Genomic DNA, 288,358 nt, shown 5'->3' on the forward strand with positions numbered 1-288,358 from the left:
CTCCCTATTTAAAATGAGAGTTTCAAACTTCCCATTTTCATTTACCCATTTCAGTTTTTTGTAAATCACCTGCAACTTTAAAATAGATGACGAATGGAACGTTGAAGTTCATATTCCAGAAGAACTGGTCGGAATGCATAGCAGATACTGAAGGCAAATCGTACATTATATATTCATTATATTATTTTTTAAAAACTTCTTACAATAATTTGCACTCAGGAATTCATATTTTTCACCAATAATCATGCATTATCAAATATATTCATTCTTAAAAAAAAGTAACCTCTAAGAATTAAAATGTTCTAAAATTAGATTCTTTATTTTTGGTTTGGAGAAAAATATGTTGCAATATACCATGTCAAATGAATCAAGCAATATTTTATTAAAAAAATTATAAATATTTGTATAAACATTTTATACATTTTGTATCAAAAAAAGTAAGCAAAGGTTATTTCTTTACAGGTCCGAATGGATGTCAGTATTCAAAAAAATGGAATAAAAAAATGATGACATACTTTGGAGAAAATACACGTCTGAATACTGCCATTTTCTAAAAAATAAAACCATTCAACATTAAAAAGCATAATTTGAGTTTAAGAGCAACTCTATCAGTAACGACAAAAATAAATTAATAGAATGTACTAGACATTTTTACGATATTTTCATCACTACAAAAATATTATTCCCATTCTTCAAGGATCATCTTCAGGTACTTCCCAATAATCTGTGTCATCAAAGATTTGATGTTTCTTTGGAGGATCGAAAATTGGACTGCGGATTATATAACCTAAAAGAAAAATTGCAATATTAAAGAATTTTTTTCAAATCATAAATGTTTTTATTATTTTGATAAGCTGTAATCATTGCTGTTGTCATAAGAAAGCGCTCTTTTAACAATTTATAAGTTTTAAAACTTTGTACTGTTTCTGTTTTCAAAATAGCAGAGTGTACAATATGAGACTCATGTAACATTCCCCGTTTCCTAGTACTGATAAGACATTTACAGCCAGTGGTGTCGTCGCTGTTACTAAACTCCTCGAGATAGCCAGATGGTGGATCTTTTCACCTGAGTGGTCTCGCATTTGTTCATTAGCGACTACAGTGAAAGACCACATGTGGAATTCCTCGTTCAGGAGGTATTGATAGTACCTTCAAAGAGAAAGGGATGTCCAAACATCTGGATGCTAGATGTTTCTCATTGTGAAAGGATCTTCCCACGACCCACTGACGCCGCTGAGAGAGCATATTGCTGACCCCCGATTGGCCGAAAGAGAGCTCAAATGACCAATGTAAATTAAGAGGCGGAGATTGTCTCCAAAATAAAGTGCGGGGATTTTTTTTTTTTTTTTTTTTTTTTTTAAGGAGGAGGGAAGAAACGAATTGCAGGCAGACTGTTGGACTACGCCCACGAGTTCGGAGTCCGTGAACCAACTGAGTTTCAAGAAACCCTTCGACTTCGACTGTTGTGTCTCCTGCTACAGGTGTAAATAACTGTTTTTTTTTTTAACCAAGATTAGAAAAAGTTGTTCTTTTGTATATATAGGGCTGTAAAATAAGGAATTGTCTGGAAATTCTGCTTCGTAATATGATCAGTCTAGATCAAGACATTACACTCAGTATTAATAACTGATCAACTTAATTACTCATCGCACTGTATTTTTAAGTCATAATATGCTAATGATTCACTTTAATTCTTTTTTTATAACATCGTAAAAGTATATATTTTTATTATTTTTTTAAAGTATATATAATAGTAAAATAATACAAGCAATAAGTATTCTTACATGAACCATAATTAGTAATTTTCCTTGCCTTCAAATAAAAGTATTTAATGATTATGTAGAAATAAAAGAAAGTAATCAACTTCAAACAAATATGATGTTAAAACTATCATTTCAAACGGCATGCCAAGAAGAATATAATAAAATAAATAGATAATTAGTATTCCAATATATTGCAAATAAGTAATAATTATGTTTTAATTTATTTAATAAGGTTTTAATGATTTACTTTAAAGATGCATAGTAGTTCTAATATCTCATAATTCACAGAAGTTGCATGTTCGTTCGTCATCCAACCACAGATCAAAATTATGATGTTCATCAAAAAGTAGCCCTCACATCATTTTAAATGGAACGTTAATATAACAGAAACAAAGACAAGTGATAATTGATGTCATGTATAGTGATAATGATCTTGCATATAAAGTAAAATTGATTACGGAATTGGTTTTTATAGTTTTGGCAATTATTTGAAAAAAATAGATTATTTTACAGCGATAATGTGCACACAAGAAACATATTTATGCAAAAAAAAAAAAAAAAAACATTTACTAAAACAGTGGAAAATATAGTTGTAAAATATATACATGCTAAAAACTACTCTTTAAAATTAATTAAAATTTAAAGAAAAACATTGTACAAAAGAAAAATTGATATCAATGAAATTTTATAATTCGAATTTTAAAACGCTCTAAAAATTATTTTTGTGCAATGATATGTTCAATTTGTTTTGATGAAAACTATTAAAATTTTATTTATCTTGAAATAAAAATCTAATTAAACATTAAAAATCTAATTAAAAAAACTTTTCTAACGAAAACATACACATGAAACAATTAATTTCTGATCTCATTTTGTAGCTTTAGTTCAATGATAAAGGTTTTTAATTTTGCACGCAACACCATGCAATTTGCAGGTAATATACCATTCAATAAATATTTTCCCCTTAAAATTATTAAATATAGAATATACGTCGAAAAACTAACTGAAATTTTTAGTGATTTGTGTAGAAACAGAAAGAATAAATTTTTGAACATATAAATGGTTAAGGTTTTTAATTTTGCACGCAACACCATGCAATTTGCAGATAATATACCATTCAATAAATATTTCCAGCTTAAAATTATTAAACATAGAATATTCGTGGAAAAACGAACTGAAATTGTTAGCGATAAAACTATTTGTGTAGAAACAGAAAGAATAAATTTTGGATCATATAAAATAGCAGTATCCGCAGAAGCAGATGTTATATGACACGAGGCAATAATTTGGAGAAAAGCCAAATGATAATCGAACAATGTAGAATTCCAGACGCGAATCAATAAACTTCCATTACCTAACATAATAAAAGCCTGTCTAACTATAAGTCTGGCTTGGATCTTGGAACAAATTTTATACTGCCACATAACTTCGAACAAAATATTCAGGAAAAGTTCCTGCAAAATATCATATATTTTTAATGAAAAATACAGTATAAACTAGCTTATGGCAACTATATGGTAGAAGTCTCAAAAATGATCTTCATTCTTAACACTGTGAATATAACACGTGTATTTATAAAGTAGGAATACTGTATTCTTTTTTTCCCCAGACGAGTTTTTCAGGATATGGTTACGCAAGATTTAAAAATCGTCTGCTTCTTTGCTTTGAAAATTCTAAAATCTATTATAAAACTCAGTGCAACATGATATGATGTAAAATCTGTTTGTAATCAAAGTCTCGCTAGCTATATTAATTCCAAAAGGATAGTTTAAGGATTTATCAAAAAAACATCATAAATGGAGAATTTAATGTCTACATTTAGTCTCGTATATACAAATTAAATATCAAATAACTTTAAAATTTACACAGAACTTTTATAGCGATGTCTGAATAAGTTGTGTATAAAAATTTAGCTCATACCTCATATTTATCTTTTTAAATGGCAATTTTAAAGAAATCCAGATATATATTTTGAAAGAAATTAACATTCAGGTTAAATCCACTTGAGAAATTGAAGGAATCTTTTAAAATTCTCAAAATCACACGTTGCTTTTACAAAGATGTGAAATAAGTATTTTTTATTTCGAAATTAATATAAAATTCCATTTGTACAGAAACAGAACAACGAATAATGCCACAGACCTGTGAAACATATTCAAGAGTGTAATAATCTCTACTGTATTATCTCAAATGATATGGGAGATTACTGAATCTTGGATTACTTATTAACGTATAATTTTCAGTTACACGATTAAAAAAATCTAACAAATTATGTTTTATTTTACTTATAGCTATTCTATTTCATATCACATCTATTCAATTAAAATTTTTATTATCTACAAACAGTGAGGTTTAATTTTTAAAATGAAAGAAAATTTAGCATTGTACGCAAGCTTATCTATGGCATAAGATTATTTTGTAGTATGGATCATATCGTCTTGGTTTTTATATAATGTTACGAAACATATCCTACATCCGTTTGTGTGTAGTACAGCGAAAAGAGCACAACAAGCTTAATGACAGCTGAAGATATTTTTTTCTACGCGGAAACATGAGCACAGAGGCAACAAAGCAAAACCAAGTGCACACATCAGCACTTGTAGTAAACAACATCACACAAGCAATACAATCGGTAATAAACAATCGTAAGAGCGCAAAGTGCTCAAGAAGAATTTACAGAAGAGAGACTTCGTTCAATTACTCACGACTTTCTACACTTATGCTACTACTCTCAACTGAGTCAATGCTGACTGACTCTCTGCTTTGTCATTCTGCTTCTGCTGGTTTAAGTGGCAGCACAAAAAAGCTTCTAGAAGGATATCATAGCTTGCTGTTAATCGATATATCATCAAAATTCCAGCAGTTTTAGGAACTTTCATTTTTGCTCCCTCATTCACTAAATTCATCTCTTTATCGTATTATCCAAGCATCATTGACCTAATATTAATTAAACATCTATTATAATTATGCTTAAAAATATCCTTTAAACGTGGTCGATGATGGCCCTTAGGACTCAACCATAGTTCCCGCCAGAGTTGGTGCCATGACCGTCCGGTCAATCAGATTTAATCCGAATGTCTTTATTGTAGTCTGTGTATTTTCTGTAGGCGGTTCAAAGTCACATTTTCTACCTCGTTATTGGTTGTCTGGTACCAGTAACGCGGTATAAAATGTGACCTTGAACCGCCTACAGAAAATACACAGACTATAGGCGGAGCGGAAATTTGTTACGTAAATCAGTACAGAGCTCTATTTCAGAATATTGATACAATTTCAGTTCCATTTCCAATTCCTTCCACTCCAGAATTTCAATTCAAAATGTAACGATAATGTTATGTTACATTTGGATTAATTACTCAACTTGGAGAAACTGCACTAGAAGATTGGGTAAAAAAAACGGACATAGCCATTACAGAATTTACTATTTTCTCAAATTACAAATTATACTTTTTTCAGATCGAGTGTTTTTCATATATTTCTATAATGGCTATAATACAGCTCACAATGCAAGATTTCTTAGATTCTTAGAGAAGGCAAATTCGATAATTTCACAGCTGATGGGAAAAAGGCCAATCTCTTCTACAGCAAATCAAATTGGTGAGGGAGTCTATAATGGAAGAACAATCAGAAGAAGGGCCAAAGCAGCAGAATTGTACAATTTATTTACATGGCACATTTGACGAACATGAAATGTTGAGTATCAACTTGACCCAAGAGATTGATTGAACTAAGGATTGGAATGTAATTGTATTAAAATTCTTGAAAGGAAAGAGTTAAAGTATTTATCAATAAACTCATTTGATTTATGGGGGTGGGGAGATAAAGATATTGTACGAATGACAAAAGAAAAACCTTTTACTTGTCAAACATTCATAATGGAAATATACTGAATGTACAAGATATTGTATAGATGATTGAACCTCCTTGCAGCGAATACAGTGGGAAATGTATCGTTTCTGACGAGTTTGTAAAACTTTTGTTGACTATAAGTTTTGTGAATTTTAAGCATTCCGATTCTAATGGCTAACATACTTTTTGCATATGATTCTTTACAATAAAGAATTAATTCTAATGTGTAACGAGTCTTTATAGTTAAAAAAAAATTCTTTTTCTCTTATATTTTTGCCAGGTTTTGATTGATTTAACGCAGTTAACAAAGTTGCAGCCTTTCCCAGAGTAACTTAGCCGATGCTGTTTTTTTTAATCGCAATAAATTGCTTAAATTTTCATATTTCCATAGAATCTAAAACCATTGATTTATGATGGTTTTGAAATATTGTTACTTTACAAGTCTACAAAGATATTTTATGGAAAGAAAAATGTGGCAAAGTTATCCCTGTTTACTGTAGTTTATGAAGTCATTATAATATGCTCAGCACATAAAGAAAATTATTTGAGAACACTGAAAATAAAAATCTGAGTTTTCGTGACATTCATGTTCTTGTCCACGGTCCATTATTTTTATGCTGGATAGAAGTACGACATTAAGGAATATGTGAAAAAGTTCTGAGAAGATAACATTCACTGGTTCTTTAAGACTTGTTTCATTAAAGTAGTTTTCAACAGAAATTGTGAATTTATGTGTGGCATGATGAGAGCCAATTTCAGTTTATAAATTTTAGGATTTAATTTTTTTTGCAAAACTTTACAGAAAGAAGTTTAATTTTTTATTTACTCAAAAGTAGCTATTGCTTTATGAGAAAAAAAATTTTCAATTTGGTTCAATTTTTATTAAAAAAACCCCAATTAAGAGCAGTTTATACAATTGGTAATTAATTATTGGCTATATAATGATTTCTAATTTTTACTCGTTTCATTTAACCTTAAAAAAAACTGAAAGCATTAAAGAAATTTTTAGATTGCTTAGTTATATTGATTTTTTTAAAGTATTTTCTTTATAAAGTGAAAGTTTTTATGAATTAAATCAATAAAGAAACTTTTGCACACTAAAAGAAAGTAAATTCACTTTATTTTTATAAGAAATTATTGAGAAACGATAATTATGGACGGTTCTTTATTTTAAGATGCGAAGGATCATCATTAAAAGAACAATTATTACGCATGCTTTACTAATAAAAGTCTTAATTTTTTATTGGTTAAAAAGAAGTTTATAGAACCTAGAAATAAATAATTCAATAAAGAGAATAAAATTTCTTTTATTGGATTGCTGCTGAATATTATCAAAGGTATGCTATATGGATACCTGTTTTAATTAGTTCAAAGAAATGAGAATATATAAAAAATAAAAAAAATGGTCTGGAACTAATGTGCTTAATATTAAACTGTATTGATATTTTTATTTTTGTGGTTCATGTCACTGGAGTCATTTAAAAAATTCTACCTTTTCCTTTTATAGAACGTCTAAATATCTTTTCGAAAAAGAAAAAAAAATGATATGAAAAGTAAAATCCAGATCAATAGTTTTCTAACTTTTGTTTTCCGAACGTAATTACTTTTGTTTCAAATTCACCTCTTGTTAACCCTTATTTTTGCTTAAGAAAAGAAATTGTAATACAATAGAAGTAAACAAAGTCATAATTTTGTCAGTTTTCCACTTTAACTAGCAATATCTGGAAAATTGACTTTCAATCGGTAGTTGTTGTTTTTTAATTTCCCTTTTTTGTAAAATCGTGTTTTTGCGGAGAAAATCACATACTGATTACATATAAATATTTTTCAATCTTAATTACATAAGAGCTGGTCATTTAAATAAAAAATAAATCATGAATACACATAGTTTAACAAGTTATTCGAAACATTCTATTATAGTACTGTGGTGGTATGTAGATTATTATGATCTGTGCAGGAAGCAACAGGACGAATGTTGTTGGAAACATTTCTTTTAATAATCACATTCACACACTTAAACAAGCACAAACACAAAACATTCACGCGCTCGGCTTCACAGTTCAGCGTCACATCTCATTCTAATTACAATCGCAATGCTTTATGGGATGACAAATGGGACGGCCTAATCAGGCATCGCCATCTAGTATCCAAAAGAGAAGATAAGAGTAATGCAACTGCTACAGTACATTATTCATTCTACAGTTTAGCTATCATTGCTAATATTTTTGAGCTTACGCTCAGTTTTACCGTGGTGAAATCGCGTTCAAAAATGGCGCTACATGACATTGTCAGCATGAAAGCAGATAGAAAAAGGCTCTAATATTTAAAGATAAAAAAAAATGCTATTCTTTGTGTAGAATCGCGGTTTTTTCCCCGGATATAGATAAATTTAATAGCTTATATAGACAATATAGATAAACTTATAAAGCAAAAATATGAATTATAAATGCATAAGTAAAAAAATAAAGCTAAAAGCGCAACTCGAAACGAGGACCCGCAACACACGTGTCATTCAGGTTGTTCTGACCACTATACTGCAATGCTACACTTCGAAGCAGAAGTTAAATATACTTATTCTAAAAGTTAGTTATAAAAAAAAAATTGCGTGTGTAAAATCTCGTTTTTTTTTTTTTTCAGGAAAGACACCTATATAGATCAGCTTAAAAAACAAAAGCTTATCTGAATATAAAATTTGATCCAATTCATTGTAGCTGTTTCCGAGATACACGAAATAAATTTATTTATATGCAAGAATTACTCGTTTTAAGTTATAAGATATGTTCTGAATAAAAAAATTAATTCCGTAGTTTCACTACAAAATAACTGATAAAATGGGCCTTTGTTTCTAAGTTTGTAACGCTTCGAGTTCAGGAAAATATGTTCCATCAAGCTGCATAATTTTAGTATTTTTGTTTCGGAATAATTTTTAGCCATTTTTTTTTTCACAAGATATTATTTATGTTATTTTAAGCGATTTTAAGTAAAAGTTTCCCACACTTTGCTTTTCCCATTTTTGAGAGCAAGCTATCTGGGCATAGGCTAGGGGGATTTTAAATCTCGGAAAAACTATGACTAATGTTTTATTGATTTGATCACTTCAATATGGGTTCTGTATAGGCCGCGGAGGCTTGGTGGTAAGGTCTCGGCTTGTGAGCCGTAGAGTTTCAGGTTCGAGACCCGATTCCACCGAAGAACCGTCGTGTAAGGGGGTCTGTTGCACGTTAAATCCGTCATGCCAAACGTCCTCCCGCTGGTGTGGTGTGGTGTGTGGGGACATCTGAGCTAGCACACGGGGTGTGCTAGCTCAGATGTTGTTCAAAATTACAAGGTCTGTCCCAAAATAACCCTAGTGTTGCTTTACAACGGGACGTTAATATATCTAAACAAACAAACAAAAAGGGTTCTGTCTTACTGTTTTAAATTTTCCCTCTGCTGACAGACGAACTTTGCCTTATAAGTGAAAAACGTGAAGTGAAATTTTTTCACTTTTCTCTATGTTTTGTTATAGAAATATGCGTACGAGCTCTAAAGAAAATATTGATTCCTTATGATTTTTCAATTTTTGGTTTTAGTTTAGTTATATTGACGTCCTGTTTTTAAAGCAACACTAGTGGTATTTTGGGACGGACCTCGTAATTTTGAACAATGGTTCAGATGACGAGGCGACACCTGCGTTGACATCCCCCTCTCCAAACTTCCATACGAACAGGAGGACGTTGGGTCCCGACGGATTTAACGTGCACCAGACCCACGTACCAGAAGGTTCTTTGATGGAATCAAGTCTCAAACTTCCAATTTTTAGAAAAAAATATTTTTTTCTTCTGAAAGACAAAGCATAAAGGTAAATTGTTTAAACAAAGATTCCACCTTAAAATATGCTTTTATATACATACAAAAACATATGTTGGTATACCAGAGCGCTGGTGTGGTGTGGTAGTTTGAGAAGGGAGTTCCAGCTCGTTCACATCATATTCAATGACCACTGTTTAAAATTATGTGACTCATACCAAAATACTTTCTATGCAGCTTCTAAACAGGGCATCAATCTAACTATCTTAAACCATTACCAAAGAAAAACAAAGGAAAGGTCAATATATGAAATAATATTAAAGTGATTCATAACGATGAGTCATATGATAAGAAATAACCTTGAAATGCAGTTGAAAACTTTAAGTGATGCTTTTGAAAAGATGGCATCATTATTCTATTAGAAAACATAGTTTACAGAAATGCAAATAATTACAAGATTTTTTTAAAGCTATTTATTTTTATAGATTCATTTTACTGTTATTAAATTTTTGAGAGATAGGCTCAAATGACTAATTTGTAGGATATGTAACTTCTCTTTTTGTACTGAAATTACTCTATGCTGTTATTGATATTAATACACGATAGATATTGCTTCAATTAAAAAGTTTTCATCCCTCCCTCCCCATATATTGTTTGACATTTTCAATTTTAATGACTACAATTCTTCTTTATGTGGGATAGTTAAATCTATAGTATAAATGAATTTTTTTATGATTCGTTTGTATTAACATATGCAAACAAAATCTAAAAATAATCCGAAATAGAATAATTAAATTCAAGGAAATTTTATGGAGAGAGAGAGATCTAGTAATCAAATCTGCTAAATAAATATCATAGCGTATGTTTTAATAAATATTCTTTACATTCAAAATTAGAAAAGGTGCAAAAAGGCAAAATAAGAAAATTCAAGGTACTATAACAAAAGCGCCATCTGGTGATCGAATTTTTGGAATTTTCAGGATGAGAGACTTGGCAGGGTTCGCCGAGGGAAAGAAACGCCGCATGTAACAGACGTTGGATAAAAGGAGAGTTTTATGTACAATGCAGAACGATGATAGTGTACAAATTTGTATCTGGCGACCTGACGTGATGAGTTTGAAGTGTTAGGACCTCCATTATTTTGTAATGCATTTTTCACATTTATGTCCATTTGTCTATGTATGTCTTCTTGTATCATTCGTCCAGAAATAAAAAAAAAAAAAGAAAGAAAGAAATGAAAGAAAAGGAAGGAAAAAAAAATCACCGATGACTTTTGCTTTCTAATGTCTTTTTTTGGTGGTAAATATAGAATAAAAAATAATAAATTATATAATAATAATGAATAAAATAAATAATATAAGAATAAATAATAAAACAAAAATAACATAATAAATAAATAAAAAAATATTTGGTTAATGAAATTCAAATCGCTTGTTTAGTAAACAATATACTTTGTTTTAGCTCTTTAGAAGAATAATTTCTTATTTATAATGGGAAAAAAACCCCATGAAGGATGAAAAGATAATTTGTAGTTTGAACTTTAATGACATTTTGAAATATTCAGATGCATTGAATTGAAATTTCATTTCAATATTATAAAATGATAGAATAATATTAATTTTAGAAAGTTTCATTTTTCATATCTTATGAAAGAAAGGATATATCATTATATATTACAAATATAAAACTCATTAAGCTGCGAGGAAACGAGTTTAAAATTAGTGCTAGAAGGGACAAAACAGCAAATTACTTCAAACCCATAAAATAACCTGAACAAACATTGAATCATCTAGATATTTCAAAATGAGTCGTTAAGATCATTTTATCTTTTATGTGATACAGATAAGCAACAGTACAAAATACAGATAAGCAACAATAAAACAGAAAAAAAAGAAAAAAAAACCAACACATTATCAAAAATGGACCATTTTGTATTATAGTACAGGTTTCAATAATTTATGGTAATTCAAATCTGTATCAAATCTATGAAGAAATTATTATGGCACATTAATGGACAACTAACAATGCAAACATAATAAGTAAAAGGGTTCATTTAAAATCAGAAATTTCAAAGCAATTAAACAGCTTTAAATTTTTTGATAATATTGGTTTCGGACGTTGACGTATCACGGGATGCAATTTTTATCACCATATTTTTCATCCATTCGTGAATTATCACTATTCAAGATAATTAATGCCACTGACTGATTATTAATGTTATTAGTGTAACGGACTTTAAATAGAGCTATTTCTAAAAGAAAGCTCTGTGCTTTGATTTGCTAAAATGGGAATTCGTCACTGATTTTTCACATATTAATTGGTATATAGCGATTCATAAGACCAATTATACGCATTAATTATCATGAAGATTTTGACACACAAGTTAAGCTAAAAAAACACAAGACATTTTAATAAAACGCACTAATGATAAAATGTAGTGAGGTAATATATTATTAATATATTAATTAATATATTAATAAATATCAACGAACAATGTTGTCATTTTTATGAACACATTTGCATTAAAAAATGAGTTACTCGTTATACGTTTTACTCTTTAAGTAAGCTGAGTTGTCGTTCAAAATAAAAACCAGCGGCAATATAATCACCCCTAAACTTCTTGCACGCTCTCTAATAAAAATTTCATCAAGCACTCAAAAAAATTTTGGATCTCATCTCGGGAGAGCTCGTGAATGTCATGAGTACTCAGATATTCATTTTCAAATTCTCACACATGAGAGTTCATAAGAGTAGTAAGTCATATCACTGACTCTCCTACCCGCCAGAAGGCACACAGACAACGAAAACTGAATGACCGGGCCGCCGCAACAGCAACACTGGCGGGAACTGTGGCTGAGTCCAAAGGACGATCACCGGCCACGGTACAACCTTTCCCGAAGGAAGTACGTCCCTTCATCGATGGCAGGAGCCAGATCCCCCACCTTTTTGTGTACCCTCCAGGATGGCGAGATCCAACCACCATACCGGAAGCATCTCATTCTCATTTCGAGGTGCCTCCCCGGGGGTTCATAAGAGTAGTAAAGAATATCGGCGAAAGAATGAGTATTGTCTAGTAATATAACAAAGAAAGTCGGTAATCGTATATTAATTGCATGGCATTGGCGAACAATAATTATCTAATAATTTACCTAGAATGCAATAGGTGGCGGACATGCTAAAATAAAATACTTATTTTATAAAGATATGATAATAAAGTCAGAAAAGTTTTTTTTTAACTTGAATTATCTGGAACTGAAGCACTTAATACTGGACGATGTTTGAAAGGAAGGAAGATAAATTAGGTAATAAAATATCAAGTAAATAAATTAAAAAAATGAGAATAGTTAAATAATTCATCATAAATTAAAACAACAACAACACACACACACAAACAGTTTATTTCGGTGTTACTTTTATTGTTATTCCGCAGTCACTTTTATCATTATTCCAGCTGTTCCATTCACATTGATAAACATAAAGAGCGTAAGCTAAGTATAATAAAGTTTGAAAAGAAGAATTATTAAGGGTCTAATTTAAAAAAAAAAATTAGTTATTCTTCTTACTATGAATTATTGATTACAATAAAAAAAAAAGTTATCCCAGACCTATCATTGAAACCAGGTAATATTTTTTTCGATTTAGCACAAACAATTAAAATTCGGATTTCTCCAAGAAAATCCATAACATCTGGTCACATTCAGTGAACATATTTTACTTTTTTTTCATTTATTAAATTAATTTACTAGTTATATAAAATAGTTAAAAAGAAAAATTAACTTTTACCTTAATAAATATTAACCTTTAAACTAATTTTTAAAATCAATTAAAGTAATCTTTTTTAATTATAAACTCTCTGAAACTATTGGCTACTTAAGTTATATTCAGTCTTTATTAGTAATTACAGATAAAGTCATCACTAGATTGTATGTATCATTGACAACATACAAATTCAACCGTGAATAATATCATCGTTAACTAACTCATTATTAAACAGTATGCATCATTAATCAGAAGACAATTCGTCATTGAAGTGTATGCATCATTAACTAGCAGACAAATCATTATTGAAGTTTATGTATCATTAACTAGGAACAAATTCATTACCGAACTGTATGTTTCATTAATAAAGAAGCAAGCTCATTAATGAGAAATATGCACCATTGACTAACAGCTAGCTCATTATTGAGCAATATGCATCGTTAACTAACCCATCATTGAATCTTATGCATCATTAACTGATAAATGAACTTATCACTAGATTGTGCGAATCATTGACTAATAAATAAAGTCTTCATTGGACTGTATGTATCATTAAATATTTCATTAATGAGTACTATGTATCACTAACTAATTTATCATTAATCTTTTTTGAATATAAGCTATTTAAAACTTCTGGTCACTTAAAAAATATTCATCACAAAAAATTTATAATAAGAACTTTTCTGCCGTGCGTTTTATCTTTTTAATATTTTGTATTCTAAATATTCTTTTTGCAGTTTATCTGATGTAATCAACCGCAACTGTCAAACTCAATTACATAATATTTTATTTCATTTGTCTGATTGAAAATACGAAAGGTTATATCTTATTATCTTTTATGTTTATATATATAAACCATTTTGGTCTCCATAACAGAACAGTTCCGGTTTGCGCAGGGCACCGAAAGATAAGGAAGACAATAACTTTTAAATACAATACGAGCAATAATTAGAACAATCAAAGTTCGTCCGTTTCATTTCAGTTTTCGAATTAAAGACTTCCAGTTACTTCTGAAAGAGGTATCACATCATAAGGATATGAATGTTTCTGTAAAGGACAAGTTGCCAACTATTGCGTTGAAAGGATTTGGAATTAATCCAGGACGTAAGATTCGGAATCGTCAGATTTTCTTGGTTTCAAACCATCCATTTTGGTGAAAGGAATAAAAGTTGACCTTGTGTGTGATAGTAATGGAGCACTTTAAATACCAGGTAAGTCACTTTTTAGTTAAATAATGCAGCGAAAGACAAAAGATGTTTACATTTCCATGGAACAAAGACTGAAAAGAATAAAGTCACAATACTTTTTAAAACGCATCAGTACTTTTGAGGGGGATTTTTTTCTCTATATATATGTCCACATTAATGTTTTCAAACTATCCATTTTGTTGAAAGGTCTATATTTTGTCTTTGCGTGATAATAAATACGAGATTAATAATTTTTTTTACTTAAATAATGCAGTAAAAGGAAAAAAATTACGTTTCCGTTTATTAAATCATGCAATCAATAAAAACCACGAAATTTTTCAAATACTTTAATTTTATACATATATATTTGCCAATTGTAAGTATTTTTTTTCTCTACTATCAGCATGGTAGTTGGAAAATGGATTTGTATTTTTCCATTTAAAATTTGTCTAAATTAAAACTATTCTTCTTTAGTTGAGGTAACTCATTAATTGCGAAGATGTCGTAATATCTAAAATTTTAATAATATAAATCAATATAAACTTATTTAATTTTGTAAATACAAATACGTATCATATTGCTGAAATTTTTAATGATATGAAAATATTATTATTATAATTATCATAATATGAATATTTATTACAATATTTAAATTCGAATATTTAAATTCTCATCGCATTGTAGCAATATAAATATGTATTGTTAAAGTTGCTTAAATAGAAACGTATTTCCCAATAAATTTTACACTTTTTGAATTTTAGTAAAAAAAAAAAAACACTACAGTAAATTAGATGATTTTTCTGAAGATTACAAAGAGAAAATATGAAAGAATGCAATGCAGAATGACGAAACTTTAGTAAAGCTTTAATGCCATATTAAATTACATAAGAATAATTTTCTCATATTGAATGTTCCTTTTTAGGCATAATAAATATTGGGCAGAACGAATGGTTGATAAAATAGGAGAAAATTGTTTATTATTTTCATTTGGTCAACGATAAAGCCACGAAAGAATTTGTCATGTTTAATGATGCTACATTTTTTTTATTTATTTATAAATAAGGGCAAAAAGAAAAAAAAATGAAATTCAGATGTAGAGTTTCCATTACGCAGAATTATTACAGTTCAAAAATTATATATATTACAATACTATATATCACATTTTTAAGGAGCTAAACATCGAGCAGGAAAAAATTATTTTCTACTAAAAATGCAATAATTTTTTTAATGTTTTTATATTTTAATCATTTTTTTGTACAGAACGAAAGTTGGAAACAAAAATAGAGCCACATAGTTTTTTACCTTATTCTGAAATTATTTTTATTCTGAATTCGTTATTAGATGGTTTAAATAGCTTTTCCAAAGAATTTATCTTTATTAGAATTTAATTATAAAAGCAAACGATTTTATTAGAAAATGTTAAACTGCGCATGTAAATTTTACTAACGCAAATGATGTTGTCTATTTTCGCCATATCTTTTGACAGTAAAATTCGTATTATTCTTTTGTTAAAAAGATTCTTTGTTCTTCGTTGTTATGTTGCATTATTTTATTTCTCTTATTTTTACAACAAATTTCTTATTCATTAAAATCATTTCTGTTTTTGGCTAAAAGTAACTTTGATGAAATCATAATATTTTCTCAGTTATGGTAAGAGGGAGAAAAGTTGTGTGAAAAGAACGAATTTTGATTCTTAGTTTCAGAAAATGTGGTTTATTTTCCAGATAAATTGCGAAACGATTAAGACGCTCAAAAAGTGTTGTAAATAACTTCTTGAAACATCTCAACAACTATATTATATATATAAAAAAACCCGCATCTATCTAATCCATCCAAAAAGCCATGAATAATCGAGCTTTTTCTCAACACCAATCTTCTATTCAAATTATAAAGGAATTGCAACTGTCTTGTTAGTAGAACTGTGCGTAATGTAAAATATATCAAATGTGTAAATAAATTCGTAATGTAAAATGTGTAAATAAATGCGTAATGTAAAATGTGTAAATAAATGCGTAATGTAAAATATATCATCACATGTAAAATATATCAAAATGAGAAAGCTGCCTCCACTAACAAAACTACAAATAATTATTTAAGTAGAATGGGCAAAACAGCATATTGAACTTGGAAATGGATGAATTGACATTATTTTCTCAGATGAAAAGAAATTTAAATTGGACGGACCTGAAGGCTTAAGATATTATTGGCATGATTTAGAAGTGAACGAACAATGTTTTCTAAACGCCAGTTTGGAGGCAGCAGTGCTGTGGTTTGGGGAGCATTCGCTCGGAATGGAACAATTCCGATTGTTCCGAATAATAAAAAGTTTAAGCATTCAGATCTCTTTTATAAAAATGCATTTTCTTTTTTATAAAATTAATCAGTGGCGCAGGGCTTTGTCCCTACACTTTTCGTAACTACCTTGTACTGGCCCTGTAAATAGAGTAAAATGCCTCACCTGTAACAATGCCTCCAGCAATAGCGACTGCTAGTGTAGTGAACAATGCTTCAAGCTGGGCGTAAGCTTGACTTGCTTCTGACCAGTCTTCTCCAGAATTAATATCCTTCAAGACAGAGCGAATTCTCTGGAATTCTGTGGTATTCACCAAGGGAGAACGAGCTGGATAGAGTTGATACAAACTGTAATTAAACAACACTTATTAATAAAAGCAGATTATTATTCTATTCAGGAAATTAAAATAAGCTTTCAGAAGGAATCATTTAAAACCCAAGCATCGTGGCTTATCAGATGAGTTTATTGTAATAAACTGAAAGATGTTAAAGCAGTTGTATTTATTATAACTTTGTTCTTTCTTCATGACTTGCTCACCGTTTCGTATTTCCCCTCTTCAGAAAATGGACTAATCCGTTTAAAGATTACCGCCTTCCCCTACAAACAAGGGTTCTCAGGAGAACTTTAACAATACATTATTTTTAGAATTTCAGTTTATTTGTAAATTTTGTATGTATGTAGAACGTGTTGTATTCGTGTGGTATGTTATATATCTCATTATGTTTTAAATGCGCGAAATAGATTTTGATATTAAAAGATGTTAGAAAATTTTAATATTAAAATTCCTTTTGGATAACTTTTTAATTTGGATAATTTTTTACTACTGTTTTCATTATTTTCAAAGAAACTGTCGAATTAACTGTCGAAAGAAAATTTTCATATTAAAAAAGCACAAAAATAAAAACCTTTTTCTTATGGAATTTTTTCAATTTTTTTATTATACATTAATTTTAGAATTTCAGTTTATTTTGAAGTTTTGTGTGTATACAGAGTGTGTTTATTTTTTATATATTTATCTTATTATGTTTTTAATGTGCGAAATATAATTGGATATTAAAAATACTAGAAAATTATAATATTAAATTTACTTTTGGATAATTTTTCAGTACTGATTTCATCATTTTCAATGAAATTAAAGAAGAAATATATTAAAAGGAAAATATTCATAAAAATGCAGAAAATATAAGCTTTTTTGAGGAATTCTTTTCAAATCAAGTATTGTTTTAAAACTTGTATAGCATCTCTTAAAAGAAAATTTAAAAAAAATTTGACAATTTTCAACCAGCACTTTTTTTATAATTTATTCAAAGTGGCTGTACCAATATATTTTAAACAAATAGTCGATAATCAGCTCAGAAATTTGCAGTGCTGTAAAAAATATCTGTCTAGAGAATGAATGCATTTTTTTAAAGCTACTTTATTCATAAATAATCTGAAATTTTTAACTGATGCCAATTCCTTGTGATTTTGTCAATGGAAAATTAATAGCTCCGCTAAAAATGAATATAAAAAAATATGTAGCACATATCCATCAACGTTCATTGCTTCTTACACGTAATTTTTAACAATAATTTATTCCTCCTATCAAAAATATTCAACTGAGTAGCGTTTTACAAAATATTTAAGTAATACTCATTGAGGAAATTATTGATTTTTCTTTGAAGAGCGATCTTTAACAAAAGAAAATGAATAATCAGCAAACCAAATTTGATTCTGTTCAGGTAGTAAGAATTGAAATCAAAATTCATAAACGGTAAGTAAAAAATAAAAAAAATAAAAATAAAATAAAACTTGTGAGAATAAAAGCAAACTTTCAAAGGTCGTTGAAAAGAAAATAGAATCAGTTTGCCGCGCTTCGAATTCGATCTTCTGATTAGAACTCCAGCGAATCTGAATTGAAAGGGTTTCTTTAATCTCCAATCAATCAGTTATATGAGGAATTGAGGGGTTTCTTGACTCACAGACTTGTGTTTCTTTTGCTTATTGATTCATTTCACGATTTATTTTTAAATTTTTATTCCTTGTTTCTTCTTTTTTTTTTATCATCGTATTCCAAGAGTGAAAAAATAAGCAAAGGGCATCAAACTCTTAGTGAAAAAGAAAGCAAATTAGATTTAAAAAAAAAAAAACTAAAATACAGCTTTAAAAATAATTTCAGGGAGAGTGTTGCAATTATTATAGTCAAGCTACCACTGCTTAAAGACCTCACTTTTTTTGACTGATTCAGTCTTTTCTTCTTTTTTGTAAAATGTTGCATATAATATGTAATTCAAAGTACCTGTACATGCCTCTTTGCTATATATTTTATTTTATTGATATACATATTTCTAGGAGTGAAGTGATTTTAAAGCAGTTAGAAAATCCTCTCTAACGTTACGAAATATAACATTTCACCAGTAAGCACCTAAGAATTTACTTTTTTTTCTATTTCTAGTAATAAATACCTCGCATTTAATTTTATGGCATCGTCTGTTTTATTATTTTAAAGTACTCAAAATTATTTTAAAAAACTTTGCAGATATATGAATCTCTGGAATAACACTGTTTAAGGAGGGGAATGGAATCTCGAATGTAGGTATTTTAAGCAATGCACAAGAGTATTGTGGTACACAACTGTTCAACTCTCACATGTATGGTTATAGAAGCCAAATTTATAAAATTTCAGATGGCAACACTTTATAATTGGGATGTGATCTTTCTTATAAAAAACTATAAATGCCAATAGAAAGGCACCCACAGCATGGAAAGCGCCGGCAGATAAAAATAAATAAAACCAACCAAAATGATCAACTTAGAAAAGTGATAAAAAAGCAAAATATTTTCTTATGTTTCATAAATTTGTCACATGTATGCAAAGTGTCATGATGTATGCAAGTGGTAACATGAAAAATTCATGATAGTAAAATGCAGACTGTAATTATGAAAGCTGAACGATTATTTTGAATGATGGTAATTCTTGTGTACATGATGTACCTGCATCAAACATTTCATTCCGTTTCTTGGAATGGTATGATCGCTAGGGACTCGTGTAAAGGAGAGTCCTTACTTATTTTAATAATAACCTTTCATGTTTATTTATAAGAACATGGGACATTTTCATTGTTTCATGTTTTACTAAGAAAGTTCTTATGTTAACCATGCAATGATTATTACAACATGGACATCTTAGATTATGCTAGAAAAACTTGCTAGTTAGAGAAGCTCTTGCTATATATAATTTTTGAAAAAAAAAGAAAAGAAAAGAAAATGATGATGACATTTCGTGATAAAAGAAGGAAATGCTCGTGTAGATATTTTTATTAATATATTTGATGAATCATTTGAAAACAGAAGTGTTGTTTGTGTATTTCATTTGCAAAGAAAAATATATGGAAATTTTCCAAATGGTTTTTGGAAAATGATTCAGTTTGACTTTTTACTTTAATTTAATTTTAAACTTGACAAAACAACAACAAAGCCTTTTCTTTGTATGTAACCCAGTTCATAAAATTTATAATCTAGGTAATGAAAAAAACAGTTACTTAACTTCTCATAAAGTTGTCACCTAACCTCAGTCATTGGCTAGACTAAAGCATTCGGTTCCATCACCAGACTAGAATTTTGCTTTGATGATAATTTGGAAAATATTATAAGCAAATTCATTTTGTTGCAACTCTAAATTTCACATTTTGAATGGAAAATCCTAGCTCCAAGATTGAGGACGTTTGGCGAATTTTTAATGTCTGGCATGATCTGTCTGACGTTGGCGAAAAATCGATTCCGTATATTTTAGTTTTGTTACTAAAATTTAACTCTTCTTTAGTAATAACGAAAGATTCTATCATCTTGATATTCAAAGATGATTTAAGTTATAAATTTTATTATGTAACATAATTTTTTTAAAAAATAAACCCCTGCGTCATTTTAAACTTAATAAAATAATAGATATAAAATGAGGAAACCTGTTTTCGGATTCACCATCTTATAACTTGCTATTCAAATATTTCTCAAGAGTCATTATAAATATTTTATTTATCTTTAATAATAATAACACATTACGTTAAGTAAATACACAATGACGATGGAGCACTGTTCCACTTTAAGCTATGCCATTGCATAAAAATTGTTCCTGTAAAGTTTATCCGAACTCAGAACATTCGATTTTCTGTTTCGAAATTCTGATAAAGGATTCGAAATATGAATCACCAGTTAAATGAAAGCCTCAGATGATCCATTGGCTTTTAAGTGACGTCAGAACTAGAGAAACCAATAGGAATACTTTACGAAATAATGCATCATTACTTAGTAGTAAGTACCATTTTCAAGATGCAATGTCACGGAATTAGATTAAAGATAAGCAAATATGTTTAATTAGGGTGATACTCAAATCGATTCATTCCATTTTGCCGTAGTTAAAAGTAATATTTTGTCATTCAATTAGCATGAAAGTAATTCTGAAATTTCAGAGTGTATCAAACTACCAAATAAAACCAAAGATTCATTAAAAATGAATAATTTTAATATTAACAATGAAAGATTATTAGGAAGTTCATCTAAATTTCAAACAATTTAATTAAATAACTAAATAGATGCATTAAATCCTTTTTTTTCGTATTTTCAACTTTTAAATAGTTTAATTTTTTACGAACATGTTTACACTTTACAATTTTTTTTTTTTTTTTTTTTTTTTAGAAAATGGCGTTGTTGAAAAAAGTGTTTGCTACAAGAAGTCGTCATAAATGGTAAAAGTTTGAAGGGACTTGGGACTAACAATAAATTAATGAAAAGAAACATAGCTATTTGATTAAAACGAAAAAAATTCAGTCGACAGTTTCATTTTTTTGCTTTTAAATAAAATCCAGGAGGGTGAGGAATGAGATGGAAAAGTAAGATGTATGCGTTTAGTCTTCTAATTGTGCTTTAATAAGCATTATTAAAAATTCAATACACACATTAACAGTGAGATGCTAGAGGCTGGATGTTTTACCTTAAAAGAAATTTTTTTTTTTATTTATTCTTAACGAAGTACAGATGTGGCGTATTTCCTCTGAAAATGCTCTAGGAAGACAACTTACTCCCGTATGTAGGATTTAAAGACAGAATTTTACTAGCACTATCTATAAAACCAGGGTCGTTTTGATCAGCAGAAGATGATATGTTATTAGTTTAGTTATATTAACGTTCCGTTTTAAAGCAACACTAGGGCTATTTTGGGGCGGACCTCGCGATTTTGAACCGCGGTCAGATGACGAGGACGACACCTGAGCTGGCATCCCCTTCTCCATACCACGCCGCACCAGCGGAAGGACATTTGGCCAGGACGTTTAACGTACACTAGACCCTTTTACAAGATGGTTCTTCGGTGGAATCGGGTCTCGAACCTGAAGCCCTCCGGTTCCGAAGCCGAGTCCTTATCACCAAGCCACCGCGGCCCAATAAAGATGATATAATTCCTTTTAATTGTGAACTCTTGACTATTAAACATAAGTAGATACAAGTTAAACAAAGAGATATTAGAACCACGACCATAAAATATTGGATTTCAGCAATTGGGATTTAGATTCTTGAAGGTTTTAAAATTTTAAGCTTATAGAAACTTTTTATCAAAAGAGTGGCTTAAATACACATAATTTTTTTTTGTTTCATAATACATAATCGCATTAGTTATATTTTATAAGTCTCCGATAAAAACTATCTTCTCTTATAAAATTTCTTCTATCAAACCTAAGTGTTCTTCAAATATGTGGATTTAAGTCACCGGATTTTCGTCTTTTTGAAGATTGCAAAAGAAAGTAGCTTAGTTGTGTTGGCGACGATGATGAAACTTACTTTCTTTGGGAGAGATTTGTACATTTGGGAGAGACATGGGGGGGGGATGATGGTTATTTTGTAACCAATCACAATGTCTATGGTATTATTCACGGCGATTCAATCCTGTAGTTTTTCATTTACCTATGATATTCACAATTTTTTTTTCCTTATCTTAATATTATTGCTTTATATCTATATCATTTTCGTCAATTTAAGCTTTCGAGTTTCCACAGTTATTTTAATACCACAAGGAAGAAATCTGTGAAAAATAACAATATATGAATTTATTTCTTTAAGAATAGGTAAAAAGGAATAATTCACCTGTATCCATAATTCTTTTCGTTTGCTGCAGCTGCTACAACAGCACTCACCAAACCCGCAAGAATTCCAGGCATACCATGAAGATTATTAACTCCGCATGTGTCGTGAATTTTCATGTGCTTGGCGAGATAAGGCTAAAAAAGTTAACTAAAGTTTAGAAATGATATCCAAATTTTTAGGAAAGAAACTTGTTTACAAAGGATTTACTACTATGAAATTGATTTTTCACACAAATAAAAAAGATTTGTTCATTTTTGGATTCAGAAACCCTTCACGCTTTTGCGCATGAGTCAGGAGACTTATTTTGTCATAAAAGGGCTGAGAGCAAAGATTAAAGGAAGAAAAAACTGAACTGCAATAGGATTAATTCAGATTAATCGCTTAATTAAACAGTCTAATCCCGCTCATTTTCGAACGCATCAGCCCTTAGCGAAGTACAATCGTCAAAAAAGTGCTAGTATTGGGATCCTGAAACAAACAATAAAGTTACAACTAATTTTTAAATCAGAATAATTTTTTTCCGAAAATGAGGCCGTATCATATAAGTTCACATGAAAGTCAGATAATAAGATGCAAATTAAAATAAGGCAATGACTCCACGCTTTTGTGTGTATCTACTTTAGGAGAATAGTAATAAAAGTAAGGTAGGAGGGCTACGATCATATAAAAATCAGATTAAAGGATGAAGAAAATATTGAAATTAAAATAAGAAAATATAACTGTAACAATATAACAATAATAAAATATCGTTTCTAAAAATAAAGGAAGAACATCAACAACATAAAATCTTTTTAACATTAGCTGGCATTAGTTGAGGACAATATGACAACTATAGTCAAAAATAGATCTGAACAAAGATTTGACCTCTAGTCATTCAAATGACCTTATGGTATGTAAATACAGTTATGTATTGGACTGATAATTTAAGAGCCCAGTGACATTAATTCGTCCAGTTAGATGTCAATTACCTATATGAAAATAAACTTAAAGAGACTTTAAGATAAAAGTCATAATACTTTTAGGAATTATAGTCCATTAGTGCAATCCAAAATGATAAGAGGATGTTTATTTCGTTGGAATAAAACTTTGTTTTAATCCAGTGCAATCAACGTGACAGATGACATCCTGCAAAAAGTGAAGTTCCGAAAAGTACTTTTTAGCTATTTATCGCACTTTAATAGACATCTGACTGTGCACTCTTTGCATACAAATAAGTATGATCGTTTTGAAAAAAGTGATGTCCCCTTTTTGGCAATATATTCTGCTCGTTTAAGAAATTATTCTGAAGATATATTTCGAAATTTCGCTTTGGCCTGATGAAAATGTTTCATTTAATTTCCTTCCTATTTATGCCACGCATTTTTTTGAGAGAAATGTCTTTCAAAAATTGGAAAATAGTGACTCATAATAATAATTTGCAGTTTCATTATTTTGAAAACTAAATTGAAATAGCTGATGTCAGACTATGCCGAATAATTACCATTTAAAACGGCTTTTACTGGCTCGAACCAACTTATTTAAATCAGAAGGCTCTATCGATTCTTCTCATTTAGAAAACTGACAAGGGAAATGTAATGATTTTATGCCTTTAAAGCATTACATTTGCTTATGCTTTTGATGCTTTATGCTTTTGATTTGAGTCATAAGTAATGATAATCTAAGCTAACAATACATATGAAAGAAGAGCCGTACCAACTTTGTTTTACGTAAAACGGGTTACTATCCATAACTTATCGAAAAAGTTCCATGTTGTTAAATAACTTTCGTTTTAAGTTTAGTGTCTTATGATATAAAATATCTATTAATAATGTTTAGAGTTTTATTCAAGGCGTAGTCTGGTCAACATCATGGCTCTTGTGCCAAAAAATCTCAAACAAATCTTGTTCACATATATCAATATTGTTATTTGTATTAAGATCTCATTCAGGATTATTTAACAAGGTGTAAGTATATGCCACGAAGTCAACTTGTTTCATTTGAGTTGAATATGGTTGCAAAATTGTATTTCCCCCTCTAATTCTAAAGGTATAAAGACCAATATGAAGATCATTAAAACTAAAAATTTATCTAGTTATTTATAGCGTCATAATTCTTTTCCATTTTATGTCGTCTATTTCTTGATTATACAAGGTAGAATCGGAAGCCTTTTAATTCCAATTGCTTCCATTCTAAATTTATCTACTTATTTGTAGCATAGTAATTATTTTTCGTTTTATGTCGTCTATTTCTTGATTATACAAGGTAGAATCGGAAGCCTTTTAATTACAACTGCTCCCATTCTAAATTTATCTACTTATTTGTAGAGTAGTAATTTTTTTCCAATTTATGTCGTTTATTTCTTGATTATACAACGTAGAACCAGAAGCCTTTTAATCCGATTGCCTCCATTCTAAATTTATCTAGTTATTTGTAGCGTAGTGATTCTTTTCCAATTTATGTCGTCTATTTCTTGATTATACAACGTAGATTCGGAAGCCTTTTAATTCCGATTGCTTCCATTCTTTGAGTTTCTTAAGGTATTTAATTATTTTAATTAGGAATTGGGTTTCTGTAGGATATTTACAGTTCACAAACTCGCCACAAAGGTCAAAATGATAAATAATATAATTCGCTGATCTACCATTCAGTATGAGTAGTAAAGAAGTATGCATTTTTCTTCAGTGTGAATTTTTGAAGTGTTAGTGATCAGGATACTTCTTTGCAGATTGATTAGCGGCCATACAAAATCTTTTAATATGTGGCAACAAAGCAGTAGACAAGGTATAATGGTATCATATCTCTCTTGTTTGGCACTGGACAGATCTAACCACTGACAAATGATTAAATAACAAATCTAACATATCCTGATTTCTGTATGTAGCATATGAATCTTGATGCCTTGTTAAATATTGTGACTTTCATCAAAATTAAATGTTTTTATTATTTACAGAATCCTTGTAAATGGGAATTTCATATAATTCATAAACAATGACAACTCAAGTTGCCGTTTCAGATAAAATACTCGCTTTATTATTGTACATTGGAAAATAATTCTGAAAGTTATCCGCTTGAGTTTAGAATAATTGAAATATTTGAATATAATTTATATTCAAATAACAATAATTGATATTTGAGACATAAAGCTATGCATTTAAAATTAGAGTTCTTTGATATTGTGAAATTCTTTTTCCTACCGAAGAAAATATAGACACACGATCGTACCACTAACGAGTGATAGTCTTTCATAATTTTTTAAATACTATAAACTTGAGTTATCATTGATTATAGCCTAAACATAATCTATTTATTTCTTACTGTTGCAACTCTGTAGCCTATGGTAGAAATTATTGCAGCTAAAGCTCCTATAATCATAGCCCCAAAGGGATGGACAATCATATTGGATGTTGAACCTATCGCCACACCACCTGCTAAAGTAGCATTCTGGATGTGAACCTATAACAAAAGCTAAATATTCATGAAATCAATATAAATCAATATATATAATTATTTAAACACCAATATTATAAAATCAATATTATATCAATTATCACTCAATATTATGATTTCGATCGTTCTGTGAAACAGACGGAAATTAGTTTTCGATTACCTGTAATATCAAGAAATTACTACTCCACTACATACTTTCCACTACTCCACTTTTACACTTTCAAGGGAACAGAAGAGCAATGGTGTAAATGGAGAAAAATCATTTATTTAAATAAAATTATAAAGGAAAAAAGATATAAGAATTTCGAAAATGTAGGTTTATTTTGGAAAGGAGTTCTCAAACGTTTGAACAATGAAATTCCCTTTTTTTTATAAAGGAAATCTGTAGCTACCTATTTAATTCTCGGCGCACTGAATGTATTCAGATAGAACAATACATTTTTTTTCTAAGACAAAAGGGTTTATGGGACAAATAGAAATTCGTGTGAAGGGGAAAAATATTTTTAATTAATAAATATTTACACAAATAATAACTGAACAAATATACAGATGATAACAAAACATTTTGAAACTACTTAAACTGATTTAAAAATTCACACTGAAAAGATTTTCCTGATAAGAGAAGTGGGATTTAAGGTAATAAGGTGAGGTCTGATGAGATTTAATTTTAAGCGAGGAGAATGTTGTTATGTCGAGATGTTGGAGAAATAAGTGTTGTGACAGATGTATCGTATAAAAAATGCCGGATTTTTAAATATGTCATCCACACGTTGAAAAGATTTTATTTTGTTTTTTTTATTTCTTATTAATCGACATGAGTCGTTTGTTAGTGTATTGCGCTATTTTTTGAATGTTCCATCCATATGAACACGGATTTAAGTCTATCATTTTATAAAAATATACATATACGTTTAACTTATCACGAGTTGTTGCTTAAGCGGTTCAGGATTGTAAATGTCAATTCGCTTTTTCAATTATTCATTCTTAAAAGTTACATTAGTTGAAATTATATACATTATATACAGTAATTTTGCTTTGGGAATAAATTATTAGACTATTCCGGTGCCTTCCATCCGTATATTTACATTCAGTGTAAATCACGTAATCACTTTTCTCGAATGAAAAAAAAAAAAATTCTTTTTTGGTTACAAATGCAAGCTTAATTTTTTTTCTTCTTTTCAACAAGGAATTAAACTCAAATGAAAAATGTAAGAAGCTTAATTCTAATAAATTGAATCAAAATCTGCTAGCGGAGAACAGACAAAAGAAATTTTTTACATGACGTTAAATCTGAAAAAGAAGTGTTTTATCTTTTTCATACTCCGTTGTATTTTTAATTTTTAAAAAATTCAAATTTCTGTATTTTCTTCAATTTAATCCTAAATTAATATTTTATTAATTAAATAAAAATGAAGTTTAGAAAATTCATTTAATATTACAAACAACCAAAACTATTTTAAAGAGAGAATTTCATAAGTAAGATCTTTTTGTAAGCCATTGAAGCTCCAGCATAAATAAATTGACTGACCAAGAATGTAGTTTACCATATTTAAGAGTCCTTTACTATCCACAAGCGAAGAGATGGCAAACGTTATGGTATAACATGCCAGCAGGGAAATTTCTGTATTTTCTTCAATTTTATTCTAAATTAATGTTTTAATAACTAAACAAACTTAATAAAGTTAATAGAATTCATTTAATATCGTTAACCACAGAAAATATTTTAAAGACAAGAATTTTTTAAAGTAAAATTTTTTTCGCCGTTGAAGTACCAGCAAAAAGAAATTAACTGACCCAGAATATTTCCTACCATATTTAAGCGCCCTTCACCATCCACAAGCGATGAGATGGCAAACGTTATGGTACAGCACACCAGCAGGGCAACAAAAGTGTTGATGACACTTCGATGCTGTTCTTCTCCTGTGGCTAGTGCAGAGTTGAAACTGGGCCAAAACATCCATAGGAATATGGTACCTAGATTAAAATTATGCTCACATAATAAGAGTCTATAAAAACATCTGTAAGAAACTAACCTGATATCACTGAAAATGGTACGAATGGTTGCATTATCTTATGTGACATAATACATTTTATTCCTACGCATTTTAAAACTACAGAAATAGTTAAAAGAAATTAAGCACTTTTTCCATCTTAAATTAAGCTTCTTTAGGCAAAATATTCATAAATAGTGTATAAAATGAAATTCTGTTAAAATACAGCGGGATTTTGAAATAGAGAAATTTGTAAAATGATTAAAACCAATTGAAATTAGAAAAATGCTGTTTGTGCAGAAAGAAGGAAATGAAACCGATTTTTTTATCGATAGATTAGAATCTATTAATAGTGTAGCATACAATCTTTTTCCACCAAATAAGACTATCATTTTTGGTATCAAGTTGGAGATACAAATGGCCATACGAAATACTAGATTTTTCTTAAATATTGAAAATTTTCACTTTGATTGTTAAGACAATTGTTAATGCTTATGGTAATTCAATTTATATGAAAATAGTTATTTAAATATATACTATTTTTGAAATTATCATTTAAAGAATAATTAATTGGTCAAATCTCTCTACGGTTAGGCAGAATTAATCCTAAATAATTTCATAAAAATATTTAATTGATGCTAAATTGGGATATCAATTTAGCATGAATACATTTCTCGTTCTCAAAAATCAAATTCTTTAATGTAGTTAAATTTAGAATTAGAACAAAATCTCATTTTTACTACTCTATTAGTGGGAAGTGCCAACTTGCCGAATCTTACTGATGAAGGTTGGTGTTAACGGAATAAAATCAACATTAATGCTTACTACTAACGAAGTAATACCTATGTTTTAAAATAATCATAACACATTTCATACATAATGGATCTAATTTCATTAATATATATTTTTTAATTTGTCCTTATATTTCCATATTCTATCTTTTAGTAATAAAATAAAATGTGGATCAAATATATTATCAAGTATAATATAAATAATATAAATGTCCTAAATTATATAAATGTTTTAATATAAATTATATAATAATTTATAATAATTATATAATAATTTATATAAAATATATAAATGTCCTAAAAATAATATAAATGTCCTAAAAATAATATAAATGTCCTAAAGAAATATAAATGTCCTTATATTTCTTACCAATCATTGCGAAAATATCAGAGTGATAATTGGAACCATCTTTAGTGTGTCCTAATGCTTCCTTCCTGTATAGCATATATGCAACACTGAGTCCAAAATAAGCCCCAAAGGTATGGAGAAAAATTGATCCTCCAATGTCTGCTGCCTGTAAAATTATCAAATGAACCATTTGAAATAAAGTAAAAAGAAATGAATTGTGCAATTTTTATTGCTATTAATAGAATTTTAGATGAGCGACTTTAAATTATGGTTGTTATGCTATTGAGATGAAACAGGTTCTGGTGTACTAAACTGACTACACAACTAAAAGTCATCGTTTTTATTAAACATTCATTTGTTTTAACAGTTTTAAACAATCACTGTGGAACAGTAGAAACATTCAACTGTTGAAACATAGCCTTATAAATATTGGTAAACTCAGAAACAAGCAGTGTTGCAAAAAAAAAAAAAAAAAAAGGGTAAATAGAATACAATAACTTTAGTGTACCAAAGTACTTTGTGTAGTACCAAAATTTTAGTTGTGATTTTCTAAAAGAAAAGAAAAGAAAGTTTTAAGAAAATTATTTTTTGATGAGTAGGTTCTAACAAAGGAAAACATAGATGTATTAAACCAGATTTGATTCTACCAGAGAAATATAAAAGAAGAACCGAAACCATTAACTAGTAAACAAGTAAGAAAAAGGTGGAAAAAAAAAAGAACGAATTTAGTTTCAGATATGATTGAACAGTTGGTTGAGCTACAATTTTGTGATGAAGAGGTCTTTCCCGAATCAAAGCTAAAGTCAAGCAAAGAAAATTGTTTTTTGATTTACAATCTGTCGCTCAGCAACGTGTAATGAGCGAATTTTGATGCTTTTTGTGGTCAAATTGTGACATCAAAAATCCGAAACGAAAAGTAAAGATTTTAAAATAATATCAGGAGGGGGGTGGGGAACAGCCTAATTGTTTAGTCCATTTATAGAATTTAACGGCCTGTTCTAAATCATAATTTTTCATTAAAATAAATTTTATGGCTTTATTATATGGACCGTCTTTACTTTTATTATATGCCGTTTTTACTTTTATTATATTATTTATTTATGGACTATTATTATATTATTTATTTATGGACTATTATTATATTATATTATTATATTATAATTACTATTATTATATTATATTATTATATTATATTATATATTATATTACTATTATTATTATTATATTATTATATTATATTATTATTATATTATATATGCCTTCTTTATTTTTCTTGATAAATGGCAATCCTATATTGCTCATTTAAAATCGATTTCTAAAAATATAATAGTGTTCACACACTTCTCTTTATTTATAGTGCTTCTTCATTATTATTAATAATAATAACAGCTGTGCCAATTCTCAAAGCTGGTGAAAAAATAAGAAAAGGAAACATTGGTCAATTATAATTATATGGCAATTCAATTATATAGTTAATAACAAGGAATATTTTGACCTTAGATGATTTTCACAGTTATTTTTTATTTATGTACTCTAATGACTAAGTTATAGTCAAGGAACATGAATCGAATAATGAAAATTATGAATCCAATGCTATAACTGTATTTTTAACCAGCATTATTAAAAACTGCTAAATCAATGTGCACTTTTGTAAAAAGTTGATAGCTGCATTGAAATTGTTTTTTCCTATTGAAGTCAAAATGGAAATTAGTTTCTTTCCAAAGCTCTTTAGAACGCCGAATATATTATCCCATATATCAGGGCTAATTGAGACTTCTACCTTAGGTGCTTCAAGATTACGTTAATAAACAAATGATTCACATTTTGTCTTTGTATGAGTCCTCAATTCATGGATTAAACTAGATAAACCAGCTAACTTGGGAATAAAACTAGCATATAATAACTAAGACTTTAAAAGAAAATTCTTTCATTAAGAGTGAGCAGTGAACTAACTATCAGATTGTTTTGCTGTGAAATTTCTTTTTGAAAAAGAGGACATGAGAAACTGAGAATTAATATCTGTTAATTCTAATCTGATACAGTGAGCAATCATGTTTATTAGTATCAATTACATTTTTGACATTAAAATTAATACAAATTAAGTATTAAAAAAATATTTTATACATTTTTATTTTTGTTTGTGAGAGTTTCATCATTAAGTTAATTTAACTGGAACAATTTAAATAAAAAAAGAAATAAAAGAAAATTTTGAAGAACTTATTAAAATTTTTACAGAGAAATAAATTTAATTTGCCTGAAAAGCTTATTTTCTGAATTTTAAAGTGAAATAAATATATTTATTGAACAGAAACCCGTGCTGGAACTATTGAGGAAAACTTTAAATCTTGAGAAATTTTTAATTAAAAATTTAATTAAAACTTCTAAATCCTTTTTATTGAACTCCTGCTTTCCAAGGAGTAATTACGGGATAGCTCTAAGTGTGACTTTTAAAGAGTTAAGAAATATTATTTTTATCATTATCATACATCAAATTTACAAAGAGTATGCCAACCTATAAATATTACCATGTTAAAAAATATGCTAATTCGAAAAGATAAAAATAATTAGCATTTTTTATGAGAAACAATTTTTCACCCCATTTCCACGCCGATATCCGAGAATTTATTTATTCCTATCGATACTCGACGATTTAAATTATCTCAAACTAAACCATTAAAGAAACTTTAGAAAAGAAGCTAAAATCTTTTTAAAACAATAGCATAATACAGTTACTTTCCAATCATTATCTAGAGAAGAGAGATTCTTTAGTCCCCTTTCATCGATTTTTCAAAGTAACGAGATCTGAGATGAAAGTAGTGAAAATCACAAGAGCTACGAAACGTGTTCCAGACTATTATTCAAGGATTTCAGGCTGTTTCATGTTGCCATGGCAACGCGTAGGCGAGGGCTTTAGTATGTGTATCTAGCTTTTAAAAGATGCTTGTTCCAGATGTCGTGATACAAAGTTTAAGTGATCCGAGTTATCATTTCAAGGCTATTTTTAGGTAAAATGTTTCATTGTTTTATTCTTTCTTTTTAGAATAAGAAAATTCTTCTTTTATTTTTTTATTTTTTATTTTCTGTTGTTAAAGTAGTTTAATAAATAATAAAATTAATGAATAAGAAAGAGTAAGGAATTATAGTAGCAGAATTTTTTTTTTATAATTACTGAGGGACTTATCCTTTAGAAGAGTGATTTCCGAGATTTTTTAGAATAAATAGCTACATAAGCAAAATTGGTTAAACACCACTTGTAAACTCACCATTGTCTTAGTTAAAGTTAATTTGATGGAATTTTCTGGTGCAAAAAATTATTTATGTTTATGTTGCTCCAAACATATAAGGTGTGTGTAAATGGTTTCCACATGAAACATACAGCCGTGTCTTAAAAGTTTATTTAAAAATCTTACGTTATATCCAGATTTTAAAAAAAACTTGCATAATTTGTAAAAACAGTTTTATAGATTTAGAAATATGAAATGAAAAACATTCATTTAAAAAAACAATCATTTTTAAAAAGTAAAAAAAAATAAAAATTCAGGAAACTTTAGGAAGAATATCTTATAGAATAATGTAGAAAGAATAAAAACAATGGATGCCTTGAGAATTAAAATGTAGATATTCTATTAGAATGTGGAAAACCGTCTTTAAGAGTTAGTGCCTTGCACATAGAGGAACGAATTCGCTCAACAACAAATTCTTACTTGTGAGTTCAGTATGACGACTTTTTTTTATCTGATAATAACTATTTCTGTGAGATAAACAGTGTCAAAAGTCAATAAAATATTTAATAGAATGGAGCTTGTTTATGTCTATAAAGACCCTTTGAATTTCCCATTCAGAATTAAGGATGACTTTAATATGTCTTTTGATTCCGTAAAAAAGATGTGCTTCTGTCCTAATGTGATATCGAGCGAACATTGGCTTCATCATTAAAAACTTGGAAGTTTCATATTACATATTCCTAAGCCATCTTTTTTGCGCAATCATCTGTACGGTATCCTAGCCCTTTCAAAATTTATCTTAGTTCAGTGAATGTTGCGAAATCACAAATGGAAGATTTGGATTTTAGGGGATGGTTTGAAGACGCACGATTTAAAAGGTATATGGGCCGAGCATTTTAATGGGGTCCCTCAAGATCAGTGGAAAACGATACATCGTCTTTGCCAATTAAGTCTAAGTTTTTATTTCCATAATTTCATAATCTGAACCAAACTGTTCCAAGCTTGGTAAAAATATAAAGGAGAATTTTGATGGCATTTCTGATTCACTGTTTTTTTTTTTTTTTTTTTTTTTTGAAATTTAAGTTATATGACTGACGCTTATTCCAGGTATCTTTTGCTTCCTCTTGATGTTGATAATTCTTCTTTTTATATTTTACTACCATTATTCTGTCAATGTCTCATAGCAGCATTTGGCCTGTTATCTATTAAAGCATTCTAATTTATATCAGAAATAAAAGATAATTATGACAATCGTTATCTTCGTTTCTTTACTATTGAACCATCATATCATACCAGTTTAAATGAGTATTTTTATATTTCAATAACAAATTGAAATGACGGAATTTTCTTCTACGTGGATCAAACTTTTGTAGAATCTCAAATTAAATTATATAGATTCTAATTTGTCTTAAAGAGCAACCCTTTTGAAACTGCAATCAAATGATCTAATTTAAGTTAAAGTTACCTTTGAAGTGAACGCAAATTAGTTTCAGAATATTTAGTTTTGATAAGTCCTGGTAATCGCACATTCAAATGAAGTTTGCTTAAAAGAATGGGCGATGAAGGTGATTTATTCAGAATGCAGTATGTCGAGATAATTTTTCTTTGAAATTTTGTATTCGTCTTCTTATTGCTATATTAACAAATTATTTAACAAAACTATTCCTTTCTTTTGTAAATTAATGATTATTATGGAGAATTTCTGATAGGTTTTCAGTATGAAACCTAATTAAGTAATGCACTGTTAATATTAGACTCATATGTCGCTTTTGAAAATTTCAAAGAAATAAGTGTTTTTGCTCATATTTATCAGTCATAAATATTTTAATAAAATTTAAGTGGATAGAAAATTTTTTGTCGTATTTTATAATTTAATTTATAGAGGAATTAATGAATTTTATCTAAATCTTTTAAGAAAAGGACAAAAATAGGCCAAAAAATATTATGGTAATAAGAAATTTTGATTAGAATGTAAAATTCCTTCATGTATCTAATTTTTTTACAAATAATATTGTTTCAAAAAGACGCCTAAATCTTTGTGGAAATTTGAGATTCAGTTTAAAAAAAAATCTAAAATTCTGCGAGCAGAAATTTTACAGAAGTAGCTGGAGTATTATTTTTTCTTTAAAACCATTTGAAGATAAAATCTACTTCCTATTATATACCTATGGCGTCAAAAATTTTTGACCTCACGTATTTGAAATCTACCCATAAACAACGTATGTCTTACTACGATAGCACAAAGTTGTAAAATTAGAAAGTCTTAAAGGCTTATTTGTACAATATATGTACTATTAATAGGAAACGCATGTTTTTTTTATTAATCAGCATGAATATATATTTCGTCTATAACTTACCTTGTAGATATGCAATCCAAGATGTTCATTGCAAGCAAATATTGTAATCTCTAGAATGGACATAATGACCAACTGTAGCGGGCTTGTTTTACCCAGGAGGGCACCGAAAGAAATGAGAACTGTAGCTGAGGCAAAATTCCCGCTGATTAAACTGGAATGGATCAATTTTCAATTTAAATTATTAAGAACAAATATTCTTGAATGACTTTGCTTATAAGGATAGTCAAATACTTTTCATGAACTTTGAAATGTATGAATACAAACATTTAAAAAATATATATTTAAGAAACAAATCGGGAATATTTTTTCAGTAATATATAAATCTTTTGCAAAATATTAATTAAAATTTAGCTGGAACAAAATTGAGAAAGACATTGACACATATTCTACAAACGTTCTATAGATTTAGTTATTATTTCTTCTTAAGGATTTTCGAAAATACCTTTACATTTTCATGTTTCTTTGATTATCACAGCTGTTTCAAGCATGTGATATCTATTAGCACTAGATGTTCTTTATTCTCACTTCAAGCTTGAGATGTCTTTTAGCGCTACTGATCATTCTTCTGATCGATCCAGAAGCGATGTTCGTTATTCTCGCTTCAAGCTTGTATGTATTTCAAGCTTGAGATGCCTCTTAGCTCTACTAGTAATTTCTTTGGTCGATCCCAAAGTGGTTTAGTTCTCGCTTAAATTAGACTTTTATTCCCCAATAGCTCATATATATAGATATTATATAGTATTAAAGAATCTTCACAACATGGTACAACGCATACACAACATATGGGTTATCACAATATTGTTGAATATTGAATAATATATAATATCGCGCAATATTGTGGAATGTTGTGCTATATGTTGTACTGGGGGCTATTCACTAAGATTATCTTTGTTAGATTGGTGGCAGTGGTAGAGAATGGCATCACTAGTTGATATTATTACATTAACAGCACACCCATGCTTAGAATCATAAAGAGAAGTGATAGCCCCAAATTGAAGTTTATATCAGACTACCAACAAATGTAGTAAATGTTTTCGGTTTTTTTATTGTCCGTCATAATGGAATTGGCGGAATCCCAAGATAAAGAGACGAAAAAAAATCAGTATTTTATTGTACTCAATCAAGAAGCCATGAACTAACTTGTTTAAAAATTAGTTAAGTCGAATCAAAGAGCAAAAGAAAATGTAAGACATTCTTCATAAGTTTTAAAAAGATTCTATTTTTTTGCCTTCCGCGGACAAATTTTGACAAAAATTATTCCACCATTCCATTTATGAAAGCAAAGCTTTTTGGAATTTTAGATAGGGGCGTTTATAAGAAAGTAAAGCAAGAAAATGAAACTATACTTTAAAATAAATAAAATGATATACATTAAAAAATTAATAAAATATTTTATATCAAGTTAACTTAAAATTATTTTATACTATGAATTTTGTCAATAGTTTATTTCAGTTACATTAACGTCCCGTTTTGAAGCAATAGGAGGGTTATTTTAGACGATACTTCATGATTTTGAATTATGATTACATGAGAAGTGTAATACCTGAATTGGCACTTCCATTCAAAACTTTCAAACCACATCAAAGGATAGAGATCCAAATCTTGGCAGTGCAACTTTAATCAGGCCTTCACATAGCAGATGCTTTCTAGAGTTTATTCTTAAAATTACGCCTTGAAGAGTCTACCATTAGGTAATGGCATTTAAAAAAACTGATGAACTGTGGAATTAAAAGATGAAATTACTTTATGATTCGTCTGATTTTTTTCAGTTTTGTCTATTCCGTCATCAATGACGAAATTGTTTAGACCTTTTAACTTGTAAGATTTTGAATTTTCAAATGAATTAAAATTTTAACTTACAGGGAATAATAGATGAATAAACAAGTTGGAATGTGGACCAATAGGTCAATGAAGAATTTTTTGTAAGATAGTCTATTTTATGTTTGAACAATGCACACCTCACAGAACAAACATAAAAAGATGCGATGTTCGATGTAAGAGTTTTTAAATTGCGTCTTACATCATCTGTTTACGCCGCCACAAAGCAGACGACCAAACAAAAATTGATTTCAAAAAACTGCCGTCAGCAGTAACAAAGTCGATAGATGAATAGATATACAAACAAATTTCGTAAAGATATGATACATACTTCTAAAAGCTTCATACACGAAAAAAGATATTACAAGTAAGAAATATGAAGTTTTATAAGTCTATAAAAACTAATTGCTGGAAAAAAATTGTGAAAATTGTGCACAAACATTTTGTGTTCTATTCAGTCGATTCTTCGAAAACTCAGAACGATATAAGTAAAATAAATGATCCATCATGAACTACATCTTTTCATCTTAATAAATTTCAAAGTAAAATGAGATTTCAGATTGTAATTTTCTAAATAGTAGATAAGGCAGATTTATTATTATTATTATGTTTATTATTTTTATTATTATTATTGTGTATTTTTTATGCATTTTATTATATTACATTTATTTCACTATTATTATTATTTATTTTGTATTTTTTACATTATATACAATAATTATATGTTCATAGACTGGATTTTTGTGCTTTGAGCCCTATTTTTATAACCCGTTTGAATGAAATAAAGTTGAAAAGGTACAAATCTATTTTAATGCCAGTTATTTTTTATAACATGTCAGTCAAAATAGAACTTATCGTTAGTCGAAGAGATATGTATTCGAGTATCTAATATATTCTGTAACGGATTATACTTTTCAATCTATCATCCTTTTCACTTCGTTTTAGTTTAGTTTTTAATCATTCCATTTAGTGACATCTGGAACTTTAAGTTTTTAAAAAGTCGGATTGGGTTATCCATTTTGGGGCTTCATTTACTCCATCCCAAGAGTAAATGAAAGGATATCGAAATATTAGAGACAGAAAAAAAGTAATTAAAAACCTTCTTCCCACGGCATGTGACTGGAAGTTTATCATATCTTGCGTATAGGGAACGTAAAAACTCGTGATAGCTCAACTTTTCTCGTAAAATGACAGTAATGCTCGGACATAAAAGACTTAGAGAGTGACGGATGGCTCAAACGGTTGTCGAGATATTCACCAAGTCACACACCATGGGAACAACGCGACTGGGCGGAATTCGAGCGACTGTAGCTCAGAGTCTCGAGATTTGCTATGTAACATACTATTGAAACTATACTTAAGTCAAGTTATACTCATAGATGGCACCACAATATATTCCTGGCCTTTTTTTCCTCCTGTTTTTGTAAGCTAAAACGGGAGCAATAAATTGTTATCTCTTACTTCGTTTTTTTAGTGAAAAGATAAGCTTCGATTTTCATTAACACAGATCGTATCTTTGTTGTTGTATTATGTCTTATTCTTTCGTGAATGATAAAATATTGGATCTAAAAAAGAATATAAATTACATTTCCGATTTTTTTTTTTCTTAATTCAATGGTACATTTCTGATTAGACAAACCAAACAGCAGCCTAGGGTGCTGGGATGACGAGGGCCGCAAGCGGGTCGATTGTAAAGTGTCAAAATAATCGTCAGATTAATAAATTGGTAAAATATGCATTAATTATAAATTACTAGGATTACAATATGTGTTTACAGTGAATTATTAAAAGAATTATGGTATAAATTAAAATAAGATTAATTATTCATTCGTAATAAGTTGAATATTAGTTATTTAATCAGCTGGCTATAATCAATTTAAACAGATCATACAAAAATAAGTTTTGATTTTTTTATGTCTGAAATTTTTTAATTTCGTTAAATATCATTACAATTAAATGCTTTTATTATAAGTAAAAAATCATTAAATAATGGAGTATAACATATGGAGTATAACATATACTTTAAATGGAGTATAACATATTGCAAAGCTGCAATGAAGCAAACTAATGAAAAATTGACTTCAATATTGTCGTGCTAGTAGTGTGACATACAGCATTAAATAATATTTTCTTAAAACATACAAGCTAAAATCAAATAATTAAGACATTATAATTCCTTGCAAAAGTCACACATAATACACATATACACCTTGAATATTTTTATTTAAAGCAGCATGAGAGCACATTCCTTAAATAGGGCTATCTAATTAGATTATGAAAAATAAAAAAAGTTAAGAGGTTAAAGAAAAATCAGTATAATTTTTTAATATTACGATTTTTAATATTCAGAGAGTTATTTAAATAAATTCCACTAATAGATTCATAAAATAAGCTGAATAATTTTAAGCCGAAGAATTTTTATGTGATAATATTTCTGGATATTATAAATGAAAAAAAGCTAACATTTCTTTTAATATTTAATTAATTAAATATTTGATTAAAATTTTTTAAAAATCGCTGTGAGATGGATATTCAAATTCTCCAAAACGCATTGACATTAAATCTGATAGATCTTGATCCATTGGTCTGTTCTGTGGAGGGGATGTTCGACTTATCTACATACTTAAAAAATTAGGGAAACCAAAAACACAGTACACCAGCCTTATTGCTCCGATTTCATCGATTTATATTTCAAATGAAAGCACATCACCTCAAAATAAGTCATTAATAGCCTCCTATCTCCCATTTTCAGGAGAAATCTAAAAATATCTATTGCAATGGGCATTCTCTATGGAAGAAATCCTCAACAAAATTGCTCATAACCAATCACTGTACAGATTTCGCCAATTTTTAATTCATGTGAAAGCTCATGACAATTAGTTACATCGTGAATAGTTCGCCTATTCTCTTCCGTTCTTTATTTTCTTGAATTATTTCAAAATAAAATTTTGAAAAACTCTCAGTCTCAACAACTGGATCGATTTCGTTATTAATTTTTTTGATTTTGTATGCATGCATAGCCAAATCAGAATAATTTATGTTTATTGTGCAAATATAATTTAAAATAATATTTTCATTTGGTACGATGACATGTACGTCAACAAAACCTATATTGCATTAATATCATTGATGATCAGCTGGTCGCCAAGGGCAGTTAGGTATTAATAAAAATAAATTATTATAGCTTCAAATGAGAGATAAATAAATAAATAAATCGGAGCAATAATTCATTTACATTTTGATTTAAATTATACCATTTAGACATAGAGCTACGAATAAAGAAAGTTAGATTTGATTTAAATAAAATAGCGAAACTTAATGAAACGATATCAACCTAACATGAAATTCCGGAATATTTATTAGAAAAGTTTCATTTCCTTTTTTAAGATCAATCTCGGAAATTTGGTAAGTTTAAAAGTAATAACCATTTTACTTAATACGTGTTAAATAAGAAAAACATATTTCGAAAAGCATTAAGGGTATGGGTGGGAAAGAATGCAATAAAAGTTTTGTCCATAATTAACGATCAATAATTACAGCTTGGAGAGATATCCAAAGTCTTAATTATTCACACGAGAAGCAATATATTCGCATGTTTGCTTTTAAAATGGAAATTTGCGGAAAAGGTTTCAAGATAATGTCGAAATTATAACTTGAAATATGCAACATTTGCTTAAAGTTCGAGTTTGTTGAGTGTTTAACTTGAACAAACATTTCTTTCTTTTCATGAATATTCGATCTGTTAAGAACTAACTGCGTAGCAAATCACTTCTAAAGTGTTTAGTTCTGACTGCAAGGATTAAACGAAACAAATGAGAAAGAAATATATGTATTCTTTCAAGTGGCGAAGTAAGATTGAAAAGCGCGTGGAATAAATTATTATTTCCAAATCCACATCATTGTCATTTGGTTTATTTTTCATAATCCGCCTTTGGAGACCAGTTGGTTAATCCAGATAAATGGTAACTAAAAATTTAAAATAATTTTTTTTGTGTGTAATTATGCGTTCAATAGTTTCTTCTCAATCCTTCCAACAACGAGTTTTTAAACTTTAAATTTTGATAGACGTTTAACCCTTTTTATTTTCGAAGTCTTACACTTATCTGTTCATCTGTTCGTCTACTAAATATCTATCTATATCTTCATACATTCAGTTATATCATAGCAAAGACAGCAGCACTAAAAATGGGTCCACTTTGACAGTTTTTCATTATTAATTGACACTATAGTGAAATCTTAAATTGCAAATAAAAACAACTTTAAATTATTTTATTAAAAATAAATTTTCTGCAGAAAGGACTCAATATGGAAGAATAAATCGAACCTTCAAATCTTGATCATCAATAATGGTGGGAAAAAAATACCAGAATGAAATATTAGCAGTAACAATGAAAATGATGCGAATTCTACTTAACAACAAAATATACTGTTTTAGAAACGCACACAATATATATATATATATTTAAATTTATTAAAAAAAACAGGAAAAATATATATAAAGCAAATTGGTAACCCAGAAAAGATATTTTTTAAAGATAATTTAAAATTAACTTTGTGCAATGAAATAATTTTTTCGGAAATTATCGAGGAAGACGACTAAATTTAGCTTACTTTTTAATTAGCTAAATTTGTATTGAACATTTAAAAAAAATCATCTAGGTGTACATCATTCAAGTCCTCTGAAGTATATATGGGCCCAATTAGGTAACACACACACACACACACACACACACACACACACACACACACACACACACACACACGCACACACACACACACACACACACACACACACACACACACACACACACACACACACACCACTTATTATTTGTAGGGATTTAATTTTAAGAGGTACAACAAGCGAGTTAATTTTTTTTACCATTATCCAGCTGTTTATATCCCCACTTCGAAACTCCTGGTTACAACATGTTTGAAATAAAGTCGGTTTGATGTATTTGACCTTTCCACCGATCGTTTATGACCTAACACCTTTATAGATAGATCGATCGACGAGAGTTGTTTGAATTGATTCGCTGTGAAAGTCTTAAAAGTTTTTCAAATTTTTTTTTTACAAAAGCTGGCAGGTGTTTACATAGATTATTCCATCAAACTGAAAGAAATTTTTAGGATTTCCAGCTGCAGTTGCAGTGAACTTTCTTTGTCGAAATGATTTGTCGGGAAAATATAGTTTTATTTCTTTTGGCGAGCGTTTCTGGGAATATTGATTTCTTTTAAAAATTCTAAATTCTAACATCATAATTGGAATAGTCAGATACGATAAACGTGTTTTATAATATCATAACGTCCTTTATATTTTAAATTTGATTTTTATTAATATCTTTATTTTAATTTGATATTTTTGAAAGACTTGATGAATTTAGAAATAAGCCTGAATTCAGGTATTATATTTTTAATGCTGTATTTTTTTATTTTCTAACAAATGTATACAAATAAAAAATATTATAATGGTCGGAAAATTCGACATCAAGTTTTAATGAATTTCCACGTTTGAAATATCACTTAATCGTCTCTTTTTTTAAAAAATTATATCTGCTTGTCTGTGAATATAATAATTCAAACACATTTTGAACAAGATAAATAAAATTTGGTATGAGGCCTTAATAAATAATATGTAAATTTCTATCGATTTCAGAAAAAAATATTCATTCTCAGGAAGTTTGTTTGTCCTAATGCAAATGAGTACTTTACCTAAAAAAAAAATAAAGTAGATGAATAAAATTTGGTTCACAATTTTAGTACTTTATGTGTAAATGTATCTCAAATTTTGAACCAAATCTGTTTGTGGGTTAACCGTCTGTCGATTCATACGCTTGCATATATATATTGTTACGAATCTGTGATGCTGCTTCCCAGCATAGTTGGTTCCATCATCAGAAAGACTTTTTACAGTCATCTGTATTGGACGGAGTCCGGGTGTCGCGTCGGAGGTCCCAGAGCTTGGCGACAAACTTGGCGACGAATTTGGCGACTTTGGCGCCAAACTAGATTATACCCGAAACATCTAGAATTTTCCCGTTCCGTCCATTGGGAACCGAGATATGCCTCGAAAGTTCCTGATTGGTTGAGAGGCTTCTTGCCCCGCCTCCTGAGACCTATAAAAGGAGGCAGTCTGCAGCTGCCGAGTAGTAGTCGGAATCGACGGTGAAGAACGAGTCTTCCAGAGATTAGCAGAGCAGCGACGGAGTCAAGCTAGTGCTGAACTAAGCTGTGCTCTACTGTCTGCAGTAGAATCTTGTTGTGTGCACGTCTCGGCTGAAGATAAGTGTCTTCTCGGTGCTGTATATAGTTGTCGTCTTTGTGCTGTCCTGTTCTGTCTTCGTGTAAATAAACGTCGTTGTTTTTTTTCTACTGCCGCCTGCTGATTGAGCGTTCTCCACACCATATAACTTCCACTATCCAAACGAACTCGGAAATTTCGTAACAATATATAAGTGACAGAACTAAAAAGCGCAATGCCTCAGATAAATCAAATTTGATATTCGGTCCAATTACTAAATGAAATGTTCTGTCCCAAATGTTCCGTGTTTTGGTGTCAATTGGTTGAAAAAGAATGGAATCTCAAATACATATTCGGCATACTTTACATACGTACGCCGAATAAATCACAAAATGCTCATGGGCTGAGCTTCGAAAATAAAACTTTGAGGTCTGTTAACGTTGACAGTCTGGACCAAAATCCAAAATTTTTATTCAGGATTGAATATAATATTTTTAATCTGATGTACACAAGGAAATTCCAGTCAGATCACTCCTGCTGATTTACGTTTTGTGTCATTCAATACTGTTGTAACGTCTTGTTTGTATTCGTTTTGTAATTTTGTTTTAATATTTAAATTATACATTATATGATTATATTACTTACACTCTCTTGGTTGATTATGGCATAAAGCAGAAAAAATAAGTTATCCAGAAAGTTATACTTTAACAAATTACACCACAACTGTTCCATTGTTGGAGATATACAGGGTGTCCCAAAAAAATGTATACACACTTTAAATAATTGTAAATTTGGGGTTTATTATAATTCGAATAATTTTCAACATGTAAAAGATTCTACAAATATCATTCTATTGTCTTGTTATCGCATGTTCTCAAACTGATGTCCGTTCTGCTCCAGACACTGCTGACAACGCGAAGCGATGGAATAGCACACATGATGGAACAATTCCCTTAGGATATTCGTACATTCATGTTCAATGTTTTCCCTCAATTGAGCAACTGTTGCAGGTTTATGGACGTCCTGAGCAGTTCCATCAGCTTCAAACTTATCTCTAATTCGAGTGATGGTAACTCGTGTAGGTGGTTCTTTGTTAAACTCCCTCTTAATTTGTCTTTGCACTTCTACTGCATTTTCATACTTCCAGTAGCATTTTAGAATAAATTTTCTTTCTTCAAATTTAAGTCGGTCTGCCATCACTCGGTTCAATGTGTTCAGTATGTAAAGAAAGAAGAAATAACTTAGTTATCAGCTGCTAAAATGTGTATACATTTTTTTGGGACACCCTTTATATATTTAAAAATTAGTTCGAATCATATGCAAGATAAAAGCATCATTATGAGGGAAGAAAGCAAAGTACATGTTTCAAAATGAGTGAAGTACATTCAATCATATAATGTTTGAATGCATAGATGTGCACAACTTGTCAGGAGTGCATCAATGATTGGAAGTTGGATACGGCAACTGGGCGAAGAACATAACTTTGTTTATGATAAGGAACACTATGGAAAACTGTTTGTTTTTACAGAAAATTAGGTTCAAATTGTGGAAGAAAATGTGAAGGAGACTCATTACAGAATTTGGGTGAGAAATATTTCTTCAAGGCATATTTTGGCCCAGAACTTTCTTTTTCTGATTTCCATCTCTTTTTACAGATTTAAGTTCCTGCAAGAAGTCCCAGGATGACAGTACTGTCAAACAAAAGCTACAATGTGTTTGCCATGACAAATGTAATTATTTTTCGATACTGGGATAATTATATATATATATATATATATATATATATATATATATATATGTATGTATGTAATGGTATTTTAAACTCTTAATTTAATCAAATTAATTTCCAAAGCCTTATCTTAATTGAGCCCATAGTAAAATATTCTCTTATTTCCTGATATCATTCCACGTATGAAGTTGTGTAAAAATTACTGCGCAATCAATTCTACGTATGAAGTGAACGCGATACTTCCGTTGCCCTTCTCAAGGTCAACACATGTTTTCAATTGGCGCGTGGCTGGAAATATTATTTTCTATAAGACTAGTGATCATTTGTTTCCCCTCCTTCCCTTTTCTTACTTCTGCTTTTGTGGCGCACTGTGGCGGATGTGCCTTGTCCGTGTCTCTTCTTGTAAATAATTATGCTTTCACGAAATGGATATTAAAATTAATTTAAAAATATAACATGTCTATTCAACGTCTTCGAACCTGCCTTCTGTTGCAACCAAAACAATGTTATATAATTCATCGCTATAAAAAGTGTCTCAACTCGGATGATAGTTCACTATACTCAAAAGGATGTGCTTCAGTTTAGAAGCGTTTTGTTCTACCACATTTGTGTTCTTTCATAATTTGCCAATGGCCACACACTAATCCAGATCGCATCCAGAAATAATTATTTAGAAATTTTTCAATCATATTAAAAGACATCCTAATTCCATTATTAGCTATTAAACTATCAGCATTGAAGGAAAACATGCATATCTATGTGTTACAATGACATAACTATATCTTCCTTAAACTACTAGAATTTGAAGTCTGAATAAAATCTTTTGATTATAGTTTTTCATTCCAATTTGAAAATAAGTTAAACCCTAACATTTAACAAACCTAAACATCCTAAGCTACTTTTTAACATAATTTAAATTAACAGGAATTATAACATTAAAAACCTCTAAAGTTCATCGCATCCTCTCCAATAGAGTCTTATCTCACTACCCTAGAAAAAATTATGATTCTTGCGTAAACGCCTTGCATAGAATTAGGGAATAAGAGTTTAAAATTATAGATCTTTGACATAGATTTAACAATTTTACGGAATTTATCATGCGAATATGTATTTTGCAAGCCTTTCTTATAAACTAAAGAAACCAGTTGTAGTCACAAAATAACATACCGAATTTCATAGATTTAAGTCATTCCGCGTATGAGTTATTGAATTTACATCAATGCGAAAACACAGACCGACAGATGGTCAACCTGTGGATAGACTTGGTTCAAAACTTTGATAAGAACCTATATTTTAAATGCTAAACTTGTGTATCAAATTTTACTAACCTAATCTTTGCATTTTGGAGTTATGAGTTCAAGTTTAATGTATTTGACAGCCAGGCAGACTTCCGGTGAATGAACTTTTCATTCAAAATTTGAAAATTAAATCATTTTGTAATCCCATATACCAAATTTCAGCCGTTTAGCTCAAAACAGATATGGGTTATCTTGTTCACAAACAGTTAGACTGACAAACATAGTGCCAAACATGTGTTTCTCGATCTCAGGAAGGTCTGAAGCATGAAGATTTGACAAAATCTCGAATTCGAATTTTTTTACGATATAATATTTTCTCTTCACTTTGCATAGGAGAATGTAAAAATGCTCTTTAGTTAAATTTCCTAGCTTTTTACAAGGCCCCTCTTGAAAAAGTGATTTGAATTAGGTGCTCAAATAAATATCTATGTCAAAGATATATTTGTCCTAACAATGTGACACCTATAGTCGTAGTAATATATACATTGTCCTGGAGTATGTCAAAGGAATTAGACAGAGAATAATGTCAAGTTTTCCCGTGAGAATTTATGAAAGACAAGGGTTTCGTCCTTCTCTTTGTCATCAATTTAAGGGAAGTGACTCAACATATCATGGCCAAAATCATTGTCATTCATCATATGATGTATTAAATCAGGGATGAATTACTGAATATCTTAATCTGTTTTCCTGCTTAAACGTTTCTATATTTGGTTTTTTTTACATAATCTTATTCTTCAGATGTTTCTTCAATGTAAAAGTCTCTTTTTTCTGACAGTAACAAATTAAAACGAAAATTTAACTTAATATATTACTGTAAACCTAAACCGGAAGCAGCGGGAGCAATGAACACACTTTTTAAGTATGCTGTAATGATGAAATTGTACCCTAACTTCAAACCATGCTAGAGTAATTTATGTGGTATGCATCCTTAAAAGGTTGTTAATTATGGTTAAAAATTAAATAATTTATGTATTGTGGAGACAAATGTTCGATTGGAATAATAATATATATATATATATTGGCATAATGAGATAAAAAAATTGTATTCCACTTCGTCGTATAAAATTGTGAACCTTGGGTAAGGTTGCGAATACTCTACAGAGTATTGGTGAATGATAGTTACGAAATATTGATCATTGGATGAATATAGCATTTTTACCGAATCTATCGTAAGAATATTATTTTGAACGCTTTTTTTGCCAACCGGCTGATAACCTAAATTTGACATGGAATTACAGCTGTAGTCTCAAATTTACATGCCGAATTTTATTGATTTAAGGTGTATGTACACACTTGAAACTACGAAAATCGTTAAAAATATAGACTATTATTTTATTGCTTCAAAATGTTCTCTGATCTTTTAGCTTTCAAACGATACCAAGACGTTGTCAATATTCGGAATATTTCTCGAGTTATAATTATTTTTCTTGAGGTACTTTCACTAAAAACTCTAGTTTCGTTTTTTTTTAAAACTCATTTTATGAAGAATGATATTTTTCCACTATGTTGCTTCATTCAAACAATCGTAACTCAACAAGAAATGAACCAAATACAATTATTTATATATCAAAATAATCTGTATGAAACAATGGATGTTTTGTGCCTCAATCAAAGTTATATTTATAGAAATAAATTTTTAATAGCTATTTAAAAGTTAAAATTACAGAAAAAATCTCGCTTTTTCTATTCATCGTTGATGAAAAAATTGTTAAAAAAACTATATATTTTTATAACTTGATTGACAACATGAAGACTAATATTAGGTATAATTTCTAACTAGAATTATGTATCTGTACAAATTAGAATTTAAGATATTATGTTTCAAAAAATAGGCTAATTAGCTGATTAAATATTAACTAATTAATTAATAATTAGTTTAATATGGTTTTTTTCTCACTGAAATGCGTTTAAACATATTTTAATGATTTATTGTGAAAAAACTGGATTTTTAAAAAAAATTTAAAAAATCTTCTAGTGTGTACGTACATCTTAAGTAACTTCATTTAAATGCATGCGAAAATACAATATAAAATATATATTGACATAAGGAGATAAAAACAATTGTATTCCACGTATTCCACCGCATAAAATTGTGGACCTTGGGTAAGGTTGCGAATACTCTACACAGCATTGATGAATGATAGTTACGAAATATTGATCATTGGTGAATATAGCATTTTTACCTAATCTATCGGACCCCCAGGGGGCACCTCGAAATGAGGATGAGATGCTTCAGGCATGGTGGTTGGATCTCGCCACCCTGGAGGGTACACTAATAGGTGGGGGATCTGACTCCTCCCATCGATGATGGGGCGCACTTCCTTCGGGGAGGGTTGTACCGTGGCCGGTGGCGGCCCTTAGGACTCAACCACAGTTCCCGCCAATGTTGCTGTTCCGGCGGTCTGGTCATTCAGTTTTATGGTTTAAATCCGTGTGCCTTCGTGGCGGGTCGGAGAGTTAGATGGTTGACTTACCTAATCTATGGCCGGCGTCCTGGCATAGGGGTAGGGCGTCTTCCCCGTGATCTGGGCGTCCCGGGTTCGAGTCCCGGTTTGGGCTTGGTTGTTCTTCTGTTGTTCTATCTGTGAGATGTGTGAATGTGCCCTCCTGTAAAAAGGGGTTGTGCAAGCGAATGAGTGATGCGTGAGTAGCAAAGTCGTACTCTTGGCCCTAGTTGGCGCTGCTATAAAAAATAAGAGACGTCCCCCTCAGGCTTAAATCGCTGTCTTCGTAACAGCGGGCTTGTCAGTGGCAAGTGCCATAAGAAACAAACAAACAAACAACCTAATCTATCGTGAGAATATGTATTTAATACGCTTTTTTCGATGACCGATTGATACCAAAATTTGATACGGAATTATAGCTGTAGACCCAAATTTACATACCGAATTTAATTGATTTAAGTCATTGTATTTGCTTGCATGCCAAAATACAGATCAACAGTCAGTTGTTTGACATATTTAGCTCAAAATTCGATAAGAATCTACATTTTAGAAATTAAACATGTTTACTTAATGTCATATACCTAGATCTTTGCGTTTTGTAGTTATCGAATTCTTTTGTTCTGAAACAGCAAGACAGACTCCCTGTAAATGAATTTCATGCAAACTTGGCCTTAAGTCTATATGCCACATTTTAACAGTTTATTTCAAAGCGTTTTAGAGTTATTGGGTTCACACACAGACCAAAATACCAAAAATGTGTTTTTCGGACTTAGGGGGAGATTAGTCAAAATCTGGAGTTCGAATTTTTTGACAATTACAATATTATTTGTATACTTAATATACAAGAAAGTTATAAAAAGTGGAAAAATTGAGTTAATGATTGGAGCTGGGGAATTCTATCGTGATTGTTTTAAAAGAGAACATGCGGTGAGGTAGAGATTTTTCACGGAAATGGGTTGAAACGACATATTTATGGAACATGCATTTTCATATAAAATAAAAATTGGTATAATTAAACAAATGATTGGATTTGGAGATTGTTTTTTTTTTTTACTATTTATTTTATTTATATAAATAAGTAATTTTTTTGACAACTATCCAATTACCCGAAAATTCAATTACGCTGTCTCAATTAACGCAGGTAATTGAAACTTTACTGAAGAGTTTTAAAAGGTGTTTTAAGAACAGTTTTAATTAATTCTTTAATATCTATAAATATAACAATGCATAACTTTGTGAAGCTGTTATTAAAGTACGGACTTTCGTCTCTCAACAAACAGACTTGTAAGGCATTGCGTAAGCAATCACACTTATTCGCTAAGTTGTATCCTCTACTGGAAACTCATTAGTCGAATAGACTTCATTAGCGTAATGTGTGAATAGCAACGGATAAGGAGGGTGTAGTTTCCTGAATTCTGTATCACTTCATGATGGTGATTTGAACCCAGACATGTCAATGCAATTCAAAGGTTCTTATCACAGTAAATTACTCTCAAATTCCGAATTTCAGGAATCCTTATAGAGCTGCATTACGAGACATAGATATTAGCATAGATGCATCTATACCGCCTGGTAGATATGTCATGTGTATGAATATACAGCTGAATTCGTATTCGTATAAATATACAGTTGATTTCTCAAATATATGAATCAAGAATATCTGGATTTAAAATAATTAAAGGAAGAAAATAGATATCTTTTAAGTTAAAAATAGCTATAAATATTTATTTTTAATACTTAGAAGCTTTGATAAATAATACATTATATCCAAATATCTGTGAGTATATACATCTTAGTAAACAATTAAATAATAAAATAAGTAAAAGTAAAATATTTTAATAGTTAATTTCAATAAATAAATAAATAATTTTTAAAAAAAATATATAGAATTTTGAATACAGCAATTGTGAAATAAAAATAATTACATATACAATTCACATACAGAGTTATTAAAGTTTATTTTTAAAGAATAAGAATGTTCCTTTCATTGATTTTTGAATACAACTAATAAAAATCATTATAAAGGAATAATTTTGTTTGTTTGAAAACTATAAACATCACTGAAGTTTAAAATAGAAAAAGGAATATTGATCTAATTATTTTTATAGTTATAATAATAATTGACAGACTCACTAATGATCGTTAAAGACAGCAGCAAGAGTGGTTTTCCAAAACATTTTTCCATATATCCTACCAAAAGTATTATCGTTTTTCCTCCATATAAAAATTTTGGTCTTTTCAATTTTTATTTTCCGATCCCCCCCCCCCCATGAGCATTCTTCGCTTTATTGTATAGTAAAGAAAACCGACTTTTCATTAATCGAGTAAAATCAAAATTTGTCAAAGAATTACAATTTAATAACATATATTCCATTTGTTCAAAATAATTCACAAGTTTTAAAAGTGTGTTTTTCGTATTATTGGAAGTTTAGTGCAGATTCATTAAAATGTCAAGTTCAATTTCTTTTCTTTTTTTTTGTTTTTTTGTAGATTATAATAATTTATGTACTTTGCAAACAAGAAATTAACAAAAATTGTACTATGACTGAACTGTTTCCATTAGAAAACAATTCAATAATAAAAACGATTTTTAAGGACTTTTTGTACTGATTTGAGATTGACCAAAATAAATTTGAATTATAAACGATATTTTAACATTATTTTAATAGCAGAGTTAAGGGAACTAGAGAAAATATTTAAATTACAGAAGAATTGATATTAAAAATTTTTAAATTGTTTCACTATGTAACATACTTAAATATTGCATAATATTGATCTGAATTAGTTTTAAATATTACTCTTTTCATATTGTGTACTTATATGCTTCAGGCAACAATAAGAATTTTATATTTTTGTAAATTATCATTTAATCGATTAATTTAATTCAATCTTGATTATAATAAATATAGTAAAGAGTTCTGGCAGTGAATTGGAAGACAAATTCAAAATTCCATAATTTATATAACATTGACTTAAAAATTAAAGGCTAAAAATTAGGGGAAAAAAGATATATTAACCTTTGAATAAATAAATAGAAAAATACTCTTATAAAAGATCAACTGCAAACTGTTTAGATAGGTGTTAATATAGGCCAATAGTCATGATTTATTCAGGATTTATTTAACAACAATCACTTTAAATATGTTTTTATTTATGCGTTTCTACTTCATGATTTATTAATAAAAGTGTATTTTCAAAAAAAATCTTAACCGTAAGTTATTGAGATATGTTTTTCTCTTATCAACAGCCATCATTTATTCATGGCTTGTTTACCTCTGATAAAAAAAGAACCATACTCATAACGATTTTTCTCTATGCATCATATTTCAAATAAGAAAAATATTTACTTGTTTCTTTAAAAAAAAATGGCTTGTTTCATATTTTGGAAGGAAGAATCGTTTGCTTATTGTTTAACAAAGGATAATAATTATTAATCGATTCTATTCAATAATTTGTACATTTTTCATCATTTTTATTCACAATTTCTTTGCTAGTGACCAAAATAAAATTAAACATAAATTTGAAAAGAAGATTAACTTTCATATGAAGTACTACACATAACTAGGAAAAAAAAAACCCGAACCCAAATGAATATGAGTGTTTTTGACTTCACTTTCAATCTATGTCCACACTGAACCACGTTTTGTGTAGAATTTCTTTGAATAATAAAGTATGTTGATCTAATTTAAGTTTCATTGTCCAATATGAGCATTAGTTTTTGAAAATAGGATTTTAAATAAATTTTTTAGAATATTTTTTTTATTTTTGAATTCTAGGGTAAGTATTATTCTACTCACACGTGATAATTATATTTATTTCATACAGAACAAGGTCATTAATACAAGTCAATAAAGTCAAGGTTAAATCATCTTGGATAGATTTACCGTATAAATATAACGCTTGCTAATGAATGACCTTAACGATGAAAAATATGAAGAATATGATTTAGCTCAATAGCTTTCACCCTTTCTTGATTGTTATACTAGAATATATAAACAACATTTGCTTGTATGATAATAAATCATATGATGTGTTGTCATACGACTGAGATATCGGTGCTGATTATTTTAGTCATGCATATGCGCGAATGAAAATTTATTGAAATAATGAATATTGAAAGAAATGTGATATGGCTGTTTTAACAAATAAACGAAAGAATGATATGTTATATAATTATCACTGTTATATAATTGCTATTATATACGATGTCGAATTTTCAGCTTCAACAATTGTTTTTATGTTTATGCAAGGAATAAATATGATATTATGAAGATTAACTTGGTTTATTCAAACTGATATCAAATCTTTTCTTTTGGTCACATGCGCAACATCTCTGAAGTAATTCATTTTATGTTAGATATCATGATAGCCTCACTCATGTTTGGCAAATGGTTATTTTACCATGGTTTTGCATGAGATGACATATATCTACTTCTACCAAAGGGGGTCAAAATGCCCCTTTCGGTATTTAATTAGAAAAAATATAAATTGACCTATCTATTATGAAATTCAAATAGAAAAAACATTTATATTTTCAATATATTTGTTGAGGTCTGATGTAATGAAAATGCAACTAGTCTGCGTTTATTTACAAAAAAAAAAACGTTTTTTTTCTAACCTAGGTCTTCAAGACCATGTAGTCCTCTACCATCATATTCTACCAAAACATTGACTCACACGTCTTCTTACAAACAACCTATAATAGCTTTCAGCTTCAGTTTCTTATTTCTTCTTATATACACACATTTTACTAACACATACTTATTTCTTTAGTTATGCTTATATCTATGTGCGTCCTTATCAAGCTGTTACATATTTAAATATGAATTGTGCATTTCAATAATATTTATTCGAACGATCAAAATGACCCCTTTGGTAAAAGTGGGCATACTATATTCATTCCTTCAAAACTGAAAAAAGAAGATAATATTTGCGATTATATATCTTATAAATGTAAGTAAAAATTGATTAAAATATTGTCATAAAATATGGCAATAATTTTCTTGAAGAAAATTAATGAGAAATTTTCTCAGAGGGGTCAAAAGTGTTAAGGCATTCTAGTAACACTAGTCTCTTGGAAACTGGTGTTAAGGCATTCAAAATTATTTCTTAGGAATTCATTTCACAGCTTCGTAGACTCTGTCTTAACGCTTTCTTTGTGTGAATAGTGAATAAATTGGAGTTACTGAAAGAGAATGAATTGTAGTGAATTGGATTATTTTATGAATATTATCTGTTTTGCATAGGATATTGAGATAGGAGTACATAAGCAAACAAAAATTAAAGATCTATTTTGTATTTTTTTACACTATTTGTTTTTCCAATCGTTATTTTTAGAAAGTCATAGCCATTTCAAATCGTTGCGACTTTCTGAGTAACTATGAATTAATCTTTAACAACGTATTTTTACATTAAAACTCAGTTGGGCATGGTTATACGATTGGTAATCATTCTCATTTGGATTTCTGATTCTTTATAGCAAAATGCGCTTCAAAGTGGGTATTTAATTTTCAAATATCAATCTATTCTTAACTAAATTTTTTATAATGCAATAATAATTTTTGAAAGGATACAGCATACTAATTTTATATCAAAAATTTAGCAAGCATTTTGGGCATTAATGGAAACATAAATAATTTTGTGATCAAATAGCTATTTTTTTGTATTGAGTAGTAACAATTAAACCGCACATAATAGTAAACAAGCGTTTAATTTTGATTCCAGATGAAGTCTGAATTTCTGAATTTTTTGAAAAATCCTTTTTATTTCGTACCTTTTTCTTCGCTTTTGTCAACCAGTTGGTTTGACAGAAAATTCGGTTTGAATTTTATTTCTACAAAATCTTTCATCTATAGCTAAACAAAGAATTTTCAAAATCAAATTGTAACTGACAATAAAATCGCAATTAATAATAGACTATAATAGCCCTTTGTTTATTTTATTCATCGTGTGTATGAAACATCAAATAACGTCAAACCCTGTGACATTTTAGCTTTATTAAAAATTTAACTGCCAGTTAAAAATTTCTATTTTCTGAATTTTGTCTTTACAAATTACACAGATATTAAACGGATTCTTTTTATCTTAATTTTCAGCAAGGAAAGAAAATCAATTGATTTTTTTGTGCGAACATTTGAAGAAACAAGGAAGGTGGTACGAATTTCATCGCAACAAGGAATTCTGCTGAAAATAAACGTAGAAATATTTTTTAAAGTCTGTCAAAGTTCAAGAAATATTTGCACGACTTTCAATTGGTATCAATAAAAATGCATAAAACTTTAAATTTTAAAACTGTGTAAAAATTAGTTCCGCGCAGTAATATTTTAGGGCGGATAATCGAAAAAAAAGAGTCAAAATCTTTTAATTTTTAATCTTTAAAAAATCGAAGGATTTCTGTAAGGTAAAATTCTATAAGGTTCCTCAAATCAATGAGTCAAATCTTCATCATAAAAGACATGATCAAATTTAGTATTCTCCAAAGAAGGCAGAGACAAGATCAAATCCTGTTTCAAAGAAATTTTTTTATACTTCAAATTATGTTTTTGTTATATCTTAAAACAAACCTCTTTTACTTAAATATTAATATAAATACTTTTAAATGCATTTGTTGTTAAATTCGAATGAAAATTATTTATATTTTTTTACAAAGGGGATGTTAAGTTTTGTGAAACAAGCGCTTTCTCAAAACAAGTACTTTTGAAGATTCCCATTTGCATAGCTGTGTCTAATTTATCTTTTATAATGAGTATAAAATATTGATTTTCGTACAAGTTGCAAATAGTTAGTGATAGTTAAGCGATTTGGTTGAAAAATTTATTGCTGACGCTACAACGGAAATAAACATACAGATCAGGGGGAAATTCCTTAGTTGTTTATTATAAAATATCATTAAATACTGCCATAAATGACAGAGTCTTCATCTTTTTGAATTTATAAGGTACTAATGAACATATTAATTTGTATTAGAATATAAAATGATAGTAGTGGTTATAAAATGATATAATTTTATTACAGATGATATTTAATTGCTATGTCCTTCATCTTTTTGTGCATAGAGTGAAAATGAAAAAAAAAAAACTTATTAATCAGAAGATTATTTTAAATTATTCTGATTCATAAGTTTCTGATTTAAATTATTTAGAAGAATATTCTAAATTATTTATTATGAAATGATTATTTTTAGAAACATTCAGCATAGTAATTTTGTATGCTTCATCTTCCCAAAAATTTAGCAAGCATTTTGAGAAACATAATATCTTAAAGAAAAAAAAATAATTTTAATTGTAAGATATATTTTTTTTGAATAAATATTGGAATCTTTATCATTCGAAACAGATCTTAAAAATCCGTATTCATTTATTACTAATTAAAATTTTGTCGGCGAAAATTTGTAAATAAATTTTTAAATTTTTTTGTACTAGCAAACGAAATTTCATTAGAGAAAATTAGTGTTTGGAACTAAAGTTAAATTTCCTAAATGGAAAAAAAATGTTCCACTTTTTTTCAATTCAAAGGATGATTTTCATTAAAACGCCTCAGTTTTTGTAGCTTTTTCATTCCATTTATTCAATTGGTACACTAATTTTCCCTCTAGTTTTAAAACTGTATTAAAGAAATGAAAGATACATTGTTATTTACGACAATACGTTGGTTTCTTTAAATAAAATGCTGATTCTGAATTTTTTTCATTTTACGTGAAGCGCTCACATATTTTTTTAATCAAACAATTCCTTTTAATTACAGCTTAGTGCTTATTTTGTTGAACACTTTTTTTTTCTTAGAAAAAGCATTTATCAACGTAATTGATTGCTTTTGTAATGTAAAAAAGCTGGAATGTGCTTTTACATCAAATTTTTTTTCTTTTTTTCATTTTGAAACTCTTTATAGTTATTTCATTTGTCTATAAATACAGTAAAAACACAAAAAACATAATAGTTCTCGAATAATGTAAGAAATGTTTTATTTTCCTTCAATGAGCGTACTTCAAAAATGGGATTCAATTGAAAACTTAATTGAAATATTTTTCTGTGATTAAATTGTTAAAAATATTATTTTTTAAACTTTAATTAGTGCCTATTCTCAAGGATATTTTCAATTTTATTTTCGCTTGCAACAATTGAACATTGTTCGTCATTAGATAGACCAAAATCTTTATTTACATCTGAAAATAAGCTGAAATTTCGAAATAATTTATGCCCGAATTTATAGTATATATTTGCATGTAATAATGGATTAATTAAGTATATTTTATTAATGGTGTATTGATGTTACTGATGATGTTAAGCAATTCCATCTGAAATGAGAGTTGGATTTGTTTAGGTTTACTTAAAAATAGCTAAATTTTGCTTAGTTGATATTGTCGCGTAGATAAACCGTGTTAACTAAAGCCAAAGATAACACTCGCTAATCTCAACTCGAGACTTTTTTTCAAGGAAATAAATCTTACATCCACAAAACAAAATGACTCGAATCTTCCGGATTTAGAAAGATACAGAGTTTATAAGAACATTTCAGAACAAACGAGAAATAACAGAAAGTAAATCAGTAACAAAACAATTTTTAGGCAACTTCTAGAAGACAATAGTTGTCCAAATATGTCATTTAGCAAATCATCACGGTAATAAAGTTTTTATGATAGTAATCACCAAAAACGTTTTAGTTCAAATGTTGTTCGTTATACAAATGCCCACTAATTTTCTTTGCAAATTTAGATTTCAATATCTTTAACACTGCATTAAATAACAACCAACTATTTTCAACATGTGACAGAACAACTCAAAAATGTTTTTGTTACCTCACTCATATATGACAATGTGTAAATCCTTAATGGCACAACAATGCTTAGCCGATATTTAATTTCTCTCCATGTACGCTCCATCAAATTCACGGTTTCGAATCTATTGAGAATGCATATTTTCAAGTCCTATAAGTATGTACCCTCTGGTTCAAATACCGAGCCCGAATAATTGGTTGGAATAATGGTTCCCATTCATATTGTATTCGAAAGTTACCTTGTAGTTGGGAATCGGAGTTTGTCTCTATAAGCCAGATTACCGTGGAAGATTGTTAGCGTGTGTGGGTGAGTGGTTGCTGTTGCTGCGTCAAGTGAGTCTGACGATTTTGGTAGCGACTTGGGTAGATGGCGCCACAACAGATGTACGAAGGTTGAAGGATCCTCATCCGAGGTCACCAATGTGGCAAGTTGGTATGAACGAGGATAGAACCTGGGATCTTGTGGTTTGCAGCCGAGACATGACCACAATACAAAAGCAATTGCTCGTGTAGCATAGCTGTTAACTGCTTATAAGCTTTCACTACACTACACAGTGATTTTTTTCCTTTTGTCATTCACATTTTTCTTCAAATTTTGATCATTTAGAAAACAAAAAACCCTTCTTGAGGGATCCTGTCACATGCTGAATTCTTATTTTCTCCCTCTATATATAAAATACGCTAACAAGCTTTGTGCGTGACACAAAAATAATTCTTATTACTTACTGCCGAATGACAACAGTCAAAGGTAGACAAATCAGAGTACGATCATTTCCACCTTCCTCGTTGAATAATTTATGGTTGCCGTATATTTAGGTAATTATTTGGTAACCTTAAAGTTAAGAGTAATCAAGGAAAATTAAACCATGTTTCTGTTTTCATTGAAAGAGGATAAAGGGAAATACCCCCCCCCCCTTCTTCATAGTCTCTAAAACTCATGAGTCTGGTGCCTCATCTAGATTTTCGATCCAGATTTTTCCAAGGATCATGATCGCTGAAATTATGCATACATTTTCCGGAAATCTTATCATAAAACAATTGCAATAAGTATTCTCCCTATAAGAAATCTACCTGAAAGATTAAATGAAATTGTTTTATGAGAGATAATGAAAGAAATATATTGTGATGATTTCTAAAGAAGAGCAGACGAATTCCTGGAACTAGAACGTTGCTTTCACCTTAAATCCTTAGTAAATATATGCTAAATAGAACTCTAAAGAGGAGATATTCAAACTAAATAAAACGTTTTGTTTCTCAAAGAATACTTTCTGCTCCAAACAGGCGAAACTTCCGCGCTTATAGAAGCTCTGTTATTAGGTTGGCTTCTTTTATAATTTAAGTTTTTCGTTGCAACTGATAAATTGGCGATGTTCCAACTCTCACTTAATTTTAAAGCTGGATTTCTTACGTCGACGAAAGTCAAAGTAGAGTAAATTGTTGTTATGAAGCGATAGAAAAATCTCTTGAAAAATAAAGTGAATGTTTTTTTTTATAAAACTAAACACAGATGTTTTTTGCTGCTAAATTTCATTGGCATTTATAACTGTTTATAATATTTACGCTTTGATAAATATCAATTTCATATTACACAATGATTTCGAGTTCTTATTTTGTTAAAAATTAAAAAACAGCGGGGGTGGTTTCGCCAAAACTTTCACTCATATTATCTAATAAAGGAGTCATCCTATTAGCAGTTTTCTTGGCGATTAATCCTTGACATGCTATTAACAGTATCTGAAAACCGAATTCTTGTTTTAGATGTGTTTTTACCAATCGATTGAAACGAAAATTTAACACAAAACTACATTTGTAGGCATAAATTCCCAAACTAAATTTGATATATTTAAGTCATTGCGTTTACATGCATCTGAAAGTTCAGACCTACAAAAGGGCAACCTTTAGTTGAATTTAACTCAAAATTTGGCAAGTATCTACATTATAGCACCAAATTTTATCAATCTAGCTCGCTTTGTTTTTTTAGTAAACGTGTTTACTTATATTCGAACAGCTGGACAGACGGACTTCCTCTGATCGGAATTTGCTCAAAATTTGATGGAAATCTACAAAATTGGTGTAAAAATCACCTGCCAAACTTCATCCGTCAAGAACAAAGCGTTTTTGAATTATCTTTGTCACAGACAGACGGACAAGCATTTTCCTAAAATGTGTTTTTCGAGCTCAGAGAGGTCTAAAACGTTCGAATGTTTTTGTTCGATCGAATGTTTTTTGACGATCACAATACTTTCCATATACTACGTATACAAGAAAGTAAAAACAAACAAACAAACAAAAAAAAAAACAGAGTTTTGATATTTAAACCACAAACCGCTTGACCGAAAATTCTATCTTTGATCATAAAATGTTATTTCGAAAAACTTTTGAAAATAGTATTTAAAATTTTTAAAAATTATTAGTAGTATTTAAAATTTTTTAAATTATGGTAAAATTGCATTGCTTTTGTAGTCACATAAAGCAAAATCTATCATTTCTATTCAAAGGGAGTTCAACATTATTTCTAAGAAATATGCTCCAAATTTCAAGAATATAAAACTATAGTATGTAATAGTTCTGTGACGACAATGTGAAGAAACTGGTAGGGTTGGAGAATTGTAAAAAGAGTTGTTTCTAGACTGAATGTTACAAATGAATACCTTATTTGTAGCTTAACCATTTCAGAAGAAATATTGTTTCAGATTTGTTATATATGCAGTTCATATTTTGGATATAATTAATGATAACAAGAATTGCTTGAATTGTGTTTTCATCTAAAAATGCATCATAATTTCATGCTACATTTTTGTATCATAATTTCATGTTACATACCTGTAATGTATGTAATTCTGTAAATGTATCATAATTTCATGTTACATACCTGTAATGTATGTAATTCTGTAAATGTATCATAATTTCATGTTACATACCTGTAATGTATGTAATTCTGTAAATGTATCATAATTTCATGTTACATACCTGTAATGTATGTAATTCTGTAAATGTATCATAATTTCATGTTACAAATCTGTAATGTTGCTTCTCAGGACAATTAATTCCATTTTAGGAAAGATAGTTTTATGGACAGCTCTATTGGATGCTGATCGGATGCCAGATCAGTGATCCCGGGATTTGCGACAAAATGAATATATTAGAATCTTCAAGAATTTTGGTGATAGGACCAATAGGAGGCGAATTATGCTGATCATTCGAGAACCTTCTGTGACCTGCTCCGGAAGCTATAAATGCCTGGTATACCAAGCCAGAATCAGTCTTATAATGAGAGTGAATGTGTATTGAGTCATATAGTTAGTCAAAGTTGAGTAATCGACGAATTAATTGGATTAGTCTAGCGAAGAGCACATGTTGAATGGAGCTTAAGGGATTAGTGGATTGAGAATTAATTTTGGAGACAAATATTGAAGAAGCATTGAGTCGTGTGTTGAGTAGAATAGTGAATCAGTTGAGTACAGCTAAAGTGAAGAAACAGTGGAGGAAAGCAGGCGTTTGGAGAAAATATGTACAGCTACGTATTTCTCTTTTGGAACTGAGCTCTGTCTGGCCGTCTTGTGTGCTGTTGTAGTTGTTTACTACCGATTACTGCTAGTGGGGCGCTCTTTGTTGTAAGTACGCTGTGGATTGCTTGTATATGTCTCGGCTGTGCATTCAGCGGCTGTGTATTCGTGTCTTTGTGTAAATAAACGATATTATTTGTTATTGAGGTCTGCTGACTGTATCACCATACATTAACTACAGTGAAGCCATCGATTTTAGAGGAATTTTCGTAACAACATGAATGACTAAAAGTCTAGCTCGTCTGCTGGGTAACTAGAAGGGCATTTTTCTTTTTTGTTAGCAGTATTTCAAATACGATTGTCACAGATTAATTACTGAAAACCGTAGCAGAAAATCTCGCGCACATAGGCAGAGTGTTTAAGAAATAAAAAGTATTATTTGCAGTAAACGTTTAGATATAAATATGATAACTTCAGAAGATTTGTTTCTTTGCATTGAGATCTTCTCTTTTATAATGTTTACGAACTCCCAAATCAAAACTAGTCACTAAAATTGGACTGGAACAGTGACTCATTTAAGAAATAATGTAACGTCAAATACAGAATTTAAAAAAAATGCCGAAAGAAAATATTATCATTGATATTCAATTTCGTTGCCGAAGGGACACTATGATAATAAAAATTGCAGACAACAACTCTTGGACCTATTTATTCATGCCTAAGGTTATTTGCACACCGATAAATAATCAATTTAAATTTAAAAAACGAAAGGAATTTGCTCATCCCTTCCATAATAATGAATAATATACCCCATAATAATGCATAATAATGCCCCATGTAATGTCAACGCATACTAGCATTACAGTCAGCGAGGGACAATTATATATATTGATACTTTTATCTAGGTTTTGGAGAATGCATTCATTCTTCAGTAAGCAGAGGCAGCTTTAATATTCTCCGAATTACACAAGAGCGTCATATTGAAGTTTAATAAATTAACAGACATTGTTACAAATTTATTTGTTGTTTTTGATTTTGAATAACAAAAATAAGCATGTTTGAGATATTGATGCCTTTATTATAATTAAAAAACGAAAAAGCCGATTTCTCAGTCGCAGCCTCTGATTCCTTTTCGATGATTCCCGATTTATATTAAAGCTCTTGACTTCCAGATATATCATCAAAAGTCAGTTGCTCCACACCACATTTTTTCACATTTGGGGGGAATTTCAAAAGCATTATTTAACTGTACATTCTTTTGGAGAAAATTTCTTGACGGAGTTCTTTAACCACAACTTCTAAAAAGATTTCCTTTATTTTCATTTCATATGAAAACTCACGACTCATAAAAAAGACATCAAAGGTCACCTGTCCTCCAACATTCACCGGTTTCAAGACATACAGCAAGATAAAATTCTGACAGATCCCCTCCCCCCCTCCGTTTAGCCTCAACAACTACTCTAGTAGAACATATATATTTGAAAAATTTTATGATATTTGATAATAATTGAATAATATTGAATTATTGATATTGAAAAAAATAACATCATACAATATTATCCAGGTAGAAGAATTTCGCCAATACTGCCTTTTTGACAACATAGTTAACTAATCAGAATATTTTATATATAATGTACAGTTATAATTTAAAATAAAAACCTTATCTTGCTGTGATAAAATGCATTACATGACCGATCGGTGGATGTGACTAATTTATTATATTTAATATTGTGGGCGACAACTGGTCGCCATAGGTGGTTGGTAAAAAATTTATAATAGAAAAATTTTTGACTTTGTGTTTGCCTTGTATTTATGCCTTAATATTAGAAAATATTTTCGACATATATGAGTCTCCTGTTACCTTTATTTTTGAATTGGCTCCGCCTACAAGTTTAACTAGTTGCATTGTTATGTTAGAAAAATTTTGTACATAAATAACTTAATATTAGTTATTAAAAATGTGATCATAATAAAAAAAATTCTTGTGAAATTCGATTTTATGATAATTTTATATCATGAAATTAAAATATTTATAATAATAATATAAATATTTATTAATCGATATTTAAATAACTTAATGAATGAGTTATTACTTTCAGCAAATATGATATTTCTACATGCAAAAGCTTTGCTCAAAAAAAATATATTGCATAGCGAAGAGTTTTCCATTTCTTTTTTTATGACAGCTTCTGTTTATAAATAGCAAAGCAGCGGAAATTTCATTTAAAATTAAAATTTTCTTTCTGTTCTTTATTATTTTTCCTTTTGAGACATTCCTTTGTTTGCTTATATTGTTTCAAAATGTTTTATGACTAAAGATAAAGAAAATTCCAATCATTTTGAAATTCAATCTTTTTTCTTCAACATTTCCCACATTACTATTCGCGTGGGAATGAAATACAGCTCATTAAAACACCGCTTTCGGAGAATAATAATTCACCTTCTAAAATAGAAACGATAATAAATTCTTTCATAAAGATGCAATTTAACTCCTTCCGGGATTATTTCATAAGAATTCATTTATTGTACCAGCGAGAAAAATACATTCAGCCCTCCCATTTTTTTTTAATGTCAATAGTATATGAAAACCTATTAGAAGATTTACAGTAACAAAGCAATCTAAATGCTAATTTATGCATTGTGTTATGAACTGTTTAACGTTTTTGTAGGTAAAGTCATGAAATCTCGTAATTGTTTTTCTTTTCTTCTTCATTTTAAGAAAAAGTTTTACAAAGAGAGTATCTTTTTTTCTTCTTTAGAATGTACGTGCGTGCTAATTAACATTTTGTGGAATAAGAGAAATGTCGTAGAAAAAGTTGTAAAATCATGATCTATTCACCAGAAGTTAAATCGTTTTCCCCAATTTTTTTTTTTGTTAACATCTTTTTTTTGTTAAAGAAAATTTGATGTTAATGAAATTAAAGTGTTAGGTGCTTACACAGAGAAAATATCTTGGGTTGCCAACAGATGGCAAGCCGTGCATTTCGAAAGGCTGTATTGTTCAAGTCTGGAAGACTACGAACATGATTATCACTTACGACTGTCGGCATATCTAGATTCCTTGCAGTTTCAAAAAACCATCGTAATTTGTTTCTTTCACTTTCGATCGCAGGTTTTTCTCTTCGATCAAATTTTTGATTGGACAGAAAGTAGTGCTGGCGAAACAAATTTCAGCGAAACGCTTAGAGCAAGGATTTCCAAACTTTTAAAATTTTGTACTATTTAAATATGAATAAAAATATCTGCCCTATCTTAAAAGCATTTGCTTAAATTAAAGCAATTTAAATGGAGTATTTATAGGGCTTTATATTATTAATTAGTGTTTATTTTTTTAACACGAATTTTGTTTATTCGTCCCGAAGCATTGCCGTGTAACAAAGATATAATAGAAATTTAGCTGCCGCATTAGAATCAAAAGTAACCATCATAATATTTTTAGCTACAGGTAATATCAAAGATGTTTTTATTGAAAGTTTGGAGTTTAAGAATTTTTTGAACTAAACAGTTGAAACTAATTTAATTAAATCAATTTTGGACTAATTCATCTTTGATTTCTTTTTAAAAAAAATCAAAACATTATGTTTCCTCTGCTCATTTGTATGGCTAATAATCAGAATTGTATATATTAGTTCCGGAAATAAAATATTTGAATATAGTATAAAGTAATGATAAGAATTAGTTAAACATCTTCCTTCTACAAATTTTAGTAAATTTTCGTACTAATATCAAAAATTTAGTAAACTAATTTATTTACTTATTTAAATTTCATACTAATATCAAAAAAATATTTAAACACCTTTCTTTTACACATTTAATGAGCCATTCCCTTTTAGATTGACTTGCTCATTGTTGTTTTCATACTAATATCAAAAACTTTGACAAAATTATGGACGAAAAAGTTTACCCACTTCAGAATGTATATGAACTGTTTCTTGAAGTATGTGAATTGTTCTCCATCAAATTTCATCGACAATTTCAGATGATACTTTTGCATTTTAATTAAAACTTTTATTATTATTCAAAAACAACTGAAGAGAGATTCTCAATAGGAATTTATAAAAAAATTTCAAAATTATTTTTTTATATAAATTATAATTTTTTCATTTATTTTTATCGACAATGTGTAAATATATCTTGAAATTACGCGTTTCTGTAATATTTATATACAGAACTGTGCAAAAACAGTATAAAAGTATCTTAATATAAAATTTTGCATTGTAAAAGTCCCAAACAAATACCTGAAATTAATTTTCTTTTTATAAATCTGAAAAAGAATAGGAAATTAATCCAGTAATTTCTTCTTCATAATAAATTTGTGGTCTAAGATAAAACATTTTTGGTGAAAATTGAATCGTGAAAACTACTTTTAATTGAAAATGGATCGCAAGTTACTAAATAAATGACTTTGAACTATTCGAAAATTATGCACTAGCCGGTATGCTGGTAAAAGAAATGCTGCAAAATAACATTCAATATTACATGGAAAGGGCATTACTTATATCCTCCTCTTATGTCAAAACGCTTGTTCAAAGTAAATATTCATTGAGAGCTCACATAATAAATTTAAAAATCTGTAAAATGCACAAATAAATCCCTAGGAGAAAATAAATGTTTATTTTGCTAAAACTAAATAAACATTAAATAAAAATGAAGTAACATTTTCACATTATTTTAAACTGGTGAAGTTTATTCAATAGCTTCAAGAAACTTTTTAATAACCTGATAGCTTTTAGTAACGGATTATGAAAATCCACACTGAAGCCGGTAATAAAACATTTAAATATATCGAACTTGAAACCATTTGTAAATATTGAATATCGTTCATACTGAATTCTCATCAACTTAAGTAAATAAAACACGATTCTGTGTTATCGTAAGCTGGAATTATTATTTTTTCATGTTTACACAAATTATAATCGTTTGCTTATTGAGATCGTCTTTGAAACTAATTTTAAAGATTGTTTCGTCTGTCTGTAAAACCGTTTACAGTTTGAGAATCTCGAATATTCGAAAATAAATCTTCTAATAAAAAAAAACGATAACAGATTCGATAATTCTTATGTTGAAAACAGAATACATTGTGATGAAAAATATTTAATTGCGTTGATAACTTCAATTCATAAACACATCGTACTATTTTATATTTAAAATGATGAAACATCCATTATTATATTTGGGAAGCTTCGCAGCTGTATTTAGTTCTTAAATTGTCATTTTACTACTATTTTCAACAAGTACAAGAGAAAATTTCACAAACCATTTTGATTATTATAAACTTAACAATATTACATTTACCTCTTAATTATACTATTCTTATTCTGTTGGAATATTTATGGTGTAAATAGGCAATCAATTAAAACATTTTATTCGTATTGTGCTGATTGTCTGTACTTATAAATACATATCCATAAATGGAATTAATTAAATTAAAAGTTTATTGAAGATTTTTTTTCTATAGTGTTTCAAAGAATAAAATAAGTTAAAATAAATTTTCAATTCAACTATTCAAATCCTTTGCTCTTTTAAATAAAAACAAATCATTTTCTTCATATTCTTTTTTTAAACAAGTACCGAATAAATTTTTAGATTGTTAATAATTAATAAGTCATGATATTAATATTAAAATTCATATATTTTTCAAAGTGATTTTTGCTTTCGGTAGATTCTAAACTCTTTAACAGCCAGTTTGATATATAATCGAAATTTTGCATCATATAAGCAACATAAAGGGTATTAATAAATAAGCATTCTGGGTTTTCAGGGCTATTGAAAGAAAATGAAACAAAGCGTAACTTTGTTGTCCATCGGGAATCAAACATAATGCTGTTCATTCTGGGATTTGGAACCCTTCGCGCTTTCGAGCAGGAGGCGATTATTTTGTTAAAAAAGGGGTAAGAGGAACGAACTACAAACTGGTTATTCCGACCGGTGGAAGGCACACGGAAAAGCCTAAATGACCGGACCGCTGCAACAGCAACAGTGGCGGAGATTGTGGTTGAGTCCTAAGGGCCATCACTGATTACGGTGCAATCCTTACGTAAGGAAGTACGTTCCGTCATTGATGGGAGGAGAAAGACTCCCACCTTTTCATGTGCCCACAAGGGTGGCGAGAACCAACCACCAAGCCGAAAGTTTCTCATCCACGATTACGGTGTGTCGTGTCCCCCTGGGACAAGGGTAAGAGGAAACTATTCGATGCTTTCGTTAACAATAAGATAAATTCAGATTATTGCTAACTGCTTTTTTTTTTTTTTGCGTACCACCTTTTAACAGTAGTTGGAAGTTTGAATTCAACGCAGTTATAACTTCATATAGTCACCAGAGCCGGAGAATCTTGAACTGGCATCGATTCAACAGCTATTAAAGATGTGTAAAATTCTGTTTTCTATTGAAATTAAAGGACCTGGGAAGCAACATTATAAATTCGTAGTAGCGAGAAATGTGTGAACTCACATTGTTCGGTTTAACGATCATTCATGGCACCGATGATCGCCATATTTGCACATCTATAATCTTTCAAAGCTTCACGTGAGAATACTCAGAAGAAAGTGTGGGATGAATTATCGTAACGCCTCGATATCTTTCCGAGAAGGCTAATACTGAATGCTTATATCTAAATTGAATTTAAACTTTCAACTGTTATTTTTGAAATTTATATCTTTATCTTTTGAATTTTATCTTTGAACAACAAGGTTATACCTTGTTCTGCTTTCTCACAATAACCCTGCAAAGTTGAGATGTTCATTTATGATTACCGTGTACTTTTTTATAGTTACAATGATTACAAATGAATCGGGTCCATGATTGAACGACGTATAAATGAGAAACGTATAAACGGGTTGCATGTTAGTTAGTAGAAACCTTACTGTATATTAGTTATTTTTTCATTATATCTGGAGATATTTAGTTCAGCCTAATGGTTGTATCTTGTAGCCTTCGCAATTTGATCAATTCATGCTGTAACTGACTATATTAAAATTATATTTGTAATTATAACTATAATTATAATCTGCTGTAACTGACTATAATAAAATTATAGTTGTAATTATAACTATAATTATAATCTGCTGTAACTGACTATAATAAAATTATAGTTGTAATTATAATTATAATATAATTGAACGTTATAAACAAGAGACTTAAATTTTTATGAAAAAAAAAAGAATACTTTTTAATCTGCAACAATGGAAATCAAATTACTGGTGGGATATCGAATGATGGAGGTAAATTAAAATTTTAGTTCTTTCAAGTTGGAAAACAAGATTGAAATTCTCAATAAATTAAATTAACTAGGCAAAAATTCAAAAGAATTGTAATCCTTTTCTTCAATTGAATTTATATTTTGTGGAACATCTATTTCACATGCAACTAGAAGAAAATGAAAAGAATGGCATTTAGTTATACTTCCCCTCTTATTTCTCAAGTTTTAATTGAAGACCTTGTTATCCAATAACTTTTTAAGAATATATTGTTTTTTAATACATATTTTTGGTTTTAGAAAAATTGTAAGAATGAAACTTAAAAATAATCGTGCCTTTGACTAAAAATAATTATTTTATCCACTTCCTTTATGAGAATAAAATTCAATTTTCTATTCAATTAGTTACCAAAATAAGTTAGAAATGCAAGTTGATAGTGATAGTTAGAAAACAATTTTTGCGATTTTTTTTATGCTCTTCCTTTTTGACGGAAAGCAGAATTGGGTTAATGTAACGAAGGGGAAACTAAAAATGGATATTTATAAAAAAATTTAACCTTCGGAAAAGCACTTTTTTTTTAAGGTTTGTCTCGTAAGAAATGAAACACGTAATTTTATTTCATGCAATAAAAGGCTACATAAATGATTTTGAAGTTGCAATTTGGCGTGTCCTTTGCATAAAATGTGATTTCATAAATCTTCAGTCATAAAATAAGGAAGATAGGGAGGAAGGAATCAGAGAAATTCTTTAACTTTTACAACGCTCCATTTATTTTCCTTCGACGAAAATAATTCACTAATATTTTGTTCCGTTTATTTCTAAAAGTAAATTGGCAAAGAATTGTCTATACCGAAAAAGCTATTATCTTTTTCATAAATTTTTTTTCTGTGTTATCAGGATTCTTGATAAATTTTATGTCCGTCAATTCCTACAGATCGTTTTCTGTCGAGAATTCTTTTCTTATTCAGTTTTTAGTTTCGGATCAAAATGAACGAGTTTCATTGACATTCTTTCCGGAAGTGATATCGAAACCGAGGGGGGGGGGACAAAATAATTTTTCTGACCTTTGCATTATATAAACGAAATACATTATCACTGCTACGGCTACGATTGAAGTAAGATTGTGATGAGACGACGTGTGTACGTGTGCGTGCGTGTGCGTGCGCGCGCATAAGTATTGCATAAATGACAAACATATAAATGGCTCTTGAATGCATTGTCACTTACCACATTTAAGATATAAATAGCAAACTTGTATTAAATGTGACTACGTTTGAGAAGATTTTTAAAAAAATGTTCAAAAATAATTATATTTTTGAATATTTGCATAAAAAAGATTGAAAAAACATTTATATAGCCGAAATATATTAGTTAAGTGACAATTTTTTTTTATTTGAAAAAAAGGGCTTTTTTTTGGTAGAAAGAGATATAAAGCAAAAAGCTTCTATTTAGAGGTTTATCAAATGATTTGCTTAACATTCTGCAGGTAGCTTAAAACCTATATTATCTAGTTTCTGAATTTAAAAAAATAAACTGTATTTCTATCCATTCTTTAAATATTGGGGCTCGACTGATAAATAACACAACATTTCCATATTTTTTTCAAACTTTCTGAGGCATTAAAAGAACTATAAAATATTTCCAAATGAATCGATTACTTATTCTCTATTTCAGAAACTGCAGAACATATTGAGAAATTATTATATTAAATTTGAACGAAAAATATGCATTAGATTCTAATTTATGAGGGTTTTGTAAGAAATTCTATCAAATATTAAAATTTGAGAAAATAGCATTTAAAGATATAAAATAGCATTAAAACGTATATATGCAATTATAAAAATCGATGTAACTTCCCAAAAAATAGACACAGAAACAAAATTTTAATGGCTTTTTAAAGAAACTGTTCAAACATTAAAAATATTAAATAAAAAAATCAAATTCGCAAAAAAGTCACTTTTTAATGTAGTCTCTACCTTAAGAAAGAAGTCAAATAATTCAGATTTAACATTTCACGCTTTTATTGTTCATCTGTCAGCCCGAAGGAGTGTTCACATTAGCTACATCTTTACTAACTCTTTTGAATTATTTAGAGAACTATGACGTTCTTTTCATATTTATTACCTTATAAGGTATAACTCATTTGATACATGAACATGAAAAACGCTGTTTAAATTCTTTATGACACTTATATCATTTACCACTTTTAGTCTTCTATTTATTATTATTTTTCTTTTCGGATTGTTGGAGGTTCAAAATATCGCAATTCACCAAAAATCTAAAGTAATTTTCGTTAGCTTTCAGATTCCCACAACAATCGTTGCCAAACTAAAATATTGACGTCGGTTGTCGCCAATCTCTACGCTTTTCTGAACTTTGACGATAATGTAGTAACCGTATATAAATAATACCAAACGCATTAGAAGTTTCAAGACTTAACTCGTAAATTCTTGCCCTTAATTTCCAGAGACCCCAAAATGAGTAGACAAAATAAAATACTTATATACACCGCTTATTTGTGGCCAGTACTTACGTATGGTTACCCGGTGTGGGGATATGCTGCCAATGCCAACTTAAGAATCTGAGAACTAAAACAAAATTATTTAGAAATACATGCAAAATGCACTGGTACATGCCTAACACCAATATTTATAAAGCTCTTGGTTACCCTAACCCCTTAAAAAATTTATTAAAAAAACTTGCTAGGAACTTCTTAAAAACTTTGATGAAAATGAAACAATAACTAATATTACGAAATACAGACCTGATCCAAATATAAAAAGACACCGTAATATTCTTCTTAAAAATTTATTTCTCCGTCTATTAAATTAATTCACTTTTCTCTTTGTTTGGCTTGTGTTTTTTATCAATCTAAGTAATTTGACAACATTAATTCATCTTAATTTCCTAATAAAATCTCTTTCCATATTGTCTTAGCTGTATAGTTTCTCCCATTGTAGCATATCCCCGCACCTTACAACCGCTGACTAATTTCTGCTCATCACTTCACCCCGTTTCAGCACAACGGACAAGATCATTGAAAGATACCAGCAAGGACAAGCTTCATTCCCTCGCAAAACTTCGGATGAGATGATGATGTAAAAACAAAGAAAGCAAGGCTCTCTTACCGTTTTATCATTAAAATGAATAAGCCCCAAAGGGATAGTGCACCCGTGAACTATATCCACTAGCCAAATATTGGCACCAAACACTGGTGTGTTTATTTCAATTGCAGGAAAAAATGATTATGTTTATGCTACAATACTGACACTGTTATCACCATGCACTGTATTATTTCCAAATATTGTCTACAATGTAGAAACGCAGTATAAATAGTAACCAAGCACAATAACCAAATATTGGCATTAGACCTTAGATCACCTTGGATCATTAATGTTGGTGCTATGCTAATGGAAAAGTACTTTACCTCGTGGTCAGACCTTTTGAAGATTACATTTCATAGAATATTCGCGTAACAAAGAGTAAAAGCATTATGTATAAACACGTGTCATTAAAACAAAATACATGTGCTCATATAAAAATATAATGCGCCAGATCGCAACGAAACTGCGTATACGTTCCTTTGCTTTTCAGGGTTTTTTTTATTCCATACAGAATTTTTAGTAATAGCTATGTAATTGCAGACTTGTAGAATAAAAGTAATTTTATTTTAAACGAATGCCTCACCCGTCAATTTCAATCAGAATTCAAGGTCGTCTATTATGTCCATATATTTTCGGGTATTTCGGGGTACTCTTAGAAATACAGAAATACAACCGGAAGATTTAACTTACTTAGTGATATTAATTGGTATTTTTCCATCTTGCATGTTCCACACACCCTGCATTATGATAGCCCATTGAATGGAAATGGCGGCCAGTAAAAAATTCAATCCAACTGCGCTGAAACCGTACTTTTTCAAGAAAGTCATCAGGAACCCGAATCCGACGAATATCATCACATTGACGTCTTGAAACACTGAAATAAAAATAGATTTATTATTCGTAATTCATTATCACTTACTGGTTTCTGACTGAGAATTCAGCCCTTCTTGCTCAAATACATATCTACATTTCTAATAAGAACGGCTTCACGGCTCACAGTATCGTATATATGTGTCCGCTGAAGACGGAAAGGCTCGTCTCATATATGATACCGTGGGAAGGAGAATAGTGTACTTAAACTTGATATTCCAAGTCACAGTCTTCATCAAGACAGTTGCATTCTTCAAAGTTCTTATTGAGAAGATCACTTAAAAAATCATCTGTTACATTCTAGAACCATATTAAGATCGACCCATTTTTCGAGGAAATGGGATGTAGACAAATATATTCCCACCTTCGATTTTTACTTTGGTTATTCAATACCTCTGGAAAATCTAGAGAGAGATACTATAAGATCGCTTTCACGTTTTTTAAAAACTATACTCCTAATTTTAAGAAGAGGAGCATATGAGTTAGTACTGATCTATCTTTTTTCTCACCGGTACCTCTTTATAAAATTTTTCGCATTCGAATGTATAACGGATATTTACTGAGCACATTGGAAAGCTTTTTTAAATCTACATATGTCAATCATTTCCTAGTAGAAGTATAGTTTTAAAGTCAGCATAAACTCAGTTGCAAGTTATAGTTGTTGCTGATATCCTAACGTTCCATCCATCAACAATCTTGTTTGATACTCTCATAGCAAACGACAAAAAATTCTTGCAAACTTGAATCATTTTTGACATCACTTTTATGAAATACCTTCAAGGAAATCGATTTTTGTGAATTTATCAAAGGTCAGGCCTTTTCAACTTGTTCCTCAAAGTATGTTTCATAGGTGCAAAATCTTCATTTATTTTCCTTTCAGCTGAATAAAAAGTTCTATGATTTAATTTTATATCATTATCAGTGATGACGAGACAGCATAAATTTTTGTAATTATGAACTGAAGTTTATCTTTTGAAAACTACAAAGATGGATTTGATTAATCATATTTCATATAATTTTCATTTGTTCTTGAGCTTTGGTTTAAATCTTTTTACGTCATTTTGAAAAGAATGCAAATAAAATGATCGACTTTTAAAATCGATGAAATGATTCAGTGATGATGATGAAACATAATAATGACGAGGAAAATATTATAATCAATAAATGAGTATTGCATGCATGATTGAGATTTAGGTTAACAGACATTTCAGCTGTCATACATGCAATAACAATGGATTTCATTTAACATATATATATATAAAAAATGTGAAGTTTCGTAGAAAATTATAAAGGTTTTAATTATTTTTTGAAATATTATATAAAAAAATAATTTTTTTCCAAGTTTGTTGTACAAGAGAGTAGTTTGTAGCAAAAGTAAATCCAACCTAACTGTAATTTGAAAATGTAATTAAAAAAACCGAAACAAAATTTTAAATTCGGAAGGTGGATTAGAACGAAACGTTTAGCCTTTTTAGATCTATTGAAAATTGCATGAATATGCTAAGTTTTGAAGGGAAAAGGGAAAAGTTAATGGGATGATACATATGCTCATTTGTTCTAAAAATTTAGTTTAAAATGATGAATTCTTTTAAGCATTTGAAGTATTTAATTTTGTAAAAAATTGTGAACTTTAGGAAGCTTTATAAATGGGAAAAAATTCTGACAAAATAACACTGTACTCTTACACAGTCTTGCACTTACACTCTATGTACTCTTGCCTAGTCGTGTATTAAGATTACAAATTTAATAAAAAAAAAATCATTCCAGAAAAAAGTGGATATGTTAACTTTTTTTAAACAACGTGGCAATAAAAAAAATGAAGGCCGTTCTTAATAAATGTTAAAAGGAAGAATGATATCTCTGTGTTTAGAAGCATTCAAGAAAATAATGATAGCAAATATCTGTTGTAAAATAAATATATATTATAAAATTACATACTCTTTACATTTATATAAAACTACCTCCTTAAAGCACATAATCGTTAGCTCATACGTTGCTTACGTGTCTGTAGAGTCATCGACTAATAGAATTACTCAGAATTGTCAGAACTACCAACGATTGTTTTAAAACCGACGTTGTATTATTATTGAAGTACATTTTGGTTTAACCAGCACCGTATTACAAAAGAAGGCCATTCTTAATAAATGGGGAAATGAAAAATGATATCCTTTTTGTTCCATCGAAAAATTACAGACCGATACTTAGAAGTATTCTAAAAAGTAATGATAATGATAGCAAGTATCAGTTGTAAATTCAGTATGTATTATTATGTTGTAAAATTACATACTCTTTACATTTATCTTTATTATATCTCAATTACCTCAGTAAACACATAATCATTAGCTTATATGTTAACTTATGTGTCTGTAGAGTCATCGACAAATAGAATTCCTCGGAATTATCAACACAATTAATGATTATTTTAAAATGGATGTACAACGTATCTATATATGTTATATTTTTAGTAAAAATTACTTAAATAAAAAAATTTTCTAAAATATAACAATATTATTAAATATTATTATCTTATATTATTACCCTTTAAACGTAAATTATCTTCTTTTAAGACCAGTATTCTAACTCTCTTTCTTTAAATTCGCGTAAAATAGTTTGCATAAGAATTATCATTTTGAGAAAAGCATGATACATAGACCGCCTTCAATATTTTTTATAAACTATGTAAACGCGGGCCACATTTATCAAGAACCTATAAAACTATCCACATTTCACCATGAAAACAACGAAGAATATTAGAGCATCAAGAAGAAGCGAATATTTTCGGAATTCGAGTGCTTATTAATCTCAGAGGAACTGGAATACGTAGACTTATTATAAATCTCTCGTTACATTTAGAGTCTAGGCGACCACCGCATATTCTGATATTAATGAGGAGGTCATCTAGCAGCGTCGCAGCCATATTCTTTACAGAAACTATGCATCTCCAGAGCGACATTCAGAAATGCAATTTGGAATGAGAATTCTAGATGATTATTCGACTGCACATTGCTTGGAAGAATCGATGAATTTTCCGAGAATGCTTATTTCTCTGAATCTATGAAGGCTAAGAATGCTTCAGGGAACGCTAAATCATTACGTTATTTTTTTTATTATTATTTGGCCATTTTTTTTATAACCAAGAGAGTTTCAATATCAGTAGGAAGGATTTTTTTTTTTTATGTTTTCTGCAAGCAAATAAAGACTGCTTTTTTAAGAATATTTCAAAGAATATTAAGGTTATAAAAATTGCCTATGGTAAAACTTGTTCACTTGAAATATTGGCTTTCAAGAAATCATGAAGGAAAGAGTTATGAATAACTTATTACAGTAGTAGTTTACTCATTAATGGAACAATGAGTTATAGCTATTTATGAGTAGTAGTTTACTCATTAATGGAAAATGATTTATGGCTATTTATGAGTAGTAGTTTACTCATTAATGGAGCAGTGATTTATGGCTATTTATGAGAAGCAGTTTACTCATTAATAGAGCAATGATTTATGGCTATTTATGAGTAGCAGTTTACTCATTAATAGAGCAATGATTTATGGCTATTCATAAGTAGTAGTTTACTCGTTAACGGAGCAATGATTTATGGCTATTTATGATTAGTAGTTTACTCATTAATGGAGCAATGATTTATGGCTATTTATGAGTTGTAGTTTACACATTAATAGAGCAATAAATAAAAAATAAAATAATTCCCATTTTTTTTTTTTTTTGACAGCACGTATTTAAAGCTAGCAATGGATGGTTTTCCCTCTTTTCGTCTCCATTTTTTGAATTCACTCATTGCGAGCAAAAATTATGTGAAATATTCACATTAAAGTTCTTTAAAAGTTAAAAAATTTAAATATTATAATTTTTTATGAAATTTAAAACAATTTTAATATTATAATTTTTTATGAAATTTGAAATCATTTAAGTATTATAATTTTACATATAAATATTATAATTTTTTTATTATGCATTATTAGTTGTGGTAGAAAAGTTGAAATGATTTAAATATTATAATTTTATATTTAAATATTATAATTCTTTTATTATGCATTATTAGTTGCAGTAGAAAAGTTGAAATAATTTAAATATTTCAATTTTAAATATTATAATTTTATATTCAAGTGTTATAATTTTGTTACTATGAATTATTTATTATTGTTAGTAAATATTTAATAGATAAATCAATAAACGCACTGAAATTATTTAGTATATTAGATAGGAGCATTTATTTAAATATAGGATGTCGAAATGCAGAAACTATTTATAGTGATAACATATGGATAACAATTTTTCGATCCCTACAATATCATTATAAACAAGTTTTATTGCAACTGTTTATTTAAGATGTTTCGTCGGCTTTTCTTTCTGTGTATTTTCAATTTGCGTTAATGCCAAATAGTAATCTTAAAACAATTATGTTGCCATTTTATTGAATAAATTAAGCCTTACATGATAATTCTAATAATGCAGATTATGTGAAATAATTATGGGCATGTGAAGATGATAATTGTTTTTAATAAACGTAGAAATGATATTAATCACTATATTTAATGAATGCAAGCCGAGTTAAGCATTGCGATGATCTGTCTATAGAATTAAGAAGGTCATTAAATATCCATGAGTGTGAGAGTTCAAAACAAATTGTTTTAAATATAGAAATCATTAATGAATATTCAAGTGATTGATGAATATTCAATATCATTTTTATAATTTCTATAATTTATTTTTTGTATTCTTTCTTCGGAATAGAAAAATGTGTATTCGAGACCCAATTATATCAAATTTTGTTCCTATTTGCAAGCCTAACATTCAACAAAATTCAAAGAGATTAAACGGACATGAAACTGTGGAATGGAAATTATGTAAAGATTGTTTCTCATGCGATACCCTCAATATCTAGCATTTTGCAAAATTACAGGTCCCGTCCCCAAATTGCCAAAAGTTTTAAGAATAAGAACCCAGATATATATCCAAGAATTCAGGAAGAATGAAGACAGTCTGTTTTAAACTGCATCTCTTAAATTACACGAGCGAGTGGGTTTTATTTTTAGTTTTACATCTTTGCATCTATATAAAAATTTAAAACAATCAACGGTTGGAACGCCATGTTAATAAAAATAAACTAGAAAATTTTTATCCGAAAATTTTCAATGGGATTAACTAATTAAAAAACAAAACTTACAACTGAAATTCAACCCAAGATACTCTACTGTATTCAAATATATCCTAAAAAGGTTTTCCTTTTTACTATCTGAAATATGAAGTGTACAAAGAGAAAATATTATTTTCACCAAAAAATTCGGCCCTGACATTTTGACGATTCTCTAGTTTCAGAGATGTCACTGAATGAACAAGATAACGCAAAAATGCTTTTAGCTAGACACATAAAATTCCATATGTGGAATTTACGCCAAATTGTTAATTTCTATCAATTTTACAATAAAAGGACGTTACATTCAGAGGACGTCTGTTTTTTTCACGGTCCGAATACAAGTGAAGACGACAACTATGGAACGAAAACACTCAGAATGATAGAGAATGGTAGATAGATTTATCATCTAAAATGCAAATCCGTAAGAAATTGAAAACCAAATCTGTCATGGAATTAACAGTCTGCCTGTTTGTCTGTGCTTCAGAATGTAAGTAAATGCAATAATTCAGTAATGCAATGACTTATACAACTGAAATTTGATCTATGATCTCGTGGCTACAATTATATTTCATGCCAAATCTTGGTTTCAATTGTCCAAAATGCGTATTCATTTTTCTGGTACTTGTATAATAGCCACATGCCGGAGATTAATCACCAAAAATCGCAAGGTAAATTCCGTGAAAACACCAGATTTACACCATAATCGCACATTAAATTAGATAAATAGGCTAGATTTACGCCAAAATTGCACAATAAATACAGTAAAAGCGCTAGATTTATGCCAAAGGTTTATCTTTCTTAACTATTGTTCTCTAGTGGCATGCATTTAATAATACAAGAGCCAATTTTCTTTACTATACTACGAAGTATATAACTCTGATATGAAAAATTAAAAATCTGTGCACTTTTGGCGATATTGCAAAATTTATGCGAGGATGATAAAATTTTTATTAGGGTATGCGAGAAAGTGTACAGGAGGGGGGGGGTCTACTCCTACAGGTTCTTTTTTAGCAACTGCAAAGCATTCGAGAAACTCCTTCAATTAATATTCACTTGCTTCATTTGCTTCGAGCAAATTTGCAGGTAAAAGAATCTTCCCATTTTCACAAAGAAACTTCCACCTTATTAACGCGATTTTTATAAATTAGAAAGTTCCAGGCTGTTTACGAAAGTTTAATGTACTTTGAAAAGAATTTTTGTTTGTGAAATTTTCATTGAAGTCGATAGTTTATTTTTCAACTACTGCTGAAGAATATCCGATGTTCTTGAATGCAAACTTTTTTTTATTGAAATCGAAAATATATTCCAATTCTGAAATGAGGTATTATGCATTTTAAAATTTGTTGTCACGAATTAATGAAAATTTCTGAGCTATTTGAGTCTTGGGAAGCAGGCTTATTGTTGAGTGCATAATTTCTTTTTATTCTAGGAGCAAAAAAGAAAACTTTTGCTGCAGTTACGAAGTGTTTTTTTTTTCCAGATCGATGAAAGATCATAACAATAGATTTAAAAATATATCTTACTTCGTTCTATCCACAGACCTTTTTGGAAAAATATTCGCGAATCAGAGATCACCAAAGGATATTAAATCGTTGAAAGAGCATATAAAATAAGAGCTAAAGTTTTTAGAATTTCGAATTGTTCAAACTGAACCTGTTTTGTTGTGTGAGGCAAATTTTACCTATCAAATTTATTGCGTTTATTAGTAATTTGATTGGGCATAAAAGGTAGTTTATCCGTTGAGGGATTTGGTCCAAAGTTGGATGAAGATTTACTGTTTTTATGCAAAGATAGCTAAATTTCATTTATTTTTTTATATTTTTGAAATTACTGTATTCATTTCTACGTAGATATACAGCTAAACAGACGGGGAAATAGCAATGAATGAATTTTATTTTATTATGAGTATATCGTAATGAGTAAAAGAATTCGCGTTCGGTCAATAAGATAAAATGCTATGCTGATTATTTATTTATTTTTTAATATGTATATCATAGAAAAACAATACAAATAACAAAATTCTTGAAAATTAATCCAAATTATTAGTTAATGTTTTGGTCGTGTGGAAATTCGTGTTCAGGCAATAAGATAAAAGACTTATTTATTTATTTTTTACTATGCATATCATAGAAAAATAATAAAGGTAACAAATTTCTTGAAAATTAATCATAATTATTAACTAATGTTATGGTCAGGTGGAAATTCGTGTTCGAGCAATAAGGTAAAATTCTTATTTATTTATTTTTTAGTATGCATATCATAGAAAAACAATACAAATAACAAAATTAATTATTGAAAATTAATCAAAATTGTTAGTTAATTCTTTGACAGAATGGGAATTCATGGTCCTGAAATAATATTAAATGCTATGCTAATTACTTATTTATTTTTTAATATGCATATTAAAATAATAAAAGAACAAAATCCTTGAAAATTAATCACAATTATTTATTAATGTTTTGGTTACTTACAAATAAAAACATTTAATTATTGTGATTTTGAAAGTCCAAATCATTAATGTTACTGAACGATATTATTTCTGAAAGCGGAATATATTATTTCGAGGTTGGAAGGCAACGGATGCTGTTGATTTTCAAAATTTTAGAAAAATAAATATCTTCGAAAAATGACGACTTTTATTATATTAAAGATGAAAAACATTTGTAAAATTAATGTTATAAAAATATTTTAGTATAAATATGTGAATTTTATCCGAAAGAATTATTCTTATTTTAACATAGCAAAATATAAGGAAATAATAACCTTGAAACGTATACATTATTAAAAATCTGAAATATAACAAAATTATTTAGATACAAACTGTCATTATTTGCAAAATTATGTTATTACTAACAAAACTTTTAACATTCAAACAAGTTAAAAACTAGCAATTAATTTATTTAATCAAGATTTTATTAATTCAATGTAAAAATTACTGTAGCCCTGAAACTTTATAATCGTAGAAATTTATTTTGTACAAATTTATTTAATTGTCGACTAAAGTAATAACATTTTCAATCGTCTTTCTTGTTATCTCCATCAGCCTGTGGCTTTAGTCTGTTCCCTAGTCCATAATTCGCTTTAAGCCAAACTTCAAAAACATGGAACCTATAGCGGATGTGTATTTCAACTAAGAGATAAAAGTTTATTGATTTGGCTTACAAGATATCTAAACATCTCACTGTACATTTTTTTTATGCAATTTGTCCTTTTTGTTAATAGATACATGCGATACGTGCATGTCTCCATGTTCAGAAACTATAATTGGAAAGCTCTTATCACAGCAGAAATTATTTTTACAAGCAATTTATAACACCATAAAACTTAAATAAAGAAAACTTAAATGACAAACTTAGATATGATTCATGTTACCTTTTGTTCGTTTCTGCGCATAATTAACAGAAAAGTGGCAATAGGAATCTGAATACCACTGGCAATTGACTTCAAGCTTCCATCCATTTCATCAAACAGATTTCACCACAAAAGTTTATACAATTTGACTTGTTCCCATCATGTAAAGAAAATTTCTGGTCGATTTCTACTCATTTGTTATAACTTGAAAATTCACATCAATACACTATTTGATTAATTTCAGAGTTTAATAAACAGATAAGTGATCAATTTAATTTAATTTTGATTTGAGGAATGTAATTCCATCTGCTTGTAAACTGAAGAAAGATATAGTATCAAAGTTGTAAAATATTTATAATAATGAATTTTGAATTTAAGACTAAAAAATAAAACTAATGAATTATTTCTATTTTTTTATATTCAAATAAAACTTTTTTTTTTAAATAATGCTTAATTTATTCCATATCTCTATTTATCTTCGTTTTATCCTTATTAGTAAAAATGTTTTAACATTTATCGTTAATGACTAGTAAATAAATACATGGAAATAAAACATAAAATCATTCGAAACAGCATTTATCTGATTAGACACAAATTAAATCGAGTTTATATAAGGAATCAAGAATTAAAATGTATTGTTATTAAAGGCTTCCTATATGCAAATCTTAATTTGACTTCGTTCTTCTGTTTTAATATTTAATTCAAATAGTTGATTGGTTATTAATTCTTATTGATTGTATTCCAAAATTGATTTAAATGGCGTCTTTTAATTGTTGTTTCAATTTAATATTCAGTTATAGAAATATACCATACAAGTCTCAGGGTGTTATTCAGTAGTAGAAGGAACAGAAACTTCTTTATTGTCTTTTATTGGAATTGAAGATTAAAAAAAAATAGTTTACGTAATGTTCAGAGTCTGTTTATTTTGTTCTAGACATAACGATAGATAACATTTTAAAACTGCGTGATTCTTTTCGAAGTGGAAAAAAGTTATGAAGGAATGTTTATTTAAAATGAAATACTGTTACCTTTAATTCTCTTTTTCTTTTAGCAAACTATCCGTGAAGTAACAAAATAACAAAACGCGTAAAAACTATTTATTTTGTTAAGTAATAAAATATAAGTATCTATGATATCAAAACATAAGTTCATTTATATTTACAGAGGGTTTTCTGGTAAAAAATTTTTTCTTTAAATAAAAATTTGATTAAAGAACAGAGAATAGGTTTTTTAGAACGATAATTTGATTTGGTTTTCATTCCTGATTAAAGTATGTATTCTCTATAAATTTTAACAGATTGTTTGTAAGATAACAAAATGTGGAATATCTCATCTCTCTTGGATTTGAATAGGAAATAAAGTACAACTTACCATGATATCAATATAAAAGCTGGTTTATATAGAGTGCGTCATAAATTCATTCAAACTTCAAAAATTCATAATAAAATATATAATGCAGGGAAAAAATTTGGATTTGCGCAAATATGATCAGAGGAACATTGGAATTTTTTCCATGCATGAAAAAGGATTATAAAAGTAACCGAAAGGAGGCGTTCACACGTCATACTGATACGTTTTATGCAAATCAGACAAACACAAATAGAAAAAGAAACAAATCACAAATAACATGATACTGTGTAATTATTTTAAAATAAAAGTTGTTCACCCTGACCTACGCTACAAGATATCAGATAAGTGAGGTTTATCAATACACCAATTACCACTGAGTTTAGGATGTCATCACCAATGCAACCGATAATCCATTAAAATATATCTTTCAAATCCAACAAAGTGGCTGGCAATCCCCGATACACACGAGACTAAGTATCCTCACAACTAAAAACCTCTCAGGATCAAATCTAATCATGGTGAGGGCCAGGCCCGACTTATTACTCGGTCTTTAATGAAAGTTTACAACAGGAAAGTTTTGATTTTACAAACAAAGTAAGGCGGGGCACCTTTCTGCATAAAAGTGACACTCAGGTAACACACGTCTTTCTCTTTCCTTCAATTTAGGTACGGCTTGGTCATTCAAAAGCATAACATACAATTTTGTAATTATTTTACTGGTTTTTCCAACCAGATGCAGGACAACCCTTTTCAAAAAATAAAAGAATGAAAGACAATATGAAATCACAGGAAACATTTACATGGGGAGAATGCAATGGCTCGGTCAAGTGCTCGTTAGGGTTTGACGTCAGTCAGATATGAATTTCTTGCATATTGACGTCATTATGTAATGAAAAGTAGACTTCATGCAACCGTATAATGTTCATCAAGCATTGTAAGTCATGTTCAATTTGTATCAGTATCCATATAACAAAATTTGGTCTTGCAATTGTATCTGCTGGTAATAACTAGTGAAGTGCCAGCATCTCCTACGTATATAAATCTAAGATTCCATGCGGCAATATATGGCAATTCAACGATTCATGAATCCCCGTTATTCACCCAGCTTCATGAGCACTCTGCTCACCATTGATTTTTGGCTGTCAAATCTACCATGACACTTGGTTACAACATGGGTGATAAAAGCGCTCAAAGACAGCCTGTCACCTCGTGAACGATTTTTCAAAATTCCATTTTCTCAAAATGTCGTATTAAATTCCATATTTTATTTAATGAAATGGGGCTTAGTTCTTTCAGTATCGTTTCTGTGCGAGACTTTTGTTGGCAATGCAATAGTTGTGGATTTCCCATTCTTGTAGAAACTATAAATACAAACACTCAATCTAGTAAGATAGCATAATACTGAAATCAAATGGCGAATTCATTTCCAACCAGGCGTTTTATTGCTGGTCTCAGTAAGACATGCGATCGCCCCCTTCGGTTACTTTTGGAATTATTCTTTTATATATATAAGGAAAAAATTATCTAATGCTCTTCTGATCATAATCGCATAAACCGAATTTCTTTTTTCAGGACTTTACTTATTTATAATAAGTTACTTTATAGAATCACAGCATATATAGGTTTGGCCTATAATTTTATGAGGTACCCCATAACTGCAAAGAACGTTTCTTAGTAAATTTGATAATTTGGCCAGAATCACAGGATATATAGGTTTGGCCTATAATTTTATGACGTACCCCATAACTGCAAAAAACGTTTCTTAGTAACTTTGATAATTTGGCCAGAATCACAGCATATATAGGTTTGGCCTATAATTTTATGACGTACCCCATAACTGCAAAGAACGTTTGTTAGTAACTTTGATAATTTGGCCAGAATCACAGCATATATAGGTTTGGCCTATAATTTTATGACGTACCCCATAACTGCAAAGAACGTTTCTTAGTAACTTTGATAATTTGGCCAGAATCACAGCATATATAGGTTTGGCCTATAATTTTATGACGTACCCCATAACTGCAAAGAACGTTTGTTAGTAACTTTGATAATTTGGCCAGAATCACAGCATATATAGGTTTGACCTATAATTTTATGACGTACCCCATAACTGCAAAGAACGTTTCTTAGTAACTTTGATAATTTGGCCAGAATCACAGCATATATAGGTTTGGCCTATAATTTTATGACGTACCCCATAACTGCAAAGAACGTTTCTTAGTAACTTTGATAATTTGGCCAGAATCACAGCATATATAGGTTTGGCCTATAATTTTATGACGTACCCCATAACTGCAAAGAACGTTTCTTAGTAACTTTGATAATTTGGCCAGAATCACAGCATATATAGGTTTGGCCTATAATTTTATGACGTACCCCATAACTGCAAAGAACGTTTGTTAGTAACTTTAATAATTTGGCCAGAATCACAGCATATATAAGTTTGGCCTATAATCAAATTTTATAACTCGTTTTTGTTCACCTTTGAGTATTAAAAAAAAAGGTTGCGCGGCAAATTGATTTTATACGTCTATTGCTTAAATTTCTGACATTGGTTTATTTTATGACTATCATCGTATATTCATTAAATATCAGCTACATACTTGTTAGGCTTTCATAGAAATTTACAGATAGTTTCCGAATAACATGGTTCCGTTTTAACATATCTCAGAATCTATATCTTAAACAATAATGGAGCATAACTGATTTCAATTCCATCATCAAAAATTGAATCCTATGAACAGAAACCATTGCTAATAGAATTTAATTTGATATTCAATTCTATTATTTAAAATTTTCTTAGATAACTCGCCTAGTAGATTAAACGGTGGTATAAAATTGTTAAGGGAATATAAATAGGAGGCAGAATGGTATGGATTAATTCTCCGCCTTTAAAAGAGCATTACTCAAAAATTTATCAAAAGAATGAACTTTTTCCAAATATTCAGCTTCCATTCAAAATCACACAGAAAGACAGTTTACTTTTTATATACGCAACTCATCTTCTTTAATTGTGGCTCATCATTAATATATAAACTGTTAGTGATAGTTAGATGCTTCAAGTTAGAAAAATGCCTTAAATTACATAAACAATTATATATATTATGATATTTATATCATTAAATTAAATTACCTGCAGTCCTAATACCAATTATTAATAAAATATATTCAAAGCATTAACATTTTATTCAAAAATAGCTCCACATTTCTGTTAATATTAACTGCATCATGAGGTTTTGAATATTATTGATAATTTCGATGGCCACTTAGAGGAAAAATTGTCAATCAACGGACATCTGGAGGAAATGGTGAACGTTAATTGATCCTAAATGACAATTCTCTCAGTCGGTTTTGGTTTCAGAAGAGCGAAATAGTTTCTTTTTAAAATGTCGATGTACCAATGTGAACGATGGGCTGAAAAAATTATGGATTTTATAAAGCTTTCAGTAGTGCACTTCTTAACTTTTCATGAAGCATGAACATTTAAGAAGGGGAGGGCACGGGGTTGAAATCTGAGATCGGGATGAGATTTAGTATAATGATAGTATACATTTAGGATGTTCATTCATGAAAATATTAAAACGCAATGACCATTCAATTTCGAGAAAATGGTCCTCAAACTTTTGGTAAAGCTTATATACTGAAAACTTGATTCCCGCCCCAATGATCCCGATTTCATGGTTGTCTAGGTAACCGTCTCGTATGCGGAAGGTCAGGGTTCGAACCTGGATAGGATTTTTTTTCTTTTTTAATAACTTTTATTCAATTAAAGATTTAAAAATACTCTTAATTAATATGTTTTTAATTTTTTCATCCAAAATAAATATTTATTATCAAAATACATAATAATAAAATTGAAATTTTAAAAGAAATTTTTTCCGTTGGATCTATTTTTTACAATTTAGAAAGCAGCTGATTGGCCACCATTAAAGTGGACACCCTGCTTATTAAAGTTTAGCGTATGAAACCCTATTTAATTGTTTTAATGATGTTTGCAGCTTCGCAAACATCACAATCCGTCTTTATCATGAGTCCTTGATTCATGAATTTAAGTACTTGTGCTTCATCAAATGGAATTAGTGCCAGAAGTACAGGAGATTTTATAGAAAATATAGAATAACAGATAATGCTCACAAATTATTTTGACAGGGAAAGTCCTACCGAACGTAAAACTGAATGGAAACATCGAACTCTGTTGTACGTTTTCAAAATCTTTGAGTATCATAGTTATATGAAAAGTAATCCTCAAGAAATTTCAAGCAGTGTATGTGCAGCTGTTGAAAATTTGCCATTCCTCTCAAAAGTGGATATATAAAAGTGAAGCGAAAATCATACTCATAAAAATCATATTTACTCTATTCACCTACGGTACTACATCTTTCGCGGATTGTCATCTGCGCGAAGCGGGATTTGCGGAAGGATATCAGAGAGGATAAGTAACTTTTATAAAGAAATCATGCATTATAGGTGAGATTTCGTTTTATTTTCTTTCAGTTGTTTTTTAAATGTTTAAATGAAAGATGTATTTTTCTTATTCACATTTTATGTAAAATGTTATTTTTTTCTATTATTTTTTCGATTCGTAGCATTGATTCTTGGAAAAACAGATTTAAAAAATTAATTTTAGTTTTTTTTTAATGTTTTAATAAAATAAAGGAGAGCTAAATTTTTATGTTCGACATAAATAAAGTATAAAAATTATTCAAATACTTTTTGCTAAAAATAATTTTCCATTTCTAAAAGATGAATATAAACGAAAAAAATGATTTGTTTATGTCGTTGCCTCAAGTTTAGACAATATTCCATTTATAGGAACATAAAAACTAAATAGTTTAGCCTACTTATGTTATTTACGTTCTATAAAATATGAAGTAACTGTCTCATTCTTTCGATTATTGCGTTTTAATTCTCAAGAGTTTTATAACAATACTTAGAAACTCATTTATCACATGTTATTTTTCATTAAAACGCTCCATTATAAATAGCTATTAATCAAGATTCTTAACTCTTTTTTGTGCCTTTATTCACATAAAATACTTTGTATAATAAGGTAATTGATATTTTTCAGAATATGAAAAATATTCTATATGAAAACTGTCTCTAGCATTCTTTATAAATTACACGAGATTTAACGAATATATATATTACACTGAATACTAATATTATATACTTCATTATGGAAATCACGGAAAATAAAAAATTAGAACAGGACTAAGAAGTTAATAAAGTTAATAGAAGTTTTCAGAATTTGAAATTGTATTAAATTGAGTAGAAATGGAATCCATACGCTTATTATAAATTTGTTATTTATAAGTTTTAGAAAACCACCTTAAGTTCTATTATTAATGAGAAAAAATAAAAATCAAGTAGAATTTAGCTTTAATAAAAACTACGTATCTCGCACAGTATTTCAGATGAGAATTTTATATGAATATTTGGCTAGACATTTCTTGGAAAAATTGATGAATCATCTAAAAACGTGTATTTCTACGAACCTTCGAAGATTAAAAAAGTTTATACAACGTTAAATTTTTATTTTTGATACTTTCGGATTATTTAATTCTTTTTATAAATAAGACAGTTTTAATATCTTTCTTTCATCAGTAAGTATTTCTATATGTTCTAAAAAAAATGGAAAGAAGCTATTATTTAGGACATTTCAGAAAATATTAAATTTGTAACTATTTTTATTATTTTAGATATTTAATCATTTTAATGAGTATAAAATATCTCAATTTTATTCAAAGGGATTTTTCGCCCAAATTTCATGGAATTAAATAAGTTTTGTAAAGACTTCATAAAGAATAACGGCAAATTTTGTTTCATATGCGGTTTCAGATTTTCATCCAGATTTTTTTTAGATGTACAGAGTTTTCTTAAATATATAATAAAAAGAGAGAAATTCACTTTGAAAAATTAAAATTAAACATTTGGTGAAAAATTCAATAGGGAATCAAAATTATTTTCAATTACAGTATTGTATGTTATTAATCAAATGTGAATAGCATTTAGCACTTCATTTATGTAGATTATCATTTATACTTTTGTTGGTGAGTATTGCGTGAATCAAATTTTGTTTGGAAAAATACCAAAGCAAAGCGATAAGTTTCTCTTATATACTCTAAGTGATAAAATATAATGAATGTTTCACCTACTCTGCTGCTTTTAATCAGTATATTTTCGTTTTGTACTTATATAAAATGGTAACAATAAGCCGACTATATTGATAATTTTATTGAGTGAATTGGATATCAGATTTAATTTCTTTATTTGATATTACAATAACAGAAACTATAACTAATAATCGCAGGCATATGCGAGTGGTTGTTATTATACCAAATTGACAATCGTAATCATAAATGAATATAAGCTTAGTTAATACTAATTACAGCCTTTTAACTGATTTGTAATGAATGTCACTAGAAAGCTATGAACCTTGAAAATCACAACGACTAATTTTGAATATAAAAGTGAATTTTGCAGTTTCAGAAGACTGTTGTCTAAATTTTTGCTTTCAGACTGAAGAATCATACATTCGAAACCGGTTTCAAAGAAATTTAGGCCCCTTATGTCAGCATAAAAGATAAAAGTCTGATGATGGTTTGGTTCTCATGTAATGTCCTCAATATAAAATTATTATACAAAGTAATGAATTCTACCTCAAAATAGCAGTGTATCTTCAAACTAGAAACCCAATTGCGTTTCCTGAAATTTATGAAGGTAGAAGTGAATTTGTTTTGCACTGAATCTCTGTAATTCCGCAAATTATTGAATTTATCTTTACTTTTTCGTATACGTAGTACAGATTAAGTATAGTAATCAACAAAAAATTGAAATATCTCCACTTTTAGACCTCCATGGGTTCGAAAACCACATTTTTGGAAAATATCCGTCTATCTGTCTATGACAAATATATTCAAAACCGTTTTGAGCTACATGGTTGAAATTTGGTATACAGTCTTTGCATCACATTTATAGATTTCTATAAAATTTTGAGTAAAATTTGTTCATAGGAAATTCGTCTGTCTTACGATTCAAATATAATTTAACAATATAATTACAGAATGAGGAGAGCTAGGCAAATAAGATTAGGTTCACAGATTTAACATCTTTATTGAAGACACTTGTCAAATTTTGAATCAAATCCAGCAAGGGATTGACCGTCCGTCGGTCTGTACTTTTAGAAACATGCAAACGGGAAGCCAAAGTCTTAATGACTTAAATATATCAAATTTGGTATGTGATTTTTTGAGTACAAGTGTAGTTTGTGTCAAATTTTTATTTCAATCGGTCGGGAAAAACGCGTCTAAAATATAAATTCGATTTTTGAATACTATTAATCATATGCCAGAGATTAGTCGCCAAATAATTCGCGAAGGATGACACGATAGACTCAGGAAAAATACTAAATTCGCGTCAAAAGTTAATATTTCGTAACTGTTGTACACCAATGCTATGCAAGGTGTTCTCTGGAATAAAATCTTTATTAGAGGGTATACGAGAAAGTTTTTGGAAGACCACTTCAGGTGGTTTAGTAATATAGTTGTGTATAAATATCGATTAAAATGTACAGTCGGAAGTTTAATTAAAGTTACATTTTTATTCAGAAGTTTTCAATGAAACTAATTAAGGGAAAAATAACTCTGCAAATTCTGTTTGTGTCATGTTACTACATTCAACAATGTTCAAAAAGAATTCCTATTTTCTTTGTGGTACTCTCAAAGCGTTTCGAGGATCTTCCTCAATTAATTTCTGCTTGCTTCATTTCTTCCGAGCAAATTTTGCCGATTAAAGAATCCGTCCACTCTTAAGAATATTTCGCGTTACTAGTGGTGTCTTTACAAACAGAAAAGTTCCAGGCTGTTTGCTAAGGTTTAATGTACCTTGAAATGAGTATTTAAGTGTGAAATTATTATCGAAGCGTATCTACAGTTATTACAGAAGCATTTCCAATCGCTTTCTTCAAATATTGGTTTTCTCGAAAGCAGAGTTTTTTTTTAAAATTCATTTTAAAGATATCGTCGGTTTTTAATTGAAAAACGACACAGTTGTCATTGTTTCCGAACAATTTGAAATTCTGTGCAGCGAACTTTCATTTGGAAGTATAATAGTTTGATTTTATTTCAAGTTTTTTTATATAATCTTAAAATGGATTATTAAAAATCGACGAAAAGTGAAGAGCAATTATATTAATATTTAAAAAGATATTTTACATAATTTTATCTCATTAACATTTAGGGAATTTTCGGTGTTTTTATGAAGTGACGTCACTTTTAGATGACGTTATTATTTTATCGTTTGGTTACTTGTTTGTAATTAATTAATCTCGAGCTATACAGAATTGCGAGAATATCGTTTAATGTTTTTGATTTTTTAAAAATTTAATTATCGCACTTTGGCAATATGTAACTTATGTGTATTTTTTACGACTTTTTGTATACTTTATAACTGCTCTTTTAAGAATTATAAGTGTTTTTCAAATTATCTGTAAATGTGTTAGAATATAATTGTAAAATCAAGCCACATTGTATTATCTAAATTTTACCACACATACAATAGTTTTCAGAATATTCCAATAATAAAGAAATTTTGAGTGAATTACTTTCTACTATTTAATTGTTACTTTCAACTACAGCAACCCAACACATACAGCGTCATGGGATTTGAGTGTTAAGCAGCGATAACCTTTAATTAATGCACATCAAATCATTAGTGGCTAAATAGTGGTCTAATTAGTGGCTAAACTTTTTATAATTTCGAAAATATTTAAATGCATGAGGCGAATTGAGGCCATCTAACTTATTGCGGTTCGGTATTATTGAATTTGGCATAGAAAGAAAGTCTTTTTTATGGGAGTTCTATTGTTTTTGTGTTTAAAAAAAGCAATCTTTTATTTATCTAATTAGTTATACTTCTGCGTTTTCTAGTTCATATATACATGGACTTATTAACATAGAGCTTTCATTACCGGATTTTGTTTAAAATCTCATACATATTAAAATTTGTTTGAGATAAGACCATACATTGGCTATGTCTGATGTCTTTCAATGAGCTACTGTCCTGTTCATTGTCCATCCACAATGTCCATTCTATGTCCAGTGTCTTTCAATGAGTAATCTTGATCGTATATACATGGGCAAGCAAACAGATAGTCAGACTGATCAATATATTTCTAAAAATAATTTTTCTTTTGAAGCCGGGAAATTTGTAATCTTAAAGAACATCGAAATCATGAAATCACATAATATTTGAGTTAGAAAAAAATGTTAAATGTCTGTTTCATGTTGGAAACTTAAAGTCTTCATTTGCTATTAAAAGTTTCTACAGCTCTTTCCCTTAATTCTTACTTTCAAAGGGCGTAGCGCTTATGATAACCCAATTTATGCATTTATGTCCAGCCTTTAATAGTTTTATGTGTTTTTCCCTCAAACTTCTTTTTTAAGGGAAAATATTTTTTTTTTCCGTTGATAAAATATATTAAAAACTTTCTACTGAGAGTTAAAATAAAAGAGTAGTCTAGAAATTATCTTCTTCAGATAATTTTTCTTCATATTTTCTTTATACTGTTCATTTTGCGCATGCGTCAAGAAACATTTTATTAAAAAAGTGTGAGGAAAGATGAAAAGAGGAGGTGTTTACATTTAGCAATAGGATAAAAGCAGATTATTCGATAACAGATTCGGAATAACTGATAGTCTTTGTGCGTACCAACCTTTAGTGAAATAGAATCGTCGAAAAGTGCTAGTTTCGGAATTCGGAAACGAATAGTATACATATTTACAGCAGATGTCGCTTAATGTGTTCAGTTCGTGACTCGCAATGAAATTTTTACTTGTCACAGCTTTCAGTGGACTCATTTTAAAGTAAATTTTCATGCCTCATAAAAATTTCAATTTTGTCTTCTCAGCTCAAAGGTTTATTTAAAATTCATTTCTTATCGTAATTCAGTCGCAGGTGACAGTAGGTTTTGCTGTTCGAGAAATCTCTAGGCAGATCTGTTTACACGCTCTTTAGATAAAAGAATTTGAACCGCATCGCATGGAAAATACCTCTCAAATGTTTCCTTACAGAGATTCGAATATCAATTCATTATCTCTGTTTGAAAATGAAAGTTCAGTTAATTATCTACAAAACTGACAATGTTAAAAGATTTTTAATTACGATCACATTCAATGGGTATAAAGCAATTCAAAAATCTAGAGCAACATCAAGAATCAATTATTCGCAAATGAATGATGAAATAATAGATGTGATTTGTACAAGAAGCATGAAAATGGAACTATAGATCCTAAACCTGAAACTCAAATTAATTTATAGCACAGTTTACAGCATTAACCTCCAGATGGATTTGAATTTATTGAAGCAATTTATATAGTTACGTAGGAAAAACTAGAATTGTTTTTATTATAAGCTTATGTTGGTATAATAAAAAATATTCTGTAGTTGGTATTTCAACTGGGGGCAGAAATAATGCTTGCACACAGCAGTAAGAATTTTTTTCTGCTGCTCGTATTGTCATACCATCATTGAAGTGTCTCCAACCCTTTATTTGGTATATTTTCCTTGAAGCAACGTGTTTTCATTGGCTCTCAAGAGGGATCTACAATTTCACATGTTTTACATGGATATTATATGCCTGCCTTCGTACACAGACAACAGAGTAATAATTAAAAAGAACAAATGCACTTAGATTTCTAAAAATTAAATAATTGATTAAAAAATTGAAGAATATGTGAACATATTATATCTTACTTACTTAGTATTTGTACCCAATACATTTTTATTACCTTCTTTCATCATTTTCAAATTAAAGGATTAAAACTGTGAATGATGTGATTCATAAGTGGAGAGGACAGTAAATATTTTCAAGAATTTATTTTAGTTGTTACGAAACGCACGATTTTACCAACTGCAGAATTATGGTGCGAATAAAATTGCATATTATTTCGTAATCATAAGAAAAATCTACTTTCTTTTCAGTCTCTACAGTGCAAATAGTATTTTTTTTTATCTGCATTTAATTTCGATTTATGGATTTTCAAAATTGTATCGAACTTCTGAAACATTCTTTACTAGACAATATTATCTAAAACTAAAGAATGACTCATTTTTCTGGCAAAGTTGCAATAGGTACAAATTGCTGAACTGCAATTCCCATGTGTCTTTACAACGATATTGCAAAATACTGATGTGGTATTCAGACTCTATGAAACCTAACGTTTTAAATGTAGTGTATTGCACGGGATTCTTTATTTCTGGTCATTGTACTTGAAACAGGAAATGATTCAATATAATAGATTATGATGTCCTTGTTTTACGATATGTTTTAGAATATGATGAAATCGAATCAAATTTTATGTAGTTTCGATGTCAATAAACTTTAAGAGAGAAATAATGAAATATTTTTTCGGTTTGAAGAGAGTTTCATGATATTTGCGATAAAAAAAGTAATCCTGATGTGGCGATTTGTAATCAGAAATGCAATAGGTTTCAAATTTCAAACTTTGTAAAAGATCGAAACATAAGTTCAATATCAATTTTGAAGACAGTATTTGGAATTATAAGAACTGTCTATAAAGTTAAGAAATATAGAATTAAGGGCCTTTCTCAAAAGCTATATAGCCGATATCAAATAACTGAAGAATTTCTACAGATTTACAGATATAGGGCGAGATTAATGGACTTAGAAGCTTTGGAACAGAAAATAAGAAACTGAAGAAATTCTATATAGCTACATGAATTTGAAAGATTTAAGGACTTAATAAGTATGCACCCTAAAGTAAAAAAAAAGATTAAAGAAGATTTAGATGTTTAGATGAACGAATGATAAGTGATTTTTAAATATTTGAATTCTCTAAAACTAGATTACTGAAAGCAACGAACTAAAGAAGCTCTCTCTATATAAAGGAATAGGTGAGATTTAAGGAAGCAACTTTACAGCAACATAAAGGAATTCTACATAATTAGACAAACTGGCGAGTTTTAAGAACTGCCGAAGAAACTTCTTGAAAGATATGTAAACATTTACAAAAAAAAATATTGGTAAGTTTCTCCTTGAAAAATTGTCTTTGTAATACTTTTACCAGTAGATAGAACTTAACAGTTACAATATAAATATTAGATTTTTGTTGATGGAAAAGAGCCAATAGATGCAGTGATGTAAACGAATATTTAAAAGAACTGAATAAAACAGCAATAGATAATGTTTTAAGAGAATACTTCAAATTTGCAGAGCATGGACTTCTTAAAAACAACATTTTGGCATCTGAAGCACGTATATTAACATGTCAAAATAATACTCATAGTAGAAAAATGTATTGTAATAGAACAATATGAAAACGAGTTAGATTATTGATATTTCTGGTAAAATTAAACATTTCAATACAGTATTCAGCAGTTTGGCAATAATTTTGGTCGAATCAATTATTTTATAAGGAAACGAAACATTTTCATCCCTTTTTCACACACAAAAAATTAATTTAAAATCATTAGAAATATCAAGATGTTTTATTATTAATTACAATTGCTTATATGTAATAGATGAAACAGTAAGCATGTATCATTTTATTGAAACTTTTAGAATTTGTCACTGTTAATGGAAAGCACTTTCCATCATCATCAGACAAACTACAATGACCAGTTGGCAAAGATTTACTTTAAATGAATTTGAATTTCAAACAGTATAACATGTAATGGCTTTTCAATTAATTTATACAACACTTGACATTATTAAAATGTTATTTACCTTCAGATTAATTCCATATAGCAAGTTATAGAATTGTTAAAGCATTCAACATAGAAATTTATTAATGCAGAATAATAACTCGATGTTAATATAATTCAATCGCTTTGTGGGTCATATGTCTACAATTAACTCATTATTTCATTTACTCATTACTACATTTAACTCATTCAAAATAGCATTTATCTTAAATGATTTTGAATCTTAAATGATTTTCGCATATTAGAATGTTTAATGTATAATTATCTTAGTAGTTCTTGAAATACTAGTATGAAAGACAGAATAGATATGAATACATATTTTATAGTCAAAGAAAAGCAATTTTTATATTCATTAACATATATCAGGTGTATTTACAAATTATATATTAATATTTACATTACAATAACTTTATTACAAATTTTAAAGTATGAAACAAAAGTTATTATATTATTTAACATTCTCTATGCGATATTAAGACGAGGTTAAGCGTATTTTGCAAAACAAATCCGGTTGGAATTTTTTTTTTAACCTGCAGAAGATAATTTTTTAAAAATCATTTTACCATTCTAGTGGATTTAGAACAAAACAAATTTTTATCCATTATATTCTGAATTTAGGGGTTTTATCTGTTTTTTGAATCATTTATAATCTCAAATAATTGATAGAGTTTTTCCGATTCGCCGCCTAGTTAAAAAAAATAGTGAAAGTGATTATTTTCAGCTGTTAGACGAGTCATTCAGTGTCGGGGTTTATAAGACAAAGCGATAAAGTTTTAATTTTTTAAATCGGGAGCAATGATTGTTTCCGTCATTTTTTTTCTTGAATAAGCGATTCATAGTTTTTTGCTTTGATCAATTCCAAAACTGGATCATCAAATAAGTAAAACAGGAAAGGCACCCCACAAACTCCTAGGTACCTTAGGTTGCGAGATGTTTTTTGAGATGATTTCAGGATAATTTAGGTTAGTTCCGTCTTTTGATTTACCTAAGACCATGTTATTTAAATTTCAGAACAATATTCCTATAATTTTTTTTCTTCGTGTTTTAAAATGCGCTTATAGATAAATGTGAACCCAATTGTGTCAGTAATTGGCTGGTTAACTCAAATATATATATAATGATATTTTAAAATCTTAATTTAATCCAAATTAATTTCCAAAGCTTTATCTTAGTTTAGCCCATAGTAGTTTCATTCTCTTATTTCCTGATCCAATTCCTTAACTTTACTTAATTAATTCTTTACTTAATTAATTCAAGAGAAGTTTTCTAAAATTGCTGAATCGGCTAAACGCCGGCACTTTCACTCGCTCTGCGTGAAGGGACAAAATACCGCTAACTTTACAAATTCTTCTAAAAGATCCCAGTGTTTCCCTTGCTTTTTGGTTGACATGCCATGGAAATCCCCATTAAAACATCACAGTATATAAGACAGGGATAATTTGTTTCTCCCTCTTTCTACGCCACTTCTTGACTAATCTGTTGCTGTGAGCGGACGTGCCTTGTCCGCGCCTTCTTGTAAATAAATTATACCTTCCCGGGAGAGAAAATAAAGCGAACTTTAAAACTTCAATGAGTTTGTCTGCCTTCGAACCAGCATTCTGTTTTAAACAAAATGATGCTTACATATATAACATTTATTTAAAATAAAATTAAGATTATTTGACTTTCATATGGTGGATATGCCAGATATGTTGAAAAAGACCGGCAAAGAAATGTTTTGTTGGATAAGCTTAGAATAGAAACTACTTATATAAAAATTCAATTAAAATCAATAAAGAAATATTTGGATTTAGAAATTAGCCGATTAAAAGAATTTCCCAAATTCTTATTTTTTTAAAGTCCCTCAAAAGATTTATTCCGAAATTCAACGCATTTTCAGTTTGCAAAAAGATTATTGGATTATGAAACCGCAGACAACATACGCTAATTCGTCAAAAAAAAAAAAAAAAAAAAAAAAAAAAAAAAAAAACTTAACGATGTTATTTGGCGATTGTAACACATGTAAAATGCTTCCATTTCATTCAACAATGCATTCATTGCTTTAAATGCACGTGTACCACTCTTACATGTTGTCTAAACTTCCAGTTAATTCCTGCAATTCAATATTTCCCCATTTCAAATGATTGACTTTTTCTATTTGATATTAATTCACCGAACATGCTTTTTTACTGCTGAAATAGGATATTTTTTATAGCAGAAATAAAATTTTTATAATCTGTACAGTTTGAAAAGTCATTGACCTGCAGGAGGATCTAAACTGGCATTTTAAAACAAGTACCTAGTTTATATAATTACTTTGGCTAAATACTTGTTTATAAGCATAATCAAAAGTGGATTTTTCACCGATTGATATGGGATGGATCGTTCGTCATATCAAACAATCTGTCATTTGGATCTACCTCATTATATGAAGTCATACCTCAGGATTCAAGTACAATCCTGTACATTTGTTGACATCATCCATTCGCCATTCGTTGATCATCACTATCATTGTAAATAAAATATACTTTCAGGCGTTGTATAAAGTTATTACTGCTGACTTATAATTACTTTAAGAGATAGAATTCAATGTTTTCAGCAAGGTATTACTTTTATAACATCGTGTTGATTTCTGCGTTCATTTCTTTATATGTTCGTTATTTTTACTCCATGACAGAGCCCGGAGCAGATCTGATCTCTTGCCTCTTTTGGATAGAAGAATATTTCCTGAGGTAAAGAATTTTCGCAAACTTTACGTTAAGAATAATTCATATTTATTTGATGCCAGTACGTTGACTCTTGATCCGAATACTCCGATGCTGATAAACGATCATAAAATATCTTTTTGAAAAAATTTCTTTTCATTTTTTATGTCTCTTACAATTTTTCTTGCTTTTCTCGCTTAAAATTATAAATAAGAAATTAGTCGGTAAACTAGGAAGGCTGTGAATTGAAGATTGGATATCTTTGATCTGGTTGAATCAATTAAGAAAATGATCTCCGGGTGACTCTCTGGCTCTTGTTCGCAGCCGACAAGATCAAACCACCCTCACTCGCTTCCTCAGTGGTCATCTTAGATCATTAAAATATTCTGGTGGCCCCAGGTGCTTTGATGTTTGCAGCATTTCCTCTAAGGTGCAGGCTTCACCTGAACACATCCGTACCTGCCTGGGGCTTAGCAGACGGGATATGACAAACAGTCCACTGATGATTTTGGACTTTTTTAGGGTGCACAATATGATGGACCTGATCTAGCCCTGTTGATCTTGGGGATAGGCAACCACAGAAAATGATATATTTTGAAGATACATTTTGCTCCAGATTCTCACTAATTATGAGAATTATTGGGATATACCTATCTTAATTAATGCAAAAGATAATATAAAATTATTATTCTAAACCAATTTATAGACTTTATTTCCTTGCATATGTCTCTAATTTTGTTGCAATTGATGAAAAATTAATTTCAGCATTGGAATTTAGATAATCCCCCCCCCCTCCGTCCTCTCTCTTCCCTATACTGGTACATTCTTCCCCGGGATCACGAGCATGTTGCTGAGTGTAATAGCCAAATTTTAAAATGTCAGTTTTCTTATTCGTCAATTCTTTTTATTTTTAAATATGCGATAAATGTGCTGCTTCATGAACCATACCCAAGATTTTATTAGATAAATAACGTTTTTTATGCATATTTTTTGTAATTCATTCCTTTTTATTAGTAGTAGATTCCTTAAATGCATCTATCTCCAATAGTCTTCACTAATTTGAAAGCTCTTATCAGAGCTGCAGATATTTTGTCCTTTGAATGCGCAATATAATAAAACTTTGGCAAAATGTATAATCAATTTCGATTTTTTTTCTTATCTGCGCATATTTAACGTTAATAAATCAACTGAATCGACAGAACTGAATACCAATAGGAACTGAGTTAATGTTTTTGATCCAGTCATTTACAAACTAGATTATCGATATTTTTTACACACTTTCATTTAATTTGATTTCTTCCATGTATGTGAAGACGAAATTTTGTAACAGATTTTCGACTCGCTCCCTAATGTGCTAGAGATTTGAATTTTTGTATACATTTGTATAATTTCGTGATTAATACATGCTTTGATATTTTAAAATTTAATAATTAGTTGAATAATTGAATTATTTTTGATTTTTCGTACGTGGCGCCATCTGGCGCCAATTTGAGAAAAAGTATCAAAATAGAAAAATATTTATAACAATAAAGTAGAAATTAAAGACTAAAACATCAAAAAGAATAAAGAATAAAATAAATTAAAAAAACATATTTTTTATAAAACGTTTTTAACGAATTCTTTTCATATCGCTCTTATACCATTTAGTCGGAATGTTTTAATATTAATTTATTGTTGTATAATGTTTAATATAAGTAAATTGAAATGAAATTTTAAAAAAATCTGTTATTCTAAACAAATACTTATCTGATTAACTACAAATAAAATATATTTTATAAAAGTTGTCCATAGTCAGAATATACAATTATTGAAAATTCTAATTTACATTCCAGTTGCTTATCCTGCAAATTCCGCGGGTTGGAAATCAGTCCATTTTCTGTTGTATCCCACGTTTTTCTCAATTTAGAGTGTTTATTTTTATGATGACAGATTTTTGCTATACTATATTATTAACATGTAACCTATAGTATCAACTCACTTTCTTTGAAAAATATTTGAACTTATTTGCAAACATCTCATCTAAATAGTGATTTTAAAGAATTACGCAACCAGAGGATTAACAGAAATAGCGTTTTGGAACTAGCAATGAACAAATTACTCAGTTTGGGCATGCAAAAATTACATTTGAATTAACATTTTTTAATTATGATAAGATTTAATTGAAACATTCTCTGTGTTAATATTTATAATCTGTTTGTATTGCAAAAGCTAATTTATGTTGGGTTTTTTTAATTACTTCTTTCTAAACACAAGTTTCCAATGCTATATTTATACATCGCACAAGTTATCAAGATTCCAAGCCTCGCATAATAGTAGATAGTAAAAATAAAATTTGTTATCTAATTAAACAACCTGGAGGGAATCGATATGGTAACATTTAGTGGCAAGCTTCATTTTCTGGGCTTAATGGAAAATCTTGGATATAAGCAGGGAAAATAATATACAAAGTGCACTGAAAAAAAATCAACAACGAATATATTAGTGATTAATGCAGATATTTAAAATCATTTTTGGCCATGATAATATCATGCCTTCGTACTTGGGAAATTGTAAAAGTTTTAAAAATTTCACCATTTGTGCCACATATTTTTTATTTTGAACAATATTTTGGCAGCAGGGTCAATAAATTTTCGGAATTGGGCATCACCGAAATAAAAGGTTTTTCTAAAAGGACAGAAAATAATATGACGATCTGGTCCTCTACAGATGCAACGATTATGAAAACGTAAACTAGAATGCAGAGATAAATCTTTAAAGGCCTATAACTTGTGATAACGCTTATAACCCTTTCAGCATTGCCTTAAAGTTTAATAATAAAATTAACTTTTTTTTCTGCCATTGTTATAGGGTTCAAATTTCTGTGTCACATGGCTGAAACATTAATCATTATTAATACTGAAAAAAAGGATTCGACAATCATAGACACACAGCATAATTCAAATATCACAATGAAATATAATTAAAAAGGTTCCAATTCTGTTCACAAAAAGTTTGCAAATGAGCAGTTTGTACATTTAGTCATGAATTGACGATAATATATATTACAGTCCCCAATACAAGCAGTTATGCAACTGCTAAATAATACACAAATTTTATATGCTCTTTTATTGAAATAGGAAATAAAATAGCGGTTTACGGAATATTTGAAATCTTCTTATTGTAGATATAACGGCAAATAAAAATATAAAAAAAATGATATTTTTCTTTGAAAGAAACAAAAAGATTTTATCGAAATGTGCTTTACTCAAAAATAAATAATGGTTAACTTAGATTATTTACAAAATATTTGATAACTATTTATAAGTTAGGTAATAAAAATATATATTAACAGATAAGTTATATTTACGTGAAATTTCTGTTCGTAACTTAACTTCGAAATGAAAATTTGACCAAGAATCAAAAAATACATACATTTGATACTATTCTTCAATTAATTTCATTCCTGATTAACATTTGCCTACCAAAATTTAAAACTTAATATTAACTTGCTTTTACCTAACTTTGCATGTTTTATAATTGTATACTTCGGATTTTGTTACCGAATTTTTCCCTCATTATGTATTAAAAGTTCTGAAATTTTGTATACTTAACGGAACCCAATTGACAATAGAACATTTTAATAATTTTAGAGCTCTTAAGTATTAATTAATACATTAATTGAGCTAAAAATATTGTTTTCAGATGTGTGCTGCAATCTGGAATTCATTTGGGAAAATATTCAATTTTAGATTCTATTATATTTAAAATAATGAATTATGAAATATATTAGGGACTAAAAGGAAGAAAATAAGAAACTTTTTAAATCCGCTTTTAGTTTTGTACTGTAGAGGGACGAGACTCTTTTAAATTTTATTATGAGGTAAATGAAAATAATAGACGAGTTTCAGAAACAGTTATTTAATTATTTTTTAACTTACACATTTCATATAACAAAACAAAAGCGAACACGGAAATACACGACACTCACTTCGAATACAATATAATAATAACCCCCAAGAAGGATCATGGGAAATATAACTTGATGTTAATAAGGTAACGCCATCTGTTGTATCAAAAGAGAAGGTAATGGAGTTATGTAACCTCTACAGTAATAAAAAGTAGAAATGATAAAATTTATCGAACTTTCACGCATGGTATGTTTTGTAACGTCCAATTATTTATGAAATATAATAAGACCAAAGACCTTCAAAAGTATATATAACTCTCAAAGTATAAGTATAAATAGGTCTAAAATAACACTGCACCGTTATAACATGTTACGTTTTAGTTTAATGAGGCGTCAGCAAATATTTAACGCAATCTTGCAATAGAAACCACTATGATCCAACAATAGAATCTTTTTTAGTTAGACGGCCTTGAGCATTAAGGCATGGTTCTGAGATTGCTCAGAAATTGAATCAGAGCCTGAAACTTGTGGATTTATTTTCCGGTTTAGCTTTTAACGAGCATCAATCAAAAACACTTACGTCGTCGACATCAAAACGTTGAGAGATAAGCACTAGGGTGGAGCAGAAATGGCCTTACAAATTTTTTTTTTTCGATTTTAGTTTGGTAATAGTGGGGAAAAGTTGTCTTTTAGGTTCATAAAGAATAATTGAAAATTCGGTTGCAATATTGCAACATCTTGAGGTGCCGCAAAGAGCTTGAAATTTGAAAAAAATTGAAAAGACAGACAAATTTTAAAATGGGCCTTTAAATTTATTTTAGTTTGGTAATAGAGAGGAAAAGGTGCCTTTTAGGTTCAAAAAATATTTTTTTAATTGGTTTTAATACTATAACATTTTGAGGTGACGCAAAGAACTTAAAGTTTGTAAAAAATTGAAAAATTATAAACTTTGATAAAAAGAATTTTATGAATTTTTCGTGGATATGATGTTAGAAAAGATAGTTTTAAATACATATATAAGCACTACAACTCGAAAAATTCTTAATTATAAAATATAGTTATAAAAAAATATATTGAATGTTAAATTTTGTTTCTTACTTTAGTATCCTTCATGATTACACATGCTGCAGTTCAAAATCTTTTCTTCTACTTCATTGTCACATTAAACCGTTTTTTTTATATAAAATTTTGGCATATTCACACGTGAATCAATTTTTGCTCTTATGTATCCTTCTCTTGCGACTGAATCACAGACATTTTGGGCCGATTCGGTCACCAGTTTTGCAGCTCTTTCCACGGCTTGCGTGTAACAAGGAAACCGGAGAAAGTCGATAACCGAGTCCACTATATTATTTGGTTCAACTTCAGGTGCCTTTAGTATAAAGTCTTTGAGAGAGCCACTGGAAACATGTTTTACAAGGGATGGGGGTTCAGTTACGTCATATTCAGACCATGAGATCATGTCCATGTAATCATTTGCATCGAAGTTTATCTTTAGAACTTTGAACTTCCTAACTATGTCTCTACTTTCTGTTCTTGCTTTTAAAACACGTTGTAAACCAAGTTCTCTTTGAATTTTACGTTCATCACTTAGCACGGATAAAAGTATATTTTCTTGAGTAGCAAAGTACCCATTTCTTTGAATAATGGGATCTATAACGGTTCTTGAGATCGTCAGACAGATGTAGTGAATATCAGATAGGATTAAACAGATGTTTGGAACCATACGTACATGATCGTTTTGACTTAATATTAAACCACACAGGTACATACACTTTCACAACGTACTCAGCCAGAATCTTAGGATTTTCAGTTATCACATACAATCGAAGTAAGCGACTGGCTAATGTCAACCACCTGGAGAGAGCAAGTTTTCCAGGATTTCTTAAAGATAAATCTAGTCAGCAATTTCCACTTGATACAGTGATTGGATACACATATCCAATAAATATTTTTGATCAGTACTTAAATCACTTTTGTCTTCCACAAGAGGAAGGTTATTTTCAATTGTCAAGAAGATAACCACAGGAAGACTAACACAGTTCTCTGGCTGCTGACCTATTTCGCCTTTAAACTCATTGAGTCCTTTCGTTATATCATCTAAATGACAAAAAAGATGTCGCAATGGTAGCTCATTATAATGGAAGAAATAAATTAACCATTTTAAAGGTCTTCCTATTTCCTTTTCCATCAATGAAATCACACCATTAATATACCCAGTGTTTACAACGGTTCCATCACACCCAACAGCAGTAAAGTTCAAAAGTTGTTTGTTGTGTTCTTTATCTTTAAGAAATTTCAGTATACTGTATGCTATGTCTTTTCAGGTACCAGATTTAGGTGTTACATGGCCTAAAAACTTTGAGTTTTGGTTCCTCTATTAGTGAAACGTGCACTTCTGAAATAACTTTTTTTATACAACTTACTACCTCTCTTTTCTTGAACAATTGTTATGTCTTTTCTCCCATCAAAAAACAATCCTCTATTTTCGGTTATCTGAGTATAACGATTGTCTTTAATGAGAACTCTTCGATTTGTTGATCTTGCACTTCTAATTTTCATCCTGTTTATTACATAGGTTTTGTCTTCTTCTGTGATTATACCCAAGTGCTGTAAAGCAGCACTAGCTATAGCTGCAGCAGCTATATCTGATATTCCTATACGGTCAACAATGGAAGCTACAGATGGCAATTTAATACGTATTTGAGTGCTTTTCTCTTCGTTCAGTTTCGAAGGGTCTGGTAGTTTTATCTCTTCTCGTCTATTTGATGGATCTGGTTGGTCTGTCTCTTCTTGTGTGTGCTCTCTTAAAGAACACTGTTGTTCTTCAGCTATGTCAATAACCATTTCTGGCACACTAGTATTTTTTGCCCGTTCTGGATTAAACTTAACTATTCTCTGTAGTTGGTTACTTTTTCTTCCTTCTCTCGTCCGCAAAGCGCTTGTGGTAGCTACATCAATGTTACCTATAACCATTTTCCTGTTAGAGCGTTGATCGTTTAGAAACTCTTATTCTATAACTGGTATTTTGTTTTCTTTTATGCAAGTGCAAGTATTAAAATTTACACATTTACAAGCAGCAATATCAAAAAAACGTTTAGCTTCTTCTCTAAATTTTCTGAGGTTCGAAACAAACTTATTTGAACCTTTACTGCGTTTAGACTTTAATAAATTCCTGTATTTAGCACTAATATAACAATAGCACTTCATAACAGATTCGTAAGCAGGCAGTTCAAGCAAATCACTAAATTACTCAAAAATAGGGCATTCTGACATTTGTCTTGTCTTCACTAACTTAACTTGAGCCATTTTTACTAACTACAAAGTACACGAGCGCATAAATTCACAAATCAATTACGTTAATCATTACGCAACAGACGGAATGGAGACTCAAACTCAACTGCACCAGCTCTGATCTCATCACCAAACGCAGACACAACTCCGCCTCCCCTCAATAACATCTACTTCAGTGCTGACTCAGCTTCCTGGATGCTATATCAATGTAAGAGTAAAATTGTTTTTATTTTTCTATTCATATTATAACGCCTATTTAAAGCTTTCTATTTTCTAATCGGGGCTCCAAAAATCTTTAAAAAGTTGCGTTTTTATGAAAATTTAACGTCTTTGTGGCAGCACAAGACATACTCTAATATTTTCATAATTTTGATTTATCTTATCTATATCAAAAGACACCTTTTCCATGCTATTACAAATTAAAAATCAAAAGTTGATTATTTCGTAAAAAAAAAAACTTTAAAATGTAGCAAAAATTTCAATTTTATGAAACTTTAACGCTCTTGCGGCACCTCAAGACGTACTCTAATATTGCTCATATTTATAATTTATTTTATCTTCACCAAAAGCCAACTTTTCCGCTTTATTCCAAATTAAAAATCAAAAGTTCGTTCGTTCCACCCTAATATGCTCTTTTGCATTGTTCAGTAGAGTTAATCTTACTGACGGATATTTTTCTTATCCGAGAAATCTAAATTCATCGTACCCATACAAAACCTGAAAGAATTTCCGGAATCTAGTTTCGCTTAAAAGTCTCAAAGGAAGGCAAGTTCCTCTGTCTGTATGCAAAGTATGCACTCTGATAATGGCCCATTATTGCTATCTAAACCATTTGATTTAGTCATTTAGTCCAATTAAAAAGATTATCTAAATTGTGAAAAAGAATTAAATTTATGTACAAAAGACAAACAGTAATGAAAATTTTTTTAAAATTCATGCGCTGAAAAATTTTATTGTTCTTTTGCTGCTCTTTTATTGCTACAAATGGGCATATTTATTGTTTCTGTTAATTGTGTGGTAAAAAACTCATTCACGTCATGTACGACCAAGTCATTTGAAGACTAAACCCTTTATCATGCTATGATGTTACAGACCAGCATTCCAATGCCTTTTTTTTATAGTTATTAATTTTTCAAGAAAAAAAATTCAGTTATTTTTTTGTTGCTTGTCTAACTATAAAAAATTTAAAAAATATTTTGCACTCATTTAATTGTTTTATATTGAATGACAAAAGAATACAAAAAAAACTGAGTTTTGATGTTGGATCAACAAATTTATCATTGGTTCCGGCATCAAAACAATTACTGATTAACAATTCCATTGTGTCCTATTTCATAGTTATTCTTAAAAAAAAAATCAGCTATTTCTTTGTTATTTGTAAAACTGTAAAAAATTTTGAAAAAAATTATTTTGCTTTCATTTATATTAAACGACAAACGATTGCAAAAATAAATCTTTGCAGTTTTAAGTTGTATCAACAAATTTATCGTTTGGTTCCAACATCAAAATAAATTTGCCAATATTTTATTTGTAAAATTTACTCTTGATCATACAATAGAGATAAAGAGTATACGCAATATATGTATATTTTATAGCATTCCAATGTCAATAAATATAAATGTAGTAACTAAAACGATGAAAAGCTTTGTTATAAAATACATTAAAAAATATTTTTAAAGTTTATTAACAGTAGAAGGAAAATTATACAGAAATAAAATTTATATCACAGATAAATTTATATTTCATTTATATTTTAAGTGGTGTAAAAATGACTTTTGTATAACTATACACTCTGGAAATATTGAGGAAAAATTTCTTTTAAATTTTAATTCGAATCTTATTCCAATTTTTTAAAATCCTTTATTAGGGGACATCTACTATCCAAGTAAAAAATATATTTACCAAATTTCGAATCTGTGAGCTTAATAAAGTTTCCTACTTTTTGTTTATATGTTTTCGAGTTTTTTTCCCTCTAAATAAGATTTATTCAACTCCCGAAGCATCTGAGTTTTCGAAAATTTCTTTTTCTACGACGTGATTTTGAAAGACATTCTTTGGACTTAGATAGGAGGCGCAAGTGTTCCACTGCCGTTAATTAATTGTTCAATTAATGTCAACATGCTATTCCTAGAGTCATTTACGAGATAAATTCTTCACAATTAGTGAGTGGACATTTACATTCGAGATTTATTGTTGCCGATAAATTTTCCGAAATAATAAATGGATAAATTTACACTTTGTATAGCCGGATATTTTCGAAAAGGCTAATGGGCGATTCTGTTAATTCTTTCACACGTACTTTAAAATCGTTTCTAAGCTTCTAATTCAACCATTAAGAATAAAAAATTTTACGCACTATATTTTTATAAATATTGCAAAGTGTTTGTAGAATAGATGAAAGCGTATACTTAGCATTAAATTCAATTATTTGATTGCTTGAAATTCATTTAAATGTTTTTAAAATCGCAGCGTATTTTAAAAGCGTTTTTTAGGTAATAATGAAAAAAAAATTATAAAAATTCATTCTTATTAACGAATAAAATGTGGAAGAAAATATTTTTACCACAAAACTGGAAGTCAAAAAGGAAAGAAGTTAAGCGCTTCAAGAAATGCTGTAATTAAAAAGAATTTCAATCATAATTGTAGAATATTTTAAATTTCTAATGGATGTTCAGCAATTTTTGTCTTGTGTTGTTCATTGTAACTTAATGTTTTTATAATATTCACTAAGCCATTTTTAAAATTTTGTGTTGATCTCTAAAATTTTGATCAAAATATATTTTCTATTTCCTAGTATATTAATCTAAATCAGTTTTAAAACTTATTGCATTTAATCCTTTTCTATTTTTTATAGCATTTGATATATTTTATAATTCATTATTAGTAATGTTGAGGAATTTTGGAATTTTTTTCGGAATTCGCTAATAGATGCTTATAAAATCAAATTTTAATTAAAATTAACCTATAATAAGTACTACAAATATTAAAAAGTAGTATATGAAAGTTGTAAAGATTAAGAATGGTAATTTTCATGATTTGGTAAAAATTATGAATAAAAAAAACTAAATTATTCTTAGAATTAAAAAAGGTATTGCTTTAAAACTATCTTTAATGGATATCGGCATTTTTGAATTTCATTGGAGATTTATTTCCTCTGATAAATATAAATAGCGCCAGCGTCCTGGCATAGGGGTAGCGCATCTTCAGCGTGATCTGGGCGCCCCGGATTCGAGTCCCGGTTTGGGCATGGTTGTTCTTCCTGTTCTATCTGTGAGATGCGTGAATGCGCCCTCCTGTAAAAAGGGGTTGTGCAAGCGAATGAGTGATGCGTGAGTAGTCAAGTTGTACTCTTGACCCAAGTTGGCTCTACGATTAAAAGAAGAGGCGCTCCCCCTTTAGGCTTAAATCGGCTGTCTTTGAACAGTGGGCTTGTCCGTGGCAAGTGCCATAAGAAACAATAACAAATATAAATAGCTGATCTTAATGATTAGTTCTAATCAATTTCACTCATGGAAATAACTTCATGTAGAAATCATCGAGTATATCCAAAACTTCTTGGTATATATTTATAAAATTCAAGTACTCTCTTCATTAATTCATTTTTCTTTGAAATTATATGTTAGTGAAAGGACCAATTAGGAGTTGTCAAGGAGAAATCAAGGTGCCAGTGTCCAGAAATTAATGGAAATTGATTGTCCATTACTTTCTGGGTTCAATCAATATTCAGCATTGATTGGATATTGATTGTCTATTATAGTAAATGACTGAAGAAGAATGGGTTTTTTTCTCCCCATATTATTTTGCAAGAAAAAGAAAATCCCATGAAACCAAACAGATTTTTCTCTACTGTATAGTTTTAATTCATTTGAAACTGGTAATGAAATATTTGTTTTATAAAAATATGTTAATTACCTATTAATACCATACAAATCATATTTAGGCCTGTTTAATTTAACATAATATATAATATATATTTCTCCGTAATGGCAATTTGAATTTTTGTTGATTTCACATTTCAATATGTCCCCTTTATGTAATTAGCATTCACGATTTGAGCTTAGTTGTTTCAAAGCTTTTATATTTATCAAACAAAATAAAACGTCTTTCGATGATTTAAAAACAGCTTTCAATTTTAAAGTTTACCTCGCAATTTTGACACGATATAGACCAATTTAAACTTGGTTAATAAGTGTATACGCTAAATCTTCAGATAACAACTAAACATGATTTCAAATATTCTGTTTTAATATTGCAATTTCAATGAATAAAACCAGATGGGGCTTTTTCCTTTTTCCGGATCATTGGAAGATATGATTTAAAGTTATTTGCTACTCCCTAAAGACTGATATTCATGTTTTGTTTCATTAGAAACTAGCTGCCTTCGGCGACGATCTAGTTCGCGAGAATATTTGTTGGGTTTACTTTCAATTAAATATCTTGTGCATATCTTAATATTCATAATTCTCATAAGAAAACAGTTTTTGGCACCAAGTTAAAACAGATATTAAAAGTGTATTATTCTAATAGCCTTATACTAGTTTGGTTCATTATATACACGAATCATTTTAACAGAGTAAAGACCCATGACAACGTTGTGCTGTCAGGGAGATAATTTATTTTCTTTCACAGTAGTGTAACTTCATTCTATTATTCCTTTTGTAAATTACACAGATGCTATCAGAATCTTTTTTTTTCTACGCTTTTAAGAATGGGAAAAAATCTCTTGAATAATTATTTGATTGAAAAATGGAACTGACTTCAATTTAAGTTCTACAATGAAATCTATTATTTAGAATAATACAAAAATATTTAAAAAATTATCAAAATTCAGAAAAAAATTTTGCATGACAATTAAATTGATATTGTTACAAAAAACAATTATTTAAATTTTAAAATGGTGTAAAAAATCAGTTTTGTGTTGCAATATTTTGAAAATTAAAATAAAAATGCTTCAAAATTTCGCCCAAATTTTTTAAATTAATTTTTAAAAAGAAATTACTCAAAGTTACACATTTCCACTCTTTAAAGTGCATTTATGCCAGTTTATCATTTCTAAGTTAAATGGCTTAATCTATAGAGCGTCAAAAGATACTTTAACACAACTTTATTATTAATAGAGATTTATCTTATCATCATCATGCATGGGATTAGGCGATAGGACAGAGAATTACAACTTTCTACGTAATAATAATAGAAATATACGAATTGTAATAACTGATAATAAACTATAATATCAGATATTGTTGGTGAATTGAAAAATACAGTATTGAAAAACAGAGACCTGTTTACTAATGTATTTGATAAGTTGCAACTTATTGCAAAAAGCTGATTACAGTAGACAAATACATTATTTAAAATTAATTACTCTAATACAACTTAACGTTTTCTTTGTAAAAACGATACATCACTATTTAGCTAAATACATTTTTAGAATTCTTTGATTCCAATAAAAAGTTTAAACCGAAATAATTCAAACTTTATTCTAAAGTAGGTTAAAAAAAAAAAAAACATTTTCCAGTAAAACGAAAATAATAGTATTGAAAATTCTCAACCAAATGCATTGAATTTGTCTTTGTTAATGCTTAAATGGTGTAGAATAAAGCAGTTAACAATTGTTTTGCAACTTTTTACAATTTAAGAATCATTTGTTGAGATGCATACATACATACGTGGAGCCGGAGAAATTGCTTACCCATAAAACTTTCGTACCATTAACAACGAAAAACGAAAGAAAACTGTCGCAAACTAAGCCTAACGATTGTTATGAATATTCGATGAAAATAAATTGTTGCTTCCTTTTTAAATGGAGCGAAAATAAATAAATTTGGGACTCAGTGTAGCATCACTTTATTGGAAATTAGCATCGGTCTTCTTTTGGCGCCATTTATCAGTTTTGGAAATCGATCAATATCTATAGAACAACAACAAATGATTGTTTGCTATGTAAGATGAAAAATTCAACCTACCTAGAGATGATAAAAATTATTCATATTTTAAAATGTAAGAGAGTCTCCTTTATTCGTCAAGAGAGAATACTCTCAAAATGGATATTTTATTGTTTTTAAAATGACTACTTTTGAGATTTGTAGTATCAATAGTTTAATATTTAAAAGCAACCGATTTTTATATGAATTTTTTCTGTTTATTCTTCCGTGTATAATTCTCGCATGCAAAAATATTATAATACTGATACAGTTCGAACTCGGGATATTGAATAATTTTGATGTTTCGAATTTCCCTGTGCCTTTAAATATATTTTACAGAATAGGTTGTATTTCCGCATACCCGTATCTATCGTGTGTGTGTGTGTGTGTGTGTGTGTGTGTGTGTGTGTGTGTGTGTGTGTGTGTGTGTGTGTGTGTGTGTGTGTTAGAAATGTGATGAGCTAGATATTGATCTCACATGTTGTCTCTATAATCATTTTGTAAATTTAATAATCATTTTTTTTTGTTCGCTTCCTGATATGTTTGCAGTACATATCTTATTTATTTTACACATTTATCTTTTGGAAGTCAGTATACAATTTAATGCTTTCAGAACGATTAAATAAAATTAATTTTGGTTCCTTTTTAGTAGCGCCATCTACTAATGACTTGTAGAAACAATTATCTCGAGAGTAAAAAAAAAATAAAAAAAATAGTGGTTTTAATATATAAATAAAGTGCGTTTAAAAAAAACTGCTTTTATTTAGATTGTTTTTAAAAGTTTACGTCATTCACTTCATCAAATAGTGAATAAACAAGAAACAATTGTATTATAGAAGCGATTTTAAAGCGTGGTTGCCAATCAAGACCTATAAAATATTGAATACATTAAATTTTAGAAGATAGTGGGAAAAAAAGAGAAAAATGAGCCTGTTAATCTGATACAATGAAGTAGATTAATTTTTAATTTTTTCTAAAAGTAAAAAAAAGTTTTAATGAAAAGTAGCCAAAAATATATCAGGAATATAAGTGGAATCAAACCATTAGGAATGCCCACAGACTTTTTTTATATTTACTTAATATGGTGCGTTTTTCATTTAACACCTTGCCATCCACTTGAATCACTTATGATTCACACCTGCTTTCTAATTGGACACTTCCTTCGTTACTACAATTAAGAGATAGCAGAAAATGGATCATCTAATTAGAAAGCTGGCCTACATCACAAATTGGAGAGGTGACATCGAACATGTTGAATTATTTGCCTGTGAATTTTTGACCTCCTTTCTGAACAACTAAGGCCACATTTTGATGCAATTGTGATTTCCAAGCTGCCACATTTCAAATCTTAATATCCTAGCTTATTTTATTTTTGAATTATCTCTTTCTCATACAAGTGGATAAAATAACAGAGAGAAAAATCAATCAGTTGAAATATTTATTCCAAAATTTTACAAAACTGCAATTCTAATAATAAAACCACTTCCAATTTTTTTTTTTTTTCATTTTTCTGCTTTGTTGCAGCTTTGAATTATCATGTAGAGAACAAAGGATAAAAAAAGTATCTGCAAGTAGATTTTGTTCAAAATTTGGTTAAAATCTAAAATTTTTGAGTAAATATAACCAAATACTCTTAGCTTAGTTTCATTGCATTTTTGAATTGGTTGAGACAGTGGCCAATGTCTCATGAAGGCCAATATAATTCCATAAATCAGTTTTCAGGTTCAAAAAGATCTAAAATATGGAGATTCAGCCTACTGTTGGGTTCGAATTCTTAGATGATCATAATATTTGTATTCTGTATATAAGAAAGCAAGAACAAAGTTCCCTTGGGAAGAAGATAATTTTTAATAATTATGCGAATTAATAGTTAAGCTATACGAATATCGGTCGAGAGACACGTGACTATCAAATACATGAACAAAAACACGTGGTTTCATATGAACATTTATAACGGAAAAAAAATTCTCAATGATTAAGAACTTTTTTTTAAAGTATATGAACAATGTTGATAACTCGCATAATTTCTTTTTGAATTTCAATCTAGCAAATAAAACTTTTCTTGACAAAATACTTGATAATATTTCGTGAACATGGATTTGTATTCACACATTCATTTGAAAATAAATTACATTTATTATAATCTATACTACTAATAAAAAACGAATGTGTACGTGTTGGCATTCTACAGGCCAGATCGTCTCACTTTTTGCTACCAAATTGGGCACATATATATATTTTGAAGGGAGAAAATTGCACTTAGAAGCATTTTCAAAATTTTTAATTAGAATTCTAGTTAATTAAAATTAAGCTGAATTTTAGTCTTTTTCCACGATAACTTCCAAAAATATTTTCGCACAAAAATAAATTTTACACCATTTTAAAATTTAAAAAAATGCCTATTAAAAGATTAAGAACACGACTATTTTATAATAAAAATTTTACAATATTCCATCCAGTGGGGTTTTTTTTGTAATAAATTTTGGTAATTAGGGAACGATTTTATGACCACTTTATACTATAAAGTTTCCACAAAATGTCTTGCCAATGGATAGGATGCAAGATTAAAAAAATGGAGAAATATCGGCTGAGTTCCGTTATTTGACTATGATGCAAAAATTCAAAGTCGATCTCAAAATAATCCTCCTTTTGTTTTAAAACCTATTCATATGTAATTAAAATAACACAAAATGCGTAGTAGAAAGACAAACGGAGATCATTTTATGCTAGTTTTCAATCTTATAGAAGGTTATGTCAATGTAATAGAAGGTTATGTAGGTACAGCATTATTACTTCATTTGGCATTCCGCTTAAAGTTTCTAACACATCTTGAGTAAATTACGATTAGAAAGCACACATTTCGTTTACTACGAAACAACGTCTTATCACCTTGAAAGAAAAGCATCTTATTCAAAGGTACAATTCTCTTTTTAGATAAGTCTAAGCGGTCACTACACTTTCGCTGATAGCGAATATCTCAGATGAAAATGAGACTGAGATATGAGACCTTGAAGAGTAGTTTTAGCAAGATTGCTAAAAAAGGCTCCAGAGCTCGAACTTGAACTGTCAAATATATATATGAAAGCTGAGATGTACGTCAGTCTTCAAGTGTCTGTCAGATAGACACATTTCACTGAATTCTTTTCTGATTTTTAAAAAAATGTTTGACCTACATATGCCATCAATGAATTGTGTAAAAATTTAGATATCACTTAAAACTGACATTCTTAAAAATAAAGTGACTATTTTTGTTTCTTTTCAATAGATAAAATAACTGCTAAATTTGTCATTTATTAATAGACTCTAACTAATCTCTAAACTAATTAACTTATACGCATAATTAAAATAGTTTGACATCGAACATTTTGAGTATAAAATTTAATATTAAATTTAGAGGTTAATAAGTCATGAATGGTGGGGGAAAATAATTACTCCTTAACTACGTTAGTTTTCCTATTATTTAATTAGATGATTTGTTCTTTGAAAAAGTTACGTCTCACGGATTTAATTAAAAAATTCATAGGGTGGTTTCCATGTTTTTTTTGTATCTAATTAATATCTTCGAATTACTTAATTAACTCGGTACGGTGGATGCATTATGAAAAGATTGTTTAAAACGCTTTACAGAGCAGACCATTGAATCTAGACCTACCAATTATTGCAAATCGTCAATTCTGGAATAACAAAAGAAAAAAATACAAATTTTTAATTGAGTTTTTTGTTAAAATTTATTAAGATGCTAATTTTATCTTTTAACAGATTCGGAGTATATTAATATACAAAAATTATTTTTTGCATGAATTTAAAATTCAAAAAGTTTTCTTTTTAATGATGTCAATTTTATTTCATCAAGAATTTCCCTTAATTTTAATAAATTTTAAAATAATTTTTGAGCCTTGAGTGCTACACTTAATGGATTAAGGCAATTGGACATAAGTAGAAAATATTCATATAAGTTACTGATTTACAATTTTAAAAATTGCTTATTAAGCTGTCATTTAAAAAGTCAATAAACAAAATTTTTGCATATTTATATGACAACGGATAAATACTTCGTAAAAATTTAGAAAAATATTTAAAAACAAAACAAAAGTATGATTTCAAATATAAGATTACAGTCTGAACTCTTTTTATTTTACTTTTAAATATTGAAGATTTCAACTTTAGACTGGAAACTGATTATAAGTCAGACTTATTAAATAATTTATTCCTGTAACGCGGAGTAGGTATCACATCTTTCACGCTTCTGAATTCTGTGGAATTAAAGGCACATACCCACAGCAGCATAGTATGAGTAACAAGCGCCTGAGCTATAATATAATTGCATTCACACACTCCACCCCCAACGTTATCATTTTCTTAATAAGGGTTATAGAATATAGGGATTTTTACCCTTTAATGATATTTAATATTAAAAAAATGGTATAAATTCACTAATGTTTCAACGGCGCCCTATAAGATTAGAGCCGAAATAAAGGTTTAAATACTCTTTTCCTTCAGTGACTACGCCATTGCAGTCCCTTGTTTTATTACATCTAACTTTTTTTTACATCTAAGAAAAAAAAATCAAAACTTTTTTAATATTAAATGTTTTCTATTTCCGTACAGAATTAATTATCAGAGGTATTTTTTTTGGAACTGTAAGATAATGATAATGAGATATGTAAATGTAAGATGATAATGAGATATTGCTGGATAAGTAAGCAGTTGCTTGCTTTCCTGGTGGGCATAACAACAGATGAAGATGAGAGTCGAGTTATTTCCACTCTAATGATGGGGAGCAGATGTTGGATGTAACCATTTATGGTTCCAGGATCTCAACTTTAGTTTATCATTTTCTACTGTGTACAATGTGGATGATTAAACACATCACATTAAAGCAGTTGATAGTAATTCTTTTTTTCCCGCTTCTCATATGAGAGGATCTGTTTCGAAAGCATTAGTTAATCAGATTTTGTTAAATTTCGCTTTATACGCTCTTACATACGTCAATGAAGGTCAAACCGGTACGCTGTATTTTTTGGAATTGCAAATAATTCTTAAATAGTCACATCACAAATAGTTGTAAAGTTAATGTTTAAATTATTTATATACCGATTTATTGATAACTTAAGATTAAAATAAAACTTACTTTTTTTATATATTTTATTTTTTTTTAGTTAACTGTGGTGATCTGGTCGCCATATATGATTACAGCTGTGAAGTCATATTGAAATAGTAATAACAGTTTAGATAGTGCAGTAGTAGTAATTAATTATGCATTATTATCTACTATTTATCTTAATGTATCATAAAATTATATTTCATTGCAACGAAAATGCTTCACTTATTGATATAATTGAATAATACAAATTTAAATATATTTATTATTCTGATTATAAATACTACAGATATAGGGGTCTTGAAAAAAAATGTTATTACAATGGTACATATATTTTTTAATCTCATTTAACAATATTTGAAAAACTCTTCATTTAGAGAATCAATGAATCCTTAACAAATTTTATTCGTGGGGATTTGAACACATGTTAATCCATCAACCGACTTGGCGCACTACACTGTGGTTGCTGTTTCTCAGTCATTGCGCTCGCTAGTGACCTTGACGTAATGTGAGCTCATTTACCATAAATATTAATAAATCAAAGCAAACTCTAGTTCTGTTCAAAGTACAGTATGTAGATGTTATTTTGCATCTGTAGAAATTAGAGAAAAAATTGCTAAGTAAGCTTCAGGGCTGAGCCTTATGCAACCAATAAATAATATTGTAAAAAAGTGAAAGAATTAATGTTTGAAATGCAATAATAGTGAATAATGGGAAGTTAATATATTATATTATCATTACGCAGTTCATTCTGTATTTTTCAATCATCTTAATATTTTATTTATTTATCGAGAGCTTATAGTTTATGTTTTTGTAAACTAAACTTTAACTCAATTCGTAACTTTGTTGCATTTTCAATCGAGAAAGTATAATTTTTATATCTAATATTAATTAAGATTAATAGTAGTGTTAGTGTTAGCTTTCTACATAATAGTTCGGTACACTTAGAACTACTAAAATTGGCACAGATACACTTTACAAGGTAGAGTCAGCATTTCGGAGTGTCTTTTTTTTCTTTCGAAATTTGTATTAATACTATAATTGGTTAGGTTAAAGTTTAGCGTTTTTCCTCGAAAACTTCCGAAAAAATTCGATTTTTCCATTAAGAGCAGGATAAGTATGTTTCATATGAATTTTTTTGAAATTGTATTGCATTTACAATTAAGTTTTAATTTCCGAAATGAAGCAAATGCCAACCTTTTAAATGCATGTCTATTTTGCACCATGTTGTTACACTATCCTGTGATATAATTGGACAAATAAAGTTGAAAAAAATTGGGGAAATGCATAGTACAATGAACAGATTGGTATCAGGTTTCTAAAATAATATTATATATAATGTGTGTGCATAATGATATTTTAAAATTTAATTTAATCCTAATTACTTTCCTAATTTTTTTTAGCCTAATTCAGCCCATGTCAAAGACATTCTAAAATATTCTCTTATTTCCTGATCCTATTCCACTTTTTCTAATTAATTCAGCTGAACCTTTGTGAAAATAATTGTGTCAACGGTTCCCACGTGCTGAGTGAAGGGATAGAAAATCGCTGAAGTAAACAGATTCTTCTAAAGGATCCCTCTGTTTCTCTTGTCAAGGTCGACATGTGTGAGAAATTCCAATGAATAACGACACGTATTAGAAATCTCATGTTATATAAGACCAGGTATAAAATGTTCACCACTCTTTTCTTCTTTTCGCTCTGTGTGGTGTGTGTGTTTGTCGCTCCTGCTTGTGCATAATGTGTGCCTCTCCTGGATAAAATAAAACGCCGTCAAAAAATCGAAAGTCTCTTCAATGTCTTCGAAACTGCCTTCTGATTAGCAAATTATATGCTATATATAATTATGTTTAAAAGTATTTTGCTGTGGACGTCATTAAAATTAAGTTATATAAAATATTTGATTGAAATTTTTAGAAGGCACCAATCTCGATGGATCAGCTGGTCGTCAAAGGCGGTTAATTATAAAAGTGATAATATTTTCTAGCCTTAAAAATGGATCCTCAAGGCAGTGGGATGATGTAAGAGATGAAAAGCAAATTATATTGGTATCCTATCGCCTTACTTTTGACATTGAACGAATTAGTACATAATGGAGGTTAATCCTAAATTGAGGAGGTGCGGTATCTCAGACCAATTTTCAATTTTAAGATCAATTTTCGGTCACTCCTATTCCTTTTTAAGTCCAATCGAATGAATTGATCCTGTGTCTTCTTATGTCGTGACCCTCACCATACGTCCATTTTTTCCGGTTTCAGCGGATTCTTTTTTAAATATTTCTTCTATTTCTTAGCGCCATGCCTGTGAGACCACACTTGGTTTCTATTGTTTTCTTCCAGCGTGTTTTTAATTTTATATTTGACAATGCGACTTTTTTTGATTGTTGGGTAGATATTTGTCTCAATTCGGTTTTATTGATTAGTCTTTCTTTAAGTTTTCATCAACATTACATTTAGAGAAGATACCACTGAAAGGAAAAAAGAGCTCGGGAGAGAAAATTACACTTTGGTGAGAAAGACTGTTAAATGGCAGTTAATCAGATTGAGATACTGTTAACAAAATGACGATCCACTTAGATGGATAGCATATTTTATTTTTTGTTGTAACTAATATAATCTAGTATAGCTTTTGTCATTTCTTCTTCATTTTGATTCATTTGTAATTGTGGAATTAATTATCGTCCCATTAAAATTAAATATAAAACTATTTTCTATTTACAATAGAGCTGTGAGAAAAAAATTCTGCAGGAGCTAACTCTTCAGAAAATTGCATCTCTTGAACTTTTTCAAAATATAGGTTTCATATCGATATGCTTGAAACGGAACAATTCTGGACACTTTTTTCAATTGGGTTGAATCGTTAAACATTTTGATGATCCCACTAATCCAGGAATTCGAAACTAACTTCTTTTTTATTAGACTTCTTAAAAGTTATGTAGTGAATTTTTTAAAGCAAGTTCTTTTCTAGACAATAAATTGGAATTAATTCGGGATATTTAATTAAAATTCGGGAGAGATGAGGGGCACTTTTTTAATCAGGGTGAAGTCTAATCAAAGAATGTAACGTTTTATCTAATTCTTCAATTATTAAAAATAGTTAATGATTGAGAATGAAACTCAAAATGAATTTAAAAAATATAGGATAGTTAATTTAACATTTTTTTTTTTTGCTGGATTGTAGCACAGATCAATGAGTTGAAGTCTGCAATTTTTATTGTTCTAATTTTTATTATTCTAATTAATTTCTCACTTTAAGGAACAGCTGGAAATTATTTCCATTATTTTCTTTAAGCAATTTTATTTTGTATTCGTCGGTGCATTTTTTTCTGTTAGTGGATCATTATTTGATCCTTTTTTAATAATTAGTTTTGATTTAATTGTCTGTGAAATTTTTTAGTTAAAAAAATTTCAGGAATTTATTGTTTATTTTTAATACTGCTATAAATTTACATTAAAAGTGCGCTACAAATTATATATATACTTATTTCTTAAGCATTCTGCCAAGATGCATGAGATTTTTTTATTACAACTTTTATTTAATCTGTGACAATCGGATATTGTAAAAAGTATAACAATCCGTCCAGACGCCCACATCTTCTAGTTATTTAATATAAGCCTTATAAATAAATTCAGGACAAATCCGGAGCAAATAGTAATATTCGGAGACTTTCTAGGGTATTTGAGGTTATTTTACATCTTATAATTTTATTATATCCCTCTTTTTATTTACAAAGACACAAACAATTTCCTTTAATATGCAGATGAACTTCAGAAAAATAAACAAAGCTTCATCTTCGGTTCATAAAAGTTTATCACAGTTTTATTTTGTTTATCTTTGCCAGAGGCGCTCAGAGTTGAGAAAAATATGATCTGATGAAATATGGAGTGATGCACAGAAAAATTATTATGGTAGATTTACGACTTGGTTGGGAAAAAAATTATCATCGGCATGTTGACTGAGTAGGTGTCTCAACACGTTTTACGCCACGGGAGACGTACATGGTTAGTCCCATAAGTTACAAATTTTTTCAAGTACTTCATATCTGTTAATGCACTAATTGTAACGATAAGATTAAGCTATAGGGAAATATCGCAACATATTATACAATATTTAAATAATATAGTAATAGATAATAAAGTGCAAGTAACATTTTGTAATCATAAGCTATCTTTTTTTACATCAGAGGAACGTTATATTTTTTTATGTTATCTTTAATTTTGTAATCTATGAAAGATTTTCGTTACATAAACGAAACATTACTTTTTCACTTTCTCATATACAAAGTACTTATAAACGTCAAAAAATTCGGACGCTAGATTTTTACGCATTTCCATGTTTCATAGCTCTCTGAGTTCGAAAACCATATTTTCGGCATTATTTCTGTCAATCCGTCTGTCTGTCAACATGATAACGCAAACACACTTTGATTTTTATGGTATGTGTATTTATTGCCAAATTTGTAGATATCTATTAAGTTTTTAAGGAAATCTATTCCGAGGAAGTCTGTCTGGCTATCCTAATAAAGAGAACATGATGCTATAAAATGAAGAAAGCTAAGTAAATAAAATTTGGTACAAACATTTGAAATCTAAAATGTAATTATAAATCTAAATTGTAAATGTAAGTCTAAATCTAAAATTTCAAATTTTGGACTAACTAGATTTGTTTGTCGGTCAATCTATACTTTTGCATGCATGTAAACACTCATAAAATCAATGATGTAAATAAATGAAATTCGGCATGCGATCTTGTGATTACAGTTGCAGTTAGTTCCATATGAAATTTTGGTTTCAATTGGTCGGAAAAAAGGTATTCATTATGACGTAGATTCAGTAAAAACGCCAAAAGATCTATCTTTCGTAATTATTGTTTGCTTAATGCCATGTAAGGCATCCGCGTCATCTAAAATATATATTCGCGCTTTAGATTCAGTAAAGATACTGGATTTATTCCAAAGATCCATATTTCTTAACAATTGACTTTCAAAGCCATGTAAAGCTTTCTCGGAGTCCAAAATACATTTCACTCGTCAGATTGAATAAGATTCACACCAAATATCTATATTTCGTAACTATTATTTGCCAATTCCATACGAGGCAGTTTTATCTATGGTTCACAATTTTATGTGGGGAAAGGGAAATAATACCTTTATTCGAGATTATAAGAAAAAAATTCTGGGAAGACCACCTGGTTTATACCACCTTTCATTTTATAATACTGAGTAATTATTGTTACATAAACGGCATGTTACATTTTCTTATGCTGGTATCAATAATGAATTTATTTTTTTTCTCTTCGAACCCGAAAAATAAACATTTTTAAAGGTTAAGTCAATATGTCAGGCTATGATCATCGCAATTTAAAATGAGGCAAGATAGACAGAATGGGACCTAGTACGAGTCCTAGAAAAGTCTGGAGGTACTCGTCAGTAGGAAGGCTAACTGATGTTCGTATGCATATGATTCCGGATATTTAAAAAGTACAAACATCTAAATAGGTCAAACTTAGCAAATAATTTTACGATCGGAAATGTCAAAAGTTTTATCAAGGATATGCACTAATAGATCATATTAGCTATATTAGTATAACCTACCGATAACTGGCTACTCCGACCAGCCCGAAGGTGCACGAAAAAATCTGAATGACCAGACTGCCGCAACAGCAACACTAGCGGGAACTATGGTTGAATTCTAGACAATCATCTGCCACCGTACAATATTTATATTTACACTTAAGCTGCAGACTTCTGTTAACATTGGGCAAATTAAAAAAGAAACTTTTTTTCCTTCATTTTTGAGTAATTTTATCCCCCTCCTCCTCTTTTTTTTAAAAAAAAACAACTACGCGTATTTATATGAATATGATTTAAACAGGAGAAAGTTTTAGGATTTTGCTTTTTGCTAACAATGGGCGATTATAACTTTTGAAATTATTCCACATAAATGCTATAAATAGCTTAATTTTCAAATAAAAAATTACATGTTATAAGATAAAAAAATACTTTTTAATGCAGATAATAATATGAGAATTTAAAGGATCTCTTTGAGTTTGGGCTCTTATTACATTAGATGGGGAAAATTGTTAATGCATTTTTAGATTTTAAAAAAAGTGTCGAAAATTACTTTATTTTCTTTTGAAAAGAATTTTATTTGTAAAATTTTTAACAATCTTTAACATTTACTGCCATTAATGAGTTTAAAGATAATCCTATTTTAATTTCAGAAATAAATTAATTTTGTTATAATTTTTTACAACACTCGAAATTCAGTAAACGTTCAGTTGATCAAAAAATTGATCTGTTTTTAGTATAAATATTTGGAATAAATAGTCCCAGCTTTTTTTGGAAAACACCATGTCAATTAGCTAGAAGTATGCGTTTTTCCTTAAAATCTGAAATGACTACAGCGAACAAAAAACTGAAGCCATTTTGTTAAGCTCTTTAAATGTCCCGAAAAAAGTTATTTTGCTGCATTTACGAAAAGCTAATTACTGCTTAGCAAAAATACTTGGTGTCATTCTGTCACCTCCATTTTCAATACAAATTAAACAGCAACCACTTTATTTTTGAAAGGATTACTCGCCTTTAACGAAAATGCAGTCAATAGGTGCAAGCAATTAACATAAATCTTGACAACAGTGCTTTGAAGGGAATTTCTAATTAGAAAATGAATTTTGCAGGACGGAAATTAAACGAACGTACTTTTTTTTATCAAGCGAACTAAAAGGTTTTAATGATAAAATGTATGACATTACGGAAGTTGAAAAGCTTGAAAAAGTCTTCCTTGTGTGCTAATATTTCGGCGTATTTTTTCATTAAGCATTTCATTAATTTTTTTTTCTTTAAATTAATTGACCTCTTTACGAGCTTTAGTTATTTCTCTTTGTTTCCAGGAAACGCAAATAAATTTGTTTTAAGATTCGAATTCAGCATTTTATATAAAAAACTCTATTTTACATTGTATATTAGTTTTTCAAGAACTTACGTAGTAACACATTAACTATAGAATCATATCGAAAGTCTCATACATTCTGATTATTTAAAATATTTTTTAAATGGTAGCATTTCATATAAAATAAGAAAGGAATTTTTTTATTAAAAGCCCCATGATTTTCTCTAGTTTTTTTAAATCTAACTTCCGTATTTATTTTATTTTATCAAAATTTTTCTTTACTACAAATGACAAATACGATTTTTGAAATTTAAAAACATGTATACATGGTGGTTATAATTAAACTTCTCCTATAAACAGAATCATACAACGCAAACGGGTGGACGGATTGCAACGAAATTTGGTATATGCATTTTATACACGAGATGCGCTCTCGGAATTTCGAAACAAATTTTAAGTTCCAAAATGTCCACCAGAAGGCGCATTTTACGGAAAAACATTAATTTTAACACAATTAACAACCAAAACGGAATACGAAAACAATATTAACAATTCAAAACAAGAATTATGAGTAATAAAATGTAAAACCGGAAAAAGCTGTCAGTTCTAGGAAAAAATGTCGAGATTTGAATGCTTGCGAAGAAGTGGTAACTTGATGCAATGCAGGTTAGGGTAAGAAACGTTTGCAGTCGTTGTCATGTTTTATATCGATGTTTCCAGCTGTAATGATGAAGGTATCTTGTTGCGACGTTGAATGACTTAAAAACTCCATAAAACTTCATATGCGGAACATCACAACTGATCAGTTACGATCTGCTGTTGAAAATACTGTCTATCGACTTGAAATTTTGCAATTGAATGAGGGTGGTCACATGGAGCACCTTTCCTTGTATCGTACTGGACACGATTAACAACTACTCCTCTTGCGCAATTTCGTCCTAATCTCTTCTTGTTTCTGCAAACCAAACTGTTTTTTTTTGTTTGTTTCTCAAACAGCGTACTGTTATTTTTTCCTTACCTTTACTTAATGTGGTTCGATGACAAGGTGATCAGAAACTAGTCAATAAATATTAATATTGTTTCTGTATTCTGTTTTGGTCGTTTATTGTGTTAGAATTAATGTTTTTCCTGGAAAAAGTGCCTTCTGGTAGATATTTTGGAACTATTTTTTTTATTGAAATTCCGTGAGCGCATTTCTTTTATAGTCTAAATACCAAATTTCGTTGCAATCCGTCCAACCATTTGCGTTATATAATGCTGTTTATAGGAGAAGTTTAATTATACCCACCCAGTATATCTAAAGTTTTCTCCATTTCTACCACAAGAGAATTGAAAAACGAAATCATCGAAGTTCAAAATATTCGATCTCTCGATGAGCATGCAAAATCAATGCTCTTAAGTTCTTCATTTTTTTGTCATCAGAATGGTACAAAGAAGGTAATTAGATCATTAAGGATTGGAAGCATTAGTGAATCTTTCTAGAAAATCGCAACTTGAATAGAAAATTATTACGCCTCGGGGAATTTTGCTTTCATTAGCGCTCCTAATTAGCAGCTCCTGCACTCATAGAAATCACAAACATTGGCTTTAGTCCAATTAAGAAATAAAAGGTGTTGACGGGTGACATTTTTCTTCTATTGAGATCTTGAAAGCTCCACTCCTTGGAAAAATTTCAGTCTCATTTTGTTGTTCGCCTTCTCATTAATGCAATATCCCATATTTTTTGAAATCGTGTCTGCTTCAGTTAAATGCATCGGCGTTGAAAGAAGTTGAAATGAATGAACATGGAAAAAAATTAATTGTTGCCATAGTAATTGTGGTATTTGAAGAATAACTGATTTATTCTGTATAATTTAGATGCTAAGAAACGTCTATAACGTTACAACGTGTTATTTCTTTTCATTGTTTGAAGTTCATAAAGTAACTGGATGAATAATCATTGGTAATATTGTTTCTGCGTTTAATTGTTTTAAGACAGACCTTTTTTTTAAAAATAGATATTAAAAATGCAATGCATATTTACAGCTCCTACAAGCTAATAACCTCGCTGTGTAACATTGCCACTCAAGTCCAACGGATGTGATGGTATATAAAAATGTGTGATCACAACATAAAAAGAATTATAGTAAATACATATTACTATGAATGAATGAGTTAAAGTAAAATACCAATAAAAATATCGAAAAATTAATTGGATGCATTTTGCATTGTAAGAAATAGAAGTATAGCCCTCTAGTGGCGATAAAGAGAAACAGGTAATGAACATCTAGCAATCGGAAATAGAGCGTCGTTAGGATTTACCTAAATTGTTTTATGTGTTAATTGTGTTGCATTTAATTTTTTCTGAATGTATCTAATTAGATCTTAAAATATAATTTTGTTTGAGCAAGTCTGTTATTCTTAAATCAGACGGTCGCAAATAGGCCTCCAAAACATTTTTTTTTTCTTTTATGAAGTTAGTAATATTTCAATTACTTGTAAACAAACTAAACTTAAAAAGAAGTCTAAAACACTTAAAATGAATTGTATTAGAGTATTGATTTGATACCTAAAGTATAAGAAGAAAAATGGCTACAAGTATATGGCACATGTCAGAAGCTGTGATTTGCTGTCGTTTTCACAGGGAAGCCATCTGTTTAGCACAAAAAGATTCAAATAACCTGAATATTCTGTGTTCGAAACTGGATGCGATGATTCCTTGTCTGCTTCAATTTTTTTTAATTGGAATCATCCTTAAAGTTCCGTTTATGTAAAGCTCCTTGTCAGAAGAATTAACGTTATTGTTTTAGAATTTTGAACCATTTTAAAGTGAACTGTAATAACTTTGCAGTCATTGAGACATACGAATTGCTCTTAGTAGTCATTCATCCGATTATTCTCATTTTAAATGATGAATGGGTCAACGGATCTTGGTATCTTCAATCGCTTGATCTTCGATTTTTTACCGCAGAAACAGCTGTAAAGTTTAGTCTACCTGTAAACTTTTGACTCTCCTTATGACTTTTAATTTTGATTGTTAGAGAATTTCGCGTAATGTTCAGAGATCTCCGAAATTGCAAAGTAATAGTTGAGATATATGTACTGCAGTTAGAAGTCCTTCTTTCGAATAATTTTGGTAATTACTAACCTTTATTTTTTGGAAATATACGCAACTAAAATTATTAGCTTTTCCCATGTCCTTCATAACTGCAGTATTTCTATCTACATGTTTCGCAAAATTATAAAGAAAATTGTTAATTTCATCGATTCAATTACAGAATAAAATTTTAAGACTTTCATTTACGATCAATAAGACACTCATCTCAGTGATCCACTAAAAAAATCAATACCCTCTTCAATATTATTAAAACACTCATCTCAGTGATCCATTAAAAAAAATTAATATTCTCTGCAATATTATTAAAATAAATTTATGAAATTCTTGGCACTTTTTTATAAGAAATTCTAGACTTTAAATCATTTTCCAACATTATTATGTAAAGTTTAATATATACGTAACTAACAATTTCTGAAAAAAATTTGTAAAAATTCTTTATTTATCTGTTACATATCGAATCAACTATTACTTTGAAGACGAATCACCATTTCCTTGTTTATATCAACTTTCATTCTTACAAGTAGGAACATTTGCACAAGAATGCATTGATTTGCTTTCTGTGTACGAAAATATGACATCGAAAAAAAATGACAAGAATTTTATTAATCACCACGTTTTAATTTCCGCGTACGATTTGTATTTTTGCTATTTATCAATTGGATTAATGTATAATAGTAATCGAGTATTATATTAAAATCACATTTTTATCTGGCGTATTATTTTCAATTTATTTAATCCTTTCTATTTAATTTTCTTTTACTTAATTGAAGATTCTCTATAGTTAAAATGGCTTATTTCCGTATGCATGACCTGCTCTTAAAATTTGCAAATTATCTTTTGAAACATCCTATATATATTTCACAACATATTTAGATACAAACGCTTAATTCATATTAAGATATATATTTCACTACATATTTTTTATCCTTTTCTTTGCTTTTTTTTAAATATAAATTATGAATATTGTTACTTTTCCAACGCCAAAATATTTTTTTATAAAATTGATGGAACTGGATAGGGTTGAATAATTGTGAATAAGTTCGAAAATTTTATCAACAAAACGAAATCTCCTCTTATTTAAAACGCTATAACAGCGTCACATAAGCGTTACAGTGTTTTATTATAACGCTATAACAGCAATACATAATTTATTTAAATTAATATATAACAACATAGTAGAAAATTAACTGAGATTTTATTCCATAATTGCATAACATGAGAAAGTTATTGTTACAGTAATCCAATTTCATATTGAACTACCTTTTAACAGCACACCTCAGATAATATGAAGTTTCGGCGGCATCATTTGAACATATTGGGAATCATTACCTAGTGCATAATTGGAAACATAACTGACAAGAATATTTCATGTTCTTTTGTTTATGTTTGGGAACTTTGCAGAATAATGAAAAATACTATTTTTATTTTTAAAATACTATTTTTATTTTATACCTTTCTCAAATTTTATAAGAATGATCATTAATTCAAGGGATGATATTTTCATTCTTTAACTTCACATTTCATTTATTTTGTATAGTAAGTACCCAGTTTTACATTTTGTCGAGTCGTGTACCATCTTTCTAGTGACCTAAAAATTGCCACACATGAAATTTCATAAAAAGGTATTGTATTAATTGCTTTAGAAATCCATTATTTCTACTATCTTATTCAACAGGATGTAATTATTTCATGCAACAGATTGCTCTTCAATTGGGCTAGGAAGATTTTTTTTAACAGAAATAGATTGTAATCGATGCTTTTATTTAAAAAACAAAAACTCTGTACACTAATATTTCTTAGCCTACATAAATGAAATGTTTGATGTGATAAGCTATGATGTAAATAATAACTATTGATAGAAAAAAATGTTTAATAATGTTATGCATCTATGTAATGTATTTAGAAGAAGCAGTCTAATATATGATCACTTTTTCATTCAGTTTGAATAACCCACATGAAGTAGAATTTATGAAGAATCTCAATTTACTACATCAATCATTTGAGAAGTATGATCCTTCAAAAGTGTATCCATTCTTCAATCTACAATAAAATCACGGCATACGAGTTTTTGAGTTATAACTAAATCTGTCAGGCAGTGAGATCCATTTCTTTCTGACCGAAGACAAGTACATGTCGATGGATTAAATCGTAGTGTAAGGATGTTAAAACGTACAGCCGTAAGGAAATTAATTTAGTATGTTATCAATTTAAAACAAGAAAAATCAATAAATGATATGTACCCACTTCATCTCTTGAAGATCGTGCACTCGATCCCATTTCAGATACAAGAATTGATTAACAATATGACATTTATTTCATTCATACAAGTATTTTCTTTAATAGTTTCTCTGTATTGTCAATTCTTTCATTTATCGGCAATGTACATATATATTTAAATAATATTTTTAAAAAACGATCTACATAAAGGTTAAAATTCATTAACAACAAAGAAGATATAATTTTTTTATTTTCTTAATTGCAAAATATTGATTTCCAAATTTTCTTTCTAGAAATTGCACATAACTTTAAAAATTTTCTTTCTTCCATAGGACAAAATATAGTACATAGAAATGATTCCTAATGCAGCTTAAATTTGATCATGATAATATTTATAAAATTACATATTATCTTTAAATATTACGCGAAGTAATATAAATGATGGAAAAATTACTCAGAACGCTCTACTGAACAGCATTTACAAGCATATTACCTTTAAATTACGTGCAATAAAATAAATATTGGAAAAATTGCTCAGAACGCTCTATAGAACAGCACTTGATTCTATTAAATTTCATAAATAGTTATTGGTAGAAGGTGTTCTCAAGGAAGCACTTAGTATTCTAATTAAAATTTAATCAAAACCGTAATATCTTCAGAATGAAAATTATTATACACTTTTGCACTAATTTAAAATTTAAAAAAAATGCAGTGAAATTCAGAAAAAAAATTACTTTTTTTCCTACAATATTTTCTCTAATTTTAACAAATTAAAAAAATATATATATATTACCAAAGTATTTTTCTTTGGATTCATAATCAATCGTGTCGCGATGGTATCAAATAGATTTTCTGCGTGCAAGTTGCTGTTGCCATATAATTGAAAGCAAATTTTAAGATTAAAACAAAGATAAATGGAACAGGACATTTTTTTAAATGCATTTTATCATATTTGCAATTGAAAGCAAATTTTAAAAATAAAATATAGATAAACGAATCAGGCTTAATCTATTATCATATTATGATGTTCCAATCCAATTAATTAATTAATTAATTAATTATTATTATTATTGATGTTTACTTATTTAGATATCTTTCTAAAATTGTAGGTTTTATACGGAATTCATTATAGAAGGTATTTGTTTTAAGATGAAATCAAAAGTTGAAATGAGAGAAATGGAAAAGTTAACTTACTTGGATAATAATCTTGGATTGAATTGATCTCACTTCTGGTGGAGTTATTTTTGATGACGTCTGCTTCTGAATCATAGGTAACAAAAAATGCATACACAATAATCAGAGCGATTTCTATACAGAGGACAGCTCCAGTGAATTTTCTACTGTGCCAAATCATAGTTTCTAATGGATAGAAGCAATAATTAGTGATGGCATTACTCGAACCTGCTGATTACATTTTCATTATATACATATATATTTCAGTATAAGTTAAAATTACTGAAATAAAAGCATCTTAAATATCAAAGAGCACTAATTAAATTCATTTTGAAAACAAAATGTAAAAACTATGATACACAATTTTATTATAAGAAACTTGTTTTTATGCAAAATTAAACTAGCAATTTAAATAATAATATATTATGTAATAAGAAATAACAGCAATAGAATTAAGATTGAAATAACATTATTAATTCACTGAAAAATTGTTCGTTGCACAAAAGTAGAATATAAATCGAGATTCAAATAGAACTATTAGTGCAGAGAAAAATTATCGGTTCGTAAAATTAGAATGCAAATAATAGAAGAAAGAATCTAAAAACAATTGACACAAAAATTACAAACGCTTAATAAACTTACTTAATTTTCGTGATATTTTAATCAAATCAGTATGAAAAAAAAACGAAAGGGAATAAAAGAAAAAAAAAATGCATTCTACGAAAAGTAAAAGATTCCAACCTAATAAATGACGATTTACATTAAAATGGCAAAACTTTAAATAAAACGATTCCAAACGATTCTTAGAAAAAGTTAGTTTGATTGTAATAAATAAAAATTGTTTGGTTGTAAGCGATTAAAAATAAAATAAATAAATTTTAATTCTTTCCTAAAATTATTACTGAAATAATCTTTGAGTCAGTGTTTGAACTTGTGAAATTAAATATTATTGTTTAAGTGATTATTTATGAAATATTTTTAAATAAATAGTCTCATATAAAATTCTATTACCAGAAGTTTTAGTCAATAATGAAGATGAAAGTTTTCTATTATAATCACGCAGATTGATTGTTTGGATTACCAAACCAGCCACAAATTTCACTGGTTGTGAATATACTGTGAAATTTGAAGTTTTTGATAAATAATAATTAATATTTATACCTTTCTAGGTTTTTTTTTTTTGTATTTATACAGTTTTTGGAGAGATTAAATCTTTCTAATTGGCTAACGTCGAATTTGATTAGCTTGATATTTTCTAAAAAAAAAAATAAAGATTAAACAATTTAGAATCAAGATATTGTGTAGCATTGTGTATCAAATTATAATTTGAAGTATGTTTAAACTTATTATACTTTCAAGAATAAGGTTCAAAACCAATGTGCTGTTAAACATGGAAACTATACTTCGAGCCCTCCAAATTATATTTAAATACACTTTAGTGCAATGGTTTTTCAAAAAGGTATAGAAATTCTTTCCAATACACTATATAACCAAAGGCCAAATAGAAATACTAAATTACCAAAATTTTCATAATTTGTTAAAATTCTCTATGGTTAAATTTCTATAACATGCTCTGTTAAAATCTTAGAGCAGAAATCAAATCATCTTTAGCCAAATGTCTAATTCAGAGAAATAAATTTGATAGCTAATTTTGGATAATTGTAGCAAAAATTGAAAATATTAGAAATGAACCTTCATAAAATACAATAATGATAAAAGTTAGTTGTAATATGAAAAAAAAATCTCTCGTTCATAAATTTTAAAATCTTCAATAAGGTGATATCAAGGATTTGGTTATTCACTAGATACAGATAAACACAACGAAAGTTTTTTTTTAATTCATCAATAAATTTATGTTTAAATACATATCAGAATATTAACCATAAATTATCTAATTTTATTAAGACAAATATTATAAATCACAAAAGATTTTTTTAAATATTTTATACTTATTTTGCTTAGTCTTTTTAAAATTATTTCTCAACCTTTGATTTATTTAGTAATAACACAATATCAGAGACGAGACAAGAATTCAATATTTTTTTGTTTCAATACATCACTTGTAGAAAGAATACATTTATTTATAAATCAAAACTTTATGCCTAACTCTGGACAGAGTAAATCTTGAGTTTTAGGTCAAAAGTACAAGTCATGCAGATAGATTTAACTGCATTATTCTGGTCTGAAAGAATAGAAATACAGCGCCATAAAGGATTTATTTTTTATTCAATAAAATGCAATTTGTTCTTATACCAAGCTTAGATAGATAGCACCTATATCACCATTTTAAAATGAAATAGCGTTATTTGATAACTTTTATATCTCAGTGATACGCAGTCAAGTATAATAAACTTAATATCCTTTGATAAGACATTTAAAAGAATCAAAATTATGCATTTTAAAATACAAATCAAGTCATTTCATTCGACATTATGTCACGCGACAAATATAACTGCGATTATTATATAAAAATTAATTGTTTACTTATTCACGATGCCTTGTGATGTCACAAAGTCCCTCCCCCATAGCATAATTTTTAGTAGAAATATCGTTAAATTTGTTTTTTTTTCTTTGAAATATCACATGAGCATACATTGACTCTATTGTTTGAGATGCACTGGAAGATCACGAATTTGATTATTCGAATTTATTTAACTACAATTGTTCTTTTTAAAGAAATTCGAAATCATTTTCTACAAATAGATTCTTTTGATAGGTTAAAAATATTGATTTCCTATAAAATATATATAATTTATTTTCAAATACATCTTTATTTTTCAAAATTTGAAATTTTTTTAATAATTTCTTTATTATTTAAATTTATCTTTTTAATCTTAATTTTCTCCTTCTATGGATATCTAAGTAGAAGGTGAACATTATCTTTGAATGAGATAATATTTCTTCTCTTGATTATTAAAAAATAAATAAAATATTGTTTTATCTTTTTTAAATTCCTTTAAAATATAAAATTGCATGTGCAAAAAATAATGGCTTGAGTCTTTTTCTTATATCCACCTTTTTTTTCACTGTTAAAATAATAAACGTTCCAACATTTGATTTGAAACCTTACAACATGATAACTAATGCTTTTTTAACATAAATTTAATATTGGCTACAGCACGCGAGTGAAAAATTTGATAAAGCAATGAAATTGGTTTGAATCTCAATCTCATAATTAAGAGTATTGTTATAAATTTTATTTATTATTAATTCTGACAAATTCATTAAAATTTAAAAAAAAAAAGAAAAATTACACAAAAACAAAGATAATATCACTAAAAATTTATTTTTTAAAATTAGTTTTGTGCAATATCGTGCTCTAGATTTATTAAAGTTATTGAAGGAAAAACTATTTACTTTTGTTAAAGCCACGATTAATTTTAATTAATAAAAAAGATTAAAATTTCGAAAACATCTATTTTTGAACATCTACTAGCTGCTAAATCTATTGACTTAAAGCCCAGAACACTGCCATGAGATTCATTGCATAACTTTTACATCATGAAATTTATAAGAGGTATGTTGGCCTTAAGAATTTGCGTGTAAAAACATTTCTTCCAAAAGAACGTCGTTTTTAAACTAAATATATTTATAATTATGATTCTTGACCTATTTTTTGCTAATTTTTTTAATAACCACATTTTTTTTTGAAGATTAGGTAGGGGAGAAAAATAAGACAAGTATATTTATATAATACTTTCAGCGTTTGTGTCAACTCTTATTTCAGAATAACTTTAAATCACATATATGTTTAAACTAAATTATGAAACACATTCTTAAATTACGTTAGTGCAATTTTTTTTTTTTCTAAAATGAATTTGTAATGAAAGATAACATAAAAATCTTGATATTTTTTAAGCATCTTTACATCTTTTTCAATGTAAATTTCCGATTATTTGACTTATTTTAATTTTAAAATAAATTATAAATTGAAATAATATTTAGTACATGGTAATATGCAGTCTGTAAGTAGAAAAAAATCCTCTTTTATATAGAATATTTAATAAAATAAGACTTCTAAAAAGCAAAAATAATGGTAAACGTTTCTTTTTTTATGAATAATATCGCACTATTTAAATATTGAAATACTTATCAAGATATGTTTTTCCTTCACTGATTTAATTGCTGGCTCATTTCTTTTTTCTTTTTTTTTTTAACACGAGAACTTTCTGAATATATGCTTGATAATACATGTTTTTTGTTTATAATTTTACTTCTTAGTTGCATAGTAAAAAACTTTAAATTTTTATAATATGAAACATCTTTTATGAAACTTTATATTTGAATTAGCAGAATAAATTTTTGTAATAGTTCTTATTTGAATTAGCAGTATTCTAATCGAAATTCTGAATTTATTAGAAAAATTTAAATATCTGAACCGATATTATAGGACAGACTACATAATTTAAATTATTTTATATATAGATTCTACAGAAAAAGTTCTATCTTGTTTGATTTTATCCAGATTTTCTGTCCAAAAGTTCGTCTTTTTCCAAAGATAAGAGTAGGGGCAAATAAATTTTGGCGAATTTACTGTTTTGGAAATATTTAAATAAATATCTAAAACCTAAATAGAACTGTCTTAACTGATTTCTTTGATGAAACATATTTTGACAATCTTTTACTGATAATTAAACTGAACTTATATTTATTATTTATTATGTTTGGTCAAATATAAGAAAAGAAGCGAGAAAAATAGAATGATAGGTTTATTTTTGAAATAATTTAATAAAAAAGAAATTTAAATGGAATGAAAAAAATTTTTTAATTTATTTATGAAAAAATTAGCATATTTTGTTTAATCTTTATAGAATTTTAACACTAACTAATCTTTACTATTAGACATAATTATATATTAAATACAATTCATTCATCATTTTTTATCAATTTTTTTAAACAAATGAAAATGATTTTTTTAACTGTCGCTTTTTGATTCTTCACAATTAATTGTTTTTCAATATTTAATGAAAGTACTTTATTAGAAAATATTTAATTTCAATATCGCATTAAGAATTTAAAATTTAAATTACACGAAAGTTATTTAAAATTTTTGTAATATGATACTTTGACATATTTATAAGAAATTAATTCATCTTAATTTACAACTTTGTCATATGTCGCGTACCATCCATTCACATTTAATTATAGATGTTTATTTTGGATACATGACATTTTTATAATCTTTTCCTGATTTATTATAATCTTTCACGCTACTTAAAAATATAGTAAAAAAAAGAAATTTAACTATTGAAATTTATTTTTTTCAGTAGGTGATAAATGCAAATAATAACTAAATAGATAATAAAAAAGTTATTTTTCTTTATCCAATTAATGTTCTTTTTACCAATCACGCTTTAATTAATTGATAAATTTTTTTTTTATCTAAACAATATTTTATTTTCCAATCCAGGTAAACATATAAAAACGGAAATCATTTATGTCGTGAAAGTTGTCTTACAAACAAATAAAACATAATTTGTCTTATAAAGAAAAATAACTTAGATAAACAGAAAATTTCTTAATATATATTTTTTTTAAAAAAAGGGATAAAAGCACTTACAGATAACAGAAGAGAAATGATGAATTTTCTCAGAAGCAATCTGTTTTTTTAGGCAGACAATACGGATTTCAGGGAACTTTCTTCGCGGTATCAAATGACATGCAATTGAATGATGCGATGTGGGTGGGGTCTGTCGTCTGATTCGCTGACTAATGCTTTCAATGTTTCAAAGAGAAAATCTCAGGATTTTTGTTTATCAGATTGGTAGAGAGTAAAAAGCAAATAAGAGAAGCTCTTTTGCTTGGGAATAATTACATGAACAATTTAACAGATTTTTAAAAATAGAATTATAATATTATAAATATCTGAGAAATTATTATTTTTTACTTTAATTTATTATTATATTATATTATATTATTTTTTACTACAAAGTATTCATAGGGAAAATGTTACGAAATAATTCATTATTTTAATATATTTCCTCTTCTCGAACCTATTCAAATTTGAAAAAAATAAATCTGTTTCGACAACAGGATTAGTCATATTTGGATTGCTGTTTTTAGACTTAAATTGTAGATATGTATTATATTTTAGCCATATGTATTTTAAAAAAAAGATAACCTTTCTTTAAACACTTATTCAATTTTTTTATGATTCTATGAAATTAAGCAAAAGAATCACCATATAAATAATTTATTTCAGCTTGCGTGTTGCAGTTCATGTTGAGTGAAAACATTTAATAGAAGTTATTTCGGATATGCAATCAAAATTTGCATACTTATTATTTAACGAAAGAAAAAGAATATTTTAATTTTTCAAAATGCAAAAGCTATTTAAACAATCACCTTACCGTTCACCGTATAAATTCAGAGCAAATTATCAAAAAAGAAATATTTCCATACTATCCTAAAATTCAGAATTTGATCTTTTCAACGACACCGACTTCATTTCCGTGCAAATTTTTGCTCAATTTTTATCGTTTTTCAAAATTAAATAAATACTTGGATAGATAGCGACAAGTTAGTAAAAAGAAAATTAATAAGCACTTCTTTGCTAAGCAGTGAAGTCTTTAGACTATTTTATCTCCCCTTTGAATTTCTTTTATTTATTTTTTAAAAATCATTTTTTCAGAGTTTATTATAGATTTTAAACAATTGTCTGAACATATTAAAAAAATCTAGAAAAACACTAAAACAAAAACTTTAAACCAAGCGATTAATTTATGCCAAGAATAACTAAAGGCTTAGTTCACTGATATGAAGAAAATTACCAAAAGGCGATTTTTTTTAAAAAATCGTCTGATTCAATTGATATTTTCATTTTAATCAAAATCTTTTCAGACGCTATTTTGCATTGTTTAATATTTCATACGAGAAAAGTTTTTACATTAAAAATATTAGACATGATAGTATTTTTATTTTGGTCAATGCCAGATATACAAGTTGGTGTGAAACATTTTTTAAAGATGACCTTTTGTTTACTGAAAGAATTAAATATATTTTTATGTGTGATGCAAGTGATCGTGGTTAAAGTGAAAAATACTTTTTTTGTAACAATAGGAGAAAAATAGCACGACCAATAAACCGATGGCATTAAAAAGAGCATTATTTTGGACATAAATATGAAAAAAAACTCCATTTTCTTCAAAAAAGAAGCTATTATTGTTACATTTATAGCTGGAAAACAATATAATAATGCAATTATAAGGAGCAATGGATTGCTGATCATGGAACAGTTAATTTTTATTGTTTCAAAATTTTTTTATAGATCCCATTTGAGAAAATTCGATTTAAACAAACAATTAAATTTATTTTTGGACACAAGTTATAAACGTTATTCTTATAAAAAGTACTTGAGTCAAGCATTTAAAGGTAATACAGCCATTGTTGCTGATACTTGGCTTGTCACTTGGCCTTAGTAAACATTTTTTTAATCAAAAAAAGGCTCTATTTCAATGAAAAGATACCTGGAGATTCTCCTGTAGCGTATGCAGCAGAATGAAACTGAATTTTTTTGCCTTTTAAAAATTTTGATCTTGTAAGTTTATCTTTTTCTCATATAGTTATTTAATTGAAGAAATATAATGTAATATTGAACATGATATGCGGTGGATTTTCATAAAATATTTATATATCTTACATCAATCATAAGAGATTTCATAGTTCTAGAAATGAAATCTTTTGCTTCTACTTGAAAGTAGATAACTTTCAAAATTCAAGAATTTATTGTTTAAATATTTATTCTGTCCTTTTTAGGTTTTTCTTTATAATAGTTTCTAACTTTTAGACCGCTGAATTTTGGGAGAATTTGCGAGAATGATTTAACTTTTTTTAAAAATAATATAGTTGTATCTTTTTTAGCCTTATTATTATTTTTTTTTGTTTAATTGAGATGAAACTTAGTAGAAATATATTTATTAAAGAAAATCGAAAAGTAGTCACATTAATTTCACTTTAAAAAAAAGATGCATTTTGAAGGCGAAAATCAAAAGTGGAAACAAATACTCTTTGAAAGATGTGAAGAGATTAGATAATATTAACAACCAAGTATTTTGCCACTTTTTTTCAAAATTGCCTTAATTTTCACAATTTTTGATTGAAATAAGAATGGACATTTGATTCTCAAATATCTTGTGCGAAATAGTTGGGAGACGCTTAATCCTGATTTTCATCAAACAAGATTTAAGAATCATAATTTAAAATGTTTATGGGTATTATTCCAAATGAATGTTCAACTACGATATTTTCAAAAATGTCTTAGATTTCTAATTGGAACTATGCTCGTATTATAAATTCATTTCCCCCCCTTGTATCAAATCTTAAGAATGGCACAAAACTGCATTGCGTGTAAAACTGTTTTTTAAATCAAGAAAAGTCTTGATGTTTTCATTGCCATTATTAAAATTTTATGTTACAAATATACATACTTTAAGTAGCATTATGATGAAAATAGTGTTTTTCTTCTGTACGTAGTAATATGTACTCGAAAAAAATACAGAATCGTTTAAGAAGCCTTTAAGCAAATTATCTAATCTTTTCAATTTTTAGACACGTTCGTGACTACAAAAATAAAGGATTTCATTGCCATTTTTTAACCGAAAATTTTCCTTCAGCATTTATGTGAATTTATTTGCAAGTCAAATAAAAATATATATTTCGTAGAGTAATCTAAATCCTATTTAAAATAAATTTAATTCAATGCAGTCATTAGAAAAATTTTATTCAACAAGCACAAATATCATTGCTTCTATAAAGGTTCATATTCCGAGTCAAAAATTTTTAATTTTTAGAGGGTACTTTCTTTTAAGAGTAAAGTTCTTTAATTTTTAGGTTTTAGAGGATATTTTTCCATTAAAATTTTTTAATGTGCAGGTTTTGGAGGATATTTTTCAATAGAAAAATTTTTGATGTGCAGGTTTTGGAGGATATTTTTCCATAGAAAAATTTTTTATGTGCAAGTTTTGAAGGATATTTTTCCATAAAAGCTTTTTTTAATGTGCAAATTTTGGAGGATATTTTTCCATAAAAGTTTTTTTTTTAGTGTGCAGATTTTAGAGGATATTTTTCCATAAAAGTTTTTTTAATGTGCAGATTTTGGGGAATATTTTTCCATAAGTTTTTTTTAATGTGCAGGTTTTGGAGGATATTTTCCATAAAAGTTTTTTTAATATGCAGGTTTTGGAGGATATTTTTCCATAAAAGTTTTTTTTAATGTGCAGGTTTTGGAGAATATTTTTCTATAAAAGGTTTTTTTTATAATTTTTAGGTTTTGGAAAGTATTTTCTCATAACAGCAGAGTTTTTTTAAATTTTCAGATTTTGGAGGATACTTTCCCAGAATATCAGAACTTTCAGTTTTAAAATTTAAGACATCCTAAATTCATTCCAGGGTCATTTTTAAAAGATTCTCCCCAAAACGCGTGCATTCCCCTATAAAAGTCGCGCACAGAAAAAGAGCTGACTTAACAAGAAGATACTGGGTGGGAGTCTCCCTCAGATGGTTACGGTTAAACAAATTTTTGGCATAAGGATCCCGGATGTAAGTGCGAAAAAAAATAACTAAAAGAGATTACAACATACAACGTGAGCTGAAAATATCTGCAATGAATAATGAAATTATTGATTAATGAAATAATAAAAATAAGTGATTAATGAAATCATCGAAAGACAATATTCGTTAATGAAATTTTCTTCGTTCTTGTTTAAGCTGCATAATCTTCCTTATTCACGCCAGGAATCTTGTACCTTGAGCAATAATTTAGCACCAGTTAAATAAGTATTGGGTGCATTAAAATGGGAGATTTTTGCTACAGAATGAACAATAACGTAGTGGTTTAGATCACTAATATCTCCAAAAATGGAACAATCCATGGGCCAACATGGGTCTAACTTTAAAGATAAGTCACAAAAAAACCCATGTTCAGTGATGAACTAATTAAATTTTGAGTTGAAAAAAACATAAGTTTATGTTAACGTGAAATATGAAAAGAAAAGTGTGATAATCCGTTTCTGTAAGATTCCATCTAACTTGCCTAATTTCAAGAAACCACTTTAAGATTTTTTCTTAACCCCTTCCAGGGAGGTATGCTTCCCACCAAATTCATCAATCTTCGTGCGAAATTATGTAAGTTGGCACGAGTTCTAACAAATTTTTCAATAAGACAGAAACTTAGATGTTTCAGTTCCTTGTCTCACACAAAATGGATTCTTTTGATTTGTTACTTAGTTATTAATTAACCAAATTAATTGATAAATCAAAATAATTTATGCGATAAGCTAAATGAATCAGTTTTCTTAAGCCAATCTCAATCCTAAAAATATTTAAAATATTATGACCTGAAAAAAATGGCTTTGTAAAGGGTTAAAACAAGATTTAAAGAGATCAATTTAGAAGTTATATTTATAATTTAAAGCAAAAACTCTCTCTTAGTATTGTACAATGTTAATAATAAATAATTAATTTAATATTTTAAAGAAAATCATTATGCCATTCTAATTAAGGGATTTATTTGGAAAAGTTATAATAAATATAATTAAAACAAGTTTCAGGGCTCTAAAACATTACAAAATAAATGTAAATTCGATTTTGATTAACAAGCATAAAATACACAAATATGAAACATGCCAAGCTAAATAAAAGCATATAATAAAGATGCAAAACAACGAAAATCCAAACTGAACTAAAGCCAAACACTAAATAGCTTGAGAAAGAGTCTATCACACCCATTTATTTTTACTTCAGATAAGCAAGTTTAATAGTTGCGCTGGGGTTTATATTAATCGATACAAATGTTACGTCTTGAAAAGGTCACAGTTACCCCTGAGAATAACCGATGCTTAAGTAATGAATAATATGCGTTGCATCCATTCACATTTATGGTAAACTACCTTGACAACGAAACAATTACCCTTTGCGTCCGATGCATTATAACCCAGCGGGGAAAAGGATTATTATGTAGTCGCTAAAATATACGACAATATCCAGTCGCCTTGGGTAATCGATCTTTTACTTTGTTGCTGTTGAATAATAAGGAAACCATTAGTGAAAATGTGCAAGTTAAAGTATCAATAGCCATCTTAGTTTTGATACGAGCACTGTAAGTTCCTTTTCTGTTTGGTGTTTAATTACCAACTTTTAATGATTTGTTTATTTTGATAGGAATAGTTCAGTTGAAAATTTCGTTTTAAAATAGTTCCAGTTCAAAAGATTTCTATTTTTGACATGGTACAATAATTTTGATCATTTCTTATTATATGTGCGTGCAGAGGTGGTGGTAGAGATTTGCCGACGGGGTCGCAAGACAAATCCGACGGGGGGCAAACACCATATCTCTAATTTGGCATCAAAATAACTCTTAATAATTAATTTTACATTTAATTAAAGAAAATCAAGAATTATTCAATTCATTTTTATATTATTTAATTCATTTTTTTATCCTTTTTTTCATTGTTAAAACTTTATAAAGGTATTTGTAAAAAAAAAAAAAAAAAAAAAAAAAAAACACGTTTCTCACTTTTTTTTTACTAACTATCAAAAAATTGTCAATATTTGAGTCTATTTTTTATGAGACTCTTGAGATTTAATTTCTCTGCGATCTAATTTTAGAAAAAAAATATAGTCATATTCTACTCTAGATTGTAGTATATAGATAGAAACACAGATTGTACCAGAATGACTTGTCATGCTAAATGGACAAATGCATACATACTCTTACTATTTTATATCAGAAGCTATATAAAATGAATGTGGAAACGAAAAGTTTTATAAAAGTAACTGTTTTAGAAATACAGAATAATAAATAAAAAATATTTGATGTTTTCTTCAAAAACCGATTTTTCTGTTTAGTCCCCTACCTAAAATATTTGTTAAGTAAGAATTGCAACAACGATCAAGAATTAAGATGTGTTTCGAATCCAAGGAGAATAAGTGCGCGCACTCAATAAAAATTTACTATAGTTCGGACACGAACAATATAGAAAGCAGAAAAGATACAATATCTTGTTTTTTTAAGGCCCGAGAAATATTTTGTAAATATATGTACAAACTTACTATTTTATGTAAGATATGAAAAATATTCTTATGAAAAATGGACTGCTTAAACGTTAGATCCCCCTTGGATTTATTTTTCTATATATATTTAGGCTTAAAAAATCAATGCATTTTATTTGAAAAAAAATTAGATCTTGAACATGAATTCGCCTATCTTCATTTTTATTTATATACTTTCTGACTATTCTATGTATTATTAAGTACCTTCTTAATTCGAAGTTATTACAAGCTAATATTCCTACCAAAAGGTGAGTTTATCCCCTCTGGTGCACGGATAGGCTTTTTTTAACCTCTTCATATACAATGGCGAGTCTAACTCGCGTATGGAATTATTTAATTTTAAATCTGCAATTAAGTGAAAGTATTAAGAAATTTTAAACGCTAAAATCACTAAATTCACAGTGAAAACGCATCATTACCTCAAATGCCCTTATATTTTTCTGGGGATTAAGATTGTCCCAAATGAGATCTGTCATCTAATTAGGAAATTGAGTAAATTCGTATATCAAGGGGTTAAAGTGTTATTTATGAATATTCTAAGAATAACTATTTTAATCATCTTTTTATCAAGACATCTTTATTCAAAGTCTATTAAAAATTTAGGAGCATCTGAAATTATATACTTTTTGCCGATAATAGTAATTGAAAGAAAAGTATATATAAATTATACGTTCTACGATTACATAGTCATAATATTGAATGCAGAGTCTTAAGCATTTAGGTAATAATTTATTTAAAAAAATTAGTGCATACTTGGATAAACTCTTTTAGTGTAGCTAAAATATATTTTTGGCGTCAACTGCAGTCGGTAATATTTCTTTAGTGTAATAATTGTAGCCTGATAAATTAGATTGCGAAAGAAAACAGATATTTTATTGTTGAATGGATTTAATTTACAATTATACAATTTACTTACTCCAGTGATTTATAATGATAATTTGGTTACAGCAAAATAACTCTTCTTAACATGCATACTCACAAGAATGTCAAAAGAAAACAGTGTTTTTTTTAAAATTTAGTTTAACCATTAACTAAATTTTAGTCAGACAATTCTCATAGTGAAACGAATAAAATAAATTTATCAGTTGGTTACCGAGGAAGTAATAATTATATGAATAAGATGATGATTAATTTTAGAACTTGGATTTGAATTATGAATTATGGAAAACAACTCTATCGTCCTATTCATGAATAATATAAAAATTTTAATTTCTCTAATAATTCCACTGGCAAGTAATCGGAGTGCCCGATGAAAACATTTTTTTTTTTTCATAATCTATGATAAAATCTTAGCTGAAGGATAAAGATTAATCGCAAAAAATGTGACGCCGTATTCCTTTGCCAGATTATTGACTATTCTGCTAAACATAGTATGAATTATATGCTGAATGAACATTATGACATTTAAATAAAATGACTGAGAATTTGGACTCGTCGTCATCCCTTCGCATTGAATTCTTAGTCAACCGATCCAAATTGTTTGACAAAATGCGACATGTCTTATGTTTTATACACATGTCGTCTTGTCGGTTATATTGCCAAAAGTAGTGCAAATTAAAAGACTCATTTGAATCAAATGTCTGAAAAATCTGTGGATATATATTCTTCGACATTCATCATATTTAGTTCCTAGTCGGCCGCCCAAAAGTTATCGGCAGAATGCGGTATCTTATTCACTTGTTAAATATATTGCCAAATCTAATGCAAATTATAAGCTAAGTGAACAACATTTCAGTCAAATGTCTGAAAATTTGCAGATTTAACATCGTCGGCACTCACCGCATTGAGTTTAGTCGACCGACCAATAATTGCTAGCAAAATGAGAATATCACCTTGTCAATATCTTATTCACTTGTTACCTTGTCGTTTATAGTGCCGCAAGTAGTACAATTATAAGCTTAATGAAAGGTATTTGAATCAGATGTCTGAAAATCTGCGAACTTAACGTCTTCGACATCCATTGCATTCAGTTCTTAGTTTGGTGTATCAAAACTTATCTGTAAAATACGGCATATTATTGACGTACCACTCTATCGATTATTGACCTACCCCCAATCGATTTTGCCAAATATAGCCAAACACTTTAACCGTTACCTGGATATTTTGATTGTTTACAATATATTAACTTTAAGGTGGATTTTAAATAATCATATTGATAATGCTCAACTCTCTAAAATCATTTTGAAATGGTGAACACTTTTGCCGACGGAACTCTGAATTTCTCGCCGACGGGGGGGGGAAGAGGCTGACGAAAGGGGGGCAATTGCCCCCCTTGCCCCCCTGCTACCGCCGCCTCTGTGTGCGTGTGTGTAGTGATATTTTAAAATTTTATTTAATCTTAATTTCCAAAGTTTTATCTTAATTTAACCCATATTTTCATTCTAAAATATTTTTTTATTTCTTGATTTCATTCCACTTTTTCTACTTAATTAATTCAACAGGAGCTTTGTAAAAATGCTTAAGTCTGCGGTTCCAACACTCCGAGTGAAGGAACAAAAGTTGTCGATCTAAACAAATTATTTTAAAAGATCCCTATAATTCACTTACCTAAATCGACACGTGTAAAGAAATCCCTATCAAAATCTCACAGTATATAATCACGGGGATAAAAATAGCTTTTCCTCTTTTCGCTCTTGTGTCGTTCTGTGTAGATGGGCTCGTTGCTTCTGCTTGTATATAAATTATGCCTCCCGGGATGGAATAAAGCAAAGTTTTAAAATTCGGAAGTGTCCTTTGCATCTTCGGACTCTGCTTAAAAATTATGTTTAGATACACGCATATTATATATTATATATGATTTTGCTTGTTTATTTTCAAGATTTTCTTTTTCTTATGTTAATTCAAACGAAAAAATTTCTTTTAGTCCGAAGTAATTGGTTGAAAACTAAAGAAATTGATCAACCGATATAGGCTAAGCTTAGGTATTCGAACGACTACTAGCGGAGACGAAAAAGTTCTGTTACACGAAAAGGATTAGCAAACCTAGAAGCTAGACATTAGGGTTGTCACAAACTGTGTGTCCAAAATGAGAATTGAAAAATAATATTGTATTTAATGCATTTGCTCTTAATTTGGTGTAAAGTTAAAGCTCTACTTTTCTTTTTTTTTTGTGGCACCGTTTCAAGTGTAATACAAATCCTTAATATGACGTAATATCAATTTTCATTAAACAATTCAAACAATAATGGCCAATAAACCTCAAACGTCATAAGTTAAGTGACTAGCTATATACCAATCACAAAGCAAATAAAACGCAATGTTTATATACTGTTTTATGTACTAACTTCTAATATACTGTTATTTTTTATAATACTTTTTTAATGATGAAATCAAATGAATGTTTTAATTCAGTTCATTAAGCATATATTTTGAGCAAAAACAACTTGTAATTGAAGAGGAAATTTTCAATTGATGACAAATTAAAAATTTCGCCACTAATAACCAGCACATATTGCAATAGCCAAGAGTATAAATCGGTTGAATGAATAACACTCTGCTTTATATACAAATCAAAGTTATTATTAACTATGGAGATATATGGGAATGCCAAATTTGAAAATTTCAAGAACTGCTAAAAAGAATTACATTTATATCCAGTTCCTAAGAATTTTAAAAACATATACAGGAACAAAAAAAATCAGTTTTGCAGCTTTTTTTGTTGTAAAAAAATTTGAAAAAAAAATTGTCAATTTTTTCGATGCAGTCGATCTTTTTATAACACAACATTTCTGCTGTAAAATTTTCATGCATCATGAGACAAAAATGATGATATTATTACACAGGAAATATGTCTGTCTTTAAATCAAAATTCTGATATATTTCCAATAGCATTGTCTCAGCACACCAAGAAATTAATGAATTTTTATATAGTATAATTGAATGATTTGTGTAAATAAATATATATAAAATATACATAAGAAAAGTTAATGCCGAACGCACATACAAAATAAGTCTTCTGGTTATTATCAATTTATTTGATGGTTTCAAAAAAAATTTTTTTTTTCAAGTTCAAGATTAACACTACAGTTTCGCCATCTGTATCTTGTCACTATTAGATTAATTTTTTTATCTCAACATTCAATTCTGGCATTGATAGACGCGATTAATGATCAGAAATAATTGCTTTCATTCATGACATGTTTTCAAATATTTATAAAAAAAATCATATCGATAAAAAAATTGCTACAATTATTTTTACCAATTGACGAGTTGATAATCAGATATAAATATCAGTAATTCCATATTTTTCAAATGTTTATAAAAAAAACTTATATTTATAAAAAAAAAAAACTAAAATTATTTTTATCAAATGGAAACAAATATATTAAAATCGTGATTTGAGTTGTAAATCTATAAAGAATTAAAAATGAATTTAAAACTTATTATAGTATTGAGTTTAAAATAAGACATAAAACGCTTGATATTAAATAAAATATAAAATATGTATTTGATCTGTCAGAATCATTATTCAGACATTAAATGTTTCAACTTAAATATTAGATGACAATTATATCATGTGAATTGATGTCCATTTACAATAGGAATGCCAGGGCTTATCGAGAGACTGGCCCTAACCTATGCGCAGATAGAGAAGGGCCTTAAAAATTACCATTTAAAAAACAATATTTAAGAATTAGTCTGATACAATTTGCAGTGCAAATAAAAAACAATTTAAATATAAACCTTTTGTGGTTGGTTAAACCCCTCTAGAGTTGTTGCACGAACTAGCTTGCTTGGTAACAAGTGGATCCCCTAGGTGGGGCACCTCGTAATTGAGGATGAGACGCTTCCATCATGGTACAGTACACTCCCGATTATCCACGGAATTGGGTGGCGCGTCCACAGCGGATAACAAAAATCGCGGATAATCCGAAAAAAGCTAAAAACGGGTATAGCAAAAGAGAAAACAGTCATTCTAACTTTGAAAAATCGTTTTATGTATAATAAAACGTAAAATAAACAGCAGGAAATGTTTAACTAACGCTTAATATTTTAGTATATCACTCAAAACTAACCTAAAATGCATTTTATTAATGAAAACAGAAAAGTGCTTTGTACTTACGAGAGGTGTCAAGGATACACAGAAAAATTAATACGTATATACTGTTTTAATACTATAATGTATTATGCAATTATAAAAGCATAACTGTAAAACTACGCCTTTTTGACGAAATCAGTTATTTGTGTTTACTTCTTGCTTTGGAAGCATTTTCTCTTTGCTTGGAAGAAAAAAAAAACTTAATGTGGCAGGCGCGGATAACCCGCCCGCGGATAATCGGGAGTCTACTGTAGTTGGTTTTCGCCACCCTGGTGGGTACACAAAATGGCGGGGGTCTGATTCTTCCTATCTTTGACGGGGCGTACTTCCCAAGAGAAGAGTTGTACCGTGGCTAGTGATGGCCCTTAGGTTACACTCTTAGGTTACTTAGGTTAGGAAGAAAATAGTATTTCTGTTTTTAGTCACCAGTTTTGATTATTTTTTTTATATTATATATCTTAGGAGGGAAAAAGAAAAATATTTAATTTTGATATGTACAAATAATTATCTATGCTGGTATTACTTTTTGCCATATTAAATACTAGCCGCATTTGGCGACCAGTTGATTTATCAAGCTTATTAATTATATTAATTTCATTATGTCAAAGAACTTTAAATTCGTTAACTTAATTAATTTTAATAAATATTAATTTCTACAAAAGATCAATAAATGAATTGCTTGTGCAGTGAAAAAAGAACAGTAAGAAGGAAATGCGCCAGTATTTGAGCTAAATTTTGACGCATCATGTTTTGAATCGAATGAAATTCATGATTTTGGTCTTTATGCTCAATTATTAAAAATAGTAAAACAACTTTCTAAAAATATGTGATTTAATTAGTTTAGGGTTACATAATTCTAAATTAAGTTACATTTATTACACATTATTAAGAAAATATTTATTCTACTTACAGTAAATAAATAAATAATACAATCTTCTACGAAGATTAGTTTGCACTAAATGGAGACCTGATTTTAAATCACTGTTTAAAAATGATTTTTCAAAACGATATAGTAAATCTATGTAAAAAAAAAAAAAAAACTACTTTGAAGTAAGGAAAAAGGAAAGAAATGTATGTTTTTGAAAAACTGCCAAAGCATCTGTCCATACAACTCTTATATCTGAAATTGTGCGAATAGATTTGCAATCAAAAATTTTTGGGTGGATCCTAGCTTGGTGTCTTTTTGAATTCTCGCAAAACGAATGGCGATAACATCGCCAATGTGGCAAGCTAGACGGATTTTTTTAATTTAATTTTTTATTATATTTATTTTATTTTATTTATTTGTTATTTTTATTATTATTTATTTTATTTTATTATTTATTTTTTTATTTATTATATTTATTTAATTTATTTTTATTATATTTGTTTATTATATTTATTATTTATTATATTTATTTTATTTTATATATTATTATTTCTGGCCTTCAAGTATCGTTTTTTAATTGAAAAATAATAATAACAAATATTCAATTAGTAGTCAACTTGGCGAGATTTCAAATAAGTCGCCAAGAGGTGGGCCCATCTAGGATTTTACCAAATTTTTTCACGATTATAAAATAATTAAAAACGATAAAATTAAACATCACTTAATAGGCATTGTAAAGAAATCAATTGATATTTATACTATAAATTGTAATGAAATTGTTAAATCAAAATGATTATTTTACTTAGTTTGTTTGGAAGCATTGCAAAAGGGAAAAAAAGGATTCCAAGAAAGTGCAAAATGTATATAATCAATGAATATGTTTTTCGACTCCTAAGTACGAATGAAGCCTATAGTTGACAAAAATTCCTGGACCTAGAAATGCCTACTTAAATATGACGGAAAATATGAAAGAATTTTTTTAATATCTGAGAATTTGTTTAATATTCTCGAATAAAAATGAGATCAGATGCAGTTTACTTAGTCTAATTATTCTGTTTTGAGCCGTTGTTAGAAAGTGTCAGTAGAAACGAGTTCCATGGGTTACGAGGTCATGGGATGATTTCACAAAAACACTCGTTATTGGCATGAGGACAACATTGATTATAAAGTTCAAAAGGTTAATTAATGGAAGAGTTGTTCTCTGACAGATTACAGACTTTTTCTCACCCTTCTACTGAATAGAAACCCTAGAATATTGGAATATTATATGCGACTGAAAATTCACGTGCACAGTTGAAAGAGTTAGAAAATTTAATTTTATTCCTGATTTTTCTAAAAATTATTAATACTATTTATCTCAGAATTTGCAGTATACTTATAGAGTCTTGTTGCCCATGATTCAATGATGTAGAAACTAAATTAATTGCTAAAATTTTACTTAACCCTTCTTTGCATGGCATGATGAGAGAAAATTCCATCATAACATTCAGTGAGCAAAAAGTTTTACTCAAAATAGGTTATTTTAAATTGGATATTGTTGGCAACTTTTTTCACGACTATTGCGTAATAAAGAACATAGTGTCAAAAAAAATCAAATGTCACAATTATTATAGCAGATACGAACTTGTCATTCCGCTGTTTGTTAGTTGGAAGAAACGTGCGATTTTCTTGAATATTTTTTATAATAATTCTGAGATTTTTCGCTAATAAAAGCGATAATGAGCGAAAAATTTAGAAGAGAGGGAAATTGAAAATTTTGTACAGAGCTTAACATGTAAATTTGCATGATAATGGATATTTCCATCATATTGTTTTTTAATATTTTATATTATATATTTTTACTAGGACTTTTTAAAACATTTTCCCTTTAATCTAGAGTATGAATTAAGTCACCCTGATTTATTTCACAAAAAAATAAAAAAAATCATGCAAAGAAGGGTTAGTGAAGAAGAAATAATCTGCTTTACGAAATAGCTAAAGATTTTGAAATATATTTTTTACTGCAATTTTTGACATATTGTATCCCAAGAATACAAATGAAATTTTAATCATCAACAATTTGAAATCAATTACTGAATTCCTTGTTCTGGATTTGTACTTTCACAGACATCATTAAAGTCGGAGAAATAATTTTTAGAATTATATAATGCTTGTTTATCTTTTTGTTTCTATGTGAACATGTACGTCTGCATACAGGTTTGTACATGAATGGGATACCAAAAACAAAAAGAGCATAATGGGAAGAATTTAATATGTTGTCTTTTGACAAAAAATGGTAGATTCCTTCCAAATTTGAGTGAAGATTATCCATCTGTACGTATGTGAACAAGATAAGTAAAAAAAGTGCTATACGCAATAAATCTTGGTATTTTAAATTTCTATCAAATTTTGAACAAAATTTGTCAGCAAGCTAAATGTCTATCAATCTATCATGGGATATGAAAGAAACAATTCAAAAAATACAACAGCAAATAAAATTACATTTGTTATAGTCTTCACACCAACATTTTAACTCTGTACTGGATTTTGGAATAAATCAATCACGAAAAGACATCAAAATTTCCCCTTCAATATATTTCCTCTTAACGCAAAACTCAGCATACCAGTCGAAAGGAGAATTATCTCACTGCTTCATCAAATAAAGGAAATGGATTTAAAAAAAGTGGAAATAACGCATTAACAGTTAACAACAAACAATTTTAAGATGTTATTGGCCAACTTTAACTTTGGTAGACAATTAGAAGATGATGAAAGATAACTATATTATGTCATCCTAATAAAAGTTTAAAAAATTAATCTTCAAATGCAATTCATAAATGAGTGGCGGCTGTCTAATTGAATCATGTTGTGTACGATCAACTGACAGTTTTAAAAATTCACTATCGAAAGAAATCCATAAATGAGTAACAGATATCTAACTGTATTAAACTGATCGCTTTGAAAATCCATGACTGAGTGATAACCGAAACTACTATGTGTTATCGATTCATTTGATAATTTTAAAAAACTGTCATCAAAAGAATTCCATGAATGAGTAATGGCTGTCAAACTGAATCATGTTGTACACGTTCAACTGATAGTTTTGAAAATTTATCAAGTGAAATCCGTGACTTAGTGGCGATCTTTCATGCGTACCAATTTACGGTCTTCATCTGATACTTTTAAAAATCTAACATTAAATAAATTCATAAATGAGTAATAGCTCTCTAAGTGAATAATGTCAATCCATCTGATAGTTTTAAAAATCCATCATCAATTAAAATCCATGACTGAATGTCGAATGGTGATATTTGTTTCTGCAATTTATCATTTAATAATCGATATAGAAAATAAAGGTAATTCTAGCTACCAATTCCTGATTTTCATTTTAGAGAACTGTTCAAAGATACAATTTAACATATTTTGCTATAGAAACTTTTCAAAATTTACATTTCCTTTATACTATTTTTTGACATATATTGATTTATTTTTCTGATATATTCTTTTCTACCAACTCTACCACAACAAAATAAACCAATTATGAAAATAAAAATTAGTAATCACTTTTTTCAAGTGTCCACTTGACAGGCGCTACGAAGCGTGTCTAATTTGAAATTGTTACAGTTGTTTATTTCTCATTCACACACTGTTTATTACGCACTTACAATATTTTCAAAACACCCTCCAGCTCAGCCATGGCAATACGAATTTAATTTTTATCATTTTGAACTCTTATTTTCTCGGATATGAGTTTTGGTAAAATTTAATTCAAAACCAGCAATTTGAGAAAATTGATTCGATTTCTTTTATGATGAAGCAGCAAAAAGTCACAGTTAATATCTGATTTAAATAATTTCTCTTTAGCAACAGAAATTAATATCCGATTTAAAAAATTCCGTCTTCGGAGCAGAAATTAATATCTGCTTTAAATAATTCCTCTTTCGGAGCAGATATTAATCTATGATTCAAATAATTTCTCCTTCGGAGCAAAAACCAATATCCGATTTTAATAATTCCTCCTTCGGAGAAAAAATTAATATCTGATTTTAATAATTCCTCATTTAAAGCAGAAATTAATATCTGATTTAAGCCTTTAAAGGGCCATTTTTTTCTAGTCATATTATGCTAAAATATTTTTAGGCTTGAAATCAGAATAAGAAAAGGAATTCGTTTAGCTTTTTAGATTAATTTGATTAATTAATTTTGTTAATTAATAATTAAATAACAAATCAAACCACATCATTTTGTCTGAGATAATGAACTAAAGCATCTAAGTTTCTGACTTACTAAAAAACGTTTATCAGAACTTATACCAACCTACATAATTTCGTACAAAGATTGATAAATTTGGTGGGAAGCATACTTCCCACGGCCCTAGAAAGGGTTAAATTACTCATCCTTCGGAGCAGAAATTAATATCCGATTTCAATAATTCCTCCTTAGGAATACAAATTAATATCCGATTTCAATAATTCCTCCTTAGGAACACAAATTAATATCCGATTTCAATAATTCCTCCTTAGGAACACAAATTAATATCCGATTTCAATAATTCCTCCTTAGGAACACAAATTAATATCCGATTTCAATAATTCCTCCTTAGGAACACAAATTAATATCCGATTTCAATAATTCCTCCTTAGGAACACAAATTAATATCCGATTTCAATAATTCCTCCTTAGGAACACAAATTAATATCCGATTTCAATAATTCCTCCTTAGGAACACAAATTAATATCCGATTTCAATAATTCCTCCTTAGGAACACAAATTAATATCCGATTTCAATAATTCCTCCTTAGGAACACAAATTAATATCCGATTTCAATAATTCCTCGAAAAAATGAGTCTTCATTCTGGTACCTTAAACATAATCAATATATATATATATATATGCCGAAAAATAAATATCTATTTGATTCGAGATAAATTACTTCTATTTTTACAAGCTCTATTTCTTACTGAAAAGAATCAAAACCGCTATTTTTAGAATTATCCGTCAGAAACACATCTTTTTTTTTCTTCCTTGACGTCAGTTTTCTTGTTATTATTTTCATATTGACATTGAACATTATAAAATCATTATTAATTTTATTCTTAGAGAATAATATGTACTTATGTCTCATAGTAGATCATGATTTGATTACTAATTATTCAAAATGCATGAAGAACGCCGGATTTTATCTTATAAAAAAACTGCTTCTAATTACTCCGCGAAACAAAAACTGATTACGGAAATTGAGAATACTATCACGATTCTCAGAAGTAAATTCAAAAGTGAAAATTAAATCTCATTCGCAAACTATATATCCTAGAGATCCAAGAAATATATAAATATGCAACTTGTTTTCAAACAATTGTTGTAGTGAATGAATAATGATACAGAAAAGATTTGGATTCACTACTTTTAAACATGTGGCAACTTCAGTAAATAAGCATTCAAATTACAAGAAAAAAAGCGGGAAAATATTGTTCGTCTTCCTTTAAAGCACTTTAAAGAAGACAAATTCTTCCTAGATCTCCAAGGTTTAACTCTTGCGTACTAATCACCATTCCCCATTAATTCTTTGGTATCAATCCCCCCCTATACTAATTTATTTCTTTAAATGTTAAAGAATGCTGAAATAAATTTTCTTGAAATCATTATATCAAATGAAATCAAATTTCAATCAAAGTCACATTAATCGATTAAATGATGACAAAGATATGAAACATTATAAAAATCAAAAAAGGAAAAAGTGCATAAAATTCAAAAATCTGATAATAAATCCTATTTTTACAAACTTGAAACAAATAAAATATATTGAAATAAAATAAGTTACATAAACATGTACTGTAGCATTCATTTACTTTGTAAGTATGACCGTGTTTCAATCTTCATTTTGGAAAATTCATAGCATTCATAGCACGATTTGCGTTGATCGTATAATAGTTTGTTTTTATAAAATAGACTAGCAGTACCCGCACAGCGTTGCCCGTGGTATAATGCCCAAGAGGAAAAATTAGCTTTAAACTTAAGTCTACCTCCACCCGATATGACATGGGCATCTCATGCAACATCAAACAAACATAAAAATATAGTTAAAAATAATCAAAAATAACTACAAAACCATTTTTTATTGCACACATTCAGAAATATTGGTAAAACTTTGATATACAGTCATTTGGCGGCTTGCGAGGTTGACAATTTTTCGGTGGCGCTTTTGCTACCGTTACGCTATTACTGCCGTTCGCGCCACATTCTGCCATTTCTCTAAAATTAGTCGATAAATTATTTTTTTGGCGAAAATGACTATATATCAAAGCTGTTCCGAAATATTTAGACTGTTAAAAAGATAAAAATATGATATGTTCATAGACAAAACAGTACCTAAAAATATGCAAAAGAAAGCTGTTTAGAAATTTAAAAATATACAAATAACTCATTGTCCCCCCCCCCCTGTCCCACGCTTGTTTATCAATTCTGTATAATTTGATATGAAAATAAAATTCAGCTTGCTTCGTAATATTTCTTTGTAAACTATATTGGCTGTTTTCCCTCCTGGTGCCAAGGCTAAAAGATTTTATTTGGATGCAATTCTTGAAAGTGCCACATAAAGTTATCCATGAGAAAAATATTCTTCGCTTAGGTCAATTCCAGCAGTGTGAAACGTTTGTCCTTGAAATAATTAAAATCGCAATTTTAAAAACCCCTTATTCTTTATATGATTTCCATATAATAAAAACTTCTCCAATGAATGCCCTACAAAATGGTGCAAATATCTCCTATATCAGTTAATATTTGGGGCATAATGAGTTTTGAATCGCTGTTTAAAATCATACGTAAACAAAGAAATGTATCGCATATGTATACCACAGCTCTTGCTATTTGCGCATGCGCAATTTGAAGTTTTCGCACATGCGCGAATCGTAGTATGAAAATAATTAAAATCGCAATTATAAAATTCCTTTTTTAATTTTGATATGACTTCAATATACCAAAACATTCTTCAATAAATGCCCTATAAAATGGTATAAAAATCTCCAATATCAGTTAACTATTTCTCGAATTTTTCTGGTTTAAAGATACAGACGCTTCAGGAGACTTCATTTTATATTATCTATAGATTATGAAACTGAATGAATAAATAAACTAAACATTTAATCATTCTTTTTAATATCATGGCAATCTAACCTCTGTTATCGGATTACAAACTTTAAAATTTTCTATGTCATTTAATAGATTTCATATTCCTGTTTCGTTGATGTGTTTTACTACACAATCCCCCCCCCCCCGTTTTTCAAGAATTCAAAAACAAACTCAAGGTCAAAGATAATTTAATGGTCATGAAACACATTTCAAATATACTAATTTCTGATTGACGTAGCTGAGTTGAAAAATTATCTTTTGTAAACAAGTATTATGGTTATTTTTAAAATAAACAATCTAAAAAGTAATTAAATATTTCATTTCAATGGGAGATATTTTATGCATATAACAATTTTATGAATTAAATAATGTAAGCCTCTATTTTCTAATTACCTAACTGATCAGAATTTTAAAATCAATTTAAAAAACATGCAATCCGCGAAAGATATTCGAAAAAAGAATCACTTTATTTACTTAACCGAGAATGAAACATTTTGCATTTTATACTATAGTAATTTTATGTATTAAATAATGCAATTTTCTATTTTCTAATTATCTAATTGATGACTGCTCATCAACTTAAAAGCACGCAATGCTGCGAAAGATATTCGAAAAAAAAAAGAAAAAAAGAATCATTTAACTTTTATTGAACCGAGATCATTATACTCAGTGTCAAATACTAAACATTTTGCATTTTATACATATAGTAATTTTATGTATTAAGTAAAGTAAATCTCTATTTTCTAATTATGTAACTGATTATGGCTCATCAACTCAAAAAGATGCAATGTTGCAAAAGATATTCGAAAAAAGGACAACTTAACTTTTATTAGATCAAAATCAATATATCCAGTGTCAAATATTAAACTTTCTATGTTTTAATAATACAATAAGAACAGTAAAACGAAGATTATTTTAAATATTGAAAGATATTTTTTTTTCTGTCCTAGCATATGAATGTTAACCCACGAGCATAATCTATATAAAAAAATGTACAAAATATGATTTCTTTTTTATTCTAAAATCAATCATGATTAAGTAAAGTTTTCCCTTCTAGATAAGACGAGTTTCCGCGTTTCACAACGACCCGGGTTGTTTGTTATGTTAATTAGTCAGTCAGTTCATGTAGCGTAGCTGTGGCCAAATGCCTGTCAGCATAAATAAAGACCAAGCGCCAAATTCTAGGCAACAGATTTAATACAATTAAATTACATTATGTACAGAAGTTAACATTTGGGGAATGTACAGCTTTGGTGGCTCAAGAATAATTTCCAATACATCAACAAACACTACTGCACAGGGCTTCCCCTACTGTTCTCACCTTGCTTCTTTACATCCCGTTTCTCCCTTTTTCCTCCTGTCAATTGCTCTCCAGGGGCGACCTTGGAACCCGTGGTAAAATATTTGGCCGGATATCACCCTTTTTGGGTGAGCGGACCATGGCCGATCCTTACTGATTATCACAATAAATGATTAATAATAAGAGAAATAAATAAAATTAATGTAAGTAAAAACAAACAGTGATTTCTTTAAGCAAATTTTTTTTAATGCAAGAGAGAAAGAGAGTAAACAAAATAATAGAGGATCGTAATAATACTGATTTCTGTTGTTTGTTTTTTTAATTTTGATTATGAATGGCATATTAGATTTTTCAGTGTCGAAAGATACACGAAACGGCAATTTTTCTTATGTGTCATTTTGCCATGCACAGTGCATGGCAAAATGCACGCTCATTTCGAGTTCCGGAGAAGATTAGTATGAGATTTCCAGAATGACAGCAAGATTTCGCAATGAAACGTGGCGTTGATGGACAAGATTAATTAACAGTTTTCATCTTTCATTGCCTAATAGCAACAAAGAAAAGTACAGAAGAATTCTGAAAAGGAAATAAGTTATTATTGGATTAATTTTAAAGCAACGCTCTGCAACGAACATGAACAATCCTATTTCTTTTAAGATTTATCTATTATGAGGTCTTGAGTTCAATGTTACAAGCTATTGATGTGGAAAATAAGCTGTCATTAAAAGGTTTATAATGCGACAGTGTGAATGCATATATTTATTTATATAGCGTTAGTGTAGTTTAAACAAATATTGTAATCAATAGTACTTTAATAGTATTTGGAAAATCGTATTGTTTAGTGAAGAAACATTTAAGTTTTTGTAGGTAACTGAAATACTTTAACCTAATAATCTTTAGAAATAAAAATTAAAGACGATTTCATTTTTTTTAAAGTCATAATGCTTAGCTATCCTTTTAAATAAAAATTACAAAAGCATTTATTTTACAGCGGTCTACTCATTTCAAAACGTCTAAAGGCATTTAAAAGAAAAGTTAGGAACCTGAAGGTAAGATTATTACTGTTACAATAGGGTACTTATTTCTTAAAATTGCTGGTCTTGCAGCAGCAGAGACATAGCAAGGTGGCGGCTTTGAAACCAAAAGGTTGTATGTTAGATTCATGTTTCCCTTCGTTCCAAAAATTCACTGCGTAGTGATCCATGCATGCTAAACCTTGTGGTACAAAAATTTTGTCAATCCCAGCGTTGCAAAATCTTTTACATTTTCTCCTTCAATATTATCATTCGCTAACATATATTAGGTAAACAACTTTGCTTTCACAATTTTTCGATTTTTAGCTGCAACTTCAAATGGTGGTCGAAACAGGTAAATCAAAAATACAACACTGTACGCTAGAATATCTGTCAATATAATGAAAGCACCACATTTGCGAACTTGTATATGCATCGTATATTAATTCTCTATCGAGAATGTCAGTTTTCGAGTCAAATTTTCGTCATTTGCGGGAAGTTTGCATTTAAACAAAACTATTCCTGAAGACATTGAATGCTTTCGAGCTCTTAAGGCGAATCTGCTTTCAATAAAAAAAATCCAACTTGTGACAGATTTCAACGCTTTGAGAGCAGTGCTTTTGACATCGAGCATCAACATGTTGGTTGATAAGAGAAAATCTTCAAAGACTCCAAACTGAAGACATTAATTGATGAAGATTCGTGCTAAACGCAAGAATAATAGTCAAACTCAGTGGAGTGAATCCACCAGTCATTTCGACACGCTTCAAAGCCATGGGAATGATTCAGAAGCAAGGAAATTAGATTGAAGCAGAGAGGTGCTGAACGGCGTTTCTTTGTTTATGGATAACTAGCTGAAAGATAGAATCAGAAAGTGTTTCTACATCGCATTGTGATCTACGACGAAAACTGTTTTCACTATGATAATCCCAAAAACAGAAAATCATGGAGAATTCACAGACTTGCCGAATGCTCACAGTGCCAAGATTACGTTCTGTATTTGGTGGTATGATGTATTATGAACTATCAAACCGTGTAAAATCATTACATGGGATTGGTATCAGACGCAAATTATGCGTTTGAGTCGAACATTGAAGAGGAACCGGACACAGTACCAAGTGAGATGCAATAAAGTTTCCTCCAGCCTGAGAATACCGGTCACTCATGACCAATCAAGACATATATGGAAACGCTAAAATTATCCACCAGACCTACTCTCCAGGCATTGCTCCTGCCAACCATAATTTGTTTTGATCGATGACAAACTGCCTGGCTGAATAGCAATTTTGCTCTTATGAAAATATCCAGAATTGGATCGAATCATGTATCACCTCAAAAGACGCATCGTTTTATCAAGGGGTGTGCGACAACTGTCCAAAAGATGTGAAAAAGTGATAGCTAAAGAATAACAGTTTTTTTAAAATCATGAATAAGTAATCACTTTTTAAGAATAAAGCCTTAAATTTTGGAAGAAAAGACGGCGAAAGCAAAGTTTTACACCTAATCGAAAATATTGCTAACTGTATTAATTTGATATAATAATCGAATTAATAGTAATAAAATTATCTTTATTAAAGAATAAATTTCAATATAAAAATTCTTAGCATTTCATTAAGGAAGAACTTGTTTGTCGTAGCATAGCCATGTCTGGCTTTTGCGCCATTAAAATCCAAACAATCAAGGAAGAATTTGATGCAGAAATTTGGTTGAAGGGGTTTAATCATGGTTGAACAGATTCATTTCCTTGGAGATTATGATAAATAAATGGTTCTTTCTTTTATTTACAATTTTTTAATTTAATTTTAGCCTTTAGAGTTCCGGCAAAATATTTCTAACAAAACCAAAAAAATTATTATTATTATGTGTCAGAAAAAGGTTTGCCAACTAAAGACAACGAGGGCTATTGCCTTTTAACTTTCTAATATCCTGAGTGATTATAATTTTTTTTATAATATAAGAGGTTTTGATAATCATTCAGCTCAAGGAAACGTAATGAATTTTATTTTTGAAAGTATGTTCTGAAGATTGAAGTGAATAACCACCATTGAACTTTTAAAGTTACAGATGAAAAATTTTGAAAATTTCAAATGTCAACATTTTTTTTTCGTGTTTTTAAAATTATAACGGGATCTTCCCCGCAAAAAAATCTTAGTTTCAAAAAGTACTTGCAAAAAAAAAAAAAAAAAAAAAAAAGACATCGGCACTAGGCTGAGATTAAGAAAATGGTAAAAACAATCAAAAAGTTTAGAAAATCGATAGAAAAGTTAAACATTCTGCTCAGTTTCGGGAATTTTCAACGTACTTGTCTTATTATGTAATAAAACTTTACATATACCAAGAAAATTATCTTAAAGATCTGAATTTCATTTTCCGCGTTGGTTACATTTGTTGAATTAATAAATTCATAAACATGTATAATTTAAAAAGTACTTTTTTAAAAACATAAATGAGATTCTGAATTCATAATTTCTATCAAAATTTTGATGTCGAATATTTTAGTGATAACATTACTTTCTCTGACAATTCTTAAATAAAAAACTAAAAAATTCGCAAACGCCTGTTTTTCAAGATTTTTTCCTTTAGGGAAAAAATCACTTTACCCGGATAAATTTAAAACGTGAATAAATTAGATATAAATTAATTTTGATATTGATAAGAGACATAACATTCGCACTAGCAAAATATTCCAGAGTGTACAGTTGTATATTTGTTTAACTATAGTTGCCAATTTGTTGTTGATTAACAAAGACTATCTCTGTACTGCACAATTTAAAAAAATCGTTTGGCTTGGAAAAAAATGAACTATAACGAATCATCAGAAATATGCGCTTTATTCTACGACTAAATGCGAATCAGCGTATGTCAATGCTCGAGGTCAAGATTATTTACTTTTTGGCTTGTTCGGGGAGGGTGGGAAGGATTCGATTACTGCAGCGGCTAATTAAACATCAACCTTGAATTCATCTGAAGTCCATCTCCCGCCCCCTTCAGTAACATGTGATAGAAGGATATAAATTCAAGTCCTCGAATTTAAACTCATGTTTTTTTTTTCAATGTTGCGACGGGTTGCACCAAGTTTTCGATACAAGTCCGTATGCAAATTTATTTTATTTCGTCGTAGGAAGTTCAAAAGACGGGATAGGAACTTTTGACTTTATTAAAGGAAGTGAGAGGTAATTTTTCTTTTGTATGAATTATTTATGTAAAATTAGGAAATACTTTCGAGATTCAGTTTTAAATGTTTTTAACAAAATCTTTGCGCAAAGCTAACTGTATATGTTTTAAAATTAGGGAACATTTTTTTAAAAATTATTGCTTACAAATTATGGAATAAAAAGAAATTACTTTTTTTTTAATTCGTTTTATTTCTCTTGGATGTAGAAGGCACAGAAAATGCATCTGAAACAAATCACTTTTTAAAAAAAGTAAAAATAAGTTTGCAAAATATCGGAACATTTTTACTACTAACAGCTTAAAATTTTTGAACTAATTAATCTGTGATCAATACTGGCTAAATATTTTTTTTTAACAATTTTTGTTTTTCATAATTGCAAAATGTTTTCCAAAGCAACAATTTTTAATATAAGGAGAGGATAACAAAATTAATAATAAAATAAAAGAATTGTTATGTTAGAAAACTGGGATAATTTATTTTATTTATATTCTAAAAATCTGAAATGTTCAAAAACAACTTTTTAAGGCCTTTGATTTGAAACTGGATTTCAGTGCTTACAATATACCTTTTAAATTTTGAATTAGAATGTTTGGAATATCTAAGTTTTTAATTAGGATATTAAATATTGGAATTATAATTTTTATATATTATAAAAAATCAAGCAGAAATATATCTATAGATATATTTCTATTAATGTGGTTTTGTATCAAAATAAATATATAATCTTTAATTTTTTTTAAAAAAAATGTGCATAAAAGCGAAAATAAATCTTGCCATTAACTGGAAGACATATCAGCATATTTCAATTTTAGACATTCATGATTAGATAGAAAAAATTAATTCATTATTATTTCTCGTTCTTTTCGTCAAATTTGAGTATAAACTTCTATTGCGAATTAATAGTTCAAACAAATATATATGTTATATGATAGCAAATATTCTATGAATTATAATTAAAAAATCCACTTAAAACTCAAATTGTAGGAATTCCGATTAAATATCAATTAATCATATCAATAATTAAATTAAATTAAATTACTTAATCATATTATGAATGATATTATTAAATGATCAATTAATCATTTAATGATTAATCATATTAATAATTAACATGATTTGGATAGGAGTTTAATATTTGGAATTTTATTCATGTACATTTTCTATAAACGATGTAAAAAGATATCGATAGTGATATTTGTATAATTTTTATTGCTTTTGTATAGAGGCCTTGAAAGTTCGCATTATTTTAATTAATATGCAAAACAGTATTTGTTCTATTTGACTAAGATATGGTATCGCTTTTCAATTTGCAGCTTTGAGTTTCTAATTTGTTTACAATCTTGAAATCTTATAAGAAAACTTTCTTATTTAATTTCGACAAGAATCGTCACCCGGAGTCTGTATATTTTTAATATACAGGTAGAATTCAATTTCAAAGGGGGGAAATTCTTTTTCGATTTCATGCCTTTTGAACAAACTGAAAATTCAAAGCTAAAATTTTAAAAATATTTTTCTGTCTTTGTTTCGGCAAAGATAATTTTTGAATTTGCTGCTATTTCTGCATAAGGGCTTCATACGACCCGATTTTAATTAATATGCATAGCAGTATTTTTCTATTTAGTACGTGATAATATTCTGCATTCTGTCGCTTTTTCATGCTTTAGTGTTTTTATTATTATCCTTGAGCTTTTTATTTGTAAACAATTGTTTGTTTTTATTTGTAAACAAATATGCTATTAAGAAACTAAGTTATTTGATTCGATGAAATTAATTTGAAATTCTGTTTCAATACACTGTCTACCGTGAAAAATATTTGGAATAATGGATTTTTGATTTAAGGCAATTTCAAAGCAATGATTAAAATAGAATTAATGACTTTTTTTTCAAGGAAATCTTTACTTAATAGCAGCATCATTACGGCAGAGTAGGTAACTCTTAAAGCTCTGAATAGTTGCAACTTTTTTTCTGAAAAGACATCAGTTTTCATTGAAGCGTATATAATCCCTCTACTCCAAGGTCAGGAAAATGATTTAATGCTATAAAAGATTCACTTGCGAATTAAAGTGTTTCGGTTTGACATATTTGCTAACAACTTTTGTTACTTTTTAATTCCATGTGCGTAACCGTTTTGTTGTAATCATGAATTATTCCAAGTCAGGAAGTTATACTCTTGGATCTAAGTTAAACTGGAAATGTAGTTCTCTATGATGCATTTAGATATTACCATGGCCAAAAGTAAGTTATTTGAAAATAAATATAAATTATTATTAGAATAGTGAATAAAACTGTCTGCATTAAATTTTCATTGCAACTTGATCAGAGGAAGATTTCGGCATTTTGTGGCCTAAGGTTCATCTTTTAATAACTGGTTATTTTAGTTTCATAATTCTATAAATCATTAAATCAAGATATTAATGATTATTTTAGTTTTATTACATAATTTTAGTTACTTTGTAAAAATAAATACTTTTATTTATTTTTAAAATATATATATACATATATATTGGGGAAAATTAAAAATATATTCATAATTACTAGCTAATGACTTCTTATTTATAAATTAAAGCATGCGTGCACTTCGGTTTGATAACTATGCTAAACAAAAATTGTAAAATAAATTACGTCTTGATTTTGAACTGTCATTAAATAAATTAAATTAAATTGCAGTCTAAGTTTAAATCATCAACATATATACTTTTTCTCTGTTGTTCAATTAAATGATACTTTCGGTTTCAGCATGCGTTGACTATTTCAATATTTAATTTCAATACAGATTTTTTTTTGTAGAGAAATGCAGCCTGTGAATAAATTATTTTAATCTGATCAGTAATGTTTAAATAAATTATTTTTATACGATCAGTAAAAAAAGCAAAACTTAACAATTCGATGCTTTATAGAATTTATTAAAATAAATGTAACGAGGTAAAAAAAAAAAACCATAGCATTCTGATCAAAAATGTGAATTAGAAGAAGTATTTTGATCAAGAATATGAATTATTTCTTGAAGCATTTTGACTTAACAATATTCGTATATTAATCATTTTAAATCGTATCGTAAGTATATGCTTCTGAGGTCTAACAGCGGCAGAAAATCATCCTTTGTTCACCCCTCGCCAGCTCAAATTTTTTTATATACCTATAAATAGAATTAAAGATATGTATAAAAGAATAAAATGTAAAAAATCTTACCGATCATATAAAATTTTCTCTATGAATTATATGAATAATGTTTAATCCATGATCAGATAATGTATATACTAGCTCACAACATATATACTTAATTGTAATACAAACGTTTCGATTTCACAAAACATCCTAACAGGGAAAAAAATGTCCAGGCATGCCTCTAAATCACTTAATCGTATAAAAGTCAGACAAGAGTTTAATGAAACAATTATTTTCCAAACTATTTTTTTCATGAAACATTTTTTTAAAATTTCAACACATTGATTTTAATTTGGCATGACATTTGTACATTGTGATGCAAGAATCGTTCAAAATGTTTTAGAGAATAAACCATTGTGTATAAATTTACGAAATTTGCTCATACATTTATGATGGCGAATTCACTCGAAAAATTAAACTTTTAATTATATTTGCATATAATTAAAAATTTTTTATTATCATAAGATTAAAATTTAATTAGTTTCATATAATTAAAATTTTAAAATTTCTCCTTCAAAAATCCAGAGCATTTTATTTATAAAATTACTTTTGTATCACTTTCAAATTTTTAAATTTAGGTTTTATGGATACAAATTTTATCACCATGTGATTTTTTTCTTACCCTTTCGTTTCCATATCTTTATTATGCAACAACTAATGCAATAGTTTTACTATGCATTCGCTATTGAAATATTGAATAGACTGTTTAATTGTGGAATTGTATTTCATAATTAAATAGTCTATTGAGCAGACTAAAACTTTTAATTATAAATTCTGTAAATTCATATTTCAAAATATTTGATATTCAAGACTTGGTTACATACTTTTGTTTTGAATTTAACGAATAGAACCTTCTGTTATTTTGATGCATTTTTATGAATTTATAAACTTGATTTTAAAAGGACAGCAAAATATTACTATAAAAATGCAGCTTTTAAAATGAATGATACTTTTTAAAATAACATTACCATACTATGATGTTTCTTATTCTAATTTTCTTTGTTCTAGTTATTCCCTTTGATTCAGAAAAGGGAACACGTTGAAAATATTTTTATATGCCAACAATAAAGTTATTCGAAAGTATTGCAGGTCATTAAACTCTATAATTGGAACTTGTCCTAAATTGAATTATGTCTATTTTTATTTTTAATTAGATTCCACATAATTGTATCCTCTTAGTTGCATTACTAGCACTTCATTTCTATAAACAAATTCAATGTTGACTTTCTCTGGTGCCATCTAAATTAATCGACTTGATAAGTTGCAATACATAAACACTCAATTCAAATCTTTGTCGAATCATCATTTGGATCGTTATCGCAACTTTCCTTTTATGTTTTTACTTCAAGACAGCCTGGCGTTTCGATGTTTTAAAAGATGACGTAAAAATGTAAACCAAGCAGTCTGTGGTGAAAACGTACAACTAACTCTGAACACGAGTATTCTAGCAGATGAAAGCCTTCAGAAGATTATGTAAGCAGCTGACTGTGAAATAACTTCCCTATGTTTATGTCCAACGTCACATTTCTTTTGATGATCCATTTTGGCAGTCAGAAGACTTCCATAAAATTTACTAAAGACTGACATTTATGCTTAAGAATGCCATAATGGACAAGACTGTAATTTGGGCATGTAATTCATTACGTTCAGACTTATATTAAAATTCAGACTTACCTTAATTTTTATACCAAAATTTTTTATGCGATGCTATTATTTTATAATACACTAGCTGTCTTCGTAGACCAGTTATTCGTCAACCATATTATTATTATATGAATCATATAATGTTTTTTATAACAAACCACTCTGTATCAAAATAAAAGAATGTATTATTTTAAATTAAACGTGAATAATAAATATTCAGCATTATAACGAGTAAGTAACGTTTGCATAGTGGTGAAATTGGACCTATTATTAAGGCTGGAACTCAGGCAAGGTTTATTTCGTAATTTCTCTAAATTTTAGAACATTGTGGATCGAGTGATCATTAAATAATATGTCTAGGAATGCTGGGCCCTCATGTGAATTAAAATCAATGCTTGGGGCTAGGCGACTGATTCTTTAGTTTCCTGATTTTTTTTTAAATATATCGATACTAATGCATTTAATACAGTTACATTTTTTCTCAAGATAGTTAAAGAAATAAAAAGAATTAGATATTTTTGATTTTAAATTGTATAATTGTTGACTGATTCATTTTTTGAATTAGGTGTAATGGAACAATTAAGTAAAGGTTTACTTGTTCACTTTCTAAAGAGTAAGCAGAATTAACGATTTTTTCCTCAATGTACTTTGCTCGAAATTAACATCATTTCTTCTGTTATAGTCTTGTGTAAATTTTGAGAGTCTAATGTGCTAAGATGTTTGTATTTATTTAATTCTTAAGCTTAATGTGTTGAATTTATACCTTGGTCAGGAACTGATAAATAATGGTAAAAATACAGAGCCCATTATCGTAGTTCCAAAAAAAAGTGAAAAATGATAAGACTTTAGAAAAAAATGTTAGCTTTACTACTGACATTCGTAAAAATTACTATACTTCAAGAAAGCATATGGACACATCTTATTACTGGTAATTTATCAAAGCGAAATAACAACGAAAATATATCATTCAGCTTAGAGATATATAAGCAAACTACACTCACATAAGAGACCATTTACATATTTATAATTGTGTAATCTGCAAAATTTCTAATTGCAACTTACAATTTTTTATATATTTTTACATGATTCTGAATATTGAGACATCTATAAACATAAAGTTTTAGATAAATTTTGAAAATTATGGGAGATTTTCAAGAGAAAAAAATATATACATTTCAATGCATGCAAATATAACAAATGAATTACTCTATTAATATCTTCCTTCTTGAAGTTTCATTTCTATCAAATACAGAGCTCTGGTCTATTGACTTTTGATAAATGATTAATGTTGTTTTTAAAGTTCACCGTTAGGAGCAATGAAGTATAACTAAATACGAATTCGAAATGCACGCTTTTGTTTACAATTTTAGTCACAAAACAATAACAGTTAAATAGTATTTTCGATATATATCGTTTAAACAAATCAAAAGTTCTGGGTAAGTTTTGTAAATATTTTAAAAATAATCTATATTTTTTATGCAGCTGAAAAAAAAATGCTTATTTTTTGAAATATGTCATTATACAAATAACATGATGTTGTTGATTTGCATTTAAAAATTTCTACCAAACGATTCTTTGAATAATTTTTAATTTTTTTATTTAAACTGCTTTTACCAGAAAAGTTTTAAATAAAAATAATTAAATTACCGAAGCATTTTTAAGCTTTGTTTTATTTTTTAGAAAATATGTTTTTTCAAAATCAAGTTAACACTGTATTATTCATTTATTAGCCTTTTTTGTGCTATTATAACTTACATTATAACTAGCAATGTTCGGACATTTCTTTTGTTTCACTGAATTATGCGCACACGACAATTATCAAGTAACATCAGCCACAGAATATATGCTGACAAAATTATTCTTTATTAGTAAATGCGATGAAATAAGGATCCAAATGGGTTATGACATATTATTTTTATTGAAACAATAAAATATTGTTTTAATAAAGTTTTATTTTAAATCATTGCTAATTAAAGTAAATAATAAGTGTTCATCTAAAGCTTAATTGACAGTTTGAGGGAAATAAAAACCTCTTTCGAAAGAGATTAACCAACTGACAATTTTAAAAAAATCCGAAGGCTACATAATACATTCTTGAAGAACAAGTACTTAGAATTCTCTTAAGATTAATTCTTGCTAATTACAGTGTTTTATTAAGAGGATAACTTAAATATTAAAGTTAAGAGCATGAAAAGACAAGGCTTAATTACAATGGTCCCTAATTAGCGGGTAGTTTGAGAACTACCAGTGAATATTTAGTTAAAGTACTTAAAGACATTACTTCTGTACTCGATCTTATCCAAGTTTCGGGGAAAACTGTTTAATCCACTTCGAACAATTCAAATAACAAATATTCAGTTACAAGCACAGTTTTTGTTAAAGAAATATTCACAATATCAGCAATGTATCCATAATTTTTTCTTGCTTTTTTTGGAGATTGTATCGATTAAAAGTGTCTTATCGCAAAGTATTAGTCGAGTTTATTCTTTGTCTTAGTTCATGTTATAAGAATAGGATTGGAATTTAAATTCAGTCATACAGCTTTTTTTATTGTAATATTTAGAATTTAAATCCCTGTTCAAAGAGATAAGACAAAGGCCGTAAGACACAATCTTGATGATACGCAATTTAAAAAATAGGAAACTGAATAATATAAAGAACGAAGAAATATCTTATGGTAAAAATTACCGTTCCTTTTATCTGGAAATCACTGCTGTGTAATAATTAAATTAGCATTTGGCTGCCTATAACAAATGCTAACATCTTTTGCACTTATATGATTGACAATTGCTTATTAATGTACATCAGAATGTGATTGGATTATTACAAAGTGATGATTTAGTTACAATTCAATTTTAGGGTTATAATAATGGCTGTTTGCCTATCTTCGCTTTTGAAATTTTTTCAGTCATTTACTTTTTGGAGTTCTGAAATGTCCATCCACTTCCTTTTTACTATTATGCAGAAGAACTCGTTGTGAACATTTAAAAATTTAAACTCAATATTTTGACAAATCTTTACCTTTAAAACTTGCCTAGCCCGAGAAACACATTATTAGATTTATATCTTTTTATCTTTATGTGAACATGATTATTCAGAAACTCTTTGTGCTGGATGGATAAGATTTGGTACATGTTCTTAATACCAAATTTGTAGATTTTTGTAACATCATGAGCGAATTCAATTCACAGGAGATCTGTCTGCATCGCTGTCCGAATACAGTTAAACATGATGATTATAGAACGCAAAGGGCTAGATAGATAAATAAAATTTGATATATAGGTTTAATTTTCAAAATGTAGATTTGTATTAGTGAACTAAATCCGAAAGCAAATTCATCGTCTGTTTATCTGTACTTTTAAGTACATATAAAGACAATAATTTAAATAAATGAAATTTAGTTTGTGATCTTAAAACTACAATTATAATTCTGCGATATACTTTGGTTTCAAGCATCCAAGATGCATGTCCTATTTTCTGATACTTGTGTATTAACCGCATGTCAACGATTAATCGTCATACAAAATTCCAAAGGTTGCATCCCAGATTCAGCAAATAAGATAGTGTTGTGGCAAAGATCGATATATCGTAGCTCTTGCTCCTTAATGCCATGTAAGCAATACACAATCACTGCATTTTATAACTATAGTACGAAGCACATGTGGGCCTTTGAAAATAAAAATCTGAGCATTACTGCCATTCACGACCTTGACTAAGGGCCACAATTTTATATGGGGGATAACACCTTTATTAGGAAACATGTGATAAGTTTTGTGCCGATCACTCACGCTAATTCCTAACAGTATTTTATATAATCATATTATAATTTTCAATAGCCAGGATTGCAAGAATTACAACATCAAAAGAAAATTCGGAACTAAATTATGAAATGCGGCTTCATATAAGTAAACATTTTTTATTTCTTTTGTAGAAGCATTTAGAAATGCTTAAGGAATAATGAATGCTTAAGAAAGACAAATGCTTAAGAAAGACAAATGCTTAAGAAATAACGAATTCACAAAGCTCAAACTTCAAATGTAATAAATTTGTAAATAAGATGACTTTTAAAATTAAAATAATCTATTCAGATTATTTTAAAATTAAAAATGATAAAATGTTATTAAAAAGACTAAATATAATAAAAAGTTTTTAAATTGAACTTTTATTCATGTTTTAAAAACCAGAATTTTTTTGATTTTCTGTTTTTTCAACTTATTATTTATCGAAAATTTAATTTATAATGTATTATTGCAAATGTTAAGAGCACATCAAATTGACTTTTATGAAGCCTAATTTCAGAAGGTGCTATTTATTTGGAGACAAGTTTTTAATTAACTAATTATTAAGCTCAGAAAACATTAAATTGATTAATTATCATCAATCTAAACTTATATAAAGCTCAATGTGTGTGTGTTGGCGCTCTACAGGTCAGATCGTTCGACCTACAGCTATCAAATTTGGCACATGAATACCTTGGAGGTCGGGAAACTGCACCTGGGGTCCCTTTTTTAGAATTTTTAATTAGAATTTTAATTATTAATTAAAAACTAACTTTCCCGCCAAAATATCTTTTGATTCCGTCACCGCCAAATGAGTAAGGCTTCAGTTTTTTTTCACCCTAACAAGGATAGGCTTAACATATTTTCGGCCGATTATTTCAAACGATTCTGTTTATTTTCTTAGTGTTTGATGCATTTAAAATTAAACATTGTTAATTAATCGATCTTTCAGATTCATTCTGAAGTACTTTTGAATTAAAATAAAACAGAATAAAGGAAATTAAAAATTTCTAATCTGCTTAGCGTTACTCCAATTGGCGTAGAAAATTCACGCATTTGCGTTGCCATAACTAGTGTTGAAAATTCATGTATGCGCATTGTGTTCTGATTGTTGACAATTATTTTCAATGGATGATGACTTGATTTAAATTATTTTTAGGTCAGTTTTATGCTTTTGTAATTAAATTGTATTTATGTTAGTCATATTTTTTGTATATGCTTATAGTTTCAAGTACATCGTTTTTTGAAGTAGTTTTTTTAACCTGTTTTAGACCGATCATTTTAAACGTTTCTGTTTATTTTCTTAGTGTTTGATGCATTTAAAAACAAACATTGTTAATTCATCGATTTGCTCATGATGATCTAAGAAAATTTTGTTGGCAAATTCTTGAGATATTGCATAAATTAAGAATATTCTTTAGTGCCCCTAAGGTTTAAATGCTCAGTGAAGCTGTTTTCAGTAATCATATTATTAAAAAAATAGTTTGTTTCAGTAAAAAATATTATATTAATTGCAGATTAATCCTTGTAATTTAAAGCATAAATTCTACGGGAGCTAACAGAAAATTAGAGAGATACATATTACATTATGACTGAAGGCCTTTATAATATTATGAGTGAATTATATGGCTATCAAAATGTGAAGTTTTGAAATATTTTGATGAAGAAGTTATTAAAGTAGGAATTACTTAAAATATTTAATTATTAAAATTTTAACGAGCATTAAGATTGGCGAACCGGTAGATCGCCAAAGGCGTATAGTAGTATATAAATATACAACTTTTCAAAATAGCATATCAATAACAGATTAAACAATCCGTTACAAAGTTTCATCTGGAATCAAAGTTAAGAAATTCAAATAAATGTAAGCTAAAAAAGAAGTAAAGATAATGCTAATGATAAATATAATTGATATCAATGCCCGAAAAATTCTGATTTTTTTAAATATCATTTTTAACTTCTTTGTCCTTTGCTATAACTTGAATGAATAAATTGCATTTGTGCCAATAGCCAAGATAAAAGATAATAGAAAAGAAAAAGATTTCACTTGGTACTTCATCGTTAATTACTTAGTAATTACCTTTTGTCTTTATTCAGTAAAAAAACGTTTAAATACTGTAATCCTATATATTCCTTTGGCAGAAGTTTTATTCTACTGAAAGCTGTTCGAGGTTGCAGATTTTAGTTTTAAATCTTCGAAACTTCACCGATCTGGTTCACTGAACTTCTCTTGTTTTAGCAGCTTTCTTTTGTTGCTGAAGTTCGCCCTCCAGACATGTCTTTCTGTTTTTGAAGAAATAAATATGCACCTTTTATGTTCATAGGTCTTGACACCTCATATGTTGTGATGTCAATCTTGCTTTCTTCTTGCTTGAACTGTTTCAGAATATGAATTTATACATCTGTCATTTTTGAAACATGAAGCTTTTCAAAGATATGCAGGTGTTTTATTATTTTAGAGAGAAGCTGCAGTAAATTCTGTCATAATATTTATATTGCAGTGTTCTAAAATGGAAATTTCAATTTTGTGTTTATAAAACTTTAAGTTTGCTTTCATATTCATAATGTTTATACAAGTTGATTATTTTTACGTGATAGAGTTCACTCAAAGAGAAAATTTATTCATTTTCTTATAATTAAATCGGTTTATTATATGAATTTACATTTGAAATTTGCTACGTAGTTTGTTCGAAAGTATTATTTGAGGAAGTAATTTGAGAAAGAAATTTTGAAGTAATTTCATGAAGTATTATTTGAGAAAGTAATTTTGAGTAAAATTTTCAAAATTTCAAGTTTTAAGATGCGGAATATATAAATAATCCTGAATACTATAGCCAGTGTAAAATAACCTCAGTTTGTCTCCTCTCTTAAAATTAATTATTTTCTAACCACTTAAATTCAAATTTTATTTTAACTTTTGAGTTGCGAGGGTTTTTTTTTTCTTTTTCTTTTTTAATTTTATTTTATCACGCATTTTTGGGTCTAATTTTTGCTACTTTTATTTTCCAAAGTGAAGATACAGCATCGCATGAAAATTACACTGGTCAAATATATGCTTATTCAAGTATCTCAGTATAGTAAAATCTCTTTCTTGGACGACCCTTTGGGTACTTGAATTGCATATGGTTGAAACTTGTCATACAGCCGTTACGGATAAAGAATTTCAGTTATTCATATGCTACGAATGACGATCATCTGTAAACATTTTATATATTATTCCCCACATCACCAAATTAAATCTATTACAAATGCAAAAGTTTTTTTTAAAATATCCATACCCAAAGAGTTAACAAAGAACTTATAAAAGATTGATTATTCTGCCTTTTTAAGAAGAAGAATAAAATCTTGATTTTAAATTAATTCTGCTTGTTTTCCAAAAGACCATCAAGTATGTGTAATAAATTCAATTTATTCGCATTTTTGAAATTAATTCGTTTTTTCTCTACTTAAAGTGGAAACGAAAAGCACTTTAACTCCGGAATCGTAAGGGGTTTTCTGCTTTCCCTACGCCTTTAAAATCTAATAACTGCAACTATCTTAAATTGCTGAGAATGCAGTCCTTTACTTTTATTTCCCAATCGATGAGGACCGGTTTTTTGAACTGATAAAATTGTCAAGTATTACTTACTTGTCTTTCTGCAATAAATTTTCATTGGAGAAATTTTGCAAGTGGCATTTCACCATGATTTCTCCAAGTAGTTTTTATCCATGATTTATCCACAAAGGACAATTGCTTTGATTTCTAGTTATAGTTCGACAATATAACTTTAAATTCGTCTCTAAACTGAACATTTTGACTTCATTATTTAGAAAAAAAATAAAATATTTGATTAAAGGAAAATTTTTCCTCCTTATTTGCATACATTATTATTATATATATTAACCGTCTAATCAGATATTTTTCAAATGACCATTAACGTACATATTAAGTGAACAAGTAATTTAAGAAATTATCTCATACAAGGAATAATTTAACCGTGATTTGAACCATTTTTTGACCAAAATATATTATAACAGTTTGTTGCTCATATTTATCAGTGTATTGTAACTACACTTTATTTATTCAGAAATAACGTCAAGTTTACATGTACAAATGAGTAATTAAATTCTTTTAGTAATTCTTATTAAATACATATTGATTGTATTTTAATTAATGAACTGTTATCTGCTCTCCGACTTTGTCATTAAATATTTGTTTTTTATTTCCATTTTCTCTCTCTCTTTCTTTGTTATGACATTTGACATCAAAAGTCTTTCTACGTCAGCTATTCTTGTTTGCAAGGATTTATATATAGATAGATAGATTTTTTTTTTAAATTTTCAAACTTTGCATTTTTGAAAAAATTTGATGAAAATTTATTCTATTCATTTCTTTGTTTTTTAATTTGCATTACACTTTAATTTGTGGGGTTTTTTTAACGAATCTATCAAAGATTATTATCAAAATTCTATCAAAGATTAAAATTTGGGAAAATGGCATCTAAATAAGTAAAATAGCATTAAAACTTATGTAAATGCAAATATAAAAATCCGTCCAACTTCCAAAAAAAAATAGACTTAGAACCCAAATTCTAACAATTTTATAAAGAAACCTGTTCAAACATTAAGAATATTAAATTTAAAAAAAACCAACAATTTTCCCAAAAAATCGATTTTTTAAAGTAATTACCTGTTTTATATGAAATACAGTTATTTAAAATGTAACTTTGTTATTTTATAAGAATGGGAAATATGAATATAATGGAATCAATCTACTACAAATTGTTACGCTTGAAAATTAAAAAATGTACTGCTAAGTGAAAATTTGTTTTTTGAGAGTTAATATCTAGAGAAAGCAAAATTTTAACCTAATTTTAATATTGACAAAAGACCGCAATTGAATGGCTTAATGGAAAAATAAAATTGATTACAATTTTATCATGATTATAAAAATATTATTGCAAACTGCGTATCAAATAAATTTTTAAAAAATGACTAACTTCAGAGAAATATTTTAAGGAAATGAAATTTGAATAATTAAAAAGGTAAAGTTTTGAGTTATTAGGGAGTGTAAAAGGTATTTTTGTGAAATAATACTTTCAGAAAATATTGCTAAAATTATTAACTTACTTTATTTTTATATATTTATATCTGGTGGTGAAAATGGTGAAGCAAGCGTTTGCTGTTGCAAAGTTTCATTAAATAAGGGACCAAAATATATGAAAATATTTTTGCTTCTGTAAAGAAAAATAATTAATTAATTAATTAAATTTTTATATGGTCCTAAGAACGAGAAAGTGTCAGTGAGTAAAATGTTTTCCTTACACTCTTACTTAAGGACAGTCTCATGCTTCTATTTAAAAAAAAAATGCTGATACATTAAAAGGCAAATGTATTGACTTAGATCATTTTCCCCATAACTCTGACAATGTTTGAGCGAGACTTTCGCAAGAAGTTTTTTCAAGTATAATATACATAATACTAAAGATTATTAAAAGAACAGAATCAGAAAGTAATAAACCATTTATCAATTTTCATTGATTTAAAAAAAAAAATTCGATAATGCATTAATTCAAGCTCTTAGAAATTAATTCAAAATAAATACATTAGATTCCGAAAAGAACTTGCATTATTTTTAACAATACTTGAACGTATGCGATTCATTTAATCTTTTGTGGCTTTAAAAAAGGCTTTATGAATCCTTCGTTAAAGATCCACAAAGTACATACGGCCGAAAGTAATTCATTACTTGGTTCAGAAATAATGCCAAACAAAACTAACTGAATAGTAACTAACAGTTACTATTCAGAATACTGATTTACAAAATGGGGCTAATTAAAATGTTTCTGGAAGTGTTACACCATAAATATCACTGATGAAGAATTTTAGAAAGGGAAAAATAATTTTTAATATTCCAAAAGAGATTCCAAAGAGATTTTTAAGATTAATGTTTCTCTCTCGATTAAAGTAACATCTTCTGTCCAAACTACACTGCGGAAATATTTAAATATTTACTATCAAATTCCACAGAAACCAAACTGTTTTCATACAGCTATTCACTTTATTTAATGTTATTTGTAACTGGAAGTATATGTCTAGGTGCAATATTCAAGGAAATAAAAGCTTGTTCTACTTTTTTGGCACATCTTGTGTCAAAGTATATAAATATATTGTAAAGTAAACAATTTTTATATTGCAGAATCTTGAAAGAAATTGCAGTCTTTATTAAATAGTCATAATTACGTTTATTAACTTGTGCAATTAAAGAAGAAACTGAAATACGGTTTTTAATATTTGCAGTGAAGAATTTAATGCAAAAAAGTGCTCCCCTTAAAATACGTTCGTGTTTTTATAACAAGTCAGAAATTTCCAATTTGGAAGTGACGCTGAAGTCGAAATTAAAAAATTGCTTGAGCACCTGTTTAAGGCAGCTTAAACGGTTTTTATATCGACGTGTGGGAGTCAGCCCAACTCAGAAATCAAAATGTTACTAAATTTGTGTTTAACTGAATAGAAAATAATTTTTTAACGCAGATGCATTGGAATGATCATATATATAATGAGAAATAGATTTTGTCGGATCCATAAAAGCATTAACTATAATACAATTATATATTAAAATTATATATAAATTGCAATTGACTCGAATATAAATGGAATAAATAGAGAAAGTGATAGCTATTTTAACATTTAGAAATCTTAATTTTAATTATAAACAACGAACTAATATTTTTCAATGAAAGGGATTTACTTTCAAATAAGTCGATATTTTTCTATGTACTTTCAAGAATACATATTCAAATTCTGTAACAAAATTCTATGAGTATGTTTTAATTTTACACTGCCTTTACTTGACATTTCATCTTCTAAGAAAAAAATTTGTAAAGCATTACAGGGATTTAAAAAAAACAAAAAACGCTGGTATATCCAGATATTTTCGCCATGAAGCGAATTGATAGTTGATTTTGTATTTTAATAATATAAAATGAATCCAATAGTTTACAGAAATTCCGAGTTATTACGATACAAAACAGACTAATGTCCAACTTTCGCAAATAGCAATACAAGCAGATAAAATAATATATTTCGTTCTGTTCACATTACGAGCGTATTATAACAAATGAGTTTTTTCTTTTACAAGAAACAGCAGATGTTTAGAACGTGTTCTGGAGAAATAGTGCTCGAACAGAACCCTTGTCTCTTTAACAAAAAACACTCTTTTCACATCATCATAACAAAGACATTCAAAAACACAAGTACGCTGAAGAGAATTCCATCGATTCCATGCTAATAGAAACAAATGAATTCGGAGAGACACCAGATGTCAGTGTGCAGCTACAAGAAACAGCTGCTTTTCAACGCGAAAATCGATAAAGACTTTATTTCCCGTATTTCTCAGAATGACACTCTCTTAGGAAATCTTTACTAATGCATCATTCAAGTTTAAGATACTTTGAAGACGAGAGACGGAGAGTTTGTATTTTATAATGGATGTGAAAATCGCGATCGATATTTCAGAGTGAATTTGGATTGATTTTCTTGGGAGCAGTAAAATATATTCTTGTGTTTGTCTGATACTTTTCGTAAATAACAAAGCTCTTAATGATATCTGTGTAAGTTGGTTTTAATATCTTTATTTTTGTTATATATGGTAAGGTTGTGACATTATTGATTAGAATATTTATACTAAGAATATATAGGATGGTGTTTTCAAGTAAAAAGGAAGTTTCTCGCATTGAACTTCATGAATTTTCATTAAGTAGATTAATTTTTCACTAAGAGAAGCAAGATACAGAATTAAAAACATTCTTTCCACTTATGGTTACACACAGTACATTTTGTGGATCTAAATAATGCAAGTTACGAGTCCCCCCCCCCTTTTAATAAATTGATGAAAGAAATTTCATATCTCAAAACACATTTTTAATTTAACCTTATGTTAATGATGTATTTTAAAGTAACTTATTTTAGTATAACTTTCTGAAACTGTTACGAGTCTTTTTTTAACTATGACTTATGACTACTTGTTTGTACACATTATTATTTCAGCAACTACTCAGTATTAAATTCCAAATGACTAATGAAACAGATTGAAATTTAGTTAATTATAATACATAAAATGTAAATATTTTTATTATTTTATGATTTATAAAATTTGAATTATTATTATTTTTTAAATTTGGTAATTAGCGTGTTTGTACTTGACCTCCTATGAACCTCGCAAATTCAAAGACTTACGCAGTTTAATCTAGTCAATTTAGCAGTTTTTTTCTTTTAAAACATTTTGAGTCAAAGTTTTTTCATATAAACCCTATTCATATCATTATAAAGGCAAACATAATAGTCCCCATTATTTTTCTGTGCACTTCTCATATTTTGGGAAGTTGGACACAAACAACATCTAAGCAATTTAGGCATAGGTCAGTGACTGTAGAGATTAAATCAGAAAAAAAATCATGTCTAAGATTTTTTATTGCTCTAATTACTTCTGTAAATTTGAAATATCGCTATCTCAAATTTCCCCTCTCCAGCGAGGCGAACTTTGGTTGCTAAGTGGAAAAAAAATTATTCAAGTGTTTTTTCAGTTTATCTTAAATTACTGAAAAATAACACCTTCAATTCTACGAATGTCTCACATAAAATTGTAGGGCATCAAATTATATATTTAATTAATATTAACCTCATATGTTTTGCTGCAAGAGGAATACTCTCTCTTATTCCTTCTTCTGCAGGAAAATATATAAAATGAGTATTCATTTCACGAAGAATTGCTTTCTCAGCATTTTTGGTGAAAATCATTTTTAAATAAAAGTTATCTTCTTTTAAATAATCTAAAACGGGGGATTCATTCATTTTTTTCCCTCTTAGCAGCCAAATATCACCTCGCTGGATTGACTTACAGAAGTAATTACATCAATAAAACCTTAGCCATAATTTTTTTTATCGATTCAAACTTTGCTATTTCTGGCCTCTGCCCCTATTGCTAAGACTCCGTTTTTGATAATCCACAAAAGATGAGAAACTTAAACGTAATGTCAGGGACTTTTGAGATTTCTTTCATAATGATATAAATAAGGTTTGAGTGAATTAATAACTTTGTTACTAACATTACTGCGCTATTTGCGTAGTGTTCTTACAGTCAGAAATCCTTCCTGCAGACAAATGCTTATTCTGTATCATTTAGACATAGCAATTTCTGGTCTCTTTTTTCAGAACTAACCTGCCTGTCCTCGAATGCTCTGTAAATAATTTGATTTTGAGCCTGTTGCTCATAAAATATTTTCTGTTTATTCTTAATTTGTGGAATAAGCACGCACATCATCAGCTTACTGTATCTTAATATCAGCTAAACTATAATAGACAATGCATATTTTTCATTCTGATTAAAAATGAGTGATGAATACACTCATCTCCTAATCCTTACTGAGTAAAATATTTGGCGATTTTCAAAAAGATGAGAATTTAAACACTTTTCGCATGTACAGAGTAATTCAAATGTGCACTTCTCATATTTTGGGAAGTTGGACACAAACAACATCTAAGCAATTTAGGCATAGGTCAGTGACTGTAGAGATTAAATCAGAAAAAAAATCATGTCTAAGATTTTTTATTGCTCTAATTACTTCTGTAAATTTGAAATATCGCTATCTCAAATTTCCCCTCTCCAGCGAGGCGAACTTTGGTTGCTAAGTGGAAAAAAATTATTCAAGTGTTTTTTCAGTTTATCTTAAATTACTGAAAAATAACACCTTCAATTCTACGAATGTCTCGCATAAAATTGTAGGGCATCAAATTTTATATTTAATTAATATTAACCTCATATGTTTTGCTGCAAGAGGAATACTCTCTCTTATTCCTTCTTCTGCAGGAAAATATATAAAATGAGTAGAGTATCACTTCCAAAATGAATAATTCGAATTTGCCATTTGTAGGCAAATGATAGGACTTTGGGTAGTTGGATTTTTTTTTTCTAGTCACAAAATCAAAATTTATCAATAATGTATACTACAGTTTAAACCACCATATGCTATTTTTTCAAATGATGGGCAATATAGAGTAAATCATTGCATTGGCTGACGATTAATAAATACTATGTGTACACTTCCACTGAAGAGCACAACTATCAAATGAAAAAAAAAAAAACCTTTTGTAGAATTGATTATATCGTTTCTGATTACATAACACAACAAGAGCAACAAAAATGTTGCTGAGTGAGAATGCGATTGAACATTTATATTCTTTGACAGTGATAGCAATTTTAGAGAAAAATAGGAGAAAGGCTGGGGAGAAATGTTCAGAAACAGAGGAAATTTTCGGGAGAATTAACATATGTACGCCAATTTCAGATTGGTTGATGAAGGGCCTAGCCCTGACAGGGGCTTATCTCCGATAATGATGTTGCTAGATGTGAGCCCTTCTTTCGTTATACGGGTGCGCGTCTTCATTGGTATCTTTGATGGAAATGAGTCTTGTCCTAGTCGCCTTCCTGGGATTAAGATCTTAATTTACATACGCCATTTAGCTGCTCAGTTTCTTAAGTACCTTTTCTCCAACAATAAAACCATTTGATGATATAGATTTCAAACTATATCACAAACTCTTATTTTGTAATAAGGAAAAATTCTGGTTTAGATTCCATCAGTTATGTGCAATCAGAATCCTCCTGCATCTTCTTTTTAATTATCGAATTGCGAAATTGATCTTGACTTTTAAATTTTACAGAAAATTAAAATTCATGATTAATTTTAAATGATGTATTACATCGGATACATCTGTATTTATTCTGTAAAACATCTATTTACTAAAAACGAAAGAATAGAATGAGTCTAAAAGGTTTTTAAAATCTCAGTACCATTTAAGAATGGAACAACACCAAACTCCAGGGAGGAAATTAAACTCAGAAAACCTCTAAATGATCGGAAAAGCATCTGCTAATGACGTTGGTTTGCATTTCTAAAGCTTCAAAAATCGTTGATTGTTTCCCTTTGCTCTAAAACGATCAGTAAAGGTTTTAACATCGCCATGGCGGTTCGCACAATGATGTGTCACGGGACTGAGTACGATGGCTTAGAAGTTTTAAACCGATATGATATATACGTTCAGGTACAGTCATTTTAACTATATCTAATAACATACATTTCAGTGGAAAGTATTGCAATTATATCTGATAACGAAGAATGCAGTGGCAAATATTAACATTATATTTATATATGGGCGAGCAAAATATCTGGCTATATTCATGATGTAGTTATATTTATGATGAATAAAAGGGTTCAAAACTCTCTATAGGGAAACCGTTGGATTTAGAGCAGCCGAATGTGTGAAGAAATTATATTAGGTAGTAAATACTTACTAAGAAAGTTTTTTTTAATTTTATAGTATATTTTTAAATTAAAAATGATTCAAAACATTCATGTTTTTCCTCAATAACTTTGAAGAATATTGTTTCACTAAAATCATTTTAACACCACTTTCTAATTCGAAAACTAACTAAATAAATAAGTTTTTCAATAATTTCTCCAATTTTAAGGATTTTTTTTAAAAATAATTTTGATGTATATTTTAAAACAATGCTGTTTATTATTTTAATTTTTCGATATTCACGCTAGTTTTTATAATGTTAAACACATTTTCTTGTGTGCATATTATAGATGCTGCATGGTTGCTAAAAAAAATCTTAAAAATTAAATAAAGATAAACAAGTGAAATCCAAAGCATTAGAGGCTAGATTTTCCTTTAATTTTTTTAATAATATTTGATGGCATAAATTTTAGCTTTGGCTGTTTCACCATTAATATTTAGTCATATTGTATTCAGTAAAATATACATGAGAATTCTTCTTCAAAAGTATCAGCAATATTTAATGATATTGGTTTCAGTGGAAGGTTATTTAAATCCTATTGATTAATAAACAAAATATGTCACAAATATTTCATCTATGTTTAATGACATAACCTTCGGTTTCAAATATATATTGCATTTACTAACATTTTCATAAGCTACAGATAGTAGCGAAGCTGGACTAGGCAGCACCCTAGGGCCACTAACATAAGAGGAGTTGTATGTAGATCCGATCCGTTAAAAATATTATTATTATGATCTTGAATTTGTTTATAAAAATTATAAATTCTATTTTTTAAATAAAATATTAGGATTTTATTAGCGAATTGTAAATGGCTAAATCCTTATTTATTTTTTATTCCTTTCATTTAGTTATTACAGTATTTTCAAATCCTGAAAGTATATAATATTTATAAATATATTTGCACGGACGTGGATGTCTCTACGACATAAATCATAGTAAAGAAATGAATAATAAGGCATACATTTTTACAAAGATAAAAAAATAAATAAAGTAAATCATTAGCATGTTGATTAAGTTAAAAAATGTGCTAATATGTTAAACTGAATTGACTTACTGAAAGAAGGACTCAAAGTATCTGCTTAAGGTGGCAAAATGCCTAAATCCGATTCTGGCAACAAATATTTGCTGTATTTTTGGGCATATTTTTCTGTAGACATTTTCTTAATAATATTCAGCTAATAGCCGTCAGGAACAGGTATTTCAAATATATTTATCTTAACAGATGTTTTTAGTTTCAGTTGAGAATTGTCTACCATAAAATGAATTTTAGTTATATTTATTTCATAGATTTTCATAGATTTCATAGATTATTTTTATTTCATAGATTTTCATAGATTTCATAGATTATTTTTATTTCATATTTATATTTATTTCATAGATTTTCATAAATTTCATAGATTATTTTTATTTCATAGTTATATTTCATAGATTTTCATAGATTTCATAGATTATTTTTATTTCATAGTTATATTTATTTCATAGATTTTCATAGATTTCATAGATTATTTTTATTTCATAGTTATATTTATTTCATAGATTTTCATAGATTTCATAGATTATTTTTATTTCATAGTTATATTTATTTCATAGATTTTCATAGATTTCATAGATTATTTTTATTTCATAGTTATATTTATTTCATAGATTTTCATAGATTTCATAGATTATTTTCATTTCATAGTTATATTTATTTCATAGATTTTCATAGATTTCATAGATTATTTTTATTTCATAGTTATATTTATTTCATAGAAAAATTTTTCAGATATGTCTAACGGCAAAACATACAGGAAAAGTTGACATTAAATTTTATCAAAAACATGTTCAGTTGAATTTTACATGATTTGCATAATCGCATGTACAACTACCTGGGCAAAAAAACCAAGCCACAATTAAATCGATCCTAAAATTAATTCATTAGTTTCTTTCCAACTTCTCTTCTTTTCTTTTTTTTCAAACTTTTTCTGTCTAAATAAGAGCAAAGTGTCACGTTTCCAGTTTCAGCTGCAACGTAAAATATAAAAATCGAGGAAGTATTTTATTTACAAAAGCTATTCCTCATCGTTTTTTTTTTTTTCAAGTTACTGAATGCTCATTTTTTTGCCAATAATACTCAGCGGGACTCATTAAAATAAAACACAGTGAGATGATAGGAAAATGAGCGATAAAAAATGCTGACAGCGAAATTTTTTTCGGCTATTTCTTTTACTTGTTTATCATATTAAAAAAATACTTTTTCGTAATTGCTCTTTAATTATACAGGCATTTAAAAATAAGATGATTATGCATATTTTTCAAGGCTTTTTTTTATTGGTGGAAGATGGTCGTTTATAATATTGTACTTTTAGATTGTTCGAATAAAGTTGTTCCAAAATTTATAAATATAGCTTAAAAGATTAATTTTTTCTGTTGTTACATATTTTTTTCTCTAATTGGGGCAGGAAATATTTTTTATTTGTTTTTAACGAAGTTTTGCCCTTATCGTAGAAAGGTTTCATGAGAATTTTTATAAATAGAACAGGGAATAAATGCTTGTTTTCACGTAATCGTATATTAGACTTTTAAGCAGTTTTCCATACTAATTAAGTCAGGTGAAATTTATATGGGCTATAAGTTTGATATCATTTAAAGCATGTTGCGTGCATTAATTATTTTTTTAAATTGTTTTTAAAAAACTATAACTGATCTTCTTATTTCATTTTTTTTCCATCATAACTTGAGCATACGTTGCACAAAAACTATGTTTACATCATTCTAAAATTTTAAAATAATAACTAAATCAGTGGCATCAATTTTAGTTCCAAAGACCCCTTCTTTAATTTTCATCAATTTTTCAAAATTAATTTAAGTATAATTCCATTTTTTGTCGAAATATTAAGCTCATTTTACAGCTTAATCACATCACTCGAGTGCTTTTACCAAAGTTATTTTCTTCGAACATTTTCATTTTAATTTCGCAATTTTTAATATGCGAATGCAGTAATTTAACCTTTAAATATTATATTTTAAAGCTGTTGCAATTTCTTTTATTCTTTAGTTTGATTTTGTCTTATATTTTAGCATTTTAAAATTTTTGAAACCCTCAATTAGCGTATCATATGCCTTTTTAATTATTTTTTTTAACATGGTGTCACTAAATGTATTTTATTTCAAACAAAACAAGATTTATTTTGCTTCTTAAGTTTCATGATAATAAATTTTTGCTATGAATAAATTTCTGTCAACTTTCATCGAATTATGAAATACTTTAGTAGACCGGCTTTTTCATAATCAATTTTTAAAACGTATCAACTGTCACTTTATTTTTTAACTTCAAAATATCTGGAGCACACTTTTTTTTTATCTTAGTAATTGCTTACGTATCAACACCGCTCAAAATTCGAGCGCTGGATTTTGAATACGTCATCAAATATGTAAAAAAACATAAGTATGCTTTCTACCAAAACAGTACGGGTGTAAATGTGGCTTACAAAATCTGCTAAAAAAACAAACACATTTCACAAAAAAAATTCAACTTTTAAAAAATATTATATTTTTGATGTTTGCGTTTAGTTGAGTGCATGTTGTGTCTTACTCCATTACATGAACATTATCTAAATTTTGTAATAGCTGATTCCACTTTTTAGAAACAGTTGATATTTTTACTTTATATCATCAGGTATTAAATCAAGGCAAAAACTAAGTGTTTACTATCATGGAACCTTTTAGGTTGTCTTCTCTTAAAACTGTTAATATTAAATTAACTGAATTAAAATTTAATCTTTCAAAATTGCTAGGTCCAATTTTTTAAATTTCCCTTAGTCAAATATTTGTTATAGAGTAGTAACTTCAAACAATCTTTACAAATATTTATTGAGTGTCGAGACTAAAAATGAGATTTAAGAGAAAACTTTAGAGCAGTTATTAGTTTATAGTTATTTTTTAGAACTGAAGATCTTAAATCTCCTTAAGAATTTGAATGTAAGAATTCAAAAACTAATTGACTTACAAATACATATATTTGGCTTTTTTCTTATACGATTAGAGGGTTAATAAACGCAGATGCTGCCGCATAGATACCGAATAATAAATAAATAACGCAACAGCGTTTTCCCAGTTTCTCGTATACATAGTATAGAGAAAGTAAGGTAATTGTCAAAAAATTCGAACTGAGACAAAATTTAAACTTTCCTGAGTTTGAAAAACATATTTTTGGAAAAAACGCCGTCTGTCTGCCTTGACAAAGACAATTCAAAAATGCTTTGAGATAGATGGATGAAATTTGGTATGAGATCTTTATTCCAAATTTGTAGATTTCTGCCAAATTTTGATAATTTTGTCAAATGTTGAGATATTTTAATAACCGCAAAAGGAAGAGAGTAAGATTAATAAAATTATTTATATAGAGTTAACATCTAGAGCTTAGATATCTATCGAATTTTGAGCCAAATCAACAAGTGGTTGATCGTCTGTCTGTCTGTATTTTCAATAACATGTAAACGCAATAATTCAAAAACGTTATGACTTATATCATATTTGGTACGGAATTTTGTGACTACAAGGGTAGTTTTGTGTCAAATTTTCAACAGCAATAAAAACTCGTCTGAAGCACAAATTCGAATTTTTTGTATTTTTAATCGCATGCCAGGGATTAATCGCCCAAAAAAAAAATCTCAAGAATGGTACGATAGATTTAGTAAAAATAGTAAATTCACGTTAAATTTTAATACTTTGTAACTATTGTACACGAATGCGATACAAGGGCTCTCTGGGATAACATCTTTATTAAGAGAGTTTGTGAGAAAGTTTGAAGAGATCACTCCCGCTGTAAATTAATAATATTAATACTAGCTGGTGCCCGGCGCGTTGCTGCCACAGAAGAAATAATTTTGGAAATATCATTTGAAATTTGAAATAGCTATCTTGTTTAATTAGGAATGATAGAAAGAATGATATTTATTTTCTTGTCAACAATGAATACATTCATTGAAATTGAATGATATATAAAAGAGGAGTATAAGTTAGCCATCTGACTCTCCGACCCGCCACGAAGGCACACGGATTTAAACCATAAAAACTGAATGACCGGACCGCCGCAACAGCAACATTGGCGGGAACTGGGGTTGAGTCCTAAGGGCCATCACCGGCCACGGTACAACCCTCCCCGAAGGAAGTACGTCCCGTCATCGATGGAAGGAGTCAGATCCCCCACCTATTAGTGTACCCTCCTGGGTGGCGAGATCCAACCACCATGCCGGAAGCATCTCATCCTCATTTCGAGGTGCCCCCCGGGGGTTTAAAAGAGAAATATAAATAATATGTATTCTGTTCTTTTGACATTATTATTGAAGTGCTTTAGGGTAGACAATATTTGATTTTCCGTCTTTAGAAAAAACGAATAAATTCCTTGACTGTCCGACTTTTCTATAAAAAAACAACTGGCCATGTGAAAAACATGAATTTTCAAGTGTGCGAACTGAACCTAGAAGTAACTGACCTTGCGCCTTGTTGATAAAAAATAAATGCAAATAATTGTACTGTGCCTATAATCTTCGCGCAAGTGCAAGCAATAAGTTGGCAACGTTTTATCGCTATCGGATGAACGTTACAGTAGCGCATAAAATACGAATAAACAAACATTCATTTTACATATTAGATTTGACAATATTGTTCAAGAAATTTTAAGTTTTTCAGCTTAGTTCAAATCAGGAAATTACATTCGTTGACGTTAGAATGTGAATATACACGAACCTAGTTCATGTTCATACTCACGTAATGTTTATGTATGCACGACTAAAGGTAAATAAAAGAAGAGACAAACTTCCCGGCATGATTTTTTTTAAATGCAAATTAGTGAATCAGAAAGAAATGACACTACCTTTTTTTATTAATAATAATTAATAGAAATTGAAATAAATTTAAATTTATATTAAATGAAATTTTAAAATTCACCAAGCATAACTATTACATTTCTTTCATCCATCCGACTCAATATATCGCATTCAGGGTTGAAGATGTACACCTAAATGTCTTCTAAGGTGAGATTTTGTCATGGTCAGACTATGACGCAGGACGCTACAACTATTGCATGTTTTAAAAAGAAAATTCTTCCCAAATGTACGTCTATTTTCATGTATGGTGGTATAAATATTCCCTTGTTTACCTTTAAAATATACTAGAAAGAATTATAAATAATACAGAGATAAACTTGATGAATGAAGGTAAAGGTAGATGCTGACCTGTCTCTGGAGATTTACCAAAACCTTCCTTTTTTAGTAAAACCCCTCGCGAACAACAAAAACGTTGCTACAAAGGCTGTAAATTAGAAGAACCTAGAAGTGCCTTTTCTTGTAAAAATGATTTCTTTACTGTCTGTGTTTTTGTGTCGTAATGACTTCCGTTATCTATCCTTTATAAAAATGAGTTTCTTTTACTTGATTCGTCTTTTCATTTCCAGGACCTTGAAGAACTCAATGCTCCATCATCATTAAGATCCATGGCGTTCAAAGGGAAATTTGCGTTTGCTGTGATATTTATTCAAATAACTTTTATAGTGGTGTATGCGTTTTTTGTAAGCTACACTGAAGATGCGGATGCCTCCCATCCAAAAAACCATTTTCAGAATTCGACGGAAAGTGATTTACATGCTTTGTATCCAAGTAAGGAACATTTATTTTTATTTACATAGAGCTATCCTTGTTTATTCTTCTTAAATGCAATCTATTTGATTAAAAAATGTACCTTAGAAAAACAAGACACTATATACTATATACTAATGCAATAACGATAGTACAAAAAGATAGCAGTGGGAAAACAGATTAGCAAGGATTATTGCACAAAAATATACTGCCAAGGTAAAAAAAAAAAAAAAAAAAAAAAAACTTATCACTAAATTTGACTGGATTGAAAAAATAAGCTACGGTGGAAAAAGTCTACAAGATATTATACAGAAAAAAAATATTTATTTTTTCGTTCCTTTCCCTTTTTCATATTTCCAATTTTCTGCTATCGCAGTTTTCGTAATTAAGAAATTCATCAATACTTCAAAAATTAAAATGCAATTTAACAATTTGTTACTTAAAAACGATGTTTTATCGAATCCAAAATCAAAGATGAAAATTTTAAACTACGTAGAATAATATAAAGCTTTAAAATAGAATAATGGTATATAAATAATTTAATTTTCCTGAAAATAAATGAGAACATATTCTTTAAAATTCGCACATGAAATTTAAGAGAAAAGACAAAACCATTAGTAACCTTTTACACAATGCATTTATTTTGTATTGCAAAAGTTATTCAAAGAAAATAAAAAGAATTATTTATCATACAAAATACTGAAATACTGTAAAATAAACTTTTAAAATAATAACAAATTATACTGTAATATTTCCCAGAGAATTTAATCAATATTGAGTTACATTAATATTGTAACAATATTGTAATATATAAATATTTTCTAAATAATATTTAATAAAATTATTTACAGTTTTAAATCATTAAAAAATATGTATAACTGCAAGAATATTTACTAGTAAAATTCTTTGCATCGGAGAATGCATTATTTATGTCAAACGATTTCTTATTTTATAATAAATAAGGCAATAAAAAACATTAAACAATGCCATTTTTTTTTAATTCGTATGTTTTGTCCAACGACTATTTCTCCATAAATGAATATTTTAATTCTTGTAATTTTAATGTTAATATTATGATTTTAATTTAAAAAAATCAATATAATTTTAATTATTTTTAAACATACTTCTCTACAAATTTGGTTCTGTTTTACTGAAATTCACATACATAGCTCGTCATTTCAGTTCATTATTCGATAATAGTTATGCAGTTGAATATTAGTAATTTTCAAATGAAAAATATAAATTAGCATTGCTAAATAACTGGGGCTTTTGTGTTAGTTTTAAATTATTATTTTCATTTCCAAAAGCACATAAAATATTAATAAGCGAAATGAGAACCCAACCTTTCTTCTAACCCAACACTTGAATTTTTATCCTCTCATTGAAATGCAGAATTAACAAACATTTTGCGCACTAAGTATTTGAACATTTTTGTGATTTTAACTTCTAGTTCATTTTTTTTCGAGATGTTAATTAAATTGGGGGGAAATGTTATAAATTCATTTCTCTTAAATACTTGGTCCACAAAATTGAGTATTTCAAAGTAAATACGATTCATGGAATCATTTTGATAAGAATCGTTTTGTGGCTACAATTAGAGAATAAGTATTTAACTTTAGATGTCATCAATTAAATATTTTAACTAAGATAAATAGGTATGCTATTTTAAAGAAAGCGGCAAAATGTGAATTATACCTTTAGAGGAGAAATTTTTTTGGCTATTATTTTCTGTAATAATTTTATTAAAATAATTTAACAATAATATTAGTGGGAATTTTTTGTTGCTGTTGGCCAAAAGTTGTTTAGATTGTGCCAAGAAACGGTAAACTAAATTGGAATTTGAATCGATGAGAAGATTTCATGAATTAAAGCAGTAAATCAGGAAGTAATTAAAGCCACGAGCAGCTCTCATAAATTGGAAATAGAACAAGCCAAAACAAACCAATAAAAGGAGCAAAATAAAAAAAAAGCAAAGCCAATAAAAGGACATTAAAGACATTAAATATTGATTCGAAAAGAAAAAATTAAAATTACCGAATACTGTATCATACACGGAAAAAAATGATACGAAACATAAAATGTTATATTTGGATTTATACATATACATAGGATACATATACATTTGGATTTATACATAGATATGAATTTGAAAATCGCAAACATTTTTATTTCAAATGTGGTTAAAGATATTGACAATCCAATTTTGGAAGCCAATTTACCAACGTCCTTGGAGAGAGTAATTAAAGTGAGGAAAAAATTGTAAAGTTTTTTTTTCTTAAAATGAAGACAACGTACAGTTTAAAATATATTACCCAGACAAGTTTTAGTGGCACTGATGTCTTGGAACTCCAGATTCATGATTCATGTAAAAATAAACTGAAGTAATAATCATGTAAACAATAAACAAAGTAGATATAAAACTGTTTCATCCTCTTCGGAAAATACATACCTAAAATGTATCGCAAAAATGTAGCGATTCTCGTCAAACACAGAGTAATGTGTAATATGAAATTGCTTTGTAATGAGAGGATTTTTTTTTATTTCAACAATCGCATTCATTTATTAAGTTAAACTAAACATACATTTTTTGCATATGAACCATAAAAAATGCCGCCTCTTGAAAACATGTTAAAAGAATACAAAAGGATCCTCATCCCGGTTTTTATTACCAGGCGCACCACTTATTAAATAGTCTAAAATAATTTATTGTTGTCACATTAAAGCTTTTAGGATGACTAATACAACACAACGGTGCATTTAAGAAAAACAATTCATATTGTATGTTGGATTTTTTTAATAATAATTATTAATAATCTTTTATTTATTCCTTTGATTTCGACTTGGCCTCAAAATATTTTAGATATCTTGAAATTTACGAATATGTTTGAGCTTTTACTAAAGTTGTAATTCAACCTTAAAATGTCACTACTTATTACTCCTGACGAATAAACTCGTCATTTTGCAAATTGATGTACTTTTTTCCATGACTAGTATACTCTTCAAAGACTGGTTAAAATAACAAAGCTTTAATGAGTCACAGCTTCATTCTTTAAACTGCGTTTTTAAACGAATCATGTGCATCGACATATGAATAAAGGAATTAATTGAAAATTATAATCGATTTTCTCGGCTAATCAACAAATCGCCAAAAGCAGTTGGTTTTGCTTAACAGTAGATTTATTATTATTGCTTTAATGGATAAATTTTTATCGCATATTTGTTATTTTTATAGAGTTTCAGGGTAATAACGCCACCATCAGTGTTGGGTTTCTAGATACATTTCTGAGAAAAAAATATTTTTACTTTAAGTGTTGTTAAAGAAATTGCCAATTCAGTTTTGGAAAGCCAATTTACCAGTGTCCTTGAGGAGAATGATTAAAGTGTCAAAAGGTGGTAAAAAAATTGTGTAAAATTTATACAGTTTCCAATAAATTCCCCAGACTCTTAATGGTATTGATATTTTGGAACTCCAGATTCATAAGAACCAAGTAAACAATAAGCCGAATTAAGAACCAAGTAAACACTAAGCCGAATTAAGAACCAAGTAAACAGTAAGCCGAATTAAGAACCAAGTAAACAGTAAGCCGAATTAAGAACCAAGTAAACAGTAAGCCGAATTAAGAACCAAGTAAACAGTAAGCCGAATTAAGAACCAAGTAAACAATAAGATGAATTAAAAATCGTGCAAACAATAAGCCGAATTAAGAATCGTGAAAACAATAAGCCGAATTAAGAATCGTGAAAACAATAAGCCGAATTAAGAATCATAAAAACAATAAGCCGAATTAAGAATCATGAAAACAATAAGCCGAATTAAGAATCATGAAAACAATAAGCCGAATTAAGAATCATGAAAACAATAAGCCGAATTAAGAATCATGAAAACAATAAGCCGAATTAAGAATCATGAAAACAATAAGCCGAATTAAGAATCATGAAAACAATAAGCCGAATTAAGAATCATGAAAACAATAAGCCGAATTAAGAATCATGAAAACAATAAGCCGAATTAAGAATCATGAAAACAATAAGCCGAATTAAGAATCATGGAAACAATAAGCCGAATTAAGAATCATGGAAACAATAAGCCGAATTAAGAATCATGGAAACAATAAGCCGAATTAAGAATTGTGTAAATAATAAGCAGAAGCAAGAATAATGTAAACCATAAGCAGAACAGATAACACAATTTAATGTGTCGCAGTTTCATTCTTGAAAATACGTTTCTTAGGAATTATGTGCATGAAGTTATGCACTAAATAATTAATTGAAAAATATAATCGATTTTTCCCCGGTTAACCAGCTGGTTGACAAAGGAGATTAATATTGCATAACAATAGATTTGTTAAGTTTCTTTTTAATACTAACAGGCATTTGCTGTTATTACAGTGTTTCAGGATAACAATGCCATCATCTTCATCGGTGTTGGGTTTTTATATACATTTCTGAAGAAGTATGGCTACTCTGGCGTGGGAATGAATATGCTGCTGGCAGCGTTATCCATCCAGTGGACCATAATCACGCACAATTGGTGGAATACAAAAGATGGCAGAATACACCTCGATATGACAAGGTAAAAAGAGACCTCATATTCGTGCTTTGGCTTTTGTTATGAAATTAATAAATGAATTATTTGTACTTTTTTTCTCTACTAATATAAAATTACTCGAGTTCAAACCAGTGCCAGATTTCCAACTAGGCGGACGAGTCAGAGGCCTCTAGGCTGAGAGTGAATCGCAAAGAAGTGTATTAAAAATTTTATTTTTCTAGTTGCCGAATAAATAAGTTTCATTATATTTGTTAAGTTATTAAAATATTTATAAAATAGAATATTTGCTCCAATATATTATGTGAAGCATGGATCCGGGCATTAAAAATAAGCTTATAAAAAATAAAAATTCGTATGAATAATAAAGTATGTGGATAATATTAATAATGATTGGTTAAGTTCTTCTAAGTTTCATTATATTTCCTTAGATATTAAAATATTTATAAAACCGAACATTTGCTTCAATATATTGTAAAGCACAGGTACCGGGCATTACAAATAAGATTATAAAAAATAAAATCGTATGAATGATAAAATATTTGGATAATATTAAAACGTGACTGGTCCGGTTTCATTGTATTTGCTTAGATATTAAAGTATTTATAAAACCGAACATTTGCTTCAATATATTGTGTAAAGCACGGGTACCGGGCATTCTGAAATCATAACAGTTTAAGATAAATAAATTTTCACAAAGTAAAAGGCTTATTAACCAAAAAGAAATCACTGATATATTAAAAAAATGTGCGGAAATGTGAAACTGATTTGATTGTATCATTAAAAAAAGGGGGGCTCACTACATGCACTTCTAGGTCCATAAAGTATCTAAATCCATATCTGGTTTAGACAAAAGTATGTAATTATTAATATTGTGAAAAATATTGGATATTTTTATTTTCAAGGAAACTATTATAATCCTCAAAGATTCAACCCCGTGTTTTTGATAAATCTTACTGCTGTTTATTTTATCATATACGACACATACAAAGTGTTGCAATCGTCAAAAGTTCAACCTCAAAATTTTAACCTCAAATTAAGCTTGTATATCTATCTACCTGTGAACATGAGGTCAAAAAAGCGCATTGTCCTCTAACCTTAAATTTCGGTATGTTGATACTAAATTTGTAAGAAATATTGAAAGTCTGTAGAATATGTAACTTAGAAATGTAACTTAGAAATAACTTATAAATAATAACTTAGAAATACTTAGAAATGTAACTTAGCTAGAAATAACTTAGAAATGTAAATAGCTATATAAATGAATTTTTTTATTATTATTTTATCATCAGAAATGCAAGTATAAATTTTGGATTAAACACGTGAACGGAACGACCATCTGTCTGCTGGTTTATTTGTATAAATGGAAAGCAATAATTTAAAGACGCAACAACTTATAGAAAGGAAATATGGTATATCGTTTTATGATTAAAATCATAAATTTGTATTCAACAGGTTGTAAGAAAAATATCTAAAATTTGTATTATGTTCTCTTCATTATACTATAAAAAGTAAAATGATGCATATTGAGTCACAACTTGGCGGAAGTCAAGAGGTTCATTCTTGCGAACTTGCGGTGACGTAAAAGGATTTGCAAGCCCCCCCCCCTCCTCTTTATTCATACCTCCATGATATTCTCAGAGGATGCAGACCTGAAGGTGCCATATTGTTTCAGATACAGGAAAGTCGAAGGAAGGTCACTGGTTTATCTCTTAGAGCTCGAAAAAACACATTTTTGGAATTACATATATTATTTACCTGCAAATGTAACTGAAGTATGTAATAATCTAGATAAATTAAATCAGACATATGGTTTTATTACAACAATCTGTAAAAAATATTAAATTTCACCCGTTTAAAAGGTTGATTGTCGATCTGCATTTTTATGATACCAGTATCTCAAAAACACAATAAGTTAAAGGGATAAATTATGGGCAAATTTTTACATCAAAATACTAAATGTAGAATATCTCATTTTGAATCAAATGCTTCACTTTGATTTGAATACCTATATTTTCTTATTTTATAAACGTATGAGAAAGTTCAGAGAGGAAATATTCCTTATTATATTTATTAATATATTTTCCCGGTCTTTAACCATTCTCATTTTGTTTCATGCATATTGTTTTCCTTTGACTATTTTCGACCAAATTTGTTAATTGATTATTTTTTGTGTAGTCTCCTGACCGGAGAGTTTGGTGCAGCAAGTGCAGTCATTGCACTTGGTGGCGTTTTCGGCAAAGTCAGCCCTTTGCAGATGATCATATTCACATTATTCGAAGTACTCATATACACGACAAACGAGCACTTTTGCATCAAAGGTTTTCATGTAAGTCTTTATTATCTGTACTATTTCTTAATAGCTTTGTATGAAATTAGATTGTTAGGCGAGTTAAAAGAAAATGACACCACCACACTTATTTAAAACTATCAAAATAGTCAATATAATTTAACTGAATGTAGGAAAATTAATTCTCGTAATCTCTAGTACATCATCTTTAGTCTTATTCATAATTTCAAATGCTACATCCATCGTAAATAGTTCGGTGGATGAAGTATTAATGTAATTCAATAAGCTGGATAATGGAACATGACGCTTTATTCCATGAAATAATTCAGATATTCCGAAACACATATGAGAAATACAACCAAAATGTACAAAAGGACAGCAGTTGTTGAAACTTAAAACGCAGACGAAAATCGTTAATTAAACAAAAATAATGCTCTCACCGTCAATAATTTACCAACTTACTCGGTGAATACAACTCCGGAAAAAATCAACTAATTGAATGCTTCGGGTTTATAAACCCTTCTGATAGAGCAGAGTACTATATGAAACTCTCTAGAAGAATCACTATCTCCGTTCTTAAGACAAAAAAGGGCATAATTCTTGTATTTTCCAAAACAATTTTTATAGTTATGATAGTGATTATGAATTTGGTACTTCTTAATTTGCAAATCTCTTTCTTAGCATTGGATTATCCAGACAAAAAAAAAACTGTTATAGATTCGCAACAATAGTTATTAATATCAATAAATATAGAACTTATTAGTAATGTCAAGTTCCTTTAGTTGTATTTCTTTTTCTTTTTCAAGATTTCAGACGTTGCTGGTTCTGTGTCCTTGCATATGTTTGCAGGCATATTTGGCTGCTCCGTGGCGTATGCTGTCGATAGGAAAGTTCATGTACAGAACAATCCAAATGAAAGTCCTAGCTACGAATCTAATATATTTTGCATGCTAGGTAAGAATTATTTCAAATTATTTCTTTTAGGTAATTTATTTCGGTAATTTCATTCTTCACAGAAAATTGTAGTCTGTGGGGAGCACAAAACAATCAAATGAAAAACTTTCGAATTTTTAAGCAAATGCAAAGTAGTTGTATGGGGGGGGGTGTAGACTGCTATAAATGAATCTGTAAAAATGGCGAAGCAAAAAAATCTCAAAATGAGAGCGAAATAAAATGCATTAGTACGTCAATCAATTTATCCCATAATTAACCTATTAACTGGGTATGATGAAATATTGCAATGCAAAACGAATTGAATATAAATTAATTAGGGTCATTCATTTTAACCCGGTTAACAGGTTAAAATGAATGTATTCGTTTGAAAAAAGAACTTAATAAAAAGAGTGCCTTTCTTTATTTTAACCTATATAAACAATATATATGAAAAAAAAGTAAAGGATTTCAACAATCATTTCATTCAAGATCAAGCAGCTGCATCCCCTGTTTTCATCATCAGTACTTATAATTGATAAAATCGGACATTTTAATGGACGCTTTATATTAAAAGCTACATAATCATAAAGGCCTTTTTTTCTCGTTTTGAAATTCTTTTTACTGATTTCGCTTTTAAGTTACATTACTCGTGACAAGCAAGTTTTGTTTCTACCACAATTGATGCAAGTGACTCCAGAGTTAATTTGATATTAATTTATTAAGGAGTTTCAAAATGCTTTTGGAGTCCGATTAAATTGATTCCCAAATATTAAAAAAAAAGAAAAAAAAAAAAAAAAAGAGATGTCCTTTGAATCTATATGTGAAAATAAGACAAGCCATTTATGCTTGTCTTATTTTTACACTGTTAATTATTTTATCTATTCATTGTTTCATATTAAACTTCATTTTATTACAGATCTGAATTTTCTCTTAATTATTGTAATGATAAAAATCTTCCATTCATACGGGCAAAAGTGGCAAAGCATCGATTTTATGTTATCGAGTATTAGAAACTGGATTTATTTGGCGATTTCCGGATTAAGCCAAGATCACCGAGCTCCATTATGCATGAAATGCCAAAATTATGGGTTCTCTTGGCGATATTTAGATTTGCCAAGATCTATAATACTACATAAGATTTCGCCAAGATGGATGGCGATGGCTTTCTTTTTCGTTGTATCGCGGGGGCTGTAAAAATAAACACGTACTTTTTTTATTTGTAGCTGACACGCATACACATTATTTGTGTAAGAAAGAAATGTGTAATTTACATTTAAAATATAAATAAAAATACGATTTTCCTCATTTATATGATAATTTTTGCAATTTTAAAATTTAATTACTGTTTAAATTTTATATAGTAATATACCAGGATCATCTTTTAAGAATTTAATAAATTTTCAATATAATTTATAAATATGTAAACAATTAAATATTTTATTAAAATGCATGATTACCTATACGTCGTTTTACGTCAGTCTCTGGAAAGACACCTTTTCAAGAATAAATAAACTGTTTATTTATTCTTAAAACACTGCAGAAAGTTAAAAAACAGATTTGGTTCTTTTCCATATTTGGTTTGGAAAAAAAATCTTAAATTATTTTTTATGGATAACATTGAAATTCATATTTTCAATAAAATAAAGCTGATGCTGAAGCTGTGACCAATAAATTCTATTAACTGTAACTTTTGTTTTTTGACAGGAACTGTATTGCTGTGGTGCTTTTGGCCCAGTTTTAATTCTAGTTTATCAACGGGAGACGCTCAGTACAGAAGTGTCATCAACACTTTCCTCGCTTTGCTGGGCAGTTGCATGATGGCTTTTGCTATATCATCGCTATTGCATAAAGACAAAAAATTCACAATGGTAAGAATTGTTTGTTCAAAATTTTACAAAATCAGTCATATAAAAATTGCGTTAATGGAAAATGAATTTTCGTATATTTAATAGATTCGGTTTATGTTGCAAAGATAACAGAGCATTCACCGGTTATGTAACATTTTGTTCAAAGTATGCATAAGATTTTATATTTTGAGCAAGATTTTTTTTTTTGAAGAGAAAAAAAAAATATTATTTTGGCTTTATCATTAATGATTCGTAAGAGCAAGTATCTCTGAAGAGTGTTTTTCGAATTTTCAAGTAAAAATTCTGAATTGTTATTAATAACATGGACTCTTAAAATACAAATAGGAAATCTTAAACTTATATGACACTATGTACTTCTAGATATAATTTTTCTAACAGATTTTTGTCAACTAACTTATAAAAAGTAAAAAATAATCTTATGATTTTAGTTAAATACGAGTTACTAGAACACTCGAAAAGTTACGGTACTTTGTCAAAGAAAAAGCAGCATAAACAGAACTCGCTTCTCCGTATTTCTTTTGAAATAATTACAATGCAAGGATTCATTTTTATCCTTGCCAAAACAAAGATGTAAATTCGGACTGCCCGCCTTCTTTTGTTGCAACTGCCGCAGTTTTCTTCACTGTTCGTTGCACTTCTTTGGAACTTGAGAACTGTTGTCCTTTAAATAAACTCTTCATCAAAGTAAAAATAATTTAGAGCGAGATTAGGGATATACGCTGACTATGGGCGTACTGGAAAATGATGTTTTGCCACGTCATTTCACACTAGGATGGTCTATATGCTGGCACCTTGCCATCATAAAGAAGCCTCGAATTGGCTTTCGAAAGATCTGGTTACTTGAGTTCCACCGAATAATGATAACATTCCGGAATTGTAAAATTCTTTAGAGATAATATGACTTTTCTGAAGACATTTCTTGTAATCGCAAAAAACAACATATCTTGCAATTGAAGAAATGTTTTAAGTGCCCATAATTACGAGTTACTCACGTACATTGAACGTTTTTAAACTGAACGAAACTAGTTCTAATTAATCAGTCACATGATAGTCTTCATTTTTCAGTGAGAATTCTCCTAAACTATTCATATTTCGGAAACTAAAAAAAAAATCCGTTGTTTTTTTAATGAAATAGCATTTTACTAATTCATAATGTAAATGCAGTTTAGTCATTACCACTTCTAACAATGGTAAGAAACCAATGTCGTACAAATGTAAATGGGGTATTAAAATGGGGCAAAAAGCTTTTTTTATGAAATATGCACAACAGATACAGAAAAAAACCCATTAAAACTTCGGTGCCTTTTTATCATTAAAATCTAATTAAAATTTGGTAACCTTGCTTAGTGAGCATTTACTACCCACGAAATAAATATGTGCCAAATTTAATGTACCTAGATCTAACACTATGTTTTAAAGAGCATTTTAAACAATTTTTGCATAACGCATGAAAAATTCGCGAATGCCTTGCTTAGATTTGTGAATATTTGTTTTGGATGCTTTTTTTTAATATCAATTGAAACTGAAGTTTGACGCAGAATTGAAGTTGTAGTCACAAAATACCAAATTTCAATTATTTAAGTCATTAACTTTGAGTTATTACGCTTACATTCATGCAAAAGTACAAACTGACAGATGGTCAATACCTTGATGGATTTGATGCCAAATTCGATACAGATCTGAAATTTAGATGCTAAATTTAATTGCAAATTTCACCTATCTAGCTTTTTACATTTTGTAGTTAACGTAGTAGCTCTGGCTAACGTAGTGCTCGAATAGCTAAACATATAGACTTCTTCTAAATGGATTTTTATTCAAAATTTGATTGAAATTTTGATTTGCAATCGACAAATTTGGTGTGATGGTCATATATAAAATTTCATCTTTCTAGCTTAATTTTTTTTTTAGTTATATTCAGAGACAGACGGACAGAATGCCAAAAATGTGTTTTTCGAATTTCGACTTCTATTTTTTTAATGATTACAATAATTTTCCAATAAAATTAAAAATTAAATTCTTTTTGCCCTCTTTTTATATAAAATTAGAAACATTAATTAAATTCATAGTTAAATCACCTAGACAGCTTGACTTATTTGTTGTCATTATTTATAAAGAATGATAAGAAATAATGTTTACTAAATTCATAGATACAAATTATTTTTAAAAATTCCAAATAACAACTAAATCCAATCAAAAGAAGTATACTTTAAGAAAATGAAAATTAAAGTAATTTTATAAAATTCTTCATGAGAGGCAAGAGAAACTTTATTAAAAAAGAACCTCTACGTTTCGTCTTTTCACATTAATTATCCCATAATAATCCACATTAATAATAAATAACTTAAAAATAAATATATTAAATTATAAATTTGCATAATAAGACTGCATGGCTCTTTTATAATATTTGTTTTGGGCGTATAAGAAATAAAAACTAAAATTATTTCTTCAGTTTGGCGATTTAAAATTTCGTACAAAAAATATTGAATATTTAAAAAAATACACATTTCCATAATCCATTTCATATCTTTTTTAAAAAGCAAACATTCTCTAAATTAATATTCAATTTTTCCCCTTCAAAATATATATTGGATGATTCTCACTTCATTTTAATTGAAGCAAAATTCTTTTAGCAAAAATAATCGTTGATAAAATGTAATATATTCGTAGAATTTCGAAAAGCGGTAACAAATTAATATTTCAGTATCTGTAAAAAATGTGAATATTGAATGAAGAGGTTTTGCGCTTGAGAAAATCTTATTAAATAATATCAAAGAGTATATCTTGTTTTAATGTTTTTGGATACGAGAAATCGAATAATAATTTTCTTTTCCATTAAAATTATTTTATCAATATCGTTGTTTGCACTAGCATTTGAAAGATTGCTTAATCTCAACAAAAATTACTTTATGTCTAACAAAAATATTATTTTTCTTTGTCTATTATTGTTTTATCGTATTTGCTTTTAACGTCAAAGTCTTCTTTATAGAATTTTTTTTTTAAGGAACTGAAAATAATGAAACACAGCTGCATGTTTTGCCATTTGTTTAGGAAAAAAAATGCAATAAAATCCTTAAATGGATATCAATAAAAAAAAATAATAAAGCATACCTCTCTTTCATTCAGTTCACTGAGATGTATAACAAAAGAAAACATTTATAGCATAATTTCTACACGTGTGCGTAAAAATGTGCTATAAAAGATAAATATCATTTTGAAATTAATATCCGATTTATGATAAATCAAATATTATTATCTGTTCGATATTATGTGTAAATAAACCTGTGAAATGTAAATAAGAAATAAAACCGGCCATTTTCAAACTGGGAAAAACTATAAGATGGCGTAAAAGTTGCTTACAATTGAAGGAAGAGCCAACCGAAATTTACTGGATATACTGTTTGCCAGCGGGTTCTAAAACCATCCACGCATTTGCGCATGCGTTAGGATGAGTTGAATTCGGCAAAATAAGGGTAAGAGGAAAGGAAGTGATGTTTACAATTAACAATAAAGTAAATTTTGGAAATGCGCACATAATTCTATCTTGTTAAGGGGAGATACGCAGAAGAATATGCGCATTTCTGGAATTCTTCGTCATTCTTTGGCCTTGATTTTTGCCCTATTAAATACTTTCTTGTTCAATTTTTTTTCTCGTGAATATCGTGTGGTTTCTGACCATATTATTTTAATTCAGTCTGCGAGTAATCAAAGTTTATTTTATTGTTGTGTAAACATCCTCTCCTTTCATCTTTCCTCTCACCCCTATTTTGACGAATTAAACCCATCCTAACGCATGCGCAAAAGTGCGGACGGTTTTAGAATCCGTCGTCAAACAATAGGACGTGTAGATAAGTCAACCATCTAACTCTCCGACCCTCCCGAAGGCACACGGATTTAAACCATAGAAACTGAATGACCGGACCGCCGCAACAGCAACATTGGCGGGAACTGTGATTGAGTCCTAAGGGCCGTTACCGGCCACGGTACAACCCACCCCGAAGGAAGTACGTCCCGTCATCGATGGGAGGAGCCAGATCCCCCACCTATTAGTGTACCCTCCTGGGTGGCGAGATCCAACCACCATGCCGGAAACATCTCATCCTCATTTCGAGGTGCCCCCCGGGGGGAGGACGTGTAGATAAAGACTCTTTTCATAACAAAACAATATAAATTAAAAAGTTTTATTTATTTATCCATTTGTAATTAGAAATAATATAAACCCGTAATGCAAATGATAAAAAAAATTGATATTTCGTCATATTTCACAGTTTATACAAAATACGTTCAATTTTTTTTTGGAGGGGGGGGGGTCAGACTAGAAATTGATATATTTTCGACATAAATTACACTCAATTGTTACCAAAATTTTAAAATAATTTTCAGTTCTTTTAATTCATTTAAATTTTAACGTATCTTAGGGTCAGATACAGAATGCAACTCTTGCAGGAGGTGTAGCTATAGGAACCTGTACTGATTTGATGATACAGCCCTTCGGAGCATTGCTTATAGGATCCATAGGTGGAACCTTGTGTGTTGTCGGATTCAACTACTTAGCCGTAAGAAGCAAATTTATGTATTTTTTTTTCATTCATTTTTTTCTCTTTTGCAATTTTAATTATTTTACCAAGGAAGAGTAATTCGTTTCACGAATATATGGTGAGCAGGAAAGATACATCGTTCGTTCATTCATTCATAAAGACCCGATAACTTAAACATTCTTTACTAATAATTATGCATTCCCTGTGTTGATTTTTTAGATAAATTGCTTATCGTTTACCATATTGCATTATCGATTACCATATTATCACAAAATACCTCATTATATCTAAATGATATTATACAACATTTAGATTATTGAACAACATCGTAGAGATATTATCTTGTGCTAATATAGTAAATAATGACTCATGCCATTTGATGTTAATATAGAATATCCCTTGATAAGATGTTCCTGCCATGCATTTAGTGACCAAAGCTTTGATGTTTTCAACACAAAAGGTAGTAACCTATGAACAAGTATATATCGAATCACATGGGTGTCCCTGAATAGTATACTTTGCAATGATTCATGGTATTTGCAATGATTCATCAATTCGATAGGTAGTATCATCTGATTGTAAGGAAAGTTGTTTTACTACGATAAACATTTTTTTTAAGATTAAAATTTTGTTGCCTTTTGTCAGCTAATTATATATTGGGGCATTTATTAACCACAAACAGCATTTGATGCCATGTCAGCATTCAATTGTGGCCTGAAGATGGGTAGCTTGTACAGTCTAAATTAACATGGAATATCTCATATTGGGTATTTAGTAACGAAAACTTTGAATGTCATTCACTTTAAAAATATTTTAAATGGTTCGAATCTCGAGTCTCCTAATAAAATAATTTGCGATGATTTATCAGTAAATCGAGTCGTGACTAAAGTTATTTTATTGCATAACAGTGAATATATCAAAGAAAAAAAAATTCTTAAGATTAAAATCGTTTTGCTTCATAGCAATTGGTAATATTAATTACCAATAATAAATTATTGATACATTTGTGTAATCCATCAATACTTCAAAATAACTGCGTTCAGTCACTAAAACATATACTGTCTTCAAATTTCGATTCGAAACAATAATGTAAACATTTATTAAATGAAAACTTATTTTAAGAATTTGAAACAGACAATTTTAGCTTTTAATTTTTTCAGATTTTCAGTTTTTGAAAAGAAAAATTTATTTACTTTTCATATGACTAAGGAACCATATAAAAAAATTCTATAAATGAATTTCAAAAGCAAAGCACGGTATAAGTGATTAAATACGAAAAGTAATTTACAAATGACAAGAAAATCCTTTGCAATGATGTGTTAATATTGCAATGTTGTTATCAGTGATATTTATTAATGTTAATAGTTTCTCCAAAATAAATGATTATGACACATTAATGTCAGACACTCCAACACTATTGGCGGGAAACAAAACATGTTTTCTCTAATAATTTTATCTCCTTTATAAAATATACTCTTATGAGGAATTCTTCAAATATATTTTCTACTAAAAAGCTCGACATTTTCCCATATATTTTGTAAATGCATAAAAAATTCAGCATCTTAAAAAAATGCCAATATTTAAAATCCTATTTTTAAAATTCTAAAATTCACCTTTTAAAAACATCAGGACGTGCGAAATATGTGTAACTGGCGAATTTTAAATTCTACAAAATGCATGCAACTACAACAAAAATGCATGGTGCAAAAATATATTTATAAATTACTCTTAATAGAACAAAAACTGAAACGCAATAGGAATTATTATTTACATGATAAAAGTATTAATTATTAATATTTCACCTACGAAATAATATAAAGTTATTAGGTTATTGTTTAAAAAATTAGATTACTGCCCAATTCTCGCTTAAATTTCATTTCAGTATATACCACTACCATTAATACCATCAGTTAATATAAAATGGATTTATTAACCTACAAAATTAAAAATAGAAAATAAAATACAAAAAAGGGACTTTATCCTACACGTTAAAGATATTAATTTATTTTAAACGATTTTCCAAACCGGTGCAAAGACTCTAATAATGATTAAAAACTCTATAAGAAAATAGTTCCATTTAATTAATTGTATAATTTTCTTGCAGCCTTTCCTTGCTAGAATGAATATATACGATCCTTGCGGAATTAATAGCCTGCACGCGTTGCCAGGATTTTTTGCTGGAATCACAGGTGTTATAGCAGCTTTAATAGCCAATGAGCAAAACTATGGTCACAGGTAAGTAAGAAAATTTTATTTTTAAACGCTGTTCTGTAAAATTCTTGTTAATAGAAGACAAATACTTACGAGATGGGTTTTCTATGCTGTAACCTAATATTAAAAACAATAGGGCAATACAAGAAAGTCATGGTCATTTGTAATGTTATAATCGCTTCGAATGACTTTATATCTTAATTATTTTTAAATAAATTACATATATAGCTAATACACTTCGTATCTTTTATCTTATTACCATCTTGAATGGTCACTAGTAGTATTTTTTCACGTACGTTTATGGTCATAAGAAGTCATGACAAATTAAATAGTTTCCAAACTCGCGCGTACTATTCTAATGTTAAATTATTCGAGTAAACTTAATGTGAGTAAGTGCATTTGAAACATTATTTAGGTTCATTACACTTGGTTACACTTTTCTTTTTAGGCTACTGATAAGAAAAAGTGTAACAGCCGAAAAATATATCTTATCATTTTTACAAGGATAAGTCATGATAAAATTTTTGTAATCCTTGTTTCTAAATCTTCAAAGTTTAAAATGATAACCCTTGAAGTATATACAAGCAAAAGTTAAAAATACCCATTCATTCTTCGCAGCTAGCTGTATTACTACTTTACTGAAAAAGGAAAAAAAAATCATGTAGGTATTATATGAATGCAGCAATGTAATCGGGAAACAACTACTATTTGATAGATTTCTAGTTTATTCTTATGAATTGTGTCTAACTATAGCTTTTAACCGGACTGAACTTGTTACAGACTGCCTATAATTCTATAAATAATTTTGAAACAATACAAACTTGCATTTCTGTATTGTTTTCAGAAAATAACTAAATCTGAAGACGTGTATTCAGATGATTTCCAATTGCTGAATTGTTTACACTTAAATTACGGCTTTTCATTGACTCAAAATTTGATAAAATAATTATTATCTGCATTTTAGAATATTAAATGAAAATGTATTCTAATATTTTTATGTATCAATCCGTAATATATGATTCCTTATTATAATTACTATAAAATCTTGAGATAAGGTATTCTAAAATTTTATATAAAATGATACCTTTCATCTGGAATCAAAATTAAATTTAAATTAATTGATAATTAATTTTTTAAAATATTAAAATAGCGTTTTGTTATCGAAAAAAGCAACTGCATGAAATTTCAATCCTCTAGTACATAAGGAAACGAATAAAAGCCCGATTGCCAATATGAAAAAATAAAAATGAATTATAATAATTTATTTATATATATTATATAATTCATATATGAAATATTATAATAATTCATCAATAATAAATGATAATTGAGTTCTAAAAATATTAAAATAGAGTTTTATAATTAGAAAAAGCAACCGTACAGAATTTCGGTACTTTAGCACGACAGGAAAAGTATGAAAGTTCGATTGCCAATATGAAAGAAATGAAAAATACTGATATGAAAGAAATTAGTTAAATAAAAGCTGTTGTAAAATCAACATAAAAATAGAACTAAATAGAAAAACAAGATGTTTTTGGAAACATAAAACAGCGTTAAGAATTGAGAAGAAATGTGAACAAATATATGTTGGAAATAATAGAAAAAAAGAAGGTAAAAAAAAAATAAGATATCACAGCTTCTGAAAAGAATATAATAAAAAGTAAATCAAGAATTTCCGAAAATATACATCAAAAGTTGTAAGAAAAAAAATCACTAGTTTTTGTTTCGGTGAATATATTCGTGTTTCGTTTTCTCTTAAAATCTCTTGTTTTTTATTAATCTAATTAAATAATTTAATGTTAATATTTGATAAAATTTTCGATAGTCTGTAGAAAATATATTTAAAGTTTTCTTTATGCCAAATTTTTGAGATTTTATAATCCAGAATTTTAAAGGAGGGCTAAAAGTTGTAAATTATGCAAGCAGCCTTCACATACTCTGGAATTACTAAATAACAAGGTATATTCCAGCTTATAAAACTTCGCTCATTTGATACTCTAAAAATTATTCATTGAATTTTTTATTATATTTACATTGTTAACCATTTTCAGTCTTCAAATATATATAACTAAATTTGCATTTTATTTTAAAACTACTATAGTAATATATAGATCCAATTAGTACATTTTCTGCCCTGAACAATAAGTATTCCATTATGAGCATGATGCCATAATTATTGGTTTTTAGTTTTTAACTATCTTCTCATAAATAGTATGTTGCATTTTCTGTATTATAAAACAGCGTAAAATGTTATATTTAAACATACCATACTGTTCATATTTCTAACCTTAATACTCACAATTACAAGATCGAAATTTGTAGCTTCTTAAATTTCAGTATACTGATTACAATAAAGTAACTTGCAATTTTAAATTCAAATTTTTGCAATTCAAATTTTTTTTAAAAATTATTCATATTATTTTTAATTTGATGTTATGAAAAGGCGTAACACAACCAGATATAGCAAGCTTTGATTCACGTCTGTCTCCTAACTTTATAAAATATATTCGTTCCTCAGCTCTTACGTCACAGTCATCGACTCATCAGAGCAAGACTATAACTATAAATGAAATTTATTATTATTAGAGTTAATAGAATGTTTCTGCAATTAATCTGGAAACTTTTCAAAATTAATCCAGTTAATTTCAAACGATTTAAAAAGACGATTTCCTCACTTTATGGCATATTTTTTTATTAAACTAATATTCTACTGAATTTAATTAAAAACAGCGGAAAGTCAATTTATTTTAAAATTGCTTATCTAATTACTGATGATTGTTGAAATTTACATTTAGTGATTATAAACAGTAATGAAATTGAAAAGGATTTAAAAACTATAAGAAAAGACAGTTTAATTACTCTCAGATAAATTAAATTAAAAGTTTTTTTCTAAAAATGTTCGTTTGATATTTAATCAAACGATTATGAGTGTTATTTACTACTATTACTCCTTTAGGATTCAAATAATTTTTTATTAAAAGTTATATTTAATTAAAAAATATGAAAGAGAAAAGTTGTAAATCGTTTGAAATATATAAAGAAACAAAATAATCAAATTAAATCTCCAAAACAGTATGAATACTTTAAAAAGAATTTATAATGTAAAAAAGGAATTTCCTTGATGCTTAAAGGAATATAATCAGCAAATTTAAAACTAAGAATTAATCATTTATTAAAGTGCTGTACCATCAAATGAATTAGTTAAGCCATTTAATAAATTGCTTCACTTTCAAACAAATTCAATGTTTAATAGCATAAAATGGCAAATTTGATAGAAAATAAAAATTTCTTCTAATTTGCTTCTTAATTAGCTAAGTGTTCCTATATTTCATTCATACTTAAAATTAATTATAAATAAATAGATAAAGAAACAATATTTCTTTCAAATGTTTTAGAAAAACTGATTTTGTTAAACGCATCTTCAGCCAAAATAACTAAAAGTACTAAGTGCTTTAGCAAAATGGCGGTAAAATTAATACAGATGACTTTATAGCTAACATTGAAAGTTCTAAGAATTAAAAAAAATTTCACCCAGGAAAAAAATGTCTAGAAAAGCTTTCTTTATCCGAGATTGCTTTTCATTTTTTTAATTTAATTTAAGACACGGAAATGAAAAAAAAAGGAAATGTGAATATTTAATCTCAAAAACAGTTTAAATGTTTTTATAACCATATAATTCATTAAAAATAACTTAGAAGTTTCCTAGAATTAATTCCTAAATGTTATTGAAAAAACCTTAATTTTTTTAATGGTAATTTATTTTGATTCTTCTAATTCCTTTTTTTTTAATTTCTAATTCAAATGGTATTAAGTAATAGATTGTTTGAACATGTGATTACTTTTGTTTCAATTTGATATACTTCAAAAATAATTTTAGAAGCATTTAAATCGCACAAAAAAAAACAAAAAAAACAAGTATTTTCACTTGTGTATCGATTAAAAAAATATATTGCATTCAAATTTGTTGCAGATAACAAATTTTCGATAAATTTTGCTAATAGATTTTTCATTGAACTTCGTATTTTACACATAAAGTTAAAACTTGTATAAATTAAAAAAGAACGTTTTATTATCTGCATTTATAATTTGTTTTTATTCCTGCATATTATTTAAATAATTCATTTAATAAAAAGTAATATTTTCATTAAAATGCTGCATAACTTTCTACTGTAATTTCATTAATTTTCTAGCCACCTTTGGCGAGCAGTTCGTCCATTGTATTATTGCCATTAATTTGGTAAGGTTAATCAATTTTGACGAACTACATCTTATCATACCAAATGAAAGTATTATTTTAAATTATGCTTCCATAATAAACAGACTGGTTAATTAGGCACGCAAAATGACGAACAAGATAAAATTCTTGGTAGCATCAGAAAAGAAAAATCAGGGGTCGGGGATCCACCAACCTCTTTTCCTTGAATTGTTCAATCAGGGGAAAGGCATTGTTGGCCTTTTCTTCCCTTTAGGAAATAAAATTTCGTTGCTTCTATTCAAAACCAATTTCACTTCGTTCTGACCTTAATAACGTTCATTCTGATTCTTAATTTTTAAACATTTTAAAATCGCATCCTTAATTATAATCACATCACTATGCCTAACAAGCTCAACACTGTGATTTACGCTAGTGATTCGAATTATCTCTATTAGATAACACCCTCTTTAGTATCTCTTAATTGTAGACATCAACTAATTAATGATAAATATGAATCGCTGGTGATTCACGCTGCAGACGACGTGCTATTAACCAATTAACACTGCTTTATCCGAAATAACTAAAATCAGTTCTAGCATTAATGTTTACTTCCATTTCAGTTTGTACAAGTTATACCCAGCCATGGCACCAATGCACAATTCCAGTGAATTGATGGAGATATTGAAATATTCTCCGGATGTAGCTCCGGGTCTTGCAAGAACGGCACCGATGCAGGCATGTTTCCAATTTCTCTACGTAATAGAAGTCATGCTAGTGGCTATTTTGACCGGATTAATAACAGGCAAGAAAAGATTTTTAATTTCAGAATTTTTGTAATTGGATGCAATAAAAAACCAGCTTTGAAATGGACATCGAGTAATTGTAGTTCTAGTAACTGAAATGAATATCAGTCATTCAAATAGAATAAATACTTTTGAGCACAAAGTATGGTAATTGCTCAGCAGGTGTTTTTTATCGCCATTCTTACGCATTTACACCCCCTTCCTTCAAATCACATTCAGACGCCGTAAAATAAAAATAATAATCCCCAGACAGCTGAAACTAGAATAAAAACAAATCTTGGCTGTAATGCTGATTCAGCAATCAAAATTATTGCAGACAGTTTTTTTTTAAAGCTATACATTTTGATAGCGTCAATAATGATAATAATTATTAATATTTTTCCGTATGTACACATTAATGAACAATTAAGAAAAGTCAATAGGCAAACAAGAAATCAAAAGTATGAACTTTTGATATTCGTTTGCAGCCAAAGCTGTCATCTTTCCAGCTTTAAGAAGAGAGGGAGGAATATAACTCTACATTATAAAAAATTAATTATTGCATTATAAATATGCACGTTAAGCATAATTTGAAAAGCTAAAATTTTGAAATGAAAATCATATTTTTAGGTTAAGTTTTTGATACGGAAAGCTGAACCTGAACCTAATTATTAGATCCTAATGACAATTGCATCCAATTAAACATATATAAATGAGAAAAATAAAAACAATTTTATTCGCAAAGTGAATACTATATATCACAGAAATACACTCAAAATATGCGAGATAATAAAAGATTACATAATAATAAGATAAATGATCCTGAGAATCGTACAGAGGTGATTTAATTTCTGTACAAAAACTCAACAAGATTTATCGTTTAGTTAGATATTTGAAAAATTGTCGATTTCGATGGTTCTTGAACTAAAAACAAACAATACTCCTAACATATGTAACAAAATGTAATTATTTGACTTAAAAACAATTTTAAAATTTCCGTTTAAATTTTAGAATTAAGTTACAAAAAAACAGAAACAAAAATTATGAAACTTACCTATCCATTTTATTAACCTTGATGCGTATCGAAACTGTAAAAAGGTCTATAAGTTGTGCAGGTTTAATATAGCAAAAACACACTTTTTTATAAAAAAAAAAATATTCAAGCTTTTGTCAAGAACTGAAACAGACACTCTGTCACAATTTCTTGAAACTGCAATAGAAGATTTTTAACAACTTCTTCATTTACATATTAATACGCCCTTGTAATGCCTTCTATATATTTCATAACATTTTGCAATATCCACCTCCTTAAAATTTTCAGGAAACGCAAAATCTTCGTCTGCATGGAGAAAATTAGACAAATCTTTCTTGAAAGAGCCGACAAGGGCGCTAAAATCTCTATTTTTAGAGACAACCATATCTACTTGCGATTTGAAGAAACAAATAAAGGATTGTCTTTACATCAACTGGCCGTTTCAGTGAGATTTGAAAAAACTCTAACCCAATACTTTCTCGCGATAAAGGCGCTATTGCGAGAACGCTTTGCATAGTATTGGCGTGCAATAGTTACAAAGTATTAACCTTTGGCATTACCATATACCATTTTTAATGAATTCATAGTGTCATCCTTGGCGAGATTTTTGGCGATTATTCCCTGGCGTTGCGGTTAACAGTATCCAAAACTGAATTTGTGTTTTAAATGGGTTTTTCCCACCCGATTGAAGCAAAAGCTTGACTCCAAACCATACTTGTAGTCGTGATATCCCAAACTTTATTTGATATATTTAAATAATTCCGTTTTTTCAGTTACCGCTTGTACATGTTTCGAATTCACTTTTGAGGTTTTATTATGGCCTTTTGTACTTTATTATCACCTTATCAATGATTATTTCGAATCATTTTATTTGAAACCGGGTTTTGTTGTTGTTATTGAGCTTTGTATTAGAGAAAGAATTTGTTTGGTTTAGTATAACCTACATATTGTTTCTAAGCCATAAAATTCCAAACCAAGCCAAATTATAACTTCTTCAACAATTCCCGTGTCTTTCAGATGCTGCGAATTTCCACGTCCATCGATTTAGTTTATTTTGTTAGAAATTTGACAAATAAAAAGTCTAGGGAAAAAAGCTGGAATATTTATTTTACAGAAATAATAGAATTGTAGTATGACTTGGAAATCAGTGTGAATTAACGAAAAAGTTAAGTTTAAAATGAATCCAGTCTGAAGATTTTGTTAAAGGATATCTACAAACAGGGATTCAAACCAACAATATTTTTTTCTACGATGGGGCCCTGACTTTCGTCCAAAAGTTGACCGCGAATGATTCGAAAAATACCATGAGACCGATACGTTCCTGAAAAGCAAGAAATAGTAGATATATATGAATCAATCTTGACCCACGGACCTCCCATGGTTCACGAATCGATACAGTAAACTCTTATTGTAATAGTTAAACAAGTTTATTATCAAAGGAAAGACAAAATCCTCGATTAATGATTTACAATACACTAAATGAATACGAAAGAGATCTATTTAATTTACGTCGGCTTACGATGCGTTTTTATTGAATTTGTATCTTTGGATTTAATGTTTTTATTAATTCTTGATCCTTCGGAACCTCTCAATTTTTGAAGCAAGAGGGGTCAATTTTTGGATGAAGTTCAGAAATCTCACCGAGAAAAGACGCTTGGTTTGAATCTTGGTCTGGAAATGAGCTTCGATAAAATTTCCTGGCCAGTTTCATATTTATCTTAACTTTTTTATTTATTCACGATAGTTTTCTCAATTCTGATATTTCTACATATTATAATTTATGATTTGGATGCAGCAGCAATATGCGCTTCCTAAATACAATGTTTTCAAATCGTTTTTTAATAAGTCAATGTTTTATTTATACTACAACATTAGCTTCTACATTATACACTGATTCAGATTAATTCTGTATTGTTTTTTGCATATTTTATATAAAAAGTAACTTCTGTATATGGATACTTATATAAAAAGTAACTTCTGTATGTGGATAGTAAATAACATTTGTAAGTTACGGCTCTATAGAAGATTTCGTTAAATGGGAATTCTACTGTAAGCAGTGAAATCAGTCAAAACTGATTGAGGTTATAAAATCAGTCAATCAGATTCTGCTACTGACAAGTACCGAGTTCGACAAAATTTATAAATGATGTAAAAAAATGGCATGTTAGTTATGATTGGGTATTTAATGAAATATAAAATGAGAGTTCAAAAGTGAATTCCAGTTTTTAAAGATGAAATTTGAGCAAACTCCGATTTTGTATATACAAAAGTTATTTTATTATTTAATTTAATTTACGGATGTTCTCGATAATATTGCTCGAAAACTCTCCTCACCCCTAAGTCTGCCAAATATATTTAATTTAGCAAATCTAATAAAATAAAATGACTTGCGTAAATGTTTACAATGTTTATGTCATCGCAACTCTATAATATTTGTTACTCCCAAGTAATCCAATACCCGTTTATAAACTTTAAATGTTTTTCGTACTTTAACAACTTTATTTTCAAACTTTAACATCTTTGACGTTTAACTGAGAGTTTCGGGTGATGTTTTTTTTCTTTTCAGCAAGGTTTCATATTTTCCCCGCTAAATAAAATTCTAGAGATAAGTAAACATTTCTAGATGTCAAAAAGTTTTTAGGAAGGGGGATTTTTTGCATTTTTTATTACTATTTTTCAAATTAGTGGTGTCATATGATTAAGCTGATCATAACTGAATAAGTCTTACTTTACCAAGTGTATAAATCATGAAATATCTTACTCTATATTTATTACAGAAATAGAAGATGAATGTATGTCAAAAAATAAAAATTTATATAGTCACGCTTATGTCAACGAATACTATTTCTGCAGTTTTAGTTTTATAGCTTGTATTTAGCTTTCTTTCTTTAATGCTTATAAAGAATGAATTTTTGTAAATGATTTTTTTTTAATTCTTTCATTTATAGCGTTAGAATTGGAGTCCCGATGAAATTACTCTAATTTTATGTTTTCAAAATCACTAAATCCATTTCATTATCACTAAATCCATTAATATACATAAATTTCGATTCCATACTAGTGGTGCCACCTGGTAATGAATTTAAGAAAAATTTGTTTTAGATTCCATAACACTTTTAGTGATGAATTATATATTAAAAACTGAAAGTTAGAAAATTAAAAATATTCTTTTTATTGCATTAATGAAAATCTGTTATTAAAAATGACTTTATTGCTTATGAAGAAAGATTATAGGGTAACATATATTTCTTATGCGAGTGTCACATTCAGATAAGAACTTAAAGTGTAATCATCTATAATGGAAGCCAGAGAGTTTGCTGCTTTGTTGGATTTTGAGATCAAAAATCGCCTTGATATGCATTAAAGACTCAATAGTTAAATTTCATTTTGTATTTTTATTACTTTTACATTTATATGGATTTTGTGTATTACCCTGGTTATAAAAAAAATTTCAAACTTAATTTCTTGGAAAAAGTTATTAAATATTTGTTTAATTACTGAGAAACCGCTTTTTTTTTTTTTTTTTTTTTTTTTTTTTTTTTGCATCTGCTGGATTTTAAGTTTAATATTATTAGAAAAATTATCCACTATCGTCACAATGGGAGTTAAAATTTCTACTTTAATACTAGTTTCTAATTATATTATTATTTCTATAAAACTCAAGTAGCCCTGCATTTAAAACTGCAGTATATCACAAGTGATTTGTTTTTTATAGAATAGGCAAGATTTAAGTACAGGTTAAGATTTCTTGCCAGACATGTCAAAATCGAGTCAATCGTCCAAAAAGCTCGCCAAGAGTTAGCCATCTTGGATGGTCACAAGAAATAGTAAAAGGTTAGTAAAGTTCGAAGGAAGGCAAAATTGTGTCAATTGTCCAAAATAAATAAAACTCACCAAAATTTCACTATCATCGATTGCCACATGAAATACTAACTAACGATTTTTAAAGATAGCAATAAAAACTGACAGAATTATTCTATTTGGCGAGAAATTTTCAAAAAGAAATTGTTTTAGCACTCGCATTTTATTCATAAGTAGAATCTTTTTCATTATAAAATTATTTTTATTAGTCGTTGATCAGAAAATATGCTATGACTAATAAAAAACATTCTTATCTTCAAAATTATAAACTGCGAATTTATGCAGGAGTTGTGTATTTTAGATATGAAAATAAAACATCATTTTTAAAACTCTCCATCTTTTTATTTTAGGAATCTTTTTGCGACTACAAATATTCGATCCTGTTGACGACAAACAAATGTATTTGGATGATCCATTCTGGGTTGTGCCGGAAATTAAGGACAAAAAGAGCAGTATTTCTAATCAAATGAATGACAGCAAAATTTGAAGAATAATAAAATAATTATTTTAAAAAACTGTAATCTTTATTTCATTCTATTGCCTCTCTATGATTTATAATTTAGTCTAATATGGTTAATTTCATCAACTTTAAAGAATTTATACGTATAGAGTTCTAAATGCTTACCTAAGGTGCTTAGGCTTTGAATCAGATTGATGATTCTGTTAAATTTTATCATTTCTATGACGCATGTTTTGTATTATAATCATTTTCATGGTCTCAATTGTGCAATGATGTTGTTGTTTTTAAATAAAATATTGTTTCCTTTTAGACAGAAAAATAAATTCTCTTTTTTTTTGTATAAGTTTTCTAGATAACTGTGTCAGATTATTCTTCATGAATATTGATAAAGCTATTTTTTTTTAAATCCGCTAGAAAAAATAAACACTTTTGCATCTAATTCTATGATTTGTGTAGAAGATTTCAAATCTGCCTCTTGCACTTTTTTACTTAATATACTCAACACTCGAACAACCCAAAATTTTATAACAGCTAACAAATTAATTCATTTGTTTAGTTTCCATTTCTAGTAATAAAAAAGAGAGAATGGGTATTACTTTGCGCGTGTTGATATTCTACAGACAGTTTAACATAAAATTTACCAATTTATAAGATAAAAATATCTTTTGAAGGGTGAAAATGTCCAACTCTGAGTGCGGTTTTTAAAAATTTTAATTAATCAAAAATAAGTAAAAATGTTTACTTTTTTCCCACTATAATTTCCAAAAAATATTAATACAAAAATTATTTCATTACACAAATAAAAATTGAAAAAATTATCTTATTAATTATACCAATTTTACTAAAATTTTATAATTAAAAAAAATTTTTGTGCAATTCTTAACAATAGATCTTAATATTGCAGTGGAATTCAAACCATTTTCATTGTTCCAGTATTTTATTTAATTGTGTGATTTATTTCCATAGTTAAAAACTAAGAAAGTTACTACTAATTATCTGCAGAATATACATGAAGAATAAAAAGGTGCAATCATAATACTGCAAAAGCAACGTGTATTTTGAAACAGATTACTCAGAGATTTATCGGTTTAATTGTACTATACCATGGAGATCGTTTCCATTAAGAAGACTCATACATAGAATAAAAAAATAAGAGTAATGTTATTAAAATAGCATGCCTTTAATATTTGAAGCAAGTTGATGCTTAAAAATTTTTTGATTTAATCATGAACATCAAATTATGTATCAGGGACTTCATTAAAATTAAACACACTGCAATTTTTCGCAGAATTAATTAAAAGCCAAAGTAGATTAATATTTTATAAAAATCAAAGCTACTTGCTTCTCTTTTAGCCATAATTTTGTCATGATATAATTAATTATCTCTCGTGCCAGTAAAAATTCATTGAAACTCGTAACTCACTTCATACTTTAATAATCGAACAATTTCATTTTTAACTAGAACATTTGCTAACCAACCTTTTTATATTAAAAAAAAGAAAGTCATCAACCGAGTTTAAAAAAACGATACTACCACCAATTTTGAATTTTTTCAAACAAATTATTTATCAAATTTGATAAAAGATTTCTCAATATGTAGACAAACTAACTGGCGAAAGTGTTGCGCACTTTTAAAAGGAATAATATCGGTGTAACGAAATGATTGATACTTAAATGGTGACGTAAATTAGTTATACATCTTACCTGAATGAAATTCCTACTTTTAACATTCCCAATATTCGGCTAAAATATATACATATTCTTAAAGTAATAAAACTTAACACTTCCAAGTTACACGAGCTATCATTTAATAATGGAAGATTTATAGATGATATAAATTAACTGAGAATTCTAGTCAACAATATTTTATTAAATGTCCTCTCCATATCGAAAAATTCCAAATATCTCGTAGGGAGGATAGATGGATGTGAAAGACTCATTTATCATTTCTTTTTTTCTTCAGAATGTCTCTGGAAAAAAATGATCGATGTTTAGGTAGTGAACATATATTGATAACACAACAAAAGAACCGGTAATAAATGAATATTATCTCCTATTCATGAGACTAAATGATACTAAAAAACAATAAATTTCATTTATTTATTTCTTAGTTTTATTTTTTTTAATAAGTGCTAATTAGTTGTTACCAGGCGTTGTTTGAAATAAAAGATACTTTCAAGTCAAATATTTTTAATTAGGAACAAGCTTTTAAATAAAACATTACTACATTCGCAGTCTTCTTATCGTTTGCATTAAAAAAAAAAAAAATTAAAATGAGAATGTCAGTTTCACCAAACGATTTTTTAAACAGGCTGAAAATTAGTTTTTAAAGAATAACATAAACTTTAATTAAGGTGGAAATTATTTATGCAATGATGTTCTCTTAAAAGAAAATTCTGAAATAAGACATTTCTTTTTAATGAATGGCTTCATGGACTCTTATGAATTTTATGCATTCGAAAATATACTATATCACATAATCTGTTTTCATAGTTCAAAATAAAGCGACTTACGACTTCCAACTCCCAAAAGAAAAGCATATTTGAAACTTATGTCTAACCGTTCTTCCAAAACTTTTTTAATTGAACAAGAATGTCAAAATAAATTTATTTTTATTTTTTTGAAGCTAATGAAACAAAAATAATAACTTAAAATGAAATTCCAGCTTTTAAATTGAAACATCATAGTATGGTAATGTTTTTTTTAAACCTAATTCATCTATTTCTATTTATTTTTTAAAAAAAATTTACCTATAATTATTAAACATCAGTAATGTGAACAATATATATTTATATATATTGCCGCAACAATTGTGAATATAAATATAGTTACTAAAATCATGATAGCTATAATTATAAAATAGACTTAAAAGTATTTTTTGTAATTTAATAAAATTAGAAAAAAAACTATATGGAAATAAAATTAGTATTACTAAAAAGACCATTATTTATTTAATTACAAAAAAAATTAAATTAAAAATTAATTAAAATTGATTTTTGTGCAGTTATATGCTCCGCACTTATTGAAAGAAATACTAACATTTTGATCCATTTTCAATTAAAAATCAAATAAATTTTTTAATAAAATTTATATAAAAATATAATCACACGCATTATAAAAAATCTTTCGCAGAATTATTAAGATCATTGTACCAAAATTAATATAACTGTATGATTACGTAGCTACGAAAAATCTCCATATCTATTAAATAACATTTTATTTTTCCGTTGTATAACAACGTAAATATAATTATGTAACTACACATATCTCTATGTCTATAATCTTTTTTAACAATTGCACTGATATTGTTAGATGATTTTTATGATATGCTAAATGTTACAATTATACTATAGTTAACATACTCAATTTGTTTTTACCATTTTAGTAAAAATGGGCATATTTTTAAAATTTCAGTAAGGCACTAAATATTACGGAATAAGAGGAAAACTGCGCATACTAGGGATAAGGATGCAAAATTATATTGAAAAAAAAACATATAAAAAAGAAAAGAAAGTCTAAAAAAATGGGAAATATTTTTCTATTTAAATACTTTTCAATATAAATCATTTGCTGCCAAGTTAAAAGACATTTCCCATAAAAGATCCAAGTTAAAATCGAAGAATCCTGAAAATAGTAACTTTTCTAATCTCGTGAAAGTTGTGGCGCCCTCTATTGACAAAAAGCAAAACATTTGTTTTCAGACTCTTTCAAAGCGTTAACAAAAATGAGGGGTGGGGGGACGATTTGCAAATCATAGAATGTCTGTAGCCTAATTGTTCATGATAAATTATATTTTTGAATCAAACATGAAAAGAAAATAGAAATTTGCCATTTTTTAATGAGTACATTAATAAGATGATTTTTCTACATAAAATATGTGATAAAATCGCTTTAATATGAAAACTCATAGTAAATAAAACAAAACTGAAATTTTGTACAACATTTTAATTAAGAATTTTTAAAATTTAACATAGATGCTAAAACATTTTTAAAAAACACTAGCACTTTCTTTTATGTTTGGTTTTTACCATAAATTAATTTATTTTTAAATTTTTTGGGATTAATTTCAAAAGCACTTAATCTGGTATTAGATGAAACAATCTTTTTGCCAGAATTGTCCACAATCTGTATTGAATTAGTATCATTCTGTTTCTGATTGTATTGAAATTTCTGAGAATAAAAGTTTCGTTTCTGTGGTGGTTTTGAACCGAAAGATTGTTGCTGATTATTTTTTCGCTTTTTCTTTTTTCGGTTTGTGTCAATTTCAACAGAATTTTCACCATAGATGGATTTTGCTGCATTTTGCTGAGTTAATGAAAAATTTGTCCTTATACTATTCACACTTTTTGGCTTTTTCACCGAAGATTTATTTGGCTTTTTAACTGAAAGTAAATCTGTTTCTTCAACAGAATCTAGTTTTCTCTTTTTCACCACATCTTGATGATTGTCAGTTTCTGTTTCATCATCATCATTTTCAGCGAAACTGGATGATTGTTCATTTTCCAAAGATTCAAACTTCCGCTTTTTCTTCTTACTAATTACATTTTCACTCATTTCAAATTCATCATAATTCTCTGTAGTAGAAGCATCTTCCTCTAAGAATTGTGATTTCTTTCTTTTCTTCTTTTTATTACCTTTTATATTACTTTCATTCATGGCATCAGATTCTATAAAAGATTCAATGTTTGGAACTGATTCAGTGTCTTCCAAGGTCTTCATTTTATTTTTCTTCTTCTTTTTAACATTTTTTACCGAGTTTTGGTTGGTTTCGGCTTCAATATCCTCATCATTATGTTCCTGCCCTGAAGCATTTTGTTGCATATCTTCTTCACTGAATCCATTTTCATTTTCACGCAAATCTGGTCTGGGAATTGCTTCCGGCAAATTTGTTAAAGATTTCTTCTTTTTCTTTTTACGCTTGGCCTGATCGCTTACTTCAATGGATGATTCTGGATATCCATTAGTGCCTGTGTTTTCGGTTGATAAGTTTGCATTTTGCTCTGAATTCGTATTTTCTTCCAAATTATCTGAATTTTCTATAGCTTTCTTTTTCTTAGATCGTTTTCTCTTCTTTTTCGGTTTTCTCGCAGCTTCATTAGAATTATCTGTGTTTGTCTGCGAAATTTTTTCTTCTTCAGGCGGCGTATAAACGCTGGCCAAAATCTTCTTTTTCGTTTCGAAATTTTGTGCTTTCTTTTTAAATGCCTGAACATCATATATCTCATCTTTATCGTCTCTGTATTGACACGTTTTCTTAACAGAACACCAACGATTTAATTCTTTGTCCTGAGCGGCCAAAATTTCATCAATGGTTAAGCCAAAATCATTCGGAACCACCTTTCTATATTTAAATCGCACAGGCATATCACCAACTATGTCTTCATAATCCAATTTATAATATTCGTCCAAATACTCATCGAATGATTTACCATTAGGATCATACAATGGTTTAGGCTGTGAAAGTATTTTAGCGAACAAAGACTTTTTTCGGCCCTTCCTTTTTTTATTATTAGAAGTTGAATCAATCATTTCCTGTTCAAACTGAGATCTCAAATCTTTTTTTGAATTATTCTCTTCTTCTTCTTCACTGTAACTTTCTCCGTCATTTTCCTCCTCTTCATTCATTGCATTCTGAGAATAATTCTTCTGATCCCTTGTCCAGCGATCCCAGTTTTCATCATCAATCTCCTCGTCATATTCAAATTCTGGTTTTTGTTCCTCTTCTACATTATAATAATCCTCATTGAACATTTCTCTCATTTTCTGATCATGTTTATCAGGATCGAAATCACTTTCTATATCACTTTCATCCAAATTCAACTGATCTTGTCCACTAGCTTCCTTCAGTTTTAGAAACTTTTCCTCTATTTCTTTTCTTTTTAGAGCTTTCAGACGTTTCAGCTCTTCTCTCTTCTGTTCTTTCTCTTTCTTTTTTCTTTCTGTATATTCCTCCCGTTTTTGTTTTCTTTTGTTGTTTTCTCTTCTTAATGAATCCCCTATGGTTCTAGGGTAACTTTTTATAAATTCCTCATCAGGCTCCTCAAATCTAAAATTGTACTTATGCTCAAATATCTCTTGTTTCTCCAAGTCTTTTTCATCCTCGTTCAAGAGATCAATATCCTGCGTGATTTCATCATACATTGGTATTTCGCCCGGTTTATCATCAGTAAGATATCTTTTATTCAAAATATAATCCCTCAAAAATTTTTCATCCTCGTCTATTTTCGGATCATTCCAGCATTTGTTCAGGAACAACAAATCTTTTTCTGTTTCTAACCACTGCTTATAGTCAGCTTCTTCCTTTTCTTCTTCAACTTTCGTTTTTGTTCTGACTTGAAACAACTCATCTTCTTCGTCAGAATCTGGCGCTGCTTCAATAAAACTTTTTTTGATTTCTTCTTCTTCCTTATTTGTCAAAAGTTGCCTCTCAGGCAATTCTTTATTATTATCATCATCATCTTCTTCATCAACAAACATACCATTTTGTTCAAGTACAATTTTCCTTTCATAATCTTTCATAAACATTGGCTTTTCTTTTTTAGCTTTGGGTTTCTTTGGAGTAGCTTCTTCTTTAAAAAATTCAGTGCTCTCATCATAAATTCTAGGATCTTTACTTTTCAACAGGCTTAAGGTCTTGAGAAAATCTTTTTCGATTTCAGGCTCCTCTTCTTCTTCACTCTCTGAAGAGGAACTGCTGATTTCTTTGCTGAGATCTTTCAGTTTCTGGAGTTCTTCTTTATTTCGCCATATATCATATCTTTCGGCATAATTTTTATTTATGGTAAATTCATTTTCAGGCTCTTCGTCTGAAGAGTCATCTAAAAGCTTCATTGGGGGCCCCATTTTCTAAATGCTTCAAGGTTCTGCTTCAAAGCAATTCAATAGAAAGATCACTTTAACTAATTGTTAACCTGAAATATACTGAAAAACAAAATAAAAGTTTGAAGACAATGAACAAAAAATAAAGTTAATTTACTAGATAATAGCATACTTTAAAATCTTTATAAAAACACTTTAAAATCAAATATTAATTTGACAATATGTAATGGAGTCCTAAATTTTACAATATGATACACAGATATATTTAAAAAATTGAATAATCAATAATTAACGTATTAGAAATAATTCATTGAATTTTATTTATAAAAATAAATTATGAATTGATTTGACTGCATAAAATGCACAAAAGAAGTAGATAAGATTAAATGAAACAAACCAAACCAATTAAAAAAACAATTATATTAGTAGATTTAAATAATTTAACAATGTAAAATATATAAAAGATTAATTAACATTACACTGCACAGAGTGAGAAAATGGTAATATGCTTTTCACCATTTAGAAGAGAAAGCCTGCAATTCATAATCATGATGTTAACTGATAGTAACCTGAGAAACTGCTAATTTCAAAGTTAAAAAAAAAAAAAAAAAAAAAAAACATCCTGGCATAATCTTACCTCTTTTTAAAACATGCTGTAAATTTAGCAAAATATTTACGTTAAATGTCAAATGACACTAGAATCATTACCTGGATATTTATTCTTCAACTATTCAAAAGAGCATACATTCATTCAAAATAAAATGCAATGCAAGAAATTTATTATACTTCAAATTACAACAGAATCATCTAAATATTTATTCCTCAACTATACAAAAGAGCATATATTCATGTAAAATGAGGTGCATAACCTGTTAAATACTGTAAATATTTTTAATGATTCATATCTGTGCGAATGTTCTTACAAAATAATTCATAAGGAAGATTTGCAACGATTGTGAGAAATTTCAAATTAATATTGCTTATAATTAGTTTATAGCAATATTAATTACTTCTTATTATAATAAAAGAAGTTTTTTTTTGTCATGACATGAAATTAGTTTATTCTTATTATTTTATGAAATAACTCTATAAAAAAGTTTCTAAGGCATTGTAAAAGATAAACAGCAAACGATAAGCAGAACAACAGAAAAAAAAATTTAAGTTCTACAATTCCAGAAACATCCAATCATGTCAATTATTTTCACATTATAATATGTTGAATAAGCGGAGCTTCAATTACTTGAAATAATGTATTAAACATGTCAATGAGCAAAGAGTTACATAAAAAGCAAAAATAAAAAAAAATAAAAAAAATAACAGAAAGCAAAAGGTGACTAATGCAAACATCTATGCAATACTATAGCAATTTCAGTCACAATAAAATATATTGAGCACTATAATTGAATTTAAGAAATGTTTTGTGAATAATTTTGTCATGGAAACAAGATTTAAGAGAAAAAATCAGTTTAATTTAATTAGAAAATTAAACTAATATTTATTAGACAGTAAGTTAATTTGCAAATGACTGCATTAGTATAAAGTAGTTCCTTCTGCAACTGATGCCTCTTTCCAAAGTTGTCAAAAAGTAAGCATTTGCATAATATATTTACATTATACTTTTTCATTAAAATATTGAGAACAAGAAAAAATAATACAATTAAGGATAAAAATTATATGAAAACAAATTAACAGCTGTAATAAAAATAATTTAAATTCCTATGCAGAGAATTAAAAAGGTTAGCATGTTTATGCAAAAAATGGCACCCCTAAAAGAAATTTAGAAAAATAAAGCACTTTAGAGTTAAACATGTTTTGGGAAATGTTTGTTATTTTAATATATTATATAATTTTTAAAGATATGTAAAAACTTCTGTAACAAAAGAATGATCAGTACTTTTGATAAGGAAATTTCTTTACAGTGAATTTCAATAACATTTTATGATCTGTTGATACTATCACTTGCACTTACATTTTCCTAAATGATAACATGATTTGAATACAAATGGAAATGTGAATTAATTAAACTAGATGAAACGAATAATTTTAAATGTGAGGTACCTTTAAATTGTTTCTTTCAATATTTAATTTTTTATTGCCATTTTATAATTTGGGCTAAAAACAGTCACACAAAATTCACAAATTTCAACAGTATTTAACTTATTATTTTTATAAAACTATACATAATTATACAGTTGACATCAAAGATGTACTGTAGAAAAATAAGTATTCTCAGTAGGTCATGACAAATTTAAATCACTAATCATGTAAACTCATATACATACATAAAAATTATTTAAATAATAAAAATGGTCTAATTCAGAATTAAATCATTTGGGGGAAAAAATCATTATCTCTTTTTTTCTAAAGTTTTAATTCCAAATGACAAATATTTGATAAATTAAAAAAAAAAAAAAAGATGTCAGATATGAAGGAAAAAAATTAAGATTGCTAGTTTTAAAGAGACACTTTCATATTGAAATTGAGGAAAAGCAAATCAATTGCTCAGCACAGATGTTCACATTAAAACATTAATGTGCATTAAATATGAATATACAACCAAAACAGCCATTTGATTTGTTTTTGATATGCAAACAAATCAGGTACAAATGCATATACAAATTAAAATCACTTGAATAAATTAATATATAAAAATGGTATAAAATTCTAGCAAAATTAGCAAACTATAATTTCCTTAAATTTAGATTCCTCACATTGCACATTATTAACTTTTGAACAATTACTGCAATAGAGCTTCAATTATATGAAGCTCTTTGAAGTAGATAAAGTAATCCTTCAGTAAAAATTTTCAAATGAAAGCAGCAAAACAACTGACATTAACAGTAAATATATAAACAACAATAATTTTTGTTTTCAAATGAAAGCATCAAAACAACTGACATTGATAGTAAATATATAAAAAAAATACTAATTTTTGTAGATATTAAATAAATACATTATAAGTGACTTTCATGTTTTTTTCTAAGAAATATCCTTTTATTCATTAATTATTCAGATCTGGTATGGTCCCAATTACTCCAGATAATTAGGAATTCCATTGCACATGCTATTTTTAATGCACTTTTTTTTTTATAACTATCATGAATATGCACAATTTAAAATCGAGGAATAACATAAAAATGTCTGATAAATTTTTTTGACATTAGATGATAAATCTGAGAAAGCTAGTATAACTCATTATGTCTTTAAATGGTTAATTAAAAAAAAAAAAAGGAAATTTATATTTTTCTCAATTAGCCTAAGTGAATTTCACTTAAAACAGCATATATTCATAGGGATTTAAAACACATGTGGTATGACAGGTTATTTTAAAATATATTTATGCCTAATCATTTCTTATTTAATGCAAAGAAAAATAAAATTTTAGTTTTATGTCTGTTGCAGATAAACAAACTTTTATAGACTTTGCACAATGAGAATCATGCAAAATCTAAGAAAAATATACAAGAATATTTAAAGCAAAAAATGTGACAGAAGAGACATGAGTTTGTATTTAGAACCAGTAATATTTCCAGCAATCTACGATTTGAAAACAAGTTAGTGGAATGGAATGTATTAAAAGGTAACAGTAACAACACAAAATAATGAAATTTTATGAAGAATCTACATTGTTTGGATCATGAAACATTATTCTGGTACAAGTTAATTATTTCATTATTAAATAAAAAAAGTTTGGAATTACAAACTGTCACATATAAAATTGTATTTGGAAAGAAGAATTTTTTTAAAAAAATTTTTTTAATTCTTGCACCTAACTACTACATGGGGGGAAAAAAAAACCTCTGTAACAGATATTCTCTGAAGTATGATAAATTTCTAGTTAGCAGAGAAATCAGAATATATATATATACATAAGAAGCAAGAAAACACACATTGTGAGAGAGTATTGAGCTTTAAAAAAAAGAATCTACTGACACAATGTTTGGTTTAGTGGTAAAAATAATAGGTCACATAAATCAGAAGTTATCTGAGTTTGGGTTAATTAATTATTTCTAAATGTAGATTAACTAGAAATTATTGCATGTATTTGTTACCATTAAAGTGTATAATTCAGTTATTTCTTATAATGACTAGGTATTTCCTGAAATAACTAGACTCAGTTAAAGTACATAATAGATGAAAAATTTCATACTTTACCTAGTTATTCTATGAAATAACTAATGATAGACAAAGTGAAAAATAAACAATTTCAAAGTTATTTTTAAATTAATTGATTATTTTGGCATTTGTTATTGGCACAATTAACTTTTCTACTCCTTGAACTTCAAGGATATCATAAAGCTGGAGTAACCAATAGTCACATTGTACTTTTTTCTGAGCTGTTTTAGAGCTTCTTACTTCTGCTATCAAATTTTATAATTTTTCATGAGTACGTGCACCACTGTTTTCCTTTGTCCTGTGCTTATTTAATAAAGATTTAAATCTCTCGTATTAAATATTTACAGGTTAGTCTCCCATTCCTGCAGAAGTCATAGCTTGAAAACAGGTTGCAAAAATATTTGTTAATAATCCAAAATGTAAAACGCTAATATAAACACACTGTCTAAATGCAACGAAATGAAGTATACACATATACACACACATCATTGCAAAGCAGATATACGCGGTTCAAAGAACTTTCAAGTGCCTATTTCATACTTTAATGATCAAGTAATTGTTATTCTATAGAACACCTAATGAAATTGTAGAATTCAATAATTTTATATACTTTAACTGGCTTGTCTAGTTATTTCATAAAATATACAATTATTCTATGAAATAACAGATTTCCTACTTTAACGGCAACATATATATATAAACAATTTAAAAAAATTAATTGATTCTAAATCATTCATAAATTCTAAAAATAAATCAGACTTCAATTTAAAGAAGATACTATTTCTGCAAAACATTTTATTACTTTAGTAGAAAAAACAAAATCAAGAACGAAATTTATCAACAGTATAAACATAAGCATAAAATAATGCCACTCTGAACATAATTAACTACAACACAGGTAAATCAAACTGCATATAACTAACTATATTAAAATTTTCCATAAGATGAGAAGCTCAATGAACAATTTACCAACTTGCATAAAAAGAATAAAAGTTTGTAGGTGAACAATTGTATTATCCATTAAATATTGTTAATGTATTAAAAATGTTGGTTAGACTTGCACATTACAGTATAGCAAAATTTTTTACTTCAACATTTATAAAGTTAAAAAAAAAAAAGTCACAATGACAAATATTTAATGTATGGCAACAATCTTGGTGCAATTGAAAGAAATTACAGAACATATACTTCCAAGCATTTTTAAAATAGCTTTTAGTCTAATATGTTAGTCAAATGCAAATATGAAAATAAAACAAAGGTAATGATAGTATTGAGAGGGATTAGAAGTTTTCTGCCTTAGTGAATATTTAAATTTAAATATCATATTATAATAATTAAGGTATTAATAGCAATTTCAAAACACTTTCACAAGAAATCTGAGTAGTGGTTTGGATTAGAAAGTAATATCATTAAGTGGAAAGTTAGAAAGCAGTCAGAGTTAAATGATTTGCCTCAGAAAACAATGTTTCCAATCGGATGAGATCTAGATAAATTAATTATATCATTAATTTCAATTGGTAGATGAAAATTATTAAAGTATAATTGATGAAACTCAATAATAAAAAAATATAGAATTACTTGATACATGTGTTTTAACTGTTTTGTCGGGTCTTGCTAGTTTTAAGATTGTGAAATTTTGTGTTCTGTTTATATTTGTGAGATTTTGCAAAAATACAATTAATAAAATAATAATGATGATTAATCATGGAAGAAATAAAAAAATGTTTCTCTTACAATGCAGTATTCTAAATATTTGAAACTGTGTATTTGCCAAGACATGTAAGAATCAAATACAATATTATTTATTTTAGCAATAAGAGAGATTCAGGATAAATAATAACATTTAACAATATTCTATTAATATCAAGTTTTCAAAATGAACACTAGAGCTTTGAAGATAAGTAATATTTATTAACTTTGACTAACACTGATAAATGAAATTTAAAATATATGCGCTTTTCCTACAAGTGTTCATTGTGAGTGCTATTTATTCATCATAAAAAAAACATCAAGCCAATAAACAAGTTTACCCCATACACTGAACAGCAAATCTGGAATAATTGATGCAACAGTTGCTTCATTCTTGGTTCTCAAATCAGGTAGGCAGTTGCTGCAGAGGCACATATGCACTATCCTTCATAAATACTTGAAAGGAAACCTTCTAGATTTCTTAAACTTATACTTGAAAGGTTTCATCACATGTTCGAAATTTTCTTCAAAATTTTTTTACCTTTCTGTGCTCTTACCTTTTAAAGACATCTAGTGTTTCAAATTGATAATATCATCTATGTAAGTTACTATTACTCAGACTTAATTGCAACTGAACTTACTATGGAAACTAAACTGAAACTGAAACTCAACTACTACTAAAGAGTTTCACTTTGCAAACTGCAAAACACAGAGGACTTTTCAGATTGGCAATTACTATTTTTGTTGCTAATGATTTCATGCAGAATAGGTATAACATATGAACATATTGAAGGCATAATATGACTACACATATAAAATTATAAGCATAGATACAACTGAAGATGGCATATTTAATCTTTTAAACTAGTAGTGAAAAATAACTGATAACCTTATCTAAAACTAAAAAAAATTTAATTCTCATTTTGAAGCACCTGATACCAAGTAATGATAATAAATATTATGAATAAATAAAGAAAAATAAACAAGAAATATTTTGTTTGCTCTGAAGACAAGCCACAATTATATACAAAAATTTTCACTGCTCTGATACTTAAAATAATATGAATCAATTATATGTCATCAATATATGTGTGATCAATAATATGAAATGGAGCAATAACTGTTTATTTTCTAAATACAACATGTTAAAATGCCATATACATATTGTAGAAAGATGGTCATGAAATGTCATTCTTTGTGATATCACAATTCCATAAATCATAACTCTCTAAATTCAAACAATTGAATATATATTCCAGTTTAAAAGCAGCATTTCATAGCACTCTTTTAAAGCATTTGGCTATAGTAATAATTTGTTATGAAATACCAAGATCAAAATTTTGTAAGAAACTGATAAAGATCTGTAAATCTAAGCAAAATTTCCACCATTATAAAAATGCTAATGCTTAGAATTTTTTAGAACAAACTGAACTCTAGATGTGATAATGCTAAGTTCATTTCATGTTAATTAATAAAATTAGAAACAAGTAAAATTGTTATTTAATAAAGAATTGATTTCCCTCTTTCTTTTTTTATTCTGCAATCATCATCTTATTACTAATAAGCTACAAATAGATTTTAAGTAAATTCTATTGAAATTAAATTTTTCATAAATTAAATTAAATTTCTTTCATCATTCTAAATTTTCAATTGCTAATTCATAATTCTTACATATCTGGATAAGTATTCAAATATATTTTAATTTTTTATATTCAAATTTTCATATATTCTAAAATCTATAATTAGGTAATCAGACCAAATATTTTTAAAAAAAATGCATTTTAAGAGACATTGGTTTTTCTAGCAAATCTATAAATATATTTTCAACCCAGAAAATATAATCGTAAAATCTGATCAAAACTTCAATAACTGAAAAGGAACGGCACTTAAATATTTAATGTTTGTATAAATGAAAGTGCATTCTTAATTTAGGATAACGGTATTTTCTTACGTTCTATCATCATATATAATATATTCAAAATAACATTTGTTTCTGCTGAAAATTAAGCATTTTTATCTGTGAAGTAATGAAATAATAAAGAAACAAAGCATTTGGAAAAATGTTTTATGATTTTAAAATCTAAAATCTAAATGGATTCTCTTAAAACAAACACACATTGTAATTATATGTTAAATGCAATGGTAGAATCTTTTCATTGCAAATCTAGGCTCACAAAAAATTATAACCAAATGTTTGACAGAGTCATATTAAATTATGATCCCAAAGAACTTATTTACATTAATAACCAATTTATTTAGAGTAATTTTTGATGTTGCATGCATTCCAAAATCAAAGATTCTCATTTTATAACAACATACGATTTGAAATTAAATTTTTATAGAGAAGATGATAAAGAAATAAAAATATTTTTAGGACAATGGCCCCATAGGTATAATTTTAATACTAATTTGAAAGTTTCTGAACCAAATTTAATGTTGCAAAGAGAAGCAAACAGCAAAATTTGATATCCTTAAATAAAGATGTTCTTTCCTGTACTTCTTAGAGGTATCAATTCAAAATGAATGCCATTCATGAAGATAATTGCATTAAAAAATCAAATGGTTTTTGAAATCTGAGCTATATTTAGATCATTTTAGTAAAAAAAAAGATAACATAGGTGTGAAAATAAATTATATAGCAAGGAAATTTTAGATTTGTCAGGCAAAAAGATCATAAATGTACATTATAAATTTAACTGGCAAGCAAAGAAATCATAAATGAACATCATAAAATTAACTGACAGAATTTACAAAAAGATAATTTAATCTAGGTGATTTTGATGTAAACTAACTGTACTAAACTATTATAATAATGATATGATGTTTCACAGGTATTTATAGAATTAGATAAGAAAAAGTGATGTAACAAAATATCATAAATGAAGATGAAGTGAGGAACAATTATACATGAAATATGATTCATTAAAAAATATGAATGAGAAACTAAGTTTTTTCCAATCTTTTTATAAAATAATCTTAAAGAAACTGAAAGTTTGAATGCAAGATATAAGAAACAAAAACAGATTGCTCCTTAAAATGCATTGATATGTTGTAAATGTTTCTGTAAATTTAAATATGTCAATTGAAAAAAAAATTATAAGTCTTACCTATGAAATCAAATACATCATGTTCATTTTCTATTTATTTTCAGCATATAAATCTCACTAGTAAATTCTTAATCATGCATGCCAAAATGCAGGTTTATTCATCAATCTGCTTCAGGGCTATTTAATCAAAAAAATATAACAATCATGATACAGCCATTACAATGAAAATACATCTATCATATATTTATCATTTTATAAATTTCAAAATATTATACAAGTAAAAAAATATATACATAAAAATATAGTCTATAATCATTAACAAAGCTATAATCATAACTACATTCCACAAAGGGGGAAATGGACACAGTATTATAGTGAATTTCATTTTTAAGTAATAGCAACATTAGTTCCAATTTATTTAAAATTCTGTCAGTCATCATTTATAGAAATCTATACATTTTGGTAGAATTAATACCATTATGTACTCTTCTTTAAGCATTTCACATGTTGGAAGTAAAGTGTTATGTTTCAATTAAATTCTTTTTATTTATGAGAAATGTTTACTTTATGAAGAATAATATTTTAGTAGTAAAATTAATCATGTTTGGGTTCTGGCAAGTTATAGCGGAATACCTAAATGAAATGGGAAAAACATATATAACAAACATGTTTCACAAAATAATTTTTATTATTCTTAATAGCACTGCATTTTTCATTTAAAGGTTTTTAAAGATAACAAAACTGAATTGTTTAATTATTCTAAAAACTTTTCCTCCATAGAGGTTTGCTTGTCTTTTTTGGGATGCTTTTAATATATTTTTATATTATAAACATTTTTTAATATTAATCTTTGCTTACATTTTTTTAAATATATTTTAATATGAGAACAAATAGATTTATTTAATAAAAATTTAATCATAAACTTGTCAAATGTGGTATTTTATTTTAAACCTGCATAAGGAACCATTAGATATTTGTATATTTCAATTCAAATGAATTTTACCAAAAGCCCTTACCATTTACCATTGAAACTATAATGCAACACTTTTCTCAACAATGGGGCAAGTGATATAATATCCATCACAATAAAAACAAGCACTGGAAATAAATGTTTTTTTTTTTTTTAATTTGAACAATATGTCATGTGTATATAAAAGGCCAAGGAACTTCAAGAACTTCGTTTGTTACCAAAGTATATCTTGGTACCACACTTGAAAATAAAAACTCAACTTCCCCTATAATAAAATGTTTCACTGAATATCTATTCTATAATTTTCTAAAGATCTTTAAGTATAGTATTAAGTCCTTTATTTTTAAGCAATCAATAGCTTCTTTTAAATGCAAGCAATATATTAAAGACAGTAAATAACACAGACAATATAACACAAGAGTACTATAATACAAGAGGAGTAATATAATACATAATAAAACACATGAGTATAAATTAAAGTCATTTCATTAATATTGCTTAAATATTATATGTATTTTAAAAATAGAAAGCTACATATAGTCAGGGGAGATAAATAATGAAAAGAAAACAAACATTAATACTTTATAGTAAATTTAAAAATTTTGATAGACACAAACAATATCAAGGAAGGGAGGGAGAATTAATTTCACAACAATGTCAGTAGATCAAGTTAATTAGTTGATGCAGAAACTGAATAACTTTAAATGAAGTTCAAAAACTAATGAATGGAGTTACTAATCCTTTTTGTATAAATATATTAGAGTTATGAATATATTGAGTGAATAAGCTGTCACCTCAAAATGAATATAATATCAGGTATGTAAATGCAAAATGTTTAAAAGAAGAACGTTAAAGAAATTTCTTTTTATTTTCATTTCATAAACTAAAATTTATAGCTCAAAGTAGGATTGAAAATCCTAATGCTACATACCACACAAGAACTTCTATATGCTAATTGATTTTACACATTCACAATTTAATTAAAATAAAATTTATTAACAAATGCCAATTCCATAAGAATCTCTTAGTGCTTAAGAAAATGAAGGGAAAAACATAAGACTATAATACAAATTAAGATCTCTTTATTTATATTTAAACAAATGAACTAGAGGTAATGTACCATTAAAATTTAAAATTATACTATTAAAGTAACAATTTCTAAAACTGTTCGATTCTATACAGATTAGAAATCTGAATAATTTTCTAACTTTTCAACTTGTTAGTTTGCAGATTTCTGTAGCCTAAAAATCATTTCTTCAATTTTCTTCCTTTCTGATTTTAAATCATTTAATTGATTAACAATATATTTTCTTTTCTTATTCTTTCCATTATTTTAAGATTATAATTTTTACTTCTTTTTTTTACTTATTTAGAATGGATATTTTTCTTCACACACAAGTTGTAATTTCAAACTCTTCCTTCCATGACATCCCTCCTCCCCAATTCAGCTGAAAACAAACATTTTGCAACATATATTTCTTCCTTAAATTTTTCAATCTCAATATTTTTACTTAAGAAAAATTCGTCTTCAACTATAATCTGGTCTTGGAACTGAATCATCAGAATTTTAATTATTTCCCACAATTCCTAACAAGACCTTTTACTTTTTCAATATTTTGATAGAAGCTTGTCAATTTGATTTTTGAAAATTTTAAACCCCTGATATTCTATTGAATTACAAGCCACATCATTCAAAAAGTTGTTTGATTCTATTAAGATTTTTATTCTGTTGTAATTATTATTATTATTATTATTATTATTTTTAGAATATTATCCCCAAAGAATCCAGTTTTAATTTTTCTGATTTTGACATAGGAATCTTTATTTGAAAGAAATGCTATTTTGAGTTTTTAGGCCTTCAAGATCAAAAATTTTTATGGAACTGAAAATTTTCAAAAAGCCAATGACCATCTTTTAATTTCCTACGCTAAAAATGGCATGAATGGGCAATCTTTATAGAAGGGTGAAAAATAGTTGGATAATTTTGGTTAATGGCAGGTATAAACTTCTGTCTGAGATGCTGGATCTTTATTGCATTTACATTTCTTTACTTTCATATTTTTTTTATACATTCAGTTACATTTAGAGACCATCTGGATCAATCTGGATCAATCTTTATCTCTAATAATTAAAACTCCCAATACTTTTAAGTAACATATTATATTGCAGATGCTAATTTATTAACAATTTCATTTACTTTTTTCATAGAAAATCCATCATTTTGAAATTAATAACCAACTTACAAACAGTTTTAAAAACTTCCATTTTAAGACGATCAGCTGATGCTAGAGTTAAACATCAACATAAAGAGCTATCATGTTTTTGTAATGTTTACATAAGCTCCAGCTTCACAATTTACAATGAAACTGGATATCACTGTGATACTTAAAACATTTTTTTTTCATGACACTGCACAATATTACCTATATATTTCAATTAAAACAATTGTTGTATTTTGTAAAAATAGACAATTATCATAAATGCAATTTAAAGACTCAGGAAATAATTATAGTATTATTACAATAAACATATATCAATAATTACAGAAAATTTGAAGTAGAGATCAGAAACTATGCAAATTTATTTATAACTTTGGCTCCCATATGGAAACTATTTTTACTCACTGAATATGGGTAATTATTTTTCCACTCTGTGACGTTTAGGTGGCAGATTTCATAAACTTTTCTCTCCAATAAACTACTGGTATTTTTCTTCTAAAATTTAAAATCAAACACAATAATTAATCAATTTAATCTAATAAAACACTTATTTAAATCAAAACTTTTCAATACAATTTAAGCAAGAAAATATGAAATTATTTGCATTAATTGCCAAGGGTTTAAAATTCGCACATTATTAGAAGCTATTAACAAGAATAAAATATGATTACATATTGTAATATTTAAAAACCACATGAACACATATCGATTGAGCTTGCGTTTAAAAAACACACACACACAATTTAATGGCTCATATAAAAATCTTTACTTTTGATACATGATTAAAGTGTTAGAAGTAAAAATCCGAGCAATTACTGCTGGGATTTTTTATGATCAACAGTCGTGGCGATTATTAAAATATAAATATATCGTAATAATTTTAAAAAGAAAATTATTTTACCAGTTTAACCACATGCGTTTTGTTTAGATGGAACGAAAAGCTGTAGTCACAGTTAAACAAGGTATAAACTCAGCTGGTTAAAAAAAAAAGTTATATCATGATGCAAACCTGAAAGTTTATTCAAAATCTCTAAATAGTTATTCAATTTTATTTTCGATTTTGCTATTTTTTCTTAGACTTGGAAATAGCAGAAATATCTTTTCAAAAATCAAATATAGGCGTCCTATTTTGAAATTATATTTCTGTTTTACAGTGGCAACAACTGGCGTTGTTTAGTTTTGTATTTATCTTCGGCTGTTTCGTAAAAATTGATATTTATGTTTTTTTCTTTGCCGGCTAGGCGAGTGAGACTTATCTCGCCGTTGAGTAATCGCATAATTGTTCGTTTGAAAATGGTAAGTTGAAATTCATTTTATACATAAGTAAATGATATATTGATATTCTCATGCGACTTATACTTTTTAGTTTAAAACTTTGCTCTACTTTAAAAAATTATAGCACCTGTTTGAATGGTTGGTGAACTTCTCTGTATATTTCAGCTGATCATAGTAATTTTACTGTAAAATAAAGTTTTGTCTCAATTTCAAAAATGATTTTTACATTTATTTTTATTTAAAAAATAGTCTGTAAGTGGTCTGAAGTGTAAGCCAAGTTCCATTTCATACATTTTTCTAATCTAGAAAACCATAAGAGATAAAAACCTGTAATTTTTTTTTCAGACATAGCGTGTTATAATAATTATATGTTAATTTTAAGTGGCTTTATAAGAATCGTTTTGTTATTTTCAAATACATAAAAGTTATTGAAAAAGTAAGTGTAATATTATGATTTGATATAAATATAAAAAAAATAGTGGTTAGTTACTTGTATTTAAAAACAATATTTTAATTTGTATTTAAAACTATATAAATACTGGTTTTAATGAAATCAACTGTGTAACAGATGCATTTTTTTAAAAATTATTTTGTTTGCTTTAAATGATGTATTCAAATGTGAATTTTTGCTCAATTCAAAATTAGCATGTGTTTGAGCATGTGTTTTTTTAAAAATTTTTTATTACTAGAAATAATAAATTTGTGTAAGTGCTGTTTACAATTAAATGTCAGCAGTAAATAAAAATGTATCATTTTGTCCATATATAATGATTCCTAACCTCTCATTATAATGTGAGTATCATGTCATCAATTATATAAATGCTTTCATTTAAGAAGTGAAGAGATTGCTGCTGATTTGCGAAACTAATTTAAGAGATTGAATATTACAATTATCATTTTTTTCCCTTGTATTTAAGTCATAACATGCTTCTATAGAATTCATGAGAATATTTTTCAACTCATAGTTTTGTATTTTTTAAAATAGAAAAATGTCAAAAATTTATGAATGATTTTTATACCACTAATATATAAAAGGGTGCAATAGATCAAAAAGGCCTTAAATCTGTAGAAAATTATATTTATGGAAAAAATCATGATGGTTATTTTTACAGGTACCCAACATACTTCTTTCAATTGTGTCAGTACAGTAAAATTACTTTAAGCTACTGTTTTTATGAGCAGCATTTTAAATATATTTACTGTTTATAAAGTTTTTTTTTTTTTTTTTGCATAATATCAAAATTATCATCTAATTCTATTAATATCATATTTATTTAATTTTTCCTCTATTCTAAATCTATTTTAGAATTCAAAACTATTTTATCAAGTCTAAATTTATTTTAGATTTATGTTTTTGGTAACACAATTTGTTAAGTTAAAATTCTGTCAATTAATTACAGATCCTAATGGAAGATTTATTTAATATTTATATTAACAGTAGATTAATTTTTCAGTTGTAATTCTTATGATTGCATCACAGTTCAAAATTTAATTAATTGTTTCCAGTAGTTATAATTAATAAAGGCTCCACTTTTCTTGGAATTTTGCTTATAAAATTTGATCATAATTTCTTACTATAAATACTTTTATAAAATGAATCTTGCATTAAAAAGTTTATAAAATTTTATTTAATAGTAGTTCATGAAATATCATTGAATGATTAATATTAGGTACATTTCTCAAGGTCTTTTATATGGTCACTGAATTAAGGTTCGCTCATCATAAAATAGATTGGAATATTAATTCCTTTAAAACCAAGGTCCTGAATCTAAATTGTAGCTCATGCTAAAAATGATCTGGAAATTTTCAGATATTGATTCTAGTACAAATGTTTGCCTTGCTATCTTATTTGAAAAACATGAGATACATTTCCTTACAACCTATGGTAAATTTTATCAATGAAATGATAATCTTTAAAATTGGCTTGAAACACTTATTTTATTTTACCTTTCATCCTTAATCTTTTAACCATAATACCATAATTAGAATTTTATGCCCCCCCCCCTTCTCCTTTAATCTGCGTATTTTGGAGCTATACAATCATTGAAAATGTATAGCTACATATTATTGTAGGGAAAAAAAGAAAAAGAAAAATTATCACTTTTGAAATTGTTGTGTCAAAAAATTGCTTAAAAATAAGTTAACCATTAAAAAAAACTAAGCATTTTATCACCTTTCTTAAATTTATATAGAATTTATATAGAATAGAATTTATATACAATGATTTACCATTCATTTTTATGTTATTTTGATGTTACAACTCATTTTTATGCTAAAATGAACCTTATTTCAACAAAGCTTTGATGTCACTTAGTTTTATAAACTAAATAGCAAAGTATAAAACTGATGAATGATAGTTTTTCTTTGATTAATGGAAAGGATTATTTTAGTAATTAATGACTTTTTATCAGTCATAAAGAGATTTATAAACATATTAAGCAAGTACAAAAAATAAATAAATTTCAATAATTATCAATAAGTAATTTTCAAAGATACCTGAAAATTTTGTGCACATTATTAGGATTTTTTTTTTTTTTTTTTTTTTTTAACCTAGAACACCTGCTTTCTCTATGAATAGGATAGTTGAGATAGAAAACATCAGACAACATGAAAATATTTTTGATAAAACACACTGATAACAGGTTTTAGGAACCGCTTATTAGATCTTTATAAAGAAATGCAACCTCCCTTGCATATTAAGTTGGGATTAATAAAGCTGATTCTGAAAGTAGAGATTGGAAATGGGACTCCATTTAAGTATTTATCAACATAACTTCTTGGGAAAAAAAAATGAAAATTGGATGTTTATTATGACCACAGATCAGGGAACTAATGAAAGATCAAAATATGTTGAAGGATGCATGATTCTTATTGAAAGATGAATTTGAATTAGGGTTAAAAAGTTTTTCATTTTTTTTTTTTTTTTTCCTTTTTTTTAGGGTTAAAAATTAAAATATGTGTAATAGCTAAGCATCATGGGATAATAACATATATCTTTAGGGTGCAGAATTCAAAATTAGATCTTCTTTCAGAAAAACTTGTTTCAAATAGAAACGATAATATTGATTCTAATTTATTTATTTTTAACTTTCGAGTGTGTAAATTACATTAGGTTTCAAGATCATGTATTTATAATTTTTATATTCCATACTTTATTGTATGAAAATAAGACAAATTAATATACATTTCATTGATTTTTATTTATTAATATGTGTTTTGTAGAACTTGAAATCAATGCATGATAAATTCATTTGATTGACAAATTTGTAAAGTTTCAGAATGGAGTGTGATAAAAAATCGTATCGTATTTGTAAATTTTCATATTTTATATTGATAAAATCACTGAATGAAATTTACAAAGCTGCTGCTTTTTTCGTTTTCTTTTTTACCTGTGTAGTTGTCGAACTTAAATTTATTTCACAAAACATAAATTGAAAAGTTAACATGAAAAATTAACCAGTTGTAGGTGTCTCCCGAAATCCTCACACCTGTTCTACAGTAAAAGTAGTGTAGAGTGGGAAATGAAAAGTTTTGGCCGGGAAAAACAAAAATGCCATGAAAATGAAAAGATTTTACATACTAAAAATTAAAATTAATAAATTCGAAGCCATTTTTTTTTTTTTCTGAAAAAGGATCAGTCCCCTTTCCCCGCTATTATTTCGAAAACCACTATCGTGGAACAACAGGATTAGGTATTTGGAAGTGCTATCAGATAAAAGATTAGCCATAAAAACATAAAGAAATCAATATGGAGAAAACTCAAGTTGTCGACCAAATGCACAGGAAAAATAACCTGGAATTCTGCAAAATATCAGAGCAGGGCACATATTGCAAATGCAGAAAATTATCAGAAATCATTTCTGAAAGAACAGAAATTTATCAGTATTCAGGTCTTCTTCCCAAATAATTTTTTTTTTCCTAAATAAAAAAATAATAATAAAAAAATGGTTGAAAAATTGCAATGCGGTTATTAGAGATACTCTTGCCTGTTGTTTTACCTTCAAGGAATGAAAAATGGCGAAGGCAGTGCTTCGTAATATCATCAGGGTTCACTTTTCCCAGTTAAAGCCATTCTCCCATTACATATCATCCAGTATTGGAATAAAAGAATTAATTAAGTAATTAATTTGGATACTTTATCTACATAGTTATGATTTTTTTTTTTGAAATTTTTTTTTGCTATAAATACTGAAAAGGTATATAGATGTGATATTATTAAAGACAAAAGTAATAGTTTGGAAACAACGCACCTAATATTTTTTTTTTTTTTTTTTTTTTTAATTCTTGCAACATTCTTTTACTCTTTTAATCTTGAACTTAGGGTGTCGTTCGACCCTTACCACTGCCAAAAACTAACAATACTAAAACATTTGATGCATAGAACGAATAGTCAGACGTTTATACGTTAAGCGCGCGATTTGGAACTTCTTACTCAAAAAAGCCCTGCTAAATGACACTGATACACACCTGCATATTAGTTTCCTTTGATGACCTGCTTGTTCGCCTAAATTTTGGCTTTCCTATCTGCATATTTATTAATATGGAATGCATTGATTTAAAATTTCACCTTTGTTTTTGGTAAGATTGAAAAATATGAATTTAATGGAATTAGTGTTGTGGAAATTATCGCGCGTGCAAATAAAAACAATACGTATGCTATCAAATTAAAGCAGAAGATTGAATGATTTGATGGAAAAATGACATTAATTTGAATTTCATCAAGTTCGGTTAGAAACTGTTTATTTGTTTAAAAAAGCAGATAAACAAACATTCATTTCTCTCTCTTTCTCTGTATTAGAGAGCAAATCCCCCCCCCCCTCCCTTCATCCATCCAGTACGGGTTGTTAGATTATTTGGTGAAAAGGAAATGATTGCCATTTCCTAAGTACTTCATGATGGCTATCGGTGAGTGGGGTCTTGGGGTTTAGGATTATGATTTCCTGGAATATTTTTGAAAGAAAAATGTCCTACATTCGTGTTACTTATTGAAGAAATCTTTTTCAGAAGGGGATACAAAACGTTAATTCTGTTTCCTAATGAATTCTTCCATTTGTTTAAATTAATTTGTGTCTTGCATAAACTTCTAATTCGTATATTCCAAAGATGTAAATCGAACTTGATATGTCAATTGATAACTTTTGTATAATTTTGTATGGTAACCTATTTATATAAGATTAAATAACTGTTGTGTAAGTTTGCAGAAAGAGATGATGTTAGCCTTTCATTAATTTTCAACTTTGTAGGGGAAAAGCTTTTTTAAAAATATACAGTATTTTTATTAATTATAATAATAATAGATGAAATATACTATAATGATAAGTTTTTGAATCAAAAATTGAAATTCATCCATTTTACTAGTTTCTTTTATGAATTTTTGCTTTCGCACGAATATGCAAGTAAGTGATCAACCTGATTTGTTCCAAGATTTTATGAAAACTTAGGAATTTAATAATAAATCCATTTGACAAATTTCAGACTTAGCCCAAAATTTGAGACTTGGTGTAGAGACCGAGCACAAATTTCATCCTTCTAGCTTTGTAGCAGTTTTGAGTTTTTATACTTGTTGGCAGACAATCCAGGCCACCCCCATTCTAGTGGCATTTTTTTTTTTTTTTTTGACGATTGTGGATTTTTTTTTTATATATACTTCATATATGAGAAAACAGAACATTAGCAACTATGATCTTCATTTTTGATTGTACTTTCTTTGCTATGCTGCTGATAAGAAAAAATATGACACATGAAAAATATGTCTTATCATTGTGCAGAGTTAAGTCTGATGAGATGCTTATAACATTTCCTGCTAAAACTGCTTTGTTTCTAAATCGCACAAGATTGAAGCGATAATGCACGAAGTGTGTAACGTGCATATAATATAGAGGGAAAAATAAACCTTCAGTTTCAGTTCTTATATTTTTTAGATAAATTCCTGATAGGAAGATTACCTATTGCCATGGTTCTCATTACACGATTTTTGGAAAATTCGTGGAAATTGGAAAAAATATAGTTCTCCAATCATGGCCCCTAGAACCTAAAACCACTCTCTACTCAAAAGCTATATAGCGAAAAATTATCAATGCATAAAATGTTTTTTGTTGTTCATAATGTTCTTTGCAATCATAAAGCTTCACATTTCTCTTTGCAAAATTTGCAAAAATATGCTTATTTTTAAATTTAGAGAGACTAATTTGAAATTTAGATGAAAGCATTTATTTTGGAAATAGAAATTTATGCAATACAAAGAAACTTTCATATGTAATTATTTGTCTTGTAGCACATCATCTTATCATCATTACTTCATAGAAATTTGTTAATCATTCATCATGCTGCTAAATTTAATTAGTTAAAAATTGCACCGTCGACTTTATAAAGAAGAGAAGGGAAACTGAGAATTTAAGATATCGAGAAAGAAGAAGAAACTGAGCATTTAAGATATTGAGAAAGAAGAAGAAACTGAGCATTTAAGATATCGAGAAAGAAGAAACTGAACATTTAAGATATCGAGAAAGAAGAAGAAACTGAGCATTGAAGATATCGCAGAAAAATACTGGAAGGCCGAGCATGAAAATAAAATTTTTTGCTTGAAGAATAATAAATTCAATGACAAGAAACGTTTGATATGCTGAAGATTTATGCTATAGGTGGTTATCAAAATAATGGAAACACCTGTGAATAAGAGTGACATTTTTGAATGCGCTTCCTAAGCATTAAAATATAATAATAACCACCAGTTTTTTTAAATAAATAGCGATATATATATATTTGTAAGGGAAAAGGAAAGGAAAGCTCAGTGAAAGAGACCGACGGGTATTGAAGCGGATTGTAATATCTAAAAAGTGAACAACTGCGGCAAAAGTTACCGCAGAGCTCAATACCCATCTGGATTCTCCAGTGTCAGTGATTACAGTTAGAAGGCACCTTCATAAACAGAACATTTATGGCAGAGCATCAATTCCCAAGCCACTTGTCACAGATGTTAATGGTAAACGTCGTCTACAGTGGTGTCACACTCACAAAACTGATCGATTAATAAGTGGAAGAAAGTAATATGGTCTGACGAATCGTGTTTTGTACTTATCCCTACAACAGGACGGGTGCACGTTTGGAGGACACCTGCACAAGCGTATGATCGTGATTGTCTCCTTCCAACTGTCAAGCATGGAGGTAGATCTGTCATGATATGGGCGGCCATGTCATCGTGACCCTGAAAGAAAGAATCACTGCGGAGAAGTGTAGAGAATTTTTAGTAGACCAGGTTGAGCCTATGATGTAAACTTTGTTTTCTGCAAGAGATGGAATTTTCTAAGATGATAATGCACTTATCCATGCAGCGAGACTTGTCCAATCATGGTTTGATGAACACGAAGATGAATTTAAACATCTGTCTTGGCCCGCATATTCACCCAACCTTAATATAATGGAACCCTTATGGTCTGTTCTAAGCATTCAATACGGAATCGATATTCTCCACCGGCATCTCTCCCAGAACTTTCACAATATCTCCAGAAAGAATGGTACAATATTCCTCTAAACACTTTTCGACACTTGTATGAATCGATTCCTAAGCGAATCCAAGCGTATTACATGCCAAAGGTGGTTCTACACCCTATAAATAAAGGATTCTTTATAAATTAAAGATTTTTCCATTATTTTGATAACCACCTGTATATGTTATGGTAATGCCGATCTAGTAGTAAAAATATCTAAACGTCGTTCTCTGAATTCCCTGAATCCTTCTAGAAAATACAATAATACAATAAAGCGGTACAGTAATACAATAAAGCGGTAGATGTAAACCGCATAAAAGAAAACGCGCAAAGAAAAAAAAAATATGCCGGAACTTCACATATACTTATAACAAATGATTTTTTGCAACATATTAAAGAAAAAAAAATTATACTGTGAATGGAACCAAATATCGCATGAAAAAGGATCGTACAAAAATAGATTTCACTACATGTTTAAAGAATAGTTTAGTGATTATAAACTGCAGAATCCTTATAATTGACATTTTGGTTTACTTTTCAAATTATTCTCATGTTGCTGTACGAACAGTCCATCCAGAACTTAATATTCCAAAACCGAGAGTTAATTTTTAAATTAGGTTAAATAGGTTTTTATTTATTAATTTTTGAATTTTAAAGTGTTATAAAAATTGTTTTTGTGCGATAATATGCTAATTCATTGAAAAAAAAAAAGAAATCTAAAATTTATTTGGTTTTTAAGTAAAACTCCAATGGGAAATTTGGAAAATCCTTTCTTAAAGAACACCTGCAACCCGATTGTCAGATTTTGTATCTTTAAATTAAATGGTCACTCTTACAGAGGGTTTTGCAGCTAAATAATTGCATGTTTGTTTGTAAATATTATTATATTTTTTACTAAATTATAGGGCAAACCTTTTTTTTTTTTCCCTTGAAATTTCAAAAAAAGTAAATATAGGTAGTATATACAATTAGTACAGGAAATCTGTTCAATGGGTGTACAGAGAAAAAATCCTCCAACGGGCTCTGTGAGGAGTAATAGCGCTTTATTCTACACGAAACAGTTAAAAACATAGTATACTCAAAATACTACTAGCAGAATTATACAACGCAAACAGACGAAAAAATAGCAAATTATAAGTAAACCATCGCAACAACACAAAGGTTTCTGGGAGAACTCACTGGTAATCAACCCTCCTGAGAGATTTTTCTTTTGATTCGACCACTGACTGACTTCAGCTCTGTCTTTCGATTTTTTTATATGTATTTTTCATAATGGACCAAAGAAGCTTGTAGAAGAATATTGTATCTTCGCTTCAAGTCTAGATATTGCCAAAATTTATGAAAATACTGACAGACAGACGGTCAATCTTTTCACGGTTTGGTTCCAAATTTGATATATATCTAAACTTTGGATGTTAAACCTGCATGTCAAATTTTATCCTTTCTTCTCTTTTAGTTCCATAATTTTCCTATTAAGTTATATTCGAACAGCTGGACAGACAGATTTCTTCTGAGTGAATTTCGTACAAGATTTGATAAAAATCTAAAAATTCAGAGTAGAGACGATGTACCAAATTTCATTCTGTCTAGCTTAAAGTATTTTTGAGTTATCGTGTTCATAGACAGGCATAATTTCAAAAATGTGCTTTTTTGATGCAGGAATTTCTGACAAGTAGAGGTTCGTCAAAATCTCGTGTTTGAATTTTTTTTTTAACGGTTAGATTATTTTCTCTTTATATACGAGGAAATAATTAGTGGGAATGGTCTCCCTAAAAATTTATAGCATACTCTCTAATAAAGGTGTTATCCGAGAGAACGCCTTCCATGGCACTGGCGTACAATAGTTACGTAATATTAAACTTTGGTGTGAATTTGGCATTTTTATTGAAACTATCATGTGATCCTTGGCGAGTTATTTGGCGATTTATCCTGGATATGCTATTAAAAGTATCCGGAAATTAAATTTGTTTTTTAGACGCATTTTTCCGAACCATTTAAAACAAAAATTTGACACAAAACTGCACTTGTAATCACAAAATGACATACCTCATTTCATATATTTAAGTCATTGCATTTTTTGTTTGTTTGTTATCGCGTATAGTTACTAAAAGCACTGACCGACAGACGGCCAAATTCTTGTTAGATTTGGTTCAAACGTTTGTACATGTCTTCACTATGTTAAATCTTCGCCTATATATATTAAATCTGTATATCAAATTTTACCCAAATATTCTCTTTGTTTTGTAGTTATTGTTTAACTTATATTCGAATAGCTGAACAGAGAGACTTCCGCTGAATGCATTTTGCTGAAGGTGTGATAGAAATCTATAAATTTGGTTAAAAAAAACTGTAAACCAAATTTCATCCGTCTAACTCTAAGCGTTATTGAGTTATCTTTGTCACAGAGAAACATGCATTTTCGAAGAATACGTTTTTAGAACTCACGAAGATCTAAAACGTAGAGATTCGTCAAAATCCCGAGTTCGAATTTTTTGATGATTATGATACTTTCTCTATACTTCATATACGAGAAAATAAATATGTATAATTTGTCTGCTCTGAGTTTTCTCACATTTATTTTTTTATATTGTTCTATACAACGTAAAATAATAATTTCTCGTAAGATTTGGAGATCATTTTGCCATCACAGTTTCAGACGATTTTTAATTAAATAAAATGATCTTGTAAAAAAAATATATTCCCCGATCACTAAAACTTGTTTATTGTTTGCTTTTTAAATTAATATTTGTTTGTTTCTATATTGTTTATAGAAAAAAAAAGGAGGAAAAGGTTAAAATTTTTTTTTTTTTTTTTTTTTTTTTCCGTCTGCGAAACTTTATTTTTTGAACTTGAACGTTGATGCATCACTATTATGCAGCTGTATGGAGATTGATGTGGTTGTTGAAGGATGTAAACACACCTGTTAGTCTACTTTCTATGTTTACTTCTGAAATGATATATGCTGCTACCATAATTCAGCATCAAAGTGGGCAACAAACATTTATCTTGAACAGTATACGTATGTCAAATTCCTCTTCGTAGTTGAAGCAACAAGTTAATAAATCCGATTTTTTGAAAGCGGAAATTAGTTTAAGTCGGTATTAATATTCATAAAGCACTCTTGTGAAATTTTACATTATTAAAAAAAATTATGGAATATATTTTATTAATTTAAAATCCATCTCATTTCCAACAAATTGTGTACACTCAGTATTTTAAAGACCTTTTATTCTTTATATATGTCGGGCTGAAAATAGAATTATAAAATAAAAATTGTTTACTTAATTTATGTAGTAGTGGAATAAGTTGGCATAAAATTTCATATAAACTAAGTTATACTGCCCGATCTTCCCAATTACTATATTTAGTGTGAAATTTCACACTAAATATTGTGTGAGTTTAGTGTTTATTGATCTCTTATCTGTTTATTGATCTAAAGAAAAAAGAATACTCTCTAATCTCTTAGAAAGGGAAATTGCTGAAATTGTATATAAACCGAATACACTTGCACAACAAGATGAGCAAGTCAATGACTTTTTTATTAATAAAATCTAATTTTTTACTAAAAAGCTATAATGATAAAACTTATTAATTGAAAGAGTTAGAAGCAAAATTTCCTTCGAGAAACACAAGATTTTTTTAATATATAATTAATAAATTTTGCAGTTATTTAAATCCTAGATTTGTTTACTTAGGTTCTTAACCTTTTATCTTTCTAGAAATTACTACGTTGATGGAATGGTGGTGTAATGTTTTTCATTAAGAGTAGGGTGATAAAGTAATTTTAGATATGCAATGCTTTTGTAATATTTTTCATTAAAAAAAAAACTGTGCAAATATTACAAAATAAAATTTAGTAACAGGTATCATGAATGTTTGCAAAAAATATTCAACAATTCCCGATGCTATTCTACGTTTATATTTGTATAAAATTGGATACTTTTTTGCCCAATTCAGTAAATTTAATTTTAAGGCATAGTTCTATAATCAAAACTTTATATTGGTACTTATTTTTCACTAAAGTTATTTAAAAGGTGCATATTTTTTTAAATAAAATTTGATTTCTCATCCTGTGTCCGGGTTTTTATCTATCTGCGTTTATCTGAACGCGAGGACTCAAAAACCGAGCCAACTAGATAAAATAAAATTCTGTATGCGATCTTTACACCAACATTTTTGATATATATACATTTTGTATTCAGTTGATTAATTGAAAAAGACCACTATTGTTAGAAGCTAAATACAAAAGCGGTGTTATGTTAGTTTAAGAAAAAGCCGAGAAGAGAAGTCTCTTACTTTTTTTTACTTATAAGTTTTATGAAATGTAACTATGTCTCAAACATCAGAATTATATGAAATTCTGTGCTGTCAAAATCTATGTTTGTTAATTGTTTTGCAATGCATACCAATAAGTTGACCTGATTTTTTGAATTTTAAGTCAGATAAGATTTTAGATCCCAAGGAGAAAGAGAAGGTTAAGCCAAGAAAAAAGAAAATCAGGACCGTTAAAATTAATTCAGTGTCTGGTCTTTTGCCTTGAAATCATTGATAATCGAACATACTTGTGATGTGAAAATAAATAGATTTAATTGTATTATAATCCTGATCTACCATTATTCAATAAAATAAGATGCCATATCCTATATAAAATAAAAATTTGAATGGAAATTTTTTTTAAAAATCGATTGGTAAAATAATTAAGATTAATTAATCAAATGATATTAATCAATTTAAATTTATTGAAAATTAAAAGCTAGTTTTAAAAATCACCAAATTGGTTAAAAATTAAATTTAATACTTATTTTTTAAAATTATTTATTAACTAATTATAAATTAAAAAGAACAAATTAATTATTAAAATCTAGGACAAATTGTGTAAAGCTAGGACTTCTCATTTAAAAAAGGATCAACCACACACTTAAGTCACACTGTCACTTTATGTCAAATAAATGCGGCTTAGCAGCAAAGAATTCATTTACCGAAAACTGCTTAAATGTCTCTACTTGATTCTTTTAAATCTCGACCAATAAACGAGTCTATCAGATTAGCGCGACCTTGATAACCTATTCTGATGAAATCTGTTCCGAGAATTTCTCCGTTTATTCTGTGAATCAGCGGTACACTCGACGTGCGGTCAACTTGTCCTTTTTGAAATCTTGAGTAAGTCGCTGCATTTTCCTAATTTTTATGAATGCAATGAATTATTTGACTGATTATAAAAAAAAATCATACTGCAAGCTTGTGTTATTAATTTCTTAACTTATTTTATAATTAAATACGATTTGAACTTCTGAAATATACTCTCTTGCTGATTTTAACAAAATCCATAGAATAGATGAGTTTGTGGAATTATGCACAATTTTTGTTTTCAGTTATAATCCAAGAATAAATTAATTTCAATTTATAAGTTTAAGACATGGTAATTCGATGCTGTATAGTGCAAAAGCACGTCGTTTAAACAATTAAAAGTAAAATCTAAAAAAATTCTATCATAAAATTTCTTTAAAAGTAGTTTTCTAAATAAAATTAATTCTCGTTAGGACACTATCGCATTGAAATTCAAAAATTATTTGAAAATTCTCACTATTATAAAATATTTTAGATAAATTTTATGGAGACTTGAATTTATAACTTTATCGTATCTAATGGCGAGAAAATATATTAGGGTTTTATAAATTAAATGTCGTAGAGGATTAAGAACTGTAAATTGGATTACTTAAGAATTTTTTTTTTTCATGCTGTTCTGTAATTCGGTACCTAGAATCGATATCACACTATCTATTTATAAAGAAAAGGTAGATTCTGCGCATTTTCATATTTATGATTTTTTTATATATACAGAGTCATGTTTCTCATAATTTTAGTTATATTAATATCCCGTCTTAAATACCTATTTCAAGATGAACTCGTTATTTTGATCCGCAATCCAATGATGGGGATGAAATTGAAACATACTGAATGAAAAGACATTTATGAAATTTAAATGTGCACTTGCATTCATTTTTATCATAGACTATTTATCTTACAGTTTGTTTTTTTTCAATTTAGTTGATAAGATTTGAATTAATGAATTTCCAGTGAAATATTCTAAACATTAGATTTATTTAAGCCTTATATAGTCTAATCAGTCTTAAATTAAAATCTTTAAAACTTTTTTTTCTTTGCAAAATAATTTTTTTTTTATATATCCTCCAGAGTTATTTTCGACAACATATACTCATTTAAAATTTTTACAATTAGGAGTAAATATTTACTTCACTATTTGATTCTTCTCTACAGTAACATTGCCTATCATATTAGAATATCAACATTAAACTAAAATCTTTAAAACATTTCAATACAGATAAAATTTATCATAACAACAGCTTTTATCATTATTAATCTTATTAGAATTTAAGCCTAAATTCGTTTATACAGAAAAGTAGTCATAATGGTTTCTGTGACGAAATAGTGGCATGATTTTTTAGGTGCAGTGAAAACTTACAAAAATAAAAATTGTTGACATTAGTTGATATTTAAGCATAGATAATTTGATTTTTTTTATCATGCTTGTGTGTTTCTTTATCATGTTCAGATGTAAATCATTTATAATCGTTACAAAATAATAGCTTATATAAGTGGTAGTGTTTTTTAAATTTTTAAAATTCAATCCTTTTTTACTTCTTTGTTTCATTTTGGATTAATTACTTCACAGAGACCATAAATACATTCATTCCATTTCCTAATAAAAAATTTAATTCAGTTAATTTTTAGTAAAAACTTTTACAAGAAAATTATAAATAATTTAAATACTGAGTGTGAACTATTAGTAGCAAATTTTTTTTAGAATCTTGTTTATATTTAACCCTGTAGAAGAAAATATATATTTTGTTAATGCTATTTTTAATTGAAAATTAAATTTTCTGATAAGATTTTGAAAAAAATTACATTTATTTAGACCTGCCCATATTTTGCTCCTTTTTAAAATTTGAAAATAATATGAAATTAATTTTTCAGTGCATATTCAGTTAAAATCATATTTTTGAATGATTAAATGCAGCCAGAAGAAAACTTTTATTTTTATAGATCGTCATTATTACTTTTCTTATATGAAGATTTAATGAATATTAATAGGAATGTGAATAATCTCCCAACAAATTTATGGAAAATGGCATTTTATATTGCAGTTTATATATTAAGTTATGCTAAATTAAATGTGTTATATATGATTTGTGATCAAAACAAATTGCATCATTGTTACTAATTTTGGTTTCATTTTTAGTCTCAGCCAAAGATGAAACTTTCCGATGAAGAAAGATTAACCAAAGTTTCTCCTTTGTTAAATTCTGGATGGTCAATGGTTGAAAATAGAGATGCTATTTACAAAGAATTCCTGTTTAAAAATTTCAATGAGGTATTTTATGCTCTATATTTTTCAGATGTCAAAGTTAAATGTTGTTCTTTTTTTACTGCACATTCACTGTGGGAAAGGAATATAAATGGAAAATGGAATATTATGATGGGGAGTTGGAATATTTTTGATATTATTATCTTTTATTTTATTTAAACTATTTTTGTTATATTGTAATAGGGGATTAAAGAAGTGGAAAGAATTTGATATTGCAAAACTTAGGTTACTTTTTCCTGCCTGGTTCCTTTTAGGATAAAAGAATAAGTGGAAAAAATAGATAAACCCTTCATACTCTCTTAATTTAAAAAATTCAAGTGCTTTTTTTTTTTATATTTACAAAATAAAAAATCATGATTTATCATCATTAAATATGAATCACATAATCATTTTATTAATTTTCACTGGAAAAAAATTTATGCAAACTTTTTAGTAATCTATGGTATATTACTATTAATAAATATAATAGTATTTATTTATATTATATTTCTAAAAATTTCTTTTTGCTTATTCTATTTATTACAGTCATAGCTTGCATTATAAAATTAATTTGGAGGTTGATTCATATTTTTTTTTTTGTCCTGAAAAATATAAAATTTTTGATAAAACCAAATAGCTTTTCTTAAATTTCATTGATTAGTTCCTGTAATGTAATTTTTTGTACTGAAATAGAATTTATATTTAATAAGTTTTAAATACAAATCTTTTGTTATGAAATATATAAAGATGAAGTTGGCTTTTAGAAATTCTGAGCAAATAATAGATAGAATTATCTGCAAGGTTTATAGTAGGTTCATTAAATTGCTAACAACTTCTGAATTAAAAATATTTTTCATTATTAATTTGTATTCACAGATGAGTTATAAAAAAATTGCTCAAAATTTTTAATTAAAAAAAACTGTAGGAGAGAACTTTTAAATAATCATATTGTAATTGAAAAAAAACCTTTGAAGTAGGAAATGTGATTAAGAATAATTTTTCTCTTTCAGGCATTTGGTTTCATGTCTCGAATTTCCATGCAAGCTGAAAAGATGGATCACCATCCAGAATGGTTTAATGTTTACAACAAAGTTCAAATAACCCTGAGTAGCCATGATGTTAGTGGTCTGTCAGATAGAGATGTACGCTTGGCAAATTTCATTGAAAAAGCTTTTGAACCTTTTAAAGCAAAATGAAACATGTTAGTTTGCAATTCCATGTTATTAATGTTGCATTTTCTGTGTGTCTTATTACAAATATATGTGCCTTGATGTATTTCATTGTTTGAATTACTGATACAGATATTACTGCATATTGCCTTAATTTTGCACGCTCTTAATTATTTTCCCCCTTGTTTTATATTTATGATACAAATTTTTAGGAAATGCTTGTTGCAGTGATTGTTTACAAGAGTAGTATGATGCGTTAAATTCTAAAATTAGGATTGTGTTACTAATATTTGTGTCTTGTTGTGCTTGGTGTTTTACATGTTATTACAATAATTTATAAAGACAAATATATTTCTTATCATCAAAATATATAGTTATATTTAATGTCTAGTTTTTTATGAACTACTTGACAAAATTGGCACATATTTTAAATAAATTAATATTTTTAATTTGTGGCAACATATTATTACCTTAATGTGTGAAACATTATTTTACATTTTTGCGAGGAAGGTAGTGCAGGTCATAATTCTGATAATCTTATCTGAAATATCTTATTAAAGCATAAAATATAATTTTATTTTATACTTTTTCACCTATCTCATGATAATTTTGTGTAATAACGAGGTATTTTATAAAATAATGGATTTTGTTTTGTTTTAGTGGCAAGAAATGTATTTTTCAGTGCAAATAGAAAAAAAAAAAGCTTCTATTGTTCGTATCTAAATGTGATTATGCAGATGTTTTTATAAAGCAGTAGTGCTTAATAATTCTGAATTCATAATGCAATGATTGTTAGATTTAAAAAGAAATATTCTTGCATATTGTTATTTGAAAATTTTACATATTTAATCTGTTTTGTTTTCATATATAATTCATTGTTAATATCTTAAACATATCAGTTTTACTTCTTTGTTTTGAAAATAAGTCTATTGTATGTTTTGAAATTTATTGCTCATACATTGCTTTATATTTCATGCATCCTTGAATCCTTAGCAGATATTATTGATTTTATAAATATCTCCTTTAAATTGTATATTTGTAAAATGTATATAGCGCTGCTTAGGTGTATAAATTTATTGTCGATTACAAATTGTTTTGTAGTATTTTTTTTAAATTGTTGTTTTATTTTTAATTTCATTTACAAATTATTCAATCCCATAAAGTTTTAATTTTTCTCAAATCTATTATTTTTCAATATTAATTATGTAAAATTAAATTTGAAAGTTATGGCAAGATATAGAGAGAAAGCAAAAAAGAAACTTCTCATTTATTTAATGTTTATTATATATAACTTATATTAGTATCAAATGCAAAATTATTGCACTACTATTTATTTAATAATGAAATTAAAGTGTTGTTTCATTTTTATACATTTTATGTTGAATAGAATACTTGTTAATGTGTAAATTGATAAATGCGGCAAAAAATTTTATGTGCCAAATTCTTAAATAAACTATAAAATAATGTTGCTTCCTTTGATTTTCTTTGGATTTCCTATTTATTATATATTAACATTTAAGAAATATTAAATATAAAAATATCTTGAATATTCAAAAGAAAGAAAGAATGAATATCAACTATCTACAGTAATGTTATAAATTAATATGCACAACTGTAAAATATTTTGTATTACATTCTGGTGCTAACCAGTATAATGATTCAGTTTAATAAAATGCTAATATAAAATAATACTAAACTACATAACAAATAAATTTTAAAAGATAATGAAAGAAATTTAAAAAGTTAAATTTATTATTTATAAGGATCAGTTATTTTCAAAGAATCTGACAAATGCTATTCTTTTAAACCACATTTACATTGTACATATTTGGATTTTTTTTTATTTATTTGTAGCATTTGACAATGAAACAGCCTTGTTGAAACAAGAAAGCACATTTAAATATTGGAGGAGTATTATAGTTACAATTGTGAAAGAGCACTTTCATAAAAAAATATGCGAGTTCGTGTAATATGTGCTATCAAGTTTTTGAAATGCAATCTACTATGAAATTTTTTTTTTACCTTAAAAAGTAAGATATTATACGTTTAGATATTGAATGAATTTTCTTTTTTAAGATTTATTTTGATAATAAAGAAAGTAATCCAGGAAATGGAAATTTCATTTAAAAGTGGGAAAAAACTGATAATTTTTAAAGCAAATGTTATCCCCCCCCCCTTCTCTTCTTTAACTTTTATGAGATTAATATGAAAATGATAAGTTTGAATGATAATTGATGCGAGAGATAATGGAATGATATGGAAAAATGAATGTGTCGATAAAAATGAATCAATGTTTCTTTTCAATACCTTGATTTATTTCTTGCAAAACTAAGTATAGTTGCATTTTAATATCAAGAAAAAATTATTTAGTTTGAATTTTAGAAATATTTATATCGTTTTATGTTATTTTCATTCTTTCTTTGTATAATATTATTTTAATTTCTAGATTAAATAATATAATAGTATCGTTAAAATTACATCAGATACATTTTGTTATTCTTGCAAAGAATAAAATTAAATGATCTTGAACTTTTTCTCTATTTTTAGTATTCATAGATGGCGCCACGAACCTGATAACATGTCTAGGATTTGGAATGTAAATCGCGACTGCTTTACCTCGGTTCAAATGTTACTACGCTAGGGAATTTTTGATATGTTGAACTTAGTACTTACGTTTTTAAGAGAGGTAACATCTGGCCATGTTTCAAAATTGCATATATAAAAACCTGTAGTTTTCTTATAAATTTAGCAATAACAAATATTTTATCGCTCTAATTAATTCGTATATAACATTGATTCGTATCTTCGGTTAATTATTTTAATTTTATCAATTTTGTTAAAGTATTTTATTTATTTATTATGACTCCAGATTGCTCGTCATCCATGTCTGCACTCAACAAACACTTGTTGAAATGAGTATTCGGGCTTTGCAAATACTTTACTAGTTAACGTGAAACGTATTGAAACATAGGGACCTGACTAATTACATTTGATGAAGAGTTAATATTATCTTGACATTTTATAATTCAAGGAATTTATATTTTTTACGTAGTTCTTTCTTTGGTAACTTGTAAGCATTAGAGATTTTAATCCCTTCACTCGGAGATTGAGAAAATGCTTAGATCAACTGTTTTATAGAGCACGTGTAGAATTAATTAAATTAAAATGTGGGATTGGATCAGGAAATAAGAGAACATTTTAGCATGAAATTAATATGGGTTAAAGATGAAAATTAGGAAATTAGTTAGGATTTAAATCAGATTAAGGTATATCATTACATATATATTAATTTCATTTTGACTATCTTCATAAAATTATTTCCCACTAACTTAAATTTAAACTTAAAAACAGCTTAACTTCTTAATTTTTCTGCATGAAATATTTTGATAATTCAACAATTCTTAATGCACAATTAAATGAGCAATATTGTTTTATTCAAAATAAACCATTATTCCAATTTTTCAGATGAAAAAATTATAAATCAATGGATTTCTTAAACATAAATTAAGAAAATAATTATATCGAATAACATAAAATCAATATTTTTTAAAAAGTAAAACTTATTTTTGAAGTTGTTAATTTTTTCCTTCCTTTACCCATTTTGCACACAACATTAATTTTGAATATCTTGTTGATGAATAATTTTCCCGCTCATTTCGTACATTTTTCATTGATAATTTAAATTTAATACATTTTTTAATGTTCTTTTTCATATATGCACAATCAAATGACCGAAAAAGATATTTAGGGGTACCCCCCCCCCCCTTTCCTTTGTCGTTTGACAAACACTTATGGTCTAATTCCTTGAAACAGCAACTGATCCCCATGAAGCTGAAGTAATTCAAAATTCTGAAAATATTAAATCAATTGATGAACAGCTTGGGCGGCGCTTCACAAATAAATCAGGAACAAAAACTAAACCTTAACCAGATGTAGAAAGCGTTATAATTATTAATTATGGTATTGGAACAATTAGCCAATAGCGAAATTTGCCATAACCAAAATCCTGTGAGTTCCCCATTCGTAATAGACTTTCCTCCCGACGTTCTCAGAAGTTAGGTAAACGGTTTTTGTACTGTAAAGTATTGTAAGAATTTGCAGTTTTAAAAATAGCCATAGCAACGTTTATTAATAATATATCTGATGAAGGAGAAATTTGAATATGGTTTTCAATATTATTTCAGTAAGTCCAAGTCATACCTATTCGACAGAAACGGTCCATTGCTTCGCGGCTAAGAATATGAAGGAAAAAAGAGAACGAAAAAGCAAGTTTACTGTTTTTAACAGTGCAGAATATAAGTTCCTCATTTTCGAGATTGGTTCTGGAACCGAAACTAAAGAATTGCTTGGGCAGTAGTTTAAGATAGTTGAAGTTACCATCATTGAACCCCGATTGGCGTGGGAAATTTATGCATGCAAATCAGATTTCTTAATTTTTATATAACTAATGGCTCTATATAACGAAATGAGTCTTTCTGTTCGGAACACTACAGAAGAAGTCTTGTGGTGCGATTATAGTAGCACCAGTTTACATGAATATACGAAAAATAAAAGATAAAAAAATCATGACAGAAAAACGATAGTCGAAGACAAGTAAACAGTATAATATAAACATTATTTTATCATTGTAATGATGTATGTAATATACAATTTATAGAAGTTTAATAGATCAAACCTGATACCTATTAATATCTAAGTGACAATTTAACTATGCATGCAAGATAAAATAGAGCTACGACTTTAAGTCATAAATTTTTGTTTGTTTGTTCCAAATTATTCTTTCTTTCTTTCTCCCGCCTCCATATGTATACTATGGTGAATTATTATTCTAATGATCAATATCTCTCCTGCTCTCTGTAGTTCTCTGAACAGGAATACTTTAATTATTCCGGCATTGAAATTTCATTGGTTAAACAAATGTAGAATTTCTTCGAACATTCACCACATTTGTTTCGAACTCAAATGCGAACCCATTCAAAACAAAGACATAACAAAGTTCACAAACAGAATAAAAATTACCCATCAGAGAGCTTTCCACTGAACAACTTTTCCTTATATAGTCACATTCAATGGTAATGTCACTTTTTGCCATTAGGGGGTCCCAAGTCGACTGACCCTGTAACGACATCATCTCCTCCTCCCACGCCACTAGAAAACATTAAATTGATCCATTGGGTGCAAACGCACTACAATACGACACTTTCCCACTGGATTAGTATTTACGACCCTTCCATAAAGTCCATTTTGTCAGTCCATAAGCCTTGTTAGGACGAGATTTAAGGAGTCCCTATATATAATATTGCAAGGAATCGACCTTATGCCATGGGCTTTCAGTAGGTTACGGGCCTGAGATTTATGGCTTGTATGATCTCTGGAACGGCGGAGTTTATGGTGGGGTCGATGACAGTGGGAACAATGTGACGGTGTGTACGGAGATGGATGAGGGTGATTTTGGACCAAAAATTGAGAGTCATGCCATGAATGTGGAGTATTGTTTGATGTTATTGATGACTTTTTGGTTTCGTTGCAGAGCGGATCATTGTCGACGAAATATGCGTAACGAACAGAAAATGTTGCTGCTACTCTGTAAAATTTTGGCGAATATTGTTATATTTCGCTCATAAAACAGACTACATGCCTCTCTCTCTCTCTTCAGATGTTTAGTTTATTGCTTAATGTAAGATTATGAGAGCATATCCATCGATTATTTCTGAAAACAGTGTTATGCGTCTAATGTGAAATTGTTTTGATACCGCTGATATTTTTATAGCATTTATGGCTGTTGAAAAATTATGGTTATGAAATAAAAACAAATGAAATATGAAATGGGAGAGTTTTGGGTCAATTCTCTCTTAGTAATATTTACTTTTGCTAAATATCGAGGGAAAGAAATACGCTATATATCTGTCACCAAATATATGACTCATTGTTTTGCTTGCCAAAGTTTTGTTATTTTTTTTCAAATTTAAAAATAATACCTTGATTAAAGTGAGAAATACGGTTCGGTACTGCTGATTTTTTTAAAAAATATATATTCTTGCAGTGTAGATAGTTGCTGCTTGTTATAATGGAGCTTTTTGCTATACATTGCTATAATTCTTCAATATTTTGATTGGTTTTTGCTGAATATCTATCCCAAAATAAATATTTCGATTTTACCATGAATGTATTCTGTAATTTCATCCCCCCAGGGGGCACCTCATATTCGAAGATGAGAAACTTCCGGCATGGTGGTTGGGTCTCGCCATCATGGTGTGTAAAGAAAAAAGTGAGTAGTCTGGCTCTTCCCATTGATGACGGGACGTACTTCCTAAGGGAAGGGTTGTACCATGGCCGGTAATGGTAACCACAGTTGTCGCTAGTGATGCTGTTGCGCCGGTCCGGTCATTCAGATTTTCCGTGTGCCTTCGGGCTGGTCGGAGAAGTCACTTTAAGGCTAAAGTATTCTGTAGTTTCATTTTTAAAATAATGCCCCGCCTCAATTGTGAAGCAAAGTTCGATCGTGATGACTTTATTATTTAAATATTGTTGCGCTTTGAATTGTTATGGAAAAAGTGCGATTTCTGACAGAGGACAATATATCAAAATTTGGGGTATTATTTAAAATTTAGATTGCTTTTATTGAAAATAGGGCGCGTCTCATGAAATATTTAACTCAATATTTGAATTCAATTTATTTCCTTTCGAGTTACTAACTATTTTAAAAATAAACCCTTGAATGCAAAAATGATAGCATTGTTTTTGATATTGCTAATAATTGTCATAAAATTAATACTGCATTTTTGATAAGAAAGAGAAAAGTATTTATTTCCATAAATCTTTTTATTTACAAAAAGCCCTACTATATGTCATCATTGTTAAAAAAAAAAAAAAAAAAAAGGGCGTATTCATAATATTCTGCATTTCGAATTATTTTGTAAAATAATTGTCACAGTTTTTCAAAACATCGCAGTGAATTTTTTTTTTTCACATTCTTTGATATTTGAAAGCAAGAGTTGTTAAAATACATTTTAATATAAGATATTTCTTTTAACAAATACCAACCAAATACTTTATACATAATTTATAAACGATTATTTGTAAATTGCTACATTTACTATTTAATTTCTGAATAATAAGGTGGAGATAAAATTTTCCTTTTATCCTTGAAAACGAATGAAAAGAAGGTAAGAAACTATTTAATATTTTTTAATAAATGGAAAAAAAAAATTGGAATGTTTTAGTTTTTGATTTTAAGTGGGTGGAAGATTTAAATTAATTTTATTTTTAATAATGATATATTATAAAGATGCTTTAATGATGGTATAAGAAATTGTAGATGTTTTTTTTAATTAAGATTACTTTCTTAAAATTTCACTTATTTTACTATAAAAGTATGCATACATTGATATTAAGGCATTTCTGTCTTGCACTATACATTTGATACAAACGTCAAGTAAAAATTATTCAAAACTTACTGTTTAAAATCGTTGGCGTAGTCTGATTTAATTACTATTTAAATGAAGATGTTTTCATATCTAAATATAAATCAAAGTCAATTGTAGCTATGTATGCACTTATGTATGTTACACATGTACCCAAATTTTGAGCTCTTATTATTTAAGACATGAGACTTATAGACATAATACATATTATATAAGATACAAAAAGGTTATTTTTTTCTACATCTAAAGTTATCTCTGAGCTACTCTACCACCAATTTCAAAAATTTCTTTTTTATTTTTGTGTATCTTTTGACAAATACTTTATGCATAATTTATTTTTAATATTTCATACGTAATTTATAATAATTATGCATAAAGTATTATTAGCAAATAATTCATACATTACTGTTATTATTTATTTCTTTTGGTATGGCTGGAATTGGTCTAAAAGTAATGATTCAACCTTGCTGAAAACTAAGCTTAAATCGATCATTCAAGTAAAAGCAGTCTTTCTTATATTTCAATATTTGTGAACAAAATTTACAGTTCTAATATTATAAACTTCAAAAATTTATGAGGAAAATTATCTTTCGGTAGTTTTTAAAAATCGTCTGGTTCAAGTGATATTTAAATATTAATTCAGGCCAATGATAAAGATTTTAGACGGTAAAAATATCTTGCATATTGCAATATTTTATAGAAAAATATTTTTAAGTTAAAAATATAATACATGAAAGAATTTTAATCTCGAGTAACACCGAGTGTAAAGTTAATTAATGAGTAAGTTGGATATGAAAGAGAACATGAAAAGTGTTTGAAATACAAACGGGAAGCAGCGAATTGTAATTTCGATACATTGCATCCTATACTTTACTTCATATTTTTTTATTGTTATTTATCTTGAAATTGGTTGTTTATATAAATCATACGATCATATAAATAGTTTTAAGCAAGGTTAAATCATGTTTTATCATGTTTTGCTAAACAGGATTTAAAAAAAGTTATCTGTTTAGTGTAACAACAGTTCTATACTTCGATATGTAATATACATTATATATACTTATTAAACGTACGTAATACTTGTATATAACTTGTACACTTGCGTATACTTGTACGTAATTCTTATTAACGTTCAATTGAAAAATATCATGATTAGTGAGTGCTAATTCTCAGAACAATAAGGAGGAAAAATCACCTACATTATATTTCTAAGTGCAATGCTACTAGCCTAGTTTTTATTTTATGATTACTATTTAATTCAGATTTTAATTTTGTTTTAATATCTCCAATAGCATTTTTCATATTTTTCTAACATATATAAGTTTCGAACAACGATTTTAAAACTTTGTCCTCCGGAATAAAGAGCTTAAATTTTTATTTTTGTTGAATCAGAAAAAAAGTTTGGTGCCTTGCAAGAAGTTAAGTGAAGAACAGATGTAAAATGCTTTATTCAAAAAACATTTTTCCGAAACGAAAAAAATATATATATTTCTTTTCTTTCACAGTTCTTCTCGAGATTTTTTTTTTTTTTTCAAAATCTTATCCTTTGGTCTTCCATTTATTGATTATCTATAAAAACTACTAAATTTTGGATTTTAAAAAATCCTATGATCTGTCACAAAAGAAATTGCATCGCTTATCGTTTTTCATATTCCCTTAAATTTTTCTTATGAAAGAAATTTTTATGTTCTTTCTAGAAGTTTAAGTGACTGTAAATGTGTTAAAGTAGAAAGAAAAAAAATCTTCTACTCATGAAATTACTTTTGGTATCAATTACTTAAAACATCTATGATAACTAAATTCATTAAAATTTAAAATTTAAATTTTTAAAAAAATCGTTTGATCTTCCAGAAAACAAATTTGCATTACTAGCAGTTTTTTACTTTAATAGGAACCATAGAACTCTCACGTGTTCCACTCTGTAAATAGAGATCCGAGTAAGTTCCATAATATTTTGCGAAAAATGGAAAATAATATATCACTTGAGACCTAGCGTTAGTCAAAAAAGATTTGTAGTTAGACATTTTATCTGCAAAATACTAATTTAACAATAAATAAATAATAATATACCATGGTGATATTTTTGATGATTTTTCATGTTTTATAACATGAAGAAAATGAAACAAAAATAAAGTGTTGTATTATTATTCTAACAATTTGCATACATTCCTCTAATAAATTTATCATGCAATTATTTCAGTAATTTATTTTTTATCGAATTCCTATTCTTGTAATAAAAATATTAACTATTCAAAAAATTTATTCAGCATTCTTACGTTTCCTCTAAGTTCTTAATACACTAATTTGTGTAGTGTAAAAAAATAATAAAATGCCACAAATTATGTTTTTTTTTTTACGAAATTATTTTGAGGCTGTACAAATCAACTTTGCACTAGATATCACTTTTGTTTCGACAGACTATTTTGATTCCTACATCCATTGGTTACCTACCAAATGTACTATATATGGGATTTTAAATACATGATCTGATCTTTTAAAAAACAAACTTACGCATATGCATTTCTGTTTTGATTTTCCTTTAAAAGAAGTTGTTTTTTTTTAACTTAACCAAATTGTTATTAAAGTAATTTTGCAAAAATGAATCTTCCGCTAATGACGTTATTTTCAAAATCAGTTACTTAAAACATGTACAATTACCAGATTAAATAAAAAAGGAAAATAAACAAACAAACAAAAAAAAGGTAGGATTTTTCAAACAAGAACGAAGCTGAACATTCTATCCCACAAATCTATCATTAAAATGGGAAAAAAAAATCAGCAGCAAGAACAACTTGCATTTAATCCTATTCGTTCTGGACACATTCTGATCGTCTGCTTTTTTGTCAGATAAAAATCTCAGATGGCGTAATATATGGCATTTCTCTTTACAAGACGTGATTAAGACGGGTTGGGGGTACTTAATAATTGTCATTCGGGGCTGGGGTGTCAAACCTAAGCACGCAAGTGTCTGCTAGAAATGAATTGAATCAACTCCACTTTTGGCTTAGCAGTCGCAGGTGATCTGCTTTTTTTTGAGGCAGGTGATTTGCTTTGTTGCTCCAATGATTGATTAATACAAACACAATGAGCACATGCTGTTTCATTCGAAGAAAAATGATTTCGAATTGAAAAACACACACTCTTTTGTCGCATATGAGCAATTCAAAATATATTTGATGAAGACGAAACGACATTTGGATTGTCTAAATATGGATAAAAAGTGTGCTTGTTTATCTGCCTGAAATAGTTTACCTCTTTTGTTGATAGAGAACATTCTTAGTACATGAAACAGATTACCATAGAATAGATTGTTAAGGTCAGACGACTTGCTTTACAAGTTTAATTTGAAAAAACATTTAAATCAATAAAGCTTTATTCATCTTTTTTTTTTAAAAAAAAAATCGACTGTTAACCCTTTTGCGCTTAAGCATCATGAATATTAATGCAAGCAGACGAAAGTGATTAATAAATACATTCTTCAGTTAACAATAAGGAAAATTTGCATATATCTTTTATGTAATTAGTGTAAATTGAGGTAAGATTGTTCCAGTAACTTTTTTTTTGTTTACATATGCATTCTGTTGGATGAATTGAAAGCCGTATAGGTCATAACCCTCATTCTAAATGGTGATACAACAAGAAACTGATGGCTTTCTCTTTTAATTGGTAGATTATATATATATATATATCTAACACCACACATAAGGTACAATTTTACCTAAGTTTTCTATTATACAAGAAAAACTTACATTTATTACGTTTCATTTTTTTTTAAGAATATTCCTTTAAATTATTTCAAACTAAAATTAATTAAGAACTTGTCACCTTTAGCAACCAGTTATTACCACTCGTATTATTTGTTATGAAGCATTTCAATTAAACATTTTATGCCTATATTGGTCTTACTTCAGGAAAATAATTTTAATCTTCAAATTTTGATAGGGGAAAATTAGAAACCCTACACAATTCTATTCATTGTATTATGCGCTACCATGCCATTTCTCCTAACATTGGAACTTTAATATGTAATGAGAAATCATTACACTTCAAATGAATCTAATAAGTTGTTTACTAAATCAAAACATTTTCTCAAAAAATGCAAGAATTTTAAGTAGAGTCAATCAGCAATGATGCTTTCTATGTCTATTGTATATGCTTTTTTATTGTATATGCTTATGTATTGCTTACTGTATATGCTTATTTTATGTATTTTCATAGAGAATTTTGTTTACTTATTTAATACAAAATTAAGTATACACAATATAGAATTCGTAGCTTTAAGAAATCGAAATTTCATGCTAAAACAGCGATAATATATTTTTATACATCCAGTGGCATTACAGAAAAAGCAACTATATTTAAAAATAAGCGAACTATAAAGAAAAATATTCGCCATTTCTTATTTTTAAAGCTAAACTTTGACTGAAATTACCATAATTGAAGGGGGGGGGAATAGAACTTTTATGAAAAGCATGCTTTAAAGAATAACTCTATTGAATATAAAGAAATTAATCCGAATTTTCCTATATTAATTATCAATAATAATAAAAAAAAAACCCAGAACATAGCAGAACATATTATTTGAAATTTTTTCCTCAACTGCTTTTAAACCATAGACTGGATATAATAGTTCAAAAACCAAGAAATTATTTTTTTATGTTTATAAAACTTGATTATTATTAGTTATTATGAAAGTTTATTTATATATTTATCTCAAAAATGTGCAATGTTTACATCAAACTAGCGATAGCACAAGTGCAGATGTCTTAAAATAAACAACGGATTTTGCTAGGAGAATATACAGTGCCATCTAGGTGACAAAATATGAAATGAGTACATGAGTTGTTGTTCTGCAGTCAGATCACATTCTAACTAATTTCAAAATATTTTTTATCTTTACAATAATTCTAAAATGTGGATAGAGCAAATATGTGCCGTTTAGTGGTCAAACAAAAACAAACAGAAATGGATCAAAAGAATTTAATGCTCACAAAATTGGTGAATACAATAAAATATAAAATCTATCCTTATTATATCCTATATAAAGATGAATGTTTAATTGTATTTGATTAATATAAATCTGCGATTTTATTTTAACTACAAAATTCTTATTTCTATAAAATTTTTTAATATATTTTGTAAGATTGCTTTTGTTGCTATGAAGAAATTTAAACATATATCATTGTTTCGTGAAATAATACGATCGCATACTTATGAATTGTTAAAATTAAAATTTAAAAAATTGCTTAGTTTGTACTTGAACTTCGTAGTAATATTTTCACTTTCCTCTTATTTTACAATATTTATTATAATGCCACCTTTTAAGAAGGTCGCCAGAACCGTACATTTGATAGAAAAAGACGAAATTATAACAGCATTGAATCTAATAAATTAATGAATCTTTTAAAGTTACAATTTGTTACAATCTTTTAAAGTTACAAGAATTTTGATACCATTAAAACATATGAACGCATTTTAAAGGAATTAGTAAAATGCAAAGGAAACACTAAAGCATTTTTTTTTTTTTTTTACATATAAAAATGTTGTTAAAATTCTTCTTGAATCTTATGATTCTATTAAAATTCTTATGATATTCTCAAGGTTTTTACACTTTCACATATATAGTAAATAAGGAAAAATAATTGTTAATCGACATTTACCTCGAAATTTCGACATTTTTAATAAAAATTTTTGACTTTCCAATTACGAGAAAACTATCTTTGTAAACATGCCTATGAGTTTAACTGTTTTCTTTTTTGTATTTGTAACTGAAAAATGTTTGGAATTACATGAATGAAATTTGCTTTATGATATTTACACTAAGATTTTATACATACATCAATTTTCAAGGATATCCCTGAAAAATTTTATATTTTTACTATTTACATATTCTATTTTCTAAATTGTACTATAAAACTACATAATAATATTCCTTTTTACAAAAAATATTAACGAGTTATGTTGTTTATGTCAAATAAAAAATATATGCTCTTTTAGTTTTTTTTTTTTTTATCTATCTGTAAATGTATGAACCCTTACTTCCAAAGAAATTGTTATTTCCATTTTAAATAATAACTTAATATTCTATCTAGCTTTTTATTAAATGGAAGCTATAGAAATGAACATTTTTTTATTAATCGAAGAAGATAAGGAGGTTTTATAATGGAAAATATAAATGAAACATTTAGTTATTATTAAATGACTGCTTCTAAATTTTTTTTTTTATCAAAGAATGTAAAAAGGCTTTCTGTAGAACAATATAAATGAATCGATTGGTTATTATCTGAAAGTAAAATGTATCCAACTTTTTTGATTTATAAGACAGTTTTTTTCCATCTTTGATAATTTTAATGAATTAGTTTTTATATAATGAAAAACCATTTTTTAATTCCGCTTGTTCATTATTTTCAGAAACAAAACAGTACAAGAAACATTTAAAATTATTATTTTTATTTTTATAAAATGTTTAGAAGTATTACTTTTCCCCCATGAAGCGTTTAAAGATGCAATTTTTTTTCCATGGAATATTAAGAATAATTATTTTCCTTTCACATGAAATTCGATTGTGTTATGGAAAGAAACATTCATTTTTTAAAAATTTTAATAAAAATGTTCAGTAAAAAAGTAAATAATTTTTTTTACTGAAATATATAATTATGAAAAAAATTTAAAAGCATTTTTTATATAAATATTTCAATGTTTTGAATAGAAAGATTTTTATTCTAAAAATAGACTTATTTTAAAATTTTGAAGACGTTGATTAATATTTTCTAAAATGAGAAAAATTTGAAAAAAATTCTTTCATTTCTTTTTTTAAAAATTCAAATTTAAATAAAAAAATGTTGAATAGCGACCATGTACAGTTAAAAAAAAACGCAAATCTTGGAAACACTATATTTAAATTAATTATACTCTTTGATTTTTCTTCAATATTAATATTTTTTCAACATTACTTGGAAGCAACAGGAATATACTATAAACGTCAAACGGTTTTTAAAAAAACATATAAAATTTTTTGATACACTATCAACTGTTATCAATATATTTTTTGTCTTTAAACACAATCTTTCAGAATTCCCTCGTAAACTTCCAATCAGAATGTTACTGTTTCTGCTTAACATCATGATCACAATATATTTTTAAATATGCACAATGATTACGCTTCAATAGGATTTGATTATTTAATGAATATTAGTTTTGTATTGTATATAGTAATTTTATAATGTACATATTAATTTTGTATTATACATATCAAAACCTTACTTCTCGATATTTTCAGTTAAAAATAATTTGAAATCATATAAAAGATAATTTTTCATTAATAACTATAAAAATATTTATTCAAATTTTAAACCTATTGATTATCATATATCATATGTCCATTTAACAGCTTATAAGTTCATATTTTCTTCCTACACTATACCATTAAACAAAGATTTAAAGCCTTTCCACGATTTTTATTTTCCCTTGTAAACAGTAAGTAAGATTTCAATTTTCATTTAATCCTTACCACTTCATCCTCTGCACAAGCAGAACAAGAACGAAAGCAGTTTGTTTAACCTTAATGCAAATACTGCACTCTACCACAAAAGTCCAGACAACCTCCCCCCCCCCCTTCCCATCCCTTTTCCTCAATCAATCCAACCGTTGAAAAGAATGTAATTAACTGAGCTCCCTTTAAAGACCAAACCCACTCTTCTGACACTCTTCTTGTTGAAGGAGTCCAAGTCAAACAGCCATTTTCGCAGACAACCAAACTTCAAAGGCAAACACTATTCTTCCGGAACAATTTACGCAAATATCCTTTTACCACCGGAAAGGAAAGTGCTGGAAACAAAAGACCAAATTTCATCAAGTACCTTCGTTCTTCTTTACAAAAGAAGACGAATGGTGAAGACTTGCACCACAAGTGAAGACTCAATTCCCCAGGCGGGTCTTTTCTCTAAAGACTCAAGTTCTTTAACCCAGATCGGACAATAAATAGCTGCTTTACATCATCGAAGATTCGTTTAAACTCCCACGGGCAAAGAGTGATTTACAATTGCTAAACGGGCATTCAAGTTTAGAGGCTCATATTCCTCCCCTCTCAAGACCTCTTGATGGCTTGTCTTAAGCACACACTAAAGATGTCACCTACATCGAAAGACCATAAGTACTTCTTGCTAAAGATTTTTATCCGAAAAGAGAGTTAAAATACGAGATGGTTCGTTGCAATGATTTCTTATTATTTTTATCCTTTATCTTTAAGGTGATTTTATTTCTTTTTCCTTGGTACGACCTGAGGATTAAAAGTGGCTCGACATGTATGATCTGGGTGGTCGATTGGGTTTTAAATGTTGATCTTCAGTTTTACGAGCTGTTTCTGTATCGTAAGCCGTGCATCTGGTGTTGATCAGTGATGAAAGAAGGGTACTTGGGATTCAAAAGAGTTGCTATAGTTTTAAAGCTTCCTTAATCTCAGAGTCACTGTCACTGTTTTAGATGCGTCGTCACGATTTGCTTTATTGCATATTGTGGATGGTAGTGTTCTTCTGAGTGCTTTTAAACCTTGAAGTAAATTAAATTTTTCTTAAGTGAAATATTCGTATAAAAAAAGAGTATAATAAATGCAAAATAATTCTAAAACTTTCGCATTACAGCGAGATTACATATTATTTGAAACAATTGGGATAATCTGTAAAAATTGGAGTAATTGGGAAAATAAGAACAATGAAGTAATTACTGCCGCAACTATCAATCTTCAGGTACCGAAAATAATGTAAACTCTCAGTAATCCGGCAATGTACCAATACAATTTCCTGTATAGTCCAGCGTTTTCAATAAGACTACGTTAAAAGAAAACAAACCCCTGCTTTTGGAAATCATTGATCATGGTAAAATGTAAAAAATAGTGCAGTAAATGTAGGTTTTGATATTAAAGGCGCTTTTTTAATGAAACTGCTCTTAAGTGGTAATTTTGCTGAATCGACTGTTCTTTAGTCTGATATATGCTGGATTACCAGATATCTATTGTGACATTTATTTCGTTATATAAAGTTACTTTAACTTCGTTTGAAAGCTGCATGAAACTTGTTTTTAGATGGATTCCTTAATTTTGATTCTAACTTAAATAAAGAAGTAATGTACATCTAAACTGTTATAATCTCCCATCTTTTTCATCACATTCATGATAGCGTTTGAATCAGGACAGGATATTTAATAGATCCAAACCCAGACTTACGGCGAGCATTAGATAAAATCAGATCCCGAACTTGATTCTTGTAAGTCAAAAATTTACCACCAGACTAACTTGACTCCATTTCAAGTACTTAATGTCTGATATCAACAAATACAATGAGAAAAAGCAAATAGCTATAGTCCCAGTACCATTTATCCCTCTTGCGCTATTGAATAAAAAAAATTATAAATTTTTTATTATTTTATATAAGAGTATCATTTCTCTAATCTTTTTATTATAAAATGATATAAAAGACTTTATATAAGATAGCTTAATGCCGTCCTGTATCCTCGGTTAAATTAATACTAAGGTTATACTATAACTTCTTAACTGAACCTAATAGGGTGCAGATAAGAATACAGAATAGGAATAAAAAAAAACAACTTACCAATGTCTTAATTTATTTTATTCCTTATATAATATGTACAAACAACTAGAAAAACCGTTTTGATTGAAACAGTTATTTAATTTACAAAATATATAACAGCAGAAAATTTGAGATCATTTTTATATTCATTAATTAATTCACATCAATGAAGTTTTTACACATATTTTGCATTCCATAAAAACTTAAACCCAAGCAGAAAGTCAGCGCTTGCATTTTCCCATAAAATAATTATAACATAAACCGTTTTTGAAAAAAAAAAAAAAAAAAAAAAATTCAACCAGCCAGTTAGAAACATTGAATAAATTAATGATTAAAGAAATGTAATAAATAAATTAATAAAAAGTATTAATACACATTGAATTGATAACAAAAATATTATTAATGTTACTGCTTATAATGATGAATTAAACTATAATAAAGCACCTATGAATATCTAAGCAATTTATATACTACATTGTTATATAGCAAAAAAGTATTAAAAGGTAATTTCTTTAAAAAAATTAATTAGTATTTTGAAAAATAATTAGAATAAGACTCAATTTTACTTTCAGATATTTCTGGTAAACATAAAACTTGAGTAAAGCAAAAAATTTTAGAGCAAAAATGTTTTGTTACTTTGGTTTTTTTTCCCTTGAAAAGTGATACGAAAGGAAGAAATTAAAAAAGTTTCAGTCTAAGGAATTCCAACAAAAATTTTTCTCCCAGAAAAATCTCTAGAGCTATTTAAATTCCATTAATTTTGCTTTCGAAAAGCAATTTTATCCTTTCCAAGTTGCAACTTTAGATAACATTTTATTTCTTTATTTTTCGACAGAGAATATATTTCTTTATCAAGTGAAGTTGTTTTATTTAGATTGAAATTTCAATGAAATTGAAATGAAAAGAATATGGAATATTTTTTTGAAATATAAATTAAAATCAAAAATAAAGTGATGAATTAAGTATATAGAATATTTTAAAGATAAATTTGATAAAAAAGAAAGCAGAAAGCATATTTAAAAAAACCTTCAACAAAACAAATTTTAATGAATGCAAAATATTTTATTAATTTATTATCTTCTGAAATTCCTCAGGATATATATATATATATTGAATGGCTGAAAATTAGTTTTAATTAGTTTTTCTCGAGATTATAAATTCTGAAATTACAATAGATGACTAATATAACAATAGTATCCAGTATCAAATATAACGACATTAAATGTGATTTCACATACTTAATTTTTTTCTTGTTTATGTCAATTGCAAAGTGTGGCTGTTTGAATTATGAACAAAATCCCCCCTTTTTTTCTATGTTTAAAAATGACATTCTTATTTTATAGTATGAAGAAGAATGGAGGGATAATAACACTTCCAGTATTTTTTTTGCCCAGTAGTTAATTGTTGATTTAGTAAGCTTCTAAAAGTGCATTATTGGATTTGTAGCAATTTATGCAAGAATACATCTAGCCTAATAAAAGGCACCCTTAAAACATGCGTCCTTTCTTCCTCACTAATCCTTAAGCGTTAATTACTTTTGAGATTCTTAAATTAAGTTTATTTTTAGTGGTGCCGTTAATTGCAAAATTAATTAAAGTAGCTGCAAAGTGAAACTTAGGTGAAAAATATAAGTAGCTAAAAGTTTAAATAAGAAACCACTTTTGAAAAAATAGTGTTCTCAGATTCTCGTTCACCTCTAATTAAACAAAAAAATATTTTTTGTTTAATTATTCAAAATAAATTAGCTATTTAAAATGTTTTAAATAGTCATTCTTAATAATGTGTTATAAATCATAACCCCCCCCCCCAGCCCGGCATCATTGTGAATAAAACATTTAAACTGTAACATATTTACTGTAAAAAAGGAGGTTCAGTTTTGTTTCATATGTTATTACTTACAAATTAAAATAAATATAATTTATTTAATAAATTATATAAAAAATAGTAGAATATAAGATCTACGAAATGTTGTTTAGATTTATTTCATACATTTTTATTTGTAAAACTACACTAAGAATTCTTCAAATCTACTATCGTAGTAGCCTTTACGAATGAAGAAAGTTTCGAAAACATGTGATTCCTTTCACATAATCATATGTGTTATTTTATTAGCATTGTATTCTTTTCGCTACTCTTTTGTATTGCTAATAATACATGTTTACAAAATAATGAATTGTTATAGATATAGGGAATTTGCATATTTAGCTACAGTATGACAATCTTTTTAAGGCATAATAAATTTTATTAAAAAAAACCCTAAAATTTAAAAGATCTTTTAATATGCTAAAAAATATATATTTATTTTAATCAACTTCTTCTTGTTAAATCTCTAATTAATCCCGTGATTTCCTCTGGTTAAAAGAAAAGAAATAAGTTCGATCCTATTTCATTATTTTTCAAGGATTGGAAGTAAGACTATTTTCAGCTGGATTCCTCGATTTTCCTTGACTAATGTGCATATTTTTTTCCACTACAGCTTTAGAACGTTAGTCGCCATGTAAAGCAAATACGTCTCATAGTTAATGTATTCACCTAGGCCATATGAATCACATATACTTCACGTGAAATCTTGACTTTTTTTATCCATAGCTCAGAGTCGTTTCATACCGACTATATAAATTCATAAATACTAGTAAAGCAGAGCCTATAGAACAAAATAAACTGGTTAGCCTCGTGCTTATGGCAAGTTTTTTTTTTTCTTTCTTCATTTCAAACTTTTTATATCATGGAATTCCTTACTGTCACTTTTAAAACCTCATATAGAGTTCATAGATTCACTGTACATCATCTACGAAATACCTCAGCATACAATTTTTTCATATGATTCCCAAACTCAAATAATAATTTCAACAAAGACAAAAAGAATTCTCAAATCAGCGACTTATTTCGAAAAAATAATCACCTGTCTAAAATGTAAATCTATTTAGAAGATATCTGGAAAATTTAGCACAGTGGATTAAACAACAAGAATTGGAAGGTAAAGATTGTGGTATGATACTCTGCTGTGAAATATAATCAACATTATTTCAAATATCTCACTGCATAATATCTTCTTTTTCCTTTAATCTAAATACAAATGTTGACCAGTTTCCTCTGCAAATCCACCAGGAAGACAACATGTCCTATAAGTAAAAGATAGATCGAGTACTTTTTAAGTGTCACAAGGTAGCTTTAATCAAGAGAAGATGATATATTTTCTATTTTTTAGAAATTTGGTTAGATATAGAGTTCGTGGACATGAGGAGATATTATACCAAATGGAATACGCCATCATAAATTCAAAGACTAATATTTTAATATAGGAAACATGATTTTTAAATAAAAAATCTGCATAAATCTATAATGAAAAATTAGATGGTTTTCTAAGGAAAAGGCGGTTAACTTATTTTACAGTTACTTAAATTAATTTACACATTGTGTATATAAAATGTAATATGTGTAAATAAGTAAGTGTACAGTTATCTTTAAATCGCAGCTTTATCCGTTATTTTTATTAGTAAGCAAAAGGTTCATTTTATTGGCATGTTTTAAAAATTCCTTGATAAACATCACGGCCCATACATTCACGAAAATGAAGCAGAAAAAGTCACTCCCCAAATCTTTCGCGCATATATTTTAATAAAGGTACTATCTACAGAGAATACTTTGCATAGCAATTGCGTACAATAGTTGCGAATATTAATTTTTTGGGGGTGAATTTAGCATTTTTATTGAACCCATCGTTTGATCCTTGGCGAGTGTTTTGGCGATTAATACCCGACACTTGGTTAATAATATCCGAAAACCGAATTTGTTTCTTTGGTGCGTTTTTTTCTAACAGAAATTTGACAAAGAGCTATACTTGTAGTCACAAAATCACGTATCAAATTTGATAAATTTAAGCTAATACTTTTTCAATTATCAAGTTTATATATTTCTGAAAGTGCAGACTGAAACACGATCAATTCCTTGTTGGAATTGGCTTAAAATTTGATAAACGTATGCATTATAGATAATAAATCTGTGCACCAAATTTTATCAATCTAGTTTCTTTCGTTTTGCAGTTATCGTATTAACTTAGAACAGCCGGATAGACAGACTTCCTAGAAATAGATTTTGGTCAATATTTAAAAGAATTCTACGATTTTGGTATAAAGATCGTATATTAAATTTCATCCATTTAGCTCAAAGTGTTTTTGAGTTATTTTTGTCACCGAAAGACAGACGGATGGGCATAACATCAATGTGGAGAGTCAAAAGTTAGAATTTAAAATTCTTGATGATTGCAATACTTTCTCTATTCTTCGTATACGAGAAACTAAAGACTTGTAGAACGAATTCAGAATTCATATTCCTTTGGGAACGGATAAAAGAACAGATTAATCAAAATTCATTGTGAAATTTTGTGATGATAATAAACTTTTTACTTTATCGTATTACTTTAATTCTCTATGTTATTTAGTTTATCGTATACGAAATATGCAAAGTATTGTAATCCTCTCCCTTCCCCCCCCAAAAAAAAATAATTAGAAATCAATATTTTAACGAACCTATATGCGTAAGATTTTCCCAAATCCGAAAAATACATTTTTGGAATTATATTCGTTAGTGTACAGAATAACTCAAAAACTGTGAGCTAGAAAGATGAAATTTGTTATATGGTCTTTACATTAAATTTACAGATATCTATCGAATTTTGAATGAAATCTCCTCAATGGAAATATCTTTGTCAGCCTGACAGAATATATGTTAACACGAAAACGAAAAAAACGAAAAGAGCTGGATGGTTAAAATGTGGTATATAGATTTAACATTTAAAGTGTAGATATGTATAAGATTTGAAATAAAGACATCAAGTCATCATTTGTGTGCCAATCTGTTCTTTCATAAGCATCCAAACATGAGAATTCAAAAACGCAATGATTTAAACATAAGAAATTTGGTATATGATTGTGTGACTACAATTGAAATTCTGTGTTAAATTTTTATTTCAATCGGTCGGAAAAAAGTATTCAAAGTAATATTCTGTTGTCTAGAGCTTGTATTTTAACTGCAGTCCAGTGACCGACAAAGTATCCGGTTCGCGATTATCCAGCCTAGTTTTCTTTTATCGTAATTAAATGAGAAAGGCAAGGCGTCTAAGTCATCATTTAAAGGTTTTTTCAAAACTTAAAAGTGCAAGTTTTGTCTCTTATCTTAGGGTTTCCTTTTCATATCTGTGTAATCATTTATCAGTGAAAAATTAAATCAATTTCAGCTAGTTTTCTTAAGAAATAGGCCTACGATTTTACGTTAATGTTTTGTTTGTGTTTCATACATTGAAGTTGGGCATTACAGAATTTACGTTAAAATGTGAAAAGCTTATACCGTTTAACTTACTTTTTCTCTAATAAATTCTTGAAACGTGCAGAGAAGTTTATAAACATATAGAAACTACCAGTACAGAGCCTTCTATTTTAACTCGACATGTTACCTGCAACTGTTTCTATGATTTAATGGGCCGCGGCTGCATTCATTTTGAGATAAGCGTAGACTTAGTATTTGAGACTTAGTATTCGATAAGAAGTGAGAAAATACATATTATAACAGTGGGTTTTGGATATAAAAACTTTTTCTTTTGTTATTGGAAGGCAAAAAAAAAAAAAAAAAAAAATGAATTCTTTGAACTCCGGCCTATCCGGCTTTTATGTTATCTTGCAATTCCTACAATCACTTTAAGCCGGATACTGGGTAGTGTACCGTAATTGGTAAGCCACTTGTGGTTCACCATCAAATGTATTTAATAAAGAATGTACCAGAAAGTCTCGAGAACTATTTTCGTTGTTTTGTATATCAGAAAGCAAAAAGCAGTAGATATGAATTTTGAAATTTGATCAGATTTCGCAGATGCATTGAAAAAAAAAATTCCTAATTCTTTCTTTCTTCACGAATAAGAAGCCTTCATACCACCTGTAACAAATATCCTGCCAAATCGTGACTGTAAACAAAGACATTAGCATTGTCTTCCTTTTCACTTTTCAACCTGAACTCATGCCATCAGAACAAATCCAACTCGCCCCGAATTATCAATCAACCGCTATCGTCTTTTGTCATTTTTTTAACCCTCCTCTGGCAGTGGTGAGTTCCTTTGCTTCGGTTCACATGCCCCGATACAACCCACCTTGAACCGGCCCTGACCTCCCTACATCCTAATAAGTCACGAAATCGGCTACCGCACGCTTTGTTTTCTTTTTACTCTTCTTTTTTTTTTCTCTCTTTTTCCCACTGTTCTCGATTCGGGAAGGCACATTCGGTGATTTATCGCTCCTCTTCTTCTAATTCAAAATGCTCATTACTTCATCTTTTTAAACGCATCCCGATAAGTGGGAAGACGGTTGCAGTTAATTTGGGTGGTGGAGCAGAGCAATGCAGAAATGGTCGTTAACCTTATGGTTAGTGAAATGCAGAAAAATTTCGTGTTTTAGAGGCCATTTTTTTTTTTTTTTTTTTTTTTTTTTGTGCTTCCGGATTTTCTTTTCAAATTTTTAGTTATTTCAAAAGTCTTCGTAGCCGCTTTTTCTTTTAACTATATGAAGTTAAGAAAAGAAATATCGCAATTGCAAGAAAAAAAAAAAAACTTTGAAACAAACATTTCTATATTTTAAGCTTCGATTTAAGATCGATTCGTTGGCATTAAAAATCAAAGATTCTTTTTAATGAAAATTCACCTTTCCGCTAAGAAAAAAAAAATCTATTGTTTTAAAGAATATTGTTAAAAGAAATTTAATTTTAAATTATATAAAAACGAAGGAAAAATAAAAAGTAAAAAAAATTGAAACGTATAATTCTTATTTAATTCAAAATATACAGTAAAGAACATTTATTGTATATTTAACAAAAATTGTTGCTCTTTTGTTCAGACTGAAACGCATTATTTGTAAGTTTTTCTTGAAACTGTGATCTAATTCGAATCGCATCAAATGCAATTAATATTTCTTCGTCTGAAGTTCTTTAAAATTTTCTCTTCATTAGCATTTTCAACATTCACTACTTACCATTTCATTATACAAGATGTTTGCGTTTATCGTGGTCCAGTAGCTAATTTCTTAATTCTTTTGAGATAACTGGTTTAAACCGGTTTTATCTATATTAACCACACTGATTAATTCTTACTTACACTGGTGAGCAAAATTTAAGCAACAGGTGTGTTTTTTGCCATAACTCCACTAGAAATCATCTGAGAAACATGAAATTCAGAAATGAGAGGCAGCATTTTGCACTTTTGACGATGACCAAAGCATAGTTGCACAAAATTGAATACGATGTATATAGTATGGAATCAAACAAAAAAGGCCTTATTGAACTCACAGTATCGTTACACATGATTGTCTGCCCAAGAAGAAGAATAACATGCAGATGTTCCTTAGTATGAGAGATGCCCTCCCTTTATTACAATGGTTGCTTTGCGCCGTCTCTTCATACACAGTACCAGATAGTCCATCAGTTCTTGAGGAAAGAGTGCCCATTCCTCAATCAGCATCTGATTCAGTTGTTGGGTGTTCCCCGGAATATGTAATCGTGCCGCAAGGCGTCTTCTCAAAGCATCCCACACATGCTCTATGAGATTTAAATCAGGAGGGAATTCTGGCCAATCCATTCGAGTGATATCTTCACTTTCTAGTAGCTGCTGAACATCAGCAGTCCAGTGTGGCCGTGCATTGTCAGCCATAAAAATGAAGTCTGGTCCAACAGCACCTCGGAACAGACACACATGGGGAAGGATCATCTTCTTACAATAACGATCTCCGGTTACAGAATGTCTGTCGAAAACGAGGAGCTCAGTCCGCCCGTTCGGCATAATGCCTCCTCAGACGACAACTCTAGGACCACCGTAACGGTCTCTTCCCGTGATGTTACTGGGATGAAACCGTGTCCCGACCTTTCTCCAAATCAACTGGCGTTGAGAATCACTTGTGGCACTAAAACGACTGTCGTCCGTAAAGAGGACACGACTCTATTGATGAGATGTCCAGTTTTTGTGCTCCTTACACCACTCTAAACTGTGCCGCCAACGGCCAACTTTAAAGGGATGCAGCGTTCAAGACGGCGGGCAAATAGACCACCTTTGTGAAAGCGTCTGGTCACTGTAAATCGTGACACTTGCTTCCAGTTGCTGAGCAACGACACTTGCTGACTGGTATCGGATTCTTTTCTCCTACAGGACGATATATCGGTTATCCTCTGCAGTTGTTTCTCTAGGGCGGCCACTACCAGCCTTTCTACCTATGATTTGAAAGGCTTTCCAAGCGAGCGAAGCGATACTTTTGTTGATTCCGAACTCTTCAGCTACACTGGTCAAACTACGCCCCTCCTCCAGCTTTCCGATCATTCTTTTACGTGTGAAGTCGTCCAGGTGATTTCTTCTAGCCACATTTCACAAAAGAACTCACTTGCACTTACAGCTAATGTATTTAATTGTGCCTTTATTCTTCCTTTCTTTGTAATCTTGAGCTGCGCGTTCCGACCGCACGCATTTTGGGTACACTCATTTCGTCCATGCCATTTGCATACGCATCACCTTTCTATTGAACTGCTTGTTCATTGTACTGATCGCAATAACCCCTTTTCTGAAATTTCATGGCTATCTGTTTAAAATTTACATTGTTGCTTAAGTTTTGCACACTAGTGTAAATTCATATCTCATAATGCTAAATTTAGTCAAAAATGATATTGATAATTTCAGATTTATTTATTATTATTAATTTTTACAGATAATTTTGCACTGTGTGCAACTTAATCTTTTGAAAAGGAATTTTAAATGTTAGCATTAAACTTTCTCAACTGTTTTCGGGCTGTCATAGCCTAATTCTAAGGTTTCAGGGTTTATAAAGTTCAAAACACGAAAGATTTTGCTTGAATATGAAAACCGGTGCGCCGTAAATCTGACATCGAGACTGGTATATTTTTTCACTAATAAGTTACTAAAGCTTGGGAAAAGTGACTAGAGTAGGTATCGTTCCCATCATCTCACCGCTGTTCAAAATTGTATAGTATAAATATACAAAATATTCTTTGTATTGCTTCAAAATGAGATGCCGATATTCCTTTTTTACCATTGCCATTTGATTACATCTTTCTAGAGTTTCTTTTATCTGCATTCTATGGAGCATATAAAGGCCTTTATAACTGGTATAATACTAATAAATTTGTACTATCTGAAAGGGTTAACTAGTTTCGATATATTAACTAAATGATATATGGATAAGTAGAACTAATTAATATTATTATAAGGATTTTAAACTAAAATCCTATTATATTTACTTTTAGAATTAGACACAGAAATCACGACACGACAGGTCAATTTAATTTTGGAATCCTTAATGGGAAACTCCATTTTATGTAAACTGCATGATGACTATAGTAAATTTCTTTTAAAAGAAGTATAACTAAAAAATTACTGAGTTTCCAAAATGCGAAAATTATTTACTATTCCAAATTGCAGAAAAGGTAAAATTTATTTTCGATGAAAGTATTAAGAATACCGATAAAGAATAGAGTATAATTAGATTGTTATCTGTAATTAATTAATCGTATGTATTTATGATATTAATTTTTTTCTAATTTCTGGAAATATGATTGCTTTTTTAATATAAATAAAAGTTACTGTGACAACTTGTGTACGTATGTTCCATATTTCCTTTTCAACAAATTGACCAATTTAAGCAAATTTTTCACACTTGTTACATAAGAAAGGAGAAAAATGGCATCAACTTTTCAAAGTGCAAAAATTAATTCAATTAATAGAAATCAACAAAATTTTTGCCTTTTTTACACTTTGGGATATTTTATGCGGTTTTTTTTTTTCATTTCTTTTATTTTAATACCCTTTTGACATTTATATTAGTTTTAAAGTAGTGATTTAACGATGTTTAACACTAAGATTAAATTAATTGCTGAAATTAAAGCGATCTTTCTTACATTTCAATTTTTCTGAAAAAAATTTATTGCACTAATGTAGCAAATATGGAAATTTAAGAGAGAATTAACTATCGGCGATTTTTAAAATCGTCTGGTTTTATAGATATTTTAGTTTAAATATAATATATATAATTAATAAAAGGGAAAAAAACAAATTTTTTCAGACAATGAAAGGATTTTGTACATTATACTTTTTGTATAAAAATAATTTTACATTAAGAACACTATATATGAAAAGATCCTAATCCAGAATAACAGCAGGTATATCAACTAGTATCTTATAGAAAAATTACTAGTTTAATTACTTGTAGTTTTTATAGTTAGTCTTAATTAAAAATTAATTGTATTTTAAAAGTTTCCTAAAATTAAATATCATTGAAATAAGATATAAACCTAAACGATTGGCGATATGCGTTTCAAGACTTTATTTTAGTTCTTTAAATACACATCAGATGGCAGCACGACATCTTACAAGGAAGGTAAATGCAGCTTTCGGTGTGGATGTTACACATGCGCGGGTTAAAATGCGGTTGTTGCAAATACTTTTCGGATTGAGAAAACTTAAGAATGTATCGAAGAAATTCCTGCCTAAGTTTATGTCAACTAAAATAATAAAAGGAACCATATTTTTTCTAGGATTTGATTAAAATGTAGTAATTTTTTTTTTTTATTTAAGCTATTATTATTTAAATAATGATTCAGTCTTTTTTTCTATTTTTTTTAACTTCATTTGGTTACAAAATTTTATGAAAACAGCTGTGAAAAATTTATGCACTTGAAAAGTAGGGATTAGGGGTAAAAATATAAAATGCATTGATACAAATAAATGATGCAATTTTTCCACTTTAAACTTCTGCCAATGCCATAAATACATTTATGACATTGGCAGATATTGATGAGAAATGATTAATGAATGATTACAGATTGATGATGATTCAAACGATAAAAATTTTCACAGCCAAGTTTCTACTTTCTTCTATAGTACTACCACCGCGCCATGTCACGTATCCATTTCCCAGAGTGTAGGTCGATTCTGTTCAGTTTTGGATGGAATATTTCTTGTGTACAAAGTATATAAAGAGAAAATATTATAATCGTAAGGAAAAAAAATGATCTTGAGATTTTGAAAAATCTTCACATTCTATACCTCCAGGAGACCAAAAGGCATATTTGTAGATTTATATTTATCTGCGAGCACACAGGGAGTACAAAGATGCCTTGAGGTATAAGAATGAAATTTAGTGAATTGTCCTTCTCAAGAAATTTGTAAATTTCTACCCTGCTTTGAAGAAGCCCCTCCAAATGGAAATCTGTTTGTCCGCATGGATGTAAATTCGGTAATCAAAGAATACGAAGAGCTAGGTAGATGAAATTTGGTGCATGATATTATCATTCGAATTATAGATGCGCATATAATTTTGGACACTATGTTGTGGATGAATTTGTAGATATATACTAAAATATACTCACCATTTGTCGAAAGAAAAATCTTTAAAATGCAGAAATCAGGAGAAAAAAAAGAAAAAAGAGTGGCACTTCTGTTTCCTGGCTTTATCTTGACTTTCAAAAGATTTTCCGCCTCACTTCTTAACCCAAGAGATAAATTCAAGGGAAACAGATTCTTATTAGAAGAAACCTAAAGTCGTTGCTACATTGTTTAAGTAAGCAAGAAAACCTAAGAAATAATACTCCAACTGATTCGTAAGATGATTTTAAGGATATGATTTTGAGTAGTTGTGTTTTTAAATCGAATAAATTTTATATGAAGAATTTAATAAGTATCACATATTTTGTATAAACGTTCGGTAAAAAATTGTGTGATTGATCCTTCGTGGAATTTTCAAAGCGAATATATCTTAACATAGATATTTAATAGGCGGACGTTAAAATAAATAAAATCATGTAAGTTTTTATTGCTTATTTTTAATTAATAAAATGACAAGATGTGCAAATTTATTTTAAAAAAATGTGCACAATTCTATTTTACTGGTTGCGACCTGGTGAAAAATTAAATGCAATCTCTACAGAAGGCAAATCTGTATATCTGTCTGGCTGTTAGCGCTTTACATAACAAATCAATGGATTTTGAGCTACCAAAACTGCCGTAAACATATTTTGGTGAATGGGTATGTACGGCACCGAACGACGTTTATTTTTTATTTATTTATTTATTTTTTTGAGATTTGACGACCGACTAATTCGTTGAGAAAATTGTTTATGTTTTTATTTCTAATAAATTTCTTGTACAAAATTTGATGTTTATGATTTTCTCAAAAAATTATTTTTTAAATATCAAATTGTGAAAAATATGTATACTTCTATGATTGCAATGCTATTTTAAAAGTCTTACATGTATTCTATTTATTATGCAAATGAACCTTCCTAATAGAGATGAGTCCCATGTCATCATAATGTCGTCAAAAACTTAAATGTCTGGTTATCTTTTTCAAACTGGATGTTGTTTTTTTGCGCTTAATAATTTCTTTTTCTACTTTTTCGTGTTAACTGTCATGCCAAAAAAATATCTTTCTTTTTTTTCCCCCAGTTTTCCACAGTGGACGGAAATCATGCAATAAAATATTGATGAAACATTGGTGCAATAAATCATGCAATAAAATATTGATTAATATTGGGAAAAACGGTTTGAATTTCATGGTAACAATGAAGTATATTGTTGAAAATTATGCATTATTTTTTTCGCAAATTGCTCGAATTCTTGAAACTTTTCGTGAAAAAGTAACTGGTAGTATTAAAAAAAGTTTTCATTAATAGTATTTTCGAGAATTTTAATTGAAAAACGACAGAATCTAGCCAAATTTTTAATTAATTAAAATATAAATATCTCAGATATGCATTTCCCACCATCACACACACACACACACACACACACACACACACACACACACACACACACACACACTTTATTCTTTGTACAGATTAACATGTTTAATTCACTTAAATTGTGTAGCGCTGATGTAATTTTGTAATAGACTGAGCATTTTGCATAAGAAGTGTAATGATAAAATTACAGCATATCATAATGCAACTTGCAATTATTTTTGTAAACGACACAGATAGTCACGTTTTTCATAGATTCTGATATTATGTTACTTATAAGATATTATGAGATACAAATACACAACTGATATTTCAATTTGATTTGAAAATTTCTTTATTGAGAGAAGAATAACAGATTAAATCCGTGCAATATTCCAGACCAGGCACTTTGTTTCTAAAAATGGCTTGTCAAATATAAATAATCAAAGAAAATTATGAAAGAGAAAAGGTTACATATTTGAATACATCTCTATTGTGAATTAAAAACGGTAGATTAAATCATTTCAAAACAGTCTTTGTAAAATCATCAGATAAAAAAATCTAATTCTTTTAAAAGTAATGAGTGGGAAATTTCACATCATATTCTTAAATATCATCTAAAAATTACAAATAAAATTGATGAAAATAAAGGAATACTTAATCATCGAAAATGTTTTATTTTCTCTGGCATCATCAAGATTTTTAAACTTTCAAAAGTTTTAAAGTTATATTTTAATTTGATAATAAATCATCTGCCTTTATTACCAGTCTAGCACAATTTATTTATTTAAGATTTTATTTTATATTCAGAGCTCAATTTCAAAGTAGGCCCTAAAAGACAAATATGTATATATTTAAATACGTGATGCATATTATATGATTAAGTGATATTAAAAATATCTTTTGATGGGATTTTAATGACATATTTGTCGCAGTTTAAACAATCATATAAAAAAAAGTAGAAATTACTTTCTGGTCAGAAACTAAAATATTTTTATTACTAAGTGACAACTGATGCATATATTTCTGAGAATCTGCAGAATTTTTGAACGATTTGTTTTCAATTAAATCATGCATAACAGTTTGGATTCTTCAGAAATGTATCAAATGCATCTTAATTTCCAACAGTTTTAGAAATTCTTAGAGCTGAAAAGCTGTTTTTATTTTTGTTACTACTTCATAACTCCTACCGTTGTTTATAAATATGAAAAATAGAAGGCATCAAAATAAATAATCAAAATTCGTTTTGCTTTCCGAAACAGTTTTCTTTCTTTTTTTTTAAATCTCTCTCTCTCTCTTTTTGTACGGATTGAAAGAATGTTGTAAGCTTTAAAAAATTCGGTCTCGCAATTTTTAAGTTTCAATATGCATTAGACATCTTTGAATCAGATAAAAAAAATTTTGATATTATGTCTGTATGTCTGTTTATTCAAATACTAGATTGGAAATGTAACAAGTAAATGCAAGGGATTTATTAATTGGTCTTGACTCCTAATTTATAGTTCTGTATGACATTTGATTTAAATTCACTAATCGGATTAGGGGTGTATAATTTGCAGCCTATAGGCCGCATGCAGTCCTCAACGAATATTTCTGGGATCCAACAAAAGTAATAACATGCAATAAAATATTTTTAAAAAAATTCTTAGCTTAATTTTAAACACTCCATCTCAACAAGTAATAAACACAGATATGTGTGTGTTGTGTATATGTGTTTTGGTGCTCTATTGGTCAAACCGTTTGATCTATAGATAAGAAATTTATCCCATATATATCTAAAAGCGGGTATGTGCATATCGTAGCAATATACTTAGGAATTTTCATTATAATTTCAATTAACTAAAATTTATAAGAGTTTTTAGTATTTATCAAAAAAATATCACAGAACAACAATAAATTTTAGGTCATTTAAAACTTTTTAAAAAAGTTTACTTTTTAATAATTAAAATTCAATAGTTGTGCAAACTTTTCCTAAATTTTAGCAATTTCTTAAAAATATTTTTTTTTCCTGTTCCTAGCGACAGATTACATTATTTCCCTGAAATTCACATAGTTTTCATTGTTTCATAAAATATTTAATTGTGTGATTTTTTTTCCATCGTTGAAAACCGAAGAAGAAGGATTTAATTTAATATCTGTGTAATTTACAAGACAAAAAAAAAGCAGAGTAACAATATCGTGAAATTTAGAAGATAGATGAGATGCATGTTTACTTTTTTAATAGCACTATGATGCCACGGGACTAGTTTCCATTAAAAATATGCTCAATGAACAGAACAGACGAAAAACAATTAAAATAAAATGTTTTACTATCTAACAATTTGAAGAATTCCTGGACGTAAAGTTATATCTAAACTATTTAACTGAAATTAAATATAACCAGTATTTCCAGCGAACCAGTTGGTTGCCGAAAGCGAATAATTATATACAATTCTTATTTTTTTGAAAATTAGCATTTGAAATTAATTTTTTTGTTTGGAAGAACTTATTGATGCCAACAATTTTCAATTCTAAAATGACATTCACCTTGGATCAGTTTTAAAATTACTCTCTGCCAACAGGAAAGTAAAAGGATATATCAAGTACCAGGGGGAAGGGGGGGCGTAAATTGAAACACTAACCAAAAAGCTTTTTTGGTAGCCTACGTAAATTGTTCTTGTTTACTTTGTCTTAAATGATATTTGAATTTAGCACTCTTGGCGATGAAGTACTATTCCGTTGAAAATAGCCAAATATGGGGTTATTTTAATGTTGCAAAATATATTATTTGATAAAGAATTAAGTCTATTAAACAATGTTTATTTCTATTCTGATAAAAATTCCTTTACAGACACTGAAAATGACTGAAAAATGATTGTAACGAAAAGTCCAGATTAGAATTATCTCTCGAATTATTTGATCTGAATCCCACGGACAACTTGTGAACTTAATGTTTTACTTTATAAGTTTTACACTTTTAAACTCTCGTTTACATTAATGGTCTTTTAACATGCATTTTTCTACAATGTTCAAATGATGTATTATATACATTTTTAATCAATTTATATATTTTCTTGCTCAAAGCTACTTAAGTCCACACAAAAAAGAAACTTTCTATTTTAGCTATTATAATTATTAATTTGTTTCTTGGCATTTTGTCTTCTGTTAGGAGAAAACATGAAATATAATCATTTATTCGTAAAATTGTCATAGACAGAATTTTCATACACTTTTAAATTATTACATCATAGAAAAAAAATCCAGTAAACAAACATAAATTATTCTATATTTTTTAGAATATTATGAAAACTTTTTTCAACAAAAACATTTTTAATTTCATCATTTCATTCCGTGGATGTACTTGTAATCTTGTACTTGTATCTTCATATTTAAGACTCCCGCCACACTACAAGCTTGGATGTTGATCCTGACAAGAATCTCTAAAATTATGGACGTAAAACAGGGCATTATTTCTCTCTCATTTCTTCGAATCTTCGGATAAGGGGTCCGCTTATTTAACACAAGGTCCAGAATCACTTGATTACTCTATCGGGTCCTTTAGAACTAATCACTTATCACGTGATTTACAACAGAGACAATTGAGACGTAAAAGATACCAAGTTTTCGGCTTCTTTAACATCGGGTAGCAAAGTACGATTTAGTGGGTCCATATTTTCTGAGATTTTGGATCTTTTCTTTCTTTTGGGGCTGTTATGCGGGGCCCCCTGTAGGTTCCCACGTCCCCCTGTCTAGTCACGCATCGGCGATCTAGAGCTATGAGCAGGTGAAATGCCCCCTACGCACGTACACCCCCTAAGGCGTGCTTCACACACCTGCCTCCCCCTTGTACAGGTTGAAGGGAGGACACGGGGATAAAAAAAAAGAATGAAAAAGTGAAACAACCTCTAATTTTTTTCTTTCAACTTCCAACTTAATACACCGTTTCTGAGGTTTTTTTAAGGGACTTTATTGGAAAGACAGGAAACTGAATTCCCTTATTGAAATAATCATTGATTTGAATTTTGAAATATCTGCCATGATCATTAACTTGCAGATATTTCAAAACTTATTAACTAATTGTGAATTATTCACATTTTTTTCAAATGTTTCTCTTGATTTCAATGATTTTGTATAAAATAATACAGACTGGTGGCTTTAAAAGAATTCACGACTGACTCGGAATAAAATTCAATAAAATTGAATTTCTTTCTTTAATTATTATTTAAATAGTAATTTCATTCATTAAAAAAATTTGGATAAATTTAATAAAAAAAATTTTTGAATATGCATTTTTATTATTTTACTAAGAAATAGAATTTTTTTCAATTTTAAATATTTCTCTTTAGTCTGTGATTTAGAAATCTTTTTTTAATATAAATATTACGACATTTTGACATACGTTTTTTAATTTGACTAGAAGATGGTTCCACTTGTATGAATTTAAAATTTAATTAAATTAATTGATTATCCCATAAACGAACTCTGAAAATTTTAAAATAATGTGTTGTCATCAAAAAAATATAGACGTGCAAAATTTCTTAATTTTTACGTTTTACGACGTAAGTGAAAAATCGAAATTATTATTCTATTTTTACAAACGTGAAATAAGTCAATTCAGGCATTAATTTATGTCATTACACCAAAATCAAATTTTCCCATTAATTTTCACCCTAGATTTATTTTAAGATCCATCATTATCTTATAGTTAAATATATATTCATATTCTTCTATGCAAATTTAGGAAATTTTGATTTATAGTAAGCTACATAACCTTTATTTAAGTTTTTTTTTTTTTGTTGAACATTATGGCATATGCATAGAGAAGCAATACCCCGACCCGAAACTTCGGCGGCCCCATCTATCATGAAGGAACAACTTGATGATGCAAACAACAAAGGGCCCTTTAGAGAGAACTCATATTGGTCTTTTTACATTAAGAGAGTACTGAAGACAAAAAGTTCTTAATAGAAAATTTAATGACTGGAATTTTTAAGAGTGCTTCGACGTAAAGAGAAATCCAGTTTCTTGGCCATCTGAGTATATGTTCTATCCATAGAAATTTCTATTGATCTTGTGAAATATGATATTATATATATATATATATTTATGTTCCCACAATATGTAGGAAACTTCATTGATTAGATCAAATATATCCATATTAAAATTTTGTACACATCAGAAATTGTTAATTGCAAGCTGCGTCGGTGGTGAGTGTGACGTAATCAAGATACGATGTCATTCATCCAGGTAATTAAAACTCCATATTTGCTGTAACATTCTTTCCCTTTGTCTACTAACCAGAATGCGTATAGCTTGAAGATTTTTGATATTGTTAGGTTTCTAATGTAACAAAAAAATTTTTTGTGTGTGTTAATCTGACCTTGAGACTAGAATCCAATCATCCGTTACCTCAAATACCATAACATGATGATGCCAAACCACAACAAAATAAAGCATCTATCTGGTTGTAGTTTACAGATATCATGCCCATTTATAATCAAATAGATATACTGACAAATAGTCAGTGGCATATTTGAACCAAAATTTGAAACGCATCAGCAATCCCAGGGCAAAATAATATGCTAAATTTTATCGACCCAATTCATCATGTCTTTGAGGTACTATATTCACATACATATGGAGAGGCGGGCAAACACTGAAGAATGTTATGGAAATTTTTCAGAATTCTAAAATTTTTTATAATGACTACAAATTAATTTCAGTTTACTTGATAAATGTAAAAATTCCTCTAGGCAAGCTGGAAGGCAAAGGTAGATTCCTTTTCATCTAAGATAGGTTTTGTAAATCACTTTTGAGCCTCTAACTTCTAAGATATTGCAGTTATCGAAAAATCTTCAATACAAAAATTTTTCGTCTTAATGACGCACTAGTTTGATTTATTTTTCTGTCTGCCAGCGTCCTGGTATAGGGGTAGCGCGTCTTCCCCGTGATCTGAGCGTCCTGGGTTCGAGTCCCGGTTCAGGCTTGGTTATTCTTCATCTGTTCTATCTGTCAGATGTGTGAATATGCTCCTCTGTAAAAAGGGGTTGTGCAAGCGAATGGGATGCACGAGTAGCTAAGACGTACTTTTGGCCCTAGTTGGCGCTACTAAAACAAGAGACGCTCCCTTGGCTTAAAATTGTTGCCTTCTTCATCGAGCTTGTCCATGGCAAGTGCCATTAGAAACAACAACATTTTTTCTGTCTTTAATATTAAGGAAGTTATAGAGATACGAAAATTTCAACTCCTCCCTCCTCTACCATTTCCGCCCTCTTTGAGCTAGATGGTCCATTTACGAACTCATCCGAAGTTTTTAAATTCCTAACGATATATTCCAAGTTGGTCAAAATCCAGACAAAATTACTCTAATTATCGTGTTCACAGGATAACATGGGGAAAGCTTTAGTGCTAATAATTATATTTTTCGAAACTAAACGAATTCATTCGCGAAATGAAAATTATTGAACAGGTTGTTTGTTTATGCGAAAAGTACAGACATAAAAATCAGTATTTTTCCTTAACCACAAAATTAATAATTTATTCCTTTTTCATGCTTTACTCGTTTCTTATCTGAACAGAACTTTTAAGATAGATAATTTCCCTTCTCTATCTGGTGTGCGTGAATTCTGAAATTTTTTACTGATCTTCATGCCTGATCGCAAAAAAAGATTTTTAGAAGAAGAAAAAGGTTGGAAGTCCGCCATTAAACACTGCTTTTATTATTTATTTGAAACAAATAAATTAGAAGAAGAATTGAAAAAATTCGGGAAAGTTTGGAGAGACTATTATTTCAATTTTGGTCAAAGTTTTTAAAGATTTTTGAATAATTAAATGAAAAAAAATGTCCTATGTCTTAAATTTATTTAAAAAGTTTTAATGCCCGTAACATTGAATATGAAAGCTCATTTTTATATTCAATCATTATGTAAATTCAATGCAAATATGTATATAACATTTTTTATTCGAATAAAGTATAATGCTAATTTTTCAATAAATAGTAGTAATAGTAATTTATCATTAAATATACAAATGAAGGCAAATAGAAAATTTTGTATGCTTTGAAAATGACAGTGAATGATAAAATCAAAATTATTCTCTGTTCGATAATTAAGCATACATTTTAAGACATTTAAGGGAAGACCATAAAGTAAATTAGAAACTAAATAACCTTATTTGCATCTTGCAGTAATTGTTTGATAATAATAATAAGCAAACATTTGAATTCGATAAAATCAAAAATTTTACAAAATAAATAGAAAATACAAAATAAAATGTTTTATTTTGTATACAATAAAATAACACTTGCAGTAGTTTCGAAATGGACGATTTTGTTGAAAGCTGTGCTGTATTACAAAGAAAGAAATATAAATCAAAGCAATTAAATAAAATTTCTTTAAGTTTCTTCATAAAATGATGATAAAAATTCACCGTTAGAAACAATTATCAGTAAATTTATTATATTTATAGATACCATCGTTTAAATTACTCGACTTGACAAATTTTTTCCCCCATTATTTATTATTGCATATCATAAAATTATTTCGCAATCTATGTCACATTTTTGGACAATAGGAGTACTATATTTTAAGGTATATAACTACGTCCGTGATGAATTTTTTGAAAAACACTCGAAAATAGTTATATTTTTCAATAATAGCATAAACAAATTGAAAAAATATCTCTGAAACCTAAATATACCAGTTAAATGATTAAAAAAAACTTTTAGAAATAGGGGAAAAAAATGACTTTTTTTCCTAAAAAAAAGGTATGAAGCAAATGGTCTAAGTCAAATAGTTTTATATAAAAAAAGGTATGAAGAGGTATGAAGCAAAAATCTTCTAGTTTTGAAGTTTATCAAATGATTTTCTTAAAATTTTGCAGATAGCTTAATGAATATATTATCTAGTCCCTGAACTAAAACATAAGCTGTATTTCTTTCCATCATTTAAATATTGGGACTCGACTGATAAACAATAAGAAATTTTCAATTTTTTTTTCAAATTGTGAAGCACTAAAAAAACCATAAAATATTTCTAAAACCACTGAATTACTTATTCTTTAGTTCAGAAAATATTGATACATAGATCACTAGAAAATATTGAGAAATCATTATATCAAATTAAAATTTAAAATATGCATTAGATTTTAATTTATGAGATTTTTAGTAAAAAAAAAATCTATGAAAGATTAGAATCTAAGAAAATAGCATCTAAAGTTGTAAAGTAGCACTAAAAAGTACGAAAATGAAAATATAAAAATCAAAGTAACTTCCCAAAAAATAGAATCAGAAACAAAATTCTAATAATTTTATAAAAAAAATTGTTAAAATATTAAGAATATTAAATTTAAAAAAAAATTCACAATTCCGCATAAAACTCGACTATTCAACTTAGTTACCTAGGTAATTTAATATTACCGACAGATTTAACTATCAAAATAATTTTATTAAGAAAGTACTACCATTTTCAGTTCATATAAATTTCTGCTATATAGTTATAGATTATGGTTATAGTATAGATTACAATATGGAAAAATACCATTTGTATTTGAACAATTCTAAATAATCATTATTTAAAACAGAGCTGTTTTCAGAAAAAAATAAAAAAATACTTTTGACTCCCAAAATAAAGATAATCAATTCATAACATGGAACAATTCATTTCTGTGATATTCATCCACCGATTTCTGTATCGGAATATTCCCAAACTTGTCAATCGCGGATTATTGTTTGCTTCAATCGATTTGGGGCGTGTACAAGGAAGAAAGAAAAAGGAAGAGGGGGATGGGGAGACACCGGGGGGAGAGGCATACATCTGCTTCGAAATTATTGATGCATAGAGGAATGAACTTTCTCCTCCTCATTGTTTTAGAACGAAAGGCTTCAACAACAATAAACAACAGTCTCATCTTCGAGATGCAAGGGGAAAAAAAAAATCCATCCCATGCTCAATTAAAAACAAAGAAAAGATTAATTCCAATGGAAAGCGTGACCCGGGAGGGGTCGTCACGTGAGCGTCGCGTGAGTGCGGTGTGTCCCCCGGTGCGTAACGTGGGGATGCGTGACAAGGGAACTCCAGTTCTCGAGCAGGCAGCTGCTTCTTCATGACTCCTGGAAGGAAGGTGGCTTCCGATAGTATAGCATCCTCATGATGGGGAGATTTAGGGATGAGACTGAAAAGGGGACCATCTACTCAATGAGAATAAATTTTGATAAAATGATTTTTGAAAAAGTGACCAAAATTCTCAGATCAGGAGGAAGAGTGCCGATTTTTGAGTCTTTTATCATAAATTGAAAAAGTATTTCACATTTCCCAGTTTATCCCGTTTCTGATTCTTCAATAAATAGCTGATATAAAAAAATAACTAAATTTAATTTTGAAAAGACTTTTGAAGACTCACTGGGGTAACTATAGGTTGGCAGAACTGGTAAAATGTCGAGATTCAACAGGGATATCGATATTCAAGTTTCTCCTCTTTTTTATCAACAAACAAATCCCTGATAATAATAGAGTCGTAGGACTGACAAAATGTAGAGAGTCAACAGTAATTTGAATGTTCCAATTTTCCCGTTTCTTACAAATCAAGAAATGATCGGTAATTACAGATTAGATGTCCAGGATTAATGGTAATCTGAGTGTTCTGATTTTAACAGTTTCTTATTAATTAATAAATAGCTCACAATAATAAAACTGCAGAGATGGGAAAATGTTAGGGGCAATGGTCATAGTTTTTATATAATATTTAAAAGAGATCCGAACTTCTGGTCCGAAGATAACATGGAACTGTTTAATTAGCGACTCGTCCATTTAAAAAATATTTGTAAAAATTTGCACTTAATTGTAGCAACCAAAGATTCACACACACACACACACGCACGCACGCACGCACACACACACACACGCACACACACACACACACACACACACACACACACACAC

General features: G+C 28.4%; 4 protein-coding genes across 12 annotated transcripts; 2 read left to right on the forward strand and 2 right to left on the reverse strand.

Moving 5' to 3' along the window:
- Window positions 1-457: 457 nt before the first annotated feature.
- LOC129968928 (ammonium transporter Rh type A-like) lies at window positions 458-208,389 on the reverse strand. 2 transcript variants are annotated; one of them, XM_056083284.1, is made up of 10 exons: window positions 208,224-208,389; window positions 128,731-128,895; window positions 71,691-71,874; window positions 34,890-35,040; window positions 29,330-29,474; window positions 27,988-28,151; window positions 26,046-26,183; window positions 22,752-22,885; window positions 16,806-16,987; window positions 458-787 (listed from the first exon to the last, which is right to left on the reverse strand). In XM_056083284.1, the coding sequence occupies exons 2-10, from the start codon at window positions 128,888-128,890 to the stop codon at window positions 693-695; spliced, it is 1,353 nt and encodes a 450-aa protein (XP_055939259.1). In that variant the 5' UTR covers window positions 128,891-128,895; window positions 208,224-208,389; the 3' UTR covers window positions 458-692. The 2 variants fall into 2 exon arrangements, with proteins under 2 accessions (XP_055939259.1, XP_055939260.1); XM_056083285.1 differs by lacking the exon at window positions 208,224-208,389 and adding an exon at window positions 134,270-134,319.
- On the forward strand, window positions 14,164-212,866 carry LOC129968927 (ammonium transporter Rh type A-like). Of its 8 annotated transcripts, none has more exons than XM_056083278.1 (11): window positions 86,162-86,187; window positions 97,100-97,154; window positions 185,629-185,830; window positions 190,199-190,382; window positions 192,534-192,684; window positions 193,452-193,599; window positions 195,283-195,446; window positions 199,862-199,999; window positions 202,086-202,216; window positions 207,008-207,189; window positions 212,414-212,866. In XM_056083278.1, exons 1-11 carry the CDS (start codon window positions 86,177-86,179, stop codon window positions 212,548-212,550), a joined length of 1,503 nt encoding a protein of 500 aa, XP_055939253.1. In that variant the 5' UTR covers window positions 86,162-86,176; the 3' UTR covers window positions 212,551-212,866. The 8 variants fall into 8 exon arrangements, with proteins under 8 accessions (XP_055939254.1, XP_055939257.1, XP_055939253.1 ...); XM_056083277.1 differs by lacking the exon at window positions 97,100-97,154 and adding an exon at window positions 156,064-156,121; XM_056083279.1 differs by lacking the exons at window positions 86,162-86,187; window positions 97,100-97,154 and adding an exon at window positions 14,164-14,371.
- A 3,593-nt stretch (window positions 212,867-216,459) lies between these two features.
- LOC129969111 (protein KRI1 homolog) lies at window positions 216,460-232,341 on the reverse strand. Its single transcript, XM_056083521.1, has 4 exons — window positions 232,285-232,341; window positions 231,789-231,878; window positions 228,255-228,371; window positions 216,460-219,444 (listed from the first exon to the last, which is right to left on the reverse strand). The coding sequence occupies exon 4, from the start codon at window positions 219,364-219,366 to the stop codon at window positions 216,535-216,537; it is 2,832 nt and encodes a 943-aa protein (XP_055939496.1). The 5' UTR covers window positions 219,367-219,444; window positions 228,255-228,371; window positions 231,789-231,878; window positions 232,285-232,341; the 3' UTR covers window positions 216,460-216,534.
- Window positions 232,342-232,544: 203 nt separating this feature from the next.
- LOC129968943 (probable pterin-4-alpha-carbinolamine dehydratase) lies at window positions 232,545-250,010 on the forward strand. The gene is made up of 3 exons (XM_056083308.1): window positions 232,545-232,679; window positions 247,407-247,538; window positions 248,522-250,010. The coding sequence occupies exons 1-3, from the start codon at window positions 232,602-232,604 to the stop codon at window positions 248,705-248,707; spliced, it is 396 nt and encodes a 131-aa protein (XP_055939283.1). The 5' UTR covers window positions 232,545-232,601; the 3' UTR covers window positions 248,708-250,010.
- The last annotated feature ends 38,348 nt before the right edge of the window (window positions 250,011-288,358 follow it).

The sequence above is a fragment of the Argiope bruennichi genome, chromosome 5 (genome assembly GCF_947563725.1).
Source record: "Argiope bruennichi chromosome 5, qqArgBrue1.1, whole genome shotgun sequence".
In the NCBI taxonomy this organism is placed as follows: domain Eukaryota; kingdom Metazoa; phylum Arthropoda; class Arachnida; order Araneae; family Araneidae; genus Argiope; species Argiope bruennichi.

Coding starts and splice junctions, on each gene's coding strand:
- LOC129968928 (XM_056083284.1), bottom strand. CDS start 128,890: ATGATTTGGCACAGTAGAAAATTCACTGGAGCTGTCCTCTGTATAGAA. Junction 71,875..128,730: donor AATCCAAGATTATTATCCAA/GTAAGTTAACTT, acceptor TTTTTATTTCAG/TGTTTCAAGACGTCAATGTG. Junction 22,886..26,045: donor TAGGCTACAGAGTTGCAACA/GTAAGAAATAAA, acceptor TAACTTTTTTAG/CCTTATCTCGCCAAGCACAT.
- LOC129968927 (XM_056083276.1), top strand. CDS start 178,850: ATGGCGGTTCGCACAATGATGTGTCACGGGACTGAGTACGATGGCTTA. Junction 193,600..195,282: donor TAATATATTTTGCATGCTAG/GTAAGAATTATT, acceptor GTTTTTTGACAG/GAACTGTATTGCTGTGGTGC. Junction 202,217..207,007: donor GAGCAAAACTATGGTCACAG/GTAAGTAAGAAA, acceptor CTTCCATTTCAG/TTTGTACAAGTTATACCCAG.
- LOC129969111 (XM_056083521.1), bottom strand. CDS start 219,366: ATGGGGCCCCCAATGAAGCTTTTAGATGACTCTTCAGACGAAGAGCCT.
- LOC129968943 (XM_056083308.1), top strand. CDS start 232,602: ATGTTTTTTTCTTTGCCGGCTAGGCGAGTGAGACTTATCTCGCCGTTG. Junction 232,680..247,406: donor TAATTGTTCGTTTGAAAATG/GTAAGTTGAAAT, acceptor TTTCATTTTTAG/TCTCAGCCAAAGATGAAACT. Junction 247,539..248,521: donor TGTTTAAAAATTTCAATGAG/GTATTTTATGCT, acceptor TTTCTCTTTCAG/GCATTTGGTTTCATGTCTCG.